Source organism: Anas platyrhynchos, chromosome 1 (genome assembly GCF_047663525.1).
Source record: "Anas platyrhynchos isolate ZD024472 breed Pekin duck chromosome 1, IASCAAS_PekinDuck_T2T, whole genome shotgun sequence".
Taxonomy (NCBI): Eukaryota; Metazoa; Chordata; class Aves; order Anseriformes; family Anatidae; genus Anas; species Anas platyrhynchos.
In genome coordinates, this window is record NC_092587.1 from 48359356 (window position 1) to 48647713 (window position 288358).

The 288358-nt window shown below is 36.3% G+C and overlaps 4 protein-coding genes and 2 long non-coding RNA genes across 17 annotated transcripts; 4 read left to right on the plus strand and 2 right to left on the minus strand.

The window, feature by feature from the left end:
• Positions 1 to 26298: 26298 nt before the first annotated feature.
• Positions 26299 to 40960, minus strand: LOC140002316 (uncharacterized). Of its 2 annotated transcripts, none has more exons than XR_011808665.1 (3): positions 37986 to 40960; positions 34779 to 34861; positions 26299 to 34036 (listed from the first exon to the last, which is right to left on the minus strand). It is a non-coding gene; the product is annotated as an uncharacterized lncRNA (long non-coding RNA). The 2 variants fall into 2 exon arrangements; XR_011808666.1 differs by having other exon boundaries at positions 34621 to 34861.
• Positions 40961 to 40987: 27 nt separating this feature from the next.
• On the plus strand, positions 40988 to 74170 carry DCN (decorin). The gene is made up of 7 exons (XM_005012380.6): positions 40988 to 41192; positions 55389 to 55501; positions 65032 to 65245; positions 65465 to 65578; positions 67184 to 67277; positions 71444 to 71582; positions 72629 to 74170. The coding sequence occupies exons 1-7, from the start codon at positions 40988 to 40990 to the stop codon at positions 72821 to 72823; spliced, it is 1074 nt and encodes a 357-aa protein (XP_005012437.1). The 3' UTR covers positions 72824 to 74170.
• Positions 74171 to 83047: 8877 nt separating this feature from the next.
• On the minus strand, positions 83048 to 194419 carry LOC140002319 (uncharacterized). Of its 4 annotated transcripts, XR_011808676.1 has the most exons (5): positions 194314 to 194419; positions 192052 to 192235; positions 189733 to 189810; positions 96992 to 98060; positions 83048 to 83363 (listed from the first exon to the last, which is right to left on the minus strand). It is a non-coding gene; the product is annotated as an uncharacterized lncRNA (long non-coding RNA). The 4 variants fall into 4 exon arrangements; XR_011808680.1 differs by lacking the exons at positions 83048 to 83363; positions 96992 to 98060 and adding an exon at positions 173749 to 174335; XR_011808683.1 differs by lacking the exons at positions 83048 to 83363; positions 96992 to 98060 and adding an exon at positions 177703 to 181321.
• Positions 98779 to 109557, plus strand: LUM (lumican). The gene is made up of 3 exons (XM_005012379.6): positions 98779 to 98936; positions 102041 to 102937; positions 108495 to 109557. Exons 2-3 carry the CDS (start codon positions 102061 to 102063, stop codon positions 108647 to 108649), a joined length of 1032 nt encoding a protein of 343 aa, XP_005012436.1. The 5' UTR covers positions 98779 to 98936; positions 102041 to 102060; the 3' UTR covers positions 108650 to 109557.
• Positions 116187 to 129857, plus strand: KERA (keratocan). 8 transcript variants are annotated; one of them, XM_021267423.4, is made up of 6 exons: positions 116188 to 116300; positions 119712 to 119860; positions 121795 to 121953; positions 122071 to 122166; positions 123382 to 124274; positions 128344 to 129857. In XM_021267423.4, the coding sequence occupies exons 5-6, from the start codon at positions 123389 to 123391 to the stop codon at positions 128514 to 128516; spliced, it is 1059 nt and encodes a 352-aa protein (XP_021123098.3). In that variant the 5' UTR covers positions 116188 to 116300; positions 119712 to 119860; positions 121795 to 121953; positions 122071 to 122166; positions 123382 to 123388; the 3' UTR covers positions 128517 to 129857. The 8 variants fall into 8 exon arrangements, with proteins under 8 accessions (XP_071892863.1, XP_021123098.3, XP_071892845.1 ...); XM_072036744.1 differs by having other exon boundaries at positions 122074 to 122166; XM_021267420.4 differs by lacking the exon at positions 122071 to 122166.
• On the plus strand, positions 152491 to 176875 carry EPYC (epiphycan). The gene is made up of 7 exons (XM_027451838.3): positions 152491 to 152627; positions 154716 to 154896; positions 166288 to 166441; positions 170848 to 171006; positions 172483 to 172685; positions 174235 to 174330; positions 175945 to 176875. Exons 2-7 carry the CDS (start codon positions 154729 to 154731, stop codon positions 176113 to 176115), a joined length of 951 nt encoding a protein of 316 aa, XP_027307639.2. The 5' UTR covers positions 152491 to 152627; positions 154716 to 154728; the 3' UTR covers positions 176116 to 176875.
• Positions 194420 to 288358: the final 93939 nt, after the last annotated feature.

A 288358-nucleotide genomic window follows, 5' to 3' on the forward strand; every position in this document is an offset into this window, starting at 1 on the left:
CAGCAGTCATTTTTGTATATCCAATTGCAATCAAGGAAAAAGTAGAACCAATGAGAAGTTACTGGGGGAAATATAAAAGCAAGGGGTTTGTTTCCTATGCAGGATATCTAAAAAAATTTACCACAACAATGTGGCAGCTTGATGTTACTGACAAAACCTCAGAATGTAGCCTTGCAAAAGACATGCAGTAAATACCTTCTCCCTTTTTGCTATTTCCCAGTAAAAAGGACTTCATTGCTACAGAAAAAGAATTAATGATGAAGAAGAATTAAAAGATGTTTATTGAGCAGGTGGTAGAGCAGCAGGGCATCATAACATAAACCTGTCTTCAAACAATATAGTTTCTGACAGAATATTTGAGACCAGTCATCTCATTTGAAAGCCAGGCTCTCTCAAACAGGTAGCTTTCTGGAAGAAACCGAGGTGCCACAACTTTGAAATCAGGCTATCATAGTATGCTTCTTTGCAGAAAGGTTTTCATCTCTTCCATTAACGAAATCACATCCACCGTGTTCAATGGCTGGATAGATTTTCCTTGATGTGAGTGACTGAGTGAACTACAATATATGTAAGAATGAGGCCCTGGAATGCATATATATGCATATACATGTATACATACATACATGTATGAATATATATATTTGTTTTAAACACTTCCATGAGGAAGTGCACTTACCAGATATATATGTGCCCTCCAGTAAACATATGGAACCACTGCTTTCAGATATCACTCGCATTATATTTGTCAAACCACAACTGGCAATCAAGCCACAGCCAGCTGAAGATCTGCTTTTAATTAACCTCAGTGCAAGACAAGAATGGAAGAGCATTTATCTTTTCCTGTTGTACGAAGATGCACTGATTCAGCAATAATTGAACCCTAAACACTTCATAAACTTCTTTGGGGAGGAACTGCAAAATGCCAGCAAAGTCATCTGTGAGTCATTACGAAGAGGGAGGCCTCCGTTGAGTCCAGTATTCCCTGTTCCAGATCACAAAGGAAAGACAGTGATAGTGGCTGGCCATCTTGAGCATTGTACTTGGCATGAACAGGCCATATTGTGAGTTTTCCAAAGGTAGTTGTTACAAGACAATACCACAGTCTTTTCTGATGTGGTCTAAGATTTCTTAATCAAAGACACTCTCTTCTAACAGCTTTTTCAGTCACTAGAGTATAACTATTTTTAAAATGCTTACATTAGAAGAGAAGGACTGCATTTATGTTCCTGCTTTGTGACTGCCAGAGCCCTCAAGTACTTTATTATAGCACATCGCCAGTTTTGTTGTAGCTAAGGTAGAGAATTCCTTGTTTGCAAGCTTTGTTTTTCTATAAGACATAAACTTTTACATATCTTGCCTAAAATTGTACAAGTCTGCTCATGATGCAGGATTGTTTTTGTGGTCCAGACTTCAAATTCAGTAAGATGTTCATGAGACATGAATTTATGAATAAAATATAATTTCTTAGAGGAAATCTGCTTCTTTGCTTATGTGTGTACAGATATGGAACTCTGTATGGAAATTCATAAAGCCTGGTTTCACCCTTGCCTTAGGTACCCTCAGTGTAAATCTACCATTTCCATGGGGAACAAAGCTGAGAAATAATATTTATTTATTTATTTATTTATTTTTAAGAAAAAAAGAGAAAGATTAGTCTCTGAAGAGAGGTTTATTTGTCTGTCAGGCACCAGACGGATTAAAGTGAGCATTAGCAGGCAGAATATCCTAGTGAGTATCTGCCCATGAGCTGGGGTTTATGTGAACTTAATTGCTCGAGGAAACATACTTTGGTTGCTGATTTCATGTCACACCCAAGCAATGTAAATCTGAGCCTTGCTTTTGGCTGAAATATGAGAAATGTCTGCAGGCATTTTACTAAAATCCAGCTCTGCTAAGGCAGTGTGTATGGAAGAAATTTAATCAGAGTCTACAGGCTAACCAGAAAAGAAAATGCAGTATGTGAATGCTGGCTGGAAAGTGACGGGGGAATATCAGACAACTCTGGGACAGAAGGAGACACTACAGATAAATAGAGGGTAGTAAAAAGAATAAGATGTTAAGAAGTAGTTAAAGGGCAAAAGGGGGTGTGAGTTGAGGACAGCAGAAGGAGGAAGGAAGCTGGGCAGGTAGGAGGATGTCAGACATGGCAGGGACCAAAGATCACTTTGTTCTTCCTTCCCAGATGTGTTCTGGGTCATGGATCCTGGTCATGGGTCAACAGGGCCCTCATCCTGTCTTCAGTTTAGTCAGAAACTGGGGACAGAGATGAAGCAGAGACAAAGATCATATGGATTTAATCCTTAGAAATGAAAGCCATTTAAGAGTAAGGCATGGATGACCCCAAGTGTGCTGATGGACTGGCCAGCATATCAGGAACTGAGGAAGGCCTTAAAGGTGAGTGGATCAGATAGGCCAAGCACGGAAGAAAATCAAAAAAGATGCAGGATTTCATTTCAGTGATATCCTAGAGCTGCTTGAATGACAGATCTGTCAAGAAAACCTGCTGTTATATTTAATATCTTCCACAGCAGATGATATGCAAAAAAACAAGCCCCTGTTATATGCTCCCTGACTTCTACAAAGCTGAATGCTTAAAAGGGGGGCAGGGAGGAAGGGACTGGATTTAATTTAAAACATGGGGAAAAAAAAGGTGAATTACAGGAACTTGGATGAAGGGAAAGAAAGGCAAAGAAAAAAAGACACCGTTGATCTCTGTTCTCACAACCATGTCTATTTTTTAGTTTGTGAATGTTAGGACAGATCTTGCAGAGTTTCTGGTTTTGCACCAGAGTAGAGGTTGTCTGTTAACACTGGCAGATGAGATGTGTCTGCTCTTGGTCAGAAACTCCAGTCAGGCTGCCATATGTCTAAAAGTCTCAGATATGTCCCTAAGCAACTGCATAGTGCTATATACCCAAATGGATCTGGGAAACGCTGTACCTGCTTTGTATCTGCTTCATAGGTGAGCAGCTGGGCTCAGTTCTGGTGTTCCCAAAATCACTAAATTTAATACGAGCAGATAAATATTTTAAAATGTGTATGGTAAAGAGATCCAACACTTCCTGGGTGTACCATATAACACCTGTACTTCATTCAGTACAGGAAATCCTGTACAGAAGTATGGCAGCCCCTGCATACCAATTCTCTTCCAAGTATTTTAATTTGTTATAGCTACTATTTACTACATAAGTTTGTGATTTATCATAGAAACCTTGTCATAAACTTGAAAATTTAGTAACTTCTTTATCTTCTTACCCTCTTGTCATGATAAAAGATGTACTGGAAGATGTAGAAGCAGTTAGGACTCTCACTAGCAACCATGTGGCTTAGAAAGAGAAACTTCAGATTAGCACCCAGACCTGTGAAGAAAAGGGGAATTAGCATGAAAGAAGGCACTTCCACTATGCAAGAAACACATAATTTTCTTCCAGTGAGAATAGGAGCTTTCCCTTTAGCTTACTGAGTACTCTGGAGTTGGAAGAGTGCTGTCCAGACCATGGCCATAGACATCCATACTTTCTTTAAAATGATGTGCAAGGTGGAAGTTTTATTATGATGGCTATTGGAGTTTTTGGGATCAAGCAAACTTTTTACCTTGCAAACTCATTAATACTGTTAACACTTTATACCAGGCACTTTGTATGACCTTTCAGCAATTATCATGACCGTATACATTACAAAAATGGCAGTAAGACCTCCTCACAACCCTGGAATTCATAGCCAATGATGGATTTACAAAAGCCTTTCTCCACACTCATGGGAGCTTTTTTCCCCTCTTCCTAAGAGTCATCTGGGGCTGGCAAGCCAACACCCTCTCATCTTGCTGTCGCTGTGGCACCGTTGCTAGCTATCAGTGAAGGCAACCCACAGTGCAGGGAGGAGATGGGAGAGTTGGCCGTGAGTTCTGCACTGCAGCCCCAAATGGTGTAAGGCTCCATTTGAATTGGAGAAAGCTCTTTGGTAATGCTGAAAAACTCAGGCTGTCCACAGCACTATTCTGGAGAAACTGTACTTTGCACTATGGATCGTCGCAGTTTTAGTACAAGCAGCCATCTTCAAAACTGACACAACAGGCTTGGCTGTGAGCATGCCCATATCTGCGAGTTGCCTGCTGCAGCAACACATTAATGGTTCTATATGAGGGCTCCTGTCTGCTCTTGTGTCTCTCTACAGACATACATGCCATTTGCTGCACGCAATTTATGGTCAAGAATAAGATTTAAAAAACTGGAGAAAGTAGAGCTCAAATGGGAAAAATCACACATTTTGATTAGGATTGTGAGAGAGCAAAGTCTCTCTCTGGTAGTACAACTAATTGCTGACATTGGTCACAACATCAGTGACAACAACCACGCTCTGTGAAGCAAAAGGACAAATGGTGTTTCAAAGTGTGAAGTGATCCTTGCAAATACTCAGCAAGACACTTGCTGTAGTATGGAAAGCATTGGGACAGACTGAAGAGGAGCCTGTGAGTTTCTCCAGCCTGTTCACTTTTCTGCTTTCAGACACAAGTTTCCTTTACTTTATGCAACTGAAATTGTCTGGAGGACTGTGGAGAGAGACAGGAATCTGGGAGGAGAGATTATTTTTCAACATAGTGACTATGGTATTTCCAGAGTTCCCTTGCATGTTCATCATCTACTAGTTTGAGATTTTCCAGAGCACTAAAACCCTTTACACAAGAGAGATTTTTAGGTGCTATCTAACTATGATTTCCCCCTCTGAAATTTGCAGTCAGATATCTTACAATATTTGGTATTACCTTGTTATTTGTAGTACATATATAATAGAAGCTTAGTCCTGGATTTCAAAGTTAAGACTGTAAGCTGTCCTGTGGTTTCCTACTAAAAAGACATTTGAAAAATAAGACTTATGTGGAAACACTGAGAGAGCTGAGTTTGTTTAGTCTGGAAATGAGGAGTTGAAAAGGCAAATGATAACAGTTTTCAGGTATGCCAACACAGCTACAGAGAAGACAGTGACTGATTGGATTCTCAGATCATGGTGAACAGAGCATGCAGAAACTGTTTTTTTATTGCAGCAGAGAGATTTAGATCAGTCATTAAACATTGGTATAGTTTCTTAGAGAGATTGTGGAATCCCTTTAATCATCTAATGTATGTTCTTTCAAATGCATAGATATCAGTATGGCGTTGGTATGCTTGAAGCTGCCCCTGAATATGGGGAAGGGCTGAATACCTGACCTCTTCAGTTGCCTTCACATACTTCTATGATGTAGTCCTAAGAAAAGGAATAACAAACTTTTTCTTCTCTTGCCTTATTTTGCAGTCTGACTTCTTTGCAGAGATTAGAGGGGAACCTTTCTAGATACTCCAGAATGCTAGCCATGCTGGTAACCCAGCAGAGGAGGCAAAGGTGGTGGGAGAGGAGGAAGAGAGAAAGCCACAATCCTTCCAAAATCTTCCCCCAGACAAGTGTAGCTAATGAAATTGTGTTACCAGGACAGCCTCTAAGACCTGCCAGTGTTGCAGGAGTCTTGTTTCTAAAAATGTTGCTCTAGCTGTTCTATTATCTTATAGCCATCGAAAGGCTGAGTGCTAAAAGGCTGGAGATTTTGGAGACCATGTAACCCAAAGCAGTCAGGGTGGTGATCAGAGTGCTACCTGCCCATCTGGCTATGGCAAGTGGCAGTACTGAAGCTCACTATGGGCATGCCAAGCAGTAGGTTGTTGTTGACCTGCAGTCCCATGGCCCACACTGGTCTCAGCTTCCCCTGTCACCTCCGTGCACTGAGGGAATTGGTTGTAGACACCCAAATGGTGAAAAGCAAGCTCTTTGGGAGGAGGAAGACCACACTCTCCCTACTATCCAAGAAAGCTGACCAAAGCTCCTAGCCTGAGGTTCTAGTGCCAGAGGAAAAAACAAACCCTCCCCTGTTCCCACTGTGCCATGGGAGTTGTTGCCCCATGCTTTTCATGTGCCGCTTTCTGCTCACCAGGCACATCCCACTTTCTCCACTTCCTGAGATCCTACAGGGTGGAACAGTCACATATTTTCTTTTTGTGAATGTTCTAGATCCCATCTGGGTAGAATTCCTTAGGATTGCCCTGTTAGACAGTACTGTAGACAGTATGGTGACTGTGCTGTCATAATAATGAGTTACAGAGTGGTATGGGTGACACACACTGTATGATGACAAAATGACTCAAAAACTCAAGCAATTTTGCAATGCAGGAGTCTTGGTATAAGGTTCTTGACACTCTCTTTTCCTTGTGCTGATGGAGTATCTGTATTTACCCATCTTATAAGGTGGAAAATCCAAAATCCTCATAGAAAAGTTTCACTTGTGGTCTATGACCGAGCCATAGAAATAAAGTACTGGAAATATTGTGAGAGCAGTTTACCCGTCAGCTTGGCAAAGAGTAGCAATATTTATTTATTTTTTGCTTAGGCTGGCCCAAGCATTTCAGTGGTAAGCACCAGGACTTCCCAGACATTTATTTATAGTATTTTTCTCTTGCATAAACAAGAGTTTCTATTTGTGATTGCCATCCTTCTGCAGTTTGTACTGGTTCAGAATTTTCTTAAGAAATGACTAAATAAATCACTCTCCCAATTTCTGAACTAGCTTTGCTTCCTACCCTGTTATGAATAAAAAGAGTTTAAAAAATGTTTGTAGATGAGGCTCTATCTTTCTTTTGGAGATTTTTCACTCTTGAGAATTGTTCATATGGTATTTAGCTTGTGTGTTTTGTTTTATTTTGTTTTTGTTTTTCTTGTGTTCGGTGGGATTGAGTCTGGACCTCAACACCAAAGAGCATCTAGCTAACTTCAAATTTCTGAAACTTCAGTGGGAGTAAAAAAAAAAAAAAAAAAAAGAGGTAGACAGAGTAGACAGAGACTGTTTCCTTGCTCAGATTTTCCAAATCTTCACTTTTTTTCTTTTAGCACATTCTTGGGGCCATACTTGTTTCTCTTCCTACTTAGAGACTTCAATTTCTCTCTGCTTCTGACAAAGCAGACAGTTTAAAGCAAAAAATACCCAGATCTGTACTCTCATCAGTTTGTGGAGACAACTCCACCCATGTTACTTAACCTCTGCTGAGACATTTCCTACATCTGGAGCTCTGGCTATGAAGGTGCCAGCTGTCTTAGTCTGGGTAGAAACTCAACATCTTTTTCCATTTGGCCAGAATGAAGAACAATTCATATACATACATACTTATGTAGTTCTTTGCTGGCAGCTCTCCAGAACATCTTTGTGTACAAAAGATGTAGAGTAGGTAGACAGATATAAAGCTGACATACAATTTATCTCCAAAAGAGATTATCATAGTATCTCTTTTTCAAGTGGAAAAGGTTAAATATTCTAAATCATTCACAACAGATGAACAAATACCACCTCTGAGCACCAAAAGCAAACCCCTCAAACTAGTCATACAAAAAAGCACATAAAAAACATCTAGGGCCTGATTTTCATTCATGATATTTCACTGTGTGAATTAAAAAAAAATGAACACACATTTCACAAGTGAAAAGAGAAAAAATATATAATTAAACATTCTAGTTTGCAATCAAGGTTCTTAAAACCATGCTGAGTGTCAACAGTTAGGAATTCTCTTGTATTGATATTCTAATTTCCATCTCCATGGAAACAACTGTCGTTATAGGCATTGTGTTGTTCTGTGAATCATGAAAGGATGGAACAAACTCTGAAGAAAGACTGATTTTCTGGAAAATTACAAAGGTTTCATTTTCACCAAAACTGAGTTACACCAGTTAAAACACAATTAGCTCAAAAAAAGATCCTTTATTTTTTTGGAAGTAAAACCTTGCATTTCACATGACACCATACTGACACTTCACCATGAGGACTGCAATGCCAGAAAACAGATCTGTTGATCTTTCCAAATAGAAAGGAAATATACTTCCAAAGGACACTTACCTCCTTCACACTACATATTGAATATGTTCTCATCTCTATTAAGAACATTCAAATTATACTCATGGGAAGCAGCTATGATGGCCCTGAATCTCAAAGATCTTTTACAAATAGTCTGAACTATTTTTCAGAGTAGAGATGAGATATGTAATTCTTCTTTCCCACAGAAGTCACTACATATGTAAAACATCATTGAAGACTCCTTCCTTTCTTCAAGCTGGGTTTCTCTGCTTCTCCAGATCAGTTTGGCTATTCCAGCATTTCTAAGGTACTCCATATGTTGATGAATAAACTGTCATTTCCCACTTGTAATGAGATTACTCAGTCCTTGGGAGCAGATTTATTAGCTACAGGTTTTTCTCATGCCTAATCACATCCTTGTTTTCTGTGAAGAAAATGAACAGGGATGTATTGAATTTGAGAGCGTGAGGTCTTAAGTATTTGCGTTAGGAGTAGGTAGACTTTATTACTTGGAAGGAAAACAAAAGGAAACAATAAAAGGACTGAGGGGGAGGGTTTTTTTTTTACAAACCTAGGTTAATAAATATGAGGATTTTGCCATTGGAATTTCTGCATGTCTTGAAGTTTTTACACAGGCTTAATACACCTTCACCATATATTTGTCCAACAGCAATGCCATCTGTTATGAATAAATGATGGGTGGAAATAAAAAATGCAATGGAGGGAATAAACTACAACAGTGGAATAAACAGGCCTTGCAGTAACAGCTTGGTAAGAGAGAGACTTTGTGTGAGGTAGAAACCACATTTCTACCAGATGGCATGGGCAGCTGTCCTGGAGGAGAAGGGATATGATGGTGTCCAGCTGTAACTCTTACACTCCCAAATATCACCCTGATGTGGGAGCCATAAAAGAGATTGTTTGGGGAAAAATAAAATTCATGTCTCCTCTTTTTCCACCCACCCTCCAGGATGAAACTCGGAATATATCCAGTCTGAGGCTCCAGCTGCAGGGGCAGCTGCAGATGTAGCTTAAGGAGGGTATTTAGCATGTTTGGAGAACTTTCTACCTATGCTTGGGCCTGTCATTACCACTCACTACCTCATCTCTTTCCCTAGTCTCTCCTCCTGGCCCTCCTTCCTGATCTTACCTTAATCTAAGCCACATTTGTCTCTCCTATTGCCTTCTTCCCTTCCAATTATCTCCTGTAACCTTCAATGTCTCCCCTCTCTTGATCTTTCTTATCCTTCTGCTTGCTGTTTGCTTCCAAAGTACCCTTCCTCTTCCTCTTCCTCTTCCTCTTCCTCTTCCTCTTCCTTGCCACTAACACCAACACATCTATTGCCATTCCATGGCTCTTGTGTGTTGTGTCATATCCATACTGCATTCTATCTTGCAGTTTGGGGCAGAAGCCTTTTTGCAGCAACTTGCAGCTGTGATACTTCTAGGGCTGTCCTCTAGGCTGATGCTGAGACATAATCATTCTCCATTGCTAACATAAAAAAAAACAATAAATCATTTTTTTTCCCCATTTTTCCTTTCCATTGTTTCCTTTTCCAATAAGTTTGTTGCTCTTGTTGCATACCTGGGGAGTTATCACTAAAAGTTACTATTTAGTACAGAATCTCTTTCTGTTTGAGAAGAATTGGTATATTTGAATATAGGCAAACAAACTGTAAATATTTTTCAACCATGGAAACCTCAGTTTGGTGATGACTTCCTTCCTATAGAACAGTCTAGAGATCTTCTCATTTTTAAAGGAAAAGATATATTAACCAAAAGATCCAGGCAATGCTACTGGGATTTATAGGGCTCACTGGCTGAGATCTCTTTCACCCGATGACTATGTTGCCAAGATATATGAGAAAAATAGTCCAGTGCTACATTGTTAAACAGGATACAATTACAGTGTCTGGTATATTTGATATTATCACTTCAGTTTCATTTATTAGTTCAATTGAGATTAGAACTAGGAACTGAAGTAGTGCAAATGGACAGTTTGGGGCGTTGTATTAGACCTCAGCAAATAGCACATAATTGTTTTACAGATAAAGGCCAGAGCTCCAACTCAACATGAAGAGAGAATGCTTGGAAGAGAAGTGCTTTTACACATCTTGGAAATTAGAGGAATCTCAAGCCTGTGTTATTGCAGATGCCTGAAGAAATGCCCCACCCTTGCTTCAAACCTTCACTTTTTTCTGAGAAGTAGAAACTTTCAGAGACCTCTGGCATATTGTGCTCTCTACCCAGATATGGGGAACGATGCAGAATATCATATCTGTACTCCACTTCTGAACTATCTGATACTTACAAGCCTAGTGTTGAATGTTGTTTTGGCAGTACAGTTACTTCCAAATATCATGTATCTCATAATTTTTAAGGATACTTCAAAAAAATTGTTAAGAATATATTAAGAGTGGACACACTAAAATTGTGTCAAATGATGTCAAGACTTTAATTAACCTGCTGTTTTCAACAACTAGGACATTATTATTCCAAGGCATTTTATAATGACAAAATTAATCAAGGTCAACAAAAAACACTACTGTCCTGTAGCAGGAAGAATTGGAGGTGATTTGCAGTCATCACCGAAACTTTGCTCACTAGAATCTCTGGCATAATTCTCACAGGGGACTCATGACTGATCACATTGTTTGCCATTCTTGCTTTTTTAATGACTCTGAACTCGACTCTCTGGGAGGAGGGATGTACAAGAGCACAAAAACAGTAGTGACACATTCATTTATTCACTTCTCACTCTCTTCACAAAAAGATTTTGAACCTTTTTAAGTAATGAAATCTGAGGTCCTTAATTTTCCCACATATATTTTTGTCATTAGAGTCTACTTGGGCTCACAACTTCTGAAAATCCTTAACTACAATAGAATCATAGAGTCCTATCCTGAGTTGGAAGGGACCCACAAGGATCCAACTCCTGGAACAAGGTCCAGCTCTTGGAACCACAGAGGTCTACCCAAAAATTCAGACCATATGACTAAGAGAATATTACAAATGCTTCTTAAACTCTGACAGGCTTAGTGCCGTGACTACATCCCTGGGGAGCATGTTCCAGTGTGTGATCACCCTCTCAGTAAAGAACCATTTCCTGATATCCAGCCTGAACCTCCCCTGTCACAGCTTGACTTCATTCCCTCAGGTCCTATCACTGGTCATGAAAGCGGAAAGATTGATGCTTGCCCCTCCACTCGCCCTCATGAGAAAGCTGTAGACCATTATGAGGTCTCCCCTCAGCCTCCTCTTTTCCAGGCTGAACAAATCAAGTGACCTCAGTCACTCCTTTTATGTCTTCCATTCTAGGCCCTTCACCATCTTTGTAGCCTTTCTCTGGATGCTCTCCAATAGTTTCATGTTCTTTTTGTACTGTGGTGCCCAGAACTGTACACAGTACTCGAAGTGAGGCTGCACCAGCGTAGAGTAGAGTGGGACAATCACTTCCCTTGACCGACTAGCAATGCCGTGCTTGATGCATCCCAGGAATGATCAACTTCAATATGCTACTCTCTTCTAAATGTCAACTATGTCCAAATAGTCACAATTGTGGCTATATTCTTCTACTTCCAGCATGCTCAAACCTAAAGGTGATGCAATTCATATCATTATTTTCAGTTACATTGCTCCAGCCATTTGAGAAGTAAACACAGTATCTCTCCAATCACATCTTTACTTTAAATACTTTTACTCAGAGAAACACATCCCCTTTCAGGGCTTGAATGGTTCCTAACACCTGAAACTAATGAGACAATTACTGAAAATTATCCTGCAGCTGTAGCTGAGAAATTTGGTTTTCATACATATGAACATGGCAGATAGGAATTCCAGAGATTTCTGAAAATAAAATTCTGGATTTGAATGACAGACAGATTGTGCATTAATATGAAGAACATGGGCTCAGCTGAGTGGTATGTATGCTTTTTTGATTAAATTAGACTATCAGCAGCTGCAGCATACATGATTGTTTTTGTTTGGGAAAATAAAGTTATCTTTCTTCCTATTTATTTTTAATTAGCAGTGACAGCATACAGAGAGCACTGAAGAAATTTGCTCTGTGCCAAAACTCTTCACAGGGCACACAGGATCTGAACTTTTAGAAGTTTGAACAGGAATGGATAACACTAAGGGCAAAGTTTATTGACATAACCAAAGTATATACTCATTAGATTGTGGCTACAGCTGCAAAACCAACAGAGGAAGTTCCCTCTCCTCTTGTACTGCCTTTGGTCATGAATTCCTCTCCTGTACTATCTCCTTAGTTGTAGAGTTACAAGTACTTATAACATTAAGATGTCAAATGGCTTACTGGAATTACCACAAAGAATTTTTCAAAAAAGAGAACGTAATTTTATTCCTCACTCTGATTGCATCAGTAGTATTTGGGCTGCAGAGAAATGAATGCAGGAGCCATTCACACTGGTTTTCCTGTCATGGCCAGCATCCTATATGACTATAGATATAAAACCTCCACTAAGCAATACAGAAAAGTTGCTTAGGTACCTCAGAATATGAGTTTTGCCTGTGCAGAGTTATTCCTGGCTGAAAAGACTTCTCAAACTTCACCTCATGCCTAAACCCAACTGGCACTTAGCAAAAAGATTTCCAGTGTCTCTGGAAACACTGGCTGTTAGGCATGCTCTGAGCAAACCTGAGAGATAGTATTGTGTTCAACAAAAAGTTAGGTCTTTATTTCTACTGCAGTTGACCATGAAGTAGAAAAATTATATTTATGCTCTTTGACAGGATTCAATTACTTACCCTGATTTCCAGGACATTGTTTTAAGCTTTGCACTAGCAGAAATAATGAGTTGGATCTACTCCTGATTTTCAGTAACCCATTTTTAATGGTGTGGGAAAGCTATGAGGGATCTGAGATCTCAGTGATTGTACCACTGAGCAGATCACTTGCCTTCTCTGGGAGATGGGGTCCCTCTTCTGCATCTCTATATATACTATTTCCTGGATGCTAAACAGAAACCAGTATCTGCTCTACTATTAAGTTAGTGTTCTCACTGTCTCCTCCACAGAATCATTAGGGACCACATTCCTGCTTCTGTATATCAGCATGCTAGGCTGTGTTGTGGAATCTTGTAAAGTTACAGGAAGGAATATAAATCTGCTATTATTAAAGCGTGTACTAAAGAAATAGAATAATTAAAATTAGGTGTCTAATTATTTCTTCTATCTGAACAAGCAGCTTAAATATTGCAGTTTATACAAGGGATTCTGTGGAAAACTTTTTTTTTTTTTTTTTAAATTCCTATGTCAGTTATTTTTATTAAAAAAATATATATATATATATAGCTTCTGAAAGTCTTAAGAAAGCTTTTGGCTTGTAGTTCTTTTTTCTCTACCTTACTGCTTGCAAAGATACTTTGAAAGACATTTAAAAATGCAGTTATTAAATACAATTCAATAATGTAAGTCATGTGCCTAGATACCTGTGGGTATGTACTCACACAACTACACAATAGAGAAAAAAAAAAAAAGGAAAAAAAAAAAGAAATCATAGTAACCATGTTGCTCAGGAATAACACATTGGAATAATCAGGTTAGGATGCAATAATACTGCAAAAACGTTGCAATTTATAGATAGGTTAGTATACTGTCTGCCAGAAGGCAGCTTTGCCCAAATCTGTACAGAGATATGTGGTTATCATTCTTTTTACTAGTAAAACTCTTTAACAAGACACCCTTAAAAAAAAAATTAAAAAAAAATTTAAAACTATTACTTTATTAATTACAGTAGGGGTTATTTGTTTCACTTAATCCTTATAGAAAAATCCATTTTTGGGTACTTGGATATGAATAATTTTCAAAATTACTGTTTTGATAGAAAGGCAAGACTACTAGACTGGACATCTTTTTGAGACATTAGCATCTGAAATTTTAGAGAACTAGTTTTGGTAGAATATGTTAAAAAAGGAATGAAAGAGGTTAGTAAACACAAGTCTGAATACTGTTGAGTAAACTAATATCCTGCTCCTTCAATCCATTTATATGGATGAGACATAATCCAAAGTAGAGTTTGAAAAAATAAAATTCACCATTTTTAGACCAATAGCAATTTCTAATAGACTAATAGGAATTCCTCAGTTATCAGTTTCTGTGTTGTTTTTTTTTTTTTTTTTTTTCCATTTCTTTGTACTATCTTTTTATTTATTTATTTATTTATTCCTTTGGTTTTACCTTTATTTCTCAATGCTTTTTCATCAAAAACATTACAAGAACTTGCAGTTCAGTAACCAAATATAGAAAATGGCAAGCAAGGAGTTCCTAAAACAGACACCTCCAACTCTGTCTTCAGTATAAAAAAAATGGAAACCCAGCTTGTTTTGATGATAGTGCAGGAAATGAACCACAATATTATTTAACTTTTTAAAGAGTTGAAATCTCTGTAAGTAGCAAGAACAGTCCACTTTGCACTCAACTTTGGACAATATAGCATTTAGAAAAATATTGTGCTTATGTTGCTGTCTTCAGTAGACTGTGTGCCTTCAGAATTATACTGACTGGCTTGGGATCTGACTACTAATACGGAGGAATCAGCTAAAATTTTCATTTGAAACATATTTGTTGTCCAAAGATATTATGTTACTCCCAAGAGAGTGTTTTTTTCCATATGCTCTTCAAATTACAGCTGCTTAGACAATCCTCCTACATTTAAGTAATTCAAAACAATGAATATTGTATTCATTCTATTGAGGCACAAAATGTCTTTATACTTCATCAGGAAATATTTTAAGTCAATAAACAGGCAAGCAGAACATTCATAATTAAGGCTGTCAATTTGTTCTCAGCTCATGTATTTTTTAAACAAAATATTATGCTGTTATTCTGGAAAGAAAAGGTTGGGCAATTAAATATGAATCTTGAGATAGCTGCAAAGAAAACTGAAGTTGGTCCTTCTGGAATGGCAGGTAGGGGATTGATACAATGGTCATCACTGCTGCCAGCATTCCCCTCCTCCCACAGGCTCAGAAACGTCCTTGGTCTTAGTCTGAAAGAAGTATTTCTGCAGTCAGAAAAGTGTTTTTGTTATTTCTTGTTTGTTTGGTCAAAAGAATGCAATTTTGGTGTTTGTTTAAGCAGAAAATGCAGTCTGTCATTAATATAAAGAGATAAAGTTGGCTTTAAAGAGACAATATTCATATGAATTATACTCAACTTTAAGAAGTTAAAGCAAGTTTCAGTCCTCTACCATTTTTGATAGCTTTTAAGTTTTGTTTCTCTTTTCCTATAGTTGAAAAATGAAAGTGTCCCATTTTCCATAGCAACACAAAACAGTCGAAAGCCATCTGTGTATACATTGGAAAAACTGAAATGATAAAATTTTGAATTTAGTGATGGAAAACTCTGAATCACTAATCAGTATCAAAAGTGCTTGGCATAAACGAAGAAATAGATCACTTCCCATGGCACTGGTCCTAAAAATGACAAAATGGGGCAGACCCCTACATCTATAAAGAACTCAAAATCCCCTGCTGATATCTGCATGTGCAAAACAACACCCCACTGGGAAAGAGGACAACGGCACATTTCAATACTTATGGTATTAATTTAAATCCTCTTTTTTTTTTTTTTTTTTTTTTTTTTTACAAGTTGAACTATAATTTCCTGACTGCACTTGTATTTATATTTATACTCCTTACACCTAAATTGTATTATTTTACTAAATATTTAAGCAACTGTCACAGCGCTAGTTGTATTTAGTGACTCTCAGTAGTAGGTATGAGTAAAATTACCTTTCATTTCCCTTCTGCTAGTATTTCCCATTTTTTCAGCTTTACTATTAGCTTCTCACCTGTCTGTTCTGTAATTAGTTTTAACAGACCATACAGAATGCTAATATAATTTTAGTTAGCAAACCCAAGCATTGTTTAGTAAACCCAAACATTTAACTTTTGTGTGTATTTGTAAGTGATGTTCAGTAGGATTAACAGCAGAACATTTCCAAAGGAAGTTTATATAGATAGCACTTTCACTGTGTTGTGTTATAAAGGTGTTAAAGCAAGCATTTTAGCATGTGTGAGATATATCAGCAGAACTTACCTATGCTTATAACATATTTCATGAAATTCGTTTGAATGGTTTGCAGGCTTCTCTTTGGCTTTCCATGTTCAGATTTTAGTTCTTGGTGTTATAAATGAAGTCTCAACTCAATCTGAATTTAGTAATATTTATAAAAGGAATATTTATAAAAGGTATAAAAGGCAAGTAAACAGCGCTGGGTGTGCGGTGAGTCTACGCTCCAATAACACGCACACACGAACATCAAACATTCTAAATATACAGAACATTGCTTTTACATACTAAACCCGAGTACGCCTATACATGTACATGTGTACAATCAGAAAAGGTAACAAACAATCCTTTAAGTTCCATGACTTAACAGTTTCCATTTTCCATTCCTTTTCTTGACTACAAACAAGTCTCCATTTTCCATTCCTTTTGAGCAATATGTCTCGCTTTAAGTTGTCAAGCAACTTGGCCTTCGGGCCTTATGTATCCCATTCTTCCCGGATCGAAGAAAAGCATATCCATCTCCTTTTCAAGGCAAATGAGGCCTGGGTCAAAAGGCATGTTCAGGTCAACAGGGAGCGTAACAGCAAAAGCCTTCGAATGGCTGTAGTGGTGGGGGGGCCAATGGCGTAGCAGTCGGATCAGTAAAGGAGACCGCCCCTCCCTCACTGTCTGGTAAACCACACATTTGTGATTGTGGCCTCACATGGCTCTTTAAGGTCTCAGAGATTGCTTGCCAGGTGCTGAGCAATCCCGCCACAACCTTGGCATTTTTAGTTGCAGAGTCAATTTGGTCCCATATTTCAGGATCATAAACTGTCTGATTGTTAATAAGGAGAATAAGCTGTAAGGTTACCAGGACAGTGTGTGTTTCTAAGGATGTATGATTCCCCATAATGTGCAACTGCTTACCAGTGAGGGGCAGTTGCGTGCGCTTCTCTCAGCTTGAGCTTCTTTCCAGCTCCGGTGTGCCTACTTCCAGTGACTTTCCGTACGAGCTTCTCTGAGCAGTTTGCTGAGTCTGGCCAAACCTATCTTCATGAGGTAATCAAAGTACCTGCTCCCATCCTGGTCTCCATTCTGCCAGCCTGTTCCTCTTCACTTCTTTTTCCTGCTTCTTTATTAATGACGTAACTTCATCGTGTGGCTTTTTTCTTCTTTTTTTTTTTTTTTTTTTTTTTTTTTTTTTTTTTTTTATCTGGAGGGCAGGCTCTCCTCTTATACCCTTCTCCCCACAGCAGTTCTTTTCAAAACAACTTTTCATTGGTCAACAACTTTGCAAATAACAGCAACAGCAAACATCCAGAAACTTCCATGCCTTAACGGCTGGAGAACAAGAAACCGGAGACTGCATGGAGTCTCCTGAATCACCCTTCTTTGTTCCCTCTAAACTCTTTTACATTCCTGATGGCCACATCGTTAAGAGTCTGATGTTATCATCAGCCACAGGGCTTTCATGGCCACACTCCCAAATCTCCCCCTTCTTTATTAATATCAACCATCTTCTGGACACGAATTGCCACTCCATATATAACATTGGGTGGCCTAAAGAAACAGGGTATCAGTCTAAATGTGCCGCAAAAAAACAATTGGTACCTTATAAAAAGGAATACAGAAACTTCCTAATTGCCCAGGAAGTGTGAATTAGGCTCCAATCTTTTGTTTTTTAGCTTGCACTCTTCTGAACATGTGAAGGGACCCCAGAGTGCAAGATCATGGCTTAGTCCCATGGCTGTACCCAGTGCTGCAAGTGGTTGCCCAAGGTAGCAGCTGCAAATGCAGCAGCTTCCACACCATCCACCTTCTGCAGACACAGCCATGTGGCAGGCAGCCCCAGGCACCTGCCTCACGTGCCGCCATCCCGGTTCATTCTTGTGTGTGATGCATAGGTATGAGACATCAGCACTCCAAGGAGGCTTCAGGTCATGGTTTCTGTCTGCTCTTTGCACAGCCAGGAAATTCACTTTTTGGGGGAGAACCATTTCCAATTTCATCATTTTCCAAATACATATTTTTCTTTTAAAGAAACTTTAAATTTTTCAAATAAACTTGGGAAAATAAAATTTGGAATATCTATATGTTAAAGACCTGTATATAAATTCAATTCTTTCCTCAGAGCACCTTTGTTTGAAATCAGCACTTAGGTGCTCACAATAGCCTAAGGAATAATTCATCAATTCTTGGGTAAAATAAAGAGAAGCCAGCATGTTTTGTCAATGGTGTTTTTTTAGGAAATCTTCAGTAAGCCCCGGGAAAGCGCCCTAATTATCACATTCAAACAGGGTTTTGTTTTGCTCTCTCCTACAAAGAAAGGCTAGGAGAACTGGGAATGTTCAGCCTGAAGAGAAGGCTTCAGAGACAACCCTATTCAGAGCTTAAAGGGAGCTTATGAGCCAGCAGTGCATGCTTGCATCCCAGAAGGCCAACTGCATCCTGAGTTGCATCAACAGAGGAGTGGCCTGCGGGGTGAGAGAGGTGATTGTCCCCGTCTGCTCTGCCCTCGTGAAGTCACACCTGGAATTTTGCATTCAGGTTTGGGGCCCCCAGCCCATGAAAGATGTAGACCTGCTAAAGCAAGTCCAGAGGAGGACACTACAAAGATGATCAGAGTGCTGGAGCACCTCTCCTATGAAGAAAGGTTGAGAGAGCTGGGGATGTTCAACCTGGAGAAGAGAAGGCTTTGGGGAAACCTTATTGTGACCTTTCAATACTTAAAGGTGTCATATAAAAAAGGTGGAGAAGGACTCCTTACTTGGGAAGACAATGATAGGACAATGGGGAATGGTCTAAAAGAGGATAGGTTTATACTACACATTAGGAGGAAATTAGGAGGAAATTCTTCACTGAAGTGCCTCACTAAGGCACTAGAACAGGTTGCCCAGAGAAAGTGTGGATGCCCCATCCCTGAAGGTGTTCAAGGCCAAGCTGGATGGGGCCTTAGCCAATCTGAGCTACTGGGTGGCATTCCTGTCTGTGGCAGGGGGTTGGAGTTAGGTGGTCTTTAAGGTCTCTTCCAACTTGAGCCATTCTATGATTCTATGATGATTCTATGATTCTAAAGAGAGGAGATTAGATGAGATGTTAGGAGGAAATTCTTCACTTAGAGGGTGATAAGGCATTGGAATGGGTTGCCAAGAGAAGGTGTTGATGCTACATCCCTGGAAGTGTTTAAGGCCAGGTTGGATGGGGCTTTGGGCAACCTGGTCTAGTGGGTGACATCCCTGCCCATGGCAGGAGGGTTGGCAGGGTCTTTAGATTCCCTTCCAACCTAAGCCATTCTAAGATTCTCTATTCGTCTATGATTAGAAAACAAGAAATCATGGTCTATTAGGAAACTGCCAGAACTGGGGGCTAGAAAACCAAGAGCTGCACAGTTAAAGGTCTACAAAACTACTGAGATTACGGCATTGACAATCTTCTCCCCTTCTCAGTGGTGGTAGCAGAGGAAACAAAAGGCTTTGCTGCAGTAAGAAAGCTTCAGGGTAGACTGTGGGAAAAATATCCAACTGCTGGGAAAGGTCACCTCACTGATGCTGAGGGCATCTGCCTGGAGAGCTGTAGGACCTCCAATGTAGATGGCCCTAAGTGCCCTGGGCTGGGTGAGGGCATGTAATGTGTGAACTTGCTACAACTCACTCTTTCTTTGGCTTCACGTGGGAATAGGTGTCTTTGCCATTCCTGCCAGGTGCATGAGCCAGGAATCATTGCACAAAAGATAGATTGTTTGGTAAGTGATGGTATTTGTTTGTTTAGGAAATAATACCAAAGAGTTAGTTATAAAGAGATATAGATACATATTTCATAACCTGGAGTTCTGGGACACTTTTTGATGCCTGAAGCAGAAGAGTTTTCTGAGTTTTTTTTTAGGCCCCATAACTTCTTGGCCTCTTCTCACTATTTGCTGTTGTGCTCAAGAAGCAGACTTCAATAGTTTGGTCCATTGATTTCTTTATTAATGAGCAAAAAAGTACCCAGTTCAGAGTTTAGACAACGTATTTGAAAAAAATACATTCTACTTTTTTTTTTTTTTTAACCTATTTATTTTATTGGAGAAGAAAATTATTCCCTCCTAACAATTTCAATTCCATATTACATCCACATTTTTTAGATGTAGCTACAAGGTGTATCTACAAGGAACCTGAAAGTGGATATCATGACCTGCATGTTATTAATATGTACAGTTAGCAAGTTTGCTAATGTTTTTAACCATCTTATACTGTATAATTTTAAACCAGAATAATGCAAGCAATACGTTTTCTGTAGGATCCCAGAGACTTCTTGTCTTGAGTCATATCCAAAATCTCAAACAGCTGCAAGAATATTTAGAAAATGTAAAGCTGTTCCTAAGCAAAAGGTTGGCACCTGTCTATGGTAATTTCTGTATGGAAATATGTGAGTTGGAAATTTCACACACCTACTGTAAGTTAAAAAGCATTTAAACTGGAATGATTCCTGAGTTGTTGTTACATTTATGTGCTTATGAGGACAAAATATTTTCAAGCACTCAAGCAAGCTATAAATTATCTTTTTAATTTTTGTATTTATTTTAACTTCACTTATGTATACTTATATTTACTTGTGTACATCCACTTATGTGGAGGTTGTTTCAAATTAGTATTTTAATGTTGCCTCCAGTAATTTCTCAGCGCCTTTTGTCACCAGAAATTATAACAAACATCAGTATATTTTAAAACAACTATATCAAAAAAAACATGGCCAGCAGGTCAAGGGAGGTGGTTCTGCCTCTCTACTCTGCTCTTGTGAGAATCCCACCTGGAGTATTGCATTCAGTTCTAGGGCCCCCAGCATAAGAAGAACATGGAATTATTAGAATGAGGAGGACCATGAGGTTGATCAGAGGGCCGGAGCACCTGTTGTATGGAAACAGGCTGAGAGAGCTGGGGTTGTTCATCCTGGAGAAGAGAAGGCTCTGGAGAGACAACATTGCAGCATTCCAGTATCTAATGAGGGCCTACAAGAAAGCTGGAGGCGGGAGGGGGCTCTTTGTCAGGGAGTGTAGTGTTAGGACAAAGAGTAGTGGTTTTAAAGTAAAAGAGGGTAGATTTAGATTAGATATTATGAAGAAGTTCTTAGAGGGTGGTGAGGCACTGGAACAGGTTACCCAGAAAAGTTGTGGATGCCCTATCCCTTGAAGCGTTCAAGGCCAGTTTGGAAAGGGCTTTGAGCAACCTGCTCTGGTGGGTGGCATTCCTGCCCATGACAGGGGGGTTCAAACTAGATGGTCTTTAAAGTCTCTTCCAACACAAACCATTCTATCATTCTATGTTATTAGCAAAGAGGAACGTTGCCAAGAAGCCTGTGCATCCTGTTATGCTAATGCGATGCACATTAACTCACTAGCCATTCGTAATACTCTGGATAGTACAACATTCTGCACATGTATGGTAATAACTAAAACTGTGAAGTAATTAATGTGAAGCAGTATATTATATGTATTACATGTTATTTCCCAAATATTCCTTCTTGAAGAATGTCAGACCAATCCCATGCCACAGAAAGATGAAGTATTAGATAGTGGAGCTGGGAAATGCTAAAGGGTTTCATATCATCAGGGTTTCTTCTATGCACTATGGACAGTCAATGTTAGTGAAATTAGTGATCTAAATCTGTTCTACAGAAGTAAGACAGAAAGGTTTATTAAAGTGTAAGTGAGCCAACACTTTTTTTTTTTTTAACTTACTTTTTTTTTTTTTCAGTAAGTGAAGTATCTTTTCCCTTAATATTTTAATAATTTGTGGTTTCAATGTAGCTTAAAATTTCTAATACAAATTGAAAATTATACACTTGTATTCAGATATGTGGTCTCATTTTAGAAACGCTGAATTCCCACAATTTCCACTGAGCAAACACAACTCTGTTGATACATGAAAGTAACCTATTTATTTATGGTCATATCCATCATCCACTGGAGTTAAAGGGAAAAAAAAAATCTTTCATGAAGTAATACCAAAGAGCTTGTTTAGTCCTTTAACGTTATGCACCCAGTCAAACAAAAGTTTGTCAAAGGAACGTTAAAAATGCCCAAGCAGAATTTGATTAAAAAAAAAAAAAATTGTTTGGGAGGAAATTTTTTGCTTCTGAACATTAACACTTATTTTGGAAAATGTGTTTCTAAGTACTGTAATAACTGTTGATAAAAGACGGTGTCAAAGAAGCCTCTATATTAGCATATTTCTTACTCAAAATATCACACAAAATTTTCCTTCTGAACTGTTTGGGAGAAAGTAATTCTTATTTTTCAGTGTTCTGTCATAAGACAGAAGATGCATATCTGGAGAGTAACAAAAGCTGTCATAAGGCAAAAGAGGTATATCTGAAGAGTAATTCAAGTACTCTCAAGCAAATGCACTATAATAATATTATTCAAACAATTTTCATATCTCAGCCTATTAATTCAGAATGTTTTCTCATGGCCTCTCATATAATCTATTTATATTGTGTCTGCCTTAAAAATATGTGACTGAGAATGATGGAATGATATTTATTTTACTTTTGCCTTTTGCATCATACCAGGAAGTATTCATTGACCTCTTTTAAATAAGCATTTAGAACTTCCTTGACAAAGACTTTAGAACTTCTTAAAAAAAAAAAAAAAAAAAAAAAGTTTTCTCTTCAGTCTCTTCAATTATGTGTAAAGATGAATGAATCTGGAAAAAAAATATGTATATATATACCGAATAACTTGCTTCAAAGAGAAGAATTATTCATTAAATAAAGCAAAGAAAAATTGTTAAATAAAGCAAATAAATATACGAATAACAATCCTTATGAAAAAAAATGCATATTTAGTATTCAGATTTCCACATTAATTAGTTGCTTCTGGCAACTACTTTATAAACACCCATGGGCCTTCTCCCTGGGATTATCCTAGATAAACTGCACCAGCTTTCTGACATGCCTGTGACAGCTTTTACTCTTCTGCCATTGTTGTACTCTGTGTAACACTGGAACTGCACCAGAGTAAGCCAGCTGAAATATATAGGTCCTGCAGTGGCCAATAAGGCAGCTAGATTGCTTGTTCCAGAGCTGAAAGGCTTTCAGTGGCCTCTATGCAACAAGTAAATTGAAATGAGTGTAGCTAGGAATTATAGTATTCCAATGTTCAATACACTCATAACCACTCATACCATTCATAAATAAATAAATAAATAAATAAATAAATAAAACCAACTTTGAATTAGGAAACCTTGAACAGAGAGTTCACTAGAAGAGACTTCTAGCAAAGTCCTTTTTCTAAAAGAAATTGAAGAAACTTTTCAGCATGAGAGAAAGTAAAAAGATATATAACCCTCTGGAACTGTTCAAGTGCACATATTTCTTAGGTCTTATTGGTGAAAAATGGGAAAAGATGTCAGAAAAATATGTGTGAGGGGAGGAAAACTTTAAGTGATTCAGTCTGGCAAGCAGCAGGAATAGCTTGAATTTTAACCTTTCTCCATCTAGCACTCTCCTACCCTCTTTTTCTACCTGATTTATTCCTGTTTTTCCCTTTAATTTATTTAATTACTTCTAATTATTTACAGCCAAGCTTATATGGGTGTTGAAATGGTATTTTATTTTATTTTTTTTTTCACAAAAATGTTTATTCTGAGTCACCACTCATTTATAAAACTATGTGCTAGAGCATAATCTTTTCAGATATTCAAGGGGTACAGTTTTTACATATAGAAATTTCTTTAATTTAGCAGCGGTTAGTACAGAAAATAATGAATATAACTATTTTGCCTTTTTCATATCCACCCTCCAAGAATGTCTTTCGCAAGAAAGTATCTGGATTGCAAACACTACCTTCAGTGCCAGAAAAAACTCTGCTTTGTCTATGGAACTCTGCAGTCCTGTTGATCTGCAGTTTTAAAGTTGCTTTACTATACTTTCATGCCTACAAATCACATCATTGTGTGTCTCAAAGTTAAAAATTCCCTCACTAACATTTCATAGAATCAGAAAATCGTAGAATATCCCTAATTGGAAGGGACTCACAAGGATCATCGAGTCCAACTCCTGGGTCCCCAAAGGACCACTCAAAAAATAAGACCATGTTTCTGAGAGCATTGTCCAAATCCTTCCTATACTCCAGCAGCCTCGGTGCTGTGACCACTTCCCTGGTGAGCCTGTGCCAGTGTATGACCACCCTTTCAGTGTAGAACCTTTTCCTGATACACTTGAACTGCCCCTGTTGCAGCTTCAGGCACAACAGTTCCTATCACTGGTCATCAGAGAGAGATCAAAGAGATCAATGCCTGTCCCTTCATTACCCTTGTAAGGAAGCTGTAGACTGTGATGAGGTTTCCCCTCAGTCGTCTCTTCTCCAGGCTGAACAAGCCAAGTGACTTCAGCCACTCTTCATACATCTTCCCATCCAGACCTTTCACTATCTTTGTAACCCTCCTTTGGACACTCCCTAACAATTTTATATCTTTCTTATATTGTGGCACCCAAAACTGCACACTGTATTTAAGGTGAGGCTGCACCAGTGCAGAGTAGAGTGGGACACTCTTCCCTTGACTGGCTAGCAATATTGTTCTTGATACACTTCAGGATATGACTGGCCCTCCTGGTTGCCAAGGCATACTGCCGGCTCATGTTCAGCTTGAAGTCAACAACCACCCCCCTCTGCAGGGCTGCTCTCCAGCAGCTTGTCCCCCAGCTTGTACATGTTGCCCTTTCCCAGGTGCAGAATCCAGCACTTGTTCTTGTTAAACTACATATTGGTAATTGTCCAACTATCCAACCTGTCTAGAGCTCCCTGCAAGGCCTCACCACCCTCGATGGAGTCAATAGCTCCATCAAATTTAGTATTGTCCATGAACTTGCTCAGAAAACCTTCAAGTCCTTCATCCAAACCTTATGAAATGCTTATGAAAGCATTGTAGAGGACTGGTCCTAAAATGGAACTCTGGGGAACCTCAGTAGTGACAGGTTGCCATCCTGATGTAACCCCATTTATAAGAATCTTTTGGGCCCAACCCATCAGCCAATTGTTCATCCATCTTATTATGCTTTTATCCAACTGTATTCTGGTCACTTTGTCCAGAAGGATACTGTGTGAGACAGTATCAAAAGCTTCACTGAAATCCAGAAAGATTAAAACAACTGTCTTCCTTTGTTCAACATTTCTGGATGTTTAGTGGTTCGTGTGAAATATATGGCTATAAAATTTGAGTCCACATTTTTATTGTACTAATGAAGAGAAGAACACAGGCTTAACTCCATTGTCATTTTAATCCATAATTTCTGACTTCAGACACATATGAAAAAATAAGATTTGTTGGGGGGAGGGTCAAATTAAACAAGACACAATATTTCTCTGAAATAATATGCTCTTCCCACTAAATATTTATAAATGAAATCCCTAAGGGTAAAAAAAAAAAAATAAATCAAGCCAATTTAAAAGACTACTGTAAACTCAGTCATAGCAGGTTGAACATAGGTTTATATTAAATTATAATCTGTAAAATTTACACCAAAGAAACTGAAGAAGTCCTAGTCTACAATTCTTCAAGGAAAGTAGTAGTAATCAACATCTCTCAGAGGTATTTTGCTTGATGCCACCTCACAGAAGAAAGATGAACTAGATGGTCTTATTTGGTGTATTTTGTTATTTTGTATTTTGGTGTACTTTGCTATTAGCTATGAAGATTTCATCCTGCACTTCATCAGAAGCTTGCAGTTACATACCTCTACTGAGCGTGTTAGAATTTCTGCCTCATAGACCTAACATGTAGTTTTGTTTAGTTTTGTTTTGTTTTTTAGATAAAATAATAAAAAAGGCGCTGTGTCATTAACTCTAAAGCATGTCAGTGTCCTCACCCATGATACATATTTCAAATTAATTATCTTAGTTTGTGATAGCATATATATATATACACATACATATATTTAATTAATGAAGACTGAAGGAAACCACTACATTTTACTTGGCAGTCCTGTAAACACTATCACATATTTATTATGTTATGTAACTAGTTAGTAGGTGATGTACATTTAAATACAAGAGAGATGGGACTCCAGCTTACAGCCACATTTATGGAAAAATCTTATTGAATTAAAAAGGAATATAATAGATGTTCTTTTATAGAAATTTCTCAAAACCCAAGAGAACCAAATAATAAATTAGATTCTTTCAACAGAACTTTTACATAGAACAGAGCTCTATAGCTGCAATATAATTTTCCATTATTTTTTCCATTTGATAGTGTTGTCTGTTTTAAAATATTATACAAAAACAATTTTGTTTCTTGTTAAATGTTTTTGGAATTTTCCATAAAAATATATGTACAAGTCACACAATCAGATTTCTTATCTGATGATTTGGGGTCTTCTTTGCTTCAAAGAGCCTAGTGATTATGAAGACATGCAAAAGAATATTCTGTGCAAAATAATTTCCTTTATAAACTTCTAAATAAAAACACTTATGGATACAAACCCATCACACATGGTAATAGAGAATATCTTTGTGTCCATTTAAACTCTCCTTTGGGTATACTGTTCTCCAAAAGCAAAGAGACTGGATGAATTAGAAATCGATGCACAGTTTTCTGTGTCCTATGTAATCATTAATTGACTAGTCTTGAACTATCTCCAGGACTTCAGAAAAGATAAACCAAAATTCATTAAACAGTAGATCCAAACAAACAAACTAACAATACAGCACAACACAACAATAAAAACTACAAAATTTACACTTACGATAAGCCTGGAAAGTCTGGGTAAAGTCAGATTATAGGTCAGAGATTAGTAAAGCAACAGTCATTTCTTTCATAAAATCATAGAATCATTAAGGTTGGAAAAGACCTTCAAGATCTAACCATCTAATCAAAGTCTAACCATGACCCTACTACCAATGTCACCCATTAAACCATGTCCCTAAGTGCCAAGTACAACCTTTCCTTGAACACTCCCAGGGAAGTCCACTTCCCTGGGCAACCCATTCCAATACCTGACTACTCTTTCTGAGAGGAAATGTCTCTTAATTTCTAACCTAAACCTCCCCTGTCAAACACTAAGGCCATTTGCTCCAGTCCTATCACTAGTCACCTGTGAGAAGAGGCTTACCCCCAGCTCCCCCCACCTTCCTTTCAGGTAGTTGTAGATCTCCCCTGAACCTCCTCTTCTAGACAACCCCAGCTCTCTCAGCCACTCCTCATAGGACTTGTGTTCCAGGCCTTTCACCAGCTTTGTAGCCCTTCTCTGGACAGGTTCCAGGGCCTCAATGTCCTTGTCCTGAGGGACCCAAAACCGAACACAGCACTTGAGGTGTGTCCTCACCAGAGTGGAGTATAGGGAAATGATCACCTCCCTGGTCCTGCTGGCTACACTATTCTTCCTGATACAAGCCGGTATGCTGTTGGACTTATACAAACAAAATGTAATTGGAAAAAAAAAATAGGTAAAGCACTCTGGATGTCTAGAAAAGTCATATTTTATTATGTCATATTTTGCAAAAGTTTGCTGTATAATTATAAGCTGCCATGACTCAAGAGTTTATAGTCACAGGAATCAAAATGCTACTACAGTATTTCATATAGTCCTACTTAGCACATGGCTTGTCTCTCCTTGGTATCAAACAGCAACTCCTTCTTTATTTACAATTTAAAAAGTTAAATCTCTTTGAGCACTTCACTGGACAATATGCAAATACATGCTCTTTTTGGTGAAAAAAAAAAAAAAAGAGAATATTTAAAAGGAAAAATTCACAACCTTTTTTTTCAGAACAGGTTGATTAATTCTAAGGCTGGTAAGGAAACTAAATTCAAGCTGTCATAAATATTGTACAAATTTTATTATAAAGCAGTAATTTGACACTGTTTTTCCTTGATGAAAGATATCTGACATTATTTTTAAAAGATTCAGACCTGAAATACAAGAATGTGAATTTTCATCTTTTACAACCCCCAACCTTTTATTATAAACAGAAGGTCATGTTATTTATTTATTTTTTTTTAATAAAATATCCTGAGATGTAATCTCATAAGAGAAGCCATATAAAAATAACAATCTCAGACAGGCTGAACTTTCTTTTGAGGTTTAAAGAATATTTGTAAAAACTACAAAAAATATTTTTCTGTCTCCAGTGTAAATGACAATAACATTTCATACATTCTGTACTTTTCTAGTTCTGCTGATTTTTTCATCCTTTGATCTGAAACATACAATAAGGAATTTTCAATTTACTATTTGGAAAAGAAACTATACAAAGCAGCTACTTACTGAAGAAAATACAACCAAATTATCTCAATGAACAGAAAATCTGAGAGGTCATGGGGAGAATTACAGAAAAGGAAGGTGAATTTCAGTAGAGCACCATAACTCTGTATTAAATTAAGAGAAAATATCTAATGTGAAGTTTGCGGAGAAGAGTCAGTAAATACTTGAGAAATGAGTATAAGTAAAGTGGTGGCAAGGGATGAAATACATATCTACAAACAGAGCAGCACTTCTTATCATTATAGTTGAATATAGTCAGATCAGACCATCAAGCCTCTCAGCTTGATGCAGTGCTTGCTCCTTCAGGTCTTGGTAAAGCTTATAAGGAAGGCTATAGTTAATCCTAGAGGCTTTAGGTAACTTCATGTTTAGTATTCCAAGGGCCACAGAAGAAAATAAATCTATATTAATGTAATTTTAACCATAAATTGGAATTTGGCCCACATGGATGCTATAATCCAGAGGTTTATTAAGTCGGAGCTAAGAGAATGCAATGACTTTGCTACCTGGAATGAGAAGTAAATTTGTAAAATGGACTCTTTGTAAACCACACAATTTTTCATTTTGGATGTACACTTGACAAATAGATTATGAATATTAACTAGGCACTTTAGGCTAAACAATAACTATCCTTTAGGATGAAGTGCAATATAAGCTATAGCCATAACTGTATAAAGTAAAAAATAATAAAGACACAAATTTAAAGCATTTGTGGTCCTTGAAAGATCCTACAAAATCCTCTAAATATTAAAATTTTCTTGAATGTACATATAAAGTCTATTTTTTCTATCTTATATCCTACAATTTAAAACCAAAAAGTTATTTATTTTTGTGACTCCATTCCATATCCTTTTTTTTGCCAAATATGTCATTTTAAACTGACAGAAAAATGGCTGTAACTGCATTGCAGGCTGTGAATGGGTTGCATACAGTGTGAACTCCTCCTCAGAGAGCTGAATTTTCTACCTGTGACTGAAAGAAAAGTATGTCCTCCTACAGAGGTGATTCAAACACCTCCTACAGAGGTGATTCAAACAATTTGGAGGATAGACAGGATGCACAAGAAGACCTTTGGTGGAAGACCTTTAACAACAAGACAAGACAACTGTTCCAACCTGTCCAAGTCTCAAGATCCAACTTACAGTGGTTTTGGTTTTATAAATGAAGGGCAGACTCTGAACAGATTTTTGCTTGCAAATATGTGTGGCTTCTTCAGATGTAAGCTTTCCATCTTGTTATAAAAATGTGACACATTTATTTTGAAACACCCTGTTTCATTTTTACATGTAAGGCAAAACAACTCCATCTTTAATGTAGTTGGTAGATCCAAACTAATTCAATACACTGTGGTTTTCAAAGGTGATAAGTTAGTTTAGGTGCCTGGGGTTTTGTTGTTGTTGTTATTTGTTTCTTTGTTTTGTTTTGTTTTTCTCTGGGTCCTGTTTTATTTTTTTTTCTTTTTTTTCTTTTTTTTTTTTTTTTCTTCTTCTTTCCAGTGCCTTATAAAATACTTGATTTTCAAAAACTGCTCTTTGAATGTCTCTCTGAAAATCAAAACTATTAGATGTATTGAGGAAAACTGTTTGTCACTTTTCCAAACCTAGATCTCTAAGGGATAGGGTTCCCAGTATATTATGAGAGATCAAGATGAGTCAAAAGATTCAGTGGCCTTATTTTGAAAGGGGGTAAATCACAAAATGTGCAATCTCAATACAATTATGATTCATGTCCACTGAGGGTCTGTCACATCATGTTAATAAATTCATCTATTACACAGGCAGACCTAATAACAATAACAATAATAACAATAATAAAAACAGCAAGCTAAATAAATACAAACCAAGCATATTCATAAACAAGAAAAGAAACAACAAAAGCCAAGCCAAAACAACAACAAAAAAAATGTTTCCCTATTACTTCTATTACTTTCTTTTTTTTTTTTTTTTTTTTTTTTTTCAGCTTCACTGTGGAAAATTGCTGTTGAGGAACACCAGTGCAATTGCTCTGAGTAATCTTTTTTGTATATAGTTAGAGCTTATTTATATAAACAAGGGCTTATTTATAAGAATAAAAGTAGAACCTGCTTAAAATCTGCCAAACAAAAAAATACTTGGTCTATCCATTCATGCGTTAAGGCACTAGTTAACGGCAAGATAAATAGACTGATTCTTCAAATACTTAATGAAATGCAATGGATATTTTGAAGACTATTACCTGTAGTATACCTATATACTAAATATACTATACTATACCTATTGTATAACTCTCTGGATTTAAAAATGAATTATTTAATTCTTGATGATCTTAATTTCAAGTGATCTTGGAATTGGAAGAAATTTAATTCTGCATTGATTATTAAAAAAAAGATTTAGAAGTTATTAATGACTTCTAATTATTAAATTCTGAGACATGCTACAATTAAAATTTTCCTTTAGTATCAATTTCCATTTTGCTTTTCTTGAGGATACTTGTATTCTTACTTTTCTTCTTGAAACCAGATAAAATTTGAGTAAAACATTGAATATTCTCACAATCACTTCTTCCCCTTGAATGCTAGATATCAACTGTGTTATCTGAACTCTGCTCCCATGTCATTATTTTTCCTTATTATATTTTCAAATTTTCTCAGATGCAGTCAATTACTTGAAAGCTTCAATAATTATCAAGTACACATTCTTTTCATTAGAACCCCATGTGGCATACTCTGTTTAGACAGGGTTGGCTTCTTCATAACTAACTCATCACCATCCACCTTGAGATTCTTAACAGTTCTCTGTAGTGTGGTAATACAATCCAAACAAAAAAAGTAACTTATGATGTCATTGCTTATATCTTTAAAGTCATTATTTTATATGTTTAGTTGAAGTTATAAATTATTTCCTCAGCAGATTGCCAACATTAAGAAATATATAATTTTAATATAGAGACACAAATACAAATGCTACTATAAATGTCCTCCTTTTGTTATTACACTCCTTGTTTCAGGACTTTTCTCAGTAATACAGTCACTAGCTTCCTCTGAAACAGTTTGCTCTCTGTGATGACTAAATTGGAAAACAAGGATGACCTGGCCATTCATATGTTTTTCATAATCTGGGAATAGGCTGTTCAGAGCTGCACAGGATGTGTCTCATTTTGAATGCTGGTTCATAACCCCTGACTAACAAAGGACACGCAAGGCATATAGTTCCAACAATTGCATGAATTATTGTCATCCTTTTCTAGGGCATTGTGTAATCCAGCTGGGATGATGAAAGTTGTCCAGAGCATGATCTAAGGTCCATTGAAATGAGAATAAAGGTTTGGATTTTTCATTAGAACCTTGACAATTCTGGACTTCAACTCAGGATACTGAAAAATAAAAAGAAAAGCCAAAATCTGATCAAACAGTTCACTATAATTTTTTCTTCTCTTACCTAAGCTAGTTATCTCTCTTCTCTAGTCATTTGTGGCCTTCACTCCTACAGGTTTATTCCCATAGGGAGTTGTATCTTCCTGGGCCCTTTGGTGAGGGGGATACACTTGCACTTTACTTTCTTCATGTGAGGGATTTTCTGCAGGGCAGAAGACTTAGCACTCACACAGAAGTCAGGCAGGAAAAAATGTGATGTTATCACTGAAAAAAAGTAAATGGGGTACCTCAATACCATTACAAGAGCATGTTGGTGTGTATGATAAGAAAAGATTTTGCATATGTTTTCTGTATTATTAATTAGTCACACTAATTAGAGATTCTAGGGTCTTTGGTGCCATCACTTTTACTTTCCTCTCATTCCTTGCTACTAGAATGGATAGCATCTGGGACTACAGGTACAAATCTGATTTTACATGTTCACTGTATTTTTGAGGAAAACAGGTTAAGAGTGATCACAAAATGTGCATCTACACCACAGAATTTTGAGGAAGAGTTAGGACAGGCTTTGTCCTCAAGGATTAAAGGATTAAAGAACATTGGAAAACACAGTAAGTAGTAAAGCTATATTGGTATGAGTTAGGTGCTGCATTTTCTGGTACTTAAACAGAACAATTTGATTCAAGAGAGAATAGAAAGACCAGAGAAAAGGAAAAACGGTGTCAGGAAAAACAGGAACAGATTACCATTTCCATAGAAAACAGACTGAGATAAAGGACATGGTCACATGTTGAATACTTCAATTGCAGACAATTTGAGTTTGTTTCATTAAGTGAGATGCAAACCCCATAGTCTCCATTAAGAAGACCAGAGAGATGACAAAGAGAGGTGGTTTACACAGTACATGATCTTGTGAGTGGGAAAGGGAGAGAAAACAGACTGACAGAAGAGACTTCCTCCAAAAAGAGGGTTCTCTCTTTTGAAGTTTAATTGCTTTTTGTTCAAACAGTTGTACAGGAGGTATTTTCACAGGTACAGAAAAAATAATGTTACTTATAGTATCACATAATCACAAAATTGTAGGGGTTGAAAGGGACCTCAAGAGATCATCTGGTCCAACCTCCCTGCCACAGCAGGTTCCCTAAAGAAGGTCCACAGGTAGGCATCCAGACAGGTCTTCAATACCTCCAGAGAAGGAGGTACCTCCACAACCTCCCTGGGCAGCCTGTTCCAGTGCTCCATCACCCTCACCATGACGAAGTTCTTTTGCATGTTGGTGCAAAACTTCCTGTGATCCATTTTTTGGCCATTGCCCCTTGTCCTGTCCCCGCAAACCACTGAAAAGAGGTTGGCCAAACCCCTCTGTCTCCCACACTTCAGGTATTTATAAACATTAATAAGATCCCCTTGCAGTCTTCTTTTCTCAAGGCTGAACAGACCCAGGTCCCTCAGCCTTTCCTCATAGAGGAGATGCTCTAGGCCCCGTACATCTTTGTGGCCCTCTGCTGGACTCTTTCCAGGAGACCCCTGTCTTTTTTTGTACCGGGGTAGTACTTGTCCAAAGTCTGATATTTTGGTCTTTTTGATCTGTAGAAATATCAAGAAGTACATAAGTATCATTTATGAGGTCAGAGAACACTGAAGGAAAATTGATATTCAAAATACTCAGAAATGGCAGTTCTGTCTCTTACTGCTTTCTTAGGCTGTGCCTTGGTCAATATTTACCTGGATCAATGTTTATTTAACTTGAGTCAATATTTACTTGCATTTTTAGTAGAAGAACTACATTGCTATGGTAAAGAACATCTTTCTATGGGTACTTGGAAGAAATTATGCACTGAACAGAAAAGAGAAGAGACAGCCAGCAGTACATTAGAGAGAACAGTGGATGACATACTAGGGAGCTAGTAAAGCCCAGGCATGAGGCACAGGAGAGGTGGCAAGAGCCCCTAAGAGGCAGTCAAACAAGAGATCCTGTTTCATCCCATCCCCTGCTGTGGACAGGCACTTGACTAGCTGTTTCATGAGGACTTTGAAGCAGTTTTGCCTGCCCCTCTTCCTTACAACAGCAACCACAACAACTCTAACCAGGTGCTGATCATCAAAGCTTGTGTCTATTAGAAGGAAGCCCAAGGAAAATACCTTTTTCAGGAGAGGAAACTTAGAATGAGGAAGAACCTGAATCTCTGAGCTACCGTGTCCCTGAAGGGCAGATCCTGTCCTCTTTCTTTGCTTTCATTCCAGTAACTTTCTGGATTGCAATAAATGCTACTCTTCTTTCCCAGGCTCCCTAACATCAGTTTTTCTTTCCACTCCTTTGAGAGCTGATTGTGTCAGCTCCCTCTTCTTCTGAGGAGGTATACAACTTGTACTGACAGCTCCTGATGCTTGCAGGACATATCTTTCTTCCAGGCCAGCCCCACACTCCAGGAGCTCTTCCCCCAGGGTACTTCTGCTCCTCGCTGGGCAGCTGCTTATCCCCTTCCTGCAGAGACTTCCACTGGACCTGGGCATAGTCATCAACAGCAGACAGTCTGGCTTGCTCTCCTGTCACTGACCTATGAAAGGTCCACAAAATAAGCCATGAGCAAACAAAGCAGATGCTATCCATCAAAATTTAATAAAAATACTGTTATATAAATATCATTGATATGCAGATGCCTGTAACTTTCTGGAAATAGGTATTTGGAACAGCATGTAGGTTGGTTAAGATCTTATAGAAACCAATTTTTCTAATTGCCTTTTTTTTTTTTTTTTTTTTTTAATGTTGACTAAGCTGTTGTCAAAGTAGGTCAGACTGACAAGGAGAGTTTATAGGTGCTACGCCCTGTATATAGTCATGTTCCTTTACAAAACAATATTAAGTCAATACGTTATTTATTGTGTTTCTTTGTTTCAATGTCATATATATATATTTTTTTCTTTGCAGAATGCAAAGAAAGGGAATTAAGGAATAATTGTGTCAGAAAGGATCCCACATCCCCTTATAAGCACACAAAATACCTAGAAAACAGTGTGCATTAACACTTAGGATAGGATACTGTGCTGATATTTGGTCTTTTAAGTCCCCACCATCTCAGTTCCTCAGTCCCCCAGGTTCTCCACTTTGCATTTCAGGATGGGTTGGACACATAAAACATACCTGCTCTACCTCTGGGTATCAACAGTCAGAATTAGGGTTTTTCATAGTTCCTAAAGGATGTGACACCTGTACTCTTCTGAGGTTCTTGGGATGGACTTCATTACAGAAAAAGAAAGAAAATCCCCCAGTTGAAGAAGATGTGCTCCACCTATTCTCACCTTGATCTTAATATTTTTGTTCAACTGTCCCTCCTGCCAAAGACAGAAAAGAAAGAGAGGTGGCTCTCCATCTTCTCCCATGCCTTCAAAGAGATGAATAAGTTATTAATTTGTAATACCTTTCAACCCTATAACAGATATCAGAACAAATATATTACAGTTTCACTGGGAAATATGAATGGATTTTATGAAGCAAATTGACAACAAGTTTATCCTGACCTGTTCCTCATCAAAGTCTTGCTTTGAAATGTCTTTTTAAACAACCAGCTGCAGCTGGTGACCAAGGTTCAAATAACTGACATTACTAAGATGCAGCCAAGATTTCAGCAAGCCTCATGGAGATACTTCTGGACATAGATAAGGCTTTGTTGTAAGCATGAAAGCTTGGAACACTACTAATCATATGTAGAAAAAAAAGTCGCAACAAAAATCATTAGCAGTATTGAATCCATTGGTGAGGCAGAGAAAGAAGGCAGAGGAAGGCTTGAGGACTGGGAAGGAATAAAAGATCCTTACTTTTAGAATGAAGTATATAAAGAAGCTGTAATATAAGATCTCTGATTACATCTTTGTGCTACACTGACCAAAACTAACAGTCAATTATTCCACCATGTTTTCTTCCACCAAAGAAAAATTTTAAGAGCTGTTTTCTTGGCTCATCTTAAAATCAAATGAAAAGAATAGCTAAAATTTCAAGATTTTATTGTGTTTCTAAAAAATCAGACTTCTTTTAAACATACTTTCACATTTTACAAGCTTTAATTTCAGATTTGCACCTGGTCCTAGCCTAGGGGTAGAAATAAAAGGATACAAGTCAAAACACAGAGACATAAGCCTCCAGTATTTAGACAGGACAGTTAACAGCACAAGGAAGCTACACATGTTCACAATGTGTTTGGATAACTAACTAAATAATAATTGTTATATTTATTGTCCTTTCTGGTTTCTAGATTTTTTTAATTGTGCAGGAACAGAGAAATTGCATTTTAGATTCTATTGAAATTTGAATCAAAAGAGAGATTACTTAATTAAAATATAAATCTGAACAATGAGTAAAAGACTGCTTCATTCATGTTTAAAAAAAAAAACAACTACTGTATATTACAAAAAAAAAAAAAAAAAAAAAAAAAGAATCTAATTTCCCCTTTGCTTTGCTGCCCTGGTTAAAAAAAAAAAAAAAAAAAAAAAAAAAAAAAGCAAAGTTTCAAAGTTTATATAAGTTTATATAAAACAGTTTTAACCACAAATGCTTCAATAATTCAACTAATGAAAACATGATTTTCATATATATCAAAAACATGCTGTAGTATGAAGAAATACGTAAAAGCCTATTATTATACAGGATAATAGTAGTATATTACACTATTACACTCTGCATAAGCAGAGGCAGGTTGATATCTGTATAAATAGTTTTACCTAAAGCTACCCTTTTTTTCTGATGTTAATCTCCACTTTGGCTAGCTCTAGGATTAATTTTATATCCTTTCCTTGAATTACAAGTATTATAAACAAGAGGAACAGCCAAACTTTCTCAGCAATGAGTCAGAAACAAAAAAAAGAAAAAAGTTAAAACCAAGAAAACTTCACTAAATATATGTTTTAGAGACTGAAATAAAATAAGTGAGATGATTTACAGCTACACATCTGTCTTACAGTGTTCAGGCAGTTCGGGAATCTAAACAGATGAAAAAGGAATAAAGCAAAAGGGGAAAAAAAAAAGAGGAAAAGAAAGCAAAAGAGCTGATAAAATTTCTGGCTACAATACAGGAGACATATCATTACCATATGATCTAATGTGGGTGTCAGCCTGGATTGTGTTCATTGAGAGAAACCTTATTTTTTAACTGTGCTATGGAATAGAAGCAGGAGGGTTTTCCACCAAGTGACAGTCACTGAGCTGAACTTACCCCCTCCTCCTTTCCACACCTGCAAAGCCTTTTGCCTGGGTTGAATATTTAGTTTAATTACATCTCAGCTTTGAGAGCTCCTGTTGCAAATCCCTGGATTAAAAGGTATGGTTTTCAGTAATTCTGCTGAACTATGTTGCACTAATAAAACTTCAGGCAAGTCTACGGCAAGTAGTTGAATTTTAACAGAAGCAAGGAAAAATCCTACTAAATGTTTAGCAATGTTAAATGTTGTATCCAGCACTTTTGTTTCTTGAAAACATGAAAATGCATTCTTAAGGACTGTGCACATTTCCTACTGTTTATTTGACTGTTCTGTCTCTTGTTTTGATTTGTATAAGCACTACTATAGTCCTTTCTTTTTCCGTACTGTAAACTTTTTCAGCAGTATATTCTCTGTTTGCAATTCAGTGTTTAGAATCTGTGATGTAGCGAGTGTAAAAAAAAGTGTTGAGTTCTTGTATTTCTTGTTTAAACAGCACTCTGAGATATACATTTTTTATTCAGATTTCTTCATTTATATTCCAAACTTTAATGTGTGTAATTTTTGATTTGAGAGAAAAAGATGTGTAGTAGATAGTTAAACAGGATCGGCGTATGTCTCTGTAATGTTAGAAAGTGTTATATTACAGTTTACAAATGAAAGACTTAATATTTAAAGAAGCTGCCTGTGAATGAAATAGTATAAAAGAAAATTCCTGGAGTTGAAATTCCTGTTAAAAGAATTTTAGTCTCTTTTAGACTCCCAACATTTTTTTCCTACATCTAGACTTTACTTAATAAATAAATAAATAGATACATTAAAACACATAATGAAGGAGATTTCTTTGAAATTGCATGTATTGTTTAACTTGCCATTTGTGGCATTTTGAGAGATGTATGATGGTGGGTGAATTAATATTTAAAAGGTAATATTAAGGCAAATTGACAAGAAGACCACCAATACTGTGGTGACGTGAACTGATGAAGCATATTTCAAGTGCTATTTTGAACTGAAATGTGGCCAAGTCTATGCTATAGTTTCCTCTGTTTGTGGAAAAGTCTTACTCATTGTAAACACATAATTAAAGCAAATTTAAACAGTTCTGTCCTGCAGACATAAATATTGTGTCACAGACCTTTAAGAATTCAGTTTATTTTGCTTCCTTATTTTTTTTATGTGAAATGTAAACATTTATTACTAGTACATTGTTGTATATATTTTGTATCTGTTTATGTTCATTTACACGTGCAAACAATATGAACAGATATGTGTGCCTGCAATAGGAAAATACATAAATAAATATATGCATACACATACCTATTTTTATTTCTTGATTAATATGTAATTGTGTTTGCTATTTTCTCTGCTGGAATCAGATTATATCCTTGATATCCTTTGTTGCCATACAGTCCTCCTTTATACACAATTCTTTCTGAATTTGTTATAGTTTTGGCAAAACAGGGACCAAAGGAAAAGGCCTGCTACAGGCTTTCTTTGAGATAAGAGAAGTTCATCAGTATTAATATGATCAAGTACTAAAGTGTGAAGAGACTTCCAGAGTGCTTTTTTTTTTTTTTTCTCCCTCCCCCCCCTTCTCCTCCTCCTCCTTGTGAGGGGAGGGTGTTAGTAATTTAACTCCAGGGTAAGATCCTGATTGTGCATTCTTGGGAAAGGGGTGGGGGTTGGGGGAGGATGGTGCTTAGGCAGTGACACTGGGGGGAAATAGTAACAGTTTTTTAAAAATATAATAATATGCAAGAAAGAGCTGAGACAACTTTTTTTTTTTTTTTAATTACTGACTGACAGTGCCATGTCAGGGATGGTGCACAGCTTTCCCAATGTTTGTTGATGTTAATAAGCATTTTGAAAAATACTCTGTACTCAGGTAGCATTTTATTGATAATTTGCACAAAGCAGCTTATTAAAATGAATAGTGATGATTTAGCAGGTTTGCATTCCCATTTCAAACTATTAATAAGTTGCATTGTTATTCTATAATCATCTGTATATAATAATAAGTATGCCAAATCTTGCATTAAGTTAAACCATAACTTACCACAATGTGGTAACATGACATTGCTGTGACATCCTTGCTTGCCCATCAATACTGCACTGTAGGGGTATAGGCTGGGCATGGGACACCGCCCTGAAGTCAGCAGGGGCCAGAGTAGGAGGGAGTGGAGGAGGATGCTCCACCTAGGTCTGTCCCAGCTACATGACAAGAGTTTGTATGGCATGGGGCTTTGCTACCAAGATGGGCTAAAAGGCTTTGACTCTCTAGCTGATGTTAGGGTCTGCCAAGTTCCTCAGTGCATATAGTGGGTAATATGATGGTCTACTCCAGGAATAGAAAATACTTTCAGGTCTAACTAAGAAACCAACTATGTTTCTTATAGAGATAACAGAAACAGTGTTTTTCTCCACATGAACTCACTTTGAAGTCTTTGGGACATCTGAAGATGTTAGATACTTGGTTTCCTGTCAGGTAGATGACAGAACTGTAAACTGATTTTAAAATATTATCAGAGTTGATAAGGTAACCTTATCATCCTCTTAAGAATGAAACTCAGAGCTCAGAATGAAAATGCAGGACTGCATTTTTGGCATCTGTAGGTAAAAAATTGTAAAGAAAATTGAACTCAGGCACAATACAGGTTGTATCTAATTCCAGGCCTGTGATTTTTATATGTATTTATTTATTCATTCATATTGACTATTTCTGTTAGAGTACCTGGATTCTAGAGAGGCCTCACTATGCAATGCTCACCTAATATCAGCTGTCCATGTTTGTCATCTAGTCCTACCTTGTAGGTTCCTTATGTCAATAGAGAGAGGCAGACATTAATTCTCCTTTTCCTCCCTCACATTTTTTTTCCAGTCTTCATTAGTCAATATGGAGCCGGGAAATGACATAGCACACCCCTAACTGTTGGATAACTTCTAGATAATATAAATCCAAACTAGAATACAGACAAGGCATTTCAGCAGCAAATTTCGATGATCTAGCTATTGACTTGAAGCCATTGAATATTTTTGCTTTCCTTACATAGATCAGTATCTGTACTAAGGAATATGTTAAGTTTCCTAAATAAAATACGAGTTTGCCTTTCTATCATTTGATGACTTGAAGGCAATTTTCTTTTTGTGTGTATTTGTGTTGTTTTTAGACTTACGAAAAGTTACAAAATATAAGCTTCCTTATGTAAAGTAAAAAATAAAAGAAAGTAATTTTCAGAAGATTAGCTGATCTCTCTGATCTCTACAGACCTGATATAAAACCTAGAAACAGCTGTTTCATAATTTATTTTTTTTTAGTGCACAACAACATAGGTAGCACAATGTGCAGTGTGTAGAAATGCATTTCGGCCAATGTCCTGAAAACACATATAAAGCAGTTTTGCTTATCTGGCAGTGTAGCAATCAGTGGTAATTCACAATTCTGTAAAGTTGCTTCTGAGCATGAAAGACTGCAGGATGAGGCCCTGAAGTCCAGTTAGAAAGTGTGCTGACAACACTACAAGCATCAGTTCAAATGCTTACACATTACAAAGCACAGGATTTTCAGGGTGCATTGTTATAATGTATAAACCCCTAGCCAAAAGTCTGGAAAGAAAGCCAAGAATATCTAATATAACACAACATGTATTCCATTTTATTGTGTTGGTTTAACTGAGAATGAAGTATAGCTTACTTAAATAGCTAAAGATCTTACCCCCTCTCTCTCCACCCCATCACTAGATCTTATTTTTTCTCAGTCAGCTTTACTATAATCTAAAACACACAGCACGCTGGCACTTTAAAAACAACAACAACAAAAAAAGGTTTCTCGACACATGACTGCATTACAGTGAGTTTGGGAACCTGAGGTTCATCCCCAGGGAACAAAACCATTGCTATGAAACAAACGCTAATGAAATCAAATAGACTGTTACGTTGGCAGAAAACAGACACATGGAAAATATGGCTTATTGTGTTGACTGTTTTGCATAACAAAGTTGACAATGCTGCCTGTTCCTAATAAATATTACTCTAAATGTGCAAGCAGATGTGTTTAGAGTTGCCTTTAAATCTCTCTGTAAAAAAAAAAAAAAAAAAAAAAAAAAAAAAAAAAGCTATTGGCAAGTAGTTACCGGACTCCTATCGCATAACTGTCCTATTTTCAAATTTAGATTTCATTTATTGAAAGGAACAGTTATGTAACTGGTGGATGTGTTGGACCTCCTTCAGCAGGAACTGTGCAGCTATGGAAAAATTGCTACTTCTGTTTTAAATTCCCTGCTTTGGATCCTAGGTTCTGCCTGGAGTCGATGAACTAAGCCATGAGGCTGGCTCTCCTCTTCATCCTACTGCTGCCAGTATGCTTGGCCAAGCCATTCCACCAGATGGGCCTCTTTGACTTTATGCTGGAAGATGAGGGGTCAGCTGATATGGCTCCAACCGATGATCCTGTCATATCTGGATTTGGGCCAGTGTGCCCCTTCCGCTGCCAGTGCCATCTCCGCGTGGTGCAGTGCTCTGACCTAGGTAAGCCCTGGAGTGTGTCCAAAGGGTCCAGTCATGACCACAAAATATGTTTGATCTTTTATGTATATTTTATGTATGCACATTTCATTTGTTCTTTGAAACACTACAGATTTCTGTTTCAGGGAAAATCACTTTTCAAGGCTATTCCTTCAAAACCGTATTAAATAAATTCAGTGAGGTTAGATGTGGGTATGGAAACATTTTAAAAGGTCTTAAATTGCATGGTCCAGACTCCAACACCCTTAATCATACTGACAAATACCTCAACATAAAAATCATCCTATTTCCATAGGATTACATGAGCATGGAATAACCAACACTGAATCATGGAACAATCAACCATAGAACCAGATCTTTGGAGGAAATAACTTGGAAACACTCCAAAACAATGAACACATATTGGAGTTCCTAATTAAATATCTGTCCTAAACACTGTTCAAGCTGAAACCATGAGAACTTTTCTTACAAAATCCCCATACTCCCACAAGTACAAGGGCTTGTCTATATCGTCAGGCCAGCAGGATATGAAGCCATGCCTGCCGTCACTGCGTTCTGACTTTGCCATGCAGAAATCACAAGTAATGAAGTTGACTTCAGTGTAACTGCTTTTGGTTTATGCCAGCTTTATTCAGTCAGTGAAAAAAAAAAGTATTTTTTTCTGTTTGTTTTTGTATTTCCTCACAAGGAAATTAGACAGTTTATTCAGTGGATAGACACATATCTTGACATAATTTTATAGACTTTTTTTATTTTTTGAGTCTTCTCTCAGATGTTTGAGTGTATTTCTGGTGTTTCTATTTTCCTATGTTATAACATTACCTTTTATAATTACTATAGGTCATGGCACAACTCTAACAAAAAAGGCTTGGGTCTCACTGTGGTGGCTGTTGTATAAGTACAGACATGAGGGGAAAACATTAGTTACATCCCTAGAAATTAAAAAAAAAAAAAAAAAGCCACATAATTATGCAATAGATATGTTTGGCAAGGATCCAGTGAACAATGCAAGCCAAGTTGCACAAATGAGTACAGACTAACCTACCCATGCATTCATAAAACTTTCACAGTATTGGCTCTGTTGCAAGATTTTTCTTTTTCACTCTTTAGACCCCAGATAGTAGCAAACATGGAGTGGGGAGCAGGTTGCCCTGCATACTATGAAGACCTCAGGTTTTATCATTGTTACACTGGATAATGCTGTTGGAATTTAAGTTATTTTAGGAACTTTTCCCTAGTCTGTTTCAATTCTGCAGAATGTAAGGAACTTTTCACTCAGTTAAAAAGTAGAGATACACACACAGGAACCCTTTGTTGCTATACATGCTCCCACATTCATTCAGTTCCCCTTCACGTTCACGTGGTTTCCAAGGAGGTTCACTACAATCCACTGCCTGCAATTGCTTCTGGGTTAATAAAGTCCCATAATGTCAAGGAGACTCAGAAGTAGAATGATTAAAGCCCCAGGTCTGTGTTTTCCAGACAATTTTGAGAAGGATGATAAGAAATACATTTTCAGCTTGGTTTAAGTGAAGATACTGGAATGAGAAGCCAGTGCTTTTGAAGCAGCTGGGCTGATAACATCCAGTCTCTGGGCATAAAGGAAGTGAGATCTCCCTGGTTTCAGAAATGCAGTCCAGCAAAATAAGTAATATTTCCCTGGCAGAGCTCAGGGAAGTTATAACCATTCAGCATTATCCAGCCTTGGCACGAAGTTTTGTCTATCCCTGTCACGTGTACCTATGACAGCCACTTCTGGGCCTGGCCCAGATGGGAAGCTCACCAGGACACTAGTCCAATGGACACCTCAGAGACTGGGGACAGGACAACTCAGTGTGCCTCTGTTCTACACTCCTCCTGCTTTAAGTCTGTTTCTGTGCGACTCAGACTCCACTGAGGACAGATTTAACCAAAGACTTGAGGAAAGCCAGAAGCTGACTCTAAGAGCTCAAAATTTCTTTGGGAGCAGTTCTGCCAGGTTGACCAAGCATGCTCCTTGGCTGTCAGATGAAGGGCACAGTGATCAGGGAGACAAGGTGTATGCTGGAGCTGTAACACCAGCAATGAGAGTTGTAACTCCCTGCAGACCACTGCTCCTGATGTGCCTTTCCCTTGCAGTTCCAGGCGTTTCCTACCCGATCTAATTAGCTACCTCCCTGCCCCAGAATTATCAAATTGATTCATGTAGTCCCATGAGCACTAATTGAAGAAAAGCTTCAGGCAATAACAAAGCTCCTCCTAAGGATATATTAAGAACTTACTAAATTAAATCCTTGTCCACAAAGGAAAGCTGTAATCTAGATCCTGTCTTCCACTCTCTTTCTGTGGCATGGAAAGAGGCTTCCTTGCAGCTGGGTGCAGGGAGCAGGCTATAGCAAGGAAGCTGGGGGACCTGACTTGGGCTACTTATGGAGATTTCTCTTCTTACTCTGCATGCTTCATTTTGTGCCTGTAGGGGCATTTACAGTTTGTACACTTTTGCTGTGTAAGGAGGAGCCTACTACCTGACACAGACTTATATGGAAAAGAAAACACAACAGGAAAACTATAACATTCAGGAGGGTCTGGAGTTGAGGTTTGGCCCTGCCTTTTTTTTTTTGGGGGGGGGGGGGAGGGAGGGGGAGGGAGGGGCTAGTTTCCATATATCTCAAGAGTACTCGGTGAGAATATATATGTTTTTAAAAAAAAATCTAAATTTTATAAAAACAGTGGAAAAAAATGCTTGGTGGTCTAGTTACAGTAGTGTCAGCTGAATTTTTGCATTCTTGTACTTTTACGCTTTAGTCATATCTTCCTAAATACGTACCTTCAAATTAATTTATTTTGCCTCTGAGCCAAAAGCTGAACTAGCAGGAAAGAGAATACTGTCTTCTCACACCCCAAAGAAGAATTCTCTCAGAGGTGCAGTTACTGATGTATCGAGAACAAGACCCAGTGTGCCTACCTCATATGATATTTATTGCCTTTGTGCAACAGGCTCAAGGATCTCATCAAAGAAGACCACTGTAGCATTTTCATGAAAGCTCTACCTTTTCTGAATTTTCCTCCTGTTGCCAGAAGAGAACCATAGGTTCACTTTTTGATCATGCTTCAATATAGGCATTACTACACTATAGCTGTGCTTTCTGTAAAGATAGTAGTCTTCCTTATTAGCATGCACTAAAGAGTGGCTGATATAGCTGGTCAGAGGCAGCTCTTCATGTATCAAAATATCAAATATAGGAAAGACATGAAATCAGCTGCCCAGGCAAACATGCTCTGTGAAAGCCCTAGGAAGATTTGACAGTTCAATTTAAAGTCTCAACCTCCCAAAGGGAGTCTCAAGGAAAGGTTCCTCTCAGAGTACCCTGGTAGGCAAGAGAAAGAACGTAATTATTTAGCCCTGTGGCAGATGCAGAATGCTCCCTAAGTACGTTTAGCGGTGGTGGATAGAACTTTATTTTACCTTCAGGCAAGTCTAGCAGCCCGTTATGCATTGAGTAGTGTTTGTGTTCTGTGGTATGCGGTGAAATTGCCTTCCTTAGAGACTTCACAGAAGGTGAAGGTTCCTTCAGCCATCTTGCCATGAGCATCCATGGGGGCTTTGCGGTCTCCAAAAAGTGCAGGAGAGATGAATGTCAGTAATTAAAGTTCAAGCTGTATTACATCTTAAATTGTAGCTTTGCTCACAGCTCAGAATTGCAGGGTTTCTCCAGCTGTAAAGAAGCATGTATTGAAGCTCAGCATGGATGCTGGAGTGTGTATTTGAAAAATACTTTGAGATCAGCAGGTGAAAAGCTCACAGATGTGTAAAACATTATTCCAGGGATCCAGTAACATGAGACAGTTTATCTGTGTGTATAAAACGTCTAAGTTATATTAACTAATAGCCCTTCAACACCTGGATAATGCTAACATGAAAACAGCTAATTTATTTGCTGACAAAAGACAATTTACCTTGTATAAAATCTTCTAAAAATAACTAAACACCCACTTTCTGATCATATCTGTGATTGGGAACCTGTTCTCTCCTTTTAAAGGAAATTAACTCCTTTGGGACATACCTTGATTTGAATTTCCATTGTCAACACAAAATATTCTTAAAGAAAAATAATACTTACATTATTGGTGATCAGTCTCAGTCATTTTATGAGTCCAAGAAAATAGATGGAAAAACAGGAACTGCTGAGTACTTCAGCTTTTAAATCTCTACCATTACTATCCTCTCTAAACCATAGTTTTTATAGCTAAATGTTTAATTCAAAATCTGATACGTTTCTAAAAGTGCAATTAGAAAAAAAAAAGAAACAAACAACCAACAACAACAAAAAACAGGAATGACCATTATCTTAAATGACCAGATATTAATAAATATAATTTAAAAATAAATGTTTTTGTTAACTTACATTTTACTTGTTGAGCTTTTAGGTTAAGTTATTAAGCTATGTGTGATAAAATTAAAGGATGAAAAAGCCAACTGAGGGTAGCAACGTTGTTTTTCAATAAATTTACCATGATTATAAAAATTTTACTATCTATTCAGTTTACATACTATTTTGGGTCTATCTTGGAAGTTAAAGAAACCATGAAAGAAAGTCCTATGCTCAGTAAATCCTGAAACAATTATTAAATTAAGAAGAAAATAATTAGAAAAGTTGAAAAGTTGTTAAGAAGAAAAATATTGGATAGATGTAGACTGATCTATACTTATGAAATATTAGCTTTCTCCACTGTAAGAACAAAAGACAAGCCTTGTTATAAACCACTAGTTTTACTACCTGAATTCTTGATGTTCCAGTTCCCATTGATAGACTTGATTCTCGGTGAAAGTTAGTTCATTCCAAATACATCCTCTCTTTATTTGTTGCCTGCTCCAAGGTAACTGTTACCACCTGTGTGTGTTTGTTTGTTGTTTTTGTTTTGTTTCTAGATTTATTCACTTGTTTTAGACTAGAAAATACAATTTAAGAAAGCATACATGTAGTGGCAGGAATGAAAATCTTGAGTGCCAAAAGCAAGTGGTACAAGAAGTGACTGTTTTCTGGTTCATGATAGAACAAGGTTTCATTTCTAAAATATCCCACAGTACAAATAAGTAACTAATAGATAGCTAAAAAAAAAAAAAAAAAGTGAGTCAACTGTTAAGTCATTACAGAACATAACAGGTAACTGAAGCACTTCAATCATACTAAATAATCACTACTGACATCTACTGATGTTATGGACATTTATAATATTTGTATTAAATTCTCAACATCTTTAAATGTTGTAGTATTTGGTAACAGATATAATTGTTTAGAAACTATTGATATTTTCAAGACACAAATCCTGTGCTATTCACCTGCTAAAAACTCCCTGCCAAGTCTTAGAAAGAGCTAGGGAGTCCAAAGGCTCCTTCCCAGAGTTCAAAGAGAACCTTCAACCAGTAGGGATGTGGCCTAGGAATTTGAGTCCTACCTGAATCCACCAATGGTAATAGCAAGAAACTACCAATACCAGCCTCCAGCCTCTCAAGAAAAATACTTTTACATGGTTCAGTTTTCCATGGTATTTAAAAAAGTTTCTATTTTTAAGTGTATCTTTAAAACATCTTTCTAACCCAGGTTTGAAAGTATAATATCTAGACTTTCTTTATCAACTTTGGATTCACTGGTCTGTGTTTCACTTTATCCATGTCCTGGATCTACCATGTGGTTACAGGGGAAAAAATATATATATTTTTCTGAATATATTTTTGTCTGTTCATAAAGTTCAGGTCAAATAATATGTGCTTTACAATGCATTGTACATTCTTTTGAAACTTACTTCTCCTGTTTTATATACTTGTCCTGACTAACAGTAATAGCAAATGCTAGAATTCTGTTGTATTATGTTTAAAAGTTCATTCATGCAGAGCATTTTTGTCTAGAAAATGAAAGGAAAACACTAGGAAAAGAAAATAGGTAGAGCAGAAATTTCTCCTTGGCATCTCAGCAAGGAAAGTGATGGAAACAGTGAACACAGTCCCACAGGGAGCTTTAAAACCAAGGCCCATGCCCACAGATGTGTGTGCGTGGGGGAGGTGTTGTGAGTTTTGTTCTTTTGTTTTGTATGTGTTTGGTTGGATGGTTTGTTTTCTGGGTGGCTTTTTTTGTTGTTGTAGGGTTTTTGTTTGTTTGTTTGTTTGTTTTTTGTGTAGTAGTTTTCAGCTCATGGGATTGATGGTTTGAACAGGTCTGTACAACATTGTCAACAGGGTTACATTTGCTATACATGCAATCTTACGGTAGACTTCTCAGGCAATCTATAAAGAGTAAAAAAAGTGAAAATCAACATTTAAAGATTATGTGTGTACTCTCTGTGCATGCTCTTAGGTGAGAAGACACCTAGGAAGATATCCCATACTAGCCTGGTGTTCATTTCCTGGAAACTATTTAGAGTGCTACAAAAATCTGTTAAGGAGAGAATGTTGGCAGTTTTTATTTTAATATGAAAAATAATGTAATAAATATGAAATAATATAAAAGAAGTGAAAACTAGAAGCCCACCTGATTTCACAGTAACTTTAGAAAAACAGGAAGACAGATAAAATAGGAAAGATTTAAGAAGGAGGGTATGAACACGAAAGGGAAAATCTCACTTTTTCAAGGGAAGCCACGAAAGAAATATTTAAAAAAGGAGACCTATAGTAAGTTTCAGATACAGGTGAGGAAAAATGAGAAAGGAACTTAAGATAGGAATCTAATGAAAATCTTGCAGCTTTCAGGGTCAGGGGCTAAAATTTATTTTCTTTTCTTTATTTCTCTCACTCTGTGGTGGAGAAGAGATGACTGTTTCAGATGACCTGGAGGAAGTACATCACTAAATAACCAATACAATAAATAAGTAACATAAGCAAAATGTCAAAGAGTCACTAGAATATATATAACATAATCTGTTAGAAAGAGGGAGATAACAGCTCTGCAGACTTTCTAATTCTTTCATGAAATTATCTCAACATTTATTTAAATGTTACTCACTGTGTTCAGACATATTCACAGTGGCTCTCTTCCTTTGTTTGCATGAAAGGAAGCTGAAAGCAATCCTAAAACATTTATGAAAAATGCTCATGTCCCTAAAATACCAGTAACAAACCTCTGCCTTCAGATCATAATAAAACTAGAGCTGTGCAATGACTATGTGGTGAGAAAAGGAAAGTGTAAGTTTACTGGAAAGTACAGGAGATCCCACCAAACCACTCTTTATGGCTACCCCTTTGAGTTAGTGCTAATTCTGGTAAATCACAAAGTAAAGATTCAGAGTGGTAGACTTGTATCTATTGCCTGCTGCTTAAACTGTGAACCAGGCAAATATCAAATATCCAAAGGTTCATTCATAATTTAATGTTAGAAATTTCCCCAGTCATTGAAATACTCTCTTCTGAATACTGTGAATATTCATAAGAAATATATGTTTCACCTCAGTGCACGAATAGTCATACATAGTACATCTGCATTGCATCCACATTGATTAAATCCATGATGCATACCATGCTGGCAGATTGCATGAATCACACAGGACTGTTGCTGTTCTCTGATAGAATGTTTTATGTCAGTAACCATGACAGTGGGAATTGTAATGTTGGCAATTCTAGTGGTTACTTCAGAAATCTCACGATATTTGATTTTTTATGTAATGTCTTCATCCCTGAAGACTAATGATTGTTTCAAAAATATTTTTCTTCCTTTCTAAAAGAATTCTGTCCTTCTTGATAAGGTATATATCTTCCAGACCGTTGACATTAAGTCAGTCAGAAAGAACACAGAAATGGTATTTGCTTGATTATAAGATTTAAGAATGTATCATTACTCATTGGTATTATTATTATTATTATTTTGAGACAGGAGGCTGAGTCTATTTGTACCGGAAATGTGACTCTCACGGAAAAATAATTCATAAAATCTGTAGTTTACAATATTTGTTATATTTTGAAATATGTGGTCACTACAAGGAGTGAGTGGAAATGGAAGTGAGCAGATAAGTTATGCATTCATTTTAAAACCTTTCATTGGGTTTTTACAATTCTTTACACTATCATAATGGAATTGCACAGTTGATCATAATGTATCTTTTTTTTTTTTTTTTTTTCTTTTTTTCCTGTGTTCCTCACTCTGTTCTGGAAAACAATGTTGTAAAATTTGGGAAGATAAACAAACAAAGAAACAGTGTAGTAGTATACCAGTTGGTCTACTTTTGTGAAAGGCCATCTCAGCAGGGAATGGAATTCATTTTCTCATTCTTTCCAATGGGAAGGGTCAGAGGTATACAAAAATAATAATATGTGAAGAAAATTATTAAAAGTCCCAAAAGGATCTTAATGGAACATGAATCTTATAGACTGAAGAGCAGGAAGAATATCTGAAAAATGGTTGTCATGGTTGCATTTTAAGAGTTTCATAGATTCCAGTAGAAACTGTGTTGCTCTTTTTGTTGTTGTTGTTGTTGTTTCGTAAATCACCTGAGAAAAAAATAATTCTCCAATTCTTCAGGCTTTTTTTTTTTTTAAATTAAAATGTTCCCATTAGTACTGATGATTTCATAATAAGAAAAGGAAAGGTAAAGAACAGACTTTTCTTTTGAAAGTGGGAGGGAGAAGGAGGTTGTGGGTACTACTCTAAAGAAAAAAAAATGTTTCTTACTTTTGTGGTTGGCAGGATGCAAATTGTGAAACCACTCCTATTTTCAAATCCCACACAATAGAGAACAAATTCCAGTAAATACTGAAGAACACGGACTGGGAAAGTTTCAGTGAACTCTTCTATTCCAAAGCATTCAACACTACGCTGAGTTCCCTGCCATCCTTCCAGAAAGCTGTCCTTGAGTCCTGTATTTTCCCTGACTAAGTCTCCTGAACCCATGAGTTTGCCATTCACCCCATTCATCCCAGAGTCCACACAGCCCACTGTTGAGATGAGGCAGAGCTGGGCTTTGAGCAGGGAAGAACACATAGCAGAGGAAGAACAGACAGCTGCTGGAGAGACTGCCCCCACCGGGAGAGCAGCCGCTGATGACCACGTCTGGGAATTACATGTAACTCAGTCCAAATTCTTCAGCTGGCAGCAGCTGTTAGTGGAAACTAAAGGAGACTTGAAAAGAGCCCCATTTTATGGCCCCTATGATAATAATCGTGAGTGTTGCAATGCAATAACACATGTATCTGAGCTACAGCATTCAGGTCTCCCTCTGCCTTTTGACCCTTGCTCCTAAGCTGGGAAAGGGAATGTTTATTCAGGGGAAAAAGCCCCATCTCTGTCTGTTGTAAACTGGATAGGAGGTGGGAAAAAAAAAATAAATATATATATATATATATATATGTATGTATATATTTATTTATTTAATAAACCAGGCTCTGCTGCTTTAAGTTGTTTGCAATTGGCACCAGTCACATATTTCTTATTTTGACTATGTGGTCTCAGCATTGCAAGGATACAGTTCCCAGGGAAGTGTCCTCATCTCTGGACTACAGACTCAGACTCCTTTTTGCTTCATCTCTCGCACTAGCCCCATAAATCTTGCATTCCTTTTCTGCATAATTGTATGGCTTCAGCAGAAATGTGGCTTCATGCCACGTTTCTGATTCTCAGTTCTGAGAAACTGGAGCAGTGAACTGAAGACCCTTCATAGTGGGGAGGTTTCAAATGCCACCCTTCACATTTTGAGGGTTAAACAATTCAACAGCCACTTGATCACAGCTCCTGCAGCTGATCAGGTAATTCCCCGAGCTGCAAAAGTAATGAAGCTTGCTTTGTATATCAAAATCCCTAATCCTCTTTAGTCCTCGCAATATTCCCAAATCCTTGCTACATCTCCTACACCTGTTTGGCTGGCTAAATGGCAGCATGTGTGAGTTGGGCTGGTCTATTACTACACAGGAGATGACTAGCCACAGATTGCTGCTCTCTCAGGGACTCAATAAGGGCTGAATTATACCAACCTCACTGTATCATTAGTTTGGCTCATTTGTGCTTAGTTTCTGGTCTCATGAAATCTCCAGACCCATCAGACTTCTGTCCTTTCCAAAAGGAGAGGTAATCACAGATAAGCAGTCAGACATTGCAATTGTGTTAATCTAATTTATTTAAGAAATAATGAGAAAATACTACACATCACATAGGTAGGATCCCACTGAGACAAGCATGATTTCTGAAATATTACCTTCATCTCCATCCTCCTGCTATGGAGAGATTCCTGGTCCTGGTAACCTCTCTCTACTGAACATCTTCTAATTGACTCTAGATGAGCCTTTCCTTCACAGAACTTCCAAAAGTGAGTGTGGGTTCTTGTTGTCTATGTGAAAGAAATCCATTGATGATCCAGCTTTGCTAGGCATCCCTCTAATACATTTGATCATATTGTTATATTAGTTATTCCATAAATCTGTGATGTATTTACTAGTGTAAGAATAAGTTAAGAATAGGAAACCTTCTGCTGGGAAAATAAAAGTACAGTTGATCCTGAGCAACAAGGGGAAGTGTTTCAAGCTCATTTACTTACTTATTTATTTATTTATTTATTTTTATTAATGTTCTCTGGTATATTCTACTCTTTATGTATTGTCATATCCATGCATGTTTACACACATACATGTCTGCTGGTGGGAATCGCTAAGCGCTAGGGGTTGATGATGTAGGATAGAAGAAGATTTCCATTTGTTGTAATCTACAGAGAATGATCTGGCACATATTGCAGGAATGGATATTTGTTTAGCTTCGGTAAGGTAGACATGATTTCTCTTGAGAACTATTTTAGTGCAAATGGCAATAATTTTCTGACTAAAGATAAAAGTTCTTTCGTTAAGTCCCTTATGTTTCCAGAATATTTAGGCTTTTAATTTCAGTGTAAGCAAGCATTTTGTAAGGGTGGGGCTATACCTTTTCTGCTCATTCATGATTTTTTTTTAATGCATTTAACAACTTATATAATAACTGATCTCGTTTTATTCAATCAAAATTAATAAAACAATATGCACTTTCAAATTAACAGATAGAAAGGCAGAAATATCAAAATCTTTAGTCAGTTTTATGTTAATCTTGGAAACCAGAGGCCTGAAATATTTCCAGAGAACTGAATACCAAACTCTGTATCACTGAGTATTCACATAAAAAGTCAGACTGCTATGAAAAATTGCCATATAGCTTTCTTTTTTATATTCACAAGCTTGAATGTAAATATATAAAAAAAAAAAAAAAAGCTGAAATAGTTGTGTAAAATGTTTTAAAAATGATTAAGAAGTGACTCAATTGATATTTTCCTGTACCAGCTCCTCTGTCAGTTGACATTATATAATTTCACAGAAAGGCATTAGTAAGTGGACATAGAGTCACACTACAACAGGTTTTCAGAAGTATATGGGCATTAAGTCATGGGAAATAAGTCATATGAACAGCCCACAATTCCCCTCTAAATTCTTCTGTCTTCCAGCCAGAAGAATACAAGAATCATCCTGGGTATTGGAAATTCTAATTTAAGATTCAAGAGCTATTTTAGCTTCTAGTGGGATTGCAGTTTTCTAGATTCATTTCAAATTCTGTCACGCTGTCATGTTAGACTCCCCCATTCATGTGCGCTGCTTATGTACTGACCTGTTATGACTAGAAAGACTTGAAGGATTGCTCCTCAGGCAACAAAACTCTAGAGAAGAGACTGGTTTCATGAGCTTGCAGGTCTGGGATAGATGTAGAATACAAGTAGAAGTGCTGTTGTAGTGCAAATCGATGTAGATTGGACAAGTGGTGAAACACTTGGATCCAGTCCACAAGTTAAACACAGTTTAATCCTGAATTATTAGTTGATAATTTTATAAGACAGTGTCCAGATCCACCCATTTACAAACTGTTGTGTCACTAGAGAGCTCTATTTGATATAGCTGTCAGTTGGTGGGTGTACTGTACTGCTTAATATTAATGTAACATCTCTATGGCACATGAGGTGTATCCTGTACTCCTATACACAATGCATGATACTTTGCTCTCCATATGTTCAAAACTCAGACAAGCTAAGGAAAAATCATATACCATGGTTTCAATTCAGCTGTTTACTAAACCATTTTTAGAAATGGCTTCAGGATCACATAACAGAATATACATGAGGTAGGTAATAAAACAAGTTCAATATTTTTAGGGATGGCAGTTTTATTCCTTGTATGCAGAGCTAGTAATTGCATTGTACCTCTTAGATTTTAGTACAATAATCTTTTATAAATCACTGTTCACAAAGGGTTATCTGATTACAGTTGTCTTACTATAATACGAACCACCACTTCATTACTTTGTGAAATTATCAGTTCTACCTCATTCACAGAAAATGCTTGAGCTTGTAGAATCTGACATGTGAAGCTTGAAGAGTACAGCTGGAAATTTAATGTACTGACAAGCACAACATAGTAATATTAATTTGTATCCAAATAATTCAATCAATTTTTGCATTTATATGTGAAAAATACCATTAAAATTTGCTAGACTCTGAAAACTTCCCATAACAAAATTATGATCTTAAAAAAACTGCTTTGGGGAGAGAATTTTTAGTTGCTGACATCACTGCTGTCTGCAGAGTACAGAAATTTTCCAAACACAACATGAAAATTATATGGTATTTTATTTTATTTTTTTGTTTATGTGGAGCTCTAGTCCCACATTTCTGAAAATAATTAGGGTTTTGCAACTGCCTTTAGAAAAATGAACTTCATGCCTAAATGAGAAAAAAAATATTTTAGTAATATGAAGAACCTTAATCTGTACCATCTATTCATGCTCTGAAAATCAGTAAAGTAAATAGCATGAGATATGAGATATACTCTTGTCATTTTATGTACAGTACATCCTTTTACTTATTCATCTGGAGCTGGAAGATTCTGCATTTTAAAACTTTTGGGTTCTGATGGGATTAAAGATTAGCCAGGTTAATCTATATTGTACTCAATTTTAATAAATATCAGACATATATTTTAATACTTGTTCAGCTAATGTTTGAGAACTTGGCGGGGGGGGGGGGAGGGAGATAAATTTGGAAGAGTGGCTAGGATGTTTTTAAATTCAGAAACCAACCAATGTCAGGACAACAGAATGTGTTCTACACAGAGTACTATCATCAGTTAAAGCTAAGTGTAAAAGAAGCACTTTTCAAAAGTTTAGGTCTGCTACACCCATATTAAGATAACTTAAGAAGTCTCAGTTCCAGGATTTGTTGGGGAGACACTGGTGATACTTACGGATAGATCTTTTTAAGAGAGTTTGAGTATACCTTCAGAAATATTTAAGCCTTTATTGTTAAAAAGCCCATTCTTCCTGAAAAAAATACACGTCTGTTATTAATGGCTATAAATTATTCCTACTAGCCATTCATTTAGAATTTCATATTCTGTAAAAAAGAAGACTAGGTAGGAAAGAACATTTTAATTTTGTGGTAAATCAGAATGACTATAAAAGATTTGCTCTATTCCAAGTCACAGTACGAAAGCAAAGCTGGGTAAAGTGAGTGTTATTTAACACTAAATAATTTCATTTCCATGACTTCATTGGACTTACATATCAGCTATTCAGAAAATAGTCCCAAAGAGAGTCTTTAATTTAAACTGTCTGATGTTCTTTTGGCAGTTGTAGTGAAACCAAGAGATTTGTTCTCCAGAAAACTTGGACATAGTTTCACATAGTTTCAACTGAAAGAAAAGTGGGGGCTTTGTGTCTTTTTTTTTTTTTTTTTTTTTTTTTTTCTTTAAGGTGGACTTCACTGCAAGTTATTCAGTTATTGTCAAATAAATAATATTTTTCTGGAAATGAATATAATTAGCCATCGTACTTCTTTGAAGAAAAGTTTATTGATTTAAATAGCAGGAAATGCTCTCTGTCCAAAAAATTTAGCACACAGTGAAACTAATAAATGCCATACCTCCTTCTGAAAGCAATTTTTATTCACACAATTCATCAGAGTTAAATGTGTTAGAAATAATTTTGACAAACTCAGTCTTTTCTGTAACTTGGAAAAAGGAAGAATGGAAATGTGAATAAATACATTTTAATTTGACATTGCAAAATAAAACTCTCTTTGACACTTTGGAGACAGAAATGTTGTCAAATAAGTCTTCATAACATACTTCAGGAAATGAGTTCTAGAAATGTTTACTGAAAGGTAAATACTAAGGAAAGTACTGACCCCTATTTGAAGTTTCTTTCAAAGTCGATTGTTTATTCTTTTCACTGTTCGTAGGTCTGGAAAGAGTGCCAAAAGACCTTCCCCCTGATACAACTCTGCTGGACTTACAGAACAACAAAATAACTGAAATTAAAGAAGGAGATTTCAAAAACTTGAAGAATCTTCATGTAAGTGTATAGCTGAACTATTACTTGGGAAAAAAAAAAAAAAAAAGGGCGGGGGATAGAAAAGGTGATTTTGGCCTGGTATCCATGTTTTTAAGGAAAACTGATGAAATGCTCTGTGATCTTCCTCCACCAGCCCTGCCTATTAATTTTCTTTCCAATTCCTCTCTTGTAAACTTTCTTCTCCTGTCATGGAAGTTCCTCGTCTGATTTAATCTCTTTGTACCTGCCTCCCTTTCAGTCTCTTGATCCCCACTGCAACTTTTCTCACCTATTTACTTATGTTTTCACTCTCTTTGGCATGGTGGTTTGGTTATTTCTAGTAAAAAAGAAAATCGTTCCCAATCTTGCTGCCTCAATCATTCATTACTGTATGCCTTCCTGTTCCACCTTGGAGCTCAAGGAGTGCTGGATATATTCTGTTTATGAATATAAATATTCAGTGCTATATATATTCTTCATTATATTCAGCTTTCTTTAATAATTTTATCTCAACTCCCCTTTCAAACCAAGCTCCTGCCCACTTCACTACAATAAAATTATGTTTTTGCCAAAAATCTTCTCTTACCAAAATTCCATCCTCATCCTTTTTTACCTTCCAGTCTCTTCCAACACTACTGACTTCTTTCTCTTTGCTAAAAATATTTTCCTTCCCTGTTTTCTATATACCCATTTTTTTTCTGGTTCTCCTATTTTCCAAGTTTCCATCAGAAACCTTCCTCTGCTTCCAAATTTGTGTTCTTCTATCAAAGGTCCTCCTCTTTTATTTCTTTGCTTATTATCAACATCTTAAAATTTCATACCTCATAGACTTGTTTTAAATGTGTCAAAATATCTTTCTTTCCAGATTTAAGAAATAATAATAATAATTAATAATAATAATACTTTTCTGCCTTGGAAAGTAATACCCTAACTCAGATATATTTCAAAATACTGCAGCAGAAATTATTTTTCTAGCCTGTCACCAAGTCTCTTTGTTCTGTGCATAGTTTCATTTGATCCTTTTTGATTATAAGCGTTATGAATCACTTGACTTCACTTTCTTGGCACTTCACAACCTCTTTCAATTCTATTGTTCCCATTTGCTACCAAGAAGCCAACTCCCACTTCAACTGTTCATATTTCTGATGCCATCACCCAAGCAAGTACTTTTTCAACCAAGAAGTTACATTTATCCCTTTCTACTTGGAGAAAAAGTCCTATAAGCATTTCTCTCTTTAATTTCTTCCAAATGCTCTCTTAAATTTTTGTTTTAATTCAACATCAGAAATAAAAGATTTGAGCAATTACTAGGGATGCAATGACAGTCTGTCCAAAATGGAGGGAGCTGCATGAGCAAATCACAATGAGGTTAGTCACATAATTTTAGCAACTACTGTATAGATATCTACATCTGATCTAGTTGTGTAGCCTATAGTCAGCAAAGAGAAACAGATGTTTCTATACCCTATTTCACCTGACTTATTTTGAAATCCTTCCTCATGTCACTGCATTAAACGAATCAGAACATAGTATTGAGGGTGAAAAGTACTGGCACCAATAACTTCTGCCTACTTGTCACTTAGCTCTGGTTTTTATTATACCTTGTGCTGTGAGTTGAGCACTTGCAAATAATAATTCATTGAGTTAATTCTATGGATGTTCTTTTCCTAATTACAACAGATATTTATTTAATTTAATACTATTTAATTTAATACTGAATTAAATAGGTAACTTCAGGTCAGTCATTTCTTCATCTTAATCCCCAAACTACCTAGGGCATATTTAGGCACCTGTGGAAATTTTTACAATAGTAATGTAAATTTCAACAAATGACCTTCAAAACAATGTGGTTTTCTTGGATATACTCAAGACAGAAAAAGAATCCTCTTGTCTCCTCCACAACATAATAATTTACCCACAGAGTACATTTATGTAAGTGGGCACCATCTTTATTCTAGGCAGGCATCATTCTCCTTGTGTAAGATCTGGGAATAGTTTTCCTCCCTTATATTATTCAGAGCCATAGTGAAAGGGGAATATTGCTTTTAATCAATATAATAAATAAATTTGAGAAAGTTTACTGTTGATAGAGGTCCATTGTCATTTTTTGTTTTAAGGATATGTGTGTGATGTAAATGTACATATATCACATATATATACTTTTAAAAATCATATTCCCAAATACACATGGCTTGTGTTTGACAGTGTAATGTTAAAAATTTTCTAGACTCCTTCTAAATTATGAAATCTTCTTAAGCTCTACTAAAGCAGAAAGATTTACATATATTATAGCTATTATTGATCCAAAATCTGAAATAATCAGAAACTGTAGTCAATCTTTTGCATAAAGTGACTACTTGTAGTAGGGAACAATTCCCTAAATCCCAACTCATACTGGTATTGGAAATAAATAAATAAATAAATAAATAAATAAATAAATATTCCTACAGACATCACTCACCATAGGACTAATAGTTTTTAAAAAAGTTTTTCATGAACAAGTTAATTTGAACCTGAAGTTCAATTTGTACTAAAAGCTGAAGTTAGCAGAAAGGATCTACTTATACCTTGTCTGTGGCTTTTCTTTCAATACAAAAGTATCTGATTATGTTCATAAATGGAAGAACAAGAGGACTTAACACCTACAAAGATATTCTGTGTAAATAATAATAATAAAATTTTTTAAAAAGTCAAAGAGCAGTTAAAATTTGCAGCTGTTGAATATGGCAAACAGGTAGAAAAGTATGAAATAAGGGAATATTTAACTGCAAGCAATAAATGCCTGCAAAGGAAGACAACCAGAAATCATTATTCAATAGTTGTGGTGTACCTGGTATTTTTGTAGCTTTCAATTAATCTATGAAAATGTGACTAAACTATTAGAGTTGTACCACAAAAACTGAATGAGACTTCATACTATTAACAAATGAAACATGAAATATACTTTTACTCAGAGGACTTAGGAGAAAAGTGAAAAATAGAAGACAAACCGTTTTAGAGCTAAGGACAGGGTTTTAGAGTTTAAGAAAATTGTCTGATACTGTGTAAAAGGTTTTCTTATTTAGACTTGTGGCAAAACAATTACAGAGATGCTATTGTAAAAAGGCAGAAGATATATATATATATTTTTTTTTATTTTTTTATTTTTACAACTGTCAGAATTTTCCAGCCAAACTGAGCCTTCTGGATAAAATACAATACTTTGACCCCATAGACATATTAAAGAATCCAAAATACTATGTGAGTAAGCTTTTGTGCACATTGAAAGAAAAGTTTACAAAAACAGCACATGGAGATGCATGTTATGTGGCAAAGCTAGAACAAACCAGCATAATACCTGGCACTTGGAAAAAGAGGTAAGAGATAATGGATATTGGATCACTATAAAAACAACACAAACAACAAAATAGTGACTGTATACTTTCCCAGCAGGAATTTTTCAATGCTATAGTGTTAGTACAGCAGAAGAAGATGAATGCACTATTGGCCTGAAATCAAATAGAATGTTGCTTAAGATATTAGAGATATGCAAAGCCACAGTTGCACGTGCAACAGAGCTCAACCTATTTGTATTTATACTTAAAGAATAGATTTGCACAAATCTTTTTTATAAATAAAGATTTCAGGTTGGGACTTAAAGTTATAACCATACACAAAATAAGCATTTATCATATTAAGTATGTGGGCAAATAAACTGAAAAAATATTTGTAACAATATCTAGTAAAAAAAAAAAAAAAAAAAAAAAGGACAAAATGTTTCATACCCTCATTATTATTTTTTGTTGTTGTTTTGTTTTGCTTTGCTCTGTTTTTAACCAAAAGAAGACTCCCTATGGAAGGACAACCATCTAGATTAACTGAGGAAAAGCCTAAGAACATCTTCCAGAAACACAGAAAAAAACTCCTAATAGATCAAAAAATATTAATGAAACACATTTTTCTAATGTTTCATTACAGCTTCAGTTCCTATTTCCCAATCATAATCAAATGAGAAGTTAAGTGAACTTACTGATCTACGAATCACAGAATGAAGAAGCAGTAGCCACAAGCTTACTGTAAAAAAGATGGAGATGTCTGCCCAGGTTCTTCCTGTGAACTTGATTCCCACTATCATCTATAGCAGATATTTTTAATAGAACTGAGAGAGAGACACTTCTCCTCTTTCCAGCTTGGATAATCTGTAGGTCTCTGACAATTATTCTGAGGAAAATAATTATAATAATAATATTTTATTATTATTTTTTTAAAAATGTGTTGATCTTTCTGAAATGCAACACTCCCTTAGAGAGATCCTATTTCCTCCTTTACATTATACTGAACACACTATGAGATTTTCCACTAAAGCAGCAATATGCATCACATAACATGCATATAAAGCATTTTTTTTTTTTTTAATCTGCAGAGGACAAAGAACTTTTTGTGTGAGCAAAATAGCAGGAGAAAATAGTTTGACATCCTAAAAATTTTAGAGAGATTCAGAATGTTAAACTAAAGGAAACAATAGAATAAAGCAGTAAAATAAACAAGTAATTTATGATAAAATAAATGACATAAATATTTGCCCCAGTTGACAAGGGCAGTGTTGTGCCCTTGAAGAAAGGGCAAGTGGCTCTAGAATGCCAGAGCATAAGGATTATTTTTATTGGAGCAGTAAAATGTAGAGCCAGCAGTTCTCTGGTCATCTGTGCAAGTCATGTTACACAACGCTTACTAGTGATGGCTCAAACTCAGTGCAAACTAGATCTACACCAGGCACCTCAGCTTGCTGAGATTACTCAACAAGCTTCTGTGGATGCGATCAAACTGTTTTCCACAGCCTTCTTTCCTCTAGGAAAGCCTTCTTTCGTCAAGTGGCAGGCTTGTTTCAATGCCATCTCCTTCTTCCATCCATTTCTTCCATCTCCTTCCTATGTTGTCCATTTTTCCTTGCCTTTCTTAGTTATGTCTACTTGATCCACTTTACTAAAACCTACCTTAAGACACAACATAAAAAGAATCCTTGCACCATTAATTAATTAATTAATTTATTTATTTATTTATTTATTTATTTATTTATTACCTTTAGCCTTTTACTGTCTTAACTCTGTATATCTTGGGCCATTCAGAAGCTAAAACATCTGGAATTCAATTCAGAGACCTTCTTGCATTCAGGGCCTCTTGGCTATTTCAAGTTTACCAGTCTTTACTATTGTTAAAATGACTTTAAAAATGAATGCTTATTTTGTAAAATTCTATCTTATGGTAAAACATAATTAGAGAAGGAAGTAAAGTTCTTTTGGGGTTGTTGTATTTTATTTTATTTTATTTTAGTCTGATTTGGTTTGGTTTCGTTGGTTGGTTGTTTTTTGTTTGCTTGTTTTTGTTTCCCCTACATGTGCACATTCATTCCTAATAATTTGGCAAAACTTGACTATATGTCCAGGATATGAATATGTCTTAATAACTGAAACCATAAGGAAAAAAAATATATATATTATTTTTATTTGGACACCTGATTCCTCAGCTTGCAATTCTTAAGGCATTACTGTACATAGCAGCACTGTAATAAAATAACAGGTAATAATATAATACATAACCCAGGAAATTAAAAAAATTCCATTGGGTCAGCAGATTGATTTTTCAGTTTAAGCCCTGAAGGCCACATGCATCATTAAAGATTTGATGTTAGGTAAGAGTACCATCTCCAGCTGGCAAAACAGATGTATCAGCATGTATTACGCTTGATAATAATTTGCTGATTGTTTTACAGTTCATTTCAGCTTTTGGCAAGGCTTTCACTTCAAACTGTTCTAAACTAAGAAGGACAGATGTAAGGATGCAAAAGCCACAGAACAGTTCCCTGAGATTCTCACATAATAAAGTTGTACCAAAAGATACAGTATCCCTCTTCCCACCCCCAGCCAGAGCAAAAATTGCAGATTTTGATAACACCAAGAAGAACAATGCCATGCTAGTTCCTACATGACTGCCACATGCACACTCTGCAGTTTGTCAGGGTATATTTTGACAAGAGCATGCTAGCAAATGTTCCAAAATCTTCATGTACTGTGAGCTCTCCTTTTTGTTTAGGCAATAAATATTTGAGGCAGAAACCAGACCAAAAGGAGATAAATGGCCAGACTCCCATGGACTTTAATTGTGCAGCATTCATGCAGTCTTTTTTTCCTTTTTTTTATTTTTTATTTTATTTACTATTTTTTTCAATTTTGTTGTAGTTGTTATTGTTGCTACAATAGTTACTGCTAGAGGTAGTTCAGTCACATTTAAAGTATCTTTGGAACAAAGCTTTTTTACTTCTCTGAGCACTGTGTAAATTGCAGATCATGATGAAGTAGTCTATAGGTATTACTACATTGCAATATATAGTAATAAATATAACAAAGTCAATATTTATACTCTAAGAGCTGAATAAGAGCGGCAAAAGCTATGCTATACATATCATGCTATATATGCATTTTCCTATCCATAGGATAAGAGTGTGAGCTGCCAGTGTTGGTGTCATCCCTCCCCCCCCCCCCCCCCCCCCCCCATTTATTTATTTATTTTTAAAAGAATCATCTTTATTCCTTCCACCAAGAAAAGGAAGCATGGAGGAAGATAGATTAAAAAAATAATAATAATCAATTCCTGTGGCTCTATTCCAGTATTACCCTAAGCTGTCACATTTCCATTTCTTAGGTTTGCCTAATTATTCCATACTAGCAGCATTACAAGTGCCAGCTATGGTTCAAGCACTTTCAGCACTTTCAGATTGACTCTCATTTTAACCTCTGAGAATTGCTTGCCCTGCACAAAATTAGTATATGGAGCTGTCCTATAGCAAAATGAATATAATAATGTCCCACCATGCCATCTGGGCTATATTCAGGAAACTTAGTCCATGTGCTTTTTTTTTTTTTTTTTTTTTTTTTTGTCTTACATCCCTTCCTCAATAACATTGCCTGCAGATGTTTTCCCTCAGATTTTCTTCTCTAGTTCCTGTTTTCACTGACCTCTAAATTCCCCTGAGTTTTTCATTTAATTTTATTGTGTTTTCTTTTAACTTTTGTTACATGCAAACCATACGGGACACATTCTGAGGAAAATAAACAGCAGCACTCCAAAGCTAATAACTTCTTTCTTTAAGTCTTGCATATAATAGAGTTATTGTGAAGTAGGAAAGAAACCCATGGGTATGGCTGGCCAGGTGCTCTGCTGGTGTGTTATCCTCATCATTTGCTGTTGCTCTGGGAGACAGTAAAACTTCTCTTGCAAATTCTGATGTGTGGGCTTGTTTTTTCTTTAAATCAGCACAGTGGTGTGAAAAATAATGTAGGTTTAAAATAGGAGGAACAGGGTCTTAGGCAGCATGATGCAAGAGAGAACTGATGTTCTGGTACAAAGAAATTGAAAACTACAGGCTTGTGATACTTTTCCAATACTTTTCCAGCTTATATCACCATAGATATGTTACCACAGTGAAAGTATTTTTAAGTATACCTTTGATAAATATCATCATTTCTAAATGAGATAGATTTTCTGAATGTTTGAATAAAAAAATGTTTTGTGTGTTTCTACAAGATAACATGATCATATTCAGGAAAGCATTGGCAAAGCAGAACAGATTAATCCTAAATACATGGACAGTTTCTGGTTTTGGTCAGGACTAACAGTTGTTCTTGGAAGAGCTTTAGCTATTCTCTGAACATCAACTACTCACAGAATATTTACATTACAGGGCCTATCTGAATATATACCTGCCTGTTTCAAGTGAGAAGTATTTTGTATCAGAACATCAGCTGTGATAATCAAACCAAAAGGATTTTTATCTAAAAAGAAAAGAAGTTAAAACAGATAAGAAATAATAATAATAATAAGTTAAGGAAATATTTAGCTGAAATAAATAAACACTACAAAGCAGGATATAGGATAAAAATTACAAGTGCTCACAAGCCTAAACTCATTGAATATTGGTTTAAATATTTATGGAAAATAAAACTATGGTAAAATCAACAACAACAGCAAAAGAATGTATTTAGCAGTAGCTCATTCATTTATTCCATTATTATAATAAGAACAACGAGAGAGATTAATCTGTATAATTCAAGTTGTACTCTTCACAATAACTATATGTTTCCTGTGTCCTAATACCTGCAGTTAGTTTTAGTACACTAAGGGGAGAAGCTACATCCGTCTCCAAATTCTTACAATTTTCTCTTAGGAAACCAAAATCGATGTGTTCTTATGGAAGTTCTAATAACAGTCTGAAATACAAGAGAGCTGTGGCTGTAGATTCCTCTGACCAATCTATTTATTTTGGGAGAGGTTTATTGTTAGTGAAATACTCTGCTGAACTGTGAATGACCTTTTCTACCTCCTCTTGCAAATGTGGCATTGCTAGCTAGCATTCAAAATTAAAAACAGATCTGCTCAACTCTATGCATACTCAGAGAAACCATGTACAGAACACACGGCTTGCTTTGCTCAGGATGAACTGCAAGAGAAGTCTGTTAGGGGAGAAACATGCATCAAATACAATTTTATACTATCTTCTTACCCCTCTTTCAATTTTCTTGATAGGTAGGTGCTGACACAGATACCAATAAAAGTTTAATTCTGAAAACATTAAAAATGTATTAAGATACACTGAATGTTAACTATAATATATGCAAGATCATTTCGGGGGAATGTATTAACAACTATTGTCTTCTGTTTCTGAAAAATGGCATGATGGAGTTAGTTAACAAAAATGCTCTATAGTTTTTTCCCAGTAATAAATGTAAACAGATAATGCTATCCATATCTATATAGTCCATTTTACCTAATTCATTGCACAAATATGTAAAGCTATACGTCTTATAAGTAGATAGTAAACAGATGTTATGAGATTCATTCTCATATTTGTTATATCTGAAATCTTTTCCATTAGCCTGAATTACTTTTCTGGCAGTAATGGGACTTTGCCTCTTTTATGTCATAGTTGATTAATCAATATAAGTCAGCGGTAAAGTAAAATTTCAAAAAATGGAGATCACCTATTTCAAAATGGAGACCACCTATTACAGTTAACAGAGTTTTCATGGAGGCCTCCCTTCCCTGACTGTACAGGGATCTAATTTTCTTACAGTTACCCAGAGTCTAGATATCACAGTTAGGGGGAAAATAAATTAGATTCCTACACAGAAGAAAAAAACAACACTGCTTCCCCACTTATCTGCCTGGAGGGGTGAGGGAGGGGGTGGGGGGTGGGTAAGGTGTTAAGACAAACAGAACATTTTAATTGTATATGAATGTGGATATAAATTATGATTCTTCTGGGTGTTAACAGAAGATGCATATACCTCAGCAATGAAGCACCTTTTGTAGTTATTTTTAAGCCTTGTCTATCTTTTACCGTTTCAGTAGTCCTTAATCTATTTATTTTAGTACTGCATTGTATTTTCATCAGTTCACTAGACTGGCTAAGAATGATCAAAAGACACCAGAAAATAATAAGTATTTGTTTTTAATTTTTCATTCTTAAGATAATTTTCCAGTTACCATGTAAGGTCTCCTTCATTATTATTCCACAGGCATTAATCCTTGTTAACAACAAAATCAGCAAAATAAGCCCAGCAGCTTTTGCTCCTCTGAAGAAACTGGAAAGACTTTACCTGTCCAAAAATAACCTGAAGGAACTTCCAGAAAACATGCCAAAGTCTCTTCAAGAGATACGGGCTCATGAAAATGAGATCTCCAAGTTGAGGAAAGCAGTCTTTAATGGACTGAATCAAGTGATTGTCTTAGGTAAGAGCATAATAAATTGTAACAAAATCAACACAGTGTATTAAGATGTTGTTCTTAGTTCACTCAGTAATTTTATACATAAAATCTATATACATATAGAAAGCCAAGAAAAGTAATGAATTGTACCTCCAAATTAGCTTTGATCTATTAGAAATCTGAGGTTTAATGGACATTGATACATAAACTGAAGCACGGCTCAATAACATCTTTTATTGGCAGAACTAGGCACAAATCCACTCAAGAGCTCTGGCATTGAAAATGGAGCTTTTCAGGGGATGAAGAGGCTTTCCTATATCCGTATCGCAGACACCAACATTACTAGCATCCCAAAAGGTAAGGACTTCAGTGAATATTTGAGAGATCTACACAGGTGTAAGATGGTGACTTTTAGTCAGCTCATGAAACTTTAACATCAATAAATTATGGAAGTCTCTTGAATCTTTAGAGTATACACTACTTGACTGCTATAAAATAAAATTAATAAAATAAAATAAAATATAAAATAGCTCATTTTTTGGTCAGTTGGCTTTTATTTGCTTGAAAAAAAAATATTGTTTTACCATTATGAGAAGCTCCACAAGAGGTATACTGTCAAAAGTAAGCCGTTTTATCTTCTTTTGTTTTCCTTGTCTCATGCTTAAAATAAAGTGGAAGAATGTTTTCACCCTCCAACTTTGGTTTGTAAACCTGATCAACATTATACAGATGTAAATCCTCACAGAATTAACTGAAGCTCTACAAGCATAAAATCATCCTTCCATGAGTCTGTGGAGCTGAAGCCAAAAGACATACAAAACAGAAACAAATGTAAAACAGAAACATTTGCAATTTTTAAAAGCATTTTATTGTAAATTAGGAAGGAAGGAAGGGAGGAAGGGAGGGAGGGAGGGAGGGAGGAAGGAAGGAAGGAAGGAAGGAAGGAAGGAAGGAAGGAAGGAAGAAGGGAGAGAGGGAAAGAAGAAAGGAATGAGGGAGGGAAGGAGGGAGGGAAGGGAGGGAGAAGGAAGGAAGGAGGGAGGGAGGGAGGGAAAGAAGGAAAGAAGGAAGGAAGAAAGGAGGGAGGGAAGGAGAGAAGGAGGGAGGGAAGGAGGGAGGGAAGGAAGGAAGGAAAGAAAGAAAAAGAAGAAAAGAAAGAAGGAAAAAAGGCAGACAGGCAGAAAGAAAGAAGGAAGAAAGGCGGGCAGAAAGGCAGAAAGGCAGAAAGAAAGAAAGGCAGAAAGAAGGAAAGAAAGGAAGGAAGAAAGGAAGGAAGGAAGGTTCCAATACAGAGGACATTATATTCAATTTATTCATTCTTCAGCCAGTGGAATGTTTTGAAGTAGCTCTACTTTTTTGAAAGTTAATACTAGTTGTTTCTTTCTTGCCACATTTCCTGTTTTGGCTGTTCCTTTGAGGAAACTCTGATAGTTAAAATATGTGGTAGCATTTTTTTTTTCCCCTGAAAAACAGAATTTGCACACTAATATGTACCCCACTAAAAATAGCATTAACATTGTTTTTCCTCATCTATGTAATCTCATTTTCTGCTGTTATTATTTATTAAATATCTAGGCACCGAGTGTTTATATATTTTTATACATGCATAGTCTGGCTAAAATGAAGACTCTCTTACACTATTGTATATGTCTTATTTATATAATCAGAAAGGCTAGAATTCATATCTATGAAAAGCTTTGTTTAACTGCTTCTTAAGAATTAAATGCTCTTTGATGACCTTAGGAGCTTGGTCTTATTTCATGCCAAATAAATTGTTACTAGCAGCATCCAGATCCCCTGATTGTGAAAGTACTTTGTTCTATTCATTGTTCTGGCCAAGTCTGCTAAAAATCATTTTTGTAACTGTAAAAGGAGCCTCAGCATAAAACAAGTCCATTAAAATGAATAGATAAATAAAATCCAGTTTTATCAAAAGTAATGTTATGATGTTCCCTATCTCAGGACTTCCTCCATCCCTTACCGAACTTCATCTTGATGGCAACAAAATCAGCAAAATTGATGCTGAAGGCCTGTCTGGACTCACCAACTTGGCTAAGTAATAATTCATTTTGTCTTTTCACATATAAATGTTAGTTGAAATTATAACCATCACAGATACATTTAGAAAACATAATTATGGGCTTCATCAGCATTATTATCACTGGAGTAGTAAATAGCTTAGCACAAAAATCTCCTAAGGACTTGTGCACTGAAATAACAGATCAAAACACTTTTTCTAACTACACTTTACAATTATTTTCAGTTATGAATGATGTATGCCAGGGACAACTATTTCTTTGATTTAAAAACAAACAAACAACAACAACAAAAAATAAAAATAAAGAAAGCAATTAAAGTTGTTTGTTATGTCATACTTCTTTCATTGTATTTCCATTGATAATTTAGGCAGTTTATGTGGGACATAGCTGATGCAAATTCTTCTGGAAACTGAGGAAAAACTACAGGAGAATTAACAGACCTTTTGCCAATGTTTCCTCTGTTTCTCAAAAAAGACAAGTTTGTAATGAATCCAATAATATGATAAAATAAAACAAAACAAAAAACATACAATGTAAATGAAAAAGGTTCACCATATTTCGTGGTGATTATACCTTGGCAATATGTGAATCTGTTGTTGAATAAATTTCTCTAGTTGAAAAGTATAAGGAGAATTCCTGAAGAACAGTTGTAGACATACTGAATTATTTGTGAATTCGTTCACATTAAATAACGTGCTAAAATATGAAAACGAGCCTGTAATACATGGTCTTTTAATACCATGATACTTTAAAACACTTCTATGAAAATGGAGGTGTACTTGATCTACAAGACTATTACTCAAATTATTGGATCCAATCCATCAGACAAATGATTAACTTTGAATAAATAAATAAATAAATAAACCACCAAGATCTTAATTTCTCAGGTAGACGGTAATTTATTTTACTGTGGGGAGGTGTGCTGTCCTTCAGATGATGCAGTTTTTCTGCTTTTTGACATTAATCTTTGGAAATCATGGGTAATATTGTTGGAATTCCTTCCTTAGACATAAAGCAACATGTAGAAGTGCTAATGGACTGCTAAAAATATCTGTCCCTGTGCTGCTTCCATTGTGGTTGTGCTGTACTGAGAAACAAGATACTCTGCTGATTGTGGTGTGGAAATGTGGAGCTGCTCTGAGTTGGCACCAGTTTTTAAATTGTTCTCTGGCCTGCAGTCAAGCAAGAAATCTAAGCATTGTCAGAATTTTGCAAAGCTGAAAAGTAAGGAAAGTACAGACCTGTTGAAAAAGGAGGGAATTGGACATAACACAGCAGACATGTAGAAAGAAGGGAGCAAAGAGAGCTACAGAACAGCATCGGGGATAAATCTAAGGGAAAATATGCTTCTTCTTCCAGTTCAACAAAAATAAGTTACCCACAAATAATTTTTATTTATGTGTTTAAGACTTCAGAAACACGCATGAGACCACTCTCCTGGATTGTATCAACACTGCTCAAGGGTCTAATAGTTGCCCTAAAATACAGTCAGCCTATGAGAAACATTTTTTTTTTTTTCATGCGTGTGTGTGTTTTAAATCATAAACTATTCCATGCATGAACTTGGTGTAGATCTACCATTTATTCTCTCTTGAATTCTTGCATTCTAACAGGCCACCAATATTTTTCCTTTTGTTTGTTTGTTTTCCTTGTAAAAATACTCTTATGTCTTTCAAAAGTTTTCATATAATGCTGGAGTGGAATATATATAGATAGATAGATATAGATATATATAGATATATCAAGAATGTAAACTGAAGAAAGACTTTCCTGGTTTCATTCAGGAAGGAGCTCCACAGGGGAGTACACACATTATACAACTATTGTTATTAAAATCTAGATCCTATTAAATCTACTGAAAAGATCTAGCTGCATACATTTCAAGCCTTGAATAATGCAGTTTCTTAAAGTGCATATAACAAAAAGTTGACTGTTGGAGAAAAAAGAATATGAAAAAGATCTGAGAATTTCTTCCATTTTTAGATGTGGTTTTGTTGATGTGGAATGCTGTAATTAAATCAGCTGAAACACTATGTTAACAATTCATTAATATTAAAGGAAATAAAATTTGTCAATGTAGTAAGCAAGAGTCACTTTCCAATGTCCTCCCATTTGTTCCCATGTGAGTAAAAAATGGTGGGGGGAGAGGAGGAATGAAGATCGTATTATTTCCTCTTAATTATTTACTCTTAGTCACCCTGTGCTTTACATAGGAATCTTGTCTTATTTCATTTGTAAACAAAGCCCCAAGTGACCGATAGTTCATTCACATTTAGATGAGATGAAATTACACATATTTTCACTGCTTATGAGTTAGATTTATTTATTTATTTATTTATTTATTTATTTATTTAGTATAGACTCCTCCAGTTTTACTCTTCCTCAAAAGCTTTTCCCTGCATGAGCTTATCCAGAGCTGGATCTTTTCCATATTTAATATCTGTAAATGGGTTACTTTTTCTTCAACAGACAAATATGAGAGTCAGTCCTGCTTTTCTCATGCTGTTCTCCCTAGTTATGAGACATCTGCTTATAGACCTGCATATAAAGTGAGAATTCAGATATGTGTTCACTAAGAACTTATAGTCTTCTGCCTAATTTTTTTTTTTCTTTTTTTCACTCTCTTTATCTGTTCCCGAAAGCCTTTGTAATTCTGTGGATCTCCAGGCCAAATTGCAAATTGCTCTGTAGAAACAAATCTCCCAAGTTTTATTAAAACTTAAGCTACTCTTCTCTACAGGAATTTTGTTCTAATAACTTTAAAATTAGATTAATAAAAAACTTTCCCTACCAAAATCTAGTAAAAATAAAGGGTGCTGTGAATTGATCTCTGAGTGAATGAAATCCTCATTGATGTGAATGGGAGATCTCATTAAGCTTTCCTTTGTTTTTTAATAATATGATAACTTTTCAATATTTAAATGAGCATTATTATTACTGTTTATGCATAACATTAGCTAGGAAGATCTTTTTTTGACTGTTTATCCTTAAAAGAAAATTTCTGAAATGTGCTTCTGTTCTTGTACAGTCCTATTTCTAGAAACATCTCTGCTATAAATATCAAGAAAGAATTTTTAGTTCTATGATTTTGTACTAGATCCAGATTCTGTCTTCTAAAACAGGCACAAGCTACAAAGAATTATGGTAGATTGCTGTGAATCAGACTTTCTTTAAATTTGTCCATAGCAAATTATTTTATCATAGGGATTCTGATCACCTATATTAAATTCTTTAATTGTTTCAGCTATTAGTAGGCCACATACTTTTTTCTCAAAATTATAAAAGGATTGTAATAAATAAATAACCCAAACTAGATGATGTATATCTAGCTTTTACAGAGATAATTTTCTCAAAGGACAGCACGCTTACTGACAACTGCAGAATTACCACTGAATTCCTTACTGCAACACAGAACATTGTAACTTATGAGTGTCTTGAAAAAAAAAACCACAAATCAATAAATACATAGTCTGATGATTGCAAATTTAAATTGTGTTAACACAGAGACGTGCAGATAGAACTAGGTTTTCCAAACTGGACATAAATTGTATTAATAAACCAAGAATATGAAGTATAAATTGGGAGGGATAATTCAGTGTTTAAAGGTCTGGTCTGGAACATGAGGAAAATGTGTAATGTCCCACTTCTGTGTCCTGATGAGCAGATCATTACATATGACTCAGCTCCAGTTTCCAGTTTGCCACATGGCTCTTAACTCATGCATATTTTGGGATGTGGTGAAGATTTAAAATTAACAGTTCTGGTCACCATGGGTTATGTATTTTGACAAGAAAGTTAAAGCCAGTGCTGCTAAAGTCCTGCAAGAAACTTTTATTCAGCTTTTAAAGAAAAGCCAATGGTTACGGGGTTACACATTACTATGTATATTACTGATGCCACAGAAAGATGCCAGACAATGGCATCAGTAATATAAGTTATGAAAGTATGCAGTACCATGGACAAAGGTTGAATGAACTAGTGATAATTATGATAGCTCTTATCAGATGTCAGACATTTAAATGTACTTTTCTAAACTAGTTCTTTTGGTGAGTCTAAACTTCATGCATAATTAGCCTGGTCGTTCCTACTGCAGTAGTATATAGATGTAAACACTCCAAGAAATATGATAAAGTGGGCAAGTTTGACATCATTTTTTATTTGTATTTTTATTTATTTTCTGCAGATTGGGCCTCAGCTTCAACAGTATTTCTTCAGTTGAAAACGGCTCTCTTAACAACGTACCTCATCTGAGAGAGCTTCATCTGAATAACAATGAACTTGTCAGAGTACCTAGTGGGCTGGGTGAACACAAATATATACAGGTATGGTTTATTATACTGCCTCAATGAGCAATATTTGGAAGACTCTGTGTGATATGTATATATGGTTATTCAGTTTTGAACAGAACAGTATTTGTGCAAGAGGTAACTTGATTCAAGTTTTGTAAACCATTGAATTGTTATAGAAAAATTGCAAAATACGGGAGTACTCATTCTGGTTTTTGTGTAGGTGTAGCTATGGAGGTGTGTAGACCTGTAGGCATTAATTTGTATCTCTAAGGGTAAAAAACAAATACGGAATTATTTGTGTATTCTTATTTCTTCTTTGCTCAGAAAACCTGCTTACTGAGAACATTTCTTCCGTTGTTTTTGTTTGTTTGTTTTGTTTGATTTGACTCAGTGACATTTTTTATTTTTTCCCAAGAACCATCCCTTTGGTACCCTACAAAACTATGCCTTTGGGAAGGCAAAGATAAGAAATATATATTTCAAACCAGTAATATTCTTAAGTTCTGTGTAACTGATCTGCAAGAACCAGTTGAAATCTGTCTTCACTTAAACTGAGGTTTTACAGTAAAGAAAACTCCGCAAGAACGAAGACTCCCAAATGGAAATTGCAGCCGGAGTTTACCTTGGGAAAACTCATCAGAAATAGTTTCTCTGGAGCAAAGTAACCATCAGCTCTTTTAATTATTATTAGCAATTAATTTTGGAGTCATGATAGTGAAAGTTGGAGAGAAACCAATCAACACCAAATACATTTTTATATATAGCACATGCTTCTGAACCACAGCACTATATTAATAATATAACATCTCACTTCCCTTTCAGTTACAGTACAATCAAATGATAGTATTACTACTGGACTCCCTTGCAGGATTTCTGCTTTTTCTCTAGAAATTATTTCTAATTTGGTATAATCTAGGTATTTCAAAAAGTAAGAAGAATCAAATGTTTGTTTGGAAAAGTGGATGTTTTGTCAGTCTGTATAGTATTGCACAATGTTAACCAAGTATTTGACATTAAATGATTTATGTTATTTGCCACAGAAGCTTTATTTCTCACTTCTGCATTTCAATACTTTTCAGGTGGTCTATCTTCATAACAACAAAATTGCTTCCGTTGGTATCAACGACTTTTGCCCTCTTGGATACAACACCAAAAAGGCTACGTATTCTGGTGTGAGTCTCTTCAGCAACCCTGTGCAATACTGGGAAATCCAGCCCTCTGCTTTCCGGTGTATCCATGAACGCTCTGCAATACAGATTGGAAATTACAAATAGATTTCTAAAGATGGGGTTCAGTTGTATTTCAGCTAAAGTACCTATTTAGGTAATAGGCCTGTTCAAAAAATTGTTGCTAACAATTAATGCCAAATACCAGAAAGTTTACTTCAAAGTGGAGATGATCCATTGATGTAAAATAAATTAATCATTGCAGATCTACAAGATAAAACATGCCATCAAAAAAGAATTACTGACTGTGCTTTAAACTGACTTATTTCAGCCTTCTTTTCCAGCATGCTTTCTGTGGTAATTTTTGGTTTGCTGAATGCTACAGTTCTTCAGATTCCACTGTATATGAGATTCGGAGTAAATATTTGTCAAGTTATGATATATAAAAAAGAAAAAAAAAAAAAAAAAGATAGTGATTGAGCATATTTTTATAGCCACACAAGACAAATAGAGGAAAAAAGGACTCTCAAGTCATTTTGAGACTTGAGAAGGTGAGAGTTACCTCCTTTAAATTTATTTCAAGCCCTGGAGGTTTTAAAATATCACTATAATACTAAGCTAATTCTGAATGTATCTATTTAGCAAAGGCAAATAAAATTGTTGCTAATGTCATTATTTTGGAAAAAAATAAAAATAAATTCATATTGTACACATAGTTTTTTCAAGTTTGACATTCTTTTAGAGCATTGCTATTCAGGATTAGTCTAACATAATCCTAGTGAACAAAATAACAAGTGGTCTGCAGTGCAAAACCTATAACCTATGTCTGGAGCTCAATTACTACATTTCCTTAGGGATAATCCCTCTTAACTTAGTCACAAGAGTAGTTTCACTGACTTCAGTGAGGTTGCTTTGCAGACAAAGGTATTAGGGTTTGTCCATTGGTATAAATCCATGTATATATCTAAAACAAAAATAGTAACAATTCCCTGTTAACTTGTTCTACATTGTACATTTGTCATCATTTTTTACTGATTTGGGTTCTTCAACACTGTTTTTAACTGTTGAGCAGAGATATGCAGGCTCCCTATCTGATGAATTTGTGGAATTTAAATTATGAGCAAAAACAGAAGAATAGCAAAAATAATAAAAATAAAAATAAATAAAAAGTGTAAGGCCTATCTGGACTTTGCTGGGACACCATTTGTAGAAATATCTTCTGAGAATGATTTGAAGCTGTGCAAACTGAGATTCTTCAAAACATTGTAATGGGTAGCAAACACATCAAAGGTAGGCTGCACATTTCTACTGTCAATCTACAAAGCTAAACATATACTCAATCAAAATATCACCTTAAAAGAATCTTCTGCAGCCTCTTAAATCTCCAAAGTCAATCTCTCTAATTTGTAAAACATATATGTCATTTATATTAAAGAATAATGTAATACAGGCAAACTCCAAAGTGTTTGTCTTTATTTTTTTGTTTTGACAGCATGACATAATGTATCATAACTTTAATTATAATTAAGTCCAGAAAAATAAAACTCTTTGATGTAGTGATAGCTATAGTAAGAACAGGTTATGTGAAAGCTCTTTTCTTCTCTCTTTTTTTTTTTTTTTTTTTCTTCTCTGAAACTATGTGTCAGCATGTTGGCACCTTTGTTTTAAAGAGGAAACTAATGAGTTCCAACATTTGCATCTGATTTTCTTCTGTGTTTCACATTTTCTGAGTGTTATTATCTATAAAACTGGAGGTAAAACCCTCCAGAAAATCAGCAGATTTTTTTTTTTTGGGGGGGGCTGGGGGGGGAGGGAGGTTGGTTTTACTCTTTGGTTCTTAGTTGTATTTCTGATGTTGCTGAAAAGAGACTTCTGTAGAAAGCTAAACATTGGCATTTCAATAAAGGATATAGGCCTTTTTTAGCTTGAATTTCACAGTTAATATTCTCATGATTCAAATTAACAGATACAACTTACAGGAAGAAATGTATTTAAAAATAATACAAATAACCTATTACATAAAGCTTCATGTGAACATATATACAACTTACCTTTTTTCTCTCCATAGTTTTAAAAATCTCTACAGAGGTTTTCTTTCAAACTAGAAGCGACTTTAAGTCCAAAGGAAAATATCTGAAATTGGTCCTCCTCTGCCTGTCTAATAGTTATACAATACCAACTCACCAAACTTGCCTTCTGTTCTTAAGCACTAGGTATTCCTCGTATAGTTCATTCTCTGCCATCAATAAAAGACTGGAAATATAATAGGATTTTTGTTATTCCCAGTCCTCCATAATAAAAGACAATAGGTAATTCCTATAGCATGAGACTCCAGCAAGATCATTGTAGGTGATCAATTCTGAATGCAAACACATTCTTAATTTTCCAGACATAATGCAGCCAACTCTGTGATATCTAACTGACAGATATAACTACCCTATACTGGGTACAAACTACATGCAACGTCTGCAAAGACTTCAAAGAAGTGGGAAGCCCGATACTTTTAAATTTTTTTTTTTTTTTTTTTAAATACAGAACAAATGAGGGGAGAGGAGGAGAGGGGAGGGCTTACAATAGGGTATAAAGTGTCAGGTAGAAAAAAATGACATATAAAATAGAAAAACTTTAGTCTAAACAGTCCATCTCCAGTCCCTTCATAAATAATGAAGATAGTAATCAACCACATCAACCATGGAATTACTCTCATTATGTTCTCATAAAAGAATAAAATGCTTGTTTTCTGGGATGTGCTGAGGTATCCTAGCCCCTCCTGCAACCCTGGACCGCAGAAGGATCACTACAAGCAAAACAGATGACCACCTCTCAGATTTTAGATAGAGTCTTCTAGGAAGCCTATCCGAAAACATATCCTAATAATATGAAAATTCAAGCTGGTGAAAACAAGAGATATGAGAAGGTGTCGTGACAGATGCTCAGCTACAAGAATGATGTAAGGATTTAACAGAATTAAAAAATACAGCAACTTTTAAAAAAGTACAGCAACTTTTTATTGCTTCCACTGAATACAAAATAATAAAAAAATACACACACACAAAACAGCACCTTGCCTGTTTTTGCTTTTAAAGACATATTTTGTCATAACTGTATTTTTATGATGAAGAAGACAGTAACAAAATTAGACAACAATGCATTTTTGTCATCTTTAATTAATGATGCCTATAATTTGTCACAGCACTTAGGAACAAACCTGCAAAATAGTTTCAATTTCATCTCCTCTCATTCAAAGGACTTTTCAGAGTTATGGACAATATTTTCTACTATTTTATGATATTTAAATGTATAATTTTTTCCCTCATTCATTAATCTTATTAGAATGTTCATTAAAATCCTTGCAGGAGGTTTTTAACTGAAAAAAAAAAAATCTCTTTCTAATTTCTCACTGAACTGACAAAATAAGTTGGAAACAAAGACAATATCTTAAAGAAGCAATGCTTTACCTTTTTAATACCTTAATTAGCTTGATAATAATGTTTGAAGTTGTTATTTTGCTTTCGAAGAAACCTTCCCTTTGTCACCCTCCCCCCTTTTTTATTATTATTATCATTATAATTAATGATATGCCAAAAGTTTAGGATTTTCCAAAGATATATATACATTTTTATGTTAGCAAAACCAAATAATAGTAAAGAATTTTATTTTTCAAAACTTAACAAGAAAACGTCCAAATTAAACCCTTCATAAATGCTTGGTTTTTAGGACACAAGAAAGCTGATTTGTCTCTTCTAACATCCACCTGGTTATGGACAGTGACCACATACTTGATTACTGATGACATTAAAACTAATTTAATTTCCAGGAAAGGATTAACTTTTAAATCCTTAGTATCAAATCAAATACTTCACAGACCACATTGCTCTGATTTCCAGGCCTATAGTTTTTCTTCAGTTCCCTCCCTGGTCTGCTTCTCAAATCCTCTAAATACAGTATCTGGCAATAGATTTTTCGACCTAAAACAGTGAATAAATCTGTTAAAATCCTTTTCTTTTTATGTTTTCTATTTTTTTTTTTTTCAGACAGATAGCATTGGTTATTTCTTAGTCTTATATGAAAAATAACCCAAAATCCTATTTAATAAATTTCTGTTTGAGGCTAGCATTACTTTTATTCATCTTTAATTTCATACACATAATACCCAGAAAAGATTACAAAAGTCTTTCTGATCCTAGCACTACTCTGAAGTGCCACCTAGTGTCACTGAGGCACAGTAACAAAGTTGGTGTTCATGAATTGTGGGAACCAGGAGGAAAGAGATTCTTGAGGATTTATGAAAATTCACTGCTGTGTTTTGCTGTTCTTGGTGATGGTTTTGTTTGTTTGCTTGTTTTGTTTTGCTGATGTTTTCTTTGGTACTTTTGTTGTTGGGGAGCAGGGGGAGAGCATGCAAATCAGTGTTTTGCTGTGGAAGCAATAAACTTTCTGCAAGTCCACAGTCAAATATTCTTTTTGTTTTGCTTGTGGATGTATTTTTTCTCATCCTCTCTTAAAGTACGCATTGCTCTGAAATCAGTTTTGCTGCAGGGCTTGGCTTACATCCCTGTGTATTTTTTTAAGAAGGAATCTTATTTTCCACCATCATCATCAAACTATTTCAAAGTGTTGGTGTTTTGTTGTTGTTGTTTGCTTTTGTTTTTTCTTCGCAAATTTTAAACCACCAACGTGTTGCAGTTGGTATTGTTTTACTTAGAAGTAATTTATTCAATAATGAGAAAAATAATTGGGGAATGTACTTGTGACAACTTCAGGAAACATTGTGAAAGGAAAAACATGGACTGTGAGATATTGAATACTAAGTATATCATTGTCAAAACGTAATAGAAAAACTAAAAGTAGTTGATAAATTTTAAAATAAAATATCACCCTTGTTGTGCAGAGGCAGCAGATCCTAATGCTCCAGCTGTTCCAGCTGAATTAGAATAAAGTTTCTGTGCACTCCCTGAAAAGGCATGGAAACTGCTTTAGTGTTTGAATTAAACTCAACACAAACACTCTAACAGCCAGACTCACCAATGGATACATTTAAGGTGACATAAGGAGCCTTTAGTCTCCTGCCCAGCTTCCTGCTCTGGTTGTTAAGCACTGTTAACGTACCCTAAGAGCCTGATGATCAGTCTGGACACAGGCACTACAGAAGGCTTATGACCCTGCCTGTTAAACACCACACTTTCCTTTCTCAGATACTTGGAAGATGTGGTATGATTTCCTTCCTGTTTTGTCAGGAATTTCCCTTACTTGGTGTATACATTGTGGCACAGAATTCTGGAGATTATCTCTAAGTGGGTGTCTTAAACCAGCATAAAAAAAGAAAGTTACTGCTCTGTTACTGCCTCCTTAAACTGGAACTTATTTAAATCTCTGGAACAAAAAATGGAATTGGACAAAACTATGTAAACTGCTATTGTTTTAATCATATTTTTTACATATATATATATGGCCATACTATTTTGGATTATAACAGAATATTGAAAAATAAAATTAAGAAATAAAGGGAACTAATCACAAAATCAGAGTATCTACAGTATAAAGAAAAGCAATGATGCCATGTTTCTGAATCCACATGTAGGACAACAGCAAGCAACACCGTGAAGAAGTTTTTGGGAAATAACAAGCAATGTGGGCCTTGAGTCTACAGATATTTACTGACATGAATATTTCCAATGTTTTCAGTTAGAAGACCAGAAAGCTACAGATGGGAATTTACTTTTACAGGAAAAAAGGAGAAGAAAGAACAGGAAGGAAGGAAGGAAGGAAGCCATGCATGGCCTTTGCTGCTTTTAAAATATCAAACAGACAAAAAACTACCTAAATGACCTCCAGAACACTTCTGATTTGTGTCAGAATAATCTGACACAAAGATTTGTCCCAAGATTTGTATTTGGCCCAATCTTGGATGAAAGTACTTGCAAATTAAAATTTCTGATACATGATATGATGTTGTCCTTATATCCACAAATATATTTTGGAATTAGTGTGTTTTGTTGCTTCTAGCATTCGGCAAAATGGACAAGAGAAGATATATGGCTTTCTCTGCATAAATGGCTACAATTCAGGAAACTTTATATTTTCATATTCAACCCTGAAGCAAGAAAATGTTCAGTATTTTTCCCCACTCTTTTTTGTTATTGATTCAATAGTATTAAAGTGTATCATATAAGGTGTACCATACTTGAACCTATTATTCATTTTCAGCTACAATACTAAAATAAATATAATCATAGAATCATTAAGAATGGAAATGATCACCAAGATCATCTGGTCCAACCCCTCCTCTACCACCAAAGTTACCCACTAAACCATGCCCCTAAGCACCACATCCAACCTTTCTTTAAACACTCCTACAAGGAGCGGCTGAAGGAGCTGGGCTTGTTCAGCCTGGAGAAGAGGAGGCTCAGGGGCGACCTTATCGCTCTCTACAGATACCTTAAAGGAGGCTGTAGTGAGGTGGGGGTTGGCCTGTTCTCCCACGTGCCTGGTGACAGGACAAGGGGGAATGGGCTTAAGTTGTGCCAGGGGAGTTTTAGGTTAGATGTTAGGAAGAGCTTCTTTACTGAAAGGGTTGTTAGACACTGGAACAGGCTGCCCAGGGAGGTGGTGGAGTCACCATCCCTTGAGGTCTTCAAAAGACGTTTAGATGTAGAGCTTAGGGATATGGTTTAGTGGGGACTGTTAGTGTTAGGTTAAAGGTTGGACTCGATGATCTTGAGGTCTCTTCCAACCTAGAAATTCTGTGATTCTGTGATTCAGGGACAGTGACTCCACCATCTCCCTGAGCAACCCATTCCCATGCCTAACTAGTTTTTTTGAGAGGAAATTTCTTCTGATTTCCAACCTGAACCTCCCCTGGTTCAACTTGAGACTATTTTCTCTTCTCCTATCAATAGTTATCTGTAAGAAGAGGCTGACCACCAACTCCCCACAACTTCCTTTCAGGTACTTGTAGAGAGCAATAAGGTCTCCCCTGAGCCTCCTCTTCTCCAGACTAAAAAAAAAACATTCTCTCAGTGGGTCCTCATAAGACTTGTGTTCCAGACCCTTCACCAGCTTTGTAGCCCTTCTCTGGATACGCTCCAAGGCCTTGATATCTTTCTTGTAGTGAGGGGCCCAAAACTGAACACAACACTCGAGGCGCAGCCTCACCAGAGCTGAGTACAGGGGGACAATCACCTCCCTGGTCCTGCTGCACTATTCCTGATACTAGCCAGGATGCCATTGGCCTTCTTCACCACCTGGGCACACTGCCAGCTCATGTTCAGGCAAGTGTCAGCCAACACCCCCAGATTCTTTTCTTCTGCACAGCTTTCCAGCCACTCTGCTCTAAGCCTGTAATGTTGCATGGGGTTGTTATGGCCAAAGTACAAGACCCAGCACTTAGCCATGTTGAACCTCATCCCATTGGCCTCTGCCCATCAATCTAAACTGTCCAGGTCCTTCTGCAGGGCCTTCCTACCCTCTCGGCAGATCAACACTGCCCCTCCTCCCCCCAGTTGGTGTCATTTGCAAATTTACTGAAGGTGCACTCAATTGCCTCATTCAAATCATCAATAAAGATATTAAAGAGGATGGGCCCCAACACTGACCTCTGGAGACCACTGGTGACCAGTCACTACCTGGATTTTGCTCCATTCACCACCCTCTGGGCCTGGCCACACAGCCTGTTTTTAACCCAGCAAAGAGTGTACTTGTCCAAGCCATGGGCTGCCAGCTTCTCCAGGAGAATACTGTGGGACACCATGTAAAAGGCCTTGTTGAATTCTAGGCAGATTACATCAACAACCTTTCTCTCATCCACCGGATGGGTTACCCAGTCACAGAAGGAGATGAAGTTGGTCAGGCAGGACTTGCCTTTCATGAACCCATGCTGACTGGGCCTGATCCCCCAGTCATCCAACATATGCTGCGTGATTGCATTCAAGATGACCTGTTCCATCACCTTACCTGGCACTGAGGTCAGCCTGACAGGTCTGTAGCTCCTCAGATCCTCCTTACAACCCTTCTTATAAATGGGTGTCACATTAGCAAGTCTCCAGTCATCTGGGATCTCTGGATGACGATGACTGCTGATAGATGATGGAAATCAGCCCAGCAATCACATCCACCAAGTCCCTTACACCCTCAGGCAGATCCCATCCGGCCCCATGGGCTTGTGACAGTCCAGGTGGAGCAGCAGATCTCTAACTGTTTCCACCTGAACTGTGGGGGTTTCTTCTACTCCCCACCCCAGCCTTACAGGCTGGGAGGCTGAGGATCATAAGGATAAATAACTAGTCTGAGTAGTAAAGACTGATGTAGAGAAAGCATTAAGAACCTCAGCCTTTTCCTTAGGCTTTTGTTCATTAGTCATGCCCCCCTTGCATCCAGTAAAGGATGGAGATTCTCCTTATATTTATAATAATATACTATATTAATACATAGATATACAATATTATACAATATAAATAATAACCTAATATAATATAATATTATAGTTATGATAATTATAATAAATTAAATAACTATATTTTAAGACAATAATTATAAAATTTTGATTATTATAATGTAATTATATTTTAATGAAAAAGCTTTAATGATTTGACTAATTTTTTTGCAAACTTCATTATTGTATTATTGTTTCTAGCTGAAGACTTTAATTAAGATGAATTAGGCTTGTGACTCTTCACACACCAACTTTTTGAAAGAGCTAAATACATGTTAGGAATAACCCTCTCAGTGGGAAAACTCAGAGCCAATTAAACTAAATGTGAAGTATTCTGCTGATGAATCCTTTCATCTTTTGATTTAAAGGTATTGGATCTTTGCAGTAATCAAAAGATTTCAAAGAATAAACCAAATTCTAAAATGCCAGAAAAAAAGAAAAAAAAAAAAAGTTTGGCTTTGTTAGAAAAACTGGACAACTGAATTTCTTCATAAGGCTTATCCACTTCTGAGAATAATCCTTTAGAGGTTTGTTCATACACATCATTTTAATGTGGACGGAGAAAGTGGATATGTTACAATGAACTCTTGAGACAAAACAGCATCACTGAAATGTTGACTAATCAAGAGTGATTGAGAGATCATAAGCCTCAAGCAATTTAATATTTCATATTGCCATCACCAAAATTATATATATATATATAAATGTATTTTTGATGTTGTTTTATTGTTTGTTTGCTTTGTTTTTCTTCTACTCTGCATTACATGTTTCCAGCACCAAGCTCTTGAAGTCATGTCATTATCCACTGCATGCATTAGGTAGAGAGAGATACAAAAGGTTGTATGAATTTCTGTACAACAGATACAGATAATTGGATTATATTTTAGAAAAACTTAAGTAAGTAGGCTCCTCACAGCAGCCACAGGACTAATTACTGTGAAATGGTAATATTTCCTTTGAATTTCACTGGCAGATTTCTGACTCATAGGATTGTTGCATTCCCTACATTTTGGGCAGTGGGAATGTGCAAACACTATAAAAAAAACAGGGAACTGCTCAATGACTTTGGCTACTCTACAGAGCTGAGAGAGAAAGAACAGAAAAAGGAGAAGACACATGCCATCTTACCAAAGCCCTGCCCTACAGAGGAAAAAAAAAAAAAAAAAAAGAAGAAACCTCTGTACTGGGTCTGGATGGAATGTTAACTTTCCCTGCAGCAGCCCATACAGTGCTGTCCTCTGCACTTGTAGTTGGACCAGCAGTGTTATCACACCAGTGTTGTGTCTGCTGCTGAGCAGTGCTGGCACAGCATTGGGCCTCTCTCTAACCCTCCTAAGGGGTGGGCAAAAAGTGAGAAGACAAACATCACCAGGGCAGCTGACCTAAACCAGCCAAAGGGATATTCCATACCATGTGATGTCACACTCAGCAATAAAAGGGGGAAACAGGAAGAAGAGGGGAGGGGTGGGCGCTCGTTGTGAAAATGTCGGTTCTCCTCCCGAACACTGGCTATGTGTGTTGAGGCCCTGCTTCAAAGACGTGGTCAATCATCGCTCATTTGTGGGAAGTAGAGAGTAATTTCTTTCCTCTGCACTTCCACATAGCCTTCATTTGTTTTATTTGTTTGTTTTCCTCCTTTTTTTTTTTTTAATTTTCCCTTTCCCCCTCCCTTTTCCCCTTTCCGTTTTTATTCCCCTTTAGTTAAATTGCTTAGTTCATAATAATCTTTCTTTAATTATTATTATTGTTTCCCTTTAATTAAATTATCCTTATCTCAACCCGTGAGTTGTTCTTTGCTTTACTTCTCCCCCTCCTCATCTAAAGAGGGGGAGTGAGAGAGCGGTTGTGGTGTTTAGCTGCCCAGAATGGTAAAACCACCACAACCTCCCATACTTTCTCACCTTTCAGCTAGAGAAAACTTCTGGTCTGGTATGAGAGCATGTGCAGTAGTACACAAACCTATGTGGTACCAGGGCAGTGAGTATAGCACAAGAGTCTAATTGTTTTGGCCGGTTCCCCCCAGGGCCTCCACCTACCTAGACATCTTCTACCAATTCATCCAGAAGCTGTTTCAACTCAGGTCTTTGTGCTTTACCTGAGATAACTGTTGAAGAGCAACAAGAGATGGCAGATTTGCAGGGGAAGGTAAGCTGGGAGCCAGTGGTCACACAAGGCAGGACAACATCCTCATCAGCAAGGTGCGCAGTCCCATAGCACCTGATCAAGAAAAGTGTTTCAGTGACTGTAAAGAGGGCTGGCCAACCGTCCAGAGACAGATCTGCAAACATGAGGCACATCCATGATCACACTCAAATGTCAAGTCAATATCAGGACTGGCAAGGTAGATAACCATCTAAAGCATGTCCACAGCTGGGTTTTGAAATTTAGTTTAAATACAGCTGCTGGGTCAATAGATAGAGACAACATGGCCAGAGAATGTGAATTGGGATTGTCAGTGTTATCAGAGCCAGCTGATGTGCTGAGGGCCTAGACACTTGGCATCTATGACCAACCATATATGTTGGCATAAAAGACCCTGGAAAAGCCCCCAGTCACTCCCAACAGTGTGTTTTGCAGTCTTGAAATATGGGAAATCAATGAGATCTTCTCTAAGGACATTCTTAGCTCCAAGGTTAGCAGGAAGTTCAGACATAGACAAGATAATCTTTATTTGGCTTAGAGGCACATAGGCACAGATTCAAGTTTTCAACATCACCTGAGAGAATTAGTAGCCCAAACCCTGTTTTCCAAGACTTGGAAAAGCACATACTTTTCTGAAAATGTTTTGGGATGTGAATGTGGGACAAAACATTAGTGGGGGCTCTCAAGGAGCTTTTACTGTTATTGGTAAAGCAAACACCTTTTTTACATCACCATGTCCTGAGTCAGAATGTCACAGGCCATTACCTACCATCTATTCCCCACTGGCTGTAAAGAATGCTCCTTCTCTGAGTTCCTTAGGAAAGTTAACAATTTGAGACAACACAAGTCTTCTCTGATGGGCCTGGATATACAGGACATGATGCAGTCTCACACACTTGTGCTCAATACTAGTCTTAGTCATTCTTCATCACTTGCATGCTTCAAGAAACTTCTTTGCTAAGACACAGAAAGAGGGCAAACTAAACCTCAGTGGGATAAAAAACAAAACAAAACAAAAATGGAGGAAGAACTTATCAAGTATTATTTTAAATATGGTGTGGGACTTTCTAATATATTGCCGTGTTTATACTGTTTTATGCTACTGGCTACTCTCAGGGTTATACCATTACAGTTGTGATCAAAATTCCATAGCAATTGCAAAGATTTAACCACTTTAACACATGTAGAACACTTTTGTTTACCAGAAAAAACTATTATGAATATGTATGATTATTGTAACAAGATCTCATTTGCTTTCAGGATATTGGAATAGAAGCAATGGATTTTGCTATACCACAACTGGCTAGCCATTACTGAAGTTATATATGTGATATGAATATAACCTAAATTATAGTGTGTCTTATTAGTACTGCTGTCTATAAGTCTGTGTCTACAATCCTCTGTGAAACCAGCTTTTCCATTTAAAAATCATTACTCTATTAAGACTTGAGACTTGGAATCAGATCTTATTTCTGTAGAATTTATTCCCTTTTTTTTTTTTTCAAATAATCCATGTGTCTTCAGAATTTCAGTGTAAAGCAAGCGTGACATATGCACATACATGTGAAAACACATAGACATTTTGAGAAAATGATGAAAATAATGAAATAATGATTTGATAAAAGTCAAATTTTGGCTCAGCTAATGTCAACAGACTTTAGGATCCAAATGTTAATTTTTATATTTAAAGATCAGATTATAGTTCAGAGTTTAAAGATGTGTCTTTACTATTAAGTGAAAACATGCCATTTTCCAGCTCTGGAAACTACTAGCTACTATAGCTTAGCCTGGTCTCTGTTCTAAGGCTATTTCACTCCACAAAACTATATGGCTTCCTTTTAACATGCTGAGAGTAGTAAGTCTCAGACCATGGCTATGAGTTGTTCAATTCAGGCTAGATAAATTATAAAATTAAATAAACTAATAAATTTACTGTAACAAATTATTTGTCAATGCCAGAGGAACTATTTGATTTACTATTGTAAATAGAGAGTAAATGGGAAATGTGTCATGCTCATAGTCAATAATATTAAATGGGGTTCTATTCATATCTTGCATTGGCCAATTGACAAATTTGTTACCTACTTGCTCTGTGAAGGCTTTCCTTTATCATTATTTTTTTCTCAGTCATTTGTAATGCCTTCTTCAGCCCTTCACGACAAAGTTTACATCTGTCTTTGTTTGTCTTTGACCAACAGCTAATAACATGGAGTTCTGATCTGACTGAAAGCTTGGAGGAGTTACAATATTTGAATGTAATATTTTACTTTACATAATTATGAGAAGAAATGCAAGAGAAATTGCAATCCAGCTTTTGAAGAGAGAAAAAAGAAACTCCCTCTAGGTTAAATACATACCACTATTCTGAAAACATGAAGTGTGTTTGAAAATGTAATTCCATTTTTTCCATAATATATATTTACATATGCAAAAGTAAGTATAAATATCAAGAAATCATGAAAGAATCCACCAGAAAGTCAAAGAGATTTCTACTATGTCCATTTGTGAGGCCAAATCTGTTTACCATTTAGCAAACAGACATACACGTATAGAAATATACAGATGCATAATTATACCAAAATGATTGTGAAGTGTTTCCTGAAATTTGAAATACATGAAGAGGTAAAGAAAAATATGTCAGGCTGAGTAGAGAGAGTTCTAAGATCTATGAGAGGTGAGGAAGAAACCTATACCTAGAAAGTGATATATTTTCCTCCATCAACATGGGATGAAGAAAATGTTGGTATAGCTTGTCCCTTCCTGAGTTGGATGAAGAGCAAATTAGACCTTAAGCAGTCTTGTATAAATTCACAATAAGCCCGTGAAAGCCTATGACGCAAATCTCAAAAGCTGTAAGCTGTTTCTTTCTTTTCTAACTTATACAATTATATAAGAAATCCATTTAAAAGACTTTAATAAAATAAAAGAAAACAGCTCACTGAGGAATCAAGTAATGACTTAATAGAAATATTAGATTGTCTTCTAAATTTTTGTTTTACCTTTGACCCCTTCCACCCCTTTTAAAAACTATACTTTTTTTAAAAAAAAAAAAAAAAGATACCTTCAGGACAACAGAACAGATCCTGACTGTCTCCAGGTTTGTACCTTGTACATCTCATTTTGCCTGACACTATTTCTATCATATTTGAATGCAGATATTGTTCTGAACACTCAGCTAATACAAATTGGCAATGAAAACTGTTGGAGAGAATATCATTCAGACAATTTCCACAAAGTGGGAATATTACCTCATTTTAAGAGATTGGCTGTCTCCTGGACTGGAGCTCCAAGTGAAGTATCAGGTCCCCAGACATGTCTAAAGTAATTTTAGATTACTTAGACATACCTGATTTCCTGCCACTGTTTCCAAATAACAAAAAATTTCATGATCTTAGGTCATAACTGTCAGTGATGTGGAGATGTGGATGTGCTGGACAGTCCTGGACATATCTGACAGCAGTAGATGTCTTCATATCACCGGCTAAATGAAGCACCTTGATAAATGGCAATTGCCTGAACACAGGTATTTTTTTATTATGTAATATGAATTACTATGATTTGTCATCAGTTGCCATTTGAAAATAGAACAGATCTTTAAGCCATTTCTCATAACTTATACAGATGACCTTGATATCTTAGAGTATCTCAAATAATACTAGAATTTATGTAACTAAATCCTGTCATGGTGTTTGTGTTAAAGAGAGCTAAGTCACTCCCTAGGCTTCATAACTCTATTTTCTAGATTCTCATTGACTATAAAGAATGCTTGGAATCTTAACATACATGTAGACACCTACATTAGCTGTCTCTCAGAAGCTAAAGTGTGAGATACAGCATGTGAGACAATTTATAAAAGAGAAAGTCCACATCTTACAGAGAGATGGAGGTAATCTTGATGAGGTACAAGATGAAGAAACTTTTAAAACAAATATCTTTTCTAATAGGAAATTTTATTTTCTGAACTGTTGTCATAATAAAGCATTAGTAGAGCTTCTCAACACTGTACAATTTCTAAGACACAAAGTATTGCATACAACATGAGGTAAATCCATTTTGAACTTCCTTATGATGAATAAAGACAAGTTAATCACTGGATTGGAATCTGGTGGTTGCCGAAGTTGACCATTTAATATGGTCAAAAGCATGTTTTTAGCCAGTACTTCAGAAGAGCTAAACGTCCCTGAAGAGGAAAAGGATTAACAAATTTGTATGGAAGGAAAAAATTAGAAGAAAAATAAGAATACCTATACTTAAAAAGCATTTAAGAGATTGTCCTTAAATACTCCCATGATTTTGCAACCAAAAAAGGCCAATTTTAGCCATAAGCATATTTGTTTCAGTAGAAAAGTGAAATGCAATTGGAATCGAAAGAATATAAAAAAGTATGAGACATGAAAAATTAGGAAATATAAAGTATATTGAGAATAATAAAATCATAGAATATTTTGGGTTAGAAGGTACCTTTAAGGATCACCTAGTTTCAATGACACTGATATGGGCAGGGACACCTTCCACTAGATCAGGAGTCCCAAAGCCCCCTCCAGCCTGGTCTTCAACACTTCCAGGGAGAGGGCATCCACAACTTCTCTGGGCAACCTGTTCCAATGCCTCACAACTCTCATAGTGATGAATGTCTTGTTTATATCTGATCTAAATCTACACTCATAGTTTAAAGCCATTGCCCCTTGACCTGTCACTACAATAACGTCCATCCCCATCTTTCCTGTAGGCCCCTTTTAGGTACTGAAAGGCTACTGAAAGGATCTCCCCATAGACTTCTCTAGGTTAAGCAAGCACAACTCCCTCAGTCTTTCTTCAAAGGAAAGGTTCTCCAGCTGATTTATCATCCTCATGGCCCTCCTCTGGCCCTCCTCTAACAGGTCCATGTCCTTCTTTTGCTGGGGGCCACAGAGATGAATGCAGCTCTCCAGGTGGGGGTCTCATGAGAATGGAGCAGAGTCACCTCGCTCAACCTGTCAGATACACCCCTTTTGATAAAGCCCAGGATATGTTTGGCTTTCTGAGCTGGAAACACATGTTGTACACATACAATAGTGTCTTTGCTCATACCAGCAATAAGACAGAAACAAATCTGAGTTGCATTGAAGATATCAGTGTAAGATCCATGGATAGCAAGGGTAAAGATAGTTAGAAGAAACTGAAGTTTATGACAAGAAAAATTCTACTAATTTTATAAAGCCACAGCTAGACAGACACAAAAATATTCATAGTAATTAAATATGCAAATAAAGTCAGTATAAATTGTTCCTCTGCACTTGGAGAAGAGTAGACTGACATACTTTCATTAGACTGAAGTACTTTCATCATATGAGAATGAACTCTTAAGGAGAAATAAATAAATAAATAAATAATATTTATTAGTAATAAACATTTTTAAATTGGGATGTGACAGTAATTTGTACCTAAATGTTTTATGAAGCTATGTAAGAGATCTTTGGCTCATTCAAAGTCCATTTTCATGAGCCTGGGACTAACAGAACATCAGTGCAGTATTTCAGGATTATAGATAGGTAAATACCATAGCTAAAAGTTTGCTAATCTGCCATCAGTCCCAGTAAAAATAATGTAAAAATGAATGAATTAATGAATAAAGTAACAACTAATGTTATAATAGGTACTAATAAATAAGTAATCATGGGATCACAGAATCATTTAAGTTGGAGAAAACCTTTAAGATCAAGCCTAAAAACCTGCCTAACACTACAAGTCTATCACTAAACCATGTCCCTAAAATCCAGAGACATGTCTCTTAAATATCTCCATGGATGGTGACTCCAACACCTCCCTGGGCTGCCCATTCCAATGCCTAACCACTCTTCCCATGCAGAAATTCTTCCTAATATCTGATCTAAACCTTCCCTGGTGCAGCTTGAGGTCATTGCCTTGCATCCTGTCACTTGCTATCTGAGAAGAGACCAACACCCACCTCAGTGCAACCTTCTTTCAGGTAGTTATAGAGAGTGTTAAGTGAGATCTCCTCTCAGTCTCCTCTATACTAAACAGCCCCAGTTCTGTCAGCTGCTTCTCATAAGTCTTGTTTTCTAGTCCTTTAATCAGCCTTGTTTCCCTTCTCTGCACACTCAAGCAACTCAGAATACTTCTTGTAGTGAGGGGCTTATAATTGAACACAGTACTCAGGGTGTTGTTTCACCAGTACAGAGGCACAGAGGGAGGATCACTTCCTTCGTCCTGCTGGCCACACTATTTCTGATAAAAGCCAGGATGCCATTAGCCTTCTTGGCCGCCTAGGCACACTGTTGGCTTATGCTCAGCTGGCTGTTAACCAGCAGCCCAAGGTTCTTTCCTGCCAGGCAACCTTCCAGATACTCTTCTCCAAGCCTATTTTGCTGCATGGGGTTGTTATGACCCAAGTGCAGCACCCAGCACTTAGCCTTGTTGAAAGTCATGGGATTGGACTCAGGACATAAATCCAGCCTATCCAGATACTCAGATACCTCTGAAAAGCCATCCTGCCCTCAAGCAGATCCACACTTCCACTAAACTTAGTGTGATCTGAAAACTTACTGAGGGTGCACTCAATCCCCTTATCCAGATCAAAGATAAAAATGTAAAACAAAACTGACTCAACTGAGCCGTGAGGAATGCGACTTGTGACTGGCTGCCAAATGGATTTAACTCCATTCACTGTGACTCTTTAAGCATGGCCAACCAGACAGTTCTTCACCAAGCAAACTGTACATCCATCCAAGGCATGAGCAGCCAGTTGTTCCAGCAGAAGGCTGTTGGAAATAGTATCAAATGCTTTGCTACTGTCCAAGTAATAAACATCCCCAGCCCTTCCCTTGTCCACTAAGGGGGTCATCTTGTCATAGAAAGAGATCAAGCTAGTCAGGCAGGACCATCTTTTCATAAACACATGATGACTGGGTCCTCCTGTACATGGTGTGTGCTGGCACTCAAGATGCCATCTGTGACCTTCCCTTTTACTGAGGTCAGACTGACAGGCCTGTAATTCCCTGGATCCTCCTTGACCTTCTTGCAGGTGGGTGTCACATTCACCAACACCCAGTCGGCTGGAACCTTGGCAAGTCACTCCTTCAGTACCCTATGGTGGATATCATTTGATCCTATAGGTTTGTGGGTATTTGAGTGGTATAGTAGGTTGCTAACCATTTCGTCTTGGAATGAAAGTGCTTCATTCTGCTCCCTGTCTCTGTCTTTCAGCTCAATGATATGGGTACCTTGAGTAGAATTTACTACTTACTAATAAAAACAGAGGCAAATAATGCAGTAAGTACCTCAGCCTTTTCCTCATCTCATCATTATGTTTCCCCCCTTCAGCCAGTTAAGAATGGGGATTCTCCTCAATCTTCCATTTCTTGTTTGTGCACTTATAAAAACACTTTGGAAAGTTAAGCTCTATCTGGGCTCTGGAACTTCACAAACTTCACAGAATTTCTAGGTTGGAAGAGACCTCAAGATCATCGAGTCCAACCTCTAACCTAACACTAACAGTCCCCACTAAACCATATCCCTAAGCTCTACATCTAAACGTCTTTTAAAGACTTCCAGGGATGGTGACTCCACCACTTCCCTGGGCAGCCTGTTCCAATGTCTAACAACCCTTTCAGTAAAGAAGTTCTTCCTAACATCTAACCTAAAGCTCCAGGCACGTGGGAGAACAGGCCAACCCCCACCTCACTACAGCTTCCTTTAAGGTATCTGTAGAGAGCAATAAGGTCACCCCTGAGCCTCCTCTTCTCCAGGCTGAACAAGCCCAGCTCCCTCAGCTGCTCCTCGTAGGACTTGTTCTCCAGGCCCCTCACCAGCTTTGTCGCCCTTCTCTGGACCCGCTCAAGCACCTCGATGTCCTTCTTGTAGTGAGGGGCCCAAAACTGAACACAGTACTCGAGGTACGGCCTCACCAGAGCCGAGTACAGGGGGACGATCACCTCCCTAGCCCTGCTGGTCACACTGTTTCTTATGCAAGCCAGGATGCTGTTGGCCTTCTTGGCCACCTGAGCACACTGCTGGCTCATATTCAGCCGACTATCAACCAATACTCCCAGGTCCTTCTCTGCCTGGCAGCTCTCCAACCACTCATCTCCCAGCCTGTAGCTCTGCTTGAGGTTATTGCACCCCAGGTGGAGGACTTCTAACTTCTTCCCTGCATAACCTCACAACACCTTTGGAGTCCTCTTCAGATACTGGCCCCTTCTTCCATTCTTCCAAAGGTCTTTTTATTATTATTATTATTTATTTTTTTCCAAGTTCCAAAATAAACTCTCTATTTAGCTAGGCTAGTCTTCTACCCTACGAGATCATCTTTCAGCACATAGGGACAGCCTGCCAGCCTGCTCTTGTGCCTTCAGGATTTATTTCCTGAGGAATAAATATTAAGCCTTCCTGAACTCTTTCGCTCTTTAAAGGTCTCTTCCAAGGGACCTGTTAACCAGGTCCTTAAATAGGATAAAATCAACCCTATGAAAATTCATAGCAGCAGTTCTGCTGACTGCCATCCATGCTTCCCCAAGGACTGAGAACTCTATCATTTTATGGTCACTGTACTTGAAACAGTCTCCAAACATTACATCTGCCTTGAGACCTTCTCTGTTAATAAGCACGAGTTCCAGTGGAGCGCCTTCCCTAGTCATTTCCCTCATCACCTGTGTCAGGAAGTAATCCTCCACAAATTCCAGGAATCTAGTTTGCTCCTTCTCCTCTATTTCCAGCAGACACCTGGGAATTTGAAGTCTCCCGTGAGAATGAGAGCTAGTGATTTACACTTCTAGATGCTTACAGAATATTTTGCCTGCTTCTTCAGCTTGGTTGGGTCTATAACATGCTCCTACCTTAATATCTTCCATTTTGGCCTTTCTTATGGTCATTACGCAGAGACATTAAACCCTTGCATCGCCATAAATAAGCTCCATACACTCCAGACCTAAAGTAGAGGAATACCCCCATCTCTTCTTTTTCCCTTCCTATCTCTCCCGAATAGCCTGTAGCCATCCATTTAAGCACTCCAGTCATGTGAGCCATCCCACCACATCTCACTGAGGAATGTGATATCATAGCCCTGAGACTGGAATAAAAATTACAGTTTACCCTGCTTATTTCCTATGCTATGTGAGTGTGCATAGAGGCATTTGAGTTGGGCCCCTAATGAAACTGACTTACTGGTTGGCATTTCTTTGTGCTGCATTTATGGGCAGCAATAGTTAATGTCAGCATCAACATTCTCCTCCCCTGGTAGCTTTAGTTTAAAGCTTTCTTCACCAGATTGGCAAATCTGTAACTAAAGATGTACTTTCTCTCCTCATACAGATGGACCCCATCTAATCCCAGTAGACCAGGTTTCTCAAAGCAAGTCCAATGGTCTAAGTAGCCAAATTCCTGACTGCAACACCAGCCCTGCATTTTTTATTTATTTTTTATTCACCAGATTCAGCTGTCTCTGTCAAATCCCTGTTGGAACTTAGTTGTAGACAGTGTGTCATGGAGAAGCATGATACAGTTAGCCAGCTTTGCAGGAGGAAGCAGTTCCCACTCCCACTGAGGTCTTGTGGAAAAGGATGTGCCAGCATGTGCTGAGTGCTGCAGCTGCATGCACAAACATAAGTAGCTAGATTCCCGGGACCACCCTGTATGCCTTATGAGCTGGGAGCTTCTGTTCCTGGATAACATGGCAACTCTGTTAAGTTCATAAAGCTAAAGTTGCTTGATGTTTATGCTTGAAGGAGAAACAGAGTAACACTAATATTTAAACTGGGGATGTCTTGGGTCTGCACAAGTTGAGCAGGTCCTCTTTTCTACCAGCCTGGGAATGAGGCTGAGTGATACCTGAAAGTACATGCTAGCAGACACAAGGATGAAAACTGTGAAATTTCTGATAAATAAAACTTACTTTCGTAACTAGCAGTCTTAATGTCCAACTTTGCTTCAGAAAGCAACTCTCTGCCCACAGATGGGACAGTGCTGAGTATCCCATCATAACCTGCCAGCTTGTGAAAACAATTCCAGTAAGGAACTCTTATTTTTCAGTAAGGAAATTTTCAGTTTCCAGTAGGGAAATCATAATGGAAAAAAAGGCTCAGAAATGAACTACTAAGACCTTTATGTCACAAAAAACCACTTATGTTGTGCAAATGTTGGCTGTATAACAAAGAATAATGAGGAATTAAAGGTGTTTTCATCTTTGTGTAAAATAATGACACATATAGCTGTAGCAAAAGGAAAAAAAAAAAAAAAAACAAAACACTTCATGGAGAGGATAGCTAAAATGGAAGGCAGAAGATCTGTTTTTGTTTGTTTGTTTTAGTTTATTTTCTTGACGATCTAATGGAAGATTAAGAAATGACCATGTGCTAGAGGGTATTCTTTAATGGTGGCAAGCCTTACAACTTCTTTCATCTGTTAGGAAAAAGAGTTACCAGAGCCAAAGATGATTTTATTTTTATTTTCATTTTTATTTTTTAATTGGATTTAATACAGCAAAAACGGAATAAAGTTTAACGTTTTGTGATATATTACAAATTGCGATGCAACAACCCTCCTGGCCTTAAACAGTAGTGATCTGAATGAAGAAAGACATTGCTAATGTCTAAATTAAAAGAAGATGTAAGAAGCTAATGACTTTCAATGGAGGTCTATGAAGGTAGAGCATTGTTATATTTGAATGCTAGTCAGTGAGCTAATCAAGTTTGCCATGTCTAATCTTTCTTTCCCTATAAGTTATCTGTGCTGTGTAATACTTTGTAACTGTTAACTGTAACCACAACTTTCCCAGAAATTCACCAAAATTCCTAGATATCTTCTATCTTCTCATATGTTATATTTTAGTATTATCTGAGTTGGTTCTTGTTCCAGGGATACATGATTTTCTATATGTTTATAAAACAGTTACCAACCTTAGTCTCTGCTAACACAGAGACTAACATAACCTTAGTCTCTCTTAACATACAAGTCTGGTCAAGTTTTGAATTAACTAAAAGGAATTTTGTCATTGATGATTTGAGTTGAATTAAGTGCAGATTAGTACCAAAAACAGTCTGAGAAGCAATGGAGAGTACTTAAATATAGACACTGTCAAGTCTGAAGTAAAACAGTAATTCCTCAGAACCACAAAAACAAATATCCGTATTCAACTAAAATATCTGTTGTGGTCTGCTAATAGGTTGTACCACTACTACCATTTTTGTAAATTTCCAAAGCTGTTATTTCCTTTTTAGGAGAAAGGGAAAAAAGGATTTGGATCACTACAAATTTTGTAATGCTTATAGTATGTGCTCTAAAAATTTCCATTTAATGTGTAAGTGCACTGTAGAGGCTGAATAAATAAAATTTCAATTTGGAAGAAAGCAAGCTTTCAGATGAAGAAATAATAAGCACCTACAGCCTTCAGAATCTGGAGCTGAATTGTTTTTAGTGGAACTCATTTGATATGAGTCAGCCTTAAGCAATATTTTCAAAGTGCTGCAGAACTTCACAAAAACATTTAACTAATTATTACTGGAGGTTTGAGCCAATATTATATTTTTTGCTTATTATCTGCATATAGGCTCACAGGCCTATATGCAATTACTATATAGAGATGTGGAAAACATCACACATTTGCAATAACTCACAACAAACACGGTACCATCTATTTATAATTTGTGGCTTATGTTATGTGGCCCATGGCATGATCTTTTTCCTTAATGGATATTTCTTTACCTTCTGCTGCAGTAAAAATATCCAATTAAAATGAACTGGCCTTCATTTTGTTTTGAGAGAAATATTTAAATTAAAAGAGAGCAGTGAACAAAATTACAACTCCATTTACGTGGCAATTTGAAAAGTTCCACAAACACTTTATCTGGGGCTATGTGGTCCTAGAACCCGGATTTCATATTCTTAAATCACTCAGATCTCTTGGTTTTTATGGAAATGGTACTTGCTTCTGAATAAGTACTCATAGAGTTGAAGTTTAGTCACAATTAAGCACTGATGTACTCTACTCAGTACCAGATACATACAGTTTTAAGACTAGAAAGAAGCAGTTGACATACGTAATATCTATTAAGTTTCAGCAACTAGAATATTTTTAGAAAATTAGGACAAAAATAAACAAACGAACAAAAAACCACACAGATTAGGAGGGGTTATTAAGAAGGTATTTTTTACAAGAGAGGAAGGGCAGAAGGGATATCACTAATGACTGAAGGGAGAAAATAGTGGTATTGTAACTCACAATTCTTGAAAGCTAGATCTGACTTACAGCAAAGTGATATGCTTACCGTGAGGTTTGCTTTCAGATCCTTTTACTAAGATCTACCAGACTTCTTGGCCCTCTCCAGCCCTGTACATGTCTGGAGAAGAAGCCCTGAATCTAGTAAAAAGAACATTTCTGTTAATGTATCACAAGCTGAAGAGAAACAGATGACGGTACGTTCTGATCACATTTTCCATTAATGGAAATAAATAGGAAATAAAGCAGACAAATGTGGAAAGGGGAGAAAAAAAAAAAAAAAAAAAAAAAAAAAAGAAAAAATAAGATGGATTAATTAGAAGTACAGCTACTGTAAGATGAAATATCTGCATGTCCTGACATCATCAGGCATAAAGCATATTCATCATTGCTTTTTAAATTATATGTCATAGGTGAATTTACATGTTATTTTGTGAATTAATTGGAAATTAGCTAGACTATACTCACATTCAGTTTAATGACTTCTGAAAGCTGTGGGGAAAAAAAAAAAAAGGCCCAGAGAGAAGAAATGACCCACCCATTTTCCCACCCTTTGTTGCAGAAGAAACCATACCTCTACCAGCTGTACTTTAGTCCCTACCTGCTCCCCTAAGCATATGTTTATGAGGTGTGTGCTTCCTGAGTTAGAGCAGAAGGATTAAGAAAGCATATAAAATGATGTTGAAGGAACAGCATTCAATCACAGAATAGAGAGAAGGCAAAAATCTTATTGAAGAAAAGGAAAATTCTATTATTTTATACCTTATTCTTGGCATGTGATTCTTCATTTTGACTGTGCAATTTATATAGCTAATTGAAATCAGTTAGCAAGAAGGGAATTATATGAATGAAAAAAATCTCATCTGAACTTTATGTGACCTAAGATCTTACCATATGTTAACTGTAAAATATCATCACATTTGTTTAATAAGATTTTTCTACCAGATATGAAAGATATGCAAGTTTTGTGTTTCTGTTTATAGTACGAGACCAAAGATTTTGACTGGACCTACATAAATCAGTGTAATAAACTACTGGTACGTAAATATAACTTTGCCAAAAACATGATGAGCCCACACTAACATGTAACATACAATGACATATCTACCCAATGTACAATTCTGTTTGTACTGCAGAAGTAAAACCATATCTATTACTGAAAGATCAAAATATCTGTTAACTTTTTATAATGAGCTTTTCTTTCAAAATATGTTTTTGATCAAAGAAAATACATCCAGTACCTTTCCTGTGGATTTTTAAATTGTCTTTACAAATGTTATTCACCATTGCTCAGTTTGTTGTACCTTCTTCCCCAGAGCAATTCCCCAGACACTCCAATGCATCCCCTTCTGTACTCAGAATGTTTTCTTTATTCCAGATAGATCATTTGCTCAATACTCCTGTTTATTGTTCCATTTGCAGTCAAGGCTACAGTTTAGGTTTTCTCTGGTCAACTGAAACTAATGAAGTTATTTTCAGATAAGTATCATACTGTGTATGAGAAACTCCATCTGGTATCCATTTGTCCATGCACAGGACAACAACTTTGTCCACTTTTACATTTCCAGTCCTGATCCCATGCACATTTCACCTACTTAGCTTAGTTTACTATGGCAATCCCATAGCTTTAAATGGGAGGAGTTTTCACATTCTATTAACCATTTAGGTGATTTACATCATTCAGTGTAGCTATGATCCGTCTTCAGCCTCTGTTTCTTAATATATAAATAGATCTCCCATGCCACAGTGACCAGCATGACGTCAGAACATCAAAAGAGTAAAATTTACTCCCTCAGAACTGAACTGGTACTTACTACACTGTCCTGCGTAAGTTTGTATACTAATTTTGTTATGGCAGAAACAGGAATTGTAGCCCAGGGGGCTGTAAATATGTGGTGTTTTTTCCCATTCTCTGTGAAGGACACTGAATTATGTCCAATCTTTCCCTGCTTCCAGTGACCCCCACAAGCGTGGTGGCCTAGATGCATCATCATCAGATCTCAGTGGAAGCCCCATCCAGGCTTCTCTGCTGCAAGACACTGCTAGGATTCTCCAGCCTAGATAAATACTGTACCATGACTTTCCATAGAAGTAACTGGTTTCATTCACTGCATTATCATGTGACTTAAGACAAAACTAAATTTAGCAAAAGGAATGGATTACAAAAAGTTATGGAAAAGTAATTTACTCCATACAGGTGATAACAGATAGCAAACAAACAAACAAACCACCACCAACAACAAAATTGATAATTACAGTTATATGTAATTAAACACACAAGGTTCTTTAAAATGTATGTGTTTTCTATATGCACATTTGTCTCCATCCAACTTTAGAACAGAGCTTGCATCCCATAAAAAGAGAAGATATCCACCAATTAGAGATAAGGGAAGGTTCTCACAGAAACATTAGGATCCATTTTAAACAGTTACTGTCTTAGTGCATTATTTTCTTGGCATTTCCCTGTGAAAATAACATTCTTCTCCAAGCTGTAAGATGCATTCTTGAACTACATCCACGGAATAAGAAACAGACAATGTAAAGCTGAGTAGTTCCAGATTCTGAAAAGCAGAAGAAAGTTGTAAGTGTAAAAATGAACAAACATATAAAGTTTACAGTAACTGCTGAAAAAAAATATTCCTCGGATGTGTTTGTACTAAACAGACATGCATTTAATCACCAAAGAAAAGTTAGAGACCATGTAAATTCCTAAGCTTTGTAGAACAAACTTTGAACTCATTATTTAATGCTGAGCAAAAGGTTGTAATTTAAAGATAATTTTTACATCTTATAATCTAGTCCTTAAGCTAAAAGTTGTATTAAGGATGTTTTATTGTGCACATATTACAAAAATAAAATAAAATAAAATAAAATAAAATAAAATAAAATAAAATAAAATAAAATAAAATAAAAACAAAGGAATGAGTCACTTGGCTAAAGAAATACAGCAGCACTGAGGTCTTAGAGCTATTTGTTAACTCATGTCTAGCACTATAAAATAAGTTGGGAAACAAAAGTCTGTTTAAAATTTGTTTTATAAAGGAAAATATTTTCCTTCTAAAATACAAAAAAATCTTTGTATAAGGCTGTGGCTAGTGGTCTAAACTTTTTCAGATTTCTGAACACTTATCATTCTCTCATCCCACAGGAAGAGCAGATGGGTTGTCCTTGTACAAAATATGGTATCCACCTGCACTTCATTAGAGAGCTGCATTTTTGTACATGCCACACCACAAGATCACCATGATGACATAGCAGCTTCAGAGAACAGCGTGACTAGGGCTTTTTTTTTTTTTTTTTTTTTTTTTTCTCCTCCTGTAACACAGAGGATCTGGCAGACTTTTACCTCCTGACACTGTTTACAGCATATATTGGTCGATACAGTCCCTTATTGCATCTGCTCTGGGAATAAACGAAAGCAGCTTCAAGGCAGTAAGGTAAGTGTTTCTGCATGTTTTAACTGTAATGTTCAGCTATTTAAATGTAGTTGTAATATGAATGTGAAAACATGTCAGGATAAGTTTGCCAATTTGTAAATTGAACACAAATCAACAGTTGTTTAGTACATTTACTTTTTTAGTTTCCCTAAAACGACCTCACATGTTTTGTGCATAAATCTTGCTCTCATTTCGTCTGTTTTGTTTTACTTCAAAAGAAGAATTGTTGTACAGTAGAAATATATTTTTAAAGACTTATTCATTCATAGTATATTAGTAATAGCTCCATAGCACTCCGTTTGTTAAATCATTTTGCTTCATTTCACAAAAAGACAAGGCATCCAGACAGTGAAATATTTAATCAAGTAAACAACAAGAGGAAAATCATAGATACTTTGAATAATGTAGTTAATTTTAAGACATATTTGAAATATCCTATTGAAGCTTATTAATGATACCTCTTATGCAAATTGTGTAAAACATTATGCTGCAGAATTAAGGTATATTTATATTTTATATTACAGTGGGATCATAAATTTATATTTATTTTATTTCACAACAACTTTAGAACTAAGGCAGTATAGGTTCCAAAATAATTTAAATAGTTTGTCTACTCTACTGTAGTAAGCATTTTTTCCAAATTTGTGGATTTGTCATTTAGTATGTTTTGGCATGTCGCCTGAGCAACTTCATAAATGTTTTCACAGGTATTTTACAACATAACTGAGTAGAACAAACACAAGCAATCCATTCAAGAATGCTTATATTTATAAGATAAACATCTAAGAACATATTCTGATGTTATCTTTTGAATTCATATAGTTCAGTGTAACAACCAAGTATGTGTACATGATCTATTTACATCTTACATTTCTGACAGAGAAACATTTAGAACCATGAATGAAAATAAATAAATAAATAAAATAAATTAACTACACTAAATATTTACTTTATTGTGCTATTTTATGTCAGACACATACACTTATGGCTTTGCAATAAGGAATTGGCATCTAAATTTTAAATTTTTTGATAAAATCATTCAAAAAAAAATTGCTGTCTAACTCCAAATTACTTCCAGGGTTTTGTGAAGCAGTTAAACATTGTATACTCTTTAAAATAACTATGTCAGCCTCAGTAATAAATCAAGAATAATGAATATAATTTATAAATACAAGAGCGATAGAATTTGAATTTAAAAAAAAAAAGAAGTTTACTCTACTTTATCAGTAAGACTATAAAATAATGAGGACGTATAAAAATGTCATTGTAAAGCCAAAGAACGTAGTCCAAGAAGTTCTCTACAGTATTTTATATTTTGAGAACAGAAGCAGTTAGTCTCCTGTCCTTAATGTTTAGTACTTAAATATGACCAGATTTTGAGGTGAATTTTGTCAATGTAATTTTTCTTTCAGAGGAGCTGTACTTACTTATACCAGCAGGGGACTGAAGATCAAGTTTTCATGTTCCCATGCAGTAATAAAGAACAAAGAAAATTACACTGACAAATCACATTTGATTGATTCTCTATGCAATACTTTGTAATTAGGTAAATGTGATGAAACCAACACCATGGAAAAAGATATGCAATACTCCTATTCATCCAGAAGACTTATTCTCCAGCTTAATATCCAGCAGAGGGGCTTTTGGGATGGTTGACCAAATTAAAAAAAAAAAAAAAAAATCCTTTTTCTGCACCAGATCAATAGGCCCTGCTTAGAGTTACTTTAGTTGAGTGGTTATGTAGATTTTATCAAGTTAATAAAAGCAAGCCAATTTAGTTAAAGACTTTCTAGCAATGACCCTGCATTTCAACTTTAGGTATTCTGTGTTACATGAAACAGTGCCAATAGCAACGCTGACTTTTCTGGAAGACTGCCTAGATGTGAGATCAATGCATAGTGGTCAGTTTAAAGGCTGTACGTGCTGTCTCAAATTACTTGAGAGCATGATTTTACTAAGGATTTTCTTAATTGTCTCACTCTTTAAACAGTAGTTGAGTACACTTTCACCAGTGAAAATCAAAGTTAGTTCACTGACTTTACAACACAGAATCCATGTAGGTAGCAAGAAATATTATCAAGATATTAATCTATGAAGATTGTGATATAATAATAAATTAATATCTTATGAAGTATGCCTTTAAAATGTAAGGTGAGATCACTCATATTGTATCACAATAAAATACCCAAAGACACTAAAACATCCTTTAGCTATATGTGATCTAGAAGGCCAACTATGCAAAGCAAGTACTTTATTAATTGATTTATTTAGAATGGTAACACAATGTAATTATCACATTCATTGTTATATATTGACTTTGCAAGGACACTTGCACTATCTGAAGTGCAGTCATTTCAGATCCACTGTAGACCCCTGTTAGACAGAGAGATTATACTCATGCACCATATGTAGTACTATATGTAGTACTGGTTGACAGGTCCAGGAGAACATATACTATGTTTCTATGAGTTTGTTTATCTGAATATGAAACTTGGTGGAACTTCCTACCTTTCTTTAGAGGAAATGGGAGAATAAAATATTTCAAGCTACTGGAATTTAACAACAAATTATATAGTAGACCATCCCTCTCAGTTTGTAACTTTCCTGACCTTTTTGAACTTAATTGAAAACATCATATGTTATTTAAACATGAGGAATTCTAACATATTAGTAATAGCAATGAAAGCTTGATAGAATTTACATGGAAAAACTATCTCTGAACATGGCCTTCAGCAAAATTGGAAACTCTTCTGTGCCAAGTTTAGAAAACTTGGACATTATCATCCTTATTGTAACTTGATGAATGGCTGCAGTATGACTTTAAAAATGTGTTATTTGCAACAGCAGAATAACCTGCAGTTTCACACTACAAAGGAAGTTTATAACAAAACAGGGACTGTAAGTTTGTAATAGCAACTGTGCATTACTAACAAAGGAATATATTTTTATTATTTAATATCTTTATATGGGAAGCCTGAATTGATTAGCTTTGAATCATAGTCTTTGTGTGCTAAAATTTCAAATATTGATTAAAAAATCAAACAAAAAACCAAACAAACAAAAAAAACAGAATTGTAACTTTTTTATCCCCCTTCACTATACAGGGACAAGACACATTGAAAAGATGACTTTAAACTCACTGCACATTTTTCTGGTATTGATTAGTGGCATTTTTTGCCAGTATGATTATGGTCCTGCAGATGATTATGGTTATGATCCTTTTGGGCCATCCTCAGCAGTCTGTGCTCCAGAATGTAATTGTCCTTTAAGCTACCCTACTGCAATGTATTGTGACAATCTTAAACTGAAAACCATTCCAATTGTACCAAGTGGAATAAAATACCTTTATCTTCGAAACAATATGATTGAGGGCATTGAAGAAAATACATTTGATAATGTAACAGACCTACAATGGCTTATCCTAGATCACAACCATTTGGAAAATTCAAAAATTAAGGGAAGAGTCTTCTCTAAACTAAAGCATCTGAAGAAACTTCACATTAATTACAACAATTTGACTGAAGCTGTTGGACCACTCCCAAAAACTCTGGATGACCTGCAATTAAGTCACAACAAGATCACAAAAGTTAATCCCAGTGCACTTGAGGGGCTGGCAAATCTGACTGTCATTCACCTCCAGAACAACCAGCTGAAAGCAGATTCTATTTCTGGGGCATTTAAAGGACTGAATTCACTTTTGTATCTTGACTTAAGCTTCAATCGACTCACAAAGCTACCAACAGGACTGCCTCACTCCTTGCTTATGCTGTATTTTGACAATAACCAGATCTCCAACATTCCTGATGAGTATTTCCAAGGTTTTAAAACCCTGCAATATTTACGTTTATCCCACAATAAATTAACAGATTCTGGAATACCAGGCAACGTCTTCAATATCACATCACTGGTTGAGTTGGATCTCTCCTTCAATCAGCTGAAGAGCATTCCAACTGTCAGTGAGAATCTTGAAAACTTCTACCTCCAAGTCAACAAAATTAACAGTGAGTTAAATTTGCATATTTTCATTTCTGTTTACCACTACCTAGACACTAATGGTTGATGCAAGTATCTGGAAGTGTAGTTCAACCAGTTTAAATAAATGGTACTGACTATCATTTTTCTTACTGTTGCTTGCATTGATATTAAAAGACAGACATTTAGCTATGCAAATTAATCTTAAAGATACAATATTCTATTTTCATACATATATGGTTATTATTTGCTAAATACTCATCTCAGGTACACTGAAGCACCTCTATCAAAATCAATGGAGTGCACATATACAATCTAGAAAATAAACAAACAAACAAAACTCTGGGAAAAGTTTAATCAGTGTGGAGGATAGTCATAATTTATAAGTCAAAAAAAGATAGCTGAGAATCAAACTACAGTATGTGCAACCTTTCAGAAGAGTGTCAGTGAAAGTGCTGGAGGAGAGGAGAAAACAAGAGTACAATAAATACTAGTATAAACACTTGTGATACTAGGCACAAGGCATAATGAAAAAGACAATGAAAAAGCTTATATACATACATACATACATACATACATATATATCTTTTTTTTTTTTTTTTTTCTCCCATTTCCTGCCCTTCCACCTAGCAGATCCTGATCCTGTTGTTTTCTGTTTTTAATTCTCATTTTCCGCATCAGATGATTAGGTGTCAAGTTTGTCTCCATTCAAACATGATTTTAAAACAGTTCCTTCTAAAATCAATAACAGCCACACCTTGTACGAGATCATGGAGGTTTCTACTGAGACAGAGCTTTTAGAAGGTTTTCCTAATCCTAGGATGGAAAGGAGATACTATAAAGCTGGGCCAACCCCACCTTCATGTTAGAAGCTCTCCAGCTGGATCTCTGTCAGCAGTGGCCTCTCATGTAGAGGTAGTAAGGTCAATACAGCATTTCTGCTGGAAGACTTACATCATCCTGCTAGCTAGCATAAACTATAAACCATAAAATCCTCATCTTCTTATCTGTATCCATCAGGGGTCTAGGATACCAGTTAGCTAAGAAACATTTTTTTCCTTACTCAATACAGACTTGGCCTTTGCAGCAAAATATTTTAATGGAGATCTTACCAGGGAGAAGGCAAGACCTTTTGTTTGTTATTTACTGTTTCACATGTTCCTCAATATTATGATTTTTTTTTTCCCCTGTATCTCATTTCCTTTCATTTCCTTGTTTTGAAGAGGGAAAAAAAAATGAATTAATGCTTCCCACATGAGGTACTACATACAGCAACCTGTAGAACTCTGTCAGACACTCTCTTTCCTAAAAGAGCTGTTGATATTTAATTTATCCTAAGATAAATGAGGCAATTTTAACTGATTAGAATGGCTTTTCTGAGCCTTCTGCAAGATACCCAGGTACCAACTTTGTTTTCCATTCATGTTTCCAAGGACTTCTAAACAACTGTGACAGCAATATACTTTTCAATGAAAGCTGTATTTCCTAAATGCTAGTCAGCAGGAGAGGGTGACAGTGTAAGGAGCAGGACAGGCTACTGCTGCACTTTCATTGCTACCATATGGAATAATGCAAGAGAGCTCTGATTTACTCTTTTGCCTGAAAAAGAAATGTAGCAGATTTTCATAATAGATTTCCTTGACTATCTAATTTCACAGAAAAGATATTGTGTTCCCTAATATGCTAATAATCAACGTGGGACAAGCAATAATCATTTCTTTTTAAGGAGATACTATTTATGTGCTAGGTTTTGCTCAGCTTTTCCGTTTAAGTGTAATGATGTAATGAAGTGTAATGTTATGTGCTTGTTGGATCTCCAAGCGAACATAAGACCAGTGTCTTTGCTCTCTTCATACCTCAAACTCAGAATGGATAAGATTGAATCTTCTTTTTTAGTATGTCTTTTTAAATAATTTCAGGGTGGAGTTTCCTGATTAATGACAACATTGGTTTACTCCCATGCCTTAGGATTGCATTGGGATTAAATACATATTTGTAATATTTATTATTATATACGTAGATTGCTCAAGGCAAAAATACACTCTGTAGTTATAGAAATCAATGAGGATCAGTGAAGAGGGTCCACAGATGGACTTCTCCATATTTTACTTATGAAGGATTAAGGAAACAGTGGCTTCCACATGAATTCCTAGCAAGAAGATATCATATGAATAGAGTATTACAAGGGGAAACTTGAAAATGTTCAAAGGGACAGTCAGTAGACAAAATATTCTGCTGGATCAGTAGCTGTACCATAATTTTAATTACTATAAACACAGTTAGTTGGAGAGATACTTCGTGGTATTTTATCTGAAATACTTTAGCAATCCCAAAATGTTTTTTTTACAGTGGCTTGTACAGTAATGACTCAGATACAATTACTATAGGACCACAGACCAGCAAAGGTGACTAGGACAGCTGATCCCATTAATCTTTTCTGCTGTATTGCACACCTGAACAAAAAATCTTAACACTATTAATCTTCTTCAGCTTAAGGCTGCTTGTAGTCCTGATGTGCAAGGGATATACTCTTGCCTAGCATATAGTCAAAATAAATTCTGTCTAAAAACCTTAAATATTTCTATGGTCCTATTTTTCTCTATGGGTATAAAGAGGGCAAAACATTCAGAGGGCAAAACATTCTCCTGACTTTTTTATATTTTTTCTCTCTCTTTAGATATTTCTTATTTAAATATAGTTAAAACAACAGAATTTCTTCTGGGAACAGACACATTTAGTGAGAAAATAACTGTTCAGGTGAAAATCCAATTTTTACCCAATCCTTGTAACTATCTCTTTGTCTGACTCATGCAGAAATTCTGAGTAGGGAAAATATGAATGTCATACTAATAGCAGAATTCAATGTTCTTTACCTCTAAACCTTAATACTATTTAATCAGAAAGATATTTGAACAGGAACATCTGAAACATGAATCACTTCAATAAAGGAGGAAGTAAACTAGTAATGTCTTATGTGCTTCAGCTTCACAGATTGCAGTTTCCATACAGAACATATAGAACACATTGGGTGCACTTCCAAGAAACACTTATCTAATTTTCTGCTAATATAGATACAATTAGAAAACAGATATTTTTAATATGCTTCTTACAAATGACAATTATATGAACTGCATAATAAATTAATTCCCAAATACATGCACTTTACACCAAGAAATGGAACCAAATATCACTGAAGTCCATGACAGAGTTCCTTTGACTTCTGTGAAGACTAAATCTGAATCTACTTGCAAAGTTGTCTCAATCTCATAAACGATCTGCACAGCTGGGTATTTTGGTAACACTAATAAACTTGCTTACGTGCACAACATTTACATATGAATTTGTGCTCAAAAGTAACAATATGGTAAACAAAGAAGTAAATTTTGAAAACTTATATATATATATGGTCTTCAATAAAATTATATTTACTGTGTCATTTTATTTTCCATTAAAGACTAGAAAACGAAAAACATATATATTAAAATTCATGTTTATTTACCAATTTACAAATTTTACCCAAAAAATCTCCAGAGACCTTGGCCTAGATAACAAATGGTTGAGGCTGTAGGCCAAGCAAACTTGTTTTCATACAACAAAATCTACACAGATCCAATCCTGTAACTTTTTCTTAGATTGCGTGACCCTATCTCATGAGAATCATCAGTTCACTTCAGTGGGTACATTAACTGGTAAAGTATTAGAATTGGTCTACAAGTTTAATATTGTACAATATTCCAATCTGGACTGCCCGATACTTGTTCCATTAAGAATGCCTTTTTTATTTCACCCTTTCAGAACAAGGTTGTAAAATATTCAAAAATCAAGGATTTTTGTTTTTGTTGTTTTTGTTTAGTCTAAAAACTCTTGGTGATCAAGATCTAACACTTGAAATACATTTCCTCAGTCTCCACATAATATTCCTTACTTTGTGAAAGATATGCAAATATTTACCCTTTCTTTGACATCATCTCTCTGTCTCTAACAAATTAACTACACTGTCATTCTTTAAAGATCTGCCTTTAGAGATGGGTGTACGCTTATACCTAGTTTACACAATAAATATTTCATCAAGTATACAAGATTATTGTAATGTCAGTTCTGGAAAAATCCAATTGAGGTTAAAGTAGAGATATCAAAGATATCCACTTCCTCTTCCATTAGTACTACAACTGAATGTAGGTCACCTTGTTTTCTTAAATGAGATAAATAGTCATGCAGAAAGGATATATAATGTGGTATTTTCAAAAACCCATGAATGACCTATGACCTGTAGTCAAAAGCGTTTTTGATTTTGAGAATCCTACCTTGATTTCTCAGAAATTATGAGAGCTGATCCTCTGTACCACAAAAGCATTTAATAACGTTTAATCGCTGACAAAAAACTTAAGAAGATCAAGTCTCTCAGATTGGTTCTTGAGTGGTGACAGTGTCTGAATCAAAGGGAACTCAGAGAAGAATGAAAAACTATGTTTGCAGAGTTACACAATGTGCTATACAGTGGACATTAAGGTAATCAGGAGATTCTCTCCTGAGGACAAATCTTTTCTGAATGACTGAGGTATACAATTCATGCATATGAACTTATGTATACCGAGCACAGAATTTCTGTTTCATGCATTTTTTTTCTGCTTACAGTTAATACTGCTCATAACATACAATTTCCACTCATAGTCTGCCATATTTCAATTGGATGGAAGCTATACATGGCATGATATGTGAACTGCAATAAATATAAATATTTTTACTTTTTTTTTTTTTTTTTTTTTTTTTTACTTTTATACTTACCTTGCAGTCCTGCTTTTCTGGAAAGGTTCAGTTATATGATTTAAATGTCCCCAGCCCAAATTTCATTTTAAAACTAGTAAATTAAAATGAAACATTCCAAAAATAATATTTTACAAACATACTCAGGGGACTGCCTCTTCATATGAATAAGATTATATTATGTACAGCTTTTCCAGAAACTTATCCCTTCTTTCCTTCTTATTCTTTCTTTCTTTCTTTCTTTCTTTCTTTCTTTCTTTCTTTCTTTCTTTCTTTCTTTCTTTCTTTCTTTCTTTCTTTCTTTCTTTCTTTCTTTCTTTCTTTCTCTCCCCCTCTCTCTTTTTCCTTCCTTCCTTCCTTCCTTCCTTCCTTCCTTCCTTCTTCCTTGCCTTGACATTTCTTTCTTTTCTTTTTCTTTTTTCTTTTTTTTTTTTTTAAATGCCAAATTGAGCCTCTAAATAAAATCTGAAGACTTAAAAATTAAATAGATGCTGGAAGCACACAGCACTTGAAATACCCAATCTTTAAATTCTGAACTTCTCACAATTAATGTGAAGAAGCTCTCTAACAAAACCCCCTGAAGTCCCAGTAAGCCCAAGTAGAATGATATAAGCAGAGACACACAAAATATTGAAATAAAATAAAATAAAATTAAATTAAAATAAAATAAAATAAAATAAAATAAAATAAAATAAAATAAAATAAAATAAAATATAGAACTCCCAATTTCTAAGATAAAAAGAAAAGGCAGAAAAATAATATTTTTATCTCATTTGTCTTAATTATTTGTGCTTTCTCTTACTCGTGTCCCCTTTGTTTCAGAGTTCCCACTGAGCAGTTTCTGTAAGGTTGTTGGACCATTGACCTATTCCAAGATCACACATTTGCGCCTGGATGGAAACAATCTCACTCGGGCTGACCTGCCACAGGAGATGTACAACTGCCTTCGGGTGGCTGCCGAGATCTCACTGGAGTGAGATGCCTCAGAATCTTAGATTCCCTTCTAGGTGGTCATTATTACATGAATTACATCAAGATAGCTCTTTAAAATTAAAATATGCCTTAAAAAATATCAGTCTGCATATTAACCATTCTCTTTGTTAATATTTAGCATGCAACACTAAGACAACAGTAAAGAAATGTGTGCATACTTTTACAAATGCTTGTATTTAGGAAGCACAAGACTGACCAGATGTGGTGTAAAATATGCCTTCATCTGGTTAGTTAAATTGAAGGAAAACATTTGGCCTCATAGAAATCTACATCCATGCATTCAGTATGTGCCATCTGGTATCAGACATAACTACATAGTCAGATGGGTTTCATCAGAGCGTTGAGCAGTATGGGCTAGCCTGTGTAAATAGAAGATTCTCCTGCAAGCAATCCAGCATTTTTAATTATTCATGCCTTGCTCATATTACCAATCTCAAGGGAAAACAAATGATTTAACAATATAAAAACAGTTTAAAATATATGAAAATATCTTTCAGAGACCATTACAATATACTATTAATGGAATATGTAAAAGATAACAGAATGAATATTTTTTCAGGTTAAAAATTGTTTATTTTATTTTATTTTTTTTTTTGTCATGTTTCATCTAAATTTTCATGGCAAGATTTTAATCTATTGCTGGTAAAATTCTTATTTCAAAATAAGTCATATATACAGGTATTTTTATTCAATTACTTGCATGCTAATATTATCCAAAATTGTAGAAAATAAAACATAGCAAATAGTATTTCTGTGCCAATATCATTGTCAACTGTGTTTCAGTCTTTTATAAATTAAAAAAAAAAAAAAAAAAAAAAAGGTTAAAGTATGATAATCTAAGCTATTCTATTTTGCAAAATTTATTGTAAGATTAAATAAACTGTTTTCTCTACTTTCAAGTTTCAATATGTTTGTAAAGATATAGTTTAACACTGTACTTGTGTTGGTCATTAAGCCAATGTCTTATGGAGTTTGCAGTATGGGAGTCACAGAACCATGCAACAGTGTGAATTAATTCATCAATGTTGTCAAAAGAACAATAAAATCTCTCAGAAACTGCAGAAAATAAGTAAAAGGTAAACATAGCTATTCACAATAGAGAAACAGTAGTATATTCTACCTGGGAATGAATAGTCCAAATATTGTCAGCATTCTGGAACACACGTTAAAATAAATGCAGATGAGAATTATAAATAGGTTGTTTGCAAACACAGATAATCCCAGAGGTACTCCTTCCCCTCCAACTACTAGGCTATTAAGCACTCAAACAGAAACTTGCAGTTTCCATAGCAAAAAGAGAAAATATCACCTCTGGAAAAAAATGCAATCAAATAAAATAAAGAAAATAACAAAAAATCTCAAACAACAAGACACCTTAGTCAGCACCTTGCCAGTTGCAAGTGTTCAGAATCAATATGTAATCCCAAGGAACCCTAAAATTAATTGAAAAAAAAATTGAGGTGCAGGAGACATTTCCCTACTTATTTTTGTCATTCGGAATTCATAAGTGTTATTACTTTTATGTGCACATACAGGAAGGACTGAAAATAACCTTTGCTTCAAGTAAGCTAGAATTTTCATAAAAGTCTAAAGCTGAATGAGGAATGAAGTCTAAATCTGGGAGTTTTGTAAAACATAAGAATGGGGATCATTATGGAACAGAACCTAGGAATTGTAAAATGAGAAGAGAAAAGAGTTCTTCGCCAGGGGAGTTTTAGGTTAGATGTTAGGAAGAGCTTCTTTACTGAAAGGGTTGTTAGACACTGGAACAGGCTGCCCAGGGAGGTGGTGGAGTCACCATCCCTTGAGGTCTTCAAAAGACGTTTAGATGTAGAGCTTAGGTATATGGTTTAGTGGGGACTGTTAGTGTTAGGTTAGAGGTTGGATTCGATGATCTTGAGGTCTCTTCCAACCTAGAAATTCTGTGATTCTGTGATTCTGTGAGTGCCAAAAAAATATTAAAGAATTAACAAGTAGAGAAGGTTATGGGAAAATTATTCAACCACTTCCATAGATTTTTTAACCCAGATGTCTTTTTCACAGAAAACACTGAACACTAGGACTTCTGCAGCACAAACCAATACTGAAATATATTGCCACTCAGCTGTGATCTAGCAAACAGGACAGAAAAAAATCTTTTCATTTTTTTTTCAGTGAGTAATTTTTCTTTGTGCAAAATGAAACTGTGAACACTGAGACTGAAAACAGTTCACCTCAAGACAGATTAAAACCTCTTGCTGAGGGTACTTTCTGCATAGCCAGTTGTTACATATAAAACATCCACTGATGTTCACAAGGTCTTTTATTCAAGGGACACAAGAAAGTGAAGCTCACTGACAAAATATCAAATTATCAAATGATACCAGTGAGCTCCCTCAGAAACTGGGAAACCTTTATCTTGCAATAAGCACTTGGACAATTAAGAGAAAATAGTATTTGGCAGCACTGTTTTGTGTTGAATAGCTCTTTCCTATGATTTGGAAATTCCCTAAAAAAATAATAAAAATACAGAACATGATGTCCCTCCACTAAAGGAGAAAGGGGACATTATATCCTGTATCTCTTTGCTCTTATATTGTAAACCACAATAGCATACTTTTGCATTAAGTGGTCATTTTAATCACTATAAAGATTGTTTAAATTCCCAGTCCCTATGTCTAGGAGAAGCAGATATACAACGATATATATTATGTACCTTATACTAAGGTGCATCAGTATATTTTAGTTCTCATTTTATGAAAATTACATAAATAGTTTTGTAGGCACTGGACAGAAATATAGGTGTTCAGTAATCCTTAATAGAGCTAGAGCCTTAGAAACTGAGTCACTATAACTTGCAATTTCTGCTCTTTCTGGAAGGTAAGTTGATGGAGCTTGGTTATACAGGCTTCAGCACCCTGGATACAGAAAAACGTGTTGCATACACCCTTGTTCTCTCCTAACCTTGGTCATATTATGAAATACATGTATGTACAGGAGCAAATCTAACTTAAAAGTAAGCAGACATTAATGGATAATAACGCAGCTGCAGTACTATGGAGATAATGAAGTCTGTAAATTAGCCTGAACTAAACTCTTTTTAGGACTACAAATAGGCATTGGGAAATGTTCTCAGATATATGGTTTAATTTTTAGGTGGCCCTTTGTGGAGCCAGGAGTTGGACTCAATGATCCTTGTGGATCTCTTCCAATTTGGGATATTTTATGATTCTATGAAATCATGAAAACCGGTGAAGCCTCCCTGTTATCTTCAATATAAGAAGATCAGAAACTTCATAATTGTACAGACCTTCTATATAAAAATTACCCTAAAGGGCCTATTATGCTTCCTGAAAATAACTGCCTTAATGACCACAGTGCACATGAATTCCTGTAGCTATCCAGGTATTTTTAAATTAGAAAGAGCAGATGAAAGTTGTTTTGCAGAAAATAAAAAAAAAAAATAAAAGAAAAAGAAAAAACATTATTTATAATACCAATAATGGCAATAACTGAGATGGTGGTAATATTTCCATTATAAATTGTTACTTTTACAGTTTTATAGTTATGACATAATAACATTTTTCTAATTGAATTTTACTATTGCTGGACTCATCTCAATTCCTAGTATAAGTATGAATTTAGTGACTGAGAAACTCATAAAAATGATATTAACATTTTCTTTCTTTTTTTTTTTTTGACTTTATTAAAAAAAAAAAAAGGCAATCTAAAAAGAAGAATCATAGGTCAGAAAAAACAGGCATTCAAGTGCAAAAGTTGTCTTTAGACCTAGGCTGTGAATTTGGTTCCCATTTTGAATCTGGGAGAGGTGAGAGTTGTCTCTGTCACAAAGAGACGGAGTGAAGGAACAAATTTTAGGCTAGGGAACAAAATGTCTATTGGAAACATTTATTCTAGGTAGCACAGTAGTTTGACAATAAATGTAATTTTATTTGGAAATATCCCAATACACTTGGCAGAAGGAATCAAATCTATCTGACTGCTTGTGGTTATTGTGACTTCTTTACGTTCTCTCAAGGTGTTATAACTTTGTGTACATTTCTACAGGTATGTATGGTCTACCAGAAAACCCTCAGTTTTACCAAAATGGGATTAAATAAGTGTCTGTTCAGCATAAACTAAATTATTTTGAAAAATGGGGACAAGAAAGTAAAACATCTTTAAGAAAGGCAGCTTTAATTTTTGTACCTACAACTGCAATAAACATCCAGTGAAGAGGCTAGGAGCTGTGAGGTTGTAAAAATAAATAAATAAATAAATAAAATTCCAGTAGAGAGCCACTAAGAAAGAAAGTGCCTGTAAGGATGTCCCTCAGTCTACTTTTTTTTCTAAGCAATGCGAGTTCACTTCCCTTTGTATCCATGAATATACTATATACCTCAGACCAAGAATCTATTTCAGTCTTCCACTGGCAAAAAAACACTGTAGAACAATGAACCAGATTCAGGGGTGCACAAAGGACAAGAATGCAAAGGAAAAATTTCAAAAACAGAAATTCAGGCTGGACAGATGAACAACTGCTTCAAAATGAGCGTATAAACACTGACATGGGTTGCCCGGGAAGGATGTGGACTCTCTGTCCTTGGAGGTTTTCATAACCTGTGTTGGCATTGCCCTGAGCTTTGAAGATGAGGTGGAACTAAATGACCTCCAGAGTTTCCTTCAAACATATTCATATTGTACAAGAATATGTGATTCCAAGAATGATGGTAAATAATAGAGAAAAAATATCAATTTTAAGAATCATCACTACAGTTGAAGAGTTTTGTTTTAAATTCATGTGGAAAATTTATCATTTCGCATTCCAGTCTATAATTCAGACTCCCCTGATACTTGCAAAATCATAACTCAGCTAACATTTGGATATATATTCCATAGGTAAGAACTGTGGAAACTTTCATTTGATACCCAGATGCCTACATTTGGCTTGTACAAATCTGTTTCCATTCTGACACTTGTGAACTACTGAGTACTAGCAGTGAAGTCAGGGATCCAGACTATCTAACTCTTACATGTGGGACTGCACTGTCAAAAATGCTTAGATGTATATACAAAATAATGTTGTGAGTCTTAAGGGCTACCGCCCCAATGGGCAAAGTGCTCATGGGAGACATTCCATCTGAACAAAAGGAAAAACCTCTTTATTGTGAGGGTGACAGAGCAGTGGCACAAGTTGCACAGAGAGGATGTGGAGTCTCCTTCTCTGGAAATACTCAAAAGTTATCTAGACAAAATCCTAGGCAATGTACTCTAGGGAACCCCCTTTGAGAAGGGAGGTTGGACTAGATGATCTCCAGAGGTCCCTTCCAACCTCAATCATTCCGTGATTCTGTGACATTTTGGTTCTCACTTTTTTTGCATATTTAGATTTTGGATAAAAAGACTCTCTATTGTAAGAAAATAACTTAATCAAGAAACTATATGAATTTTATGGATAAATCTTTCTTAAAGCTTTTCTACTTAATGTGAATAGTTGAATACTAGCTGACACAAGGGAAGAAAAGATGAGCTAAATCTGTGTTTCAGGGCATTCACCTTGAATGAAGGAATGTCAGATTGGATGCCTGGGGCATTTTATTATGGAAAGGAAAACAGTTTTCTGTTATGGGCTGTGACAGGAAACAATTTTGCCCATATGTCTACATGCTGCAACCAAAAGACAGATTTCTCTCTGAGGGAAAAGGACCTTCCAAAATTGCCCAACTTGAGCAAGTTCAAGGTTTTTTTTTTCCATGAATCACGTAAATACTTTGCCCTGAATACTTCAGTTTGCATTCTTTACATTCTTTCATTTAATCTTACTTTGATAGCTTTTGTGGAACCCTAAGGTTCAAACTGTTTTTTTTTTTTTTTTTTTTTTTTTTGTATGTTTGTTTGTTTGTTTAAACATATATATGTATACATATATATATATTTTTTTTGGCTGGTATTTACATGCCTTTGTCTACATGTCCAGACAGATGTAGATATATAAACAAGAGAGGAAGCTTTATTTAAAAGCTTTATTTAAAGAAAAGTTATACTGTTCTTCTGGCAAAAGAAGGCAAATCATACTCATTGCACAAGGAAAATTATACAGATCACAGAGTTTTTTATTTTCTCCAAGAAAACAATCATCAACAATGTTTTTAATGAGTGTCTAAATTCATCACTAAGACAACACTAATAATACTTTTAGCTGTTAGTAAAAAAAAAATCCACATGACTTAAAATGGTTTATGAATGCTGCCTGTGCCTTCTGTCATATTTAGTCATAAGAGCTTAAGCAAACATAGATTATTCTGGTTATCATATAGGCCATGTTTTTATTGTTGCAGAAAACTACCTACTATAGAATCTCTGCAATGGAGGTTGGAAAAATCAAATATTTTTTCATACTCAGACTCTGTTAGTCTTTTTTGTTCCCAAGAGACAGGCACAAATTTTTATGAGGGAAAGCAGTAATGTCTAGGAAAACAATGAGAATGGCAGCACTATTTTTTTTATTACTTTTTTTTTTTTTTTTCCAGAAAACATAACCACCTCCTTAAAATGATATGACATTGGCTAACTTTAGGCTTCTATCATTCATTAGATGTGCAAAAACTCACATATCTTATATCTCTTAAGAATATCCCTTGAGGAGCTGCTTGCTAGCTGCATCTCTGAGGACAGTCTCATTGCCTGCAAGGTAGCACAACTTTCCTTTAATCATATATTTTCTTAATAGATATATGGGCTCCTTGCAGCAGTTGTTATGCCAGCACTCATCAGAGAAAGACACTACTATACTACAATATTACTGACCTAGACAGCTTCTGTTTCAGGAGCTGTTAGTATGGAAGTTGCAGCTCCTTGTATCATTTCCACTGTAGCTCTAACAGTTCTTGTATCACTTAGTAGCACAGCCACGGAGATTGGCACAGTTGTCAGGTAGCCTTTGGATATGCAAAGAAAATGGGCTGTTAGATTTAACTGTATGGACAGTTATGCTGTGCAAAAGAACATTTTTGGTGTCTCCTAGCATGGGATAAGTTGTGCAAGAGAGCAGTGTTATCTGATCAGCCTGACTAGAGAATACATTCCAAAAAAATTATAAAGACACTTTGGAATGTACTGTATAATATCTGTAAAAATATATTTCTATTGAAACATATATGAGATTACAGACAGAAGCACTGGAAGTTTTTATAAATTTCATACCCTGTAAAACAATTTATTAGTAAGATTAAGATATCTAGAAGATAAACAAGGCTGAGCAATGTCTTTTAATTTTTTTATTTTTTTTTTCATGAACTTTCCAGTACCTTGCCATGTGAATCTGCTGTACATCTTAATTTTTAGACTGGTTTCCAAATGGAATAAAAAAAAAATGTTTCATGAACTTCACATTTAGTTTTCACCATGAGGACCATTTTACTGCCAAAGAAATAAACATCAAAACTAATAAGTTCTCAAAAGAATGCCAAAATTATATGCAACTCTGTGTTTATTCTGAAAAGGAATTGTGATTTTGTGTATAAAAATAAGAATTTATTTTTATTTTTTTTTTAATGCAGGTTCCTAAATGTGGGAAAGAAAATTCATCCCCTGCAGGATTTTTCAGTCCCACTCTGAACTAGTGAATCTAGTCCCACTCTAGATTCAGGATGACTGGTATTCAAAACCATGGCATGAGTTGTATATACCTGTATAGTACAGAAAGAAACTAGTCAGTTAGCTCTGGGCTTCACAGAAACTGTGTGATGAGTGGGAAATCAGCTAAGATAAAGAGTAGGCAATGATGGAACATGACCATGCTCCTTTATGGTCTCTGGAATGCTGCAGCATGTTTGGATAGTGATGGATGCATTAATTCTGGCATGGAGCTGGGCTGTGCATCTTTCTTCAGAGAAGAAGATGTTGTCAATTGGCACCAAAGTGCTTATTGAGGAATTTCATCTACAGTATAAAGAGATAGTTTCAACATATTTTGTCTGGAAGGATGATTAACAACTGGAGTGGTCATGGTGAGTGAGATTCTAACTTCAAGTTAGGACTCTGGAAGATAGCATGAATGCCTTTGGAAATGCCAATTCTGGAAAATTACAACCATCATGACAGTTAATTTCAATATTTTCCAGGGAGTATCTACATTACAAATTAGACCAAAATATGTTACAATTAATGGAATATAAAATTTGGGCTACATTTTCATACAGCTTATACCGTTTGGATTTTCTTTTTAAATATTAAAAAATCACCTGATCCTTGAATTTCTCATTTGGCAAAATAAGTATAGTATGGTTTTATTATAAGAGGACTACTATATATATACATATATATATATACATTTCAATAAGCTTTCTCAAAGAAAGATTTTTCTTTCTTTGAAACTCTTGTTATTCTTTTCAGAAGACAAATCTTTCTATAGGTCTAAGCTTCTCAGAATTAGGTTCCCTCTTGTGGGAAGCTAAATGTAGAAGAATTCAAACAATTTGCACTTCTTAAACAATAGAATTAAATAAGAAAACAAAAGAAACACTACTACAAAGATTCACTATCTGTTTTCACTATCTATTTTCACTATCTTTGTGCTACCTTCAAGTATTTAATCAATGATAGCTTACTTTTCAAAACTGGAGATATACAAAATAGTCATTGAGTGACTAATTCATGTTTTATTTTACTATTATTTTCCTATTAATCATTTAAAAAGTCATATGGAGGGCCAAGAACTCAGTGTATGTGTTTAACTGACAAATGTGTAATTTGGGTACTTAATTTAAGATACACTTACCATATAGTGTTGTACATCTAACATTTTAAAAATCAGGTTCCTGTTATTAATGTAGGATAGATTTGTCTCAATATTGAAATTGATGAAAACTTGAAAACAAACTAAGGTAAGAGATTAACAAGTACTTTTACCTGGTAGGTAATCTAAATCTAGCTAGCCAAGGTAAATACCAGATCTTGGCATTGTGTTGTGGAACTTTTGTTGTGTGACTGTGGTAAAGAGCTTAAAATATAGAGAGAATAGCCTTCTCTTGAACCTTTGTACTGTTCAAGAAGGCTGTTTGAAGGACTGTTGAGGAGAGGAAAATTACAAAGTCTTGAAATTACTTTAAGAGAAGGAGAGGGTCAGAGTTCCTGCTCCTAAATCTGTTTTTGATGTATGTTTGGTTTTGGTTGTTTTATTGTTGTTTGTTGTTGTTGTTGTTGTTTTTCACCAGGAATGATGTGAATGATGTGAAGTACCATGTCTATAGGTGCTGGGTCTGGCCGCCTGGGCTAACTGCATTGTCTTTTGAGCTAGACTGATGCCCTCACCCATCTGCTTTATTTTATGCTGCTTGGTCTTGCCAACCTGACTGCATATCTTTTAAAATAAGTAGAAGCTATTATTAATTGCAATATATCATGCAGGGTAATCTTTTGTCCTTCTGACTATGAGAACAGCCTGAAAATGAAAGCTTCTTCTCTATGTTTTAAGCAACAATGCAAAAAGAGAAATATATCACCACTAAGTGCCAATCTGCAGAAGTGAAAGAGGCAGAGTGAACCCTGAATAAATATAAACACCTGGATTAAATGGATCACACGGCTGTCTGGAACTGCAGAATATATGGTGAAAGGTGCTTAAACTGTGCACAGACTTCGTATCGGCAGATTTTGAATCATCACCATTTCTCCAGTCGCCCTGAAGAGAGTTTAAGAGAATTTTGGGGAAGGCAAACTGATTTTCCTTTTAGGCAAGAAACCTAAAATTTTAGTAAAGTAGTACCTAAATTAGGCACACGGGATTGCAGTCTTTGTTAAATGGAGCAGTCCACAGGGCTGGTGAATTAGCTCTGCTTGCAGTGTACTCCTGGGTTTGCTGGTAATGAACTATACACATGCTTGATGTTTAACAGACCTTGCTTCATACTAAATCTGAATCATATGGCAGCCATTATTGAAAGAAAGCAATGCATTTCTTCCCTGTCAGCAATGTTGATACTGAAACAGAGCAACTGTTCTTACAGCAGTCTCAGTTGTCCATATCTCTTGTCTGTGGGTCTTTCTAGTCTTTGACCTTTTAGCCATTCCAGTCTTTCTTAATCATATGGGCTATTCAATTCCCAAACAAGTACACCACTCTGTTCAAGGAGATTTTATTGCCCTCTGTGGTTATTGGTGTCCCTCAATCTCTGATTTTTTTTGACAGTGACTGTTATGACATTGATTAGCAATGTGGACCAGTGGGAGAAATATGGAGCAAAAATCCTGTAATAGTTTCAGACATTCTTCTTAAACTAGGATAATTTCAGCCATATTTTTTAAAAGACGTCTAGGATCCACGGAATAGGTATTTGCAGGATTTTTATTATATTCATGTTTACACTTCCTTTTATTGTCATGTGATAACATTGCAAGCACAGGGGGTTGGACCCGACGATCTCTTGAGGTTCCTTCCAAACCCTACAATTCTGTGATGCTGAAATACAGTTTTAGAGATAGTTCACGATCTCAGAAACATTTTGTGTTTCACTGATATTTGTCTTTGATTGCTCAGCTTTGCAACTTAAATGTGACCTCGTTAACACAAAACTCTCAGTCCCCTCTTACTGAAAATAAGGCTCTGGAAAGTCTCTCAAGTTGGATACTCACATTGAAAAGCCTCCCAAACCATTAGTCATTTTTGGAAATCTTGGCTATGGCCTTTTATTAGTCTGTAAAACTTTATCACCATATATTTCACCCTTTAAATAATAAAGATGATGGAGAACCATACAAAACAAATGCATGAAGGAGAATTTGTGGGTAATCTTAATGGCTTCATGGAAAGTAGACTTTTCTGCAACATCTGCTTGGGCACCCAAACAGTCACATGTTCCTGAAGAGCTCTTTCCAAAACTTGGGAGTGCATGTGAGAATACATATTGCAGCCATCACAGTCTTGATATATTCTTAAAAATATTATTGATTTTGAGGAATTTTGTCTCTATTTATTTATTTATTTATCCCTACAGTTTGCATCAGTAAAAAAAAATGCACCTTATAAAGAATCTCTTAGCAAATGCTTCTGTTCTTTTCTTCTCCTAGTGAGGAACTGCATCTTTAAAAGGGATGGCAACATATGTGTTTGATAAGGATCAAATTTATGGTCTCCAGATCCACAAAGGTCTCATTGTGACCTGCTTCTCCTTTGCTAAACAGTAGTTCACTCAAATAGTACCACTACCTGTCACAAGGTAAGGCAAAAGTCCCTTGTCCATGACTTCTGTGATAACATAATGAACATCTGTACATGATTAGCAGGTTAAAGGGTAAATTCAGACCCTCCTGAAGTATAAGATAAATTATTTCTTTTTAAATGTGCAACATCTGGGAACTTGTATTTAAGTGTGTCACAGAAGATATCTGCCACCAATACTCACTGTTTAAAACCTTTCAGTATAACATTTGTGAAGGTCTTGGCTTGTTCTTTAATGGTGAACAGATCTCAGAAAGTCCATATCTTCACTATGTACTCCATGAAGATTTAGAACAAATACAAACCAGATTTGCATTGTATTGTCTGGCTTTGACAAGAATCATAGATACACTTTTAATGTTGAAGCCTCCTTAAATAATTTGTTACTGAACTCACAGCTATTGTAACATTCATACAGTAGCACTTTCTGCTTTTACCCACCTCTCTTCTGTGGAGTCTAGCTGACCATCTTTCTTGTCATTAATATGCAGCACCATGACTGCTGCAGGATGTCAAAGGTAACATTTTAAGGCCTAGGTGTTTAAAATGGCACACATAGTGAAAAATTGAATGTTGTACATATAATTTTTTGTTTACAGGCATTGCATCTACTCAAAGATAGAAACTATAATTTTGAGGTATAGGTATAGATTGTTTTCATATAATTTAAGATTTTGAAATGTTCAGCATAGCACTCATGAAGGAATCAGTCTTATCCCTTACTTACAAGAAAGCCCTAATAATTTGTATGAGATGCTGGAGAGTCTGGAGTTCTAATAGGGTGGAACACATAAACACTTGTTTCATTTTTAAGCACATACTTACATGTAAACTATGTAAAAATAACAGGTAATGAGGATGTATTTTATTCCTATACAAAGTAGCACAAATATTTACTCATGAACAAATTTTTGTTATGTGTTTAACATTAACCTTACTGAAGTCACTGGAAGCTGAACACATACTTAAGAGTTGATTTACACCTTTTTGTTTTTGCAAGATAACACAGAAGAGTGAGGATTAAAATGAAGATTATATTATTAGATATTTCTTTCTGTTCTTAAATGTGTTTTTTTAGACATTCTTAGGAATCAAAGTATTAAACATTATGATATAAGTTGTTAGAGATTTTATTATTAAAATGAATTAGACTAAACTCTAATACATTATATAAATTTTATAACTAATATAAACATCAAAGTTATGAGGATATATTTTGTTTTTAGAGTATTTTCATTAGCTTTTCCCTTAAAATGCTTAGTCTTTGTCTTTGAATGTCTAGTTTTTCTTATATTCATCTGTTACTTTAAGTTTGTACCAGAAAAGAAAACAAAGTACTTAACATCAGAAATATGTGTCTATGCTTTGGAAAGCAAGTTGGCTGGAAAGTGTTTACTTCAGATCGATGATAAAACAAGATAATTAATATGTGCCTTGATAATTAAAAACAGAGATCACTGCAGGAGGCACTGGAGAGCATGAATTCTTTGAAGAAATATATGCAAAAATATATATAAAAAAAAAAAAAAAAAAAAAAGCATGCTTTAATCCTTAGAGAAATGGAAATAGATGTTATTAAAAAATTCTTAGCGAATGCTTTTGCTATCTTCTTCTCTTAATCAAGAATTATGTCTTTAAATAGCATGGCAGCATCTGCATTTGATCAAAATCAAATAAAAGATTTCCGTAGGAGCAGATGGCACTGTTTTTCATTCATTGTGGCCAGTTCAGGTATCATGAGAATGAATTATGATGCAAGCAAGCTTTGCATGTAAAGTATCAATTGACAAAAATGTTGAATAAAGGTACATTTTGTGTTACCTGTTTCATCTAGACCAGTTCCTCTAATCTGCTAAACTATAAAAATCAAACTACTTCAACTCTGTGGCTGTTTGACATTAAAACCAGTATTTCCTGTCTTTTCTTGCTTAGGTGCTGAGGTGCCTTAGCTATTTTAGGGGTTAAAAGCTGTAGTCACTGATGCGTATATATTAGGCTGTATTCATAGAACACAGCTTGTAGCCTGAGTCAGGCTATTACGGTCTAACAACAGTGACCAATAGAAAGAAAAGAAGATCCAAGAAAGCTGAGGTAAGCCCAAATTCTGAAGCAATGTCAAATTAGAAACAATAGCTAATAAGGTGTGTATGGTAATACAGCTGGGAATGTTAGCATTCATTTCAAGTTTTATATGCTATTAATTCTTAGAAGAACAGGAAGCAAAACACAGTGGTTAGCAGCCAAAAGGAGCCAAACACTGATTTTTAACTGGCTTCAGATAGCTCCAAGAACTTGACTAACAAGGTAAATTACTTTATATTTCTTTTTAAAAATGTTATTAAAGTACTATTTTGCTGTGTAACTTAAATATGTTATTCTTCAAATACTTGGAATATTTCCAGATAGCAGAATGTAGGGCTGTAAGATCTGTAGGATACTGCACTTGTTACTGGTAATAACAAAAATGAAAACTATTAAATGACTACATATAATATGCAGAGATTAACTGAGCTATTAACCTTACTTTTTCATTAACCATATGAGAGAATTCCCTCTGTATTTAAATACTATTTTTGCTAAAACTAATCTCTTTATTTGACCAGAAATCTCAGCTCTCTCTTACCTCTTCATTGCAAAAAAGAAAAAAAAAAAAGAGTTTGTGAAGCCTTTGTGCTGCATAGATATGTCCTGTTGTAGCAAATTATCATTGAAAATGTTGCTCATTTTTTAATGATAAAAGAGTATAAACAAAGCAAGTAATTAAGTAGGTAAAACTGATACAAGAAGCATGAATGTATATGATATACTTTCTTTAGGACTTTTTCTGTAATTTAGATCAGGCATTTATTTTGGCTGTTTGCTTTAGAGAAAAAAAAAAAATAAAAAATTAAAACTTTGGATTTGAAAGAGAGAGGGAGGGGAAGGGTGTCCATATTCCGTCCAAGCTGTTTAAGAACATGCCCAACAAACAGCTGTTAAAACACTCTTTGATCTTTCACTTTTCTGTGATGACAAAAGACCTGGAAAATCTGATCCAGATGCCACTATAATTTAGGACAGAGGAAAAACAGAAAAAGATTTCATGTTTAATTTTAAATGGAGTAACACAAAGGTATAAAGATCATCATAGTATTGATAGCATTATTGAAAATAATACAGTTCCTTAACTAGCTTATGCAAAACAGCTCTGTATAGGAAAACTTAAATAAATTTCTAAGAAGAAATGATTTATTGTCAGAGAAATGATCCGTGTTTTCAGATTCTTTGAAATTATATCTGAAAGAACATCTGTTAAATTGGTAGTAAATGTAAAAACTAAGTTGAATCAGGAAAATGTTTAACATTTAACACTTGTATTACTGTTAAATTTGTCCTGAACATGCTATATTAATGCCATAGGTAACTGAATTTGGCTGTTCATAAAGGAAGTATTATTTGCAATGTAATACAGTTTTGTTAATCTGGTATATTGTTAGAGAATTGTGTTAAAACAACTAATTGTTTTTCTCCCCTTCCAAGGCAAAAGATGACTCTAAAAGTCTGTCCAAGCCTTTTGCTCTTATTCTTAGCTCATTCTGTGTGGACTCGAACTGTGAGACAAGTTTATGATGACCTGGATCCTGAACATTGGTCTCACTACACTTCTGAGTGTCCACAAGAATGTTTTTGTCCTCCTAGTTTCCCCAATGCATTATACTGTGATAACAAAGGTCTTAAAGAAATACCTGCAATCCCAGCAAGAATTTGGTACCTCTATCTTCAAAACAACCTAATTGAAACAATTTCAGATAAGCCTTTTGTGAATGCCACTCATCTGAGGTGGATAAATCTGAATAAGAATAAAATTACCAACAGTGGAATTGAGAGTGGTGTGCTGAGCAAGCTGAAAAGGTTGCTTTACTTGTTCCTTGAAGATAATGAATTGGAAGAGGTGCCTGCTCCATTACCAGTGGGCTTGGAACAGCTAAGGCTGGCTAGAAACAAAATCTCCAGAATCCCAGAAGGAGTCTTCAGCAACTTGGAAAACCTCACTATGTTAGATCTGCACCAGAACAATTTGTTGGACAGCGCTCTTCAAAGTGACACCTTCCAAGGACTCAACAGTCTTATGCAACTCAACATAGCAAAAAATTCCCTTAAAAAGATGCCTTTAAGCATTCCAGCTAACACACTGCAGCTATTTTTAGACAACAACTCCATTGAAGTGATACCAGAAAACTACTTCAGTGCAATACCCAAAGTGACGTTCCTTAGGCTGAACTATAATAAGTTATCTGACGATGGTATTCCCCCAAATGGGTTTAATGTTTCATCTATTCTAGACTTACAGCTGTCTCATAACCAGCTCACTAAAATTCCACCTATCAATGCTCGTCTTGAGCACCTTCACCTTGATCACAACAGAATCAAAAGTAAGTGTGTATTGTCAATTAACATTAATTCTTTGAAAATGACTGTTTAACTACAAAAATTACTATTTGAAAACAAAGAGTAAAAATGTGCCACAGGCTATAGGCAGATGAGCAAAAAAGCTCCCATGGGCCGATTTTCAAGTCAGTTTTAAATATGACAACCAAATATATTTATGTAAGTAATACCACATTTGATTTGTTAATTCAAATACTGAAAATAAATAAATAAATAAAATAAAATACAAGCAGATCAGAAGGTCAGAAATATAGGTGGCTTAAGGAAATTTTTTCCCTTCATATTTTGATTATTGCATACATATATATTTATACATATACATATATATATATACATATACATATATTTATATATACATACATACATATTTATATATATATACATATAGACTGCTAGTTTTCCAAAGCTCATGAGCATCTTAGAAGCTTCACTAAGCTAACAGAAACAAAGATCAGCTGATTTGAACATCTCTCTTTTACCTAAGTTACTTAAATAAAAAAAAAAAATAAAGGAGCCTAATGTGAGAGACCCTTAAAGCAGAATAAAATGTTATCTGCAGTCAAAATGGTCTTTTTCTAATAGAACATTGTGGCTATTGAATATTTCAAGCTTGAATATTCTACCCATGTTTTATTTTTTATGTATGAAATGCTGGTATTTATCATTAACCTTTCTTCCTGAAAATTCTTTTAACTAACTTTACAGAAACTTCATTCTACTAATGCTTATCTCCTCAAATGTCTTCTTTGTATAAATGACACAAGACTTTATTCTCAAGGCAATAGAAGCCCATCATGTCATAATTTTGCTTCTAGCAATGTTTCAGGCATTCATCCTTGTACAGCAAGAACATGGTAGTTAGGTATATAGGGTAGAGAGAGCATCTGCTCACAAGTTCTGCAGATCCTTTAAGATCCAAGTTCTTAAATCCCTTAGTTTACTTATCTGTGGTTGCCTTTTGCTAGGCAGTACAGTAAGCTGTTTCATGCCAAAATCAAAGTAATCGCTTTCTAATTATCACTGTACAGAATATATTCACCTCTCCACATTTTTCATCTTGTTACACTGATTTAATTGAATAAATGGTTCCTTACTTCTCTGTTGTATTACCATAGTTCACAAAGATACTAAAAATAACAATTTGGCTGCTCTATCAAAGAAAAATATACCAGAAGAAGATAACCAATAATAATTTAATTAATTGAATGCAGCAAATCAAATGTAAGAAACCTCATAAAGACAAATAAATTTTGTACAACCCAAACATATTTAACTGGCCTGCAAAAAGCCTAACAGTTAATTAAAGTTAGGGGTCATGACATATACTGTCACTGAACATGTTTCATTGCCCCCTTGGCTGCAAAGAGATTTAGCTTAATTGTTTCACTAAATGGCCTCAGGAGTAGACTTTATCTCCTGTCTCTTTAAATGGATACTAAATTAAGATCAATGGAATATAACTTGCCCAGTTAAGATGTGTTTTGTGTCCAGGTAACACAGACCCTTTGAAATCCTACCAAATTATTTTATTTTCTTTAATAAGATAAAAAAATATGTTAAAACCAGGAAAAGTCACACATCTAGTATCATTTTCCAATTAGTCTGTCATAATAATTTTCTACAAGATTTACATTACTAAATGTCTTTACCACTTTTCAAAATGGGACATTCATTAACTGCTTAATCACTTTGAAAGGTTGTTCTTTTTATTTATTTATTTATTTTTTTCCCAATGAGGATTTACTCTAAGTAGCCGTGTATAAAATGGTCAAATAAACTTTTTAAAAAAAGAAGTCTTTGGGCCAAGCAGCAATACTTTTCTATCAGAATCCATTATATAGCATTTGGAAGAAAATGGTAAAATGGTACAAGTTCTAGATTCTGACTTATTGTCAGACCCCTGAGCTATAACTGCTACTGGCTTCTTTGCTGAAAGAACCCAGAAACATACAATTTGCCATGTTTGTCCTTGGCTGCTGTAGTTAATATATAAAAAGGAAAAAGGAAGTCCAACTATTTGAGTTAGACCACAATGGGTGCAGCTGTAGGTTACAAGATTAAACCAGAAGCATCCTCCTGATCATATATGTCATAACAGATTAATCTTCTATATAAACTCATTTTCTAAACGTTGAGAGGCTATGAGTTTTATTGATAAAAAAAAAAAAAAAAAAAGATTCTTTCTGGTTCTTCAGCAGATACACGGTGTTAGTAAGTAACAAGGAAGCTTTCTTCTATAGCAGCTCCAGAACCTCATTTTTAAATATTCTACTTATCAATACTGTTGACCATGTATGGATTCATGTTATTTGAATAAATCATCCCAGATTATAGTATCTATTTTGAATTAGTCATACAGTCTTCCAACTTAGGAAATGGAAAGTGATACACAATTCCAGAAGGAAATTCAATCCATTTAAGGGAGATCTGAATCACCTTTTGAATGTATCCATCTTTCCAAAGTTTATAAACAGAGTCAAATGATTTGCTTAGGCTGACACTATTGTCTGCATAGATCAGTTTAGGTGGATGCATTCCATACAACTGGATTGCCCTGTCCCTCTTGCTTCTGCTGGTAAAATTTATGAATATACCTATGAACCCCAAGTTTGAACGAGAAGAAAGAGAGACTTTTACTCTTCTGATAATTAGGCAGGATTTGTTACTTACAGGAGGAAAACAGTAAAAGACCAAACCTCTTCATACTACACACCATCAAGAAATCATTTCACAGGTTGCTTGTTACATAATTTCTTGCTCACATTAAGGTTGGAGTAATTAACCCAGTGAAGACTATTATACTGAGATATTCTCTAGATCAGAGAACACAGAGGTTTAGAGTTCATTTGAAGCCATCTTGTTTCCTAGGGACAGCATTTTGACTTGAGAAGATATATTTTCTGCTACATAATGTCGATTCATTTGTAAAACTTGGAAATACCATGTAAATATCGTTTCCATAATGATAGTCTCAAGCTTCCTGCTTCATTTTCACACAAGAAAAAAAAGTTGTACCTTGTTTCTTCCAAGAATATCAAATGCCTTCCCAAAATATCAGATGAATTAATAAAATTTCACAACATAGGCAAAGAGGATTTGATATAATCTTTCTGATAAAATATGCAGTCCTTGCCTGAATAGATATATTCATCTAGTTTCCATGACAAAGATAATGTTTGTTTCCAAGGTGTTGCAAACATCTGTACTATGTTATTCAGAAATATTATTTTTCTTTTGATCAAATCAAATCAAATCAAATCATGTTTTATTTTAAATGAATTTTGGGGTTTGTAATCAGATATTGTGAATATACTATTGTTGATATAATATGTGGATATTATTATTGCTAAATACATGTATAAGGGAGAAAAATGGCAAAAAGCTTTTCTTTTTCTGTTTCTAGGGTACTCAGAAAAAAAAATCTGTTACATTCTCTATTCAAGTAGTTTTTGCAGGTGGTCTGGCGCCAACAAGATCTTAATGCAGTCAGATTAATCACTAAAGACTGTAATTTGGTCCAAGTAATTTGACATCTTTGATAAGCAAACACCGCCAGTATTTTCTAGAATAAGGCTGAAATAGGTCAATATTGTTATCATTTTGAACATGACATCTTCAGTGAAGTATATCTGCTAAAAATTGTGCACTATAATTGCAGTAAGAGGTTTGAAATTCCTCAGCATTAGCCTTGTTTTGGTCCCTCTGAGGTCAAAGAGCTATGTCTCAATAAATACAGACAGTTGTCTAAGCTAGTCTCTGTCAAAGAAAAATCTCTGTCCAAGAAAAAATTGTGTATCTTATGTATCTAGTACCTTTTAGTCATAATTACAGAACATTAAATATGCAATTCACTGTTCTAGATTACATTATTTAACATGTTTTATTACATTAACAACAAAGTAGTTAATTGTTAATTCTGTGTTTTTCCAACTCTGACAAGTGACTCCCATAAAAATACTGGTGAAAGGCTGTCATATTTGTCTTCTAAACACATTTTATCTTCATGAATCCTTCCTGTGGAAATTACCTAACATGTTTAATCTATATTTTCAGGTGTCAATGGTACTCAGATATGCCCAGTCTCAATTACTGTAGCAGAAGACTATGGTTTTTATGGTAACATTCCTCGCCTCCGCTATCTACGCTTGGATGGAAATGAAATTCAGCCTCCAATTCCATTGGACATCATGATATGTTTCCGACTACTGCAGGCTGTTGTCATATAAACGTATTTCAGTGTCAGTCTTGTGCTGTGAGATCTCTAAGATACAAGTTTTGCTGGAATGAAACTTGTTCCAACTCATAAATCAAGAAATAACAGTTTTATTTTGACTTTAATTTGTTCTTTGCTTGCATCTTTTCTACAGCTGAAAAGATTGTTCTTCTTTTAGAAGAGATTTTGGATCTACATAAGACATGCTTAATACTTTACCTAAGAATTCCTAATGCAAATATGTTGAAAAACATCTATAGTACTATTCAAAATATTCCAAAAAGAATTCTTACCTACTCTATCTCTCTTGTCAAAACCTGTGATATCTAACCTATTAACATCATTGGTATAGACAAATTATATCTCCATGTAGTTGTTACCTAGTAACTAGCATGAAGAATGTGGATGCACTTGGCTAAATATATGATACAAAAATCATGTTTTACATGAACACTATCTGTCAAAACTGTCAGTCTTTAGGATAGTCACTGTCTAACAATGAACAGCTACTTACCATGTAAATAATTCATAAATTGTTGTCATCCCTTGAAGATGGGAAGACTGATATTGGTATTTTAAGACATGAAATGTGTGAGATTTAGGCCCCAAAACAATATACCAAATGTATATTGATATATGACTTATTCAGTGTGTGATTTCAAAATTGAAATACACTTATCCAGCTCAAATCCTTACAAGGGTATATGACATGAAATCTTACTCTATCAAAGTGACAATTTTGTGCTGTTTCTTTCTTCAGTATTCCATTTCTAATGTTGACATAATTTCTTTCTTCAGTTTTAGGACTGTCATTGAGTATTTGGTTTATATTTTGTTTCCCTAGAGATAAAACCAAGTAAAGTAATGATTCCCTATCACAGAGTAGGTGCTTCACAGAAATTAGAATGTCAAGTTAATATAACAGTAATAAATATAAAATTAGGAAATTAAGAGAAAACATTCCCTTGAATTGCAACTTTCAGAGTCTTCCCCCCCCCCCCCCCCAAAAAAGCCTTTCAGAGGCCTCAGGCCTTATTCTCCTCCAGTGCACTTCTGTATATAATTCAGTATAGAAACCCAACATAGAAATAATCTCTTTTTCTGAAATCCTATTATGAAAACCTTTATTATTGCAGTTCATTTTATGTGATTTCTGGGAAACTTCTGCCATTTTAGCAAAATATTTTCTGTTCCTCTATGTTCAATCTATATGAAAAAATACAGAAGATTTAAAAAGTCTCTACAGTATATATGCATGTTTACCTATGTTCTTTAATTTAGTAATAACATAGTAATTTATTTTTTGAAAAGAAAATTTTGTGTGACAGTGTTACTAATTAAATTATAACGATCATCTGCTTGTACTTGGAAATTAATTTCTACTTACAACAAAGAAAAAATATACATATTACAGTGTGGGTATTTAGAGGTATATATGCACATTATTATAAGTCCTAATGGACAATATTGGAAAGCATCCTAAAGTTCCAGCCAAAGATTATGACACTTTAGACACTATCTGGTTTTAAAACCAACCAACAAACAAAAAAGACTAACCCTTCTCCAAAGAGATGTCAAAATTATCTATTAGATAATTTAATCTATTAGAACTAAAAACATTCAGGGACAATGGAATGTGAATGTACTGAGTTTTCTTGGTAGGGACATTATGTTTTCTACAATACAATTGCTGTTAATGGTTGCTTTCCCTCAGCTGGGTTGATATCAACAGATTTTTTTCCAATTGATGATATGTGACTGTAGGACAGATAGCCTTATGAATTCTTCAAAGGTCTTTGTCTGTCTTCGGAACAATCTTTGTACATATGCGGATTGATCCTAAGGACTTGTAATTGGCAAATCCCAGTTAGTCTCAATGAAGACAAAAGTTCACGATACTTCCTTGGACAAATTTATTAAGTTGAAGAGCTGTTGTTACCAACTGCTTTATGTCTTACACCTTTGATACAACCAGCTGGCTTCATATCTGGAAAGAGTTTAACAAAAAGAAAACCCTAAGTATCCCCATTTAGGCTAATTTGTCCCATCTTGATTGCACAGTAGAACGAAAAATATCTATAGAATTAAATAATTCAATGTAAAATGAAAAATAGGTTTGTTACTGCACTGATCTTCACAAGATAAATCAACCTTAGTTGAGGGTTGAGCAGTTTTACTGCATTCATAACTCTATTTGCAATGGTCTTGATGTTCTAAATATTCTGGGAAAGTTGGTGAAATTCCCTCTCAGATTCCAATAACAGGCCTAAATCACATCATTTTTGAATCACATGACTGTATTCATGCTTAAATCTTTCTGCTATCACAGATGAATCAAACAATATAAAGGAAATGGGAAACTGATGTAGGCTTTCAGCCACATCTCATCTAATTCATTTGTCATGCCAGAAGACTATAAATGAAACAGTAAAACACACTGCCTTTTTCCCTATGAAGAGGATCTCTAAAACAATGTAAAAAGCATCATTGTGCTCGAAAGTCTGATGTTAATTCTTCCTAATCCATGGTTCCTCTAACTCTCACCACTGATATTTTATAGTTCAGAAAAAGTGCAGCCTCTTCCACTGCAAGGAGGGAGGAGCAGACCACTCATCTGTCCAGTCTGAATGCACAACTACCATCATAAAGTTGACATCTGTTTCACTTAATTACCAAAGTGCATTACAAACTGATTTGAACGGATTATCATGTAAAGAAGCAACTATGTTTAGAAGAAGTATGTAAAACAGAATAAGTCAAGTCACCTTAATAACACTGCAACTATGGTCAATAGCTAACCAAGCCACAAATACCTAGTGCTTTGCCAGAAATGCATATTAGGTATGAGTTAATTTTGAAATGATGACAGTTAACACGGATGTGTTAACACCTCAGCTCAGCGTATGGATGGTTGCACTGTAAAGAAAAGAATTTAAAAAAGTGAGGCTCAAGAAGTGAGAAGTACCCAGACATTTCTGACATATCTGCCAACTTGATTGAAGTTTGCATTATGAATTTATCAAAAGCCTGTAAATTTTTTTTTAATGTAGCTGGCTCTGCAGAAATAAATCCTTTATAGATGCTGCCAGCATAGTTAAAAAAACAAACAAACAAACAAACAAACAAACAAAAACAACTAAGAGTTGACCAGCTTCATAAACTTCTCTAGCATTTTCTGTTTCTTTCTCACTATTCCAAGCAGTTTGTTACCACTTTCTTCTTCTTCATTTTTAATGAAAAACACCACAATGACAATCATCTGCAGAGAATCCAGTGACCACAGAAGTTTGTATAAAGCTTGAAGGAAAAAATACAAACAATAAGAGGTAAATTTTTTGAAGATGACTAGCAAGCCAATTTGCATGTTTGTGATTACAAATTCCAAGACATATCCAGTGTTATGCCTGCATTCAGTGTGCCTTGCTGCACCCAAATGGTTTCCAATTTTAGTCACATATACTTCCTCTCTTTTTTCAGCCTAGAAAATATATTTCCTAATATTATACTGTAGTTAGTTACATTATCTATCTGGAATTCTATTACTCTAACATATAAATTGCTATGTTGGGTGTTGAACAACTAGTATTCCATTTCTGCAATGTGTGACAAAGAATCTTTGGCATTGTTGAAGTCAGCGAGTAAATATCTTCCTCTTCTCTGAAAGTCTTCTCCATAAGTTTTTGTTTGTTTGTTTGTTTGTTTGTTTGTTTTTGTTTTTGTTTTTGTTTTGCGTTCCCCAGAATCACTTACTCTGGGGAGTAAAGAAGGGTAAGTCTACATGCCAAAACCCTTTGTGAGTAATGATACACAGGAGCATTGCTAGCCATTTCACATCAAGCATCTGAAGCAATATAATCCCATCTGCATAATATTCTGCCTTAGCTAATTTACTTTCTTCTTCATTAGTACAGTTAGCATTATTATCCTAAGCAAGCATATTCTATGCTTGCTCTGTCAGTGCTAGTTCAAACAAATCTATATTGCAATGAATTATAAGAGTTTATCAATACAGTTGTTTCTCACATCCTTGCACTGTTACAAATAGCATGGGTATTCTTGCTGTTTTTGTCTTGCTTTCTGCAGCATATACATTTGACCAGCCTACCTGCCTCTTGATCAGCTAGATACAGTATTGTTTCCTCGGTGTTTTTAGGTTAAACATGTTTATGCATGCTGCAGTAGTGGCTGTTCTGATTTTGCCTAGTTCCTGGCAGCTCAGTCATATCTGTTTTTCTCTAGGGAAAGCACTTTCTTGACTGCTGCTCATGTTCCACTGCAGAGCAACATGCCCTACTGCTCACAGTACTCACACCTCCTCCTACACACATGCACGAACCCAGGCTGATGCTGTCATGCAGAGAGAGTATATCTGGAAATGTCATTTCCAAGGCTTTTGTTCCCCCCAGTCTTTTATAGGAAAAATTGTGAAGAAACTGGAATCACATCTTGCACAAACAGATCTGTTCCTAATTAGGGACTGGGGCAATAAAAGTCATACATGGAATTAGCAATGCTCAGTGAAACCAGGCTTTTCCAATAAAGTATTTACTCATGAAAATATTAGTTTTTCTGAATTATTAGTGAATTCATAAAAAATACACAAATAGCCACAGGGAAAAAATATAACAGTGCTCATGCTTCTCAATAATCCTCTAATGAGACACTAAAATAGCATGCTAGTGCCCTTCTCTAGGTAATGAAACCCTGGAATTTGCCTTAAAATTTACTCCTACTACTAGGAAGCTTATTTTCAAGAAGGGTGATCTCCTTGTGATTCTCTGCATTGTTTCAGGACTTGAAATAATCCACTGAAACTCTACACTGGCAATGAGGATAGCCTTCTTATAGGATCTAGGCTCAAATCCATCAGAGAGTGAACTGGAGTGTAGATTTTTTTTTCTCTCTGAGGAGGCTGTTTTGATCACCAGGCAGGAGGTTCACTATTTTATGAATCTGAGCATTTGCTTCTTTTAACAGATGGAACTGCACCAATTGAAAACGAATGATAGCAGGCCTTCTAGATACAGCCCAGCAGCATGAAAAGCAGGAGCTACTCTGCTCGAATACACCTAAAATTCCTTGTCTGAGAAAGTGGCCAGGCACAGGACCCCTACAACTCTCTGACTTACTGGACAAAAGAAAAAGCAGTTGGTGAAGCTTTTATCTGAGAATGAAAGTGTTTGGGATCCTTTAAAAAGCTAGTAATTTTTGTATTTGAACTGACTCGATGCAAGTTCCTAAACACTGATTTTAAAGTACAACATAAAAACATGGTGTGAGGTTTATTTTCTGATTCAACTAGGAAAAAGAAAAAAGAAAAAAGAAAAAAAAAAAGATGAAAATGTTTAATTCTTAGTCAAATAATTTTTTTATTGGTCTGACCATCAAATAAATCAACTGAAAGAAAACAAACAAACAAACAAACAAACATGCAACAACAAAAACTGTTCCCTACACAGGATTTCTGTGCTTTCTTTTTTTTTTTTTTTTTTTCTTTCATTGTTATTTTTAACATTTTCTTTTTGTCTGAGATCCCATAACAGACTTTTCAGGTGTTGAAGAACATTGAGAATGATTTCTAGCAGCAATATTATGCATGCTTCTTATTCTTCTCAAGGCACTAATACGAATTATGCCCGTATTTTCCTACTTATATGAGCTCTGCGTACATATCCCCCTTTGCGTGCTGTTTCAACTGTCATTGGTGTCAATGTTTGTGCAAGATGTCTGCATTGGAAACTGAGTATTTCCAGGATTCAAGGCTGCCCGTGGTGCCTGTTTTTTCCATATCCATATTTTGCTTCTTTGTTCTGTTAAATACACTCTCTTCCTTGCTGTGGACTGTACATCATAAACATTACGAAGAATAATGTGAAGAGACCTTGTTTTCCTAACATTTCGTGATACCTTTCTTACTCAAGCTGTCACAATGTTGTTGTACACACAAGAAGGGCTTCTGTTCTTCAGGCATACAAGTTAGTTGCCCGCTACCTCCTCCAAGCAGATCTCTTTTACTACTTGTGCTCTTGTAATAGGTGATGGATAAGAATAATAACTGTCTTTATCAGAGATCCTCCACCTACTTCCTGAAGCCTTGGTAGCCACTTATTCCAAGTTTAATATTATCTCTATACTGGGATTTTTCTCAGTGTTGGTATTATGAAGGATGGAGCACAATAAGTCCGGTTGCTACTGTGCAGTGTCTAACATGGGCAAACTGGGCTTATGGAGTAATATCAGCCCGTGAGCCTTGTATCTGAGGAGCCCAAAGTGACTAGCAGCTCAGGGTTATGAATAAGTTGAATCAAGTTGTAGGAATCAAGGCAAGAAATTAGTTCTGCTATTAAATGAAGTCTCTTTTATCACACTCAGAGCAGAAAATAATCTAGTGCAAGACAGGTTGAGACAAAGATGTAATTGAGTCAAACTGTCAGACAAAAGTGCATGTAATTACTTGTATAGGTGAAAAACACACAGACAACAATTAGCTCTGTCTAGCATAAAATCAACACTGATAAAAAAAAAAAAAAAAAAAAAAAAGTTTTTAAATGTATTTCAAGCTCTAGGAGCTTGGAGGATCCTAATACTAAAGTTAAAAAGCCAACCTCATACATTCTGCTTGGCACGTTACACCTCTATAACTACTTTATCTAATAAAATAAATAAATAAATAAATAAATAAAAATAAAAGAAAGCCTGGTATATCTGTACTGCTTTCTGTTAGCAGTTATACAGAACTGCTCCCGGAAATACATTATCTTTTACAATAGGTCTTAATGTGCTAAGAAGAGGAAATTAGTACACAACTCCACTGCCTCATCTATATAAATATCAGCAAATAGTCACTTTTAGGTGGAAGCTGTATACATTTTGGAGAGCAAATATACTTCTAAGGTAAGTGCCTCACACCTTTTCATATTTCCTTCAAGGAGCTGCCCACACAGATTGAACCAAATTGTAGTTTAACACAGTAAATCAAATCCTCTCGAGGTACACATCAAAATTCCCCATCCTTCCACATTACTCAGCAAGTGCGTCCACATCCTTGAGCAAAAGCAATCCCACAGATTCCAAGACAGGAATAGCCCAGTCTGTCTCTCCTAGAATGTTCTTTTTGTGCACTATGCAGACTTATCACCTTTTACAGTATGTAGGGTTTTTGATTTGTTGTGGCTAGCTCAAATGGCAGATTCCCTAGCGTTGACTAACCAGGCGGCCTTTGCCAAAAGTGTATCCCAATGCTACAATGTCCCAGAACCCATTGCTCTCAGTGTAGTCTTTAACAGCTCATTGTATTGTTTGTTTTTCACAGAGGTTGATATCTGATGGGGGATGTGATATACCTACTCGATGCTATGATCTTTGGTCCAAATGTCTATGAGGTTGTTTTGGAAATGAGTCCCCTTGCCTGACTCAGTTCTTTATGGAGTGCCATGTCACTATAAGATTTGTCTTTCAAGACCCAGATAGTGTTTTGGGTGGTGGCTTGGGACACACGGCATGTTTCCAGCCATCTGGCAGTTGCTTCTGCCATTGTAAGCACAAGGCACTCGCTTTGGCATGTTTGTGCGGGTGTGATACAATCAATCTGTCAGACCTCACCATATTGGTATTTCAGCCATTCTCCTCCAAACCAGAAAGGCTTTAACTGCTTGTCTTGCTTGATTGCAACATGTTTCACAATCATGGTTAACCTGTTCAATAGTGTCCATGGTCAAGCCCACGCCTCAATGATGCATTTATATGCCCATCTGTATGTTGCATCTGTTCTTTGATGGCATGAAGTGTCATTGACCAGGGGTGAGTTTGTGGCATTTTTTTTTTCATACTGACCATTATGATCAGGACTAAATAATCATCAATCAACTCTTCCAAATTTACAGAAATTGTTTAAACATAATAGCTCAGACACAGACCAGCAATTAAGTCTCACTGAAAGCTCAAGTAAGCATCTGTTATTAAAAATAATAATAATAATAATAAGTAAAATAAAAAAAATCTCTTCTTTGAAAGCTGTTACTCTTTTCAAGGGAAATATGTCAAATGCTCTTACAGTTTTACAGTTTTTAATTATCTTTTTAAATCATTTCAGAAAGAATTTCCAAAATAGTTTTGATTAATTCATTTGCCTTATTTAAAAGAAAGTAAACTTTGAGCAAGTCTGTCTTATCATTAACAATTTAAAATGTTTTAGATGAATCTTGTCTGTGAATATATTAGTAGCAACATTTCACATTCAATATTTTCATCCCATTGAAATGAAAACACGTAAAATTTACATCCCTGATCCGTGTATGTGTAGAGAGACATATTTTAATTTTAAGATTGGTTTGAAATTCAACAAAATGTATGATGAACTGGGAATCACCTGAGCTGGTGACCTCAGTCTATTTGTTTGCTGGGAATGGAAATTCCTAGCCTTTCAAGAGAGTAAGCCCTTTGAAAAAAATGTCTTATAAGAAAAGTTCTGTCTATCCTCTTTCAGTGGTAAGGACAGAGCAAAGAGTTTTCCAAGCTGAAACCATTTTCAGAAATGAAAATAAGTTAAAGAGGAAATACAAAGTAACATATCACTTTCCCCAAAAGTTCATAAACTGACAGTAGAAATGTATGTGATGTTGGACGATGAAGCTCATTCAAATGAATTTCTATAGCATACATTTGCTCTAGAGAATTCCTACATTGATTTTGGGAAAGTTCCCTAAAAAAAAGAAAGTGAAGGTAACTCAGAATTTAGTATATTACTGAAATAAGTTAAGGTACAGGAAGCCTTCCTCTAAAGAACTAAAACCAAGTATTTTAAGTGAGTTATTTTTGATGGCTTTATGGCAGAAGATGATAAAAAGACAATTTTTGGCAGAAGAAAAAAAATTGTAGTGGAAAAAAAAAGCTGTCTGTTTATGGATAGTTCTTAGAGATCTCTAAAATCTGTGCAGTTACTTCAGCCATAGTTGGTAGCAGTATAACCAGTACTCCCAGTTATATGCAAAGGCTTTTGTTATGGCTGACTGTATTTGTCATGTATGTATGAATATAACCACAGCTTGAAAGGAAAGGAAAGAAAAGATGTCAAATACTAGATGAGAGAAATGAAAGATAAGACTAAGGAAGAAAAAGAAGAGAAGGTGTTTAAGAGAAGGAGAGCAATAGAGTGAGAAGGAAAATAAGATTATTTGGAACAGAAAAAAAGCTTGAGAGATGCCTACTTGGGCATCCACTTTGCATAAAAATAAAAATAATAATAATAAAAAAAAAGTGGGAGGGAAGGAGGCACAAAGAGCTCAGATGCTTTCTGGAATGACAACCAAGAGCCTGGAAGCCTGGAAGCTCCTGCTCCGCAAGGACTTCAGTAGTGGTTCTGTGGTCTTTCCTAAAACCTAAGACTCACAATGTCTCAGTGTAGTCTATCTTTACTTTGAGAAGTAAGGCAAGAGCAATAGCTTTCAGTAACAGTGTCTCATGTTTGCAATAATGTCTAAAATTCTGTGATTAATATGTAAGCCAACATTTGAGCCCTGTACAAACACAAAGAAACTGTGCCGATTTGAAAATGACACCCCTGAGCTTTCTTCAGATCATGCATTACTATATTCTGTGTATTGTTTCATGCTGATGTGGAATTGTCTTTTAGAATGAATTCCAGAAGGAATATGGTAATATGCCACAACTATGAATTTTTGCTAAATACTTGTTGGAAACCACGGGAGGAAGCAATGTCAGCTGGCAAATCAACTCCGCAGTGCTCTCAGGCTTAGCCTTTATTCTGTAAACCATATGCTTCTCCATGTGCTTCGTTTTATCAGCTAATGTTTCAGACACTGGCTGATACAAGATTCATGGTCTACTAATTTTCAGTGGCCCTCTAACGTTTTTTACAGGAGTGCTTTGGCCCTTTAAATGCTTTCAGGTGCTGAATCAAGGCTGAGATGTACTACAAGCTCTAAAGAAACATTTTGCTTCTTGCTGGTCTCTGCTTAACAACACGCAGTGGAAAACTCCTCATTTTTTTTTCTAGGAATATCAGAGGGAAAGAAAAGTTACATGCTGAATGGGAAAAGTCAACATTGGATAGCTACACAAGAAATGTGTAAAGAAGTTCTAGGTACCGTTGCAACATTAGTTAATCAGAAAATTTTGGGCATCTCTACTCTTGTAAATAGGATAGATTTGTAAATTTATCTTATTTATGAAAGGCAAATAATTGGGTAGTTAAGCTTGACTAATATGGATCAAATTCAAAATGAAATTTAGATTGCAGAATATCAGAAATTCCTCTTGCATATTTATTTATTTATTTATATGTTTATTTATTTTCACTAGAGGACTGGTTAGCTTTCCAGATAAATATTTTTCAGGCTTTATTTATTTATTTATTTATTATCAGTCAATAAACCTATGTTCTTACATCTTTGAGGGTTTCAGGAATCTAAAAGTGAATTGCTTGTTGCATGGATAGGTGGAGTTTTCACAGCAGTGCTGTGAAATGGCCAGAACAGCAATAGCAACAAAATTCATCTGTTCTGTCACCCGGGACTATGAAGTCAGTGAAGGAGTCATTCCCAGATAGTGAGCATGACCTTATGGGGTCCTGTTAAAGCATGAAGGGAAAATAAACGGGTAAAAGGAAAATCATGTGAATTTCCCTAGGTGCCTTTCTCCTTTAGCAATATCTACAACTTTACTGAATTTCAGTGTCAAACAGGAGTGAAAATTTGAGAGGAATGGACTCATCAGATCTCATATCAAACCTCTCTCTACCCATGGTATTACTTTTTGGCTCTGCCTTAATGCAACAGCATTTTTATTTCAATACTTAATCTAGTTAAGGGGAAAAAAATGTTCTGGATCATGCATTCTCTCTTCATATCTACAAATCTGATTGCCAGAATCCTACAGTGGTAAGGTTGTTCTTTGTGTCAATAGCACATAATAGAGATATGCATATGCTCATTTCAGTATGTTGTTATCTAATTATCTATATGACTAGTACACAAACTACATACATGTAAGACAAATGGTAGAGGAAAAAGAACAACAATAAGTATGAAATGGAGGTTTTCATCAAACTGGTTTTACTTAGAGAAAAAAAAAAAAAAAGCTTTTAACTATAATCAATGCTTCAAGCTATTCCTGGAATAATCCAAGAGAAATGAAATTAAAATGAGGTACATGAAAGCTTCTGGGTTTGCAATAGTAACAGCTGTGTCTCAAGAACCTGGGCAAAGGAGTTTGTTATTCAAGTACGTCTGTTTTAAATAGCATTTTCAATTCAAGCATACATCATTCTCCATTAAAACAAAGAAAAAATCCAGGGTTATGCACACAGTACAAACACTATATGATCTTCACTAGACAGTCTTATAATCAAACACCATATAATTAGTTCAATAATTGACTGCTAAAAATATGCTGTGATTCTATTAAATGTACCCTTACAGATTTGTGAAAAAGAATAAATATTCTAGGACCAATGCCCATTTACCCTGTTCTGTTCCACATGAAATAAATTATATTAAATCAACTGAATATCTGGAAAGAATTAAATCATCATCCCTTGTTGGCAAGCCTAAAGGAAAAAGCACAAGAAAGCAGTTTTATATAATAAAAGTTCTCATGTTTCATGGAGTAAAAGAGAAAAAAAAAAAAAAACTGCCAAAGGGAAAGGGGTTTTTGTTGCTTTTGGTTATTTTTCTTTTCAGATAATATATTATGGATTTCTCTTTTGTTCCCTTTGATTATCTTTATTCAAAGTTATAAACATAGTACCCAAATTTATTTAAATTAAAATAATTCAAACTCTGTCACAGAAAGTCCTATAGGAACAAACTTTTCTCACAAGCAGCTGATACAGTGACAGTCACTGGCATTGCACAGTAGCAATCTAAACAGAATGGCCCCCTCAGCAGGACTCTTTTTAATGACAGAAATGTCTGGATTTTTTACTACTCTCAAGGTCTGTTTAAAGTAGCATATGGGTTGAAATCTGCCTTTGTTAATGGTGTTTCAGAGGTGTAAATGAAAAGACTTTCTCCAACAGACCAAACTCACCACTGTCTTTAAATGATTTACCTCAGAGCTGCCTTTGGTTCAGTGCTGGAGTGTTATAAGCCTCATGACACTGTGTTTTAATTTATATTTAGTTTTGGTATAAGATTCTTGTATATTAGCTATTATCATTGAACTGCCATAAAATGTTCAACTCCCAAATCTCATTTAATCTGTACTCTGATGTGATAATATGTTGACTTTCACCAGCTAAGGCTGTGTCCTTCAGCTTTTACTAAGGAGAAACCATAAACTATGAATGTTATAGATTACAGATGAGATGTATATATCCACATAACAGATAGTAACTTAAAATTCTAGTTGCTCACAGAAAATCTCATTTCTGGCCTTTAGCAACTCCATTCATTCATGGGACTCGTCTTACATCTCATGTCCTTCTTCAGCAGGTTTTAGTGCTACTCTCAGTCTCTTCTATGTCCTGCTAATCTCCCATTGCTCTTTTTCATTAAATAAATCAATTTGTTCACACAGAGGTTTTTAACCTCTGTGGTGAGGATTCCCCAACCTTCTACTGAAGGCTGCATTAAAGAAACCTCAATTTGAAATGGAAAAATATGGAACTTTTCCTTTTGTAATTCTACACTGTGCTATATATACTTGCTCATTCCTGCTGTTCACTTCTCCCCAGTTCTTTTTTAGGGCCCCTCCTTTCTCCTGCTGTGATCTGAATTTTGTCACCGTATCATGGAATATCCAAATTGGAACGGACCCATGAGGATCATCGAGTCCAGCTCCTGGGTCCCCAAAGGACCGCCCACAAAATCAAATCTTGTGTCTAAGAACGTTGTCCAAATGTTTCTTGAGCTCTGGCATGCCATATTATTTCCAATGTTTCTTGAACTATTACTCTTATGCATAAGTTGTGTAAGGATCTTTGTAAAGCTCATTATTAGAATATCTTCCTTCTAGTCTCCCTGACAGAAATTCTGTGTTTTTTTTTGTTTTGTTTTGTTTTGTTTTGTTTTGTTTTCTCCCTTCTATCTCTTGACACACATGATCATTTGCATGTCCTCATGCACTAAAAATTTAGAGTTTCAAACATCTTCCTTGCCCATTATTTTGAACACATCACACTGTATTTGATTATTTTTACTGGCTCCCTTTCCCTAGTTGATAGAATTCAAGATTCTGATCTTCAGGTAGGGCTAATTTATTTGAACCAAAAGCCACAGCTACACGATCAAATTCATATATTTCTGTGATTTTGTGCTAAAAACTAGGAAAGATTTTTATCTTGTGTTTCACTGGACAGTTCCTTCATAATCTATTTCTCTTATAGTTAGAAAACTTTGACGTTTCCACCTGAATTTAAACATGGCCTATTTAGGCTCATTTGCTATGGTGCTAGCTTTTTTTTTTTTTTTTCCCTACTTATTTACAGTGAATCCTCTGACTACCAAAAAGAATCAGCAAAATAGCTGTGGGCATCTGGGCAAACAACACTGTAATCACCACATTGCTCATCAAAGGACAGAAACAGAAAGAAAGCACACAATTTGTACAATGCAATTTAACACTGTTTCCCTTGTGCTTGCATGGAGAATTTTCCTCTGCGCCAGAGATGGAATAATTCCCTCAGTTTAAAGCTGGATGAATCTGGATTAATCTGGGTTTCCTGACTTCTGGAAACTTGCACAAGCTGAAACTTCCCCATGAATGATTCCTTTACACATTCATCAGCACAGCTTTTTGTGAAAACAGAACATTACTAATCTTGAAACAGCACTGAGGCACACTACCTCTGCAGTTACTTTGAACCCTGAATTATTCCTTTCCCCTTCCATGTCTAATCTACAGTTTGTGCATTTTCCCAACACTTGGCACACTTGCTTAGATGTGTTGTTTAAGTTCAGGTTTGTCTCTTTTGGACAAAAGACAGTACTAAAATTCCGTTCAATGAAGAACATTACCTGAATTTTAGCTGTGTTTGTTATGCTAGATAAAAGGTCATTCATCAGTTAATCCAGATCCTGCTTCTGTTAATGGTAACACAGAGATGACAGAACTCATGCAGCTAAGACCACATGGTAACTTGTTGCAGATGGTGGGCTGAGCAACTACTGATTGAGGTTTAATTTTAAGCGGTGAGAGTCACTGACATGTTGTACAGGCAATGAAGGAAAACAAACAAACAAACAAAAGCCCCTCAAAAGACCATCCTGTAAATCAAACTTCTAAAAGACTTCTGATTGCACAAACTTGAAATTCTGTCAAGCTACTGGGATCCCATATGTGCATGTCTAAGTCTGCAAGAGTCTCTGTGTGGTGCATAAATTAAAATAGACTTTTGGAAAATGCCACATACATTTCAAATAGAAAGTGAAAAGCAATTTTTTCACACATCAACCAAAAATAACCAAAAATATTAATGTAGTGTTTGTTTTTCTTTCTTTCTTTTTTTTTTTTTTTTTTTTGGGGGGGGGGGGAGGAGGGTGAAAGGAATATTCCCCTTTAAGCATATGACTAATACCTGACCTTTAAAATGGTAGAGAAATTCAAAAGTCACTCTTCAACCAATATTAAATTCCTGTCTGAATTTAAGAAGAGATTGGACTGTGCACTTAGTCACATGGTCTGAACTTTTGGGTAGACCTGTGCGGTGTCAAGAGTTGGACTTGATGATCCTTAAGGGTCCCTTCCAACTCAGGATATTCTATGATTCTATGATTCTATGATTAGTTTCTTTTACGGCCATGCTAATAGCAATCTGCACTTTTGCTGAACTGTTATCTAGGCTGATATTTCTGAAAACTAATTTATTTTTAAGATGTTTTCCAAATATTTCATTAGTAGAAACAGAGGTCTGACTAACATATTTCTTCTTGTTTACAGCTACATTATTTTGCAGATAATTTATAAATCACCATGATAATTATAACAGCTAAAGAAAATTAATATTTCCCTTAGAGTCTATGAGAAAAATCTTGTGTGATACACTAAATTCTCACATTCTTTGTGCATTAGTGTCTCACAGGACATGTTCCCAAGTCTGCTCAGAAAACAAACAGTTTAAAAAAGAAATTAAAAAACAAATACACAGAAATATTGGCTGACGGGTGGTGTGTCTCTCATTTGCAGTGCCAGAGGTCCTGGAGTCAGGCTGTGGCTAGCCGCATCACAGCCTGGCTATGTCTGTCTCATTTTGCACAGTTGGCTCAGTTGCTTCTGACCTGCACTCCCAGCCACAGCACCCATGGGGAGCTCATGCTCCCCACTGAGCACCGCCATGCCTCCTCCTGTACCTCTCAACCCAGCTGCCTGGCTGCTGTCATCTGGGACCAGGCACCCAAAAGCAGATGAGAACCTGCAACTGTTTGTTATAGTCTGAGTGGATCATCAAACAGGATCCATGGTCTTTCTGAAGCTCTATGAGGAAATAAGTCTTTGGTTATAGCCTGGTCAGTCCCTCATCAGATGACCTTATGAAAGTGTCAATATATGCATTGTGTCACTGAAGCCACCTGCACGCATCTGTCAAGCAGCATGGTCTTGTCTCTGTCCACAAACCAACCTGTGAATACTGTCATTTGCTAGGGAGAGCTGTAAGGAGGGCTACTAAAGCTGGTGTATCCCCTTGCTTACCCTGTTCCCTTTTCCTGGTGCTGTTGGTCATCCCAGGGACCATGGAGGAGAAACTGTTACCTTTCTCTACAGACTGCCTAAAACTCCTAGTGCTATTTTATTATATGACTATAGACGGGACTTGCTAATGAATTGTTCTGATGTAAAATTTGAGATACTGCAAGTAATTAATACTCATGCATTTTCCTGCAAATTCAGTGAAAGCAGAGATTGTTTTCATGTTACAAGCAGAGTTACATAACAACATTCAAATGCAAATAATCAAAAAATTATTCTATTCTACTTTCAGGCATATTTTAGAAGCATATTTACAATTTCATATCCAAATATCATAGGAAACGGGGTTAAATTTATGCTAATCAGAGGAAAACACTTAAATGTTCTCAGGATATTGAGGACAATGACACCCATTCTGCTATATAAAATCTTTTACTATTTTTATACATGACTTAAGTACAGTATGATAGTTTTTGTCATTTCTTTTGAATAAATGGGTAAATCAACATTTAATACATAATACAAATGCATAATACAAAGCCTCTGCTCTACTGAAATCCAAATCTTTCTCTTATTGAGCCTTGTTTCTGGTTTATTTTTCCATCCCAAGCAAAACATTATGCATCTTTTAGTGATAAATATGATAACCCAACTCTGAACTGTACTTGTTTAGTCAAGCAAAAACATTCTAAAGTTTTCCATGTCTGTGGCCAGGAACAGACTTTTCCTGAAAGGGTCTAACACCACCAGTCCACAGGCTGGGTTGGAACAGCAGACAATAGCTTGGATGTTAATAAAAACCATTCTGCTACACCACATGCTTGCATACTCAGCAGTGCTATCTTATGTTCAACTATGATTAAAGAAAGAACAGAGATTTCTTTCCCAACCCCTCCTCAAAACTGATGAAAATTATACCTCTTAAAGAGCAAACTGTAAGTTTGGTTTTAGAAGAAAGGCAGCCTATCTAATGTGAATGGAATATAACCCAAGTATGTCAGTCTGAAGCTCTGACTCCAGCCTTTGGGCTCAGCAGGCATTCTTGAGACCGTTTTTATTAGTGAACTGCATTATACTCTTCATTTGACTGTATGCTTACATGTAACTGATAGAGAAACTAAGCACAACAAGCACTGTTGTCATCACCTAATTAATTTAAAAAGCACAAAGAGATTAGTAACAGGTTAAAAAACCCTAAACCATTATGATTTCTCCAGCAAAGTCTTCAGAAAATGCATCTCTCCACCTCTCTTAAAGTTTCCATGGTGTAGTTATCTTAGGCACCAATCTCAATATAGATTACATTTCAGCATTACTTGCCAGTTGTGTCCAAACTGAAATTATTAAATATCCTGAAAAATATATATTCTCTTGAGACTTGTGAGTCAAATAAGGGGAAGAAGTGCAAAATACAAAAATTTATCATAAAGCTTATTTCAGACCTGTTTTAGCTGAGTTTGAATAATCAGAGCTTTCTCATTTCTAAGTGCTTTTCTAAGTTAACCATATGGTTTATTCATATATAATATACAGTAATAATCTGACAAGCTTTTCATCTCCTTGAAAAATTATAGCATACAGAAAGATAGAATAGCATATTGTGATGGATTTAACTTATGGGCTGATTGTACAAACAAATGTCAAAAAGGTAAAATTGGAAATGGAATTAATGGACAAACTTTGAATCTTACAGGAGAGTCATGCAAACAAGCCAGGTTAAAGATGATTAAAATTAATAGGTTTTGGACCATGCTTATAGTTTTCAAGAACATTTAATGATTTCAGAATTAGATATTGCAGGTTCTAAATCATTCTTTCCAAAAGAAAAGTGTGAACCATTCATTGTAACTATGGATTTAGTGTTTAATTTTACAGTAAATGTGCATAGTCCTTGTTAAAGCCAGTTTATAACTAGGAAATTCTAGGTCTAAATAGATATGATATTTACATGTGCAATAAAACAATATTCTGGGTTCTCATTTAGACAAGCATCATAGTTTGGCAGACCAGACTGCATGAAAATGTTCAGAGATCCAACTAGTAACAATCAATGCTACCCATATTTGGTATACAAGTGACAACTTTCAAATAGACATGATATTTTTATTTTTATGGAAGTTATATGAAAAGGAAAACAACAACAACAACAGGACAGGCTGTACAAAATAGTAAAAATTAAGGTTTGAATGACAGGAAGAAGTTACATGATCTGACACTTTAATCTGCCTACATCAAGCACAGAATTAAGAGATGTCAATAAAAGTAACTTCAAAGGAAGAGACTAGCAACTTTCATAGAGCATGTAACTTGAAAGAAAATTTGAATCAAATTTTGACCAAAAATGAGGAATAATGAAGTGAGAAATAATGCATTTACATTGATACATATGTAATGGGTATTTAGTTATATCTATGACTCATTAAAAAGTTATTTCCTTTCCTGCATGGACTGTTTATGCAGAAATAATTAAAACTAAACAGGACTTTACTAGCAAAAACAATTGTAGCTATCTTACATTTTATGTATAACTCTATTTTCCCTCATGTTTATCGTGATTTCCACAAAGGATGAAATAGTTGGAGCACTCTAAATCCTTCTTTTGTACTCTGTTTAACTTTGATGAGCAAAATGGAAATGCTAATCCCTTCTGCAGACACATGATTTCCTTCCTTTCTCCTTCTCTCTGAGACATTTGTTTTTCTGTGCTCCAGCCTTTGTTCTCTAGTCCCAGTGAGGTTCATACGATGCACTCTTTTTCCCAGGGTCCTAGGGTGAATGAGGTTCCACAGTACAGCAATTCATGAAATTCAAGTGATACTGAGACAGGCAAAGGATGTGTCAAAACAGCTTTCTACCTCTCCATCCTCCCCCTATGCCTTTGGAACAAACAAACAAAAAGGACAGCCAGGGTGTTCAAAACGTCAGGAATGAATACTCTAAAAAGAAAAATGGGCTAAATTTTAGCTCTGCCTTTGACTGCAGCTAGCTTCAGTGATTCCAGGATTTCATGCTGTAGTCTCCCTTTGATCTATATAATTCTGACCACATATTTAGAATTTGAAAATAAACAACAAACAAATATTCAGTAAATAAAAATGTCATATACCAAGAACAAGATGAGGAAAACATTTGTTTGGACATGAAGCAGACTGTGTAGTACAGTATGCACCTTAGTAAAGTTCTTCATGAACGTTCAGTGGAAACAAAATATAGTGCCAAATACTACTTTCATTTAGAAAATTAAAACCTGTCTAATTGGATTTTGTTGAGGTACATATAAGCAGGTTAGAGGGCATTGGTTGAGAAATCATATTATAAATTTTAAAATATATTTTTTTTAAGTTCACAATAATAGCTGTCTTTCCAAATAATCTGGAGTGCATGTAGAAGGAATTACACCAATTTATGGTCTCTTCTCTATAGAGAAATTAAAGAGAACAAGCAATCATTGGGGGCATTTTATTATAAAGGGTACATGTGCTACCAAATAATCTGAAACCTGACATAAATATGTAACGGTTTACAGCCATTTTAAAACAGACTGAGAAGTTCAAACATAAAGTTTAATATATAAATCAGTAATTAAAGTGATACACTGTGTAATATTTTATTACTTCAATCATTACTTCTCTTTTAGTACATGAAAAGTAAGCTACATATTAGACAGAACTTTTAGGGAACTAATGTAAACTTGTGTTTTTGTTGTTGTTGTTGTTTATTGTGTTTTTGTTTGTTTGTTTGTTTTGTTGTTTGTTTTATCAAAAGAAAAAAAGAAAAAAAAAAGCATAGGTTCAAATATATAAAGAATCTGCCAAAGAGATCAATTTTAAAGTTTAAGACCAATGTTTTCCATATCCACTGAGGTAACATACTTGTAACTTTATTCAGAAAAGATGTCTCTTGCCTTTTCTTGGCTACCCTATAGCCTTTGTCTTAGACCTAGTGCTTAACATCATTCAATCTGATTTTTTATTTGTTTGTTATTTTTTCTGCTTTCTTTTGTAAGGGCCATACAGTCCCTTCCTTATACTAATGTTAATGTTAGCAATCTAATGCTAATGTTAACATGCTAATGTTACCTGCATTTTGGTCTCTTAACATAGCATATTCTAGGAAATTAATGTCTATGGACCTTCCACACATGAATAAAAAACAAGTGTCTCCCTTGACATAACTAAGCATGTGCTTACCACATAATGCAAGTGACCCGGATTTATTCATGTGGCTGATACACTTCTGATCACAGAAGATGATCACATGGAAGAGTTGAGGGAAAACCAGTATATCTTTTTGAGAGACTGTGTACCCTGAGCTGTTGAAGTTACTGTTAAGAGTATATGAACACTCACGTAATTCCTCTCCTGTATGTAGACTAGTCCCCGACCCAAAGGAAGGTGGCCTTTCAATTTAGTACGATTGTTTTTTATGAAGGTACATAAACATCTTCATTGACTGTTCTTACTCTATTGTTTCATACTGGGAGTATCTTTTAGTCAGGAACTAAGTAGAAGCAATCAAATGAATGACTCATTTTGGGACTCCTGTGTCACTCCTTCCAAAGCTGGACATCTTTCCCTCCTTGTTTAAAATCAACAAAAGATTGTACCAGAACTGAAGTAACAGACTAAAGATCTGTATTTCTGTCTAGGCTGGCAGACTGAAAACATGACGATAGGGAATCTTAGTACTATAGATAAACTCTGTTTCTGAGGAAAAGTTAGGATTTTTCATTCCATGGAGAAGCTACTATTTTTCTCCCACACATTCTTCATTATCACAAGTTACTGGGGATGAATCTGTGAGGCCCAAAGCAAAGCAAAGAAAAAAAATACATTTATAGTAAATGGATGCTGACTGTCTGAATCAAAGGCTTTATAATCAAGGTTTTGGAAAAACAAGAGTAAGACAACCCTGAGGCTTTGGCAATGAGTTCAAGAACACAGTTAGGAGTCATTGCACCTCCAAGAGCTGGGAGAACTGAAATGGAAACAAAGCAGTCTCAAAAAACCAAGGGAATAAATTAATTCATTTAGCATTGCCAGCAATTATACAATGGGAATGCATTTTAGCTGGGAATGTGTTAGGCAATGACTGCAGCTGGATATACTTCTGGCTCAAGTCATGCTTCAAAAACTACTGAATGCAATGGAACTCTTCATTAACTTTAGTGAGCTTTTAATTAAGCCCAATTTACTAAGTCAGACAGAAAGATTTAGAGACAATCAGATAAGTTTGCAAGACAGTAACTTAAACTGCACAATGAGGCCAGAGGATCTGGAGAAAAAACAAATGTCTGTGAAGCAACTAATGAAAGGACATGTGAAGATCACTCCCGAATGTTCTTCAGTCAGACTCAGGAATTTCAATATCTTTTGTGATAACAGAAATCAGAAATCACCAGGCAGTGATCTGAATCAATAGATATGCCACTCAGTCTTCAAATATTGGTTCTTTAAATCATAAATTGTGTTCCTCCTGAAAAACAAAACCAAACTTTTTTTTTTTTTTTATCTTTGATCCTTTTATTTTAATTTACCAAATTTGAAAAAAAAAAAAAAAGGAAAAATTTGCAAAGGATTAATTTGCAACATCTGTTCAGAACTTTGCTGTATGGTTTGTATAAAATGTCACCATCTTCAAGTAAGCTTCTATTACTCTAACGAAAAATAATAGCAATAGCAATAACAATATTTATAAATTAGCATTTGCCTTCAATTCATTTTATTTGCTTATTTGAATCCTTTTTTTTTTTCTAGAAAAAACTACCAGCAAAGCATATTGTAGTCTGATAGGAAATGAAAAAGACATGAAAATCAGATTAAGTTAAGATCCAGAGCCCAAGTGGTGTGAACTTTATTGGTTTAAATGATAAATAAATAAATAAGTAAAACTACAAACCAAAAGATGCAAAAGTTTCAGGCCCTAGATTATGATATATCTAAATCAACTTGGTTGTGTAAGGGATTGAGAAAAAAACAACCAAACAAACAAAAAACATTAATATAGACCTGAAGTTGCTTCAGGTAAGATAATTTTTCTTCAGCAAAAATATAAGATTAGAGTCTTTTGTACAAGAGTAATCAATGCACACTCACCCTATACAGTCAATATATTTTGCAAATTAAAAAGACAAATTGAAAAGGAGTATTTAAAAAGTAAATCTTTTTTATACTTTTAGCATCTTATTTGTTGCTGTACTTCATCATTTAAAAGATTTACTTTCTAAATGCTGGCTCTCAATGTCTTTTTCATTTACAAAATATATACTGTCTATGTGCAGAAGCATAAAAATTACCAGTAGTAATAAGAAGATGAAATGATGCATTTTACTGCAGAAGGTATAACTATTTACTTTGTTGCCAGGAAGGAATATACATCAGCTCTGAAAACGACTTGGTCATTAACTCCAGGAGTAAAGTACAGTACCTTTAGTAGCTACCTCAAGAGCTACCGCAAAGGTATTGACATGAAGAAAAATAGCAACAGGAAACAGTACTGTGATATTCCTGCTGTACTTACTGGATGAAAGAATGTGAAGAAGGAAATGAAAGATATCTGATTTAATGATTTGAGGCCCAACTTTTTATTGAATCATGTCATAATGAATCTGTCATCCAGGAGTAGTCATAGTATTATAAGGTACTGCACTTGGCTCAGTTGACAAAACAACAAATAATACTTAGTGCCTCACTATATACTCACATGGCCTAAAATATCACAACATCTATAACTATCTGCTGACAGAGGTGTTACTCTTCTACAGATTCTTTGACCTATCTGCTAAACACTTCAAATGTCTCAGATTGCCTAGACTAGCATCAGAAGTTTGATGTTGGACATTCAAATTATTGAGAGATTGCTTAAAATTTTAATCATGTTTTCCATGTCTCATACAAATTTGGGCTTTCAGGTTAGTCTTCTTATTTGAAATATGCGTGTATATATGTATATGTGGTGGAAATTATATAAAGCAAAGGCAATCAGGTTTCCTTTGAAATCACACTGAAATCTTCTACATTACTATTACATTCCTCCATAGATAAGCAACGTTTTCTAGCTTTTCTGAACTGCTAGTATAGGATATTGATAACATTAGAAGGTACATTTAAAAGAAGACATGGAAGAATGATGAAAAACTTCAGATGAGTATGTTGTACAAATTAACAGTAATACAAAAATAAGCACAGAATCAAGCAGTAAGTGATAATATATAAAATACAAGCAATATAGAAAAGAGGTAGATAGCTTAACTTCTGCTAAGATTGTAAAGCCTACCCTGGTGTCATAAAGTGCATGCTACTACAATACATACTTATTATTTGCAGTATATTATAGCTGTTTGTACCAATTAAGGAAGTGTTATTTTCCCTTCAGAACAAAAAACATACTGGAAAGTGTAGATCATGTAAGTATTGCCTCAGAAGTACTTAGAAAAAGAAGAAAAAAAAAAAAAAGTAAAAAAAAAAAAAAGTACCTCTAAATACATATTACCAACAGCATATGGAAATACATTAAACTATCATATTCAAAAATGTCATAAATATATATATATATTTCATATTTGATTCAGTTTGTTCAAATCGCAATTTTGGAAGTTGGAAAATGTATATTTTTAGATGATCAGGACGCCCGGAAGATTGTTTCTGGAATACGATTAAGAGTGTTGTTTTTAATATTTTAAGTAACAGTGTGTTTTTCTAGCTAACAAAAGGCTAAATGTCAGCCTTGATGAAACTACCATAAATTCACGAAAGTTAAATTGGGAATTGTCTCAAAGTCTCAAAGTTCTGTATTGATTTTCTTACCAATTGGTTACATTCCTTTATACTGCCAGTTTTATCCTGTACTTATTGTTTACATCTGCATACTGAGACTGCAATAAAGAAACTAACCATAAATATCATAGAATCATAGAATATCCTGAGTTGGAAGGGACCCTTAAGGATCATCAAGTCCAACTCTTGACACCGCACAGAATATATACAGTTCTTCTTTGTCTAAGCATTTTATTGCAAACTTTTTAATGTATTAAAACATCCCATCTATTCTGAGTGTTGATCATCCATTGCACATATGTTCTTCATCCTTCCTGTTATTACAGAATCTCTAATGGATGAAAATGGATGAATTAAAAACAAACAAACAAACAAAAATATTTCTTCTTTTTAGTCAGGTTTAGTCAGGTCACTGGTAGGAGCAGTGAGAAATTTTAGTGGAAGAGGTAAAAATCTGTGATGTGAAATAAATGTTATTTGCATACAATAGATCTTTGTTTGACCTCACTAAAATTCAGTTCGGCAGAATTAAATAGAAAGGTGTTTAAAGCCTGAGAAACTATCTGGGCTGAGGTCCCCAGTTGAGGGTAGAAGCTGTACCACCTCCCACAACCCCAGAATGCCACTGTCATTGGTCAGGGTCTAATACCTCTGGCTCTGCATTCTGAGTAACTCCATGTCATTTGAGAGATTGGAAGCAAAAGGTAAGTTTTGGTACTTCTTTCTTAGAACAGTTAATTGGATTTTTAAGTTTGGAAATAATTGTATAGTATTTGTTTGAATTTATCATGTAAAATACAGATTCAAATGCTGCAGACTGAGGAGACTATTTGTTTTTCCCTGGATATGTTCCTTCCTGTGAGGATGGAACACAATCTTCATCAAAATATTTGATCTTACAGCTACTGCAGATGCCAATATCATTACAGCATGTTCCAATATATTACACATAAGGGAAGTAGAGAGACACTAAAATTGCTCAAGTTAATGCAAATACTACAGGTGTACATACATAGCAATATTTTTTACAGAGATTAATATTATGTTTGCTGATTTTGTCTATATTTATAAAATTATATACTTATAAAGCCATGTGCCCTTTAAAATCTTTTATTCCAAGGAAATGTAAAATGTAAACAATTTTGAATAATGGATAATTTTATATTCAGGGTTTGTTCAGAGAAAAATTACACTGAATACGTTATTGTTATATTTTGGAATTAATATCATTTATATCATTTGAGTTAAATGTCATGTAAAAAAGAAACAAGACTAAAAACATTCCTCTCAAAAATAGGCAGAAGAAAATATAGATAAATAAATGTATATATATATATATATATATCAGTATGTTTCAGAGATTGGATGTATTTTATTTTATTTTATTGTAAGGAAACAGAAAACCTTTAATAATCCTGGAAGCTAATACTGAAAGGTGCAATTCAGCTAAGTTTGCTCAAAGACAAGCCAATGTGATTCAAGCTACTCCCAGCAGCAACTGAAAAGTCTTTTTGAATAAAGCAAACGAGGGAAAAATGAACGTCTTGTGTTGCTGACCATCCCCAGAGGAATTTCATATCCTCATGCCTAAACCAGATTCATAAAGACCTCTTTTCACAAAGCTAAAATTCAGGCTCTTGCTCAGCACACATTTCAAAAAAATGTCTCACGCATTTCTTAATCTCTTTTAAGTTTTAAAATGAAATATTTATGTATGTGTATAATAGCATTACAACAGGACTACAGTTTATGAGACATGCACTGCTTATTTTCATTGTCTGCACTTTTGGTGAAATTAGGATAAATCAAGGTGTAAGTAAAGAATGTTGAATAGACTCTTGTGTCAGGCAGTTTATATTATATACATCACTTATATGGAAAAGAGTGCATATGTGTGATTAGTGTGATTTTTTTAATTTTTTTTTTATTTTTTTTTTTTTGCTATTTTACTAAACTACGGAGCATCTTAATGGGTGACAATTTATTTTTGTAGTTCTGTCCTCCAAGGAGAACAGGTGACTGTACTATGCTGACATTACTCACTACTTTAAAAATTATGTTGATTCAATGAAAGAAGGAAGGCTACTCTCAATTATAGGGATGGCAAGAACAGTGACTACTTTTGATCTTCTTTCCCAAAACTTTGCAGAAGTCATATTCCAAATATGTCACACCTTCTCAACACATAAAATGATATTCTGGCAGAACAGCTATTGGATGAAAACATACTTTGATTATGCTCATCCAGAGGCAGCAAGGAAAGAGGTACTAATGTCTTCTAACATTTTGGTAGAGGAGAAAGACAACATTACACTGGACATTTCAAAGGATGGTTTATTGTGATACAGAGAAGAAAATATGTCTAGCTAAACTTTGGCCAGGTTCTCAAAAGGTCTTTTCTCATCATGCATATGAAATAGTTGAAGAGGAAAGGAGAAAGTGGAAAAAGATCAATATATAACCCTTTTACCTTTTCAGATCCTTTCTCACTGAGGCCAGTTTATTTTTATACTTTTCTGATATAGCAAAATTCTATAGGTCCTTCCTCAGTTTTCTAAATGGTAGTATGACAAAATTCATCTGCAGAAATTCTCTTATCCAGGGACTCTTCATGAAACAAACTAGAATAATCATTTGAGTTATCAAGAATAAATACGAACATCAAAATCATTGTTGAATGCATACGTGCATACAAAATCATGTTGCAAGCACTGCAATTGTAAGAATAAATTTTCATAGATTCCTTGCAATTACCACTTTACCCACATTTTGTCCATTTTCTTCTCATTCAGGAAAGAAAGCAGAATGAAAACCTTCATAAATATTTTTCTGGGATTTTTTATCTTTGAGACTGTTGGAGCTGTGCCTATCACTGACACTGTAATTTATGATTCCGAGTTTTATGATGTGTCACTTGGAGAGCTGCCTCATCCATTTGTCTATGTTGAAAATGAGCAGTCTGACCAATCAGAGGTAATCATAATTTTTTTTTTTTTCCTATTCTTGCAAAGTGCATAAATGCAGTGGCTACCGATGACTTTTAATGTCCTTAAAAACATTTATCAGACAAACCTAGTCATGAAGTTACTATTGCCATTTGTTAATCAACAGTTCTCTGTACAAATAACACACTTTAGCCCATTCATAGTTTCTCCAGCCTACAAATGTGAACAAATTATTTTCTGGTTTGTGTGTGTGGTAACCTTTAAGAGAGCAGGAAAAGCTTCCCTCTGATCTCCTTGCTTTGCCACAAATTGTATTAGAGACTGGCCCTGTGATTTATTTGTCTGGATGAAGGACTGAGGCAGCTGACTTACGACATCCAGGAATTCCCATGAAATGCTGTTTCCTGAGGCTATTTCTCATAATAATAAATATGTTAAATGCATATTTATTTCAGTCTATAAACACCAGTGATTTCTATTTCTATTAGGAAAGTGGGCAAAAGAAAGTAGGAAAGGAAAAGGGAAGGAACTTGAATTGAAAAACAAGAATAGAAGAGAGATTACTGAAGAAAAACTATTGAAATTTTGTTGTACTCTAAGACAGTGGAGCCTCTAAAAGGAAATGACTCAATTTATTGAGTTTAATGATCTTTTCCCCTCCCAGATTCTTGTATTTCTCTACATTACTAAAAAGCTCAATAAATGTCAATCTCACTCTGCTTCTTAAACATGCGTAAAACGTCCGAGAAAAAGATTTATGCACTGTGTGATTCTGGACTGAGTGGGAAGAGGATGTTCACAATAGAGTGAAAAATATTTCATGTTAATAATAAAAATAAGGGGGGGGGGGGTGGTGGTGTTTGTTTTGTTTTTACAAATAGTATTTTTGTAGTCACTCACATAACAGTACATAATTTGTGAAAATGTGCTCCTCTGAGTGATTCATCAAGGTGAGTGTTTCATCAAGGTGAGCTCAACATTGTGCAGTAGCCTTGAAATCAAAGTATTAAGAGGGCATTTAAGAGTGAATATGTCCCAAAAGAACTGGAAAAATAAAAATCATCTCAAAGGCTGCATTAAGATCAGAACTTCACTGTTCAGGGGAAATATATTTTCTAATCTTAGAAAGACTATGAAGAACTCCAGACCAGAGGAATGATTGTGCCTTTGGTCTGCTTCCCAGTGACATGCAGAATCAAACATATTAATGCATATGGGCTTTCCTCACTGAAACTGTCACCTTTTGTCACTGTATGCTTGTGCTTCCATTTTTTTTAGAGACAGTGATTAAGTAAGAGTTCCCAGGCTTTTCTTTCTATTTGAAAATGAACCCTGTCCTATGGATTTCTCAGTAATATATTGAATGTTAGGTGTTATTATCCTGTGCTCTCTCTGTGAGATTCTGACACTGAGGGATGGTATGGCCCGAGTTTCTTGAGGCACAGTATGGCCTAAGTTACTTAGAGAAGGATAGAGATAAGGCAAGTTTTCTGTAGTTCTCTTCCAGTTGAAAGGAAATTCAAGATGATCAATATTACACCCAAAAAGATACATCAGGTCCTATCTCAGGTTGCTTTATTTAGGCAAATACAGAATCAGAACAAGATTAAAAAAAAAAAAAAAAGTATTTAATTTATCTTAAAAATTTCTTTTACTGAGGAGGATTTTCTCCCATTGCCGAGCTTTTTAGCCAGCCTTCTTAAAATTCTTCAAATGAAGGTCATCCATCATAGCAGTGGGAAGGAATGTTACTTTCCAGATGAATGGACCTCCCTGTGAGAGCTTTTTTTTTTCCCAGATCTTTAGCCAAAATCTTTCTTTGCTGACATTCCTTTTAGTATGTACCACCCAAAAGAAGCCTAAGCATTCATAATTTCCCAAAACCCAAAGGAGAATTCAGAGTGGTCAGTATTGTAGAGATCATGCAGCTTTTATTAATTTTCATGCCAGTGTTTAAAGTGATATTTCAGACACTTTAAACAGTATTGCTCTCACTCATTTTAAACACAATATATTTGATTTCTCAATCATTGTTACAACTTTCCTCCCTATGATCCTGTTACTATAAAGATACAAAAGTCTTGTCCTTATGTGTAGCTCTATGTAAAAAAATCAGTATTTATGCAAGGTCAGAGTTTAGTTTTTGTTATGCATAGTTTAAATGAATACCACAGAGACCCAGAAAAATAGGAAGCCTTCATTTGCTCCAACTGCTGTGTAGTAACTCTTTACCATCTGATTGCATTTTGTTTTAGAGATCTCTGAATCAAGTCTTTAGCTTCCCAAAATAACAGAGAAAGGCTGAAATAACATTTTCTGTCATTGCTAACTGAATTTTAAGATTTGAAATTGAAGACATGCAAACATAAATCATTCTGTATAACAGATTTTTAGACTCACAGAACTGCAAACTTTTCCTAACACATTTTGAAACTCATAACAGAATTACAAACTTACCAAGCTCATGTCATACTGGTATGTTTCATAAGAGACATACCAGTGTTTGGACTTCAAATGAGTTCTATGAGCTTCTGTTTATTTCAGAGAAGTGAGACCCCTATGTATCTCAAAGAATTGAACTAAAGTGATGTCATTTATGTCCTTTCCAGAATATTATCCAGTGGGTCCTGTAATCCATCACAAGATGTTCAACCAGTAAAATGAAAGACCTGGAGGTAGTTAGGAAAGGATTCCTCTCACTCATTCTGTGTGGTTAAAATTATGTGTTGCAACCCAACACCACCCTTCAAGATACAGATGAATCATTTTTTTCAGGATATCTATCTTGGTCATCTAACTTTAGATGAACCCTAGGTACCTGTCTCAGGTTGAGCTCTGAAAATTTAAATTAATATAATTAGGTGAGAGTGATTTTGGGTTCATGACTTCTTTTATATTTCTGACACTCTGAAAGTTTTTTTTCTTATGAAATATATATGCCAAAACTAAAGTCTATGTGTATGTATATACACACAGACTTCATTGGCTTGTGAACAGGTATCTGAGCATACTTTATTGAGATAATGTTTGTTTGCATTTTTCCACATGAAATCTGCCTATGTCTCTTTTGCTCATAAATTTTGCATCAACTTTAGGGTTTGGAAAAGTTATACTTAACAATGTAAATCAGAGGTTCTCTAGCACTGCTTGTCAACATCAGCATGTCTATTTCTTTCAGTCTTCTCATTATATACAATATATGTATATAGAACACAATTTTTAGTGCAAAGAGTTTGCAAAGGGAAAGTGCTTGCAGATGGGAATTAGTTAGAAGACTTGTATTGAATCCTGAATCAAAATTATGCATTGACATCATTGTCATGTATTAGATACATCAAATTTAGGCTACGAAATCTGTGGTTTCCAAGTTTCTAGCTTAGTGAGATACAGAATTCCTAGCCAACACTTTGCAGCCAAAGAGCATTTGTTACCAAGAAAACCTTAGAAACACATCACTTGGAAAGAGAATTTTTATAAAGACTTTAAGGAGAAAAGTATCAACCATATCAACCAAAGATAATGAAAAAAAAAAAAAAAAAGTATAATAAGTAAATAAATAGATCTATATAAATAAATAGATCTATTACCAAGGTCCTGAAGGAGATAGGGACTGCAAAGGCACATCATCACTGTAAGGTTATATACAAGCTTTGTACAAGCTTTTTGTACAAGCTGTTGATTTATCTTCTGAAACTGACAGTTACAACTGCATAAATATGAGTTTCTGCTTTGCCCCTTTCCGTCATAGTATTTTTTTTTTAATTATTATCAATGAATATTTATATCATGATTGGATCAAGGTATCTGATTAAATAAGAGACTTAAGAGTATCCACTTTTATAAAGTATATGCTATATCTTTGAGGAACATATCATATAGTCTTTTTAAAGAATTATGAATTTGTAAAATTAAGGTATAATAAGCTAATAACAAAGTTTGTAAGGGAATTAAATTTGAGGCTTTATCCAAATATAGGAAATTGTCTACTTTCTGAAAAGTTTTGAATACAGCTCTTACTTTTACTCAGCGGTTTATAACTGATTACATGCATGTCTATGGAGATATTTCCACAACAGATAAAATTTTCTGTGGATTAATTATTATGAAATACCTGAGTGATGTTCCAAGTATTTTGCCATATAGCAAAAGCAAAGAGCAAAAATAACACAAGACAAGAAGGAAGGATTTGAAATATTATAATAATTCCTAAGTTTTAACACAACAGCCCACAAAGAGCTAGTCTCACCTGGTTAGCTACATGAAAAGATATAAAGATCTGGTATACTAGCTAAAATATCAAGCACTTAACATTTTAATAACGGACATGCTATTAGTTATCACTACCATGGCTAAACTGAGAAACTGCATCCTTTCTCTTGCCTCAGACTGGGTGAGATTCTCAAAGTAGTTGTTCTGGTCTGAAGACACCTAATTTGGCCAACTTGGAGTCATTACTTAAACATAACTATCACCACATTTGAAATTTCTGTGTGAGAGGTGTCAGCTGAAAGATCACAGTGAGATTATACTTTTTACAATAGATGTTTTCTACCTTGATATCTTTGATCACTTGAACATTTTCCCGCAGACATCCAGACTCATGGCTTCTGGCTTTCTCTACAGCTTGAACCAGCCTCCAGTTTCTGCTTTTCAACTTCCGGTCCCAAATTAATTTTTATTAATAAAAGGGGAAATAGTAGCTGTGGGTAAAACAGTGGCAGCAATTGATGCTGGATATAGAGCTCAGACCACAAGTTCAAGCAGAAGTAGGAAATATATATTTTAAAAAATGTGCAGAAAATAAAAAAAAAAAGGGGGGGGAAGAAAAAAATGTTCTCTCATTACTATTCTCTTTTTGACATTGGTGTCCCTTATTTTTAGAGTTGTGTAGCAATAACTATTGCTATCATGTGGATTGTCCCTCTGAATTGCAGGGAATGCATAACAGCTGTGCCTTTCTCCTCAGCACTTTACATATTCTTTACATATTCTTTACAGCATATTCTTGTTCTAAACATGTCACTAAATGATTGTTAGCTGATTTTGCATACAACAGGACATTCCTATATAGATGCACTTGAACAATTAGAAACTTTTATAGATCTGAAGATACAACAGCTTGTGAGCATTGCATCTGTATCACTGTGAGTGGGCTACATGCAAGTACCAGTTCGGAGATATTCAGATGAAATGTCTTAGCATTGTAAGCTGTAGGAATGATAGGAAGCACAAATCTGACACCAGACTTTGGCTCTGATATCTGCTAAAAAGTATGACTGTCTCTATATGGTCTCCTGTGCAGCCAAAGGAAGATGGACAGGCACTTCAGGAAGTTGGTCCATGATATATGTGGGCTGAACCACACTTTGGTTGTGATTCGCCTTTCACTGTTTACACAGGAGTTTAAGGAGACAGCTAAATCAGCTAAACCAGATGTTTTAATTCTACATCTGAAGTGGAGAGAATACAATCCTTGTTAATAAAAGCAATCACAGTGCATTTAGGAAAAGCCAGGTTGGTGAATTGAACAAAAGCATGCTCAGCTCCAGCAGTGCCTGATCTTCCTGAAATGCATGAGGCAATGTGCTTGAGATGCTGAACCCTCTCCATGACAGGCAGCTCTGGAAGTCAGGCTGAGGTAGCTTCTCACCACAGGTCCAAGAGCTGACAACATTCCTAGTAGAAACTTCGACTGTCTGAGAGACCTCCTACTTTATTTGTATGTGTTTTGGGTCAGCAGGATCTCCTATGGAAGACTTCATTAAGCAGCTGGGACTAGTTTTCAGATCTTTTGTGCCTTTTAATAGTGCAACGAGTCCTGTTCTGATTTCTAAAACTGGCATTATATTTCCCTGAATTTTTATTTGTCTTGCAAAATTTCAGCACTGTTCCAAAGAATAATGTCTGCTGCAGGTTAGCTTAGGAATCTCATAGCTTTCAAACCAGAAAGGTAAAAATAAAATCTAATTTCAAACAGTGTTGGAAAGAAAGTTTGACAATTCATACTAATGGAAATCCAGATTACTTCCATTTATAAATTTCTGCCTTCTCAGACAACAGAGTTGGTAAGTAAAATCCCTGTACTAATGCTGTGCAGCATGAATATTTTACTCACTTAAAATCAGACATAGCATAGCTACACTTGCTACTGATACAAGAAGTTTTAGGATACTCTGTGGTTAAAACGATAATAAGGTTACTTTTCTTTCTAAGATTAATTAAAAGAGCCTCAGAGACTACCTACATTTTCCAAGACAAAAGCCATAGGTATAAATTTCTATATAACTGGGTTACAAGTGCAGAGCTCTATAACTTAGTTATTGACTTGTCTGACCAAAGTATGAATAGAAATGCATGTGTGTATGTGCATATGTGCATGTAAACCCCGCTAGACAACAAAATTTCAAAAAGAAAAGGTTAAGGGTTTAAAAGAATGTCCTGCATTGATAATGAAAGATATTGTACCAGACTATACCAGTTCCAGAACCCTTTTACAAGCAGCAAAACTGATAATGTGTTTTTTATAGCGAGACTGAAGGTCCTGCACTCTGATAACACTGCAGTACAGATGACCTCCCAGTGAAGACCAGCAGCAGGCAGGAAATAATGTCTTAGAATATAACATACTATTCCTTTCCATGTTAGCCATCATGAAAACACATTAAAAATGAGGAAAACAGGCAGTCTGCAGCAACCTGGCATAAGATTCTTTGGTGGTCTCACATCCAAGATGATAAAGTAAAAGACTGCCCCATAACAGTTGATGACTCTTAAAGGAGTCACAAAGGTTAGTTTTCAATGCTGGTCAAGAAGAACATTGGCATGATGAGGAATCAATAGCTTGTGTCCCTTGTCTTCTGTGTGGAACAAAGTGACCCTGGGCAGACCACTCAGCATAACCATATAACCATGCAAGTGATTAAAATCTGAGGGAATGAATGTGAGCAAGTAAAATCCATTTACTTAGAAATTTTATAAACAAATGTCCCCTTCCCTGGATCTCACACAGATTTCTGTTACAATAATTTCCCCAACCTAACTGTTATCTCTGAAGTTCTGTAAGAGAAAATGATAATTTATCTGAGCTGCAGAATTTGCAACCTAAATAGTTATCACAGCAAAATCTCACAGATTTATCTTTAATATAGAACAACATGAGAAAAGAAGGCCTTAAATGCAAAATTCATAAAGAAACAATTATGAGCTATTTTTGGAAAGAAAAACAAACCAATAACCTCTTCCATAATTAAGGCATTTTCTTGTAAGCGTTTGGTAGTTTTAGTGGGGGAACTAGTTCCTTTTGGTGGACCAATGTGTGGTACAACAGTCCCTTCAAGGCTATAATGTCCTTTTTAAGCTAGGAACTTCAATTTGTGCTTTTAAGCATATTTTCTGCAGTTAAAACTAAAGCACTGAAACAGGACAAACTTCAGATTCTCCAGTGGGTTTAAGCTTATTACATGCAATACATCAACTTTGATCTTGAAAAAATATCAAAATCTTTCATAGGCATAAAACGATAGACAAAACTTCAGAAGTAAAACGTGGTAACTGATGGCTTACAGCCTTGCTGTCTGCCTCATTAAATCTCTATAATCTTTTTTATTTTGGTACATTGTGGATTTGGATTATGTGGATCCACAGTCCTTATATAGCTTACTCATCTACATTTCCACTCTGTTCCAAACCTTCTGACTCATACCACACAGACTATTACCCCTGCCCCGAAATGTTATCATATAATTCAACCTTTTCTAATCTTTAAAGCTTGACATTTTTTCTTACCTCGTCCTTAGACAAAGGTGTACCTACAGAACTTATCCCAAAATAAGTATCTGTGGTTGGTGGCTGTAGCTCCTCTTCAAAGTTTTTTTCTCTGCAGACTGTGAAAGGAAGCTAGCTCAGACAAGTTATCTATCTCATGGATGACTGGTTACATGAGTTAACTTTTACCAATTGTATTTTATTACTCATTAGTATTTTCAGGTCCTCTTTTGCTTTTGAATTTTCATAACTTCCTGATCTGAAAGTGCCTATAAGTTGGCCATCTACTTTAAGCAGTTTCATTTGCAAATGTAGCCACATTCAATAAATATAGGAGGAAAAAGTATTCCATGATATCTTATTAAAGATATAACTTTGCTTATAGCATACTTTGTACCTAATATTCTGTACTGGTATTCACTAAATCCACTAAATCCCTTGATGAATTCCAAAGGCAGGGTAGGATAAAAATGTACCACATAGTTAGATGGCTAAAAGTAGGTGATGTGATTGTTTTCAGTTTTCTTGTGGCATGTGTTATATCTATCTTAGAAGGATAATTATGATTTGAAGGCTTTCACATACTGACAAAGAGAAACATCCTTTATTTCTCTAGAATATTCTTCCTGTTTTGTGATTCTTCAAAAGATGTATTATTTAGAGTAACAAATGAAAGACAAAACAAAACAAAACAAAATAAAACAACAAAAAAAAAAGGAGAATAATTCCATTAAATGCTCTATAAATGTTTCTCTTTCTAATTTTTTCATAAAGTGTATGCTGCCAAAAACAAACAAACATCTGGAAGACAAAGGACCATTCTGTACAATATATAGTTGATGAAACATCTTTGTCTTGTTACAATCTTGCGTGATTTATCAAATATGTAAAAGATAGAAAACTGCATGAATCAGATGACCAATAATAGGAAACAGACTTTTAGCCCTAGGTTACTGATTCAAGTTCAACCTGTATAGACCAAGAAAATATTGCTCATGTGCTTGGACTGGTTAACACACATATATTAGCAAACTCCTGTTCTGTTACCAGTGTAAAAATGGCAACGTCATTAAATTCCCTGTAATAGTTGGTATTTTTATGACAGTCACAACAAATGCAAGAGACTGAATAGATGTAATTGTTAACTGCTCAGAACAGTACATCTAGAAGTGTGGTGAGACTTTCATCTGTGCATCCCCAAAATGAGATAATGTCCTATAAGGAAAGAGTGTGAGAGAACAATCCAGAAATAGAATTACTAGAAGTTAATATCTCTGCCTATCCAACAGCTACAGTGACTAACCTACTAAGCAGCAAAAGTCAGAGAAAGCATAAAGTAAATTAAAAATTCTAAGCTAGTATGTTCCATAAAGTAAACCCTCACATATTTAGAGAAGTGTCAGTCAGTGTAGATGACCCAAATCCCATGGCAAGTGAAAGGAACATTTTCTTACATCTATAGGCTATTTGCGAATTCTTTTTTGAAAAGCTTGCTGTCCAGAATGGTGTTTTCAGCTGAACAGCCACAAAAGAGATATACAAAGCTGTTTAGTAGGTCTGAAAATGTGTGGATTGTGTTCAGGGCAGAGAGTCTTAACCGACTTCCCTAGAACTGGTGAAGAAGTAGACAGCATATGCAAGCACTTTAGTGCAGTATGAGCCTGGGTCAATAAAAGTCTGGAATGTATCTCTCCCTCTAGGCTTTCTCCATTCAGAGACCATCTGCCCCATTTCCTTTGTTCCTGAAGTCTTCTTTTGATTTGTCCCCAAGTCCATTCCTAGTTAAGCTGTTTTACTGTCAGTGATACAGATTGGAACATTCTGTCTGTGCAAAGCAACAAGGTACAACCATACTCTTATTTACACTGACAGGTCATAGTTCAGTTGAAGTTCATCTTGCTCACTTGATGACAATGCATTTTACAAAATTATGATCCTAATATCTATATTAGGGCATACTTATACGTAAATATGGCTTATTGGAATATAAATAAAGAATTTACAGAGACACTAATGTTTGTTCAGTCCAAATCTAACTGATACAGGTATAATATAGCAAAAGCTTTGTTCATACTTGTAACCCAGACCTAGTGTCTCATGTGTGTTAGTTCCTTTAACTTGTACAGCCTAATTTAAAAAATCCTAAGGAGCTGCCCAGTTTGGAAGCAATCTACGTCTTTTATCTGTCTTTACAACTAGAATTTATGAGCTCTAGTGTGAGTGACTTAACAACCATTTCCCCACTGGACAGCAAAGCCAGCAGTAAGCAGGGGCTGGTCTAGAAAACTGAGAGGTTTGGTCAGGTGAAAAACTTAGGTTTCAGTAGCTTTAGAAAGCTTCACTGTGAAGCTAGTGAAGAAAAAACTTTTATAAAATCTAATGTTATGCTTCAATGCTTTTGTACATCAGAGAAAGATGTTGCGATAAAAATCCTATAACTGCAGCAGAGGGGTGCAACACTCACAGGAGTGGATGCATTAACTAACTTTTAAACAACACCTCAGATGTGCAAAGCACTATAAGGACATTAATTAATTGTCCTAGATTTTAAAATTCTCAACGGAAAGCCTGGAGAAATCAAGATATAGCAGTACAGTAATGTGCAAAGGTTGCACAACTGTGGTGCATTTTCAGTGGCCGGGTCCTAACAGGAAACTGCTCTGCTTCTTTGCAAATGTAGGCCCCTCTGCAACAAGCCTGCCAAGTCTGCAATGCTCTTTTTATTAGAGTTGATATAACACAAGAAAATTGCTAGATTTTTATCCTGAAGTCATCATAAAGCAAAATCAACAGAACGTGGCTTCAGAATTAGAATTAACACAATAAACATAACTAATTACACTAATAGAATGAATGATTTAAAAAAGAAAAAATTGTTTCTTGTCCCATGAGGGGATCTGCCAAATTTATAGACTTTTTCCAAATCAAGATTTTATCCAACATTTTTATATATATGCTTAATTCTTCCTCCTACCGAATGCATCAACAGATGAATGAAGATAACCACAGACTTCAGTTATTCAGATTGAGAAAAGACAAAATACTGACAAAGTACTAACAACATACTAGCAACAACTGTGGGCACTTTGTGAATTCTTGGACAATATTTTAAAAGTATGTTAGCATGTTTTTTTCATTTATTTTTTTTTTTTTTGTTTGTTTGCTTGCTTGCTTGCTTGTTTGTTGTGCAAATCCCATACAACTACATTGCATTTGGATTTATGCTGGTACAATTTACAATTTTATGGCCAAAGGGCTTTTTTTTTTTTTTTTTTTTTTTTTTTAATGCTGCACAGCAAATTTGCATTTGTCATCACACAGGACATATCCAGTTTTATTTAAAAATGATTTGTTCAAATAAAAGTGGGAAAAAATGTTAGTATATGTTCTTATTTATGAACTATATGCAGTTTGCATTCATGTGTGTATACAACAAAACGTTTAACAATTGAGATAAAAATCATGACAAAAATCATAAGCATGTTAGAGTTTCATGTACTGTTTACACAAGAGAATTCACTGTAGCTGACGGATAAAATGCAGCTTGAGTACTAAACTTCAGAACTTATGTGACCTCTAGTGGCAGTTTATGAATAACTGGAAGACAGCTGTCAGTGAACGTAAACAGTAACATTTCTTTCTTAATTTTTCCCAGGCAGAGATTGGTACAGCATTACCTTCTATAAATCAGGAGAGTTATTCTTCTGCACCATTGACAGAAGAACCTGAGGAAGAAGCATCAATGTCAAAATTAATTGACGTGTCTTCAGCACAAGGGTCTGGGGTTCTTGGGCCCCAAATTCAAGACGGTTAGTCAGAAAGAGAAACAAACATTGCATGCACAGCTTTGCTTTTGAGTGTGCCCACTTCACCTGCTTATGGATGTATACCTCTCTTATTGAAAGGGAGATAAATAATTTCTGTACCTCTGTTACTAAAGAGAGATATATCATGGCCTATCTTGAAGTCAGATATATGCCTAGTCAAAATGTTACCACACTATTTCACTATTAAAATGGCTGTGCATCAATTAAGATTTTTTTAAAAATATATTTTTCATTTAAAAAAAAAAAAAGTGAATTGGCAAACGTTACCAGTATTTATTTATTGACAAATTTCAACATAATTACCAACTATGTTCATTTTATGACGACTTGTTACACATTTTTGATAAATCGAGGAATCATAGAATGTCGTGGTAGACAGCAAGTTGAATATGAGCCAGCAGTGTGCCCTGGCAGCCAGGAGGGCCAACCGTGTCCTGGGGTGCATCAAGCACGGCATCGCTAGTAGGTCGAGGGAGGTGATTGTCCCGCTCTACTCTGCGCTGGTGCGGCCTCACCTCGAGTACTGTGTGCAGTTCTGGGCACCACAGTATAAAAAGGACATGAAACTGTTGGAGAGTGTCCAGAGGAGGGCTACGAAGATGGTGAAAGGCCTGGAGGGGAAGACGTACGAGGAACGGCTGAGGGCACTGGGCCTGTTCAGCCTGGAGAAGAGGAGGCTGAGGGGAGACCTCATCGCAGTCTACAACTTCCTCGTAAGGGGGTGTCGAGAGGCAGGAGACCTTTTCTCCATTAACACCAGCGACAGGACCCGCGGGAATGGGGTTAAGCTGAGGCAGGGGAAGTTTAGGCTGGACATCAGGAAGGGGTTCTTCACAGAGAGAGTGGTTGCACACTGGAACAGGCTCCCCAGGGAAGTGGTCACTGCACCGAGCCTGACTGAATTTAAGAAGAGATTGGACTGTGCACTTAGTCACATGGTCTGAACTTGGGTAGACCTGTGCGGTGTCAAGAGTTGGACTTGATGATCCTTAAGGGTCCCTTCCAACTCAGGATATTCTATGATTCTATGATTCTATGATCTTCTGTTGGAAGGGACCCACAAGGATCATTGAATCCAACTCTTGGCTCCACGCAGGACCACATAAAAATCAGACCACATCTCTGAGAGCATTGTCCAAACATGAATTCTGGCAGGCTCAGTTCTGTGATCACTTCCCTGGGGAGCCTGTCCCAGTGCCCAAGCACCCTCTAGGTGCAGAACTTTTCCCCAGCACCCAGCCTGACCCTCCCCTGTCCCAGTTCCATGTCATTCCCTCGGGTCCTGTTGCTGTCCCCACAGAGCAGAGCTCAGCACCTGCCCCTTCGCTTCCCCTCATGAGGGAGCTGCAGGCCACCATGAGGCTTACCTTCAGTGTCCTCTATAGGTTAATGAACCAAGTGACTTCAGCCACTCCTCATATGTCTTGACTCTTCAACATTTTTGAAGCCCTCCTTTGGACACTCCCTAATAGTTTTATACATTTCTTACATTACAATAGTTTTATACATTTCTTACATTGTGGCACCCAAAACTGCACACAGCACTCGAGGTGAAGCCACATCAACACAAAGCAGAGCAGGATAATCACCTCCCTCAACTGGCTAGCAATGTCACGATATGATTGTCCCTTTAGGTTTCCAGGATACACTGTTGACTCATATTCAACTTGCTGTCAACCAAAACCCCCAGATCCCTTTCCACAGGGCTGTTCTCTGTCCCCCAGTCTGTACATACAGCCAGGGTTGCTCTGTCCCAGGTGCAGAATCTGGCACTTGTTCTTGTTAAACTTCATATTGTTGCTGATTGCCTAGCTCTCTAATTTCTCAACATCTCCCTGCAAGGCTTCTCTATTCTCCAGGGAGTCAACAGCTACTCAAAATTTAGTGGCATATGTTTTTATACAAAATATAATTAAAAAGTTAAAGAATTTTTGACCATGAAAACTAGAAACTTAAGAGAACAGTTTAGAAATTTCCAGTGAAGCTAATTTTCTGATCTTCTGAGTAGGTCTAGACAAAGAAGAGCTTTCCACATCTCACTGAGGAATTTAAATTATAAAACAATCTGTCCCTCTCCCACACCTGCATTGTGAGGCTAATAATTGGGATTTGTTAGCAGCTACTCTAAACTCGTCGTTGATGAGTACTAGAGTTATTCACTCCTGTGATTAGTCTGTATTGCATGGTGATCAACACAAAAACAATACAGATAACACATAATTCCTAAACACTTTTACTATGCTTAAAGTATAACTTCGTACCATAGAAGATAACTTAAAATAAAATGGAGTTCATGCTTCCAAAATAATTGTGTGTTCAGTGAGGAAATATGAATCATTCCTAAGTCTGTTTTTTATACGTATTTCTAGTGAGCACTGACCAGACAAACAAAATTATACTGATGTCAAAACAAATAAAAATGGAAATGAGAATTTCCCAGGAGGGTACTGAAAAACCCAAACAATTTCCTTCAAATTTCAAAACTGCAGGATGTTACACAACATTTCAAGTAAATATTGCATATTATGAGTCAACCTTTTTGAGCACTGAATGCAAACCAACTAATGCATCAACCGAAGCTATGCATGGGAGGCTAGAGGCTGTAACATATCAAATCAGATTATTTTGTGTCTTTACTTTTTTTAGCAACCTGTTTTCCTACCAGATGTTGCTGCTGTTCTTGGCTTCATACTGGATAGAAGACTACGGTGCTCAGGAACATCGAGACAATTTAATTTTTCATTTTGGCATAATTTTGAATCCTCCCCATATCCATGTCTTTTTTCAGCTTACATCATCCAGTGACAAGTATTACCCCTTTAGGATAAAAAAGGGGACACAAGAAGGAATTTTCTTCCTGTACTCTGTTATGTTTTGAAAAATAAATAAATAAATAAAATAAAATTCAGACATACTAAACTTTATATTTATCATTGTTGGAATGGTTCAAGGTATGAGAATTTATTTTCTCCCTGTGTGAGGTTTATTCCTGTAGCCAATTTACATTGTCCTGTGGAGGCAGTAAGGGAAAGTACATAAAGAGTCTCATCTTTCCAGAAATGTTTTCCCTGGATGCCCAAGTAAAGATTCTCAAACAAAAGAGTATTCTGGTCTTGAATTCTTTAATCTTGCCTGAAAAGACACCACATATATAGCCTGCCCTTCAGCTAGTTACTGCTTATGGTTGTTAAATGACACAGATTATTAAGGCAAATCTTCTATGTAGCCACAACTGAGCTGGAGAAAAAAAACTCTTCTGAAACAAAAACATTTTCATACTCATTAATTATGCTACTATTTTTTAACTAATCAGAACAAACATCCATCTGCTACAAGGAGGGGAAAAACTTTAAACAGAGGAGTATTTCTATGGCAGTAAAAGATGAGAAACAGATACACTAATTTACACCATTAAAAAAAAAAAAAAAAAAAGTATTAAAAATGCAACACTTATTTCAACTAGCAACTTTTTCTACTCATAATGGCTTTCAGACAATCCAGTCAATGTTACAATTCTCACTAAACTTGAACAGTATTATCAGGAAAAACTTCTGACTACACTGCCTTCATACAGGTCTATGATTAAGAAGAAAAGGCCTGTTTTTTTAATTTTCAGGAACTTCTGGTGATAACAAAATGTTTTGTTAACACAGTCTTCAAGCTACCTTAACTCAGACTGATAGAAAGATATTTCTTCCTGATGTTAATTTTCTGAATCAGAAAACATAAATAAAAAGCATGCAGAAGAAACTGAAGTTTTTCTTCATAGTTCTGTAGGAAAATATTAATTTCCATACAAATTACTTATAAGTACTATTTACAGAACCAAACCTAGCAGATCATTTTAGGTTTCAGTCAATATCTGTTATTTCTCCATCTAGATGGAAGTAAATTCTTGCCGTATTATGGGGAAATTGAACTTTGGCTGGCTGCTGTGACCTAATATTCTATTATTATACTCTGAGAAACACAGCATCAGAAGAAGAAGGCTAAAAGACCTAAACCACCTTCTAATAGGCAATAAATAATAATAATAATAATAATAATAATAATAATAATAATAATAATAATAATAATAATAAAAGTGATTACTTTTAAGAGAGAATTTAAACACTTTGTTGCATTTATATGTTGTGGTGATCAGGACAGAATAAGAATTTATCATCAATAAAATCCTTTAAGTGCTTAGGTGAACATTTCATGGGCAGCCTGCTCTGAGGAACCTGCTGTGGCAGGGGGGTTGGACCCGATGATCTTTTGAGGTCCCTTCCAACCCCTACAGTTCTGTGATTCTGTGATTCTGTGATTCTGTGATTCATTGCATTAATTTACATATCCTTTTGTACATTTTCTTGTAACAAACTGTTTTCTTCTAAATTCTTTCATAGGCCTTCCCACATGCCTTTTGTGTACATGTTTAGGGACAACAGTCTATTGTGATGATCACGAGCTTGATGCTGTTCCACCGTTGCCTAAGAAAACAATGTATTTCTACTCACGCTACAATCGAATCAGGAAGATCAACAAAAATGACTTTGCTAACTTAAGTATGGATAACAATAATGTTCCAATTAGCCTTAATTTCTATAATTTTTTGCTCATACAGATATAAACCATAATGATTCATTTTACACTATGTTTGATGCCACTAAGACTATACACATAAATGAACGTTTGGAAAAGTGCTTTGCTTTGCCTAGAGATCAATATTTCAAATACAGGTTCTCTGTCAAAATTTTGAATTACTAGAAATAATAAAGTTCATCAATGTTTTTGCTATTAGTTGTTAACTTTAGATGGGCAGAAAAAACAACCCTTATGGAATACTTGCACTATATCAGAAAGTACTTTTTTTTCCTAAAAAAGATAGATATATATACTCCCGGAGTACATTCAAATATTATCAAAGTATCTGTGTGAAAGGGATTTTATTTTTAAATAAATATATATTCATATGTTCCCTCCATCAATATCTAGAAAATTCTTCAGTAAATGAAACTTGCTAATAGAAAATCTTTTGTGGCCTAAACTATCCAAAATTAGTGATATTTTATTTTCATGTTTCTTTTTTGAGATATCTTAAAGATACATGATTTATTTTTATTTATTTTTCAGAAAATATTAAGAATATCCTGACTTAATATAGTCAGGACCTGCTATACCCTCACCAGTCTGAATATCAAAATATTTTGTCTATTTTGTGTTTCTGACCTAACTTATATAATGTGTTTATATAACAAGAAGGGACACAATTACTATATATAAATAAAACATGGGGAATAAACACTAAGAGAGAAAAGTAATTAAGCCAAAATATACAGCTGGAAAAAGAACAAAATAGACTAAAAAAATAATAATTAAAAATGATGAAAAATGTTCTGGATGGAAATCACAATTAAGCCATAGATTAATGGTCTTAAAACTAATGTATATTAATGCATTGATATATATATATATATATATATATATATATATATATATATATATGTGTGTGTGTGTTTTTCTGTTTTACCAAAAGTAAACTTAATTTTCTTGTATTTTTTCCATTAGAAAAAGTTTAAAGTTCGAGTGTATTTCAGAAAACAGTCAATGTGTACAACTTCTTACTTTACATTCTGGTAGGAAAATATTGAAACTAGAAAGCATGCAGAACTAGAATGAATATGTTCATTTCCCTTTAAATGTTATATTTTTTTCCAAAGGATAACCATTTAGAAGTTTTCAAGAACACACATATATTTTAAAATTATTGATTTCAAAATCCTTCACTGAAAGACACTGTGTACAATGACACAGACAATTTTAAACAAGATGAGGGAGATGTTGATCCCCTTCCTTCAGAGAACCGTTTGAATGTGTATCATTGCAATATATAAAGAGAAAAGGTTATCATATAGTCAGTCAGGAATTAGTCTGATTCAAGACTCTTCACCTGTAATTTAAATAACCTGTTTGCCTTTTATTTTTCAAAACTTTCAAGAAATACATTTTGAAATTATTGTTTCATCTTCTTTCTCTACCAGACAATTTAAAGAGGATTGATTTGACTGCAAACTTTATATCAGAGATCCATGAAGATGCCTTCCGGAGACTTCCCCAACTTGAGGAACTGGTGCTCCGTGACAACAGGATAAGGCAACTTCCTGAGTTACCAGCTACCCTGACATTCATTGACATTAGTAACAACAGGCTTGGCCGCAACGGAATACGTAATGAGGCATTTAAAGTAAGTCTAGGTTTTATGGGAAAATCTTTTCTTCCTTTCTCCAAACTAAAATAGGATGTATTCCAAAAAGCATCCCAAGTGTTCCTTTTACAGTGGAAAATCTGTTAAGAATATAGGCATCATGACCCTGCTGGTTGTCAGGCAAGCAATAAAGATGGAACAAGGTGAATGAGCCTTATCAACTGGACATGAAAACCTTATTTCTTATTTTTTTTTACAAAGATCCACACAAGACATGACGGCATGCTATGTTTGTTATCTATCAACCATCTACCCACATTACTAATAATTAGGGAGAACAGAATCTGGAATGTTGTTTTATCTCCTCTTGCAAGCAGGCAAGAAGGAAGGGCAAAGCTATGGATGCCACTGCTCCAAACTTACCTATCTACTTAACTACCTTGTATCTACACATTAACTTCATAGAGTATTTATTACTTTCATGTACATACTTTCTTCACACCTTGAAAAGAAGGGAAATTGGAACCTTGGAATGGTCATCCTTTGACAAGAATTTTGGTGGGCTGATGTAGTGCCCCTACTTGCATGTGAAATCTGAAGTTTTTAGTCTGTGTTGGAAATACCAAATATAATACAGACTAGCTTCACATGCCAGAAATCTACTTGTGGAATATTCATTTGTCTCTAAGAAGCTAGTTTTAAACAGACATCTCAATGCCTCCTTTGGAGGACAGCTTCTAAATGTAGCAACCAAGAGCAGTTACTGAATTAAATATTTTCTCCTAGTCCAACATAAGGAAAGTATTGGGAATGGGAATGATGAGCAAATATTAGCCCGTGGAATTGAGACTGTGGCCTAGCAAATTTTCTTCTCACTCTGCATGGGGGGTCCTAGCATTTATCTTTCACATTTACCAAGCACCTTTACCCTGATATCTTAAAGAACTCTGTCAAAAGGAATTCAACTCCAATACTGAACTTAAAGAAATAATTAGGTACTGTAACTTGTGTGCAAAATGGGGCAAAATGAGAGCATTCTACTAAGCTTTATTGGCTACCAAGACAATTTTCTTTTCTTACTATTATAGTTACCAGATAAAGCTGCTTCTTCCACTAAGCTGTGTGAAGAAAAAAAAAAATCAAGTGGAATGAGAATTTTATTTTTAGCTTAAACATTTCTTATGCATTTATATTTTTCTTCAACACCAGTAAGCTTCTGCAAAATTGTATAAGCTTATCACAAAAGCAAGAAAACAGAATAGGAAGCCTTTCTGCATAATGACTGGGAGAAGTGGTATTTTGACTCTAGAACAACATCACTGAAATGAAGTCTCTAATTAAAGACATTTCAAAGATATTTTTCCTTTATTTTATCCAAACAGCTTATCTTTAACAATAATAGCTCTCAGCCTGTGCAAAAGGAAGTCTTTGACTGTCTTCGAATTTATGTCTTTTCATCCATATCATGCTGAAACAAAAGGAGTTCATATCTAATGGTGCTAATTGTGGTGATAGACTTAAAAATTACATGCTAATGATTTTCAGAAGTGTCTAACATTTTCCTCTGCCTTTATTCTTCATCTTCCAGGATCTGCATGAACTTCAGCATCTTTACATCACTGACAACAGTTTGGATCATATTCCATTGCCACTTCCTGAAAGTCTCCAAGCACTTCATCTTCAGGTAGGCTACAAAAGTCAAATGTAGTGTTTCCACGCATCATGTTAGCAAGTAAAACTGGAGTTTTAAGTATTATTATTATTATTATTATTATTATTATTATTATTATTATTATTATTATTATTAAGTATTAATAATAATAATAATAATAATGATATTATTAATACTTAATAATAATAATAATAATAATAATAATAATAATAATAATAATAATAATAATAATAATAATTATTATTATTATTATTATTATTATTATTATTATTATTATTATTATTATTATTATTATTATTTTGGTTGGTTGGTTTTTATTCTGTTTACCCAAAAGTCTATGTATTTGAACTAAAAAACTTTTGAAAACATAAAATTAATAACTTTATCAAAGTTTGGTTTAAGGAGTCAAGAGAAAAATTAGTCTAAACTAATAAAAGAGACAGAAATCCCTCAGACCACTCTTGGAAATCTTTTTTGTAAGAATGGAATGCTTTTTATTCCGAAAGGAAGTTACATACTGGTTGTATTTATACATGGTATATTTAATTCTCTTAATAAAGGTCATTCACAGATTATATCATTATTTCAGTCCTTCATTTTCCAAACTCTTTCATTTGACTATGTTGGAATATCTCATACACCATCCTTCTGTATTTTTAATTTTTGTATTTGATATTATTTGTACCTTTGTTTCTGCTTTCTTCCTTTTAACACTTTCATCTCTGCTTCTTTCTCTTTATTTCCTCTTGTACCAATGACCCATTTTGTTTATCAGATATATTTATTTTTATTCTAGAAAGCTTTGGATACATGTCCTGCTTTACCATAAGTAATTTGTCTTCTATCTTTCAATAAGTAGATCTGAAGAAATATTCTGCCTGTTAGCTGACTATTGTTTTCACCTGCACATGCCAGTAAATTAAATATTCTGAGCTATCTGTTACAGTCCAAAGCTAGTGAGCTGCATTCTTTTCACACCGGTTTCTGACTAGAAAAGTAATATAGAAAGGAAGAATTTTCAGCTTGTCCTCGTTTTAAAGGTGACTTTTTTAGTCACAATTTCCAGAAAATCTTTGATTCTAGCAATTTGTTGTTGAAAATGGTTCACTTAAAGAGATGATGTTCAGTGAAAAAAGGTATATAAGAGGAATTCACAACAAAGGAATAAAACCTAAAGGATTCATTTTTCCCTGTATGTGGGTTAAGCTAATGTGAGAGGGCCTGAGTGAAAGTAATTTGTCACAGATCAAACTCCAGATTTGTGCCTTTACAAGCAGAGGCACATCAAGATGTCAAGATGGTAATTATGGTTCTGTGATTTTTGAACTGTCCTGTGCTGTTTCCAAGTTGCATTAATAATGTGGTTCATTATGATTCTTGAAATTAAAATGCTCTATTCTACCATTAAAAAAAATGTCTCTGCTACATGATTTGAGTTATGAGTTTTGAAACTTTGCACTGGCCAGGGGATTTTACCATCTCTTGTGAGATTTCTCGGCTGTGGACACAATTCTGGATTCAAATCTCTCTCTGGGCACTGCAAATACATCTATAACTTTTTATTCAAAGATTAAAAGTGTATTTTCAAGCAACTGTTCTGATAGATATTTGGGTTTTCTTTTTTAGAACAACAACATTCAAGAGATGCATGAAGATACTTTCTGCAAAATGAAAGATTTTACTTATGTACGTAGGGCTCTTGAAGACATCAGACTAGATGGTAATCCCATCAACCTGAGCAAAACACCTTATGCATATATGTGCCTACCCCGTTTGCCAGTTGGTAACCTCATCTAAACTGTGACAGAAAGGAATACTGTCATATGTTACAAGACTTTTTAAGACAAGTGATTAACTCACTGCTACACTAAGCAAGATACTTTTTTTTTACTTTTTTTTTTCCAAACCTCATTAATTTTGGAAATATTTCTAATAATAATGAAATTGATTAATAAGGTACAAAGGATAATATGGAATGTTAAAAGACAAATCTATTATCTACTTAACTGCAATTTGTATAGTAATATCAAGAAAAGTATCTTAGTAAAAAGTATGCTGAAAACAATAAATGATCAATGTAAATGCAAAATTTTATGCTAAATTTTAAAGTTAAATAATTTTATATGTTAAACCTGTAACATAGAAAACAAAGAATTAAAATGAAAATATATGTACACAATTGAATATTTATCCCCTTTTCATTTAATGTAATATTTTTTCCCATGGAGACACCCATATTTTTCTCCTTTCTTTATTACACCGTACATTCTTGAAAGCTTTGAATAAATGTCCTGCAATAGAGACACCCATATTTTTCTGCTTTCTTACCTGAAACATCCCTTCATTTTGAAAGAGCAAAAACAGTATTCCAAAAGGCATATTTTCTTTAGAAAACATCTTCCTTTTCATTAGTAATGAAATGTAGAGATTAAGTTTGTGTCAGGTTACAGAAAAAGTATATTAAATAGTCATTGTCTGCAGAAATAATTTGTCTTTATAAAGCTGATAAGGTCTGATGCTGTCTTCTTTATCTTTGATAAACTGACCTATCAGTTTATCTAGCAAATAAAAATCTCACATTAAATGGCTTATTTGAGAAATACTGAGCTTTATTCTGCATGGAAAGTGGGGAATAAATAAATAAATAAATAAATAAATAAATAAATAAATAAATAAAAGGCCCTTGATGACCTACAGTCACACAAAATATTGCAGCTGAATGTATTAAGGACCAGAATTCAGAAACACAAGTCATAATGGAAGCAAATACACTTGAAGAGCCATGGATTGGTTTCCAATTATTACTGAGCTTCTCTGCTTTGCTGTTTGAAAGCACCACTAGTTAAAGATTAGGAAATTCTCTTCCTTTGGATAGTCTGAACAACTATTCTCCTGTTGGGGGGGTAGGAGGGACCAACACAAAACTTTAACATATTTATCTAGTGAAAAAGTCCCCAGAAATGATTCACAGGATACAGCGTAAGTGCTTGATCATTCCATTCTACTGTGAAGAGCAGCAAATAATACCTGTACATCTTTGATAATAAATGCTTGATTTCAGACCAAAAATCTCAATAAAACAAAACAAACCCTTCCACTTACACAAGCTGGCATTTGTTATCAAACTTTCCTTTCATCTAAGTGAACATACACACTCGTTTAAAACACAAATGCAAATGACATGTTTTATTTCTGTTGGGCCAGGCAATAGAAAGTTTGCACAGGGACCACATTCTTCACCCTCACCCTTACATTTTGTGAATGTGTACAACAAATTTAGACAAGCTAAAATCAGAGCTGAAGAAATACAGCAGGCTACAATGACTATGCCTTTATGACTATGACACTAACAAATTGGCAATCTTATTTGAAATCCAATAGGCAGCAAAACTACCAAACAAACAAATCAACCAAAAAAACTGGTAATAGCTGGATGCTTCACTTCAGTTTAAAGCAATTTTTCTTTGTTTTCTGACACAGAACAAATTGTAGAACAGCTCTCTTCATGTTAGTATTTCCATCCAAAGACACGAGTTTTTATTAGATATTTGCTCTTAGAGTTGAAGCACCACAGCTACTATTTTCCACTGACTTTTGTAAGATAAAAGTTTTTAGAAAATTTCTACTCGAGATATCTTCACCCTGCCTTCACAAAACGAATGTGCATGAACCTAACTGATTTCAGCAAAAGATAGATAAAAAAAGAACTAAGAGTCTTTAAAAAACTGTGTAATGTAAAACTCAGCATTAGACACTGAGGATAAAATCCCAGTTATAAAAATGTTAATGGCAAAATGCCTGCTGAATCCAAGAAAAGTAAGTATTCCTCCTTAGAAATTTTCTGCCTTCAGTGCTGTGCTCATACTATCAAGCCATGCCTTCTAGGGGGTGAATAAAGCTGCATTTTATTCATTACATATATAGAACGCCTCTTGTGATCTCCTTTATTGTTGTGAATGGATACATTAATGTAAAAATAGTAATGTTTTCTGCTTTCTGCCACTGCATCTACTACCTTTCACCTTTTATTTTATTGACACCTGCAAAAACATTATCCACATTCTTATTTGGTTTATTAAAAAGAAGGGAGGGTGAATCCAAATTTCAAGCAATAATATAGAAAACTTACAGCAGGTTTAATTAACTCAGATATTAATTTAGGATACTTTTTCAACTATGAATGTAACAAATAGAATAAACCAATAGATTAAAATTTATACTCAGCAGATACACTGGTGCTCAAGTCTGACAAACAAAATGTTATAGTAGAAAACAGCTTTCCTTTTGTCTTGCTCTACAAGATAGCAAAATCTCCTGTAATGATCCCTAAAATGGTGGCAATACAATACTGTGTCACAGTGAATTCTCTCTCCAAAGAGATATCCTCTCCTAAGTGGAGGAAGGGTTGAGACACCAACATTCAGTAACCAAAGCTCCCAGATTCTGACAAAGTGTTTGGTGAGTAAGAAGAAAAATAGAAAACTGAGTTCAAGTATGATTTTAAGACTTGTTGAATTGTCCAAACCAACGAGATCTGATCCTCACTTCAGAGTCACCACAGAAAAGGTCAGAAAACTTATTCCTCCAAAATGGCTTTTTTCATTGCTTTTCCCAGTTTTACACAAACGAATAAATCATCCTTTGAAACTAATTACCAGGATGGGGAACTAAATATATGGCCCGAGAATCATGCAGGTATTACAGAAATAGATTTCTTTCTTTAATCCACAATATAATCTGCAGTATAATCCTTACACCTGCACTATACATATGATTGTTTTAACAGTTAATGTATGTAATCTTTAAAATAAAAGATCACAGCAAGTCAATGTAGGAGAATAGAGAATAGAGGGTGGATTTGAAAAAGTAAGGAAGCAGGAGGGACAGAATAACAGGAAAGAATCTTATTTCTCTGAAGCTGAAAATTCAAACATTCCTGTCAGCATCTGAATCAGACAAAGTTTTTAGGAACAGACACAGACCTAGACCATGCTAGCATCAACTAATTACTTCAAAATGAATTCATGGAATACAAAGGGGTATATTTTCAACACGGGAAGAAAGGTGTACTGCTTTTTTTTTTGACCAAAACAACAATAACATTTAAATTCTCTGCCACCTCAGACTGAAAAGCATATACATTGTTTGTATGCAGAGCCTAAGTACTTGAGAATTGAATGGAAGATACTAGGTTCTCTTTGCCAAATACTCAATCTTGTGGCAAGAACCTGTTAAGTCTATTAAGAATGAAGAAGCAAATCCAAAAAACAGTGATTCCCAGGTTTTCTGCAGCCAACCTGTAGTTGAAGAAATTGGCTGTGCTTTGCTGAATTCAGTTTCTTACCTATCTCCATTGGCCTTCTGTGCACAATTTTACTCTAAAAACACAAAATTTGGGTGCCTGCAGATAACACCTGCAGTGTCTGAGCTGCTGGCTGCAGGGAAGGACACCAAGCAAGGTATCATTCCTTCCACACTGCAGGACCTTGTGCCAGGGAATGTAAAACAGCTGCAGCTCCCGACAGACAGTTAATGAGACCAGGAGCATGGCAGCCAGCCTTCAGACCTGCCTTATCCTATTTTCCAGGTTGTAGGATGGTATTTCCACTCATTCTGCATTCACAGTCTGAAAGCCAGTATTCCATCAGAATTCCTGAACTGACTAGGCCTTACACTACCCTTACTATCAGAGGTAAAGACGTTGATATTATTCCCACTTGAGAAAATAGTTCAGAGATTAGCACTAATAGTGCCAAGGCTATGAGTTTGAGTTGTGTGCACAGTCTGACCTGTTGCTGTTTTCCACCACACCTGCAAGTGGATATAATCATTTCTTTTAAGGCTAATTGCCACAAGTCCCTCAGTGCTAGGAGGTCCGTGCTCTTAGGAAAATAAATAAATAAAATAAAATAATTAGAAAATAAATAAAATGAGAGATGGCTTTAAAAAAAAAAAAAAAGATTGCTGTTACATTTTATAGACTGTTCAGTGCAGCAGTTGTGTGTTTGACATCTGCTCAGAACATCTGCTGCAAGGACAGCTGTGAGAGGAATGTATAACTTGTGAATCTTGTCTTTGCCTGGGGGAAGGAACTGTGCTGGGGGAATTTCAGGTGTCTGAAACTGTAGCTATGCTACTCCTATGCTCTTCTCAGTAAATGCTGTTAACTTGAGCTTTTTGCTGTGATATAGCTATTTCTGCTGCTAAATTCTGGAACTACAATGACACACACTTGTCTCAGTAACAACCCACTGATGAGAACATAGGTGCTTTAAGCCACAGGATCAATCTGTCTCAGTTTGTCAGACCCATGGGAATCTCAACTGTTCAACACTGTGCAACCACTTCAAGTTACAGGGAGTTTGTGTTAAATGTCTGGTTTCTACTTAAGAGCTCATCCAAAGGGAATCCATGTAGACACATTCTTTAGAAAGGCTGAAGATATCAGTGTTCACAAATAAGATAAGTAATGACATCAAATCAAATTAAATCAATCAGTGTGAGTATTAAATTATTTTTGCATGTCTAAAAGACTTTTCCTTGACATATTGAAGGTGAAGAGACAACAGAGCTTGGAAAAGTTGTATTTGCTCAGACAATATAGGACATCTCTACATCTGCCCTCCTAGCACCTTTGATCCCTTTCTCAAAACCGATTACAGATAAGGGAACACTATTAACTGGCTTAGCTGCCAAGTAATCTTTGTTTTGATTTGAGAAGGCCCCCTAACTGCTGAAATCAGACCCAGAGATAAAGAATAACAGAATATTCAGAACCTTCTATAGTTGACAGTAAGACAGAGAAAGATTTCAAAAAGGTCACTGTGGTTAATAACATCATCAGACTGCAACTACATACAGTGAGACTGAGATCACAAGCTATATCTGGAGTAACAGAGACACCTTGATTAAACAAAATATATGAATCTTCATTTTCTTTTTCAGTCTTCCATGGAGCTGAGCTCAGTAATGGTCAAGATTCATAAAGAAAAGCTGTAGGTATCTGTAGAAAAAATGCATGAAGGATTGTTTAGTAACATACATTATCAGTTAATCATCTCATGGACTACTACTGCCATCATGCGTTGATAAATGATAACACTGGACATTATACCAAAGCCTAACCTTAAGGATAGGTGTACTTCTTCACCTCTTCTTTGTTTATGTTTCCTAAGCTTGATGCTATGCACTTTTTTCCCTTACATCTTTAATAAATGCTGAAGGAAGGGGAAGTTCTTCCAAGAGGAAAATAAAATAAAATAAAATAAAATAAAATAAAATAAAATAAAATAAAATAAAATAAAATAAAATAAAATAAAATAAAATAAAAAAGTGCTTTTTTATTTTTATTATTATTTTTTTTTATAATCGTACTAGGAAAAAAGCAAGAAAAAAATCACTTTGTCTGGAATACTACATAAAAATATTTTACATATTAATAATATGCTATTATTTTTTATTTTGTATATAAATAAGTAGAATATAATTGTCATCAGAGCAATTTATGTCTCGGGGTATATTGTACAGATATTGCAGTCATTAAGTATTAAAATTAAAATCATTTAAAGTCCTTGACAACATCTCTCAGCAAAAGATGGACACAGAACCTTATGTAAATGTGCATTTGCATCTCATAATACAAAAACATGAGTCTGACCTGTCACTATTAGTGGGTAGAGAAGGGAGCTAAAGCAATACATACCCACTTCTTCCCAGCTGCATGAGCCTTGAGGACTTTCACAGAGACAAACACAGGAAAAAAAAATATAAAAAAAAATCCAAGCAAACAAAAAGCCTTATCTTTGTGTGGTGAGAATAAGGACAAAATACATGTTTTCCCAGAAATAAATGTATTGTTTAACACCTGTCTTCAACCTAGCTTTTATAAGGCTTTGTCTCGCACCATAACAGAGACCTTTATTTGTTTATTTCCTCTGCACTCAGTGAAGCCAACAAAAGGAATACTACACGGCACGGAATGCTTGGTGTGTTATAAATATAATATGTACAGGGATACATATTATACATACATACATACATATCTTGAGATAGGCCTGCTATGCATCTTGTTTCCTTTCACTATGAAAGGACAGGAAATCCTTTCAACAGGTGTTGTGAAGAACTGCATGAAGGATTTGCAGCCGGGAGAGCAAGAATTATGTTTTGGTGGACTTCTGTTAGACTTGCGAAAACTATTTAGTCCTTCTGCGTCTTCCTCTGCCACTTGGCAAGAGTAATGTTCATTCACTTTATGAGGTGCTTTGAAGGAAGGAAAAATTAGGACTAACATTAAAGCTAGACCTGGCTTTCTGCCTAAGGCATGCATGGGAGGGCTGTGGAGATGCGCCCCGCCCTCCCCAAGCTGACCAGATGTGAGGTCACAGAGGGAGACACTCCTGTCGTTGGTGTCACCTACTGACACAGCCACATGCCAACAGTGCCACCAGGAGGGTCTGTCATTTTTCCCCCAGGCCACTCCAGATGAAAACCTCTGGGCACAGTACAGTGGGAGTGCAGGCTGCCAGGATGGGGCAGAAGAGGCAAAGGGCTCCCTCGTGGGCCTGCCAACCAAAGACCACCCCTAGGGACTGGGACACCATCCTCATTACAGGGCAGGGCCCTGGTGGGAGAGGAGGCTGCCCCTGGCACTTCTTGCCCAGATGCACCTTGCTGCTGGCCACAGCCAACTGGCAGCAGCACCACGAGGCCCAGCAAGGCAAGGGTGGTGGTGACAGGCGAGGGCAGATGTGGGAGCGGATGGACATGTGGGGCTTGTTCTGGCTGTGCAGGAAGGCTGGTAAAGGCAGAAGATGGTGGCAGAGGCACAGAAGGAAACATTTCTTTAACCGAGAGACAAAGATAAGGAATCCAAGGAGAGAGAAGTACCACAGGGAACAGGACCACTCTGCGTCTTCTTCAAATGGCAGCTGGGTGCAGGAGGGACCACACAATTCTCCCACACAGAGACTGTGGCACAAGAGGTCTGAGGGGGCACACTGGTGGCATGACAGCAGGAGGAGGAGGAGACACCACCGCTGCATGAAACCTCTCCACCAAGCCAGGGCAGGTGGGCAGAGCAGCCCCAGAGAGGCTTTGCAGCACAGGCCTCCCCCAAGAAATCAGCAGCCTCAGACCATCCATATTGCCCGCAAGTGTTACCACAGTTTCTCCTTGGGACTGCAGCAGCCCTGTGAGCCAGCAACAGGCAGTAGTGGTAGAGTCTTGTGCAGTCCCCCACTCTGGAATGTGAAGAAGCACTGCTGGGCAGACAGGTCCCACGTTCTTCCTGAGCTGCTGCAAGAGATGACTAGGTACCTCCGCCCCATGAACATGGCAGGGTACTGCCTGCTGGGGATGTGTGCGCCCCACAACACCAGCCAGTACATTATGGATCAACATCTGGACACATGGAAAAATGAGCAGGAAGAAGCAGTGGCAATGTCCAGAGAGAACAGTATTGACAGCATCATGGATGAGAACTCTCTCACAGCCCCTCTCCCTTCCATAGTCCAGAATGAAGGAGACATCTCTACAAAGGAAGAGGAGGACAAGAAGGAGAAGAGCATGCAGCTCACCTACGAAGACTGGAAGTGCAAAGCTGATATCCACCATGAAACCTAAACTGGAGTGACAATGCAAGGAAAGTGTCTAACTTGTAACATCATCAGCTATTAAGAACCAATAAGCTTTTGACATTCAGCTCCCTAAATAAATATATATAATCACTTCTAATCTTGCTGCATACTGCCTAGTGATTCACATACACCGAGATAGGGCTGGCAAAATAAGAGCCACAAAAACAAGGCTAGTATTGTATATGACAAAGCAGTCAAAACAGCTGTCTTGAAGAGTTATCTTTTAGAGACTCTGTTCCCCTCAGGTGCATATGTCCCATTCAGGATGGCTTTTAAGTACATTATTATGTCCTACTGAAATAAGAGGCCTTATACATATGATTAAAAAAATGAATATATGTAAACACAGATTAGAATGGAGGCTTAATTTGGACATTAAAAGGGAGAAAACTGACACTAAAGCCTGCTTAACCATGGCTAAAGTGTGTATTTGCGTATATACATAAATACATTGTATAATAAATGCAGCTCAAAACTAGGACAAAAAGAACAAAATAATGATAAAAATTTAAAAAAATGGGGGTACAACAGCCCAGTCACCGTGCACACACCTTGACCTGTCATGAGTGCTCATATCATTTTCATGTTACCAAAGGTCAGGAAGAGAATGAAGTTTGGTTATATATATTCTCTTCATTTTTCAAGCTGCCTCAAAGTGAAGTCATGGGAACCATCACAAACATACTAGTATTTTCGTACCAAGGTGAAAGAGACAATAGCCTTATGTGTCCACTTGCTATTAGGAGAAAAAAAATATATTCAAAAGAGAAAAGCGGCATTCAAAAACTTCTCTTGGTTGCTGCTTAAGAGAGAATGATGCTTATGTGGGTTGGGTATTTAACAAGGTGAAAACAAATATCTTGTCTCTGACACAGATATTTGTGGACAGACAAAGATAGAATAAAGTGACATAAGCCTTTCCCAACTTTGGTCTGAACTGAGACAAGGTCTAAAATGCAGCTGGTTGTTGAAGAACTCATTTTTTGTATTTCTAGCAAACCAGTCCCCTAACAACCAACAAGAGAAATAAAATCAATATTAATCAGAATTTTCCTATATATGTCAATATTTTTTCCATGTAAAATAACCATGTATATGTATAGAGCTGTATGTATAAATATGCTTTTTTTTTTTTGACTTTTTTTTTTTTTTTAATGTAGAATTAAGTATTAAAGTAGCTATATACTCTCAAAAAGGTTAGAACTTGAAAAGTATGCAAATCACTCATATGGCAAAAATCTTCATTTTTAGCTCCATAGCTTGAGATGGCTAATGTGCTATTATGGACTCTAATGGGTGAGGATGATGTAGAGGGAGTAAAGCCAGAAGAAAAAATTTGGTATGTCATAAAGGAACTGACAGAAATTTCTACTTCATAGCAGACTTCTCAAACCCTGACTTATTTGAAAATTATAAAATTCTTCCCAAGTAAATGTAATTTTCAATTTTTTACTGTCTATAAAAATGAGTTGAAGCAGTGCTAACCATGAAGAAAACTGTTTGAATAAGTGTAAGGTTTGTAGCCTCACGGTTAGTATCCCTTTCTGCTATATTTCTGACTTTGAAAGACAATAAAAGCTTGACAAACAAACAAACAAACAAAACCAAAAAACTCCAATGTATTTCAGATTTAGTTCTCAAGTATTTTCAGTTCTCATTAAGAACATTTCTATATAAAGCATTTTTTTTTTTAATTTTTTAATTGGAGACTAATATAGAAATCTTCCCCCTCCTCCCCACCTTGTGGATGAGAAGAGGTTTCTCTGATTATTAAAAAAGAAAAAAAAAATAAATAAAAAGCACATTTTCCCTATGAAGATGATTTCTAAACCTGTCTGAAATTTGAAGAGAAAAATGGTTTTCTTCTTCCCTACTCCTAATTTTTAGTTGGGTGCCTGGATATGTCTGGAGAAATACTTCGACAAATTACAATTAACATGACATAGCAAACACTCAAAAAAGATACTACAACTTAGTTGCACACACTGTCAACATGTAGAAGAGTGATGTCCATGAAATGAATATCATTTAATTCAAGAGCACAAAGAAAAATTGAATTTTGAATTTACTGCACCGGAGAAAGAAAAAAAAAAAAAAAAAAAAAAAAAAAAAAAAAAAAACAGAAAATGGAAGCTCTTCTTACAACAGCAAAGAGCCTTTGTAAGTTTTTGCTAAAAGATTTTAACTACATGTTGTCTCAAGAAGTTAAGAGCCAAACATAGGGAACTCATAGTAAGAAGCAGTAGGTTTTTTGTTTGTTTGTTTGTTTAAAGTGGGGTAATGTAGCAAGATATTTTTCTCTCAAGTGCTCTCACAGGTAAGAAGGAAGCAACACTAACTTTATGGCAACATTTGGATTTGATCTTGCTTGTCAAACTACAAGTTCTCTAGACAAGCGATACCTAATAATTTCAATCTGATGTATGTGCTTTCAAATATGTCAAGCATATCAACAGAATGAGGATATGAAATATCTACAAGTATAGTATTTTTAAGTGACTAAAGAAAAATAAATCCTTCTGAAATACACATTTTCAAAAACATGGGATATCTTAATAATCATTTCTGTTGTCAATGCCAAGCTGATTTTCATGTACCTCCAAGTGTCACCTTGGAATCACAGAAAGGCTTGGGCTGGAAGTGACCTTAAAGGCCATATAGTTCCAACCTCCCTCCAATGGGCAGGGATACCACCCACAACCTGATCTGGGATACCAGATCAGGTTGCCCAAGGCCTCATCCAGACTGGTCATAAATACCTCCAGGGACAACCGCAGCTTCTCCGGGCATTTCGGTGCCTCACCACCCTCTAAGTGAAGAATTTCTTCTTAACATCTAATCTAAATCTCCTCTCTTTTACTTTAGAGCTGTTCGCCCTTGTCCTATCAGTATTTCCCCTCATTAAAGGTCACCAGGGCAGAGCAGAGGGGGACAATCACCTCCCTTGACCTGCTGGCCACTCTGTTGATGCAGCCCAGGATGCAGTTGGGCTTCTTCACTGCAAGCACACGCTGCTGGCTCATGTTGATCTTTTTGTCCACCAGAACCCCCAAATCCTTCTCTGCAGGGCTGCTCTCAGCCTTATCTTCTCCCAGTCTGTACTCATGTCTGGGTTTGCCCTGACCCAGGTGCAACACTTTGCTCCAGCAGAGACAAGGGTCCAGTCTTTTTGTCTTGTGAGTCAGGGTTAGAAGCCATCTTACCTTCCCCTTCCAAGGACATAAGGCAGGGCTGTCACTCAGCCTGGCCAGTCCACAATCAATATCATACATCAATCTCTCGCTCAGATTCTTGGACACTACATTGCCTAGTCAGCTCCTCCCATAACACAGGCAACTTGGTTGAACAGTTTCCCTAGCTGGTCATTCTTGTATCTAGTGTTTCCTGAAACTGAGGATCTGGGCAGCTGAGAACCCGGGCAACCCCTCTGCCTGGGTTTCAGCCTCAGCCCAGCAGTTGCGATGGACACTGTTTTTCTTTCAGTAGAAGGCTGCTTCTTGTTGCTCCAAGAATAGAGAAAAGCAACTCGCCTGCTGCCCTCCTGCACAAACTGCTGTGCAAACTGCAGAGCCATGCCCTGGCTGCCCTGTTCCTGGCTGCTCAGTGCTCTCTAGGGGCTGCTTTTGTACATATCATTTACATAAAAAACTCATTATGTAAAAATCTAAATCACTATTATTTTTAGAGGGTATAATTAAGTACATACTCAGCTTGGTAAATGAGGACAACAGGGTATTGTTATGAATGCCATTAATAGCACAACACAGACCTGCCAATATCTTTATTGTAGTTTAATGAAGCAGCAAGGCAATTCTTATTATTTATTTTCTGATAGCAGAGCTAGAAGAAAAAATCCCATTCTTCATATCCTGAATATGAGATTCCCAGAACTGTGAGATTCCCAGAACTGTGAAATTCACAGAACTAATTATGACCTTCTGTTTCTTCTCCCTGGGAATGTATCATACAAGCAGCACAGACATGCAGCCTCTGTCCCATGTTCTCATGTGCCAGAGACAAGAGATCTGTGCTTCATTTTAGGTATTTTATGCAAACAGGGACCAAAAATAATCTGAGAACAACCTCACAGCTGCTAGTTTAGAGTATTATCTCCCTGGGAGATAAGATATTTGGATTCCTGTCCCCACTCCAGTGTGCAATTTATGTTACTACAAATTCATATAGACTCAAGAGAACAGATTAAGGCCACACTGTCTGGTCTCCAAATCCTTTTGAGCTGATTTTCTAGATGGTTGAAAATAGAAATTCAGACTTGTTTAGGTAAAGGAAGAATGAACACTCAGGTGTCCTGAATCCTAAGTAGGTATTTAAATAACTGAGCTATTAAACGTTGAAGAAACAGCATCATCCTCACCTTTAGAAACTTTGAGAATCTCCTCTTTGAATTTTTGTAGCATAACCATATTAGAAACAGAGTGTATACTATGTATAGGACAGGGTTGGCAACAGATGTATTAATGTAAAATACCTTTGATTTTATTGAAGATCATACAACAATTCAGTCACTATATACTTAGTATTTTCATTATTCTTAACAAAATGTGGCATTGTTGCAATTTATGACTATAGCAAATTTCTGAATTTCTATGAAATTTCATACCTACAAAATACAGGAAGGATTAGACAATAAAAATTGCTGCTTGTTATTGACATCCTGAGCTTTCCTAAAATAAAAAGGCCTATTTTTGAGAATTATGGAGAAACATGATTTTGTTATGAGATCAACATTATTATTTTTCTAGACAGTTAGTAAATTCTGTAAGGACAAAAATCTACATTAAAAGTTTGTCACCAGTGAATAGGCCTAACTTATTTGCACATATGTACTGGAAACCAGTTGCAGCCTCTGACAGTGCATGACAAATTACCAAAGCTAACTTTAAATTTTATTTATACTGACCACCAAGATTCATAATCTTTGCTTTTTCTTTCAAAAATGTATGGTCCCTAAACATGCAGATCTTCCACTTTTTTCTTCAAAGACCACATGCTAGTTAAACCTAAACACCTTTTAAACCAGGTTACCCTAACAAATTAAGGACCTGTCAGATTTTCTCTCTGAACAATCTCAGTAATGGAAGAAGGTTCATAAAATACTCCATATAACTAGAAAAGATACTGGAATATTTTTTGTGCTCTATACTCAAACTGATTCATAATAAATCTAGATTACTGATAGTTGGTTTCTTCAATGGCTATGACCATAACTATTGACAGGTTCAGAGAGATAGTTAGCTAATTCTTAAATAAGGCTATGACATCATCGGGGATAATTCAGCTAAGCATGATGTCTCCTTCACAGGTAGTTTATCCTACAGCTCTAATATCATGGTGACAGTTGAAATCTCATCGCTGCTGTGGGCCTCAGTTTCTTAGACACCGAGGAGTTGTGACAAGTGGATGACTCTATGGTGGGTATGAGAATGGCTCTCTGAAGGGCCTTCCAGATCCCTTGAGAAAACCGCTAAGGAAAATTGAACAGGACTATCATGAGAGCCTTTTAAAGAGAAAGAGCAGGCTGTACACATCCTCACTCCATTTCCACAGCAGTCTGAGATTTAAAAAAAAAAAGCTGTTGAGACAAAAGTCAGACTAAACTAAGTCTGAAGATATAAATACTGGAAAGAGTGCAGTAAAGAGCCATGAAGATAATTAAGGGATTGAAGCCTGTGACTTATAACAAGTGGCTGAGAGACATGGCACTGCCCAGCTTGGAGCAGAGAAGGCTGAGGGATATCTTATCAATGTGTATAAATACCTGATGAAGGGTGTGAAGAAGGCAGTCAGGCTCTTCTCAGTGGTGTCCAGTGAATGGAAAAGAAACAATGGATACAAACTGAAATACAAACAATTCCATTTCAAAATCTTTCACAGCAAGGTAGTCAAACACTTGAACAGGTTGCCCAGAGAGGCTGTCAAGTCTCCATCTTTGGATCTTCAAAATCTGACTGAACATGGTACTGAGCAACCTGCTCTAGCTGACCTTCTTCTGAGCAGGAGGGTTTGACTTACCAACCTCCAAAGGGGCTTTCCAAACTCAGACATTGTGTGATTCTGTAAGCAGTTTACCTTGGCTGTTTTATTCTTCTCAGGCAATGCAACATTGCTGTGAACCACTACTTTGATAAAAAAAGTGATTCTACTGAAAACACAGTTCCATACCTTTAATGATTTGTATAAAAATGCTCCTTTGCATTTACCAGCCTAATGATGATAAATGAACTTTCCGAAAATCAAGAAAATTCCTACATTAGTTACAGTTTAAATGGGAGGTTGGGCTAAAAATATATACATCTGAAATGTAAACATTGGACAATACTTGTAATTATTTCAAATTAAGACACATAAATCTAAGAAATTTGAAGCTTGGGAATTTGCTTAAAAGAAATAATAATAAAAAAGTAATAAAATTAGTTGTCAAATGAGAGAACCAAATGATTTATTTTCCCTTATATATTGATATCATTACAAAAATACAGAAATGCAACATCCTTCAAAGTCTGTGAAATCTAATCTGGGACTGCAAGCACTAGGCTGATTATCATTCTGTGTTTGCTGTCTGCTGTTATTGCTGCACTTGAAGAGAGATTTGGGCACCTTGCTCTGACAGATGTTTGGGAGATGAGAATGCAGTGTTTGAAAATGATATAGCTGTTTACAAATACTGCAATTGAATTACTTTGTGATTCCAGTTTTCCCCATCCAGAAGCTCTTCATTCATGGTAAGCACTTTGTCTAAAGCCAGCTCTCTCTGTCTTCCCTCTAATGTTCCCAGACTGAAATTGAACATTTTCCCTGTTCCCACCTCAATCCCTCCATAAAAGTTCATGTAAACCAGAAAACTAAAGTGCTCAGGGGACTATTGTACAACTGTCCATACCATTAACACCGAGCCTGGCATCATTTAGGACTGAAGCAACTAATGCTCTTCCAAGCAATGCCCAGAGTTAGCATGGTCTGGAGACCACTCAAAACAAACAAAAAGCAGTCTGGATGTGGTCAACATACATGTATTTTGGGTGGAAAGGGATTTGAACCAGATAGATATAAACCATGACATATCAGTTGGTTGCAAGGCCAGAGAACAATCCAAGCCCCTTTTTATCTATTAACACAAATGAAGTTTCTGAGTCTGTTTCAGTCTGTAGATCCTTCTTTCTTCTTTGATACATCTTTTGTCTCCTCTGGATTCAAATTAAATATTTTTTTCTTCAGAGGAAAGAATAAGATCTCCTTAGACCTTAGCTCCAACAAAGCCTGAAATGGATCAGAGATGCCCAAATCCCTTTGAACTCTTAGAAGGATTTAACCCCACATTGGAATATCTGCTTTTATGTATGCACACAGGTGAATAGCTTGGAGGGCACATAAGCGCAGAGCAGCTGGAATCCTGAGATAATCAAACTTTTAGAAGTTGTTTGTTTTTTTTTTTTTTTTTTTTTCATTAACAACAGAAGAGGTATGCCCTAAAACAAAGTCACTCTTTAGTTAAACAAGTTCCTGCTCTAAAGCAGGGGCAGTTGAAAAAGGTTCATAATGATTTTTAACAGGAAAATGACTCTTTTTCATATTTTTCTTCTTAGAAACAGCTAAAAGGAATTTGGTTAATCTTTCAGGTTAAACCTGAAGAATAATCCAACAGAAAATTTCAGTTCCATGCTTAAAATCTGGAAGTTACAAACACCTGAAAACCAGGTGTTACAATGAGAATTACCATTAATAACAGGCAGTGTTACTAGATGTGCCTTGAAATACACAAAAAAAAAATGGTGAACTCCCCTTCCAGACCCCCTCTTTTCCCCCCAAAAGGCAGAAAAAGCAACTGTTCCCCCATTAACTTATACCTGAAGAAAAGCATATTCTGAAGAACAAAACAGTGTACCAGATGGAATTGAGAAACTTTGGTCTGTGGCAAAGCTTTCATACCGATAGCTGAGACAGGAATCATCCTTCAGACACCTGCACAGTCAGTTGTCCCCTACAGAGACTCTATGACAAGACTCTGACATAAAGGGAAAGAAAAATGAGCCTCAGCCCAGGCAAGTACATGATGCTCACACTGAGCTCAGCTTCTTACCTCAGTCACAACTTGGCCAGATTTGGCCCTGAGAGCAAAAGATGATTTCTGAGGCATTACACAGTTCAGTTTGGTGCAACATTTTTGCAGACATGTATTTGGAGATCTGAGCAGCATACAGTCCTCACATATCCACTCCTCAAGATGCTCATGGAAAATTTTGGTCATGTAGGTAAGAACAAACCTAGAGAGCAAACAACAGGAAGCCAAGGTTTAAAACATTTCCAGTCAGAGGGCTTAACTGGTGTTTTACCTGCAGTGGTGGTCCTTTTGCAGAAACACAATTTATTCTGGATTGCACCTTTGCACCAGACCCATGCTTTTGTTCCTCGCACTGAACCCCTTCTCCATTTAGCAGAGCTTTTTGCACCAAGTGAGAGTAATTTGAAACAACCAGGTTACAACTTCAAGATATCTTTCCAGTTCCACTAACAAATGACATCTGAGCACTACTGAGCTACTTGTTGTTTTGGCACTTAAGGGATAGTCATCTTAGGATGAGTCCTATGCAGTTTAAGAGCCTCAATAGTTTGATACTTTTAAGAGACTAAATAGTTCAGGAAAGCATGGATAATATGCTATATGCTAACAGCCACATAAAAACCTGAGCTTTCATCTGCACTCAAGTCCTGGCATTCTGAATGATAATTTAGCTGCCTGATAGGCAGCTGATTCTGACATTGATCTTTTACTTGATATTAGTAGATGTGCACTTGAACCATTCACAAATTGCTTAGAAAAATCTGTTTGCACTCTGCAAAAGATATATGTGTCTCTGTATCTTTTGGTCATCCCACCTCTTATTTGGGATGAGATGTATTTTTAACTGTTACTAAGAAGCAAGAACAAAAAAACAAAACAAAACAAAAAAAAAAAAGTCTGGTTTCAGTCCCAAAGAGCCTTAAGGGTTGAGAGTGGGAGGCGAAAAAAAAAAAAAAAAAAAAAAAAAAAAAGCTAGTTAAAGTTCCTGATAAGTAAAAAACATCAAAAGCATCAATCCCCTGAATCCCACTGCTGGTGGGAGTACTAGAAGTAGTTTTCCATCTGCTCAGCCCTAATATGTAGAGCTAGGGAAAAAGTCCAACAGAGCAGTTCCCTTCTGACAACACAGTTTGTCAAAACTGAAACAGTTCAGGGTCACAATTTCAAATTGTCATCATTTTAAAAAATAACAATGGTGGCAGAAGGGAGATTCTGCTAAAAACAAAATTGAACATTTTTGTTTCCAAGTATATATGCATTTTAAATTCTATTAGTGTGAATTTGGTGAAACTGAATTGTCTATATATGGTAAGACTGGGATGAAATGGCATCATATGGACCAGAAGACTGCTCAAAAAGTCCATTATATCCCACTGCTATGTCTTCTGAAGATACCACAAAGAGTGCATAAAATCACTTTAGAAATGTTTTAATAAGACATAAAAATCTCCGTACAGATTTTTTTTTTTTAATGTTACTGACTGTACAGAATAGAATTTGAAGGCACAAAATGATCCTGAATATGAAGTATAGTGATTATTTTACATACAGAGTCTGAAACAAAACAAATAAACAAACCAAAAACATTGGAATATGTTTATGGAGGGCCCTACTGTTGATGCAATATGACACTGAGTTTACCAAAGCTGCAGGCAAAAATAAATAAATAAATAATTTGTTACCACTCTAAGGCTGAATTTTCTCCCCTCTAGTCACAGTAAAATCCAGTTTAGGGTTGTCTCTGCTCTTAAAGGTAGAAGGAGAAGATCTTCTTCTAATCAGTTGTCTGAGGAGACAGAGGTATTCTGAGATAATGTAAATGGTGTTTTGTGGTGCCCAGTAAGAAAACTCACAAGGTTACAAAAGATGCATGAGGCTTTCATGCACTGACTGGTGGAATGCAGAACCAAATAAACCTACCTATTCTCCTTGGAAGTTTTTCTCTTCATAAATTTGCTTCTTTTCTAACTAACCAGGCTCACACAGATTTTTTAAAGACTAGCAAATTATCCAGTCTGCTGTCCAGCACAATGGAAGGTGCAACAGAATTATTCTCCTAAGACTGTTTCAATGGCTCCATTGGGAGATCCTCTAACTGCCTGGGGATTGAACTGCCCAGCTATTTATATTGCAGCTTCTCATTCATGATAGCAGGTAAGTAAATTGTTTGTTAGATAAATTATATTAACCCCACACACGTCAAACCTAATTCTCAGGCTGTATTAGTGAGTCCTTTAAATCCACTGGGCTCTATCACTTCATAAAAAATGTATATCTCACCCATGTTATTTGAAATCCAGAGAGATTCTTCTTGAACTTGTTTTCACCAAGTTTCTCTGCCTCCTTGCCTGATTACCAAAGAGATGTCTTGCCTCTAGAGGGAAAGTAATTTAATATGTTTTTCTAGTTGCTACAGTAGCTGAGTCATAATACAGGGTTTGTGAAATTACATCCTTTCTTTGGCTACAGGCAATAAGATACACAGAGCTGCATGAATTAGTGTATATGAAGGAGAGATTCAAATAGATAGATTTTGAAAGCATAAAGTCTACTTTTAATCCACAAAAGTATCTCTAGTGTATAAAATAAAACTAAAAAACCCACTGGCATCTAAAAGTTTTGGCAGAACATTTATTCTGAGATAAATGTGAAGCGTGGTGTGAATTGTCTCTAAAAAAAATCCTCAGATAATATATTAAAATAAAGTAGCTTGAAAGTACTTCTCATGCATTTTTCACATTCCTAAGTAAGTTCTTTGTTAAATCATATTAAAAAACAAACAAACAAACAAAAAATAGTTTGTTGAACAAGAAAATGGTTAATTAAAACTGACATGTCCAGAAATTACATAACTTCTGCAATATACTGAGAAGAGATCTACTAGGGAAAGATACATTTTTTTTTCTTTTGTAGCATTTATCTTTTTAATAAATGCACATACTGGTTAAATTGGTAGCTACCTTGGCCAATTTTTTGATTAATTAGATGTAAATCTCTTCATTATTTGGAAGTATTTTATGACTAAAATTCATTCATTCAGTGCTGAAAAATGAGGGTTCTGCAGGGCAGAATACTGTTTGGATTATCATTTTTCTGAGAATAATTCATTTTAAAATGAGGATTACATGACGGATCTCTCTTTATCTCAAAAATAAAAACAAAAAATACTCTCCTTCTCCCTCCCTCTCACCCTCCTCCCACCAAAAAATAAAAGAGGGAAGATACCAAATAAGATAAGTATCCTCATAAAATGTCAGAATAAAATGCCTTGGAGAAGGAATTAACAAAGCAATCAAACAGACAGCACAACTGAAGAGAGCCATGTGACTGGAGGGCCTTCTAATGCTGCACATGTTCCTACCAGTCAGCATTTCTTTTGAAAGCTGGAACACCCTTGTTTGCTCTTTAGTGACAGATTAAGCACAGATGGCAATTCAACAGTCTTGTCTGTGCATGTTGGCCCAGAGAACGTGACCTGCATCTGTTTTAAGCAACAGACTAATGTGTTTGCTCAAGACAGCAGCAGTCATTGCTGAGTAATCCTGGAATTCACAAGAGCCTCTTTTCTTGCGTTTGAGACTTTTCCAACATGGAAGAGCAGGTGTTCACATGTGCTTGATCTAGGATGAAAGATGGCTTTCTGGAACACTTCTGAAATTTCCATTTTGACAGATTTTTGTGGAGAACATGAAAATGAGCACATTATGTTTCAGAGAAAGGTTAGTGGAGTGCTATGCCACAAAAATTTCATTCTTAATATGTTAAGGCAGCAGGCCATAATTCAAATGTGGGTTTAAAATAAAAAATCAAAATATTTGACACAAGTCTGAAAGCATTTACCATACAAATGTATAGCATTTTCTGCAGAACAAGATTTATTTATTTAATTATTTGGTGAAGTAAACACAATTCTATATATTACAAGTTTGTCATGTGTATTCTTACCTCAAAAAAAACAAACAAACAAACAAACAAAACAAAAAAAAAACACATCTGCCCTCAAACTAAAAGTCAATTTCTGGTACTTTGGTGTATGTTTAAGGCAATATCCTGCTTGTTATAAGCAGGCCATAACCTGGTACAATACCTCCACCTCCATATTGATCTTAATGTTTTTTACCCTTGAAGTTAGGCTGCTCCAAAGACCTAAACGCCTTTTTGAAAGTCTAGGAAGTACACTATCCAATTTCCCCATACCAGTTTTCCTGTTAGACACAACTCTGGGGATATTACTTTGAGGGCAGACATTTAGAGGTCTGGGCAACGCATACTGGGATCCATCTGTGCTGCACTTGTGGACATGTTCCCACACACAGAGTAAGGATCAGACTCCCATGTTGATGTGATAATTGCACTCATACCAGTGCCTACATGCACTTATGAGAGTATTGCTCACAAGTGTTTCTGCACTAGAGGTGAGTGTTGAGACTTCTCCAAAATATCAGGTTTTCTGAAAATGTGCTTTTAATTCAACATGAATGTTTGTGGGTTTATTTGTTTGTTTTGTTTGTTTGTTTTTCTTTAAAATCCAAGAAAAGTTTTCTTTTTGCATAGCTTTCTCTTTTGTGGTGGAAAAACCTTGGCACATAACCTGTCTTTCATTCAAAAAACTGATACAATATAATTAATGCAGAAAATAAGGATTTTCTAGGTAGAATCCTAAGGTACTACCCACGGGTTTGATACAACACTGAGATCCTAATGGCCAAACTCAGCTTTTTTTTTTTTTTAAGCTACATGAAATGTTCACCCTCTGTGCCATGACTTTTTACGCAGTCAAATTTTGTAAAGTTAAATGGTCAAACTTATTAGTAGGGAGTTCCACCTGCTTGTGTCACAACGTACATTTTTCCAAAATCATGTTCCTTCATCCTTTTTCATTGTGACTGTGTTGCACTAGAGCAAAACATAATCATGAAATGTAAAGGAACAACTAAACGTAACGTAGAGACAATGGTAATTTCCACGCACTTCTGTGGTCACACTATTTATTTAAGGAAAACAAATTCCAACTCTCAGATAGTTCAGTTAGCATAATCTGTAATTCAGTAGTTAATTTTAACAACAATATAACTTTGTTTAAATCAGTTCATAAAACTCTTTAAACTCACAAACAGTATTAACTTGAAGTTCAGCTTTAAGAAACGCTTTTTTTTTTTTTCCAATTCTTCCAACTCATTACACTATTATTTATTTATTTATTTATTTACACTATGGATCTTTTTGCTACTGCTTTATAAGGAGAATAGGATAAATTTTCTAAATATTAAGGAACTGAAAACAGGAGGATTTGGAAGTAGGATATTAAATCACTTCTTAATACAAAACTCCTGAAGCACATCCTCACACTCCAGTGAATGTCTCAGTAGACAATACTCCTAAAAACATGACAAAGCAATTTTTTGTCAATTGTCAGCACTCAAAATTGCTGTTTATGAAATATTTTTGAAAATAATAAAGTAAAAAAAAAAAGATATTCATTTTATTCATTTTTACATGCATTTTTTCTTCAGCAAAAACTTCAGGAAATTTGAACTATAAAGTTTAAGATCACATCATTAAATAATAATTAAAAAATATTTTAAAAGAAATACAAGTTATAGTTGCTGAATGTCTCTGCATCATCCTTGTCTTAATAATACTTGAGGGACTAAAAAGGAATCAAGCAATCCCCATGTAACACATACCATTACTTGTAACAGATGGAGCATATGAATACATTTTTTAGTATATGAAAAATAAGAATAAAGGATCCTGTGAGGACATATTTAAACTTTTTTTAGCCTTCTCAGAATTGGCCAAATTAATGGGTAGCATTAACATGATAGAGATTTTGAGAACTGAAACTACTTTTTGAGCTGTCGATGCTATAAATAATTATTTTCCTGCTAATTTATAGCTTGTTGTTTTCCATTCCACTCCATGAATTCTAATTTACTTTTTCATTACTTTAAAAAGAAACCTGTGTTATGCATTATGTGAAAAATAACACCTTGCTCTAGCAAATGATTTTCACAAGTGGTGTCACATACAATATCAATGTGTGTATCAGAGATATTCTTAGCTAATACAAACTGCCAAATCCAATCAAGTCAATGTTGCTAGAACTGTTTATTTCACCTGGGGACCCACATTCCACAGAGATTTCTACTTTCAAGTTATCAGTAACCAGTGTCACACTGAATACACTGATTAGTTATTAGAATTTTAACACAGACTGTTGCCCCTCTAATTAAAAATAATAATAAAAAAAAAAATAAACAAGCAAACAAACAAATAAAACAAACACTGAAAAACAAAATGCTGCTACTCAGAACTACCCCAATACTGTTGTCTTTTTCTTATTTCTTTCTCTCTCTCTCTCTTTTTCCCCCCCCCCCCCCCCCCCCCCCCATGAACACAGATAAAAAAATCTGTTCAAAAGCAAACTGGTAAGAACCTGTGTATATCACCTGTGTATACCAGAGCAGGCCAGACCCGCTGACAGAACTAAATGTTTTGAAAGTGCTATTAAGACTACATTCTTTTTCTGCTCCTCTCCTATTATTTATTTATTAATCCTGAACTGCTCATCAACCATAATGTTTATAATATAGGAGAAATCCAAGACAAGAAATGTGTCGTGGACAATCTCTCCCAGCCACATGCCTTAGCTGGACCCAGCCAACAGCCTTTGCAAACCTATGTCAGATGTCCAAGGAAGTGTCTCTGTGACAGATGTGCCCAGGATCTGCAGCCCAGTACCTGAAGACCTGCCCTTCTAACCTGCTGGTGTTGCCCTCCACCAAGCCTGCCACCATGGTGGTGTTGAGGCTCATGGCAGAGAGCTATCAAGAAGGTCAATCTGGTACATGTTGGCCATTGCCAGAAGAGCTCTCACAATTTCCACACACCCATCAGGTTTCAGGAGAACTCAGCAAGGCATGCAGACATCTGAAATACCACCACCTCTCCTTGTGCAGGACCTCATGACCCCGATATAACAGGAATGGGCCCTTACAAAGCCAGAAACAATACTCCAGGGCTGTGCCACAGCTGGCAGTTTGCTAGTTGTTGGGACTTCATATTCAGACACAGAGGTCAACAGCAATACTCCCAGCTATATCTTGGTACTGTATCCCTCTCCTAAAATTGAATTTATGATTGAATTTATGAAGTGCACAGGACCCTGCAGATCAAGCTTTCAGTGTCTGGAATTAAGAAACCTGAAAGAGAATTGCTCCCCTTAGCATTCAGACCTTGATCAAATTCCCATAGAACTGCAAATAGGAAAAATAAATACACTTAAAACATTCTGGAGAGACAAGGAGAAGCCAGGTAGGTAACGTTGACAGATATCTATTTAAGGCACACAAACTGAAACTGCAGCAAGTTTCAACTACTCCAGGAGAACTAAAAGAGAGATTGGTATGCCGTCTTTTTAACTAAAGATGACTTGGGAAACAAAGTATTAAAAGACTTACAAAAAAAAAAAAAGTCAAATAAAGAGACATTCGAAGGTGGAAAAAATAATCAATGTGAAAAATGTTATAATCAAATTCCTGAAATTATTGGATATATTAAAAGGAAGACTCAGTTCAAAGTACATGCATTTTAGGCATCTTCTTAACAATTCAGTACTGCAGAAAAATCTGGATTATAGCAGTGATATCCTGACTTTACTGGATAATTACATTTGGAAAATATCCAAAGAAAGATTTAGATATCTTCCAAATCTTTAGATATCTTCCAAATCTGTCCCTCAAAACTCTGATCCCTTCATTTCTTCCTACTTTTTTGATAGCACTAGTGCCTCTGTAGCTTTGGTCCTCATCAACAGCATTTTTGTACAGTATTTAATCTTGTACATCTAGATTGGGTCTTAATCCCCCCCCCCCCCCCTTTTTTTTTCTCCTAAAGAATATCTGAAAGATTTATTGGTGTGCTTGTCTTCTTGTATCCAAATAGATATCTTCAGTAACAGAATAAAAGATTTAACTTCCTATAAATATGTTGCTAGAGGAACATCAGCTGTATCTATGGCAATAAACTAAAAATTACATGGAGTTATTCCCAGGCCCTGAAGTGATCAGTTTATAATACTAAATTGTCAGAACAGATCCTGTGATGATTTAGCCCCACTCACCTAGCACTGCTCCAAACTCTTCCTGGATGCTACTTAGGAGCTAGCAAGGGCTGAATACCATTCTCATCAAGCAGTTACAAGGCCAATCTGCTTAGAAGAGAGTTTTGCAGCTCAGAATGGCCCTATTCAGCTCATTCATGTAGATGGATACTTATATCTACAGTCTTTGCATCAGTCAAAGTCTAATATACTCTAAAAGTCTGATATATATCCTGAAAGGCTATATCTATATGTCTGAGTCTTTCCTTCAAGACTCAAGCTCTTTGCCAATTTTTATTTTGTCTTGTCAGAAATAAATAAATAAATAATGAAGTAAGCAAATTTCATGTGACCCAAAAATTATTAAATTCAGGCTCACTTAGAACAGAGAATTTCATGGAACCTTCTATTTTCCTCTCCTTAACTGAACCAGAGGTATCACTGTCTCAAATGGTCTTTTTTCATCCGCAAGGTTAATAAGCTAAGTAAAAGAACACGACTAAAATTAGTTTGCAGATTAAGACACCTACACTTTCTGTTTACACACTGACATCTAAACTCTCAGTGTAATACAAATCTCCCCAGTACAATGACAGCCTAAAGGCCTTGTTCAATGTATCTGAGAAAGTCTACTTGAAGATTCCTGAATTATGTGTCACAACATACAAACTGAATCTCACTCAACCCCGTATCTCTACAAATCCAAAATGAATTTGAGATTTTTTTTTTTTTCTCCTTTGACCTTATGTTGATCTAACCATGTTTAAAGAACATGGCTAAATGAGTCCAGCTGAGCAGCCACTAAAAAGCGCAGTTATGAATGAAGGCTCAAATATAAACAAAGTTAAAAATAAAGGTCTTTCCTCTACTTTAATATGGCAATTAGCAAGAAATTTGTCATCTTCACATTTCATACTCTAGTTAATTTACCGTTTTATTTTGTCTTTGATTTCTGTTCAAAGATATTCTGTCAACATTTTGGAGAATCTCAATTGATCTCCCTGATATAGGATCAAGTCAAGCCTGACAGAAAAAGCAATTGATTTTTGGTCTTATCATTAAAATACTTTCCTCCTTTTTCTTGTTTCTCTGAAGTATTGATCCATGAGAGATATGGCTTTAAATATATGCCTCAGAAAAGCAGTGAATATCTGTAGTTCATTAGTTCCACTATGTCTTCAGAGAGATTTGAAGTATCTCTACAGACAGTTCTTGTGATAATTCCTCCTAGTGCACCTGCCTACATTTACAGAATAAAATATCAACTATCACTGGAACTTGACCCAGTACAACTTGAAACATCATGTAAATATAACAATAGCAAAGACTGTGAGTTGGACTGCACACATAAAATAACTGAAAAACATCTGTTTTCCTTTGGCAACATGTTTTCAAATCCTGGCAAAATACCAAACATTGCACATGTCTGCTAGAAAGGCACAATGAACAACAAAATGTCTGTAAAAGTGTTCATTCAAATATCTCTTTTTTCTGCAATAAGATTTATATGAGGAGTTTAACATGGTCATCAGTAGAAGACAGCTGAAGAGATAACAAGGATCGACAGTACCTTAATGTAATTGAATAGGTAACGCATCTACATGAAACTGAAATACTTCTCCCTTGAGTTCACACCAATCAGTCGAGCTTTTAAAACTGTCAAGCAAGACATGTATTTTTCTGAGGTGGTCCATAAGTTATAGCAAGTGCTCTTGGTCAAGAGATTGGAAAATTTCCAAGCCCTGTATTCCAAATGACACCACCAGGGTAATCACTTTCAGCCTTCAGACACAGAACTGCCTGCATAAGTGTCTCTTTGTAGAATTCACTGCTCTAAACCTTTACTTAGTCACAAAACACAGCTGCCACATATTCCTATTGTATTCATATGGTTTGGAAAGATTAGTCCCCTCATAAAGTAGCTCAAAAATAAAATATTTTTAAGTATTGCTCTATTGGTATGCAGTAAGACTATAGCAACTGCAGCCCTGAGCTTACAGATATATGAAGAAATTGTGACTTTGTTTCATTCCAGGAGCCTCTAGAAAATCTATGAAAGTTCAAAAATAGCATTGACCTTGACCTGTATAAAAGAGAAACACCCTTAAGTCACCATACTCTGTGCTATTAGTGATTAAGTGGAAAGAAAAAGGAATAACACTTCAACATTTTTTGTTAAAATAAGAAATTAAAAAACAGTGGTAGTCAGCAATTCAAGATACATTCTGTGAAATACTGAAAATCCCTTCACAGCCCTTAATAAAGTTTCTATGACCTCTTATATTCCTTGTCTGAAAACCATCACTTCTCACCACATCCCTTGATTACATTTGAGAATGGGATTTAAATGCCACAAAGGTCAAGCAGCTTTCCTAAGAGGTTAATAGATTTGATTCCTACATATTTATTTTTTTTTTTTTAGAAATGCTTATAATTGTCTTGATATGTATCTTGAATAGAAAGAGGAAATTAATTTAAAGCAGATCTTGTAGTTTGCTTAACACATATATTTATACTTTCCATAAATCAAAGAAGATGCTTTGTGTACTTAAAAAGATGAAAAAAAAAAAATGAATCACTTTAAAAATAATAATAATAAAAAAAAAAACTAAAAAGCATCTCCTTTATGACCTCCTGCATTTTTAGACTTCCAATGTACAGGTAGAAATTCTCCAGCAGCTCTGACAGAGCTCTTTGACAGACACGCTCTCTCAATTCATGGGCATTACCCTAGCTTTTCAGCTCAACCTTTTTTCTGTTGCACAAAAGGCTTTGAGGGTAATTCATATTTCAAGTTGGTGGCAACGTTTTTTTTTTTAATGTTGTGTTGTAAAAACTAAAATGATTTCTCTTAGTTTCCAAAGTGCTTGACACTTTTTAAACTTTCAAACTTATTTTCAGCTTTTCTCTCATATTTTCAAATTCTAAATAAAAAACCCTCAAAACTGACTCATTCTAAAGATAACAACAACAACGTTATGACATTTCTGAAATTTTCCACTGTCCAATTCTGTTCTATTTCAGGATGAGCTAAAAAAATCTTCACTGTCTGAGAGGGCAACGTGCTGTCTAACATAGACCTTGAACTTTTCCCCTTTTTTGGTGGAGAGGATGTACCTCCTTTTCCAAACCTTTCCCCAAAGTAAATGTTATTAAAGAAATGACTACACTTTGATGTATATGACAAATTTACTTTTGAACTGTAATTTGTAGAAATTTATCACATGCAAATGAGTGGTTGGCCTTTTAATCCTCTCTAAAAATAGCAGAAAACAAAACAAAAAAAAAAATAAAGAAACTTTCCTTATTGTTTTTGACCAATCATTTGTCATCTAACTATCTCACTGTATCTACTTTTCACTGTTGACTGTATGTACTTTTGTCTGTTCTTTTTGTTCTTTTCCTGCTACTGATAACTATGAATTATGTACAATAGCACAACTCCTTTCCATATTCTTGTCTCCCCTCTAGGAGCTCATAGTGCTCAAACATTAGAAAATTGAGCTATAAAAGAGATTTTGTAAAGTTGAGAATTCATCTCATATATCCAATAATTTATATATGTTTAAAATCTCTCTAAAGCTTCTCATTTTTGCATTACTTGCTTGTAGTGTACTAAGTAAGGGTACCATGGTAGCTGTGGCTGCTAGCTAATAAGATGATTATTTTTATCCTCTGTAGCAGTTAATTGGAGTGGGTCATATACCTGTAGGCAATCAAAAAAAAGAAATCAAGAGGACCAAATTAATCAGGTTTGAATTTAAAATGTCTGCAGGAAGATTCTTTCAAATATCAGAAGCTAGCTTTGAAGAAAGTGCCATGAAACAAATACAACTCTTTAGAGAAGGAAAAAAGTTTTCAGTCTAAAACCTGGAATATAAAAGGAACATCTCATAGGAAGAATATTTAAGTCTTTTATTCATAAAGTTACATCTCAGTTTCATTTCCTTCCTCACTGAAAAGTGTTTTTCCTGCTTAGTACATGCATCTGAAATAAATGAGACCAACAGGAGTCTTGCCAAGACTTAGCTTTCACACTAAATGCTTTACATGTGAAAAGACTTTTTTTTTTTTTTTTAAATAGCAGTCTTGACTGCAAGAGAGTTCTTTATCTTAGCTAGGTTTGATGATTCTCAGACTTTTCTGCTTGCACATTAACAAAAAGAAAGGTAGATTCACAGGAAAAGAAACTGAGTAATTAAACTTTCAGCCTCTATATTTCATTGCATTTGAGACACAACAGCAAGAGGGTAACTCAGTACTGCTGTGAAGTACAAAAATGGTTTACCTTTTCGAAGAATACTTTTGAGTGCAGGAGAAGTTCTCTGTGTTATTTACCTGTAAATTATTTATTGGAGGTCACTCCTCATACCATCTCAAAGCACAGTTTGATATTGGCTTCAAAAATACAAACTTTGGCCTCTTTCCTCTTCTCCTCTCCTCTTGATTTCAGGAATTTAAGGTACTCTATTTCTCTAACAGCTGGTAGAGCTGTATGTTAACTCCAGTACTGTTATTCCACGAGAGAAGCTCCTTGTATCTTGTTCTCCTTTCAACCAACATATAAGTGCTTCAGAATATCAGTATTTAAAACTGTTCCAGAAATCATAATGGTGCAGAGAGAGGGAATACTTTTGTGCTGAAAGATAGCAATTCTGCAAACAGAGAGCTGATTCTAGTCTCTTAATATGACACAAGAGGCTTGGACACAGCTAGGATCCACATAAACCACTTCTGTCAGATCAGACCTATTACCAGACATAATCTCTGCTAACTAGTTGTAACTCAGAAACTTACAGTCTCAAAATACATCACATAGAGGCCCCTTCTTTTCTCAATCAATATGTCCTCTACTGCTATGGATTTTATCATGGAAAGTCTGAAGAAGCTTTGCTTTCCTTTTTTAGTCTTCAATTTTCTGTGATTGACAGTTTCTCTTTCCAAAGCCTTCCTCAGTATAGTCTTCCTCCACAGAATTCTCTTCTGAGAAACCAGCAGGTGCTATTTTGCCTGGAACAATTAAGTTCTTAAGTAGCTATTTCTAATAATCTGCTTGAACACAGCAGAGGATAATTAAACCATTTATACTTTCTGGGTGGCTACTTCACTTGGGCATGTTTATGCTCTATCACAATTTCCATGTGTGTCTCATGAGGCTCTGTGGTTTCCTAAATTCCAGTCAATAGGCATTGCCTACAGATGTCTTGTTTATTCCTTAAGACATTGTGGTTGATCAAGTGTATCATTCAGTAATCACCATGCTATGTACAGAAAAGCTAACATCTTATATATAGGATCTTACATTCTTCAGCCAGTTCTTTCAGCAGCAATAGTACACCTAGTATTGGTCAGAAAGCAATATCAGAGCTGAAACATTAAAACTTCAATCATCAATAAAAAATCTTTATAAATAATCATTTAACCCTTACAGAAACTATCTGTGTATTAGATATCTGGATGAAACTGATTTAGGAAGCAGACTTAGTAACCTTAGATAAGCAGCTAGAAAGACCACACTAATAAATATTCTTTTTTCTTTCAGCTTTATTAAAAATATATATAATTATATATATATTTAATATATATATATATATAATATTTATATTGAAATTATATATCAAAGTTAAGTGTGAAGCTCTGGTTCACTGAAATCAGTGGCCAAGTCTCCATTTCACTAAGGACAAATTTTACACACTATCCCAACATTACGTTCATTCCAAAAGAGGAACATACATGTTTTCAAATTCTGAGCCTCCTATGTTTAGTTTTTATTGTCAAATCATAGACATGTCTGACCTTGTTCTCATAAACCCACTCAGCTCACAGTCATCATTGAAACTTTAACGGGAAAATATTAATGAGTATTTTAGACACATTGCAGAAGATGTATATAAATGTGTGTGTGTATATACATAAAGGTAATGACGAAAGTAAAGAATGGAAATATATATTTTAAATTAGAGAAACATGAAGACAGGAGACACTATATTTTGTCTCTGTGTATTTTTTTTTGACACTATGTATTTTTTTTGACACTATGTATTTGAGACACTATAAGTTGCCAGAACCTAACTCTGCTAACTAGCCCACCAGATAAAGTTGGAAATCAAAGACGAAGTCACCATTTTCATAGATTCATGCTGTGTCAGTTTAAAGTGGCACCCTTTCCTGCCTCCTTAGTTATCTGCTCTGTTCTTGCTAGAAGGAAAAGGGCAGAAGGTCTTTTCTTAACTACCATACATTATAGACTGCTGTGTCAACATGAAGTACAGTTGGTGATTTAAGAGAATATGCCAGGCTGTGATATACAGTGGCTAAGCAGTAGCAGAAGGATGGACAGAAAGGTGGATCCAGAAACCTAAGAAGTCTCCACAGGTGAAATATTGGAGATTGTGAGGACTCCTCACAGTCTGAGGAGTGAAATTTACAAATGAACTAGTCACAGAGGTCCTTCATGTAGAGTGAATTAAATACTTAGGAATATATGAAGTACATCACTAGCATGAACACCTTACATACAAGAGGTCTGAGAGCACTGCAATGTTCCAAGATGGAAATTGAAGGTACAGTGACATTTACCCTATGTGAAACAAACTCATACTACTCTATGTGAAACAAACTCATATTCCAGTCTCTGCATGAGACTGGACAGCAAAGAGCATGCCAACCTAGTTTAAATTGGACATTTTTTCCTAACAAAAGGAATAGCTGATGAAATACATTGAGGCTGAAAACAAGAACAAAACCAAAACAAACAAACAAACAAACAAACAAACAATATGTTAAGGGATGGGAGACACTGGATTTTGCACATGTACACTAATGCTGCTATGTCACATGGTTATACACACTCGGTAGCTCCCTGTTACTTGTGTATTGAGGTCAGACGAGGTCCAGGGTTAGGTATGTTGCAAAACAATTCTGGTGCATCATTCACACTGATGATCTAAAGGGTAGGCCTTCCTAGCTATACTGCCACAGCACCAACTGCATATTGGCTGACTGGGAAATGAAAATGAAAATAAAACTCTCCTAGCTCAGTTCATTAACACAGAAAGAAGGACTATATTATTATTATTATTATTATTATTATTATTAATAATAATAATAATAATAATAATAATAATAATAATTTTTATTTATTTATTTTATTTATTATTGTTATTATTTTCCCCTCTGGAGAAAAAGTTCAGAATTTCTTTCTTTACTCACACAACTGCAGTTTCTAATCGATCCTCCGGGGCACTGGCAGCACTTTCAGCCAGTCAGGGAAATGCCACAGTAGAAAACAATCAACTTTGAAATGCAAAAGTATGTTTGTAGACAGGCAGGGGGACCAGATAGTTTGCACAAGCTGCAATTAAAAGTTCACAGATTTGCTAAAGCTAATTTCTGAATGCTGAGCTGACGTGGATCAGAGCCACAAGGTGCTTGACATTTTGATAGTGTTTCAGAGACCTTTAATGAATATATAAAGTCACAGAACAAATCGTGTATTAATAAATATATAAAATCACAGAACAAATAGTGGAATTTTATTGAAGAATGAAGCTACACAGCAAACAGGAGACAGCCTTGAAATGTGTCCTCCAAGAGTAATGGAAAGAAACCAACAAAGGGATGTTGACTGGATTTTAAAAAAAAAAAAAAAAAAAAAAAAAAAAAAAAAAAAGAAAAGATTGCCTGTAAGAAATCACAATCACAGTCATGTTTTTAAAGATGGGCACTTTCCTAGGAAGACACATCATGTGCCTAACTGTGATGGTACCAGCCAAAAAAAAAAAAGTATTTAAACATTTTAAATACGAACAGGTAGTTGTTCTGAAAATACATGCACATTGCCCTAGCATTAGTCTCATTCTCCTTTTGGAACAATTCTGCCTGATTAGGCGGAGCCTCATTGAAGAACTGCTACTTGTTCATGGCTGATGGTGGAAGACAGAGGAGAAATGGGAAGGAAGAGAATAGGAGACTGCAGTTGGTTGTCATTATTGTTGCTACTCTCCATGCTACCCCAGCCCGACAGACAACATTGATTGGCTGCCTGGTAGTCTGCTCCCCGAGCAGGGACACCAGAGACGGACACGCACATGTCTAGCTCAAGTGCCAATTTATTGCTGTATAGCATAGCTTCTTACACCCGTACACGCGACTGCCCCAGATCCCCGTGACCCTCTGTTCCACCCACGGTCCCTCCCAATCCTCCCCTCACATCTGCCCGCACAGCCATCCCCCAGCCAGCCACCCCACAGTACTTGTCCAGCATGACGCCAGACGGTACAGAATACCCCTTTGGCCAGTTGGGGTCAGCTGTTCTGCTTCTGTCCCCTCCCAGCTCCTACTGCACAGCCAGCCTCCTTGCTGGCAGGGCAGTGTGAGAAGCTGACATCCTTGGCTTAGTGTAAGTACAGCTCTGCAGCCAGTCAAACAGCAGCATTTTATCAACATTATTCTCATCCTAAATCCAATGCACAGCACCCTACCAGCTACTAGGAGGAAAATTAGCTGTATCCTAGCTGAAAATAGGGCACAGCACATCACAAGGCATGGAATGTGATGGTGAGGCGATCGGCTACAGTCAGACGCATTCTGCAGGGGAGCGGGGGATCGGACAGGCAGGGCTATTTTTTCCAGCATCAAGCCCACTTGAGGGAGCTGCCAGGACCCGGCAGCCCTCGCGAGGGAGGCTGACGAGGCGTAGGCGGAGCCAGCAGCACCCCCTCCCGGCCGTTCAAAAGCTGCCCCTAGGGAGCGTGAGCAACCGGGAGCGCGGCAAACACAGCATGGCGCGTCAGTAGGGAGTGGCGCAGCAGTTCACGCGGGTAGGGCAAGTAGGAAGGGCAGAGCATTCCCCCCCGCCCATATGAACAACTCCTCTTATGGCAGTCTACCGCTAGCTAAGCTGCAGTGGTCTCCACCAGGCACAGTGCTCTCTCTAGGAAGTCTGTGCACACCCCGACTGACTGCCCGCTCAAAAATGCAGCAGTTCAGGTCTCTGGATCCAGGGAGTACCTGAGCCTTTTGCTACCACCTGCAGGGGGCTGAGAGACTGCGTGACGTGAGAGCAGGTGGATGACCTGGTCTGCCTGGTGGCAGAACTCAAGGAGGAAATTGAGAGGTTGATGGATATCATGGAGTGTGAGCGGGAGATACACTTGTGGAGCAACTCCCTGCAGGGCCTTAAGGACAAGTATCGTGGTGAGACACCCCAAATGGGGGTGGAGCCCCTGCCCTGTTGCTGTCAGGCAGAGGGAGGGGACCTAGGAGTTGAGGAGGAATGGAAACAGGTCCCTGCTCGACATCGCAGGTGATGCCCCCCCCCCTACCGGCCCCACCTTCCCAGATGCCCTTACACAACAGGTTTAAGGCCCTCGAGCTTGAGAGACCGGTAGCTGAAGTAGCTAAAGCTATCCTCCTGGGTAGGAAGTCTACCCAGGAGGATGCTGTTATATATGTGGAGGTTGCAGGGGGATTGCTCGGCACCTGGCGAGCAATCTCTGAGGCCTTAAAGAGCCATGTGGGACCACAGTCAGAAACATCTGGTTTGCCAGATAGTGAGGGTGCTGCGGGCTCGTTCACTGATCAGACTGCTATTCCATCAGCCCCGCCGCCGCTACTGCCATCGCAGGCCTTTACTGTTCCGCCCCCTGGTAACCTGAACATGCCTTTTGACCCAGGCCCTATTGGCCTTGAAACGGACATGGATATGTTTCCCTTTGATCTGGGATACATAAGGCCCGAAGACCAAGTTGCTTGACAACTTAAAGCGAGACATATTGTTCCCACGAATAGCCCTGGAATCCTCCGGTGTTTGTAATCAATAAAAGGAATGGAAAATGGAGACTGTTAAGTCATGGAACTTAAAGGATTGTTTGTTACCTTTTCTGATTGTACATATGTATAGATGCACTTGGGTTTAGTGTGTAAAAGCAATGTTCTGTATATTTAGAATGTTCAATGTTCGTGTGTGTGTGTTGGTAGAGCATACATGTAGACTCCCCGCGCACCAAGCACTTTTTAATTGCCTTTTATAAATATTCCTTTTATAAATACTACTAAATTCAGACTGAGTTGAGACTTCATTTGTAACAATGACTAGGGCAAGGAAGTCGACTCCATGCCTCAGGACTGCCTCCACCAGGACAGAAAGAAGGGTGATTGTTGTGGGCGACTCCCTTCTCAGGGGAACAGAGGGACCAATTTGTCAACGAGACTCTACCCATAAGGAAGTCTGCTGCCTCCCTGGGGCCAGGGTCAAGGACATTACCAGCCTGGTTCGTTCCTCTGACTATTGTCCTCTTTTAATAGTCCAGGCTGGCAGGGATGACATTGAAGAGAGAAACCTGAGGACCATCAAACTTCCCAGACTTTAGGGGACTGGGATGGTTAGTGGATGGAGTGGGAGTACAGGTGGTGTTTTTGTCCATCCCTACAGTGGCAGGGAAGGGTACAGAGAGGACTCAGAAAGCCCACCTGATAAACACGTGGCTCAGAGGCTGGTGCCAACACAGAAACTTTGTTTTTTTCTTGACAATAGGGCGCTTTACTTGGCACCCGGCCTGATGGCCGCAGACGGGTCCCTATCTCTAAGGGGAAAATGGATCCTAGGCCAGGAGCTGGCGGGGCTCATTGAGAGGGCTTTAAAGTAGGTAAGAAGGGGGATGGGGCTGAAACAAGGCTTGTTAGAGCTGTGTCGGGGAACAATGGCAAGGCTGGGAGAGAAGGCAATGGCCCAGCTGAAGTCCATCTACACTAATGCACGCAGCATGGGTAACAAACAGGAGGAGCTGGAAGCCATCGTGCGGCAGGCAGGCTATGACTTGGTTGCCATCACGGAAACGTGGTGGGACCACTCTCCTGACTGGAGCGCTGCAATGTCTGGCTATAGGCTCTTCAGAAGGGACAGGCAGCATAGAAGGGGTGGTGGTATGGCTCTCTATATCAGAGAGAGTTTTGATGTCATGGAACTTGAGGCTGGGAATGGTAAGGTTGAGTCCCTATGGGTTAGGATCAGCGGGAAGGCCTACAAGGCAAGCATCCTGGTGGAGGTCTGTTATAGACTGCCAAACCAGGATGAGGAGACTGATGAGGAGTTCTACAGGCAGCTGACAGAAGTTGCAAAATCGTCAGCGCTTGTTCTCATGGGGGACTTCAACTTCCCAGATATATCCTGGAAGCACAACACAGCCCAGAGAAAGCAGTCTAGGAGGTTTCTGGAGAATGTAGAAGATAGCTTCCTGACACAGCTGGTTAGTGAGCCTACCAGGGGAGGTACCCCAGAGACCTTCTCTTCACAAACAGAGAAGGACTGGTGGGAGATGTGGTGGTTGGAAACTGTCTTGGGCAGAGTGACCATGAAATGGTAGAGTTCTCCATTCTTGGAGAAGCCAGGAAGGGGACCAGTAAAACCGCTGTATTGGACTTCTGGAAGGCCGTCTTTGAGCTGTTCAGGTCACTGGTTGGCAGAGTCCCTTGGGAGGTGGTTCTGAAGTGCAGAGGAGTCCAGGAAGGCTGTGCGCTCTTCAAGAAGGAAATCTTAATGGTGACCTGCTACGGCACTTGGATGTACACAAGTCGATGGGGCCAGATGGGATCCACCCGAGGATACTGAGAGAACTGGTGGAGGAGCTGTCCGAGCCACTTAACATCATTTAGCAACAGTCCTGACTATCAGGGGAGGTCCCAGTCGACTGGCGGCTAGCAACCGTGACACCCATCTACAAGAAGGGCTAGAGGGCAGACCCAGGGAACTATAGGCCTGTCAGTTTGACCTCAGTGCCAGGGAAACTCATGGAGCAGATTATCTTGAGTGTCATCACGCGGCACTTACAGGGCAACCAGGTGATCAGGCCCAGTCAGCATGGGTTTATGAAGGGCAGGTCCTGCTTGACGAACCTGATCTCCTTCTAAGACAAAGTGACACGCTTGGTGGATGAGGGAAAGGCTGTGGATGTGGTCTACCTTGATTTCAGTAAGGCTTTTGACATTGTTTCCCACAACATTCTCCTCAAGAAACTGGCTGCTTGTGGCTTGGACTGTCGTACGCTTCGTTGGGTTAAAAACTGGCTGGATAGCCAGTGACACACCCTGTGGCAGCTTTAACTCCAGAAAGAAACTGGAGAGGTGGGAGGGTCATTCATCTAGATGTCTACATTCAGGATAAAATGCACCCCTTTGCCAAGAAACACTAGTTTTATTTATATAAAATAATAATATTTATAGAAAATTCTAACATAATGGGCACAAACAGCTCTCTAAAAAAGGTCAGAGTGAGTCCTAGGCTTGTAGTCTTGCAAAAAGATCTGCCATCCTGACCATCAAGTTGGAATAAATAAAACTTGTGGTAATGTGATATCATATGTGTCATACCATGTAGCCATCAAGCCCCTGGAGATGGATGATTTTTCTCCTTTATTGTGCTACGAAAGGTTTCCATGTTAACAGAGCAATCAGCCTTTTTTACTTTTTTAAGCATAAATTGGAATCTCTAAGCTACTCAGTGTGGGTGAACACTGTCACTACTGCGTTTTATTTATTTATTTATTTATTTTCCAGCCGCAGGAGACTGTGGAGTGAATGAATAAATGCTTATTTCTAACGTCCTCTTCCTCCTTGAATCTAACATCTGTCACTGAATGAATCAGGGAAGTCAAGCACCATTGCCTTCCTCTTAATCCTTTCATGCATCTATAGCTCACACACTTCCTTTCAGTCAGCAGCTGAATTCATTAGATATTCTTCTAGAGACGTTTTGATCATAGAATTTCATTCCTGTAGCAGAAGCTTCCTTTATGAATAATAATAATAATGACAAAAGCATTATCAACATCAACCCAACAAGCCAAAAGACATAAGAAAAGAAAACACTAATTGATGATCCATCATGAGTCTTTCAGGCACTAAATGTGAAGATGAGTTCATGAAACATGTCTAGTATTAAAAAGGATATTCCATCATAGTGTTTAGAAATGGAATCAAGACTTCACTAACATGATGAAAACATAATTCAGTGAGTGCATTTGGAGGGTTCAGGTTCACCTTAAAATCAAAACAGTTCTGATCCAATTCTTAATAAATCCTGAGAGATCAGGAGGGCACGTGTTTTGAGTTAGCACAGCCTTTTTTGAACAACATGAGGGGAAAAAAGGATTTGGTCTCCTATTGAGCATTGAAGAAATGCAAATATCACGTAAAGGCACTGCCTGGAATGGAAAGCACAGACAAGCTAACAAGTTGCCCTTAGAAATTTGGAGATAAGTACTTTTTCAAGCTAGGTCAGTCCTTTCCTCTTTGAAATGTCAGCAAACTGTTTTTCGTGCCTTCCCTCACACACCTTACTGCAAAGTCCCTAACTCAAAAGAAACAAGATACTTCTTCCAAACTTTTGATTTCTTAGGCACACAATCAAGTACACTCCACTAGACACCAAGACTTCTTGCTGTGGGGAGGACTCTTTCTTTTAAGTCAGCCTGGGATAGATGAGTTGGCAGGGAAGATCAGACTTACCTTCCACAGAAAAACACTGTAAGAACACTTTTTTTTTTTTTTTTTTTTTTTTTTGTCTACAACAAAAATCCTCTTCCTCTTAATAGGGCAGGCTGTAACAAGCCTCTAACACAGTGGCCGCGCTGCTCGTTTGTTTTCTCCTGACACCATGTGGGTCTTTGAACTCTCCCAAATCATGATTTTTCAAGTTCTGAACCATGGTGGTACACCCGCCCCTACCCTTTCGTTTGATCACCTCCATACAAGTTACAGGCTGTTGGCTTTTCCAGGCAGTAGTCTTCCTTTTGTATGAACTGTTTTGATGATGTTTTCATGTGAAAGTTTGGGAAAAGCAGAGTGGATCAGTGGGTACTGAGTATCTAGCATTAGGCCACGGCAGAGGAACACAGAGGATGAGAACACAAAGGGCTAGGTGTCTGTTTGCTTTGTGCAAGCACAGGCAGTGTTACTTGGAGAGACCAGAGGTCTAGTTATGAAGATCCTCTATGCAAGGACTGTAGGCCTTGGGATATTGATGGTCTATCTGGAAGCAGAAGAGGTCTAGTTACTCTCTGGCTAAAGCATTTGTGCCAAAGGCCTAAGCATGTGTAGGAGGGCCTTGACTGGGCAGACGGGAAGGGGCTGGAACAGCAGCTCTTGGCTCAGTGCAGGGAGGGAAGTTTTCATGGTGGTGGCCTTCTGCAAGGCCCTGATCAGGCACCTTTGCTCCCTGCCTCCCCGGCTCTTACTGATTTCACTGTTCTGAACCTTGACAACTGCTTACAGAGCGACTTTCTGCCCTGCCTCCTCCCCTTCCCTTTGTCTCTCATCATTTCCTAGCAAACCAACTAACAAGCAAACCCACATAACAAAAACCTAAAGGGTAGAGGGAGTCAGAGGAGTTGTAATTTGAACAGCAAGGCCTGCCCATAAGGGACTGTGGGTTGTCTGTCACTGCGCGGTTGGTGGGTGAAGCAGGAAGGCATTAGAGAATTCAGGAAAATCTGAAGATACTTCAGATCATTTTGGAGAAGGGAGGTAAAAGATGGTAGCAACATACATTGGGAATCTATTCCTGTTTATTCTTCTCTTGATTTGTTCCATTGTTTGTTCTCTCTTTTTGTTAAGGGAAATGATCCTTTAAAGCAATTTCTGTCACTCTCGTCTCTTAAGTTTCCAAAGAAAGCACCTCATTCCATCCCTTATTTTTTTTTCTACTGGTGGTTAGGTTCTTCACTAAGTCACTGAAATTCAGTATTCCTTCTAGAAGAAAATATTTTCTTTTGCAGAAAGCAAGATGTTCAGCGGCCTTTGGCACAATGTCCCAGATGTTCTAATCTACAAAAGACAGGTTTCGTAATTCGATACAATCATATAAAGTCAGTTCACAGCATATTTTTAAAAGCCTGTGGTAATTTTGTTTGATTGCTTTGGGGTTGTTTCATAAAATGATCTCTGGCAAATGTACTCTCCTATTCATGGCACGAGATAAAGTCATAACCATGTATCAAGTTATTTGTGGCTTTTCTGAAGTGAAGCCCATCACTTATTTAAGTTATTTTATAACTTTTTTTATTTTATAACTTTATTTTTTCCCCTCAAAGAATGAGGCAATAAGAAATATTCATTAGTTTGGTTTGGTTTGGTTTAGTTTTTGTTGTTGTTTTGTTAAACCTGGCTTTGTATTCTAAAATAATTACTCCTCATGGAGTACTACTCATCTGCTTATTAGATAGTGCTGGTCATCCTTTTATTATAACAAAAAGTATTATTTAGTGTTTCTGCCTTCTTTTCTTGATATATAGGTTCTCTGCAGATATTTTTAATTTTTCAATTATTTCAGAATCTTTTTTTTTTTATCTTTACCATCACAATTCCATCCCACCATCCTATTATCACTTTCTTCTTTTTTTTTTTTCACTTATTTGATAAGCAGTTCAGATATTTCATTTTCAGTTCTTATATGTATTCATGGTGTTATTCTTATTTAAATCTCTGCCTCGAGTTAACACGATTTTTTTGTTGCCTTTTTTGTTTGCTTTTGTTGTTGTGTTTTTTTGTTTGCTTGCTTGTTGTTTGTTCTGTTTTTTTGGGGTTTTTTTTTTTTTTCACTTTCATCCATTAATGTTAAATACCTTCATTCTCCACTTGATAACTGGAACATTTTGTTTTCTTTTTTTTTGCTTCTAAAATGCACATCTCCTCTGCATATGTCTAGTACGAGATGCTTCAAGGGGCATATATGTACATTTTATTTTCAGAAAATCACAGAATCATTAAATATGCTGAGTTGGAAGAGACACACAAAGATCACCTAGTCCAGCTCCTGGGTCTGCACAGGACCACCCAAAAATCAGATCACATGTCTGAAAGGCTTGTCAATTCTTGAACTCCAGCAGGCTGGGTGTCATGACCATTTCCCTGGGCAGGCTCTTCGAGCACCCAGCCACCTTCCTAGTGAAGAACTTTTTCCTAATATCCAGCCTGAACATCCTCTAACACAGCTTCATGCTGTTGCCATGGGTCCTGTTGCTGGTCACCAGAGAGGAGAGATCAGCATCTGCCCCTCCGCTCTTCATTATGAGGAAGCTGTAGGCTGTCATGAGGTCTCCCATCAAGAGAGCCTCTTCTCCAGGCTGAACAATCCAAGTGACTTCAGCTGCTCCTTATACGTCTTGCCCTCTAGACCCTTCACCATCTTTGTAGCCCTCTTTTGGATGCTCTCTAATATTTTTATGTCCTTATTGTTTCTTATACGGTGGTGCCCCAGACTGCATACAGTACTTGAGGTAAGGCTGCACAGAGTAGAGCAGGACAATCACTTCCCATGACTGGATAGCTATTTTGAATTTACCAGCAATCTAGACGAAGCACAACTTTTTTAACCCATATACTTGCATTACTATATCACCTTGGCACATATAACCTGATTTTCTCAAATTTTGAACAAATTATACTTGCAGTTTTTCTTCCATGCTTATTACTCATAAAGAGTCTAGTCACTTTACTAAGCTACAAATTAGGAGTAAATTGTCATTTTCTTTCATAGAGAAAAAAAATCAGGATGCAATTTTATGGTACCTCTAGGTTATTTGAAAATCATATCTTTTAACGTCTCCCTTAACAAAGTTCACAACAGGGAAGCTCGTTTCCATGAAAGTGTAGAGTTTCAGTGGAAAAATACCTTTAAACAAATTGTTTTCATGAGCCTTTCTTCATTTTCTCCAAAAGAAGATAACACATTGGGATTGTTTTCCCAATGTCTTCATTTGTGTAGTTATTTATACCTTGACAAACTGAGTGGAAATAAGGGCTTTCTTCATACCTCATTTCTTCCTCTAGCCAATAGAAAATGGAAGTATTGCTCTCTGCAATGCAGAGGCCTTTAGAACTACAGATGGGACGAACACAATATTCACTAAAAGATAAATATACTGCATAGTAAAGGAAAGTAGGATTAGGTTAAGAAGTTTGACTGACAACAAAATCATCTTTTGTCTGACAAGATACATGAAATTAGTTTTATTCAAGAAACATGTATTAGTATAGACACATTCCCTTTCTGGTAAACAATTTGCCTTTTTTGCTCTCCTTTTTTGCAAACTAAAAGCCATGACCACAGTCAATTTCCTCAGCTTTACTGAAATTTTCTAAAACCATCTGTGGGAGAAAAATACAGCTTTAGATTGGATTGCTTTAAATACTGCTTGTAGTTAGTGGCACTTCTGGGACTAAGGTAGGTAATAAAGAAAATGACCTGATGTGAATTACCTGCTTACCAAGAATCAACCTAGAGCAAGTAAATATATGCTGTTTTCACTAGTGTTTTCTGTCAATGGAAGTACTCTTTTGTACTCTAAAATAATTCTGAAATAATCAGTTAATAGCTGATATATATAATATATATATATCTCCAGTGACTGATAAAAGAATATACAAACTGTTGGCAAATTCTTTTATAGATAACTCATGACTGTTATTTTATCAACGCTTCTGGTTGCATTTCTGAAATCAATTGTTTTTTTTGCAAACAAATCCCCCCATTTCAAACCTGTCTAGTGACCAATGAACTGTCCTACAGTATGGCCCATTCTTTCTGTACTGGGTTGAATTACCACATCAGTTATTCTTTCGCTTAGTGTTACTTCAACTGTGCATGACTCTTAATTCTTTTCCACAAACTTATTAGAAAGTTATGTTAAGGAAAATGTGAAACAAACAAGCAAAAAGTAGTAGCTATGAATTTGGAGCCATCTTGTGATGTGTTTATGGCCACATGGTCAGGCCTGCTGCTCTGGAGCCAGGCAGTTTGGCAGCTGAGCAGTTGATCACTGTGTACAGGGAGGTTTTCAGAGCCAGAGAAACCCCAGGGTAACAGAGAGGCCTGCCAGGAGCCAGCAGCTCTCAAAAGGTGCTGACAAGGCTTGGGCATCCAACCCCAAGGATTTGGTAGATCAGGTCTTGAACGTTTTGATGATTTGATGATCTTGAATGTTTTTTTACAACTTAGATGGTTTTATGGTAATATCTCAGAAGTTCACAAGTTAATGAAGATGTCCTAGAAAAATACCAACAGCCAAGTTAATGCACCGTTCTGACTTATACTAAGGTTTGTTGTTGTTTGTTTGGTTTCCAGAGCAAGGAAGACATCACTCTTTTTTTTTTTTTTTCTTTTTTTTTTTTTTTTTGATGTATGAGCTACAAAGATGTACTCTTTACATCAGTTGAGAGTATAGTTTAGGATGTGTTTTAGCCTTTAGTAAGCATTCTTTATGTACATTCTTATATTTGGGGAATTCTAACTGGTAACATATTTCATACTTTTTCTGAAATTCTTGAGAAATATATATTGAAGATAACACAATTGACACTCTTACCCTTAAGTCACCATAGCAGTCTGCGTTAAAAAAGAAAAATCAATTCCTTCACTGACTAGAGGATTAGGATAAGTTTATGGGCTGACATCTGCTTGACAGAGAAGGTACTGATGCATCAGCTGTAGAACTTTTTCTTTTCCAAAGCTGATGAATTGAAAATATTTCTTCTTAGCTTAAACCATGTGCTAAAATAAGTGACTAGGTGCAAATAGCTGTATGAATGCTTAACTTGCATTTTGATGTTGAAGTACTAAACGAGAGTTCCAGTGTTCATAGAGGTCTTTAAAATATGCTTGAGAGATTACATATCTTTACTCTAGGCAATGATCAATATTTGATGTCAGTTATTTTGAAAACTAGCTTTCTGGTTTGACTTAAACTCACCAGTGAGATCTGAAAAAGAATCTAGATAATGCCATGTGTTTAAAAGTCATTGCAATCTCTAGATGTCTAGAAGATTGATTGCTTTTTATTTTGTTGCTCTTTCATTTGTGCTTTTAGACTGGAGGTTGTTAACTGTCATATATTAGCTATCATGACTATTTTGAATATTGCTCAGACTGTGAGCTTTGTGACATAGCCAATGGCACATTATCACAGATCTATATATTAAAAGGAATATTCTTGAACCTACACGAGTTTCAATCTTCAAGCTTGCATATACCTGACCTTAACTTCATTTGTTTGTCAAGTACAGTACTTCTGAGTTCACATCTTAATTAAATTGTGAGTATTAACCTAAATACCATGAAAAGTAGTGTTGTCAGGATTGAGTCCAGATGGATCTAGGTATGTTAAAGTCTTATTAGCTTTATTTATTTTTTTTTATTGTGGTGGAGGTAAATTAACATGAAGGATAAAAGACTGCATCATTAAAATATATCCTATAGCTTATGTATGCTGCAAACAAGTGTTGAACATGTGATTTTCATATATTCTCTTATATTTCCTCATATCATCCTACTCTGTTACCATGAGTGATGATCCACACCCAAACTGAACAACAAATCTCTAATTGATGCCTGCATTCACTAGATAGTAGATTATTAAAGAAGCAGGCTGTATGTGAAAATAAGATTTCATATTCTTAGCAAATGCACAGGATCTTACAGATGTTGACATTTTAAGCAGAACATTTTGAAGAACATTCCTCTTTCTTATAAGCAAGAAAAAATAATATTTTTGTTTTTTATTTTCTTTACAATTTTGTATTTTATAGTGGATTCATAGAGCTTATTAACAGTAGAAGTAGTAATTCTTATTATACGGAGAATTCTCACTAGCATGTGAGCTGGCTAGTGATCTGTGTTGCAAAATCCTACGTGTATGGCTGATCAGGTCTTTCCTGACAACCAGTTACATGGTGGCTTTATTATCTTAGGATATGACTGGTGGGAATAAGATGATTCATATTTTGTTTTCACTCAGCATTAATGTGAAAACATAAAATCACATTTGCAGAAAGGATTTTTTAAGGCACCAAATCATGAGAGTCACATATATTTCCTTCTTCCAAAGAAAAACTTTTTGTTATTTCTGTTTTGATACACGGATGAGATTTGAATGTGTTCATTTAACTAGTTGTGATAAATATTATAAAACTTGTGAGTCAGCAGCATTGTTTTGGTTAGTGTGATAATTCTATTATCAATCTTAAGGCTTAACTTATTAGTTTTTAAAGCATATTTTTGGCATTTTTGAATCAGTGGTGGAGCAGGAAGAATCAGAAAAGAAGGAAGAGAAAATGTGTAAGGGTGTTTTGCATTGAATTGTTTACATACACTCTTTCATCCAATCTCACTTTAAGTATCTAACTGGTGTGGTTAAGATACTGGCATAATAATTATAAAGCGAATGGAGAGGGAATATTAGCATACCTAGCATTTACATTGGTATCTTATTTGACCAGGTGAGTATTCGTGTACAATATGCAAATGCATGCCTCATTTGGGTGCCTGAAGCTACATAGAGTTAAACAGATGATGCAGGTCAGACCTGCAGTGAATTAAACAGAGACATGAGACATACTAAATTTAAAGGAAAGACTCCTTAAATGCAATAAGTTTCAGTTCACTGTTTTCTGTGAGAACCTAATCAGAAATAGGAACACCAGGTTAAAAACAATACGGATGAATAGATATTTCATCCTATTTATTTTAACTCTTTATCTTAATTAATGATCTCTTATCTTAATTCTTTATCTTTTTTATCTTTATTTCTTGCCACCTTTGAATAAGGGTGAAGAATTCAGGCTGGGGATTTTAGGATCATTTATGAATAAAATTTGCTCTTCAAATATTCATGTTTAAGATTTATATTATATATGTGTGTGTGGATGTCCTTTTAACTCTCGTTTTTTGTTGTTTAGTGAAGAGAGACTGCAAATATGCAGTTGTCAAAAATAGTTTTGCTGGATCAGACACATCCTCAATTGTGTGTGTTGTTTTAAGACTTAAATATAGCTTACTGGGTTCCACACTGGAGCTGTAACAAGAGTAAGTGTTTCCAAATTAAGCTTCCACCGAGAAAATGGACTTTGCTTAAAAACAACAATGATCTCCCCACAGAGATGCTAATTCTGCAAACACCTATGATGTGTCCTTTACACAACTGCAAAGCTGGTTCAAGCAGTGTCCGACCGGACTTCAGAAGTTCCAACAAACTCAGGAATTACTTGATAGTGTGACTTGGGGGAGGACATATGCGTATGTAAAGTTTCAGGAGGACACATTAGGGGAGACACATGTTGAAGAAAACAATTATTTTCATACTGTGATCAGAACACCATCGTGTTTGACTTCTGTGGTTTGGGACAACTTTGCCTTCTATACTCTTCTGTCTGCTTCTCTATTAAGTGACTGAAGCTCAAGAAGGACACAGTAGCTAGCAATGAGATTAACAGACCCGTGTTTGTAAACTGGCACAGATTGATCACAACTCACGTTTCCCCCCTTAGAACGCAGTCATTCTGAGTTCCACCTTCCCGTAAACACTCTCAGACCTTGTTTGGCAAGAATAAAGGAGCCTGGGAGAGACAGAGATTCCACATCTTTGTAGAGAATGAAAGCACTTTATGAAAGCAGACATGCTGACTGCTGGTACATTTCTTAAAATAAAAAAAAAAAAAAAAAATGTGTTTTGCGAGAATTAGCTCTTACACAAAGAGCTAGTGGAGGGGGCTTTAGCTGAAAATTCAGCACTGATGGAAAAGGAGATGACAATGCCCATTTTATGAATACTGGGTAAATAATTGTCTGGTATTAATGCAGAAAAAGAACTTAATCCCGACTCTTCTCCAGTAAATTCCTGCCTGGCACTCTAGCATTTGAGACTTATTTTGAAGGCTTAAATGCTGCCAGTCTCCCTGAAGAGAAAATGACACTTATAAATATAGAACAAAGCCACTCTTGAAGGACCTGAATCAATGAATAGGTACTCATATGCTTACTCAACTCACATGGATAGTCAGTGGACTCCCTCCTGTCAGAAGGGAAGCAGGTGCACAAATCTCTGCAGGTCTGGGTTTAATTCAGCTAAATGCAGCTTTCTTTTCTTTTTCTTTTTTTTTCTTCTTTTTTTTTTTTTCCTTTTCCCTGCAGTATAGTATCATTAAGTTAATTTTATCATATTGTCTACTATTTCTGTCTGAGTTTTACCACAATGTATTTCTGATTTGAACTTCACATCTCATTGTTAGTAAATTCATACTTTTTCACCTGTGTTTCTTGTTTAATGGTGTCGGCAACTGCTGCAAAAGAAAATATAAAGATCTTGAAAATAACAGATTGCCTGAAGTTAAAAAAAGCAACAAAAGTAAAGGCATTGTGACAGCTTTTCCTCATTGATATATTGAAAAGTGGTAGTGCTGTTATTCATGCCTTCGATCTGGTCAGACATTCATAGATAAATACCATCTCATTTCACTCAGGTGCATTGTAATTTTCTTTGTTAGTGAAGACTAACTGTGTTAAGACTTAGTGCTTAAGTAATATCTCGTGGTCTTTATTATATACTTATTAATGTATTCATGTTTATTTTGATCTGATTTTTCTAGCTGATGCTAGACATAGCTGATAGCTATGAGCACAAATCTACCTGCATAGATATGAAATAAATACCATTAAAAAATCATTTTTCTCTAAGTATTCAAGAAATACCACCAATAAGAAGGTAGTCTGTATAAACAGAATCATAGAATACCCTGAGTTGGAAGGCACCCACAAGAATCATCAAATCCAATTAATGTTCATTACGGAACTTTCATAATTTCACCCAAAAAAAAAAAAAAAAAAGAAGGCAAATTAAAATGAAGGCAAATGAAGGCAAATTATTTCTCCACAATGACAATACCATTATAAATTCTAAGCAATGACCAAAACAACATCCAAATACAATGTCTGCCTAAAATTAAGTCATCCGTTTCTCATCTTCAGCAGCTATAGGGACACATTGAAGATTTGTCATCCCGTGTCTACCTAGTACACTTATTCAGAGGTGGACTGAAATTTCTCATCTTTAATTTATTATAAAAGGAATCTGATAATTATTTAGATGGTTTAGGTGCAGTGGATAACCAGATATATGTATCAAAGATAAGCTTTTTATTCTTGTGTTCTTTCACCAAAGGACAACATGGAAAAAGTATCCATTACTGAATTCATGAGTAACAAGAATGGTCTAGTGAATTAGCTGACAATCTAAGCATCCTTCTATTCTCGCACAAATATACACAAAAATACAGCAATGCTATAAAGACACCATTCTCACTCAGCTACTGTTAAGACATACACCGAACATCTTGCTTTCCTAGATTTTGCAAATTTCCAGGAAATATTCTGTGCTATTACTTCTTAAAACTGATGACCAGTTTGAGGTTTAAAAATCTAGTAATATGCCAGTTATCGGTCAACTGTGCCTTGCTTATTTATACTCAGAATAAAACAACTTCTTTATTCTCTTGCTTTATAACTAATGCATAAAATCATTGGAATGAATGATTATGACCTGCTGGTTCCACAGTAAGAATTCAGGACTGTTGGGGAAGACTATTCTTGAATACCATAATTAAAAGGCTCAGTCAATTTCCTCCAAATTGCTTTTGCAAAATAAAAACAGAGACCTGCATTAAATATGGAAAAGTGCTGTGAATTCCCTCTACCTCAGAAAGAGCTTTCTGAGTTACTGTTGCTATGGCATCCTTTCCTTACTTCATTCCCACTACCGCAGGAGATACAACAAAATCCTTATGCAGACAACCAGGTGCTTTGACTCTGGAATTGCTCATGGTCTTTAAATTAGACCCCTGCAGAAAGGCTTTGCTGAACAAGACCTTCTGTGTTGTTTTGCTTATCTCTTCAGTATGCAAGAAAACTATACAATAAATGTTCTTCGTACAAATGGTTCACAAGTAATAGTTTCTGTTTTATAGGCTGGATTTTGCTGTTCCTAACCATGCTGTTTATGGAGTAAACAGTAAGTGTGAACCTTGTGTCAATGTGATGGCTCAGAATGCATTGTATACGTTCAGAATTCCTGTGTTACTATGAAAATATAGAAAATCACTGTGTCACAGAGCCTAAGGCCATGATTTTGTAAGCCAAAATACTAAATAGTAATAGCAGTTCAAAGTGAATTTACTTTTAAAAACTCAATTCTCAATTTTAAAAGACTTTTGTTTGTTTCAGGTTTCCGTGTGTTTGTTCAAAGTATGGCCATACAAACATACAACATATGGCTGTCTAATCTGGGGCTGAGAGGCAGGAAGGAGAAAGAAAGGGCAATAAGTGGAGCAGAAATGCATTGAGGTAATACCTTTGAAGGTAAATTTTTGAAATCATACACTAAAGGACACAGAAAACCTAGGAATGTCACTGAGTCTACCCCCTTCCTAAAGATAGGATCGTGGCTGACAGATGTCTGTCAGATCTTTCTTAAAGATTTCAAGTGGTAGAAATTTTGAGATTGCTCTAAGTACTGGATTTCTGAAATTATCTTTCTCTTTATGTAAATACTGACAAATACTAATATACATAAAACAGCAAACAATAGAGCAAACAATATAATGGAGCTAAAACCTCATAAAAAGAATTATGAGCTTTAGAAATATTTCACTTGATTTAAGACCAGCCATTTGTATCTTGTCTATAAAGCATGTAACTACTCTTACTGTTCTGTATACTGATACCTTTCATCTCCATTCTCCATCCCATATTAAGATTCTTCAGCAGTAACTGCCATGTTTGATTCTTCTTCCTGGTACTGGCAGTATTTACTGTGGCATTAATGGGAGCTTGCATCTCTCTTTCTATTTCTTTGTGTTAAGAAAAAACAAATATCTGGAGGAAGTGTCCAAACACGAAATTATGTAATCATAAATAATCTACAAAAACAGGTGAGAAACTGTCATGTCTCATTTCTTAGGACAGTAGTTAGGCCTATGCCAAGAAAACATCTATGTCATAACTTCCTTAAAATATTTTGTCTATAAATTTTGAAAAAAGTATTTTCTGTCAGAGGTTTGGAAATCCCAGTGGGCAATTCAGACTGACTAGTGTACATATCATCCTTGCCAGCACTGAGGAAATAAGGACTATCTATTTTAATGCATCTTTTAAAGAATGAATAAAACCTCTGAAGCTCTTGGAAGCATTGGACAATGCATCATGTCAGAGTGTTTTAGTGGTTGGCAGTTGTCTTTAATGATTGGATACCTGTCAGCTTGTTATTCAGTCATGAACTGTGTTATAGCTCAGAAAATTAGGCTGCCCTAGGGATTAGTAACACTCTACAGAATGAGTGTAGAAGCATGGTCAGTTGTCCAAATAAACATGTTAATTGTACCACCTGCTTGGTGCCTGTCAGTTTGAAGAACTGGCCATAATAGAAGTAATTTAATGTGAATAAATGTATATGAAACTCAGAAAATGTTCTCCAAAGTCAGATCTAGGTAAGTTCTCTAAACTCAGATCTAGGTAAGTTACAGGAGAACATCTGAAATATGTAGTTAAAGTAGTCATTTTTAGGATGTTTTTGACATAATCATCATGATCCCTGCTCACAGCTTGGGATTCACAGGATTTAAAAAAGACATTTTTTTGGGATGTGATTAATATGACTTTGTCAAATTTCACTTCTGTGACACAGCTGGGAAACGAATTATAGAGAAAACTATAAAAATAATGTGTAAAATTCGTGTTGCATACAGGTTTTATTTACAATTTCCAATGAGCTGTCACCCACTTTCTTCACTTTTATTTTTATATATTCTTTTCTTTCTAAGATAGTTTAATTTTCACCATGCTTGACATACAATAAAAGGCAAGATCTGTTTTGCTATAGGTGGCAGCACTAGCTTATTAATGTTGGTGTAGTACCCTCTTTTGAAGGAAATAGTTATAAGGATACCTGGGCAGAATATGATTTATATGTAAAGTAATTGTGTTTCAAATGTAGATATAAAAAATATAAGTGATTTTTTTTTTTTCTTTCTATAATGAAGGTAATTGTATTATTTCTATCATGTATGTTTTCTGATGTCTAGTTAGGGGTGATTAAACTGAAACCATAGCGGCAGTTTTGGGTGAATTCATTATAAAAAATAACTAATCCAAAGACACAGATCCACCATAAATTAGACTACATTCATGGGTTTGTAGAAATATTTGTGTTTCTAAGAAGAACTTCTAAACTCAACTTCCAGAGCATCAGTTTCTAGAATGCTGAGATCCTGCCCTGCTGATACTAATGTTCTTTATGGTTTTGCTGTTTGTTTTTTTGTTGTTGTTGTTTGTTTGTTTGTTTGTTTGTTTGTTTTTCTGGAATTCAGTGGTATATTTTTGGTGCAGTTTTTCAGGTCACCCAAACAAATTCTACTAAAGAAATCCAGTCTCTGGTCCCTATATTTTTTCACTTTGTCACAACAACACAGCCTTTCCTCTAAGTGTCCTTGCCTAGTAATGTATGAAAGGCTCTTCATTTTATTAGAAGATATTTTCATGTAATTGAGGCATTAGCTTTTTTGCTGTTGTTATCCTATACCACCCAAATACTTACATTCCTCCTTAGGTATTTTAAGTAAGAAGTACATTGGAATCTTTAACTTTCAATAAATACAGGACATCCTGAAATATACACTGTACCACACCAGTAGCCACTGCTTTGTGAACATTCAGTGTGAAATAATTCCTAGCAAACCCCTGCCAAACACATAGTAAGATATTACTGTCACAAGATTTCCTACAAAAATTCACAAGAGAGGATTATACAGCTAAAAGACGAAGTTTTCAAAATATAATGTTAATTGCTAGGTTTCTGTATGCTTATTTAGGTTTCCTGCCTGTTTTTTCAAAAACTGCTGAGCGCCTGTAACTCCAATTAACCTCAATTAGAGTTGTGAAAGATCTCCATTGTTCCCTAAAGGAACAAGACTTTTTCCAGGAGGATCTCTGCCATTTCAGATATTTTTTAGGTTGCTTTTGTGACTCTCAGTTGCATGTAATTTGCATGTTATCAGCTCCTATGGAATTTCTAAATATGATGATAAAAGGTGAATGAAAGAAGCAGATGAAATTCCAATGTTCCCCGTTTTCTCCTCTCACTTCTTTCACTGTATTTTTTTTTTCAGAGATTAATGATAAGAAACCAAGCAGGCACTTTAGGTGTTTGTTTGAAAATTCATCCAAAGACTTGCAGCTTTTCTTGCAAAACAATGGCCCTATTTTCATTTCAAAGAAGATAGGCTTTTTTTTTTTTAGGCTTTTTTTTGTTTGTTTGTCCCTGTATATGCATGTGGTGCATGCAAGTTTTGCTATTAAAATCTGAAATGGAAAAATTTTAGAACATTCGGATTTATGGTAGCCCTTGCCAAAATTCTGCTTCACAGTTCTGTACCAAGTTGCTGCTGGATAAATCTTCATCTTGTCTTCTTTCAGAGGGTCTATACTGTACCAACTACACCCACTAAGTCACTTGACTCTGCCCACCACTGTGACAGTTTTGTTAATGGCCTTTTAAGCTTGAAGCAACTTTTATCCTCCAGAAAGTTTAACCATGACTTTATCTTTTCTTCTATATTTGTCCTAAAAATCTGTCTCCAGTCTCCTGTAGTAATTCCTTGAACAAATGAGAGCTAAATTTAGAAAATTATCATTATGATTATTAGCTAAGACTTTGCTTAGGGAAGCAGGATGTTGGGAAGAGGTGAAATAGAACATTGCCAAGAATCAGTTAATTAAAAGTTGACTAAAAATTATGCTAAGGCTAACATGCAATTGCAGTTTAGATCACAAGTAAAAATATGTTGAATCTCATTCTAGCATGTCATAGCTGCAGTGTTTTTTCAGCTGTGGTGTTTTGGTGCAGGAGCTCTGTGAAACGTTTTCTTGACAATGATCAAAATGTAATGCTGGAGATTTGGTAGTAAATTAATTCTTCTTGCCTTTCTATATGTATTCTAATTGAGGTTAGAAGCACTTGGAGACAAGAATCCCTGATATCTAATATTTCTCTCTTAACTAATATTTGGCTTTATGGTACTGTAAATATTATAATCCTATGAAGATGCCTGTAGAGTGATTTCTTCAAAGAAGCACAGTTGGGGCTATATATTTTGACATGCCATTACAAAGCTCCATGTAAGCAACTTTGCTCTCTCACCCATCTTTCCTCTTTCTCTTGTAAGCTCATAATAGGCTGGAGTTCACCCACTTTGTGATTGCGCTTGTCCATACCATCTTGTATACATTTCTAGAGGACTCAGAGAGAGGGGTGCTTGCTTCCATTGGGAAACTGTGCACCACAATTCTCCCTCATAGCATCTGCTGAGACTGGAAACTGTCCCCGTGTTGATACTTTTTCTTACTTGTCAAAGGAGGAAAACTTACCATTCTGGCAACCTGGGTACCTTTTTAAACTTGGTATCTTGTTACTATCTCCATATTCCAAAATAATATAATTCTTGTCCCACTTATATCTGAAATTTTTGTAAAAAGCCCTAATCACAGCAAAAATAATAGTAAAACTTATTTTCTTCAGTGGAGTCAGGGTACTATCTTGTATCTAAACAAATATATAAGTCAATGGACCATCAGTAGTTTGTTTGGTCTGGAGAAACTAACTTCTCTTAGCTGATGACCACCTTTAGAGACTTGGGCTGTCATACTGGTGCATCAGTACTGGAGCATTTCAGTTAAGATCCTACGTTGATCCAAGTGTGATCCAAGAATGCGTCTGTCTTGGTGCATTCCAAGGGCTTTCACAGGGTCACAGAATGGTTTAGGTTGGAAAGGACCTCTGCAGGTCATCTGGTCCAACCCCCCTGCTCAAGCAGGGATACCTAGAGCAGGTTGTTCAGGACCATGTCCAGACAGCTTTTGAAGAGTTCCAAGGAGGGAGACTCCACTACCACTTTGGGTGCAAAGGTTTCATGTTTGTTAACTTTCCTGATGTTACATTAAATATTCATCATTGTGATAAGCTTTAACTCACAGTTTTTTAAATTGTAACATGCAAGCAGTAACCCTGACAGCTGTGGAGAGTTTTCTGATCACTTTTACAGTGTCTGTAGAAAAAGGAAGAGATTTGTATTTTTCTAATGCAATATACAGTGTGACACAGTGTATGGATTTAGGTTTTCCTTTTCTTTCTAGCGTTCAGTCTGTTATCTGACCTCAAACACCTTCTGTCTACTTTACCTGTGAGTAGGGTATAGATAAACAATAGGCTAGCCTATTGACGGTAGATGGATAAATCCAAATCAGATGAGTGAATTTCTGAGATTGATGCATTCTTGAATAGGTCTACAGAGGGTATATTGTCAATGTGGTAAAGAGAGGACCGATCAAAATTAATCAATTACATATTTTGATCAGCTGTTGAGATTAAAGACTCGTCTGAAAAACTGCCATGTAAAGAAGGAGGTTTCACCAGGCATTTCAGAAAGACCTTCTAGTCTGATGACTTCCCTGACTGCAGGAAAGGGTAACAAGTGGAGAGAGAGGGTCACGTAAGGAGGGTGATTCTGTACATTCTGGAAGATCTTTTGACAACGACTCCTACAGGAGTAGTGAGAAAATTAAGAAGAGGGTGCATAGTTTTTCTGATCTATTTCTATTCTGGCTATAATTGTGAAAAACAGTATAACTTGTTGAGACAAGTGCTTTTCCTGAGCTTCAGTTATTCTGTATCCTTGTAGAGGTATATTCCAAATCCCAATAATTACATGCCTGGACTTTCTGGAAATGAGTGTCTTCAAGCTACGTGTCTGGAAGAGAAGTGTTAGACATAGGACTTTAGCAGTCAGGTAAGAAATTCCTAGTCCTCAAGACTGATATTATGCAGAGGCCTTGAAGACACTGTTGTTAAAAGCACAAATACAGAGTCAGTGTTTAGACTTCACTGAGACAAAAAAAAAAAAATTAAAATTCACATGTGTTTTGTGGGAGAGAATGATCAACAAAAGCTGCTCATTGCGGCATTGGGCAATATGATGCAGGCAGATATCTTTAAAGAAAAGCACAATGACAGAAACATTACTTTAGAGGAAAAAGCAGCAGCTCAGCCCATGACAAAATAACAAAGCCCTTAAACTTGGGCAGACACCAAAGACTCTTGATTCATTTTTGGGTTGTCTTCATCATCTTTACTGTACAACCAGCCTGTCTTGTTTCTCCATTTCAGCCACAGCTATTTTAAAAAATGTCTCTCATAAATCTCTTCCTGCTATCTATTTTTGCTCCCCTCCTTCCCTGCCTGCAGTGCTATAGAGAACACTTTCTTCAACTCATTATGTAAAATAAAGAAACAAAAACAGTGTGTTTTTTGTTTGTTTTTAATTGATCACTAGTGAACGTATATTTTCAGCATGAGGTAACATCTTTTATAAGATAACACTTTTCCCCTCTATCTATGTCTCATATAACAGTGTCAATTTTGGTGATAATATAAAATGATGGAAAGCAGCCAAGCAGAAAGATCATAAATAAATGTAAATCATTAAAAAAAGTGTTTACACCAAAGCACTGGTTTCATGACCTTTGTAAATGGTTACATTTCTCCCTCATGTCAGTGTGATTGATATCTGTTGGATGAATCGTAATGTCAGGGAACTGTGAGTGTTGGGGGCACCCTGGAGCCCCCAGGATAGATTGTCCAGGGACAATCAGGGCTGGTAGTGCCCTCAGGTCCCTGACAAGTAAGCCGGATCAAGATACAGATCCAGCTAAAACTTAATTTGACCACAGGGAAAAAAGAAAAAAAAAATCAAAATAAGCAGTTCTTTTTAAGTGTTTATGTTTCTATGCCCTTAGTATTTTTTTAATATACAATTTTAAAATTTGTCTTTGGAATATGCTGTTGGTGCAGCATATGCATATATATTCTATAGACAAATACACAGTTAAAACATATTTTGAGGCACTTAGAACCTGCAAGAAACATGTGTTTTTGTGTTTTGGAAAGGATAAATAAATAAAGTTAAGTTATGATATATAGATGATAAACTTTGACAGACCAGGAGATTCAAAGAAGTGCCTAACAGTCTGACTGACTGTGCTTAAAACAGAAATAAACATAAAAAAAAAAAAAAAAAAGCATTTAATTATTTCTGTCAAGTAACTACTCTTGGATGTCTCACTGGAACAGGCTTTCTCCTGTATTTCAGTATTTGCTGGTTTAATTCAATCAGAACAATTTAGTGACAGATTCATTTCCATTTGACAACTGCTTGTGGCTCTTTCAAAAAGCAGAAAGTACTGCAAAGGCAGGTAAATGACAAATAAAATAAAAACTCAAAACATACACAAGTTTCTCTAACTTCTGAAAAGGTTTGGGGTTACAGTTATGTTAATTGCATGGATTTTCCTAGCCCAGGGGATAATTCCTTTAAAAGCTTTTAATGTGAAATAAAGATTCAGCAGACCATTTTCATTTAGGATGAGGAATTTTCAAGGCAAATATCAGAGCTATTTGTACAAGCTAAGCAAATATTAGAATGTATAAGAAGTAAACCCAAGGGAATCAAAGCTAATGTCATGAACCATTACAAATCTGAAAGGAGTAATGAGGGAAAATCTACAAAATCTAGTTAAAGCTAAAAGTCCTCTGAATGTAATTCTGTTGGACCCTAATTAATTTAGGATCTTTCAAAATACTATCATCAAGATACTGTAAAGAACCAAAAGTTTAAAATATCAGAATGATTAAAAAAATGCAAAGTGCTTGTTCAAAATCTAACTTACTGATAGTGTGAGTTGGAAGTGCCTGTGCCCCAGATTTCACCAGAATATCATTTTTTTACTAAACCACTAAGAGCTGGGTCTATGTTGATCTTCAAAGAGGAGATGACAGCTGCAGTTATGCAAGTCAGAAAGACACTATGAGTATTTAAATGTTGGATGTAATTGTTGTTATTGTCTTTCTAGAGTGATTATACCTTATATTCCCCTCAACATTCACTAGCTGGATTTTGGATCAGCCACAGAAGGAACTATAACCACAGAACCCTTTTGTGACTTGACCAGGCCTATTTTCAGACTCTGGGAGGTGGTCATTAGCGTCCCCTTTGAAATAACGATTTGAGGAGCTTGAACCTGGTGAGTCGCACATAAGATGGCACTAGGTATATATTCAGGATTTTCTAAATGCTGAGTAGGTGGCCATATTTGCATCCACACGTAAGTCATATAGACAAAGCAGTACACAACACACACAATGCAGGCTGTGCCAATAGAGCTCAAGATCACAGCAGACATCTCAATGCTTGGTGTCAGATCTGAAAGATTTTGCAGCTGAACTGAAAGACTCCAGCATCCCCAGGTGACAGAGTTCAGGATTTAGGCTTCAGCTGATGAAACTGGGAGCACAAGACTCATTTTCTGTTATTTTTAGGGCTCTAGACTGACTTGAGCTGCTTTTTGGATTAGGGCAGAGTAGTATCCACATGCACCTCTGTCCTCTCCAGGATTTCACTCCATCTGTAGGACAACTTAAATTCTGGACTTGGAGGTATCCCTTCCATCTGCGTTTTGATTACTGAATTTACATACTTCCTTTACATTTCCTCTTCAACAGAAGAAAAGACATCTTGTTTATTTTAAGGGTGGGCTTAGACACGGCCAGCTCTGAGAAGACAAAGGGAGTTATAGCTGTATTAAATGCTGACTAGTGGGAAACAACCACATACATTTTGCCAAATTTCAGGTCCTGGAAAACAGAGCTGATTGTCACTGCAGTTGAGAATCAAAACACATGTTGTGGCAGCAGTTATGGGAGAGGAGAGAGGAGCCCCTTTCAGAAGCAGAAGTCATTGTCTTCTTCTCCACCCTCCCCCCATCCCACCTTCAGCAGGTTCAGGATCTGTAAACAAATTGCTCACACCTTTATTTCTTCCATTCTCTTGTGCATCCTTGGTAGAGAGGCCCAACTTCTGTCAGATAGCAAAATTTAGCCCTGGATACTCTTTTGAGAAGCCTTGGACTACCTTGGAATTCACTATTTTTGCCATGTAAATGATTGGTCTAAGACATTATCTTGTCTCTCTTTGAGTTCAACAGAAATAAGCCATTACAGACCTTCTATCCTGAGCCCCACCCTGGGAATGTTCTGTGAGTTATCCCTTCCCAGGTTCATGGAATTGCAGACTAATTTAGGTTGAAAAGGACCAGAAGAAGCCATCTGGTATGACTCCCGGCTCAAGGTGGAATTGGCTTTCACATTAGGTCCAGTTTCTTTAGGCTTAATTGTGCAGAATTTTGAGCATCTCCAAGATGATGTCTATGTGGAAGGAAAGTGCTATTTTCTGTTCTGAATTTAGAAGGATCCCAGACAGTTACCTCAGACTGTATGATTTCAAATAGCTAAAATATGAAAAATTTCATTCCAGATGTCAAACTATTGTTCTGTAACCAGCTTTCTGGCTGAGGCATTGCCCCTGAACAGCAAAGAATAAAAATATGACCTAGAAAAGCAAGCAGTAAAGACACTAATTTGTAACATAACTACAGAAAAAAAGAAAATGAGTAGGTCCTGTGTATCCAAATGTAGCGCCAATAGGGAAGATTAGAAGGTCTTTTCATAAAAGGGTTTGGCTTTGGGCAATGCTCTAACACTGAGGCTGCTAGATGAAAGGAGATCACCTTATCCTACAACCTCTTTTGTAGGTGAACAGTGTTGCTGATTCAATTATTTGAAGGATTTTTTGGAGTCATTTACACTGGTTACAGGCTCAAAGCTTAGAATCTTTATCAGGAGTTAGCATTTTTCTTTAGTTCCGCCTCAGTTGTAAAAGGCAAGATTTCAGCCACAGTTAGCATTTCCCAACGCTTCACTCTGGGCAGGTTTCATCTCAGTATTTGAGATTTTTAGGACTGCCATTTTCAAGAGCCTGCCTCTTCCTATTCACTTTGTAGAGGGCCCTGGACACTTAATTCTGGGATCAGGATTCTGCTCAGGGTCATTGCAGCATCGACCTGCAGAGATGCTGAAATCTTATTATATCTTGCCCTTGACTATAAAAGATTATAATCTTCAACCCTTAACTATCTGTTTGAAACAACACCTAAGTTTTATCGGGAACTCAAACAGTTTTACATTGCTAACATTGTTTTATTATTTCAGAGATTTGTAAAAACCTTTAATGCTATGGCAATGGACAATGTATTTTATTCCCTGTTAATGGTTGGTTTACATCTTTACCAAAGCTCAAGCCAGCTAGTAAGCATTAGAGTAATTATTTTCTACTAATCTGTTCCTTTAATTTTGAAGTAATTAGCTGAGTTGGGCAACAAAATTGAACGTTTCCTCCAAGGGTCAGTAAATGGACTCTGTGTAAGTGCAAAAGTTGTTTACTTTGATATAAAGAGGGACAGTGTTCTTTGTACCCCTGGAAAGCTGCCTAACTTGAAAGCCTTATAATCTGATTTTCGTAAGTCCTATTTAACACATTATTATTTTCTTTTTAACAGGCTATATCACTCTTTTCTGATGTTACCCCTTCTTTTTCATAACAGAATCACATAGCTCTACTTACGCATAATTTGTGAAATTGTCACCCAAACGGTATCTTATATCCAATCTTTTTACATTCATTTTCACTAAAAAATAATTAAAATCAAATGGCACACAGTTTACATTTTACAGTCATACTGACTCACATGTGTGGCAGATTTTAAGGTTCTTGCTCCAGAAGAAAAACAATTCATTTCCAACAGTTCATGCCTCAGTAAGATTTGGGGAAGTTTAATCTTTGACCTAAATGGTCATAATAGGGAAAGAAAAGAGAGAGAAACTGTTTAATATTTCATTTCAGCAAATTCCAGTGAACTATGTTGCAGTCAGTATGCAAAAGACAGGGAAGACAGAAAAATAAAATAAACACACATTAAATATAGAGATTGTAAATAAGTCTTACATGAAATTCAAAAGGAGCATTTTCTCCCAATTGAAGAATATTTATCTGAACGGAAATCCATCCTGAAAAACAGTTTCCAGTGAATAGCTCCCAGTGGTACTTTATCCAGCAGCATTTCTAATGTCATAAGCAAATACATTTCCCCAACTTAAATTTGGGACTGTTATACAGCCTAATGAAAATTAATTCTAGCAAGTCCCCCTTTATACTTGGCATGAAAATCCTTTGCTAAACAAATGCGGAGTTCTGTATAGGACTCACAAAATCTTCTAGTCCAGCATTTTGTCCAGCTTCCCATTTTCAAAGACTTCACATAATTTCACTCATAAATGAAATTTCACCTTGAAAAGACTAGACCCACAGAAGTAGGACTGCTACTCTGATTGAAGGTTATTTGGAAATCTTGTCTCATCTTTAGCTTTGTTCTTCTTTCCAGATCTGTTTATTAGCATTTGCTGTGCCAACATTGTTCTCGAAGCATGTTCTTTTCTCTCTCATGGGTGTTTACCTTGCTGCAGTGTTTTTGTCAAAGTAAGCAAGCATCGTTTTTCCAAGCATGTGGTTGTGAATCTGATGTGTTTTTTTTTTTTTTTCCTCCTGGCTGATTAAGCAGCCACTCACGTGGCACTTTGTCTACACTAATACAATCTATCAGAGACTTGTTGGCAGTGGACTATTTTAGGCTGAGCACTCTCTTAGGCATCATCCACTGGAGAGAGATAGACTGACAGAGAGACAGAGGGATAGGATAGACTTCAGCTGACAAGTTTTGAAAGTGGACAGAAGTCCTCTGGTCTTTAACTCTCCTCATATGGCCTAAAGCACCTCTCCTACACCACCCCACCGTCCTTACACCCCTTCCGTTTTTTTATCTTTATTTGAGAAATTTTCAGACTGCTCCCTGATTTATTTTTATGCCTGCTTGTGAAAAAAAAATTATGCCTGTGCCGAAAAAACAGAAAGGATTTTCTCCTATGATAAAAGAATGGAACAGACATGCAGTGATGTTTTGACACAATGTCTGGATTTAAACACAAAACCAGGAGTTTTAATGATATTACATTAGAGCTGATAGTGTTTGTTACTGTTCCCCGCCTTCATATATTTTTATGATAGTTTCCTTACACTATACAACTTGTTGCACAGACTGAAAATTCTGTGGGATTTATCCATGTATACGAGAGGACTTCTCATGAACTGAAGATTGCAGTTTTCTAGGAACTTGTTCATTAGAAGACGGAGCTGTAGATAGGTTCCTGGGAAACAAACAAACATAAAAAGGTTGTGGTGGAGGTTCTCCTCTAGGTTCTTATGGCTTGTGAGGTATGCTGACCTCACATTTTTTATATGCTCACATGAGACCATTTGTATGATTAGCACAGAGGACTTACCTTCTGTGCAGTCGCAAAGCCTTCTTATTCCTCTTCGTTGCAGAATAGCCAAACAGTTGTTTTTCTGTAAATACTAAATCTCTGTCATTGCCCTTTTTTGAAACATAATTATTCACTAAAAAGTAAATTTAACCATTATTAACTTACAGTACTGTTTTAAACTCTACTTTTTAAACTTTTCAAGTTTGCTTTTTAAAAATGTATATATATATTTAATTATATATTATATTATATATATATATATATATTATCTTATTCCCTGCTCATGCTAAGACCAAATTAACACTAGTACTGGTTTGTTAACACTAGTACAGGGTGGGCTGGAAGACGACTGATTGTGTCATAGCACATATTTCACCATTCACCTTCATCACATGCAATGATGGAGTAGAGGATTAAACTTCTCAACTGTGAAAATAAGAACTTAAAAGTCTGAAGGGTGAAGGATGTGGGAAAGCATATACTTTTTGATTCAAACAAGTGTAATTCTCCTGGCTGTATTCAGTGGCATTATGTCCTTTAACCAGTAGAGTAAAAGATGGTTGCTCTCTTTTACAGCCTGTATCCCATAATACCTCTTTATTTACAGGACCTCAGTATTCCCTATTCACTTCACTCACCTGATAAAGAACTCAATTGTTCCAATACAGAAATAATTTATGAAGAGAAGTTTGTATGCTAATTGAGAAAAATAAGTGGAAAACACACCAAAGTACTATCTAAGGTAAACCCAAAACCCTGAGTGTTTTATCTTTGAGAAAGAGGTGAATAATCTTTCTTGATCTTCAAAAATATGCAGGTTGTATAACATCCATGCTATACTTGCCTGTGCCCAGCTTCTTCAGTGAGTTGATTTCAGAACAAAAAGCAAGCATTTGTCTTACTCCCACCATTATTTTTTTTATTATTATTTTTTTTGCTACCTACAGGTATTTAGTGCCTCCTCCATTTGCTGTCTAGTTAGTGACATTCATCTAGTCGCTCCAGTTCTTTAATGTTAATCTCTTTTTAATCGAATCAGCCCATATGTCAATTATTTATCAACTCTTTAAATCTTCTTCTGAGCCCCCTCTAATTTTTAATTCTTTTCAATTAGGAGGATTTTTGTAGGCGGCTTGAAATAATTACACTTGTATTCACCAGTTATATTCCTAATTAGCAATGATTCCTTTTCTAAGGTTTATGGATGACATGTTGCTGAGTACAACAGCTTTCACATTTAATAAGAAAAAGGAGTCACTAAAGTTTAACAGATTTTAGGTTGTTTCTTTTTTCTTTCCTTCTCTCTTTTTTTCCTTTTTTTTTTTTTTTTTTTTTTTCTTTTTCTTTTGTGATATGTTATCGGAGCAGACTTTATTTCCATTTTCCATTCAGCTCTAGTATCTGTAACATCTGGAGTTGCATACTGTCTTTTGTATACACGAGGATAAATTTATTTCTGTGACTTAAGCTACTTATGTTCATCTATCTGCAGCCTGGAAAATTTAGATATATACTACTAAGATTTATAATTAAAATTTGGAAAAAAAATGTGGAATGCAAATTTATATAATTTTTTTTTACAATGCTTTTTCAGGAAATTGTTTTACTTTGATGATTAAATGTGGTGTATAAAAGACAATGCCTGTTATTCGGAAGAAAAAAAAATGTTTAAAGAGAAAGGATTGTGAAACTCACCTGAAATATTTGCCTTTTATCGCACCTGAACTTTTCTAACTTCAACTTCCAGTGGCTGAAGTTTTTTTTTATTATTATTTATTTATTTTTATTTGTTTTTGTTTTGTTTTGTTGTTGTTTTTTAATTTGCTAGATTTTCATTTTCATCTGTACATTTATTTAGACCTTGAGATCATCCTTCTCCAAGTATAGTTACTCCAGAAATCCCTTCAGAGCATGTATTTCAATGCTATTACCATTTTGCGGCTAAAGTTAGAAAGCCCACTAGCTTTTTCACCACTTTTCTTGAATTTAAGAAACAATGCAGAGCTAGGTACAGAGTACTAACTGCTTTTGAGTACTAACTCAAAAGCAAGATAGCTTCTTTATTCTCTCTTAGTAACAACTTGTAAATTAAAGGTTTATCTGAGCCCTTTTGCTCCTGCCTTACATTGGTAGCTCATATTGAAGTGATTATAGAATCATAGAATCATTTAATTTGGATCATCAAGTCCAACCATTATGAAGCAATGGAAGACATTTGCCTGGATAGAGTCTGCTGGGATGGTTACACAGCCCGCCTTTAGAAGACTGGTGTGTACAGAAACATCTGTTAATGTGGGAATGTGTGTGTGAATGCAATGTCCAACACTGCCTGGAGGATTGTTTGCCCAAAAGTAACTAACTACATAGAAGAGCAAGAGAACATCAGCTAGGTTCAAAAGTAACCAGGGAATTACAAAGTGACTTCTGAAAGGAAGGAGCCAGCTTCTATTGAAAATATGCAGCAGTTGTTCGACAATGAGATGTCATTTTGCTGTTACTGCTCCTGGGTGCATGGCTTTACATGTGTGTGCATTTAAAGTCATGTTATCTTCTTTCATTAAAGCAACAGGAAGATGCAGATTCTTTCCTTTTTAGAAAAGGTCTGGTCACTTATCCTTTTTATTATTTTCCCTAGAGCATATTAGTTTTCAAACATCTGAAGATAAAGTTTGTTTACATTCTGGGAAAACGAAACCAAAATCTACTGTAGAAAATATGGTAATTTATAATTGTTTTCCTTCAAGTGGCAGACTTCTAAAAGATTCTGAAATCAACTGCCACTTGGCAAGTAAGCAGAGATTTATTAGTTTATCTGAAGTCACTAAGTAAATTCCTACATGAATTTATCCCCTCTCCACTATATGAGCTCTGTTTACTTTCTCTGGCTTGAATTTTTTGTTGTTCTTCTTTCTTGTGTGCTTGGACAGCATTCTCCCAGTGACTTCTCATGCTTTTCTCACAAAGCAGCTGCAAACGCAGATGTTCTGCAAAGCATCCCATCTGTAGAGATCTCGGGGCAGATCCTCAGTTGCTGCAAATTGCCCTAGTACCACTTAAGTGTAGAGTACTTGTCTTATTCACACCATCTGGGCTTTTGAGCCACTCTGTGTTTATTTGCATAATTGAACATATTGTTTCAGGCTCATGCTATTTAAGTGTAAGATTTCCTGGCCAGAGGCTTTTGTAACAGCATACTGTACAGTAAATTCAAAAAGCTATGTAAATAATGATTCTGATTATCCATTTTCTTTTACCAATTCCTAAAACTGTCCCCAAAGAGCAAAGCTTTCTGTAGCTGATGCTAGGTAAGACAGGCTTTGGGCAAGTTCCTGGGAAAACTAAGCATAAGCTATTTCCAATGGAGTGCCAAATGGAGCTTCTATAGACAACAGAGTTAATACTGAAAGACCAACACTGAGGTTATTGACTTTTTTTTTGTTACACTTCATACTTTGCTGTTATCTTTCCTATTCAGTGTCATTAGATCATTAATTTACTGGACTGTGTCACCATCATTATCTTTATTTTTTCTATGGGGCTTCAGAAAGACCTTACTACCCAGTACAAAATGAAAAAAGAATATAGTCCATCACCATTAGCTGCTACAGTCAACAGCCCTCACCCTAGATCTAGGAAACATAAACATAGTAGTCCCTCTGCCTTTTTTATACCACATGAAAAAGCTTTCTGCTTTTGCTTCTATTGATTAAATGCCATTTTATTTGCTTGGCTTCCCATGAGGCACCCTGAACCTTGAATTCATGTATTCATTCCTCTCTAATGCCCTGTGGCAACATAAGGTGATGAAAAGTCACTTCACATTGCATAGTAGCAGTCAGACTGGTAAGATAAAGTTACGAGAATCAGCAAGTTTCTTCTCAATCTATATTCTTAAAATATTTTAAAGTACCTTTAATATATAAGGTATAGAAGAAATAAAGAACATCTGTGTATTTGCCAGCAAACTTTAAGCTGGACCAGGCAGTGAGTAACAGGCACCTTGGATCCAGGCCGGGGTATCAGGCAGGCAGGGGAGCTGTGCTGGTACGTCTGGGGGGACCTGCGAATGCGGTGTGCATGAGGGACGAGTCTGTGAGTGCTGCATGTGTGCAGCAAATTTCAGGCTGGAGCAGCTAGTAGGCCACCTGGAAAGTGGGTAAGCAGGCCCAGAATCCAGTCATGGGTGCTAGGCAGACTGAGCAGCCATGCCAGTACTTGAAGGATCCACACGTGTGTGCCTGTGAACCTGGAGAGTGCTGTGAGTGTGCCTGCACCAGTGACCTTCTGTCTCTACCAGTTGGAGAGGAGGAGCAGGCCTCATTTGTGTGTCTGTGTTTTACATGAGGCCTGTGTGTAAGTGCTGCTGAAGGCAGCCCGTGTGTCTCTGGGTACATGCTCAGCTTTGCTGCTGGTGGGACCTGTAAAGAGGAAGGCAGCAGCCGCATGCTCAGCCTGGGCAGAGACCCTGGGACCCCAGGCACTGGGCTGGGCCCCAGAAGCCTGACAGGAGCAGCACTGGTCTAGAGCAGCTGGAGGAGGCGGCCACACTTGTCACCCTTCACCTCCCTTAACATTTATAAGTAGAGCTGTGATTTTCCAATAATATGTATTTATATGTACACATGTATTTTAAATATTTATTTTCACATAGTGTCAAGATGAGAAAAATGAGAGCAATATAAAATTATTTGTAAGTACATTTAAAATAAAACTAAGTCTCAAAACAAAGTATTTCTGAACTTTTAAAAATTAAGGTATTTCAGAAATCATATCTTTTTTCCATAATTTTCCCCCAAAAGCTACACATCACAAAAGATAAGAATGGTGACATTTTTGTTTTTCAGTGGCATAGGAAAGTCTTCTAATCCAACAAATTTGGCAAATGTAAGTAGAGATTCATCAAATATTTGTTTTGATTTTGTTTGGTTGTTTTTTTTTTTTTTTGTTTGGTTGGTTGTTTTTCCCAACAGATGTTTTGGTCAAAATTATTTTTCCCTGGTCAGCCCAGCATCCCATATTAAAATCACAAATCCTAGTATTATAAGAATACATGTCTGTAATATGTGAGTAGTCTTACAGCTTTCAAAAGATCTTGTTTCCTGTGCTTCTGGTATGTAGATGTCTGCAGGACTTGAAGACAGTCAAAAAAAAAAAAAAAAAGGGTTTATTTCCCAGGATAATTCATTCATATAGAATGAAGTTATTATAAAATGTTATTTTCTGTGCTAGTGAGGCAAATACAGGGTAGTATGATAAAACTGTATATTCCAGACAACAGAGACAAAAATGATCTTCCATCTCTTTATAATCCACACTGCACATGGCAATTACATCTCATTCCTTAAGCTTTTCTCATGTGCTACATTTTGTTTTAAATAACTCTAAACATAAGTGATTTGCAAATACTAACCTGCAATTCCATTCTTTTCCCAGTTACATCTATTCCTTACTAATTTTGGACATGACCAAGGATACTGGAGAGAATACTCACAGAATCACAGAATTTCTAGGTTGGAAGAGACCTCAAGATCATCGAGTCCAACCCCTGACCTAACACTAACAGTCCCCACTAAACCATATCCCTAAGCTCTACATCTAAACGTCTTTTGAAGACTTCCAGGGATGGTGACTCCACCACTTCCCTGGGCAGCCTGTTCCAGTGTCTAACAACCCTTTCGGTAAAGAAGTTCTTCCTAACATCCAACCTAAAACTCCCCTGATGCAACTTTAGCCCATTCCCCCTCGTCCTGTCACCAGGCACATGGGAGAACAGGCCAACCCCCACCTCGCTACAGCCTCCTTTAAGGTATCTGTAGAGAGCAATAAGGTCACCCCTGAGCCTCCTCTTCTCCAGGCTGAACAAGCCCAGCTCCCTCAGCCACTCCTTGTAAGAATTGTTCTCCAGACCCCTCACCAGCTTCGTCGCCCTTCTCTGGACTCACTCAAGCACCTCAATGTCCTTCTTGTAGCGAGGGGCCCAAAACTGAACACAGTACTCGAGGTACGGCCTCACCAGAGCCGAGTACAGGGGGACGATCACCTCCGTAGCCCTGCTGGTCACACTGTTTCTTATACAAGCCAGGATGCTGTTGGCTTTCTTGGCCACCTGAGCACACTGCTGGCTCATATTCAGCCGACTATCAACCAATACTCCCAGGTCCTTCTCTGCCTGGCAGCTCTCCAACCAATTGTGTCCTCAAAAGGACACAATTCCAAGTGTGTTCTTCTTAGCACATCCATGACATGCATGAGGAATAGCAGAGTCCTGCCACAATTTCTTACAATTTTGCATATGTAGAGAAAGAAGATATAAATCATATTTCCATGGGTAACTAATACAGTTTTGATTTTAAAGGTGAAATCTTTCTGTTACAATCTTTCAGAGCCAAGATTTCAATGTTTTAGTTGTGCCATAAAGTTTTTTTATTGTCCCTCAAAGGCCTAGTCCTACATATTGGGGTGCTATAGAAAGATTTCCAGAAACAGCTTTTCTTGAAGTGGAAAAAAGCAGTGATTTCATTATTGGGTAGAAGAACCAATGCCCTGTGAATAGCTCTGTCTCTGCAGGCTGCTGCAGAGGATGGTCACAGCAGGAGTCCTTCAGATCACTGCCCCTTTTGGACATCTTGTCATTCATACTCCATTTCAACATTTTGTTTTTGTGGTAATTCTTCTAATTTTCTATGTTCAGTACTGTCAAACAATGTAGACTATAAAACTGTGGGATTACTCCTCAATCCTGTCACCTTTGTGCTTAATGAGATAAGATACTAATGTTTAAGTGGTGGTAGCTGTCACCTCAAGGGTAAATTGCTGTTTCTCTTTTTCCCAGATAAATGGAATTAGGATGCAAGCCCCCAAAGGGCTCAGAGAAATACATTATTGCACAAAATCTAAGAGCTGTCATTCCTACAGCTGGTGGAGAGGAGAGGCGAAATTCTCCAAATCTCTCACAGGTCCAGGGCTTACTAATAAGCAAACTAGACTTAGTGCCTAATGGTAAAACAAAGAAAAAGGATTTGTCCACTTCAGAGTTTATGCTTGGATGTGGATCACACTAAAGCAAATATCCTGGCTGTTTCAGCTTGCTGGTCTCAGGTTCTTATTACAGGGAGGCCTCAGAGTGGATGAAATGGGATCCTTTTGGGTAAAACCAAGACAGAAAGTGCCTCCCTGGATTGCATCTAAAGCTCTGCAGCTGTTGAAGACACTCAGTGCATGGGACCAGTGCATTATGACACCAAGCTGAGTGGTGCAGTTGATACAATGGATGCCATCCAAAGGGACCTGGACAAGCTTGAGAAGTGGACCAAAGTGAAGTTAATGAGGTTCAACAAGTCAAAGTGCAAGGTGTTGCACCTGGGTCAGGGTAATCCTAGACATGAGCACAGACTGGGTGAAGAACTCATTGAGAACAACCCTGCAGAGAAGGACTTGGGCATTCTGGTGGATGAAAAGCTAGATGTGAACCAGCAGCATGCACTTGTAGCCTAGGAGAACTGCATCCTGAGCTGCATCAACAGATGAGTAGTGAAGAGAGATGATTGTGTCTCGCTACTCTGTCCTTGTGAGGCCACAGTTGGAGTGCTGTGTCCAGCTCAGTGGCCCCCAGCACAAGAAGAATGTGGCTCTGTTAGAGTGGGTCAAGAGAATGCCCACAAAGATGATCAGAGGGCTGGAGCACCTCTCCTAAATATAACTGAGGCTGTTCAGCCTGGCAAAGGGAAGGCTCTGGGGTGACCTCAGTGTAGTATTTCAGTACTTAAAGGGGGCTTACAAGAAAGATGGAGAGCAACTCTGCTCGATCAGATAATGACATGACAAGTGGGAATGGTTTTCAACTAAAAGAGGTGAGATACACATTAGAGGTTAGGAGGAAATTCTTCACTATGAGAATAGTGAGTCACTGGAACAGATTGCCCAGAGAGGTTATGGGCATGACGTTCCTCATCCCTGGAAGTTATGGGCATGAGGTTCCTCAGCCTTGGAAGTGTTTAAGACCAGGTTAGATGAAGCCCTGGGCAACCTGGGTGCCATCCCTGCCTATGGCAGGGGGGTTGGAAGTAGATGATCTTTGAGGTCCCTTTCAACCCAAGCCATCCTATAATTCTATGATCATATTGGAGTCAGTTCAAAGCAAAGCATCCCGAAACATATGCTTTATGGACATAAGATCCTCAGCACCATCAGGTGATTTCTACAGCTGTTCCCAATACTTACTAATGCAGACAGAACTAATGAAATATCATCTGGGCCTCTCCTGTGCTTCAATAAAAATAAAAATAAAAATAAATTAAAAACAAACAAACAAACAAACAAACCTTGTTTATTTTAACCTCTTACTTTCTTGTTTAGCGATATGTAATATAACTGAGGAAATATTGCTAGGCGTTTGTATATATTATTTCTGTATTTCTCTTCTCTTTTTTTTTCATATCAGAAAAAAGAAGATAATCTTTAAGAAAAAGCCATGTCTGCAAGGCAGGATGTACAGATTCTAGTCATAGAACTGTAATATTTTTTAGGTGAGTGACCAACTTGTTTGACAGCACTGAAGTTTTTCATTTATTATAAGGATTATAATACTTGTCTACCCTATAACAATACTGGGAAGATGAATAAATGAATGTTGAAATGACTATAATGAGAGACACAGAAAGCTCACACAAAATCAAAATTTAGATTTTATATTTATCTTTCATTGTGTGTATTTAGCCAAACTTGAATAAGGAAATTTCTATTTGCAGAAATTAGAAATTTCTATATGCAGATTAGAAGAAATCAGATTCTTAGATGACGTGAGTTTCAAAAAGAAGAACCACTTTAGTTAATTCATTATGTAGAGAGAATAGTTAGAAATCCACAAAATGAGGGATGTTCTGGAATTTATGAATATAGAGCTAACTGTATTACACACACACACACACACACACGCACACACAAAAAAAGTGAACACTGCTTAGATATTTCTATGAATAGGTATCTCTACCTCCATGGACAGACATGGGTTCTAAAATTGCATGGCATGGAAGTGTTTACCTCTGTCTTTCCTAAGCACTGGAATTTCAGGCACAGCTCTTGTATCTTACTATCACAATGAGTAGGGTTATTCCACCATGAGGGGCCTAATGTTTCCTAAGCATGTGACATATGAGAGATGTCCTCGTGCAATCAGTAGCTCATTCTCTCCAGTTACATTCTGATGGTGAGACAGAAAACAGCACTGTTGAAGCAACATTCAACAGGGTTTGCATGATGCTGTACACTCTAGAGCTCAGAACTTGGCTGAAGGGAATAGTTGACTGTCTTCAGTAGAGGTACCCATGCATAGATACCATATAGGTTTTTGATCCTTCTGTGGGCCACACTCTTGAAAGCTAGGCACAGTGATGTCCAACAAGTACTTTACTATGTTTTTTATGAGACCTAGCTGATGAATGCTTAAGAAAATATATCCTCTTAAAAGAATGCCTTGCCAGCATTAAGAGGTTAGCAATTACTACCGGTTGGAGTACAATTGTGTTGAGCTTTTGGGGGAGTATAGAGTATCTCGTCTTTTGAAAAGAAGATGTATTTATTGCATGGTAATGTATGATGGATGTTGTGTTTCTGATGGCTTCAACATTAAGACAATCTTAAGAGAATTTCTTTTGGGTGGATTTTCTTATATTGTTGAAGAAGTTGAACTAATGTTATTACTGTGATACTGAGAAACACTCTTACTTATAAATAGGCTTATTAGTAACCTCCTTTCCCTTCTTTTATGACTGTCAGTATAGTTTCCTGTGTTTCGTTCTGGGAAGGAGGCAGAGTACATTTTATAAACATGCTAATCTGAAGAACACAGTTCTGTAATACTTTCCTTTTATAGATCCCTTAGGTGATAGCCTCTGTTGGCATAAAGTCCCCACAGGGTTAGCAATGAGTGTTGTAATGTGCTGGAGGCTATGTTATGTCACAGGTTTTGTATCAATCCATGTACAGATGGAAACACTCAAGATCAGGTCCAGATCAGGGGAAGCCTGGAAATACAGGATAGTGTCTTTTGAAAAACTAATAAGAGTTTTTAAGTCATGTTATTAAGAAGTCTTTACTGATGTTGTAAGATACTAGTTCAACTGTCTGTTACTCTACAGCTGAGCAAATCTAGCTCTATAACAGGCAGTAAAAAAAGGCAATAAGAATGTCTTATTGCCCTCTGAAGTACATTAAGGCCTTCATTTAAATATATGTATATTGCAGGAGGATCCTACTTTGCAACTCTGAAGACTGAGTACCAACAAAACTTGAAATGGAATAAAGATAGTGATGCTCCACTATACCCACCCCAACCACACACACTCAAAAACTTTTCTAACTGTTTAAGAGGGGATATATTACTGATTCCCAGGATCATCTGTGTATCCAATTTGTTGTAATGCAGGGCTTTCAGTTTCCTACTTTGTTTTTAGTGAAGTGCATACTGACCTAAACAGCATTTGTATCTTGTGGGTCTTGAAAATTCCACCCAGAAATGATCCCAAACAGCATATAATAAACTCTACTAAAATTAATTGGTAGATGTTAACTACTGTAAATCAGAATAAATCTTGTTTTTACTGTTAACTAGTTTTGAATTTATGTCACAAAGTTATTTCTTTATTACAAATTCAATTTTACAATAGGTGTAGTACTCTGACCTGCTGGTATTTGGCACCCCGTGTCAATTTAGCAATGTTGCTGATTTTGACATGCAATCACATGGACAGTACAAGATGAAAGTATTGACTCCCAGAAGTTTGTAGTGTTTTATTCTGATAACTGCAATACATTTTAAGTGTCAGTCTTCACAGGAAAACCACTACAATATGTATTTGATTTAAAAAATTGAAAGATTTGCTTTCCTTACATCATGAATTAATAAAGTTGTCCTGTTCTCTGTGGTGACCTTTAAGAATTAGATGCCTTTATTACCTTGAAAAAAAAAAAAAAAACAGATAGGTTCTTACAATAACATCCACCAGAGAACAAAACAAAACAAACAAACAAAAAAAAACATCAGATTTGGAATCTACAGATCAACATCTTGGACTACTTATGGATTTTGTTTGCTTCTGTTTCTTTGAACAGAAGTTAAAGGACATACCGCAAAAAGTATTTAAATGCCAGTACTTTTTTTGATGATATTAAGGTAACAGATAGCAAATGAAAGTTGTGTTTGTTTAAACTTTATCTTAAAGAAATTCTAGAGATGAGATTCAGAGAATAGTGTGGAAAGCCTGTTAAAAAGGAGAAAGAACTAAAGCTGGTTTTCAGCCAGTGTTACAAAATAATAATTTTTAAATTGCCAGTTTATGATGATAAGAAATATGCCCTTCATTCTTTTCCACATTGAGAATGTGTTGATTATAGTTTCATGAAAATAAAAAGAGCCTAAATGTGTGATAAGACCCAAAGTGTTGGGTTTTTATTGTTTAATAATGTGAAATGAATCTGAAGGAATAAGAGAATTCAGGTCTTGCTCTTTATGTCATGCTGTTATTGAAAAAGAATGAATAGCAGAGGATCCTTGTATTTAGATGTAGCCTTATACCAGATGCCACATAATTAAAGATGTAGACATACCAGACATACGTAATATAATTATTTAATATCTAATATTACAGTATAATACTATTAAAATATCTCAGGCTGAAAATCCTCTAATTCTTTAATAGGGTAAAGAATTCTTTAATAAGTACTGGTTGGGAGATGAATAAGGAGTCCTTTTCCACCATTTTTATCCCCAGAAAAAAAATATTGGAAGTGTAAAATCATTCACCAGATGTCACTCTTATCTTTATGAACCTGCTGATAGATAGTTACAGCATGGCAGGAGACAACATTCCCTGCTGGAAATTCCATCTCGTAGCTAGAATGTAAGGCCATATCCCCGGCTACTTGCAATCATTAAAAAAAAAAAAAAAAAAAAAAGCACACCCTTTTTCAAATGAGCAGGAACATTGTTAACCAGAGAAAACTACAAGATATCATACTTTCATTCTTGATGACTTATTTATCTATATTTTAGACTAAACGTTATTCACCGTTCGTTCTGAAACCAATGTGGGCATACACAATCACCTGCATTATTCCTCACCCAAAGACACCCATTTTTATTGATTAAAAAGCCTACATCAAAAGATAGTACTGAAAAAAATATTAAAAAAAAATCAGTAGAATATAATTGTTCTCTTAAGGTTTCATCCCAACCCAGACACACACACATAAGAAAATATTTCAGCTCAGTATTCACCAAAGTCCCACAGGAGGAGGTGGTCTTAATTTAACTAGTAGGTCCATTCTAAGGGACTTAATTCACCACAGGGGAGACCCATCTCAGTCTCCCACCTTTCAGAAAAAAAATGTATTACTTTTCACTGTCTTCTGCCAGAGCTGTTCCTCTTTGCCCAACTCTACAATGAGTATTTCTCTGCCTCAGTTTCTAGAGCCATTATAAGAAAGGTGTGTTCCAGTCTGTTCTCAAATGAACCTATGAACATTGCAAGCAAGACTGAGAAAAAAAAAAAATCCCAAAACTTACCCATCCACTAGTTAAGAAATGTTTGGGCATTTTGGGCTCCAGTTTCCTCATGTACAGTTGAGAATTCACAACTGTGAATGTCAATAAGGACTGATCACCTCTGCTCCTATTCTGTAAATTTAGCCTTTTGTTTATTTGGCCAATATTAGAAGGATTCCAAAATGAAATATTTTTCCCTGTATTTTCATCCAAAAGCTTGCAAGAGAAAAGATCAGTTTATTTATCTCTTCATATATATATATATATACACAGATACATATATATATATATAAAGCAAGATAGAGGTAAAGACACATTCAGCTTGATGATAAGGCTGTCTCATGAATTATTCATGAGACTTCAGACATAATATACAGCCTTATATTTTTCCACTTTTAAATTGTGATATGCATTGGATGATTTTTGCACTGAGAAAAGAGATTTATACTATTTTTTCCTTATTTTTTTTTTCAGTTTTAGTTTATTACTTTGCCTAATCATGTTTCATGTTCCATTCCTGTGATTGGAAACAGATTTGTGGAAGAAAGCAATCTACATAATAATCAAGGTAAGACAGTATTACAGGAAACCACATGGTTATTTCTAGAAGTCTTCAAATAACATGGCTGCATTATTGATTCTATTGAGATAGTATCCACAGATCATCATAAAGATTTATGTTTCAGTCTTCTGTTTGCTGCAAAAGCTTAGTAAGATATGAATCTTATTCCCAAATGCTTAAAATCTATGATGAGCTTAAAGGGAGAAAAGGACAGAAAGGTAAAGGTTCAGAATGATGATGGCCACATGTCAGCTTAATTCTGGCTTCTCTTTATTCTTTTAGGACATGCCTTCAAGTCAACAAATGAACATGTAAAGACCTATAGTTAGAGTCTTTTTTCTGCTCAAATACATCTGAATGTTGTAATGTGTTTATCCTATTCGTGTTTTTCCTTTTTTACTGTTTAATGTCACACCACTGTTATTACCACCAAATATTCTTCCTGTTGCCTGAAAGTTTCTTTAGAAACAAGTAGTACAGCAATAATCCAGGAAAAAAAAAAAGTACTTTTTCTATTTCCACCTGTTAAAATGAATATATTTTAGTCTCTTAAGAGCTGGTTGAAGAGATTTCCATAGGAAGAGAAGCCATATCCCAGGAAATGAAGAGGAAGGAGGAGATAGGAAAGTTCTGTTGCTATGTTACTCTGAAAACTCTAAACTTCAGATATGAGTGAAATGGATGATGTACATGCAAAGGGTTCAAGTCTTGCTGGTTGATGGACTTCTTAGAGTAGTGGAGTGATACAAAGAGGCTGATGAGCCTAGCACAGTACAGGGTGAATCACATCAGTCTGATTCCCTTCGGAGATCTCCTTTCATAATGAATTTGAGAATATCATCATTAAAGTTTTGCATAACTGTATCAATAATTCCTCGTTTAATTAGATCATCAGTAAATTCCAAGCTATGTGTCTCTGTAAAATCTGCATTGCCGAGCAGCAGGTCTCTGAAATATAGAATGTGAAGTCCAAATTTGTTTAAACAAAAATTTTTGAAAGTTTATTTCAAATCTAATGTAAAAGATCTTTTAAAATAGCTCAGTCAGTTTTATATCTTTCTGTAGGATCCTGGAATCAAGGAAAGTGGAAACAACAACTTTACATGTACCCAGTTTCTTCCTCTTTCCTGTTAAGCTCAATATGAGTCAACAATATGTCCTGGTGGCCAGAAGGACCAACAATATCCTGTAGTGCATTAAGCTCAGTACAGCTAATGGAAAAAAAGTCATTGCCCTACCGTACTCAGCACTGGTACAGTCTCACCTTGAGTACTATTTCGGTCTGTCCAAAGGAGGGCAACAAAAATGATGAAAGAACTAGAGGGTTTGACTTACAAGGAGCAGCTGAGCACAATTGGTTTGTTCAGCTTAGAGAAAATGAGTCTTAGGGGTAACCTCATTGCTGTCTACAGCTTCCTCATGAGAGAGAGCAGAGAGGGAGGTGCAGATCTCTCCTCTCTGGTGGTCAAAAGTTCTTCACTGACAGGGTGGTCAGGCACTGAAGCAAAATCTTCATGGAAGTGGTCATGGCCCCAGGCATGTTGGTGTTCATGAAGTCTGGAGATGGACTCAATCCTTGTGGGTCCCTTCCAACTCAGGATATTTTGTGGTTCTATGACTGAACATTTACAACTAAAAAAAAAAAAAAAAGAAGAAGGATTTTTGTACAATTACTTCAGTTATTATTCTGATCCTAGAAAACAAATTACATACTAATACTTTCCAGGAATTCAAATCTGTCTTTTGCAAAAGGCATTTAAAAACTGAGAACCTGTATTAATCAGCTGCAACTTACAATTTAATTTCAGTGGATGCTTTAGTACTCCTAAGAAATAATCATTTCAGAAATGATTGAGAATCTAATTTCAGACACTACAAAATAATATTAAGAAAATGATGAGCACTAAAATTCATTAAAGCAAAACTTTTCTTTTTCTTGTCTGTAATCAGTAACTTTGAAATCTTACCCACAGACTTTAAGACAACCTTATCCTCTGATCAATGGATCTGTATATATTCATTTTAAATTAAGCCTCAATAATTAAATAATTATGAAATAAACATAGTACACATTTTCCGTAGTAAAATTTTTCTATTTGCTATTTAGATTCTTCTATTTGCTACTTAGATGAAACTCAAATTTCAGCAGTTTTTACAGATGTCTAGTTCAGAGTCTGCTTGTAATCAAACCTTTGTGTAGCCATGGCTTGTTGTCAAGAGAGACCATCACTTACTGAACAGGTGTGTTCATTTTGGTATGAAACTCATTAAGATATCCTAAATCCATGATGCAAGTCCTGGTAGAAAAGGAAATTACAAAACATACAATGCTATGAAGATAGATGATGCAAATGGGAAAAGAATACAGATCTTCTTTTAGGAGGTTAAAGAACAAAGGTTTAAGGTAAACGTCTTCCACATTTCACCACTACTACCAGCTATGATGTTTGTATGTCTAGATCATGAGCACAAGGGCATTCCTCAGCAGAGCAGAACATGGAGCATTTCATCAAAATCTAATCAGTGGTATTAAATCCTGTGTCTGGCAGTAACATCTCTGAGTTGCAGAGATCTTGTCAGATTTGTCTGATGAATTCTTCTTGTTGATATTGTTCTAGGATCTAATGCTTTCCTAGTTGAGCACATCCTGAGAACAATGGTATTCCCAGTGTAGTGGGACAAATCCATTGTGAAAAATCAAAAGAAAAGCCTTTCCTTGTTGCAGCATCAGCATATCTACTATTGCATAATAATAGGTATTTGAGATATTAAGCTGCTGTTCTTTTCTTTTTTTCTAGAGTTGATGGATACAGACAGGTCAAAGTTTAAAAGTGTGTTGCTCTCTTAAAGAAGCCTCCAATAACAGCCAGAGAGACTTGACTCAGCAGGGAGCTGGCAGGCAGTTACTGAAATGTGGCAACATGAGAGCTCACATGCTAAATATCTTTCTCTGGTTTAACTACTTGACAACTCAGTCATAATTTTAGCTTTGGAATAGCAATAAGCAAATGATGCCTACTGAGGGATTGGTTTGATGAGTTTAGCCCCTAGATATGGTTATAGATAATACTTTCAGATTAACTGTTTGCTTATTCATATTAGTAGCATTTAAAATTATTGATAAATATATTTGCAAATTTCTTACGTTGCTCATGTATCATGCATCATATTTAAAATTGAGAGTGTGTTGGTTGCTTAAAGAATGCCTGCAGCATAGTTTCCCTCCAGCACTTGGATAACTGCAAGTAATTTCTGTCATATTCATATGTACTAAAGACTTTTATTCACATAGGAGTCATTGATACGATTTGAAATCCACTCTCAATGAATGTTTGTGACAGAAAGATCAGCCAGAAAACAAAAAAAGGCCAGTGTAACATGACCAGGGGATTCACTACAAATGCCATTTAACTAATGGTAGAAACATTTTTCATGATTTGCCCATCTTAATTGTGGATTAGATAATCACTCTTACAAGAAATATGCAGGTTTCTAAGTACTTGTTGACTTCTTGAACTATTTTATTGTGCAGTTAATGTTCTGATAAAATCCTTGCACTGTAACTCATGGATGTCTCACCGAACTGATCCATTGTGGTGTTATATATACTGGTGCTTGTTTTCTGTCTCAGAAAGATCAATATACTACGTGGATATTGTTAAAGGCTTTTCAGGGCAGTAAATTTAATGGCTCAAGCAGTTCCTTAGTTCCTTTATCTTTCTTGTTTTACAATGCAGGGCACAGTTTGTGTTCCAACAACATGCAAGTGCACTCTTAGGTGTATTCATAATTACAATAAGGCAAGCTCATAATAGCTGACAGCAGAGTACGAGAGACAAGCCATTTACCTTGTTTGAGTAGGGCAGGTAAAATGAGACAAATGTGGCAGGAAGGGAAGGTCTAACACAAACAGAGACTCAAATCTTGAGAGGAGAAAAGAAAATATCACAAAGAAACCAAAAAAAGATTCCCTACAGTTTGTTTCATCTGAAAGCTGCTGGAAAGTCAATGGTTTAGAAAGCAAGACAGAGGAAAGCAATGACAGCATTGACATAATGACAGCAGTATGAGTTTCATTTTTTTAAAGCACTCACTTCTGCAACAAGATTCGGATAGTTTCACCTCAGAGCTTCAGCTGACTTGAAGTCCTGTCAGAAAGAACTTCTAACAGTATCTCTGCAGTGCTTGGATGATACTGTACCCAGGGTATTATGTTAGCTACTGGCCCAGAAAACACAGAGTAGTATTTGTAATAACGGTTTCAAGGCTCCATAACATGGGAGTAATATTTTGTAAAGAATTTTAACATGACACCCATCTATAAGAAGAGTCATGAGGAGGACCCAGGGAACCACAGGCCTGTCAGCCTGACCTCAGTGCCAGGGAAGGTTATGAAGCAGATCATCTTGAATGCAATTACACAGCATGTGTGGGACAGCCAGGGGATCAAGCCCAGTCAACATGGGTTCATGAAAGGCAAGTTCTGCCTGACCAGCTTCATCTCCTTCTGACCAGGTAACCCATCAGGCGGAAGCAAGAAAGGCTGTTAAAGGCTGTTAACACAGTCTTCCTAGACTTCAGCAAGGCCTTTGACAGGGTCTCCCATAGTATTCTCCTGGAGAAGCTGGCAGCCCATGGCTTGGACAAGTACACTCTTTGCTGGGTTAAAAACTGGCTGGACAGCCAGTCCCAGAGAGCGGTGTTGAATGGAGTGAAATCCAGCTGGGGACCAGTCACCAGTGGTGCTCCCTAGGGGTCGGTGTTGGGGCCCATCCTCTTTAATATCTTTATTGATGATTTGGATGAGGGAATTAAGTGCACCTTCAGTAAGTTTGCAGACGACACCAAGTTGGAGGGAAGTGGTGATCTGCCAGAAGGTAGGAAGGCCCTTCAGAGGGACCTGGACAGGATGTGTCGATGCACTGAGGCCAATGGGATGAGGATCAACATGGCTAAGTGCCGGGTCCTGCAGTTTGGTCACAAAAACCCCATCCCCATGCAATGCTACAGGCTTGGGACAGAGTGGTTGGAAAGCTGTGCAGAGGAAAAGGATCTGGGGGTGTTGGTTGATGCTCACCTGAACATGAGCCTGCAGTGTGCCCAGGTGGCCAAGAAGGCCAACGGCATCCTAACTTGTATCAGGAATAGTGTAGGCAGCAGGAGCATGGAGGTGATCATCCCCCTGTTCTCTGCTCTGTTGAGACTGCACCTCGAGTACAGTTTTGGGCCCCTCACTACTAGTTTTGGGCCCATGAGGGTGTTGCTTACTGCAACTGAAGAAAGAACACTTGTGCTTGTGTAGAGGCATTTCACTTGGGTTTTCATCTGTTTAGCTTTCCTCCTTTCACGGGACATTTTTGGAGGGTTGAGGAGCATTCCTCACTACTCTGGTAGGTGCACTCTTCCTCCCTGTTGCTCATGAGTACAAGTGTCAGTTTGCTGCCTTCCCTTCCCCATTCCTCCTCACCCCGCACTCCCAGTTCATTCTCTGTTAAATCTCCTATGATTAGATTCTAATTCTAGTAACATACATATCCTCACAACCTGATGTGAGTAGCTCCACTGAAGCCAGTAAGACTACTTGTATATTTAAGTTAAACAAAAGTATGTACAAGATCATGCATTAGCGATAATTTTCACTGGAGCTCTTCAGACAGAAGTTTTGATATATTAATTGATGCTAACTGAAGACTAAAGAAATAATGGTCTGTCTGGGTAAACAAAAAGAGTTTAAGTAAAGATCAAGAGCTACTTCTACTCATACTGAGAAAGTATTTAATTCATGAGTCATCCTGCTGGTTTCAGTAAAGTGTTTTCTGGCACGTGATGTAAGCAGAGGAGGCAAAATTTTCAGTATATGATTCAAAGCCAGACGCAATATCTGAATGTTTACTTTTGCTGAGGAGCTTCTCTGGAAATATCCCTTCAGAATAATGATTTAAACATTCTGTCATAATTGAATGAGACCTACAAGAAAATAGTTCCTTTTCCCATAGCTCCAGATTTATTTTTTTTTTCCAGAAGTGCTTTAGAACCATTTGTGTATCTGTTACCATATAGTATCTATCATAATTTTATAGATGACAAAAGATAATTGGGAAGATATTAATTCTTCTTCTTATTATTATTTTTTTTTTAAACCATTGCTGTCTCACATGGCACTAGCTTAAGAAAAGTAGTTCACAGAATCACAGAATTTCTAGGTTGGAAGACACCTCAAGATCATTGAGTCCAACCTCTGACCTAACACTAACAAGTCCTCCAATAAACCATATCACTCAGTTCTACATCTAAATGTCTTTTCCAAGACCTCCAGGGATGGTGACTCAACCACTTCCCTGGGCAGCCCATTCCAATGCCTAACAACCCTTTTGGTAAAAAAATTCTTCCTAACATTCAACCTAAAACTCCCCTGGCGCAACTTTATCCCATTCCCCCTCATCCTGTCACCAGGCACATGGGAGAACAGACCAACCCCCACCTCGCTACAACCTCCTTTGAGGTACCTGTAGAGAGTGATAAGATCGCCCCTGAACCTCCTCTTTTCCAGGCTGAACAAGCCCAGCTCCTTCAGCCGCTCCTCATAGGACTTGTTCTCCAGGCCCCTCACCAGCTTCGTCACCCTTCTCTGGACTCACTCAAGCACCTCAATGTCCTTCTTGTAGCGAGGGGCCCAAAACTGAACACAGTACTCGAAGTGCAGCCTCAGCAGAGCCAAGTACAAGGGGACAATCACTTCCCTAAACCTGCTGGTCACACTGTTTCTTATACAAGCCAGGATGCTGTTGGCTTTCTTGGCCACCTGAGCACACTGCTGGCTCATATTCAGCCGACTATCAACCAATATTCCCAGGTCCTTCTCTGCCAGGCAGCTTTCCAACCACTCATCTCCCAGCCTGTAGCTCTGCTTGTGGTTGTTGTGCCCCAGGTGCAGGACCCAGCACTTGGTCTTGTTGAACTTCATACTGTTGACCTCAGCCCATCGGTCCAGCCTATCCAGATCCTCCTGCAGAGCCTTCCTGCCTTTGAGTAGATCGACACACGCACCTAACTTGGTGTCATCTGCAAACTTACTGAGGGTGCACTCAATGCCCTCATCCAGATCATCGATAAAGATATTAAAGAGGGCTGGCCCCAGTACTGAGCCCTGGGGAACGCCACTAGTGACCAGCCTCCAACTGGATTTGACTCCATTCACCACAACTCTTTGGGCCCGGCTATCCAGACAGTTTCTAACCCTACGGAGTGTACACCAGTCCAAGCCATGAGCAGCCAGTTTCTTGAGAAGAATGTTGTGGGAAACGGTGTCAAAAGCCTTACTGAAGTCAAGGTAGACCACTCAAGGTAGACCACATCCACATCCACATCCACATCCACCAAGCACGTCACTTTGTCACAGAAGGGGATACAAATACAAATTTACATACAAATTTAATGTAATCGTAAAAGTTTAGAAATTTCAGATTCCCTAGTATGGTATGTAATGTGCTTTCCTTCTCTGTGCTATTGATGAGTTTCATTTTTATTTCATTTTTCCTTTCCCTCTGGTTCTGATTTTTCTAACCATGTTTGGCATGCACATCTGCACTTCTAGATTTGGAGACTAGTCAGCAATCAGTGGGTGGCAGCCTGTCCCAAACAGTACTATGTACCACAGTCCTGATCTGTTATTACTCACTCTTCCCATTTTGAGCTTCTCTTGAGCAACTCTGAGTGTGAGGTCCTGAGATCTAATTAACAGTGGGATTTATGTGGTTGAATTAGGATGACATTATACAAAAAATCCAAAACAAAAACAAACAAATGAAAAAAAGGAACACCAAAGCCCACCACAGTTGACAATGAGCCATGGGAAGTAAAACCAAAGAAATAATGTAATTGAATCCTTGCCAAAAAGAACATTTCACAAAGCTCCTATTAATGGAAGCTGCTCTTATCTATAGACAAAGAATTGGTGCTTTTCTCTTTTTCCCCTCCCTCCTTTCTGCTTGTCAAGCAGTTCATAAATGACAACAAGCAGTTATTTCTACTTTCTCCTTCTCTCCAGTCTGATATACAATATGTGTAATATAAATTGTAAACAATGTAAAACAACGTAAACAATGTAAAATAACCCTCTGAGCCCCAGAGGGTTAGAATTGACTGTCAGCGGATGGTTTCATCACATAATTGCACACATCCCAGCTTCTTCTCCTCTCTCTCTAGAAAAGAGATAACCAGTGGAGGAAAAGAGCTCCTTGAGAGGATGATTCAGTGCAGAAACTAAGGTGAATGTTCTGAATATCTCTTTGGAGAAGCCCATCTATCCATTGGAGTAGAAGAAAACAAGTTCTTCCAACTGTTTTTGGAGCCTAAGAAAACTAGCTTCCTCCTCATATGACAGGCTACTGCCTTATCTTGCAGACCACGAATATTCCCTGGATCATGAAAAGCATCATTTAAAGACTTGGCTTGAGCTTAATTCTTACCTGGGATGAATAAACCAAACGTCATATTAGTTAAGAGCTGCACATCAGCATTGCTATAAAGGACTCAGAACAGCATTTTTATACCTTTTTAGCCACTATTTAGCCTGCTAATTTGACCATGTTTTTCACCATGATTGCTGTTTCCAATAAGTATATCAGGTTTCTGAAGTGGTTAATATGGTTTTGACTGTCATACGTTACATTTCATACATACCATTTATCCTTCATTACATTTATCTTCTGCATGAATGGCTCCTAAGAGATCCACAACTTGGTGCTGCTTGACAACAGGTGAAAAATACTGCTTACAGTAGCAGCTAAAGTAAAATTGCAGTGTACATTTTAAAAATAATTCTGCTGGACAGCATTAAAGGATTTGACATGAAAATACTATATTTTTGTAACAAACAAACAAACAAAAACCATATTTAGTCAACAGACTTGCAGATTTAACAATAAAATTTTTTTAAAAAACACACAGATATTTCACAAAACGTTCTAGAAACTATTTGCATTTATGAAGTTTAAAGTGCAGCTCTTCTAGAGGCCAACATCTCCCAATATTAACAGGCCAAACGTAGCCTTGATTTCATATAATAATCCCCACAAATCCATCACCAATTACATTATGGACTGGGAGCAGTTAGGTAGGGTCACATTTTGTTTGTTTGTTTTTGTGTGTCTGCTTAGGCTATTTTATAAATAATGCCCTAAATAAAAACTGGCAAAGCAAATGGAAACTGTGATTCAAAAGTGTTTCTACAGATTACTGAACCTTCCCACCTTGCTGAGTTTGTATTTGTTTACATGTCAGAGAAGTGCAGTGGACCCTCTGCAACAGCAACAAAACTACAAATAGTTTACTAGGGTCACTCAAAACTGATTTGATAACTAAGGACCATAAACAATAAGCCAGGAAAATTATAGTTGATGAGGAAAGAACAACAATTAAAATGTACATTGATTATGGTTATGCAGCATTGAGTGTGCACACCTTTGTAATTGGGTTTTATTACAGTATTCTTACAAGCATTTTAGCCCAGAAAGTAGAACTGAGTTTTGGAAGTCATTTGGACAGGAAAAGGAGTGCAGCTGAATGCCAGAACCCCCTTAAACTGCAAAGATACAGGATTAGGGATTATTATAAATACTTTAAGAGAAGGCATTTGGGTCTTCATCCAGCAAAACAGTAATGTATATGTTTAATTCTTTTTATGATATTCATACCTTCCTATAACTAATGTCTCATTGAGGTGAAGGGAAATAAAAGCTGAGAACTGCGCATGTTTAACTGTTTTGCTGAGTCGGTGTCAAAGGTGGTAAGCATTTTAGCCCAAATCAAGCACAACACTTCAGCTCCAACATTTCATTTAGTAACGTGTAGTCCCACTGAAAGCAGATCTACACACACATTGAATTTCTCATTTAGCTCCTGCTAGAATGAAGTACTCCTTTCAGGAAAGAGGTAAGAGCCCAGTAAAAATAAATAAAAAAAATAAAGAATGAGTGTCTGATTTCGGTGATACTTAGTAATATCTGTTTTCTCGCAGTGTAAGCCTTAGTCCTAAAAACATGAGCCCAGTACCTAAAAGTAACCATTTTTGGAAGTACTTCATATGCTACTTAGGATAATGGGCTTCTCATAACCTCAAGCTTAATTTCTGTCTCTCATGCCTTCTGTACCACCAGCTTTCTGCTGCTTCTGATAATAGCCAGGATTATGTGGTTTGTTGTTATTTGTTTTGTTTGTTTGCTTCTGTTACTGAAACATGAACCATGCAACAGAATATACCGTTCAGAGAGGAGTTTGCGGCAGTCACTTAATTTTCAGAACGTGAATTTCGATGTTCCCAGCTTAAATCTTCAGGACTTCCTGACTGGTAGTAACAGCATCTGTAAATTCAGGCTCACTACTCATTTCTTTACACTTTCTCAAAGACAAAGATATTTTGTAAGCAATGAAATAGGTATGAGACTCAAATAACTGTGTGTTCATTGGCAAAGTAGGCTTTTTTTTTTTTTTCTCCAGTGCAGGAAAGCAATTGAAGTAATTTATGCTAAAAATATTTCCATTAAATTTAACATTGACCTGTTAAGTCAGCCTTCTATAAAAATGTCTAGACAGACAAACTATATCTAATGTACTCAGTATCACGCAACCTTTCGGGAACTGTTTAAATGATGTGCTATGTTTATTAAGCATAAAATTTACTCAACTACTGTGCAAAAGATTAGTAACTGCATCTTCAGAAAGGAACAATGACTATGAAATGCAAAGCTCGACCCATACACCAGCAGATGAAACCCTCACAGCAAGCCTGGGTTGCGCGTTGGGTCCTGCTAGACAGAAATGGCTCCTGAGGCACAGCAGTTGATGCAGGAGACACAAATCTCCTCTGCAGATATGCCCAAGGGAAATCTGTGTGACGTGCAGCGAGTCAAGCCCTGAGCACATTTTCTTCAAAGTTCCTGAAAGATTAACACTGCTCTGCTCCACAGCATTACAAGATGGACCGGGGAGTCATGAAATTATGGAGGTTTCAGTGATCTCATCATTACGACTTACAGAGTGAGATGTTTTCCCTAATTGTAATTTCTGTTTGATGCCTACCTTAAAATGAGATTAATCACTCTTTTCATTGGCAATTTATGGAAACTAGAAATTAGTTCAGGGGAAGAAATGAGTGCTTATATGGTCAAAAGCTTGGTGAGATGATTTCCATCTCTTATACTAAAATATTGGCTAAATTTGCTAGCACCTGAACATGAAATTCTAGGAACTAATAGGAATATTTCTGTACCATGTGGCTCTAAAATTGAAGGAAAGTACTAGAAATTAATCGCATTCTTATTTCTTCAGCTTCATACTGGAATCCAGCTTTGACAACAAGATAGTTGCAAATCTCTGGTAGGATATTATACAGCATCAAGACTAGACTACCAAAACCAGTCAGATTACTTTGGGCTTCTTTATCAAAGTCATGATCATTCTTTTATTTCTAATTTTGATTATAATTATTAGGTGATTATTTGAAGCATTCTGACAGTGAAATCATGATTCTTCTTTCTGCCAAATTTGTGGACTTACTCAGTCTATCCCAAATCTACAGCTGGACTTTTTTTCTTTGAATAGTTCAATGAAACTAGATAGATCAGACTGTCACCTCATTTGCACAGTCTGTGCTTGGGGCTCTTGGGAAAGGAAGACAACACAAGAAATTTTCTGGTCCTAATTCCACCTACCCTGTGACATATCTAACAATTTAGGGGTATTTGTGATGACTTTAGCTCCAGACCAAGTTACCTGAATGTGTGTACATATGTACTACTGATAATCCAGTGAGCTGTGTCCAAGCTTCAGTCACAGCAGATTTGGGGAAGGGTTCAGTTCTCTAAACAGAAGCATGAGTGCCATTTGGGGTGCCAGGAAAATTGGAGGCAGAGATATAACCTGATATAACACAGAGCTTACAAGAAATCTGCATAACTGTGAAACACCCTGGAGACAACATGATACATACTGTAGCACCTGCAGTGTCATCAGCTGAATTTATTTAGGCAGTGGAATCCCACTTCATGTCAATGGACTGCTATCCATCTTGACCTCAGCTGCTCAGGTGAATTGTTGCTTGGGTTCCCCTTGTCTGTGCTGACTAGATATCCTTCGGATATAATGGCTCACTTAGGTTGCTCAGCTAACTTAGACTGTTACATGTGCATCTATGCTTAGGTTTTTCAGTCTCAAGTTGAAAGCCATCGTTCATGGAGATGAAGTACTGGACTGGGGACAAAAATACCCCAGCTGAAATTCATAAGCTAGTCATTCAACCCACACCAGATTTGCTGTCATCCAGGCAAAACAATATATATAATTATATACGATATATATATATATGTATAATTTTTTAAACCTGTTTTTCACACTTTTTTTCTTCTGATTTTATGCTATTATTCTTTCATAGACCAGAAGATACTCAGTAACAAGCACTGCACTTTTTTTTTTCTTTGAGGCCTTTTCTCTTTCTTTAATTCTTCCTGACAGAAGATGGTTTTAAAATATATACTACCAAACATAATGTAGTCAGGCAAATTTCTGTATAGGCTTTGCATATTTAAATCATAGAAATGTTAACTTTTTTTTTTAATGAATTAATGTACTGCTATTTATTCATACAATGCAAAACAGTTTGAAAGCATGAAACATCTACACACATACAAGCACAGAAACCCATATGATAATTGTTCACTCAGAAAAGAGAATTAATTATCTGAACCCAGAGGAACTACTCAGGTGTGATTTTATTTTATAGTGCCTCGTAACCTTTTCAACATTCATGTCTGGTACCTAGTCTTAATTACAGTAAAATATATGCACATAGTTGTTCCTTTTCTGTCAACTAAGCCTTACAGTGAAGAAATCTGAATAAAAATCAGCTGAACCATCTCTTTGTCATATACTATAGGATTTTTCTCACTTGTCCATTTACTTTGTAAGAAAAACAATAACTTACAAACCATGTTTCTTCATGTCTAGAAAGCTCTTAATTGTACCAATTTAGAGTGTTTTTTTCTTCAAAATTGTCGGATTTAGTGACAACAATGCTACTTACATACAGCATTGTGAACAAAGGCACAACTAATCTAAGCAACTTTTTTGTTGCTGTTGTTTTTGTTTGTTTGGTTGTTTTCTTATGGCTTTGGTAAGTGATTTTGACTGGTTATTAAAAATGTTTTGAGTTCTTAGAACTTACTTGTCACATCAAGTCAGCAGCAAAATTTGATAGGTGCTTCATATAATTCATGTCAAGACTGCAGAGGTTTCTCCAAAAGTTAGGTGATTTATTGGTTTGAATTCAGAAATAATCCAAATAAACTAAAGGAGAAAACAGGAGGGAGGCACACAATGAATATGTCTATCTTCCAGACTTCCATGCTTAAATTAGCTTTAACTGAGTTACTCCTTATTGTGAATAGTAACAATCACCTGTATGCATATCTGTTCACTTACAAAACTAGACATCTGAAATACACGTGTTCTCCTATGAAAACAGAAGAAAAAACACCTAGAAATTCACACTGATGCTCACATCATTGAAGACATTATTCCCTCTAGATAATTACCTACGTATTAATTTGCCATTACTACTTATGGGCAAAGCATCAAACAGTTTTTACTTTAGCATTATGCACTCAATTCATCTTCCTTATGACCACAAGACTAAGTTTGAGGTCCTTTCACCAATAAATGCTCTCATGACATCATGGTAAATTAATCTATTTTGAGAAGAAGAATCAGCAAAGTTAGACTGGCTGACTCTACATTACATTTTGAGCTCAGGGGAGAAGTTTTGGGTCTTTCCTAAGATCTTTCAGCACATTCTTCAGGATGGCTGGAAGTTATTTCAGTCTCCACAACAAAATAAGCACATCCTTTTTGTGCCATCCTTACCTTAGCAGCCTACCCATTTGCTCCTCATTCTGTCATGTTAGAATCCTTCCCTCTCTTCTTCACAGAATTGGAAATTTTAGTGTGATACATAAAAGAGAATAGGTAAGTGGCACATGAAGCAGTTTGCTTGAACTAAATAACTTCTCTAAGCATTCCAGGCTGTTCAATATTGTTAAGTCCCCTAGGAAATATGGTGCCTATCCTTCCTATACACCTGACAGCAGTATGATGAGCTGACAGGACACCTGCTGCTTCCCTACTGCTCAGGCATTGGCAGGAGCCCTTTCTCAGAAGTCTTTCTCAGTGGCCAGCTAGAGCATCTGTGGTGATTTCACACTGACAGCTAAATAAAACCCTACCATGTTACTCCCACATTCTCCCTGCTTTTCCATGGGACACATGGGTTGCAAGCAACAGCCTGCTCCACCAGGGGCCTGTCTACAGCCTGCAGGGGAACTGCTGCTGCATACCTGGAGCAACTGCTGCCCTCCTGCTGCACTGACCTTGGCATCTGCAGGGCTTGTTCTCACTTCTCTCTCCCATCTGCTATTGCACAGCAGGTTTTTTCCTTGTCTTCAATCTGCCTCTCCCAGAGGCCCAAGCAGCACTGTTCTCAGCTCAGCTCTGGCCAGCAGCAGCTCCTTTTGGAGCCAGCTGGAGCTGACTCTGGTCTGACTTAGGCCACCCCTGCATGCAAACCTCCCTTCCTCTCCCCAATACCAAAGCCTTGCCACATAAACCCAGGTTCTACTCAGAGCTGCTCTCAATATATACAATCTACATGAGGTACATACTTTAACATTTTTTCTGTCACCAGTGAAAATCTGTCTTCAAAAATAAGTCCATTACATTGTCAAAATACAAGTATTCAATCAGAGTTGTGGGTGTGGGATTTGTTTCCTTTAACTCTGTGTGTGATTCTCAGTTTAAAGAGACTTTACTAGGTCTATGCTGCATCTGCCCAGTTTCTCACCAGTGAAAGCACTCAGACATGGCACTTCCAGCTAGAGCATAATTTTTTTTATTTTTTTTTCCAGTGAATAGTAACTTCACTGGACCAGAAGGTTATTATCAATAATAGCTCTGTAGGAAAAGGAGTGGAGGAGAGTATGGAAAAAGAGGTGAGGTATGATAGAAGGTGTAGTTACATTTGGCTTCATGTAAATACCAACATCTTGAGGAGAAGAGAAGACCACACTGACACTTCTCACAGCTGTCATGCTTCAAAACAACTGCAAAGAAACTTTAAAAAAAAAAAAAAAAAAAAAAAAAAAAAAAAACTTTATTTTAAATACTGATGTTAAAAAGTGGTATTAGAAACAGGCCAGATTCTGAAAACCTATTGACAGCAAACATGGAATTATAAGACATGGGTGGTCCTGAGCACCCTGGAGTAGCTTCAACAAAACCTTTAATCACATGCTTTAATCAAAGTCTTTAATTTCAGTATGTCTCTTGAAAAAAAAAATCCATTAGTGATACTGTAAATATGTGCCTAGGTGCTCCACTGGGTGAGAGCCAGAATACTCAAAAATCTTTCAGGATTAACCACAATGCACCTAATTCTTCGAGTTTCTCCTGTACTATGAACAATCATGTTATGGAATGAAGATACGCATAGTAGTGAGCACTACATGATATTTGCACAGTAGCTGTTTGCACAATAAACTGTTAAGTTGTCAAGAAATAAGATGAAGTGTTAATAACACAACTGCAAAAGTCAATATTAAAATTTCCTGAAAAAATACGTAGTAGATGGAACATTTATTCTTATTATAAAATACTTCATAAATCTGGCTGTTTGTAGATAGCCAATGGTTTGTGATAAAATGTATAAGAATACAACTGAGAACATTGTAGCCATTAATGGAAGAACTAGGAAAAAGCTAGAAAAACAACCTGACATTTTTCTTAAATATTGGAGACGAAGTTAATACCAGATTTTTCTTTTTGCTAGGTTCCTGTATCGCTTCAGTTTTCATGATTTTTAAAAACTACACTGCCAGTGGTTTATGTGAATTTATTTGCTATTTCCCTTAAGATGCAGATTGTTTGGACCAACTGGTTTGCTTGTGTTCCCAGTTTTAAGTACTCTCTTAGCTGCTTTTTTCAATACCTACTTCAGCAAAGTTTTCTTTATGTGGCTTGTTAGAGACAGATTTTAAAGAGCAATATCTCACCAGTTTTTGAACTCTACAGATTTAAAACTGTAAAGAATTGCTTTTAGGTTTTCTTCCAGAAATCCATTGTCTCAAACCAGAAATACTTAATACAAGGATTATGTTATTTCCTACAGCTTTCATTGGCTTGTCAGTTCTATCTTTCTGACCATAACACGTTCTTTCTTAGTATTATTTTTATGCAAATGACAAGTACAACTATACTATTTCTGGCTGCTCTTATGTGTGTCACTGAACACTGAGTAGTAATTTTCTACTTAAAAATTATTTTTAAAGTTATATTTTAAAACATTCAGAGCTTCTTCTTAAATGATGGAATTCTTGTTATGATTTCAGATCAGCATACTGCTTATACATAAGTGCAACTTTAAGCTCCCATTGATTCTCTGTTGCGAAGGCAACAGAGAATAGTTTTGCCATAGAGTTACAGATGCTCTCATGAGTAGATTGAGCTCATATATCTGTTTTGTTTATGAATTGTTTTGAAAATCAAATAAGGAACCCAATATAATTAAAAAAGCTTGAAACACCTAAATCTGGAACAGTACTTCATTCAGGGTCTGGTTTTAAACTGCCATTAGCTTAATTCTCATTCTGCCTGATATCAAACTAGTGCCATTCCCCCAATCTGCTATAAATTAAATGCTCAATTTCATTTGTTTCAGTCAAAATTGTTAGAGCCATATGGTGAAAGGTCTGTAATATTCTGCACCTTCACCAGTGACTCGCACTAGCCTAAGAAAATAACGGTTAAATTTAGCCTCCTGACACTCCATGTTGCCCTGTACCCCAGTGCTGGATAACTCAGAGCTTCAGATTGCATGGCTGGAGCCTCTTTCTCTAGGCCCAAGCCTGACCTTAGCATTTTTGTTTCATGAGCCAGGCTGTTGCTAAGAGCCCCAGTCTCACACCCAGCTCTCAGTACGTAAAAACAGTTGGCTGCTAGAAATGGTTCTTCAAAGGTATTCTACTGGGTCTGGCTGGAATGTTAACTTTCCTTGCAGCAGCCCATAAAGTGCTGTACTCTGCACTTGTAGCTGGAACAGCAGTGTTATCACACCAGTGTTGTTTCTATTGCTGAGCAGTGCTGGCACAGCATCGGGCCTCTCTCTAACCCTCCTAGGGGGTGGGCAAAAAGTGAGAAGAGAAACATCACCAAGGCAGCTGACCTAAACCAACCAAAGGGATATTCCATACCATATGATGTCACACTCAGCAATAAAAGGTGGAAACAGAAAGAAGGGAGGAGGGGTGGGCGCTCGTTGTGAAAATGTAGGTCCTCCTCCCAAACACCGGCTACATGCATTGAGGCTCTGCTTCAAGGACGTAGTCATTCATCACTCATTTGTGGGAAGTAGAGAGTAATTTCTTTCCTCTGCACTTCCACATAGCCTTCATTTGTTTTATTTGTTTTCCTCCCTTTTATTTTTTTCCCTTTTTATTTCCCTTTAGTTAAAATGTTTAGTTCATAATAATCTTTAATTATTATTATTATTTCCCTTTAATTAAATTATCCTTATCTCAACCCGTGAATTGTTCTTTGCTTTACTTCTCCCCCTCCTCATCTAAGGAGGGGAAGTGAGAGAGCGGTTATGGTGTTCAGCTGCCCAGCATGGTAAAACCAACACAGGTATGAATCTTTGTTTCCTTCTAGAGCCCAGACACCCATAGGCAGCTAACTGATGGTGGGACACCTTTCACTGCCTTGAAGGAGCAGGGCAAGGAAGGAGTAGGCTCCTTGTACCCACTTCTTCCTCATGATAAAGCTTACCTATGCAAAAGCATGCCTTAGATAAATGATTCATTTCTTGTCTATCAACATTCTGAAAACACATACCTCATGCATTTCAGAGACCTAAGTAATCAAGAAAAAAATATCTCTTTGTCACCACCATGATACATATGCACACCATGACACATATTCTATATACGCACATTTTGTGAAATTTCAATTACATTTTTGATATTCTTCTTATGTCACTGATGATAATGAAGTTCTACCCTCTTTGAAATCAATGCGAGTCAGCCAACCTCCTCAGGTGTTTTTTGTATTTAGCATCTGAAAAATCCCACTACGCACTTACTTGCATGTTTCAAGGACAAAATATCTTTCATAGTCTGCTCTTTACTTTAGAAAATTTGTCTTATCTTGTGATCTATTTAATTTTTACTATTTAATTTTTCTATGATACCTTTATGAATTTGTTACTATACTGTTATCTGTTTTAGTCTTCAATGCGTGGCTCTGTGAACATTTTTTTCAACTTACATAAACTTCCATTAATTAAATTTCCCAAAATAAAAAAAAAAAAAAAGTAATAAAAATGAATAATTTTCAGTTTTCAGATGATCCTACATTATCAAATAGTTCTTCCTAGAAATTGGCAAGGTCTTTCTTTCATAACACCTGTACTACTAGAAATCAGTATGACATTAATTTAGCCAAAAGTATTTGCAGGAGATAATCCTGCATAATATCTACAGAACTTCTGAGATTTTTCCTGCATATTTGCAAACTGAACTTTACACAGTTGCACATTATTGTGGCACCAGTTTACGGAAAATTCCACTCAGCACTCCTGCAGATTTCCCAGATTGTGATGAGTTTGAAATGTGATTCAGACATAGGAGACTTTTCCAACTCAAGAAAATCAAACCAAGTATTTACCTCAACAAAAAAAGCTTTTAATCATTTCACCTAAACAAAATACACACAGTGTAAAACATGTAAAATACTGTTTAAATCCTTGGAAAGCGGGTGCCCTTCTTCAAGAAAATGCATGAATCACTGAGCTAAAGAGTTTTGATTCTTTTTGCTTGCTCAGTGTCTCTGTGAGCTTCTGAACCAGATGTCTTCAGCACAATGAGAAATTATCTGTATTTCCCAGCCTGCCAGAGCAGTTTACATGCAGATAATTGAGATACAAGTATGGGAAGTAAGAACGGTGTTTTAAATTTCTTCAGGCTAAACAGCACATCTCACTTCATGGGAGAGCACTCATCATGCAACTGCTGGGTCCCCTTTCCATCACTTATCCTAAGGGCACTTACCATGAATTCACATCCCGTCTTCCTCCAGAACCTTTTTTCTCTCCTTGTCACTGGAAATTGCTATCCTCCTTACTTTGTGGGTCCAATAGTTCATCTGATAGTTCTGTTTAATGATCCATGACTAAAAGAAGAAACAACTTTCGAGAAGAAGCTTTATTTTAGGTTGGATCATTTCACTGGTCTATTTTTCACTGTATGGCCATGCAGGGAGCTGCATAACTGAAGATAATAATGAGTGAGAGGACATCGTTAATAACTAGCTGGAGGCAGAAGGGAGTGGGAGTCTCATAAAATATTCTTCAGCTGAAGCATTTACAAAGTGGAAAAACATGGGAGAAGTTATCAAAAAAAAAAAAAAAAGTTATCAAAAAGAAGTCTTCAAACAAATACACAATACTTAGGCTTATCTAGATAATAGCAGTTCTGAGCGTATGAAAAGCAGGAATCTTTTATTAGAAAATAAATAAATAAATAAATAAACAAAAAGTTGTCTTCTTCCTTCAGCTAAAGAAAACCAAGAAAGCCAAAAAAAAAGAGTGAGGGTATACCACTGAAATTAAGCCAAAAACAGTTTACTTGGCCTTCTTTTCAAATTTAACAATAACAAGATAAAATAGACAGTGCCTGAAACTGATATATATATATATATTTCACTCTTTTTGATTTTTCTTTGGTCTAAGTTAAGATGATGGTACTTTGATACTTATCAATATATCCTCTGTTATCAGTTCTCCTGGGTCTCATCACATCAGCTTGAAGGTTTTCCCTTCAAGCTTTTGCCAGCTTTTCTATTGTTTCATATCAATTAACACTACAGAGTCCATTACAAAATTCTCTTCATTTATTTTAGTTAATCATTTGTCTGTTGTCTGCAGGATAGTTTCAAAAGTTCTCCATTGCTGCGTGCATCTTGACACTTTAAAATGTTAGTGGTTAATTAAACAGAAAACCATTGCTAACACTGTTTTTTAAAATGAATACAAAAATATGTTATGAATCTAGTTTTTATACAAATTTTGTACCTTGGCATACTGTATGTGAAGAAAACTTGGTTATTTTAGACTGCACAAAACATAAATAATGAATAAAGAGTGGTTAACTTTTCTAATTTACTCTGCACTCAGAGATCTGTCAAGAAAGATTTCATATGCAAATGGTAGTGAAGCAGAATAAGTACCTGTATATAGCAATCTTTTGACAGAATCACTCTGCGTTGCAAAAGCTTTCTTCTTTTTATGTTTAGTATACAAATTAGAGGCTGTCTTTGACATACCTGTCTATTTGATATCCATACGAGTGATATAAACCAAAGAAAGGGAAGTCAGCTGCCATCCTGTTCATACAAAATGTTTTTGTAACTGGCTGCCACAAAACCTTGGAGTTACAGTACACATAAGCATCAATTATACATTAAAATAAAGATGCGATTCCTGAAATTGAAATCTGTAATTCACAATATAGACTCCAGAGTTATGGATACAACAAAAGCTGAATGTTGGAACAATTATTGTGCTTTTAACCACAGGCATAGGGTGATGTTGCACCTGCTAGACATTTCAAAGACAATTCAGTAGGAGCAGGAAGGAGATAAATTGACCAAAATGTTACTATAAACTAGGACCCTAAAGAAGGATGGGTGTGAAGAATGACTGGAATGGGATTTTAAGACTTTCAGGTGAAATTTGTCATTCTGCAGCTCTATATTTTATAATCGATAAAGATTTCATGACGAGGTTGCTAGGTGCTTAGTGCTTGAATCCTTTGCTGATGAAGATTCAGTGTGAGACCAATGTTCAGAACAAATTTGTTCTTCTTTTGCTGTGTAGTGCTTTTTCTCGAACACAAAAGAAATGACATGGTTATCTGATCCTTCTGCTCAACGCAAGTCACTGTATCATACAGCCACAGGCATGGCAAATGGCACAAACAGTAAAAGCAGTGGAAAATAAAACTAAGCAACTCTTGAAAACACAGACCTGAACAGGATTCCATGTTCTAGGCTGAACCTATTTAAAAACATTTCTGAGCCAAGCACAGTAGTGAGTTCAAACTCCAAAACTACATGCTTAAGAGTTTAGAACAGAGTGTTAGCCAATTAAAAGAAAGTTGACATGTAAATCCTGAATCCAGAGTTCAGATCTAAGGTTTAGATTCAGGCTTGCTAATTGGACATACATATAACTAAAATTTCAATTGGATAATTGTTCTTTAGAACAGATTCGATATTTGTCTAAATAATGGGCTTTTAAAATTTTCTTTCATGTTTATATATGAAACTTTGCTAATAGGTACAGAACAGAAGTAAATCGTTTTAAGAAAGACTAATGACATTTTTTGTAATTTTATGTAAAATTAGTTTTTAATGTCAAATATACCTAGTTTGGCAGATCATATTTCTCTATTGATTAAATAATTTAGAAATTTAAAGAAAGCGTAAAGTTTTCTTGAAAATTCTTTATTACCCTTCATTGAGAACTTTTGTTTTTGCAACCCTTGCAATAATATATCACAGTCCCTGCTCAGAAAAGATTATGCTGTATATATAAACCCCTTACTTCCTGGCAACATGACTAATTCCTAATTTTACTATTCAGCCCACTGCTTCCTCAAGAGGAAAAAGTCAAAGCATTAATGACTCTGTCCATGAGGGAGCCTAATGTACATTGCTGAATGTTGTTATTAAGGCATGTAAAAATGATCTAATTACCAAAATTGGCACCAAATTACCATTGCTGCCAGGAAGCAAGTACATGTTTCTGGGAGTATTACAAAAGTGAAGTCAGCATCTGCATTTATAATTTGCATCTCTCCTTCACTCACTGTCTAAGGGGGGCAGCAATAACAGGCATGAAGCACTGGACGTGGACAATTTTGCTGTGTCCTCATTGCTTTGTGAGTTCATAAACAAACAGATAATACTTTGCAGACAGCTTGATCAGACATGATAACTCCTCTGCACACCTCCCAGCATGAAACCTTGTGAAAAGAGCTGGTTTACATGGGTGGTGGAAGAGAACAGGATGGATTTTGAACTGTGCCAGCTGTTTTCTACTAGCAACAACTATGGTGGGTATGCCTTTTGTGTCAATTTGCCTGGTACTTCTGACTTCAAAACAATCACAGAATCACACAGAATCACAGAATTGTAGGGGTTGAAAGGGACCTCAAGAGATCATCAGGTCCAACCCCCCTGCCAAAGCAGGTTCCCTAGAGCAGGTATTTTAATTCAGAAAGGTCAGGTTATGATCTTTATGAAGAAACTTTATCTTCTAATACAAAGAAGGTTATAGATAGATGAAAAGCATTTCTGAAATTTAAAAGATTTTCAGCTTGCTGAGAAAAAATAATTAGAGTTTCTTTTCAGTGCTCATTAAATGTATAAATCTTACAAATTTTGTGCACCAACAGCCTCATATTACACAAATCATTTCAGGAAACCTAAAATTAATTAAGTGCTTTTTCAATTGTTTTGTTTGTTTTATTGCAATATGATATGGAAAAGAAGCTAATGAACTGAGGAGGGGTTTCCTCTTTAGGAGAAAAATCTCAGACTTCCACTGGGAGCTAATTTTGTGATACTGATATAATGATCTGAGTACAGTTTAAATATTTACTGTTGAATTCACTTTTGTAAGCAGACCATTTCTGACGGAAGCCTGGGGGTCTGAAACATTGGCAGCGTTATTTCCCCTGTGCTTAATAGCGTAAAAATCCCATACAAAATAGGTTAAATGTAGGTAGTCAGAGGCGGGGGGATTTTTTAATTTCCCTTGAGATACAATTGACTGTTTCTCAAAGCTGTTTGTAGTTTCATCTGTGATTTGAAAGGAGTTCTACTGTTTAATGGCAATAACTCCAGTCAAGACATGGCTTTGTAAAAACATATAAGCAGCAGTTTACACTACAGGAGATGAATAAAGAGCTGAAGAAAATTGGCTGAAGTTCATAAATGGTAAATCCAAAGCTGGAAATGCTTACCTTCCACATGGGAAAGTTGCCATGAATGCGTTTCCAAGACAGTCTCCCTACCTGCACATTTTGTAAGGTATGATTTACAGCTGTAAGACTTCATCTTCATAGGATTTACAGAGGCCAGGCAGATTAGTAAGAATAATAGCAGTAGTCCCAGTATTCTGACTGGGGGCTAGAGAAATCTGGGGTTCATAGACTGTGCTAGTTGTGCTGTGACTGTGCTGTATGTGCAGTGAATGTGTATGCAGTGTATGCAGTGAAGTGTCACTTCACTGCACATACACACCCCGTCCAGCTGTGTTTTTTGCTTTGTTCTGTTTTGGTTTTTAACTTCAGAGATGATAATGCAAAACGGAGAAAAGAACTTTAGTGGGGAGCTGGGATTTTTATAGCATGTAAATTCTGGAGCAGCAAAATACTTAATGAGTCACTGTATTTACAAACACAATTGACTGAAGATATAGCTGTGATCCAAGATGATATTTCAGATAATCTGAATGAAATAAAGTCAGAAAAGTAAGTTCCTCTATATAGCAAACACCAAAAATGTTCTATGAATGCTTAAAACAAACAAACAAAACAAAACAAAACAAACAAACAAAAAACCACTAATTTTAACTGAACAAAATAAACTTCAGAATGGAAGGATTCTTGTGTTCTTGTGTTTCTTTCTTTCTTTGAAAAGCTTTGGGTATTTTTTATCTGAGTATTTATTTATTTATTTATTTTTAAATCCTGCGGAATATTGGAAAAATTTCTGCTGCTCTGAGAACTTTCTGTGGAGTAGAAACTCCACACTAATGGGAAAACAATGTTCTGGTGATGATTTTTTGTTTGTTTGCTTTTATCCTCTTCTTAAACTTAATGTATTTCCTACATTTTAAATGCTTTAGGAAGTTTTACGTTCCCTAAAGTAAGGGGTTCCCTTAGGTCCCCTAGACAGGACCTAAATAACAATACTTTCCTAAAACTTTCCTAAAGCAAGTTGTCTCATGTTATCACCCCTACAAAATTTTCTTTCATAGTTCTGAGGCAGAGTTCTGTTTTGCAGTTTGTCAGACAGAACTTGTGCCCATGTGAATGGGAGAGAATCCAGTAATCATGTACTTCTACCGGCACTTACAATTTAACACAAATACTAATCTATCAAACCTTTGGGAAAAGGAAAACAGAACAATGCCAAAAAATAATTAAATCTTTCTAGAAATAGATCTAAGAACCTGAATTTCACAAGGAGGCTACAAGACTGTGCAGATAGCATTAGATTCTCAAATATCTTGCAGCTGAACTATATTGTATTTAAAAATAAGCCATTGAAGCTGGGGAGTCTGTATCCTACAATTTCCAAAATAATACATCTAAAAAGATAAAAACATTGTTCTGTCTGACTGCTGGGTATCAGGACAAAAGCTCTATCCCCACACTGTGTGCCACTTGCCAAGCTGTAAACAGCATCTCTATTATTATATTCTTTTGCATATTTATTGGGAAAAAAAAAAAAAAAAGTGATAGTTCCTGTTACTTACGAAAAGCAATATAAGCACCACTCAAAAGAGGTGAAGAAACAGAAATAAATGCTTTCCAGTTCTGGAAAAAAAAAAAAAAAATATATATATATATATATATATAGTGTATATATATATATAAACATATATATATATATATTATTCCTTGGTTGACTGACTTAACATTAGAGGAAAATGTAGTACAAAAAAATAAAATGCTGTTAGTTCTTATAGAGACATCTGGGTTAAGGCACATTTGAGGAGCATCTCTGACAGCTATTCAATTTCTTTACATGAGAATAATTTGCCTCACTGTTCAATCCATTAGTAACACTGTGAGATAGGAAGCACAGATTGTAATGTGGGATATTCAGAAAATTTCTCTGCAAATTATCTGTCAGGAGACAGGCCCTATGGTCTAGGCTGTGTACCTTCGAGCACTATTGAAACTCAGGCAGTTTCTACTTCAAAAAGCTTATCTTCATAATAGAGTTTCTAAGTTTTAAGCTTCCAGATGTGTAGGCGTAGTCCTGGATGCCTAAAGTAAACTAATGAATGCTACAGTCTTCTGCAGTTGATTTTGGGGCACAAAGGAAAAGAAAAACAGCTGCATATTTATTTACAGAATGAATGGAAATAATGAAGTGTTACTTAAGGGTCATGAGTTTTCTGATATTGTGTACCTGGGAAAAGTCAGAGGGAATAATTTTAAATGCTGCTGCATTCCAAAGTGGTAAAAATGAGGTGCTTTACTTAATACTTCTCCCATGTGTCTCTTAAATTCTGTGTTAATTTAAAATAATAATAATAATGACCATATGCAACATTTACTTATTTTTAGTAACTTTTAGGAAAATGTTTCTTTTTTGGCCTCACAGACCCTTCCAGTTTGCTGAGTTTCCATTTGTAAGTTTCTTTTCATCTGACATCTTAAAATCAGGCTTTGCGGTATATTTCTCAAATTATGTGACCTTGAATCAGAAGATGAAGTGATCATGGAGTTTTTTCTTACAAGTTTGTATGAGAATCTGTTTATCAGCCTTGTCATAAGCTTGTTATTTCCATAATTCACAGTCACAGCCTGCAAATATTTGATCCATTTGGCTGAAAAATGATTTCTTTGAAGTATTCTCATGTTATATACCTAACTATGTTAGATTGGTAGGTTTCTATACTTCAGTAAAAGCCTAAAAAGAAGACAGGATAAAGATAACATCACTCTGGCTGTGCACTGGAAAGGCAAATGTGTATTAATTAAAGACAGGATAGCAGAACAGCATAGGCTGGAATTAAAATTCTTCAAACATGTCATGCATTATTTTGGCAGAACCGAGAAAGAGGGAGAGGTAGATTAAAGTGCCATAGAAGAGATTACTTCTACGCTCCTTCCTTGGAATGAAGAAGAGCTAACAGAAACACTGCTAACTCCCATCATTTTTTCCTTTTTTTTTTTTTTTGGTTGTATTATCTTCTTTTGTGGATGAGAGAATGCAGTCACTCTTTCTGTTGCCCTTTAAGGGCTCCTTCTCTTGAGTGTAGTCATGCTCTCTGGCCACAAAGAAACAATTTTGCTGTCACAATCAAGTGACAGACACAAAAGTCTATGAATCATTTTACAATATTCATTTTCTGTATCTGGATATTTCTTAGCAACAGAAATGTTTTAAAAAAATCACACTGACAGAAGCTCACCTAGAAATGTATTGCATGCACTCTTTTCTGGAAGTACACAGAAAAAAAAAAAAAAAAAAACCTTTTTTTTTTAAGGTGCAGTAAGTATTAGTCATTAGTCATTACTGTCTTCCTTAAAAGTTTATGTAATATCTAGGATCAGAATTGTAGAATATTTCCAGGTTGAACGGACATACAGACATCATCCTCCTTCTTGAACCAGGATCAACACAGTCAATATTCAAAGTCTTTAATGTGTAGAAACATGTATTAAAGAAGAGAACCCCAGGTGAAGTCACTGGCATGGGAACAGTCCTTAGAGGCTGTACGTAGATGCCAGTACATTAGAGAACAATTACTATGGACTCCACACATCCTACTTACTGCCCCTTTTAAAATCACCCGTTAGATAGATTTTAAAGGATTAAACAGGTAGGCTATTATTTGCAATTATTTTAGGCAAACTACAGCTATTCTGTCAATGTGTCTGAAGCACCACTAGTGCTTAAGTGGTTGCTGAAAGTCTGTAGGGGAAAAAAAAAAAAAAAAAAAAAAAAAAGATGTTGCAGTTTTAAAGGTATTTTGTAGATGTACACAGGAGTGAGATAGCTCAGCAAAGATAACTCAGGATCAGTTTCTCAAAAGCTGGGGGGAAGAGAGTATTCCCACTGATGGAGAGTTTTCTCCATCATTTTCACTTTGCCTAACTCTGGTCTGGTTTTTCAGTCTTCAAGCATAAGTCATGACATGGGACTGACGACTTCTTCCTCAAAGAGATTCTCTCCATTCCTTATTCTATCTTTGAAGTTTGATTCAATTTCTATCTTAGGGCTCTGAAGTCTTCCTCTGATGAGACTAGAAATGCATTCAATGAAGGCCCATAAGGACACAAAGAATGTTTTCTTTATGGGTTGCTCATCCTGCATGAAAAATTACAAAAGTCTGTGATGGCTGTCCATGGCCTCCTAGCATAAAATGCTTTGAGGACATATTCAGAAACCTTTCCAAGCAGATAAGATGGACTAAACTTTTGTGGGAAAATCAAAATAGCTCATGTTTAGTAAGCATTTGTGTTTTACATAGCTTTGTATGAAGGCCAGCTTTGTTGTTTTGTTTTTGTTTTTTGTTTGTTTGTTTGTTTGTTTGTTTTGTTTTGTCTTTTTTTTCCATTTTCCCTTAGTATATCACTTCTTTATCTCATCACAACTGCAGTGTTATATGACATTTCAGCAAACAAAATCTCAAACAGAAAGCTACATGCTTAGCTTTTGCTTTCAGAATGTTGCTCAGTGTGCTCTTAAGATAGTGCAAAAGGGTAATCTTTTAACACAGAGGTTTCTAATTAGTTTTGTGGAAAGACCAAGTTGTTGTTTGTTGTTGTTGTTGCTGTTGTTTGTTTGTTTGTTTGTTTGTTTCAGTGTGAATTCTACACTGGAAACAAAATTCACTCAACAATTACATTGTTTAGTGTTCATCCACAAAGTACTGATTGAATGACTGTGTCATTCTTCCTTCATTCTTGTTAGGAATGATTGAACTAAGGGACGTATAATCACTTAATCCATTGTTTTCCCACTAATAAGATTGTACAAATAAACAGGAACTCTCTTGTTAGTTCCTGCATTTGAGTGGAACAGACCAGAAGGCTTATGTGTGAAAGTAGATGAGTTGTAATTTTCATTTGTGTTTCTGGTATTATGATTTGGGACACACCCAGACTGTGAAGAAATTCAGATTTTGTATAGAGATTCACTGAGTACATGTAAAGGAGTAGGAGGGAAAATAAAACCAACCACAGCCATTTATTATGACTCATCTTTAAACATAAGAGCATGAGAGAAATTAAATTTGAATGTACAGTGACAACATTTAATCATAGAGGTTACTGACTTGCAAATGCTTTTCCTTAAGAATATAGTGTAGTAAAAGAAAAAGGAATCATATGTATGTCTGGATTTTGTTTTATAACTCACAAAAGAGAGAGATGACAGTCAACTTGGTGTAGGGACTTATGAAGTCATTATTGACAGCATTATCCATTGCTGAGCCTGCTGGAAGACCAAGGCAAAAGGTATGTCATGTCAGCACATTAAAAAAGTGTCTAATGTGTGGCCCCATGTGAAGTCTCAATATTTGCCTTATAGAAAGTGCTCATATGTAAAAAAGGGTAAAATATTCACAATGCTGACCCATATGGTCTTGGAAAAATGAGAGAATATTCAGAAGTGAGAAACTAAAAGCAAACAAAAAACATCTTTCTGCCATCCACCCTCTTCTACATCCTCCTATAGAGAATCACAGAATCACAGAATTTCTAGGTTGGAAGAGGCCTCAAGATCATCGAGTCCAACCTCTAACCTAACACTAACAGTCCCCACTAAACCATATCCCTAAGCTCTACATATAAATGTCTTTTAAAGACTTCCAGGGATGGTGACTCCACCACCTCCCTGGGCAGCCTGTTCCAGTGTCTAACAATCCTTTCAGTAAAGAAGTTCTTCCTAACATCTAACCTAAAACTCCCCTGGTGCAACTTAAGCCCATTCCCCCTTGTCCTGTCACCAGGCACGTGGGAGAACAGGCCAACCCCCACCTCACTACAGCCTCCTTTAAGGTATCTGTGGAGAGCAATAAGGTTGCCTCTGAGCCTCCTCTTCTCCAGGCTGAACAAGCCCAGCTCCTTCAGCCACTCCTCGTAGGACTTGTTCTCCAGGCCCCTCACCAGCTTCGTCGTCCTTCTCTGGACCTGCTCAAGCACCTCGATGTCCTTCTTGTAGCGAGGGGCCCAAAACTGAACACAGTACACTTCATCTCTGCCGCTCCTCCACAGTCACTCTCTGCCCCTGCTCCATACGGGGTCCCTCCCATGAGATGCCATCCTTCCTGAACTGATCATGCGGGGGCTGCCCACAGGCAGAAGCTCTTCAAGAACTGCTCCAACATGGTTTCATACAACGGGTTAGACAGTCAGGGCCAAACTGCTCCAGCACAGGTCCCCCATGGGTGGCAGCTCCCCACAGACCCCTGCTCCTGCATGGGCTCCTCTCCACAGGCTGAAGCTCTAGCCCGGGGCTTTCCATGGGCCACAGCCTCCTCCAGGCCAGATCCACCTGCTCCACTGGGAGCTCCTCCACAGGCTGCAGCATGGAGATCAGCTCCATGTGGGACCCATGGGCTGCAGGGGGACAGCCTGCTCCACCAGGGGCTGCGGCACAGGCTACAGGGGAACTGCTGTGCCTGGAGCACCTCCTGCCCTCCTGCTGCACTGGCCTGGGTGTCTACAGGGCTGGTTCTCACTCCTCCTGCTCCCAGCTGCTTTTGTGCACAGGCTTTTCCCTTTCTTCAATCTGCTCTCCCAGAGGCCCAAGCAATGTACACAAAATGTGTGGGTTGTTAGGCATTGGAATGGGCTGCCCAGGGAAGTGGTTGAGTCACCATCCCTGGAGGTCTTTCAAAGATGTTTAGATGTAGACCTTAATGATATGGTTTAGTGGAGGACTGTCTAGTGTTAGGTCAGAGGTTGGACTAAGTGATCTTGGAGGTCTCTTCCAACCTAGAAGATTCTGTGATTCTGTGTTTCTGTAATGTCACTCACTGGCTTCACTCTGGCCAGCAGTGGGTCCCTTTTGGGGCTATGTGGAGCTGGCTCTGATCTGACATGGGACAGCTGTAGGGCTCTGCTCACAGAGGCCACCTCTGCAGACCCTCCCTGCTATCTGCCCCTTGCCACATAAACCCAATACAACCATCTATCTAAAAGCAAATAAAAGTATTTCAATTATGTTCCTACCTTTATCATTATTTTTCTCTTCATAAATGCATGTTCTACAATATTTAAGAAACTGCTATAACTTGAAGCAGTATTTCAAGCTGATTTCTGTGTGTGCGTTTGTTCTGTGTTTTGCTGTTGTTGTTATGACTTCATTAAATAACTTAGGTTAAGAATTCTGTGTTTTTTGTTTGTTTGTTTGTTTTTCTGTGACAGGAGGCTTTGAACATATTTCCTGTGCTGCATGATGTTTGCTTGGTATGTTTATTTTACCTTGGCCTATCTTGTCCTTTATTTATTTATTATATTTTTGAATGTGACTCACTGTATGGTGAAAACTCATTAACAGCCTTGGCAAAGACTAATTTAAAGCAGTTTAATGACTGTCATAAAAACAAGTCTTTGCTTCATTGTTAGTCATTAGAAAATGACTTAAAATTGGGAATGAAGATGTGCATATGGGGAAGGAGGACAGAGGGAATCATCTGTATAAGTTGCAGATATTGTTTACTGCAATATGATTGAAAAACTGTGTAAATACCAAATGAATTCAGAAATTCCATTCCTACTATTATTTTATTTCATTCACCCTCATAGTGATTCTTACAGAAGAATACATTTACTTGATAAACTCTAATATCTCCTAGTTCTACTGAAACATTTAGTCTGAGTTTTGTAGAATATATAAACATGTCTAGACAGAAAACTTAAGCTGAACAAAGCAAGATCCTTACCTTAGATAAATGTCGTATTCAATTACCTTGGATAACAGTATTTTAACTAGAGCAATCTTTTTTGCAATAATGCTGGGCCTTATGCTTATTGTGTTAATAGACATATAGAATGCTTACTTCATTAATAAACACATCATAGATGCAACTGTTTTCAAGAATAAATAATGACTATTTATCTAGATACTTTTCTAAAACATGGCATGTTTGTTTCTATTCGTCTTGAAAAATCAAAAAAAAAAAAAAAAAAAAAAAACTTTCTACAAACTATTATGCAATAGATTTGCTTAAAAATATGCCAGAGCATTTAGAAAGATCATTCAGCCTGATAGCTAACTTTACATAGCTTTACCAATAATATCAGCATGGTAACTGACACATCTGTAAAAGTGAAAAAAGTATGAAAAGAGGTGAACCTTAAAAAAAAAAAAATGTTTTCTTTATTAGATATGATATTCTAAACACAAAGAACTCCTTGCAAAATGGTCAGGTTATATGAAAATTAACTGTAATATATTCAGCAAAAGGTAATCTCACCACAAAAGTATTGTCCAATTGTAATGGTTCTGGTGATTTATTTGTAAAAGCCACTGGTGTGGTTTAGCATGATGTCATTCTCATACAAGCTTATGTTCATGTCTAACACTAAACAATTGTCTGTAAGGGGTACCACAGCAAGCTCATAGCAACAGAATTTAACAATGTAACGAATTTATAGTGATCCCATCAATTAAAGTTTTACTTTGGTAAAAGCCATCTATTGGATCCTGAAATATTGGAAATTAACAGAATCACAGAATTTCTAGGTTGGAAGAGACCTCAAGATCATCGAGTCCAACCTCTAACCTAGCACTAACAGTCCCCACTAAACCATATCCCTAAGCTCTACATCTAAACGTCTTTTAAAGACTTCCAGGGATGGTGACTCCACCACTTCCCTGGGCAGCCTGTTACAATGTCTAACAACCCTTTCGTATTCTATAGATATGCGTTCTTTGTATTTTCCTTGAAACTTTGAAAACCTGAGAAAAAACTTCTACAAATCTTAAGTTTCTTTTAAACAGTTGTCTTCTTTTTAGTTATTGTGCCACGCTGCAGAGTGTTGCTATAATATTACAGATAGCCAAATGTGAGAAGACCCATACAAAACAAGCTAATGATTCTTAATATAAAGATAACAAATAACAACAAATAGCTTGAAGGCATCCAGAAGAAGAATGGATAACATGGTATACCCTAATTTTGGTACTGGGCACAAAGGAATTAATTTATCAGTTATAAATATCTACAAAGAAGACTTTTGTCTGACACAGTAGCACAGACTGACTTCACAGTCTAGGGTATACTTTATTGAATATAAAATAAATGAAGAAAGCAACTCAGATGAATCATACCTAAAAGTGTCTGTATGTCTTTGTTGACAAACATAGTGCCATTATAACTCATATATACTTGCCTGCATTTCACACAGTGAGAAGAGAAAAATACCACTTCAATGACATAACAGTTATGTTGCTTTATTTTTGTTTTGGAGGTAAGCAGAATGGAGTCACAGAAAAGAAGAGTTTTAAAGATTAATGGAAAACAAAATAATGAATCTTGTAGCTAGAATGGTGTTTGAAATCCAGCAATGTAGTAGCAACACATTGGAATACTGATATTGATGAAAAGAAGAAATTGCCTGAAATAGATTCTTCTAAAGGCGATTTTATTTGGATGTGGGGGGTGGGGGTGAAGAGGAAGAATCTTTCGGTCTGTGAAGAATGCTTTTTCTCTAGAGGGATTGTCCAGAAGTGTTGACTCTGTTAGGCCAAGCCACAAAGAAGGGCACTATTAGCAATAAGAGAAATTAAAGGGCTAGTAGAAACCCAGCTGATAATTAAAGTCAGAAAGGCTACCTGGGTCTAAACCACCTCTGTTTAGTGCGTGACCGCATATTTCATTAATATGCAAGCCCTGATATATACTTTTTTCCCAGTTGCCTAACATTCAATTGTCTGTCTGATCATATCACAGGTATTAAAATACAATAATCATCTGGATAACTGCTAGGTGTCCAAATTTCACATAAAACCTATGGTTGCTTGTTTTTCTGCTAATAAAATTCATTCTTGAATGGAAAATCTGTACCCTACTTCTTACCCAGACTGAACTGCCAATCTCTGGTCTGAATATGAAATGCTGAGAAGGTGGATAAGACATTGGTAGGTCCAGAGAAAGGATAGCTATGCTATCAGACACTTACAATAGAAAGAATATGGCTAGAAAGAATGAGAGATTTCATAGAAGACAAAATAAAACATAGCTCAGGCATAAAGAAAGAGAAAACTGTCTCAGACAAAGAAGATTTTAAATGTCAGCAGAAAGACAGCATCACAGTTGAGAAGAGAAGGAAAGATTTTTCTGGGAGACACTGAGATTTTGATCATGTTGAGCTTCATTGGACAGCAGACATATGAGGTAATGCCAGAAGCCAGCTAAGATGGCGTTAGATATCAAGCTGTTTTCAGCCACTACTTGATCTCATAGATCATTCTTATTTGAGGACACTAACAAGGATAAGAGGATCAAGGACAGTGGTCCATGAAACAGCTACAGAAAATGAAAATTGAGTGAGAAGGATCTCCAGAAAATTCCCTAAAACAGAAAGGAAAAATACTCCAAGAGAACCAAGCCAAGAAAAGACCAGAGTTAAGATTCAGACATGCATAAGAAACATGAAACACAAGGATATGATGTGGAATGGCAGAGACTTCCAGATAGCACATTCATTCAAACAGGGAAGAAAAGCAGAAGGAAGAAAAAAGGTGGTGCTATAAGATGCAAATAGGGTAAAAACACATTGTAAATATTAACAAGAGCTTGGAATATTTTTAATAAATATTCCTGGGTAATGCAATGGTGAATTCACAAAATACTGTTCAGCTTGTGTTTAGCACACTGAGAACATATAGAGTATCAAGTTGTAAAATCTATGGTAGATATTTCAGATCTTCATCTGTTGCTAAGTCTAAACTGCTCTATAGTGGAAACCTATAAAATTTATACATCTAAACAGTAATCTCTCTTATTGTAAGCCAGAAATGTTTAAATCAGTACTATAGGGAAAATATATAAATCCATTTATTCATGTTTCTGACTTCTAATGATCTCACCATGCTGAACTAGGAGACTTATGTCTGTCATATAAAGCAACCACAGATTTTTGTCAGATTTAATGTGTCCATTCACCACATTGCCATAGCAGTTCAGAAAGAAAGTACACTTTTGACACTGGTGAGACTGTTAATAAAAGTTGGTTTAATGCAAGTTATAGTGTGATGTCATGATGGGAAATGATGATAATGATGGAGAAGTGGAAGAGGAATGCTGCATGTATTCCTATAGTCATATAAGAACACGATTTTAAGTTATGACTCAGATTTGTTGTCACTTCTTTTGCCAGACACTTGGAGTTAAGGTATCTGACCATAACAGGGAAATAAATTAATTCTGTTGGACTGCCAGAATGGTACCTTTGATTCTCTTTTTAGACTGCTATTTTGCTCTGCCAGTTGTTCTTTCTATTACATATGTAATGGATTTGCAGAAACAGTTGACAAATAACTGCAGGATTTGATAGGACCAGCAGGCACCTATTTGTTTAGTCCACGTAAACCTTGTTCTCAGTAAAATTTCAACATTCAAGAAATAATTAACACTGCATGTCACAGGAGAACATTAAAACTGAAAAGAAATCACATAATTAGCAATGGCCTTTACCTGAACACATCTGAAAGCTTGATCACTTTTATAATTCTCTTTTGTTGTAGCAAAAACAGACAGCTGGACTACTGTCTTCCCCTGTGGCGAAGTTACTTCTGCAGAAGTAATTTTACATTTTCTATTCCCCTTACACGTTTGTTTTTATATCAAATCTGCCCAAATCTCTAGTAAGAAATGCTGTTTTCCAAACTGCCCTCCTAACCTTTCTGCTATTTTCTATTGCTGGGCACTATTCTGTCTTACTGCTTTCATTATTCAGACAAGCTGAGAACAATACAGAAACAGCCATGGGAACACATGAAACATTACTGTTATGTCTGAACGAGCTGTTGTTTAGAAACCTTTGTGGATGGATGGGCTTTACTTTCAAGCATCCCATAGTAGTAAACAAAATGGTTTAGATGACAACTAGCATTATAGTTTCAAATGACATAATGATATTTTGGATTGAAAAAAAAAAAAAAAAAAAAAAAGGGTTTTGTGAGATATGTTCATCTGATTTGTGTCAGTATGGAACAATACTAGGGCCACATGGTATGATGAATGTGACCTGCTGTCTTACATACCCTTGTATAAGCACAAGTCGAAGAAAAACAGAGTGGTTAATGTATATAATGCTTGTATCTTGCAAAGATTTTAGCAATTCGTGTCAATAGAGAGCTTGAAGGGAAATGTATTTGTAGGCTTTTTCTTGAAGTCTCTGATATTTGGACGGGTTTAGAATAACTGCTAACTATTATGACTATTGCATGGGACACTATGCAAGTTTCTGATATCTGGCCAGGAGATTAAGGAGATGGGGAGAGCTGAAGAACAACTAAAAGACAAAGCTTGCAGGGGGTATTGCACAAGTCTCTGACATACAGCCAAGTTGGACAAAGGAGAAGGACAAGAGGGAGGAAGACTATGAGCCTTTAGCACGAGAGACCCCCAGAGACCCCCAGAGGGACCACCAGAGACTGATACGCATGCTCCAGTAGGAGGGTTTGGATTCTGGAAACTAATTATAATAACCCTGTTGGTTTTTTTTAGAAGTAGTAAATGAATATGTATTAGCCTAGGAGCATAAAAATCAGCTGCTTGATGTAACTGGTGTGCGTCTTGGTGGAGCAGAGACTCCTGGCGCACTGTTTGCTTACCTCTATTCCTTTAATAAATGGTAAACTTTGATTATAGATCTATTTTGAAGACTGAGCCATTTATTACAGTTTTGGAGGCAGAAGTGCTCTACATTTGCTCTCAGCTCAAAAATGTGTAGGTATTGTGCAAGGGAGTGCGCGCACATGCAAGGTAGCGTATGTTTGCAAAAAAGTGAATATAAATGCATGAAGGAGAGGAGTGGAAGTAATGACTTCTAACATATTTTTCAATTAAGATAATGAGAGAGAAAATACATATATTCCAATCTTGCAAGGACAAAGAGCCACCTCATACAAAGTCAAAAGATTGATTGAAATAATTTCCTGCAAAATACAGGATTATGATTACCACATGACCCACAGTAATCTTTAGAGACCAACACAAACATCTTCCTTGGGAAAATCACTCTTATATGACTTCTCCTAACATATGAATGCATCGGTTCAATTGTTCCTTACATGTTTGCCTCTTTTTAATGGACTAAAATCAGTTCTGGCAAGAAAATCTGAAACTCTAGTTTTATACAGTATGATGTATACAATTGTCACAAGATCATTGTTTTAATTTGTTTGTTTGTTTTTGTTTGCTTGTTTGTTTATGCAAATGTTTGGAAAACGTAATTCATTTACTTTTCTTGTTGCCTGAAAAGTCACTGCCCAAACGTTCAAATGTGAAATCACTGCATAAATCAAGATAAAATAAGAGTGTTAAAGTATTCCCCTTATAAGACTGTACACTTTTCTTATATTGACTTGCTTGTGATTCTCTAAGTTCCTGTGGGACTTTCTCACTTGCTTTCCCTTTCCTGCAGGATTCATCACTTCACCATGTCAATGAACATCTGTATGTGAGTGAACAGCAGATGTGCTTTTTCCCTGTGGTTATGAGCCAGTCACAGGGCAAAATCCACATACCCAGATGTCATCCCCACCTCTTATTTTTTTAAAAAGATGAAAACAAATAAGTAAGGTTGGCAGCCTGATTTTGTGATGCTGTGTCCTACTTCTCAGTATGATATACTTCTGCCATCCATCATGGGGAACTTAAGGCTGTGTTCTTTATTTTAAATACAACTTCAGGGCTCTAAATAGAAACTAGACCTATTTTTGTGGCAGAAGAATACCCTTCTTAAGCAGTGTTTTAAAAAATCCAGAATTTGGGAAGCAGAATATAAGTCAACTTACAATAAATGTTAAACCTTAATATGTAATTCAAGCTTGAAATGCTTAAGGGGGTTATCACATATCATTTCAAGGAGACAGTCTGTGATGTAGGCAAGTATTTTACATGTTCATTGAAAGAAAATATACCTTTATTAGCAAAAATCTCACTAGTGTTGAACTGACATGAAGGATGCAAATTTACCTTGCTAGGATGCAACATTCACACACTGTGGAGATAATACCTAATCTAATAAATCAGGAGAACTACAGGCAGCCTGACAGGAGCAAACTGGGAAAGCATGGGTGCATGTATGTACAGATGTACATGTGTGTTTGTAAGAAACAAAAAGTATCTTAACCTTCAGAAAGATCTAACAGGTACAGGCTTCTGGCACCCAGTAGCCAACTAAAATGTGATGGCTTCTCACACATAAGGAAGCCTAGCAGCCTCTTTCAATTCTCTCCTCCAGTTGCTTGAATTCCAGAGTGGAATACCCAAAGTAAGAACATTAAAAATAATGATAATACTTTAAAAGCAAAGAGAGAGAGAGAGAGAGAGAGAGAGAAAGAAAAAAAAGAAAAAAAAAAAAGAAAATCATTTGAACATTTTGTCTGATTTTGTGTTGTTTTTTGTTTTGTTTTGTTTTATTTTGTTGGTTGGTTGTTTGGTTGGTTTTGATTTTCAAGGAATTCAATTGAAATGTTAATAAGTTAATATGTAGAAGGAAATACATCATGTACATGGCAGATTGTGATAACTTCCTTTTCATTTGAGAACTAGAGAAGAAAGGAAGTAAAATAATGTATTGATTGAGGAAAAAGGTACTTTAAACTTGAAGGCACAGATGATCTTGGAGGTCTTTTCCAACCTTAATGATTCTATGCTTCTAAATACAATGTTATCCTGACAATTATATCTAGCAGGAGATGAACACAAGACAACATAACCTTGAGATAGGTTCTATGGTTACTGGAAAAGAATCTTTCAAGAAACAGCAGGTAGAAATCATTAGTGAAGTCATGGTCATAGAAACAGCTGGCAGAGTAGAGGGAACACTGTCATGGAAATGAAAAACAAGTAGTGCAAAGCCCTCATGAATCAATTACAGTCTACTTGTAAGCAGAATTATGACCTCAGGACTTTTGGAAGAGGAAAAAAATCTGAGAAACTTTCTTTTTGACCCAAGTGTCTTCAAAGTGTTGTCTTCTGTTCCTCATTATCTTGCTTAGGCCTCTTCTCTTCTTATTATTATTCAGAGAAGCACTTATCTCTGCATTATGTTCCTCCCTGAGCTTTAGCAAATGGAAAAGAAAAAACTTTTCTACAGTGTTGGGACATATCTTGGAGTAGTTTGCTCCTGACAGATGGACCCTATGGTACAGACCCATGTTCAAGCAGTTCTTAAAGAGCTGCTGCCTGTGGGAAGCCCCCACAGGATCAGTTTGGGAAGGATGGCATCCCGTGGAAGGGACCCCATGGGGAGCAAGGGCAGAAAGTGACTGTGAAGAAGCGGCAGAGATGAAGTGTTAGGGACTGACCACAGCCCCCATTCCTTGTTCCTTGTGCCACTTGGAAGGAGGTAGAAGGGGCAAATGGAGGTAAAGGTGTTTTTAGTTTGCTTTCCGTGTCTCTCACTTCTCTAACTTATTAGTAATAGGTAATACATTTTTCTAATCTCCCTATGCTGAGTCTGTCTTGCCCATGATAATTGTCGAGTGAGATTCCCTTCCTTATCTCAACCCTTGAACCCTTTCCATTATATTTTCTCCATGTTTTCCTTTGAGAGAGCAGTTGTGGTGAACTTCAGCTGCCTAGCTGGGTAAAACCACCACAACATACAAGACAAACATCTGTCAGGGGCTGTTCAATTTTACTTGACCTTGACTCAAAGCAGGGAAGTAAAGCAGCTTAATCTGTGATCTTTAAATGTTAGCATCCTCTGAACAGGAGCCTTGGAGACTTCCAAAAAGAGGCAGGGAGCACTTTTAATGTAATCTGTACAGTTCATAGGAGAAACATTTAGTCATCGTAATGAAAAACAACATATTTAAAACACATGAAGGGCAAATGTGTTTTCTTTTTCAGCCTCAGTAATTTGGTGTACATTATAATT

Excerpts from the sequence above, each read along its gene's own strand:
- EPYC (XM_027451838.3), top strand. The coding sequence starts at position 154,729 with ATGAAAACCTTCATAAATATTTTTCTGGGATTTTTTATCTTTGAGACT. Across the intron at positions 171,007-172,482 it reads AAATGACTTTGCTAACTTAA|ACAATTTAAAGAGGATTGAT; the intron begins GTATGGATAACA and ends TTTCTCTACCAG. Across the intron at positions 172,686-174,234 it reads TACGTAATGAGGCATTTAAA|GATCTGCATGAACTTCAGCA; the intron begins GTAAGTCTAGGT and ends TTCATCTTCCAG.
- KERA (XM_072036762.1), top strand. The coding sequence starts at position 123,389 with ATGACTCTAAAAGTCTGTCCAAGCCTTTTGCTCTTATTCTTAGCTCAT. Across the intron at positions 124,275-128,343 it reads TGATCACAACAGAATCAAAA|GTGTCAATGGTACTCAGATA; the intron begins GTAAGTGTGTAT and ends CTATATTTTCAG.
- LUM (XM_005012379.6), top strand. The coding sequence starts at position 102,061 with ATGACTTTAAACTCACTGCACATTTTTCTGGTATTGATTAGTGGCATT. Across the intron at positions 102,938-108,494 it reads CCAAGTCAACAAAATTAACA|AGTTCCCACTGAGCAGTTTC; the intron begins GTGAGTTAAATT and ends CCTTTGTTTCAG.
- DCN (XM_005012380.6), top strand. The coding sequence starts at position 40,988 with ATGAGGCTGGCTCTCCTCTTCATCCTACTGCTGCCAGTATGCTTGGCC. Across the intron at positions 55,502-65,031 it reads AAAACTTGAAGAATCTTCAT|GCATTAATCCTTGTTAACAA; the intron begins GTAAGTGTATAG and ends ATTATTCCACAG. Across the intron at positions 65,579-67,183 it reads CATTACTAGCATCCCAAAAG|GACTTCCTCCATCCCTTACC; the intron begins GTAAGGACTTCA and ends TCCCTATCTCAG.